This window comes from Tachysurus fulvidraco, chromosome 10 (assembly GCF_022655615.1).
Source record: "Tachysurus fulvidraco isolate hzauxx_2018 chromosome 10, HZAU_PFXX_2.0, whole genome shotgun sequence".
Taxonomy (NCBI): Eukaryota; Metazoa; Chordata; class Actinopteri; order Siluriformes; family Bagridae; genus Tachysurus; species Tachysurus fulvidraco.
The window spans coordinates 10,578,759-10,824,310 of record NC_062527.1 but is presented as its reverse complement, the minus strand read 5'-3'; the positions used below and the strand labels follow the sequence as shown (position 1 = coordinate 10,824,310).

At 38.0% G+C, this 245,552-nt stretch overlaps 19 protein-coding genes, 1 long non-coding RNA gene and 2 other non-coding genes across 30 annotated transcripts; 13 read left to right on the top strand and 9 right to left on the bottom strand.

Annotated features, from left to right (window-relative positions):
• Nucleotides 1-10,546: 10,546 nt before the first annotated feature.
• On the bottom strand, nt 10,547-12,457 carry dynlrb2 (dynein light chain roadblock-type 2). Its single transcript, XM_027173038.2, has 4 exons — nt 12,301-12,457; nt 11,739-11,814; nt 10,837-11,004; nt 10,547-10,749 (listed from the first exon to the last, which is right to left on the bottom strand). Exons 1-4 carry the CDS (start codon nt 12,301-12,303, stop codon nt 10,706-10,708), a joined length of 291 nt encoding a protein of 96 aa, XP_027028839.1. The 5' UTR covers nt 12,304-12,457; the 3' UTR covers nt 10,547-10,705.
• A 593-nt stretch (nt 12,458-13,050) lies between these two features.
• On the top strand, nt 13,051-17,746 carry LOC113659967 (RCC1 domain-containing protein 1). The gene is made up of 8 exons (XM_027173075.2): nt 13,051-13,345; nt 13,419-13,613; nt 14,902-15,067; nt 15,783-15,904; nt 16,639-16,740; nt 16,849-17,001; nt 17,095-17,124; nt 17,232-17,746. The coding sequence occupies exons 1-8, from the start codon at nt 13,150-13,152 to the stop codon at nt 17,387-17,389; spliced, it is 1,122 nt and encodes a 373-aa protein (XP_027028876.1). The 5' UTR covers nt 13,051-13,149; the 3' UTR covers nt 17,390-17,746.
• Nucleotides 15,945-20,033, bottom strand: cib1 (calcium and integrin binding 1 (calmyrin)). The gene is made up of 7 exons (XM_027173077.2): nt 19,871-20,033; nt 19,512-19,546; nt 19,169-19,268; nt 18,589-18,742; nt 18,025-18,143; nt 17,831-17,919; nt 15,945-17,744 (listed from the first exon to the last, which is right to left on the bottom strand). Exons 1-7 carry the CDS (start codon nt 19,919-19,921, stop codon nt 17,723-17,725), a joined length of 570 nt encoding a protein of 189 aa, XP_027028878.1. The 5' UTR covers nt 19,922-20,033; the 3' UTR covers nt 15,945-17,722.
• A 1,869-nt stretch (nt 20,034-21,902) lies between these two features.
• metap2b (methionyl aminopeptidase 2b) lies at nt 21,903-30,532 on the top strand. The gene is made up of 11 exons (XM_027173074.2): nt 21,903-22,147; nt 25,275-25,376; nt 25,517-25,567; nt 25,665-25,767; nt 25,869-26,030; nt 26,189-26,370; nt 26,474-26,568; nt 26,715-26,811; nt 26,916-27,019; nt 27,489-27,604; nt 29,567-30,532. The coding sequence occupies exons 1-11, from the start codon at nt 21,997-21,999 to the stop codon at nt 29,817-29,819; spliced, it is 1,416 nt and encodes a 471-aa protein (XP_027028875.1). The 5' UTR covers nt 21,903-21,996; the 3' UTR covers nt 29,820-30,532.
• Nucleotides 30,533-32,763: 2,231 nt separating this feature from the next.
• Nucleotides 32,764-34,203, bottom strand: LOC113660210 (galanin receptor 2a). The gene is made up of 2 exons (XM_027173533.2): nt 33,970-34,203; nt 32,764-33,804 (listed from the first exon to the last, which is right to left on the bottom strand). The coding sequence occupies exons 1-2, from the start codon at nt 33,970-33,972 to the stop codon at nt 32,887-32,889; spliced, it is 921 nt and encodes a 306-aa protein (XP_027029334.1). The 5' UTR covers nt 33,973-34,203; the 3' UTR covers nt 32,764-32,886.
• A 1,558-nt stretch (nt 34,204-35,761) lies between these two features.
• Nucleotides 35,762-38,842, bottom strand: pthlhb (parathyroid hormone-like hormone b). Its single transcript, XM_027173519.2, has 3 exons — nt 38,355-38,842; nt 37,697-37,818; nt 35,762-37,007 (listed from the first exon to the last, which is right to left on the bottom strand). The coding sequence occupies exons 1-3, from the start codon at nt 38,418-38,420 to the stop codon at nt 36,620-36,622; spliced, it is 576 nt and encodes a 191-aa protein (XP_027029320.2). The 5' UTR covers nt 38,421-38,842; the 3' UTR covers nt 35,762-36,619.
• Nucleotides 38,843-41,882: 3,040 nt separating this feature from the next.
• LOC125145790 lies at nt 41,883-44,055 on the top strand. Its single transcript, XR_007144247.1, has 3 exons — nt 41,883-42,040; nt 43,583-43,613; nt 43,841-44,055. It is a non-coding gene; the product is annotated as an uncharacterized LOC125145790 (long non-coding RNA).
• Nucleotides 44,056-49,252: 5,197 nt separating this feature from the next.
• On the top strand, nt 49,253-54,107 carry tmpob (thymopoietin b). 2 transcript variants are annotated; one of them, XM_027172999.2, is made up of 7 exons: nt 49,253-49,562; nt 49,833-50,102; nt 50,194-50,314; nt 51,018-51,194; nt 51,499-51,596; nt 52,287-52,387; nt 52,502-54,107. In XM_027172999.2, exons 2-7 carry the CDS (start codon nt 49,875-49,877, stop codon nt 52,878-52,880), a joined length of 1,104 nt encoding a protein of 367 aa, XP_027028800.2. In that variant the 5' UTR covers nt 49,253-49,562; nt 49,833-49,874; the 3' UTR covers nt 52,881-54,107. The 2 variants fall into 2 exon arrangements, with proteins under 2 accessions (XP_027028800.2, XP_027028799.2); XM_027172998.2 differs by having other exon boundaries at nt 49,258-49,562; nt 52,284-52,387.
• A 384-nt stretch (nt 54,108-54,491) lies between these two features.
• On the top strand, nt 54,492-59,958 carry slc25a3b (solute carrier family 25 member 3b). 2 transcript variants are annotated; one of them, XM_027173000.2, is made up of 8 exons: nt 54,492-54,626; nt 54,951-55,100; nt 56,509-56,636; nt 57,043-57,222; nt 57,730-57,911; nt 58,442-58,614; nt 58,826-58,936; nt 59,401-59,958. In XM_027173000.2, exons 2-8 carry the CDS (start codon nt 54,962-54,964, stop codon nt 59,559-59,561), a joined length of 1,074 nt encoding a protein of 357 aa, XP_027028801.1. In that variant the 5' UTR covers nt 54,492-54,626; nt 54,951-54,961; the 3' UTR covers nt 59,562-59,958. The 2 variants fall into 2 exon arrangements, with proteins under 2 accessions (XP_027028801.1, XP_027028803.1); XM_027173002.2 differs by lacking the exon at nt 56,509-56,636 and adding an exon at nt 56,267-56,391.
• Nucleotides 57,980-58,206, top strand: LOC113660255. The gene has a single exon (XR_003444774.1). It is a non-coding gene; the product is annotated as a small nucleolar RNA SNORA53 (small nucleolar RNA).
• On the top strand, nt 59,126-59,337 carry LOC113660256. Its single transcript, XR_003444775.1, has one exon. It is a non-coding gene; the product is annotated as a small nucleolar RNA SNORA53 (small nucleolar RNA).
• Nucleotides 59,959-60,944: 986 nt separating the features above from the next.
• On the top strand, nt 60,945-64,500 carry ldhbb (lactate dehydrogenase Bb). Its single transcript, XM_027173003.2, has 8 exons — nt 60,945-61,097; nt 61,591-61,727; nt 62,592-62,709; nt 62,828-63,001; nt 63,084-63,257; nt 63,465-63,582; nt 63,681-63,804; nt 64,107-64,500. Exons 1-8 carry the CDS (start codon nt 61,043-61,045, stop codon nt 64,272-64,274), a joined length of 1,068 nt encoding a protein of 355 aa, XP_027028804.1. The 5' UTR covers nt 60,945-61,042; the 3' UTR covers nt 64,275-64,500.
• golt1bb (golgi transport 1Bb) lies at nt 64,501-67,486 on the bottom strand. The gene is made up of 5 exons (XM_027173005.2): nt 67,154-67,486; nt 66,566-66,657; nt 66,269-66,447; nt 65,788-65,869; nt 64,501-65,211 (listed from the first exon to the last, which is right to left on the bottom strand). The coding sequence occupies exons 1-5, from the start codon at nt 67,176-67,178 to the stop codon at nt 65,173-65,175; spliced, it is 417 nt and encodes a 138-aa protein (XP_027028806.1). The 5' UTR covers nt 67,179-67,486; the 3' UTR covers nt 64,501-65,172.
• Nucleotides 67,487-67,611: 125 nt separating this feature from the next.
• slc35b4 (solute carrier family 35 member B4) lies at nt 67,612-74,134 on the top strand. The gene is made up of 10 exons (XM_047820199.1): nt 67,612-67,877; nt 68,049-68,162; nt 69,350-69,452; nt 69,553-69,602; nt 70,115-70,196; nt 70,323-70,383; nt 70,520-70,629; nt 71,424-71,499; nt 72,671-72,746; nt 73,416-74,134. The coding sequence occupies exons 1-10, from the start codon at nt 67,801-67,803 to the stop codon at nt 73,660-73,662; spliced, it is 996 nt and encodes a 331-aa protein (XP_047676155.1). The 5' UTR covers nt 67,612-67,800; the 3' UTR covers nt 73,663-74,134.
• Nucleotides 74,135-78,029: 3,895 nt separating this feature from the next.
• On the top strand, nt 78,030-83,590 carry chchd3b (coiled-coil-helix-coiled-coil-helix domain containing 3b). Of its 3 annotated transcripts, none has more exons than XM_027172907.2 (9): nt 78,031-78,378; nt 78,891-79,929; nt 80,032-80,155; nt 80,301-80,463; nt 81,465-81,479; nt 81,752-81,835; nt 81,929-81,999; nt 83,004-83,139; nt 83,312-83,590. In XM_027172907.2, the coding sequence occupies exons 1-9, from the start codon at nt 78,298-78,300 to the stop codon at nt 83,336-83,338; spliced, it is 1,740 nt and encodes a 579-aa protein (XP_027028708.2). In that variant the 5' UTR covers nt 78,031-78,297; the 3' UTR covers nt 83,339-83,590. The 3 variants fall into 3 exon arrangements, with proteins under 3 accessions (XP_047676047.1, XP_027028708.2, XP_047676048.1); XM_047820092.1 differs by having other exon boundaries at nt 78,035-78,378; nt 80,062-80,155; XM_047820091.1 differs by lacking the exon at nt 81,465-81,479 and having other exon boundaries at nt 78,030-78,378.
• A 287-nt stretch (nt 83,591-83,877) lies between these two features.
• gpr22b (G protein-coupled receptor 22b) lies at nt 83,878-90,150 on the bottom strand. Its single transcript, XM_027172906.2, is given in 4 exon segments — nt 83,878-87,013; nt 87,903-87,924; nt 87,927-88,942; nt 89,720-90,150. Coding segments are annotated over 3 exon segments (1,404 nt in total). The 5' UTR covers nt 87,985-88,942; nt 89,720-90,150; the 3' UTR covers nt 83,878-85,689.
• Nucleotides 90,151-112,199: 22,049 nt separating this feature from the next.
• hbp1 (HMG-box transcription factor 1) lies at nt 112,200-117,024 on the bottom strand. Of its 2 annotated transcripts, none has more exons than XM_027173567.2 (11): nt 116,887-117,024; nt 115,487-115,661; nt 115,077-115,290; nt 114,621-114,744; nt 114,345-114,456; nt 113,767-113,882; nt 113,469-113,625; nt 113,201-113,345; nt 112,810-113,097; nt 112,448-112,589; nt 112,200-112,293 (listed from the first exon to the last, which is right to left on the bottom strand). In XM_027173567.2, exons 1-11 carry the CDS (start codon nt 116,899-116,901, stop codon nt 112,276-112,278), a joined length of 1,506 nt encoding a protein of 501 aa, XP_027029368.1. In that variant the 5' UTR covers nt 116,902-117,024; the 3' UTR covers nt 112,200-112,275. The 2 variants fall into 2 exon arrangements, with proteins under 2 accessions (XP_027029368.1, XP_047675712.1); XM_047819756.1 differs by lacking the exon at nt 116,887-117,024 and adding an exon at nt 116,416-116,527.
• A 277-nt stretch (nt 117,025-117,301) lies between these two features.
• On the bottom strand, nt 117,302-130,654 carry LOC113659896 (cAMP-dependent protein kinase type II-beta regulatory subunit). The gene is made up of 11 exons (XM_027172966.2): nt 129,960-130,654; nt 128,193-128,228; nt 123,859-123,911; nt 123,605-123,688; nt 121,755-121,861; nt 121,507-121,660; nt 120,677-120,778; nt 120,523-120,597; nt 120,333-120,401; nt 119,102-119,237; nt 117,302-118,988 (listed from the first exon to the last, which is right to left on the bottom strand). Exons 1-11 carry the CDS (start codon nt 130,219-130,221, stop codon nt 118,855-118,857), a joined length of 1,212 nt encoding a protein of 403 aa, XP_027028767.1. The 5' UTR covers nt 130,222-130,654; the 3' UTR covers nt 117,302-118,854.
• Nucleotides 130,655-137,474: 6,820 nt separating this feature from the next.
• dus2 (dihydrouridine synthase 2) lies at nt 137,475-145,427 on the top strand. The gene is made up of 16 exons (XM_027173209.2): nt 137,475-137,631; nt 139,275-139,420; nt 139,594-139,639; nt 139,764-139,855; nt 139,953-139,996; nt 140,094-140,154; nt 140,336-140,383; nt 140,769-140,834; nt 141,740-141,810; nt 141,921-142,007; nt 142,284-142,452; nt 142,591-142,712; nt 143,296-143,442; nt 143,624-143,711; nt 143,840-143,913; nt 144,017-145,427. The coding sequence occupies exons 2-16, from the start codon at nt 139,295-139,297 to the stop codon at nt 144,291-144,293; spliced, it is 1,518 nt and encodes a 505-aa protein (XP_027029010.1). The 5' UTR covers nt 137,475-137,631; nt 139,275-139,294; the 3' UTR covers nt 144,294-145,427.
• A 118-nt stretch (nt 145,428-145,545) lies between these two features.
• On the top strand, nt 145,546-157,531 carry nfatc3b (nuclear factor of activated T cells 3b). 4 transcript variants are annotated; one of them, XM_047820064.1, is made up of 11 exons: nt 147,498-147,546; nt 147,650-147,676; nt 149,000-150,182; nt 150,421-150,583; nt 151,755-151,954; nt 152,197-152,369; nt 152,819-152,959; nt 153,104-153,159; nt 153,338-153,464; nt 153,711-154,490; nt 156,796-157,531. In XM_047820064.1, exons 1-11 carry the CDS (start codon nt 147,513-147,515, stop codon nt 156,858-156,860), a joined length of 2,949 nt encoding a protein of 982 aa, XP_047676020.1. In that variant the 5' UTR covers nt 147,498-147,512; the 3' UTR covers nt 156,861-157,531. The 4 variants fall into 4 exon arrangements, with proteins under 4 accessions (XP_027029008.1, XP_047676020.1, XP_047676019.1 ...); XM_027173207.2 differs by lacking the exons at nt 147,498-147,546; nt 147,650-147,676 and adding an exon at nt 145,546-146,057; XM_047820063.1 differs by lacking the exon at nt 147,498-147,546 and having other exon boundaries at nt 147,562-147,676; nt 153,714-154,490.
• Nucleotides 157,532-159,014: 1,483 nt separating this feature from the next.
• Nucleotides 159,015-167,301, top strand: amfra (autocrine motility factor receptor a). Its single transcript, XM_027173369.2, has 13 exons — nt 159,015-159,904; nt 159,995-160,087; nt 160,626-160,790; nt 161,251-161,403; nt 161,500-161,540; nt 161,691-161,823; nt 163,228-163,361; nt 163,452-163,562; nt 163,672-163,862; nt 164,187-164,290; nt 164,431-164,565; nt 164,905-165,092; nt 165,245-167,301. The coding sequence occupies exons 1-13, from the start codon at nt 159,674-159,676 to the stop codon at nt 165,435-165,437; spliced, it is 1,872 nt and encodes a 623-aa protein (XP_027029170.1). The 5' UTR covers nt 159,015-159,673; the 3' UTR covers nt 165,438-167,301.
• Nucleotides 167,302-179,147: 11,846 nt separating this feature from the next.
• irx5b (iroquois homeobox 5b) lies at nt 179,148-185,627 on the bottom strand. Its single transcript, XM_027173487.2, has 3 exons — nt 184,927-185,627; nt 183,734-184,142; nt 179,148-183,577 (listed from the first exon to the last, which is right to left on the bottom strand). The coding sequence occupies exons 1-3, from the start codon at nt 185,173-185,175 to the stop codon at nt 182,967-182,969; spliced, it is 1,269 nt and encodes a 422-aa protein (XP_027029288.2). The 5' UTR covers nt 185,176-185,627; the 3' UTR covers nt 179,148-182,966.
• Between the last annotated feature and the right edge of the window lie 59,925 nt (nt 185,628-245,552).

Below are 245,552 nucleotides of genomic sequence, written 5' to 3'. Positions count from 1 at the left end.
GGAGGAGAACAGCGGAGAGCAAGTGTGTCTCCAAAAAACTTTTGCAAGTTTAACAAAAAAGCAACACCTCACCACCCTCTCACTATCCTTTGTGTGTTTTATGGCAAATGACAGATTCATACACAAACACACACACACACACACACACACACACACACACACACACACACACACACACACACACACACACACACACACAGTTTAGTTTCCTGAGAAATAGTGAGATTGGTGATGACAAGAAGCTTACCTGGGATTTGAGTTCTCCATGAATGTGATGGAAAGCTGGTCAGCAATCTCTGATGTCCTTTTCACATGAGTATTGTTATATAGGTAATCAGCTGTAATCAGTCAGTAAGGGGTTAAGTATTTTGCAGAATTATGCTGCCTTATAGAAATTAATTCAGATGGATTGCACAGGACACAGCTTGTATCTTTCTTTGTATCTCTTGGAGACTGATATTTGTGAGGACATGAAGAAATTTTGGCAAAGAAATTTACTGTTAATTCAACAAGACACATTTGTATATCTATTTAAGTAACTGTAGATTTAATTTCCCATTTATATATATATATATATATATATATATATATATATATATATATATATATATATATATATATATATATATATATAAACCACATACACATTGATCAATACAAAATCAATATAAAGCCTCTCTGTCTGAAAATCCCACATACAGACCTTTATATACTTTATAACAGCTGGAGAGTGAGCCTCTGCTCTCTTGAGACCTTGTGGCTGAATATTGACTAGAGAACAAAGGAGGGAAGGTGAAGCCATGCTTGTGCGAACTACTAGCAAACTGGTAGCACTGAGTGTGTGTGTGCATGTGTGTGTGTGTGTGAGAGAGAGAGACAGAGAGAGAGAGAGAGAGAGAGAGAGAGAGAGAGAGAGAGAGAGAGAGAGAGAGAGAGAGAGAGAGAGAGAGAGAGAGAGACAGAAAGAGAGTACTCTATGCTCTATCCATACAGGAAGTTAGAAAAGCTATGAAGGTTAGAAAAGGTTTCCGAAAAGTGTGTGTTTGTGTGTATACACCTACAGCAGGTCACAATAACAGACTCAATATGGTTGCTCATATCACAGAGTTATTTTCTCTTTCACAGTATTTCCAGCATGAAAACTATAATAATAAATGTTGGTTTTAGGTCATACTGTATATATCATTATATAGTGTTGGATATCTGGTTATATGTTACATGCAGCACTAAATGCACTTGTTTTTAATTTACCCAGCCTAGTGCAATGCTGAGAACAGATCATATCTCTCTGTTTCACACAATATGATATTTATGAGCCTTTAAATTATCACTGTGCTCATCTATTAAAGAAATATTTTATCATGTATTTTATATTTATCATTGTCTTTACTGCATCTGACTCATATGTGTATGTGATCATCACTGACACAAATTTCAACACTTTTCCCTGCATGAACAAAACAATAGAAAATGTCTTTACTCAATACTGTTAGAATGGAAGTCCCAGGGCAATTGTTTAAACTTGTAATGGGAACTTTACTTGTGTAGAACAAAAGAATATATTTAAGCATGTATTGTGCAGATGTTATTTTAAAATTCGCATGTACGATGAAAACATTTTGAAGCTATCGACAAATGTTCAAACAAATTCTCTCTGCACATGTACATATACAAATTGCTCTATTCTAGCAGATCTATACAGTTTAACACTTGCCTAATGTTAGATGATTTTTATTCCCTCTTCTCCATTAGTAATATAACTCTCTCAGTGCTACATGAGGCTTACAGGACAGAGGGGAAAAAGTGATGCTGTAGGAAACTGAACATGACAAACCTGTGATAAGCAAACTAGCAGTGAGAAATTCTACACAGATAATAAAAAGGTCATTTAAACTCAGCTGTATTATTTAGTTGATTTAATCGTTGTAGAATATTGCGAGCTTTATATACTTTATATAACCCAAATGTCTTACTGCAGATTTATTTATAAAAAAAGTTTCTTATGTCTGTTACATATGTCTATTACATCCTAATACAGTAGATTTAATTTTGAAAAAAAAAATATATACGTATATATATATATATATATATATATATATATATATATATATATATATATATATATATATATATATATATTTGTGTTTTATTGACATGCATCAGCTTAGATGTCCAATCTAAATGAGTTTTTATGAAACTGGGAAAGCAGGTTTGTTTTTTCTCCACTGCAATAATTACACAACCTGCAGATGTGGTGACTAGAAATGAGATTGAAAATGCGACATTAGTCCTTTAATGATCGACAGAAAGAAAACAAAAACCTGAAAACTACAGAAACCAATGACGTCATTAGACAGCTGGGGGCGCATCCTCCCGAGTGACCTTTTTGACCTTTGTGATTTGGCCATGTGACCTGATTCTGCCTGACCCTCCTTTGTGTATTTGTGATCATACTGGGTCCACAACCTGTGGGATTGTTAGCTGAATCTAAACACACACACACCCACACCCACACACACACACACACACACAGTACCTATTCACCCAGGATTTGCTTTTTCAAGAGGCTGCAGCTGAGTTATTCAACCATCTGGTGAATCCCAATTACAGACTGTGGACTTAATGTAATAACACTAATCACATTATCATTGTGCATCACAGCAGCTCGGTCAAATGTGCACAAGAACCCTGTGTGTCACTGGGGAAACCGATAGACTCTCAGATATCACATTGGTAACATACTGTGGTCAATGATCAACATGTTTAATCCCCTAAGAGCTGTTTTAGATAAGCAAGTGTAAAATGACCAGCTCAGTGTATTGTACCTGTTCCCAGGGCAGTTGTGTTCTCTCCAGTGTGAAGGCTTTAACCAGTGCTGCACAATTCTACAATAGTGTTGCACACATTAAAAACAACAACAACAACCTGTGCTAATAAGAAAATACATCACACCTATATAAAGAAAATCTGAAGTTAAAAATCAAATTGAAAAACACTGTTAGCGCTTATAATGTTAAAAAATAGATGAAATAGAGTCACAGTAAGAGGCCTGGGCCTTTACTCATCCTCATGACTCAGAGAAAGGTCTTGTAACATTAGTAAAAAGCTTTACAGATAAAATTCTGAGTGACTAATTGAATAAAACCAAAGTTCATAATTTCAGACGGCATCAGAGGGCCAGGAAAAGTCATCTAATGATCCACAGATAAAAAAGATCTTGATTGATCAGTGGTTGCAATTCACACATAAAGCCTTTCCATAAAATATTACTATATATCTATACTTATTTATTTCAGAGCTTTAATGTTTTATTTTTGCAATAAATGTTTTATTTCTGTGACTTAGATTAAATTAACATGACTGATGCATATTTGAGTGTATTTTCCATTTTAATCTGTACATTTTCTGTTTTTTTTTCTTTCTTTCCCACCTGTTGCAAAAACTGCGGATTAGGTTTGTAAAGCAGGCAGTAAGAACAACATCAGTTTGTCAGGGCAGATCCTGAGACCTGTGGCTATACAGAATTGCATTGACTCGTTGAATATAGGAATTGATGCACCAGAAGGAAAGCTTATCAGCACTATGTCAGCTGCATTTGGTTTGGGGGGGAAATGCAACACAAAACTGAAGTAAAAACGTAGCTTTGCTAGATCATTAACCATGACTATTAAAATGAAGTGTTAGGAGGATATCAAAATAGCTCAAGAAAGATAAGTAGATAACATGTAGTGGTCTGGATCACATGATTCTACAATTACAAATTCACAAGAAGCTTTTAGCAGGTGTTAGAAGACATTAGCAGTAAAAGCCCTGGCTGTGCCCTTTTCTTTAGGTAAAGTTCTACAGCGTTGCCTGTTTTCTGCAGCTCGTTATGGGTGCAGCCCTACTTGAATAACAGCCAGGTACATCCCCAGGCTTTAAAGTCCATGAAGTCCATCTTGCCAGAAAAAGACTCACACACGCAAGGATTTGGTAACACTGACAATGAAAAGCTGACAGCTCCTGACCACAAATTGTTCATAGGATAAATCATCATGGGATTAAAAGCAAACATTGGAGACATACAGAGAGAGAGAGAGGGAGAGAGAGAGAGAGAGAGAGAGAGAGAGAGAGAGAGAGAGAGAGAGAGAGAGAGAGAGAGAGAGAGAGAGAGAGAGAGAGAGAGAGAGAGACTGAGGCACTGTACCAGATAACTCCTTACAGTGATCCTTATTAAACAAGCTCTACACAGAAATTAAATATTTAAGAACTGCCTCTTCACACAAAGTATGGTAAAGTCAATGCCATTACAGTGATGTGTTCATTGAAGCATTCTCAGGCCACACTTAAACACCACACACACACACACACTCACTCACTCACTCACACACACCCTTGCATGCACAAGCACCATCTGCGTTGCGGTAATGTGATGCAGGAAAAATACCTCAGGCATACTTACTTATTTATAATTTAATGAATCACTCCTCCCAACACACACACATGCACACACACACACAAATGTGATAATAGCTAATAGATTCCCATGAGCCAGAAAGCAGAAACACAGGTTAGAGAGGAGAAAGGACCGCTCTGCTGCTCAATGTTACTGCTTTTGGCTATATTGTGCTCCAAAAGTGCCTTCGCCTCATTAGCAGCCTATTGTGTCCTCTGTATAGTGTAGTGCACACAGAGAATGAAACCTGCTATAAAAACACCTCATGCATGTATGAGCCTTGGGGCATTTGTAGAAAATGATGATGTCTCCAGCTATGTTACACATTTAACTTGTCAAGTAGCACAGCTGCAGGCACATACCCAGTGTATTGCAATAACTTTACTACATTATACTCTCCATGCAGCATAAATATCAACCGCCAAATTGCAAATATACAATTAAAGTATAAAGTGGATAAACAGAGAGTGCTGAGTGAACGCATGAGTGAATACTAAAGTGTAGTGTTTCATCTTTAAGATTTCTGACAGATGGCTCACAGCAGCTGCAGCAAAACACTTCATCTCTCAGCTAAAGGATGGGATTTGATTAATTTACCAGTAAACTGATGATACTTCTGAGACATTCATTAAATGTTGTAAATTACAGGTTATATACTTAGACCAACCTCATAAAGACACCTTTAAAGACGTTAGAAATAAAGCGGCATTGCCTTCCATAAACACACCCTGAAAATGCTATTTCCTTACTGTAAGAACATGTTTGCCAGTACCACATTCTACTTTAATCACACTAATTGACCTGCTCTTTAATTTGTTGCTTAATTGCCTTGCACTGATCGTCCCTTCACAAGGCCCTGGCACAAGAGCAGGAGGCCACTGAACCTGAGAACCCGCCTGCTCGCCCAATGCCACCTGCCAACAACAGGCACTGAAGGGAAGGTAAGATGCAGCAGAGAGCAGATGGCATGCGCGCAGGAATTAGACGAGCAGAACATCCCAGCTGAGCTGTACCAAGCTGGAGCAACCAGATCCCTCTCAATGCTATTAGAAATTATAACTGAGCCATTACTACACATCAGGGATTTCCTCTCACAGGGTGATGTATAAAGGGGCAGGAAAAGAAATAGACTGTCTGCAATCGATCAGAGGCAGGTTTTATAGACTGCATGATCCTGCTGAGCTTCTGTGTATACGTTATACCAGAGAAAGAAAAAAGATTAGGGCATCTTATTCAGCTTATTTATACAAATAATTTTGTGAAAAATCTAATTTTCTCAGCTGTTTTGTGCAACAAAATATTGTTCTAGATTCTGTCAATAGATGTCACACTGTGTAAATATATAAGGCAGATATTTGTATCTAAATCTCAATTCAAACAAATAAGGTCCCCTGTAATTGTAGACTACAAAACACTGCCAATAAGGCAGAAGCAGGACGTTTTCAGTGACAGCCACATCACAACAGATGAGTTCAATAAATTCTTTGCCTGCTTTGAGGCCCTCAACACAGAGCCTCTGGGGAGTAAGCTGGTTAATGGGAGAATGCAGAATCCACCATTTACAGTCTCATCAGCAGATGTAGCAAAGACCTATGGGAAAATAAACCCATGGAAAACAGCTGGCCCAGACAACATCCCTGGAAGGGCTTTCAGAACCTGCTCATCAATGCTATCTGATGTCTTCACTGATATATTCAATTTGTACCTCACACAAACCTCAATTCCCAACTGCTCGAATGGGACCACCATCATAGTGCTGCCTAAAGTAATAAAAGACCTTGTCTCAGCGATCACAGGCCTGTTGCCCTGGCTCCACCAGTGATAAAGTGCTTTGAGAGAATTGTTATGAATCACATGCAGACCATCTCACCAGACACTATGGACCCCATAAAATCCAAACAGCTGCATAATGGACACCGTTGGCGCAGCCACACACACTGCCCTTACATACCTAGAGGCTAAGGACAGCAATTTTTAATTGACTATAGCTCATCATTTAAAAAGGCAATACCATCTAAGATCATCAACATGTGTTCCACCCTTGGTGTGCCACCCACTTTCTGCAACTGGGTGTTGGACTCTCTAACAGGCAGAACCCAGTTAGTTAGAACAGGGAACCACACATCCAGGACAATAAATATATTTCAATATTTATATTTCAGTAGTGAAATGAGGTTTATTGGGTTAACAGAAAATGTGCAATATGCATCAAAACGAAATTAGACAGGTGCATAAATTTGGGCACACCAACAGAAAAATCACATCAATATTTAGTAGAGCCTCCTTTAACAGAAATAACCTCTAGATGCTTCCTATAGCCTTTAATGAATGTCTGTATTCTGGATGAATGTATTGTGGACTATTCCTTCTTCCAAAACATCTCCATTTCAGATAGGTTTGATGGTTGCCGAGCAGGGACAGCCCGCTTCAAATCACCCCACAGATGTTCAATGATATTGAGGTCTGGGGACTGGGATGGCCAATCTAGAACATTGTACTTGTTCCTCTGCAGAAATGCCCGAGTAGAGTTTGTGCAGTGTTTTGGGTCGTTGTCTTGTTGAAATATCCAGCCCGGGGTATCTTCAACTTTGTGACTGATTCCTCAACATTATTCTCAAGAATCTGCTGCTATTGAGTGGAATCCATGTGACCCTCAACTTTAACCAGATTCCCAGTACTGGCACTGACCACACAGCCCCACAGCATGATGGAACCTCCACCAAATTTTACTGTGGTTTTCTTGGAATGCTGTGTTCTTTTGCCACCATGCAGAACACCCCTTGTTATGACCAAATAACAATCTTTGATTCATCACTCCACAGCACCTTATTCCAAAATGAAGCTGGCTTGTCCAAATGTGCGTTTGCATACCTCAAGCGACTCAGTTTGTGGTATGTGTGCAGAAAAGGCTTCTCTCTCATCACTCTCCCGTACAGCTTCGCCTTGTGCAAAGTGCGCTGAATTGTTGAACGATGCACAGTGACACCATCTACAGCAAGTTGATGTTGTAGGTCTTTGGATGTGGTCTGTCGGCTGTTTTTGACCGTTCTCACCATCCTTCCCTTTTCCTCTGTAATATTTACGTGGCCTGCCACTTCTGGCCTTAACAAGAACTGTGCCTGTGGTCTTCTATTTCCTCATTATGTTCCTCACAGTGGACACTGACAGCTTATATCTCTGCAATAACTTTTTGTAGCCTTCCCCTAAACCAGAATGTTAAACATTTTTTGTTTTCAGGTCATTTGAGAGCTGTTTTGAGGCCTCCATGTTGCCACTCTTCAGAGGAGAGTCAAGGAGAACAATAACTTGCAATTGGCCACCTTAAAATACCTTTTCTCATGATTGGATGCACCGGTCTATGAAGTTCAAGGCTTAATGAGCTCACCAAACCAATTGTGTGTTTAAGTTAATCAGTGCTAAGTAGTTACAGGTATTCAAATCAACAAAATGGCAACGGTGCCCAAATTTATGCACCTGTCTAATTTTGTTTTGATGCATATTTTCTGTTAATCCAATTAACCTCATTTCACTACTGAAATATTACTGTGTCCTTCAGTTGTTTGATAGATCAAAATGAAATTGCTGATCCAAACACCCAAATATTTATAAATGAAAATCATGGAAATTGTCTGGGGTTCCTAAACTTTTGCATATGACTGTAGTTTGCCCTCTGATCTTGAGAGGTGCCAAGCTTTACCGCACTCAGGGCTCAGGAAACACCAACATCAGAGGTGACCTCTAGTCTCGCTCAGGCTGTCTCACACGTATCTCGTCTCCTCAGTACATAAGCTGGACACTCCATCATGAAAGTGAACTACTGCAAGAAGATCTGCTTCTGTTAGTAAAAAGCTGATCTGAAGACCCAATAATCTGAAAACACAATAATCATCAGAGTCTGAAGAACAGCAGCTGTCTGCTGGTTTCCTAACACAGTCTTGATGAATTTTACAATTAATGATATACAATATAACTGGAATTAAATCCAACAGTGAAGATTTTGGGTCAGATAGACCTCTATTACTTCTGTCCAAATTCACCAATTCATTCGTAGAGAAAATCTAAAATAGACAGCAAATGGACAGCAAACACTATGGATGACTGATTACATTTGGAGTAAAACACTCAAAGGATATAGGATGTTTCCTGCTTTCACTTGTCATCTTACACTAAATAAAGTGATGGGGAATGAACACAACAGATTCACATTCTGTTCTTATTACTATTTACAATAAAGCCTGAAGTCAGGATGTACATTCTATATTTTCTAAGTGCAGTTTACTGAGAAATAAGACTGTGACTGATGCCAGTGAAGCTCTGAACGTACATGACAGAAAGTGGAATAAGTGTTCGGATTTTAAACAGTGATGATGCAGAGACATTGCAAGCACCTGCCACTTACAGAAAAATCATACAACCTTCAAGTGTGTATAAGCACATGACTTGCATATGAAAGTGACACGTGGTTTTTAGGTTTGTTTTTCACAAGTGGATTTAAAAATAGAAAATAAATAGAAAATAAAATGAAAAGTAGAAATGAAACAACATATATATGTACAGGAATGTGCCAAAAATAGTAACATAACTCAACCATTTATGGTGTAATAAAATCAGAGAGATTGAATTCTCCTGCCATTAAAAAATTGCCTACACAGGTTATATGAGTCTCCAGAATGAAATGACAGACTAAAGCCTCATTGTGCTTTATTAAAATCTGATGGTGTAATGAAGCCAGATGATATACTTACCTGACAACATTAGCTAATTTAGGCACAGCTGAAAGCATTGAAGCAGAGCATCAGCAAACAGAAGCAAATCAGTCATAGCAGGCTCAGGCTTGAGCAAAGCCAGGTTTCAGGTGACATTTGCCCTGGCCAAGCCTGTGTCACCAGAATGCTCTCCTTCTCCACACAGTACAGCTGCTGCATATGAACTCTGATACTGAGCGGACGCTACAGCGATCAAATTATAGCAGCCATTTAATTTATTAATCCGCCATGGGTGTGTGAACTTGCTTGTGTGTCAGAGAGGGTTCTACCTTACACACTCATACACAGTGACTTGTAACATGCTGATGGAAACAGATTGAGACTACAAACCTGTGGACTTTGCTCTGCTCCACAGCATGTTATTAAATTAGTCAAGATAAAATCATACAAGTAGATTAGCTGCAAATTAAAGTCTAGTAGTAGGACTGGACCTGTGGCATAATACAAAGCATGTCATAGTGACACAATACATTATTATTATTATTATTATTATTATTATTATTATTATTGAATAACCAGTGTCATATATTAAATTGTGATTATTCTTTGGATGAGGTCCAAGTCTAATGTAAGAGTATAAGGTGTGAGTAGAGAGACGGGCTACAGGTCATCAGGGAAAGAGCCTCCGTTCCTCAGTAAGTGAGCAATGATTGCAATATTAATGAGCTTAGCTCAAGATAACTAATAGCTTAATGGTAGATATTGTTTAAATCATGAGCTGCAATTGTTTTAACTTTGTATTGAGATGCACACTGCCATGGCTTCTTTTTATAAGAAAAAAAAATTACTATTTATTATTATTATTATTATTATTAGTGTCTAAAAGATCCCATTATTTATTTTGACTACATTATTGCATACCCTTATTTTGATGTATCTATCTGAGGTAAAGAAGTACAGTCTGAAATAAGACTGAAATAAAACGATGTTTTCTCTCAAAAATGGTTTGGGTGGATTATAGAAAGAAAGAAAAATTAACCAATTATTTAGTTCTTGTACTGATAATAATTAACCAAAATTTCAGATTTGAGGAAAAGAATTGGGATTATTATTAAACCCATTAGTCAGCATGCAATAAATCTAAACTAATAGAACGAGATAAAGATGAAAAGTATAAATAGCTGTAATGGTAAATGTGTTAGGAAATATCTAATACACTTATTTCCATCATGTAGCCTTTATTCTCAGCTTTCTCTGAGATTTCAATCATCCTGAAAAGAGCCTTTAGAAGTTGTTAGGTGATGAAATTCAATGTATATTGCAACAGCTCCATCTAGTGGACAGTTTAATGAAATAAAAAAACAAACATTTAAAATGTAACTAAAAGGAAATAAAGACCTTCCGCTCCAGTTGACATTTTATTTCATTAAAGTTTTCATTGAAGTGTTTTTGTAAAGTTTTATAGAAATGGGGTTAACATGTAATTTCATGTGCAGAAAGCAGATTAAATAATGAAGGCAATGAGTAAATAAATGAATGTGTTTGTTGATTCTTTGCTTCAGTTCTATTCACTTGGGTTCTGGATCACTATCAGAAGATAGTCTTTGTCTGTGAATATAAAAGAAAATCAAAACTAGCATTAAACTGCATATTGTTTATTCTCACAATATAACTCTGATATGTAAAGTTGTTTACCAGGTGCCACCATGATCTCATGTTTTTTGGACCTCATGCGTAGAAAAGTGAGGTCATTCTGAGGGTCTATGTCTCGGACTGTGCTCCTTGCTTTCATAGCGAGCTGATGAAGTAAGCCTGCGTACTGCACTGTGGTGGAATTGTCCAATGTTGTTCTAATGGGAATACCTGAAAACATCACGGTCAAGGTGAGGTTTTATTGCACAACAGTGATCTTAGAAAGAAACAACCATTTTATTCAAAACACAATATAATGAAGTTCATGGATAAAGTATTAAGTTGCCCAAATGTCCAAAAATGGGATTTTAGTTATTTGCTTTGTTCATTTTTGCAAATAAATTGGATTCAGGTCAAGTGTTGTAAGGAGTTAAATAAATAAAGTACAGTTTAAGTACATTAATTATAACCTATGATGCAAGTGCTGAAGCAAATCACTGATTTCAAACCACTGATTTTACTGCTGCAAATTTTCTTTAAAAAAAAAAACCTTATCCATCATGTTCATAATGATTACATTTATGTATGATTGAGCTATTTATGGTAATTGTTATACTTTTGACTGGCCACTTGAATTGTGCTAGTTTATTTCAAACCTCAATCCCTTACAAATGTACTGTCTATAAAATATCAGTTTGAAACTAATACGTTCTATGGGTGAAAATGTCAAATAAAAAACCTGTAATAAATAGCCATGTTGATGTTGCAATAAATAATAAGCCTATTATTGTAATACACATGTGCTTATGTTTCACTTAAATCACTGTCTTGCTTCCAAATATTTTTATAAGACCCTCTGCATCTTGATGTGCATCAGTGTTGTACAGAAAAATAATTTACAATGAATAAAATAAAAGGGATTCTCTACTGTAGTGATTAAAGGGTTAAAAACAAACATGTGTTACCTTCAGCATTGACAACTATTGTCCCTATAACACCTTTGTGTGTCTGAATCCTTTTCAGTGTTTCCTCCACTTCAGCCTGGAAAACATCAAGAGAGGAAAATACAACTTACATCATGGTTTGGTAGAGAGCAACATATTTACACACTAAAGAGCTCCATTACAGACTGTCAAGCTACATCTGTCTGATCTGATCTGTCTGTCCTGTCTGATCTGTCCTGTCTGATCTGTCCTGTCTGATCTGTCCTGTCTGATCTGTTCTGTCTGTTCTGTCTGATCTGTCCTGTCTGATCTGTTCTGTCTGATCTGTTCTGTCTGATCTGATCTGTCTGTCCTGTCTGATCTGTTCTGTCTGATCTGATCTGTCTGTTCTGTCTGATCTGTTCTGTCTGATCTGTTCTGTCTGATCTGTTTGTCTGAGATCTAAATATGATTAGTTTACATATCCAGTACAAAATTCGAAACTAAACTGTACACAAAGCATTTACAAGTTAGTGAGCCTCTGTAAAGAGGTATAAGAAATTAGAGCTCATTGCTAACGCCTGTTAAAGATTACACACTTTACCATGATCCTTTCTGCACTTCCCTGTGCGTCGCTTTTGTGTTTCTGTATTGTGTCTTTTGGTTACTGCGTGGAAACGGAAGTGTGAAGCAGGAAACAGTCAAACGGTTAAAACCTTTAACGTTGAAAACATTGTTTTCTTTTCAGTTCTGAATTTTTATTTTACATCGGACAAAGATTTGTAATGTTTAGAGCGCCTACTGGTTTTATTATATGAATTGTAAGATTATTTGAATACATGTAAAATTCATTGTGAAGCCATCACAGAATCAGAATCAGAACCAGAAAGACTTTTATTGCACAGAAATTTTGTTTTAGTGTCACACGTTTCCAGTCCGCAGAAACAACAACACAGACAATAAAAATAAGATGAGAATAATAATTAACAAATAATAAATAAAACAAACAAGCATATGTAAATACAAATAGACAAAAAAGTTATTGAAAAATAAATACAAATAGACAAAATATTTTGAACTATTAAAAAAAATAAATTGAAAAATAAAGAAATTGTATGTACAGTGTGCTATAGGTGATAGAATGCAATGCATGTAAGTGCGTCCTGATCCTGTATCACTAGTGATTCAGTGCTCCAGATCCTGACCACAATAAAGTATTTACTGATGGTGGATGAATTTATAAATGTATTTTAATAATTGTATTTTAAAAACATAATAATAATAATAATAATAATAATAATAATAATAATAATAATACGTTTAAGACTTTTCTTTTGAAATTCACTTTCTTAAATTGAATGCTGCTGAGTTCACACTGTTCCAATAACTTAAAGGGTGTAAAATATATTAATGAAAGCCTTAGTGGTTTGTTTCTGTTAGTAGATTAACGTCAATGAATTGGTTTGGTTTTGGTTTTAATGGCTTTGGACAAATAGACCCGCAGAGAAAAGATGAAAAGAAAAGCATGAAACTGCTCAGTCCTGTGGAGCTGGACTCTTTGTGTACTTGTGCTGAGACTTTTAGTAAAACAGGTTTAAAACAAAAGATTGTTGCATGTTGGAGCCGAAGTGCTGCCCTCCTCATAACCGGTAAGGGTTTGTGTCTTAATGTTGTATAGTTGTGTTTATCCACACGTCATGAGCTGTAATGTCTCCCTTGCAGGTGAGCACCAGTGTGTCTGTGTACATGGAGCTGACAGCAGTGGGTTGGTGTCAGAGAGTGAAGGATGTCAGGATGTGCTGATCACTGAGAGCTGTTTAACCCTCAGATTTACTCACACTGTCCAGTGCTGGAGTTTACACAGACATGGAAGAGCACTTGTTTGGTGTGACGAACTAAACACAGCTGAAAAGACTGGTAATGTGATTATAAACGCTGAAAAGACTGGTAATGTGATTATAAACAGTGAAAAGACTGGTAATGTGTTTATAAACAGTGAAAAGACTGGTAATGTGTTTATAAACGCTGAAAAGACTGGTAATGTGTTTATAAACGCTGAAAAGACTGGTAATGTGATTATAAACAGTGCTGTATGTTTTGAAGGCATCCCAAGTCTCTTAGATAAGTAGAGTATTGATACGTAAACCTTTAACTATAAAAATAAATTCCACTAATCCACCTAGTCATATAGTAAGCTAATTAGTAATATTTGTACAATGGTATTCTGGTTATTTTCTGAAACCCTAGAGCTTTTTATTCTAGAGAATTACACAAACAGAACACATTTGGTCCAAGTTCATGTGATTTACTTACTGTGGTTTAGGTTAAGCCCATTCAAAGCAAATCAAGCAACCAAACTGGCTATCCATCCATCCATCCATTTCCTGTACCACTTATCCATACATAGGGTTGCAGGTAACCTGGAGCCTATGCCAGGGTGCGATTTCTCTCTATTTTGCTCTCTCAAACACACACACACACACTCACACTATGGACCATTTAGAAATGTCTTTGGACTGGGGTAAGAAACCCCCAAAGCATGAGGAGAACATGCAAACTACATAAACTCTAGGGCCGAGGCAGGAATAGAACCCTCAACCCTGGAGGTGTGAGGCAATGGTGCTAAACGCCAGGCCACCATGTTCCCATCCTCAAACTAGCTAATATGCTAATATTTAAAAGTTCAATAATACATCTATTATTTTTCATGAGTGGGATGTGGTGTATAGTACAGTAACATCTGTTTATGTCACAGACACACTGCTTATGCTTACTGGACCCCACTTTGAGAATTCTTGGCTTGGAGCGTTCATTCATTATCTTCAGTAACCCTGCTCAGGGTTGTGGTGGATCTGGAGTCTGTTGCAGGAATGCTGGGCAGAAGATGCACTGGATATGACAGCATTCCCTGACACAGAGCCAGACTATTACCATCAGTGTGGCATGAATGGCTGAAAATCCTCATAGACTTTAGGTCAGAGATAAACAATTCCAGTCATTTAGAGCCTTCATTAAGGCCTTCTTTGTATGGAGTTGTTCCCCTGATGTCTTATTAGCTGTTTAAAAACACAGACTGGCTGCTGGAGGTCCCTCGGTGCTGGAACGGTGGTGTTCTAAAAAGTAAAAGCATTGTATGCAAATTGCATTGGATGTTTTAGTATTTCCACAGCCCATATCTAACTGTTGTGTTTATTCAATTGAAAAGGGAATGCTCTTCTGTTACCACTGGTCCCAGGGGGATATATAGCCTCCAAGCCTCCATTTTTTCGCCCCCTACCTACCCAACTGCGGTCAGTGAGCCTGGCACTGGGCACCGAGCACGCTGTTCTACTCACAGCCTCTGGGACTGTGTACACCTGGGGACATGGCAGGTAATATATCCAAAATATCAAATATCCTGAGGGAAAAAGATCTAATTTCCTGATTTAATGAAAGAATAACTAATACTAAATAAACAGCATTTAATCAAGTACCTGCCCACAGCACTGTTGAATTCTAAAAATCTAACTGATCAGAAGGTGTTGATTCATTTTGTATTAATGTGCTTATTTCCATATTATCATGAATTGATCGAATCGTTCTGTAAGGATCGATTTGTTTAACATTTATGATTGCAGTGCAAGGTGTCAGCACTTTCTAACAGTCAGTAAGTTTTCCTCCATGGGAACGATTTCAGTAGAGGGGAGATTGTGCTTTGTTATTCCTAGGTAATATGATAAACTGCATTTTTCCTCTTTTTCATAACTTCAGGATGGAGCAAAGAGTTTTTCTAGCTGCTATGACAAAAAATAAAAAGAAATTTGTCTTATAACAATAATGTAATTGGTTAATTTAATGCCGTTAAAGAGCAATAATACATACCATCCTGTCATTTTTTTTCTCTAATAGCAGTACACCCATTCATGCATTATTTCTTAATCATTAATGTTGCAACCTTTTGACTTTTTGCATACTTATAAATGGTTTATACACTGCTCCTGGTTGCATTGCTTCTGTATTCCTGCATTTTCTTGCTTACTTAAAGCATACTGTTGAATGTTTGAGATGATTGTAAAGTTGGCATGGCTTGTCTTGTTCCTTTGGCAGTCATGGTCAGTTGGGTCATGGCACTCTGGTGTCAGAGGATGAGCCTCGAGCAGTAGAGGCTCTGTGGGGAGTCCCGATGAAATCTGTTGCTGCAGGCGGCTGGCATTCAGCATGCATCAGTGGTGAGAATAAAATATTCCAATAGTGCAATAGAGACACAAGTCTGCATAGACTTTTATTAGAACTGTGGATTACAGGCACTCTTTAATATGAAATTTAAAAAAGTTCTTATACACAGATATTTTACACATTCTACAAGGGAATTTTTTTTTAAATTCTTTTTCATTTCACTTTATACGAGTTGCAGTGGTTCAAGAAAAAATAAGTTACATGTGCTTAATGATTATTAAAGCTTAACATGTAGATGAGAATTACAATGATGAATTATCATTTCTGTTGAAATTGTCAAATATGTTGCAGTGATTTTCTCAAAACACATCATTACCTAAACTATTCATTTTAACGGGTGTTTGGGGTGAGGTGTTGATTTGATGCATAACATCACCCTAACTCTTACCTACAATAAGGATTTACTCAGACTTTGATATTTTTGTCACTTGGCTCAATTATTATGGTTTATGGTGAGCCAATTACAGGAACAATCCAAACATTGTTTATTCTGGGTCATGGGTGACACTTATGTGTAGATGGGAGAAGCTAAACTGACTTGTACACTGAGCCAAAGGCTGTTGAACAATGAAGATTTAGGAGTACATTTTCAACCATGCACAGATTTTTCTTCTTTTTTTTTATTTGTTTCATTTAATTATGTACCAAAGCAAAATACTTTTTTAAAAAAATCCTGTGTGGAAACATCCTACAATGCTGCAAAAGCCACATGTGTTCATGAACACAGCTGGAGGAGATCTGTACGTATGGGGTTGGAATGAGAGCGGACAAATTGGCCTGCCGTCAAAAGGCCTCAGAGAAGAGCGTCAGAGTGGGGAAGAAAGAATTGGTGAGTCAGGCCAAAACTCTTCTCCATGCACATGAACATCTCTCACTCCTCCGCTCTACCTATGCCAGTGTGTGTTTTTCTTTTTGATATGTGCATGTTTCTCTATAGAACAAGACAAACTGAAGGGGAGCAAAAAGGAAAATGAGGGCACTGCTGATGTGTTTATCTCAATTCAAGCGTTCCCTGCCCTGGTGGATGTATCAGAAGCATCTGAAATTAAGAAGGTCAGCTGTGGATCCCGCCACACAGCGGCCATCACCAGTAAGACTCTGTAACGTCTCTTTCCTGTTGTTTAGATTTTGAGTCTTTAGAATATTATGGTGTTGGAATTATTTAAATATATTTATTTTTTAGGCACTGGTGATCTCTTCACCTGGGGATGGGGTAAGACATTTTACTTTTTAGTAAGATTTGTAAGGTTTAGTACTAGTTTGTGGACTGTTCAATTTGGTGGCCTGATCTGATGAGCTTCACTTTGCTTTCCAAAACAGGTCTCTATGGCCAGTTGGGTCATGGTTCAAGATGCAGTTCAGATGAACCAAAGATTGTGGAGTTTTTCTCCAATGGTAAAATGAGTGTGGAGGATGTTATCTGTGGATCATGGAACACATTTGTGGCAGCAGTTCCAAAGGAGCGTGTCCCATCATGACTCATATATAGATAAATCTCTTTCTTAAGGACTTTTCCCTTTTGTCTTAAAACTGAATAATAAAAAGTTCATCACAAAAAAATAAAATAAAGGGAAAATACAATCTATTATCAAATATACAAATATCTGTTTAAACAAACAAGTGAGTTTTAGACATAAACGGAGATATTGAAAATATTTGCAACTACAAAGGCAGTTGAAATAGAGATACTGGAAACAACAACCAAAATTACAATTAACATGTTAACATATTAGGAATGTTGGCTGAAGAGCAAAGTGCACACATGTTGAAAATGAGCTGGACATAAAAATGTCTCTTGTTCTCAGTAGTCTTCACAACACAATCTTGAAAGAACTGGAAAGTATAATGTTCAGTTACTAAGTGGCACAGGAATGTACCTGGAGGTAAATGATCAAATACAGTAAAGCTACGTTTCTTACCTAACAAAATCTGGCGACCTGGAGATAACATGCTGAAATTCAGAGAGGTTTACAGTCCCATCTTTATCAATGTCTGATTCCTCAAGAATCTGTAAAGTAAACGTTGTGCTCATTAGAAGAGTAGGCAGCATTTGCAGGCAAGAAAAAAGGTCTAAAAACGATGTTAGAATTGTGTGTGTGCACAGCATATTCACATTATTTATGAGCTGACTCATTTCCTCAGGAGTAAGTCTCGTGTCTGCAGACTCCCCAGTCAGACAATTCACCAACTTCTCGAGATCTCCATGATCAAGTGTGCCATCATCGTCAAAATCTGTAATGATTCAAGAACACAATCAATTCTTAACATTTATTTCATGACAAATTACATTTTTTAAAATTGCTTTTGTTTAGGATCACATTTAGCTCACATATAAGGCCTCTATTTGTAGTTAGTTAAGCGTTAAAAGAAGAAAGTGAGTTTGATATGGTTGTTGCTGACATAACAGTTTTGAAATTTACAGAAACTGCTGGGTTTTTCACACACAATGATCTCAAGAGTATACACACAATAGTGTTTATTACACAGCAGTTTCAGAAATAGCCTGTCTGACAGAGTACATTTTCCCCCATTATGACTTATGACTGAAGGCTAACTGAAGCTCTTGTCCTGTAACTGCATCATTTCTTGCAGTGTTCCTAATAAAGTGGGCAGTAAGTATTGGCCAGTATTTTCAGTGACATACATGGTTAGATGGTGTGTATATATCAAACCGTACCAAAAATTCTGAAAGCATAGTGTGATTTGATTTCAAGCGTAGCTGAATCGCTAAAGGCACTCAGGAGATCCAAGAAGTCTTCAAAGCATAAGCTCCCATCCTTTGTGTCTGAGGTGGAGAAGACATGGCAGATCCTTCTTCGAAAGGGATTGGACTAGATTGTAGGCAAAGATTTGCACAAAATTATCCACAGATGTTGGGGGTATGCATACATATAAATAACAAAGGTCTTTCAAATAACATAAATACGTAAGGGGGTTACGATAAATATGATTATCAAAGGCTGCTGAATATTATCTGGCAAAGATGGATTTCAGTTATGGTTCAGGTTACATTGTGATCATCTGATAACAATGTAAGATGGATTTCAGTTATGGTTCAGGTTACATTGTGATCATCTGATAACTAAAAATTCAATCCCTGTACATCAGTAATGTTCATCTAAATGGGTGATATCGTTGTCTTTGCACTAATACACCTTCAGCTTATCATACTGACCCATACAGAGTATATGTGCATCATCATCATGAGTAATGTCACCTGAAACACAAATAAACCCGTTCCTGATGTTTTTACTCACCTTGAGCTCCGGCAACGTACAAATTTTATTCAGTGGTACCCTGGAACCGACTTGTTGCCTGTCATTTCTGTCCAGGAGCTCAGTGAATCTTTTATGTGCCCTTGATTGTTGAAACACAAACAGTAAAACGCATGACTCTGGTGTATTGTAACGATACACCAACATGTCCGTATTCACTAGCAGCTCATGTCCCATAATGTATCATATAAGTCATACATTAACTACAACAAAGTTCTTATCAGTTATTAGTGACGTAAACTTCAAATAATTTCTTAACAGGCTATAAGTCAGAATGAGACTGTATTTGGGTGCATGGGGCAGATTAAAAGTTTGTTTTACTTACAGCAGTATTTCCTGTTTAGTGAGGAACGTGAGCTCCTAAACAAACAAAGTGACATCATTAAACGGTGTCAATTTACCTTTAACCGTCAGCTGATGAGTTATTATCGGAAACCATTTTCTCTGGACGGATTTATGAAAACGAGCTCCATAAAACAAAGAACAAGTTGTTTTTAAAAAATAAATAACTAACTAAATAAAAAAAAAAAATATGCGAGAAAACAAACGGTGGTCGTAACCTAACACCAACATGTTCCACTTTGTAATATGTACTAGCTTTCGATGCTAACATGCAGTTAACTTGGCTAGTTTTCTAACATGCCCAGTAACCACAAAACAAATATAAGTATAATAATTTAATACCTGATACTCCGACAACTGATCCTTTGGTAATTTAGTTGCTGTGTTACCCATAATATTAAAAGCCTTAGTTGTCAGACGACGGTAGGTCTGTTATGGTTATTTTTCACAAACAAACTTTACAACTGAGGCGAACTTCACTTCCTCTTCCTGCCTACGTGTGAGTTTCCTTGGAAACGTATTTGCATAGAATTACGAAGTTCACAGATAATAAAAATACGCCTTTGTTCATTTCTAATTGTTTTATAATAGACATTTCCCTATGTACACAATAGCATGTAATAGCAATAAACAAGTGAACACGTGTATAAGTACTGTAACGTCTTACCAGTGAATAACATATAATCCACTTTATCTGCTCATCCCTGGTGCTTTAAACAAATACATGAATAAAATAGAATTGAGGGAGGATTTAACTGACCTGAAGGTTATGAGTCTTGCTCAAGGATCCAATATAGGCAGTTTTAGTGCAGGAAATTGAACAAATGTCTGTTCTGTAATGCCACTATAAGCTGCATTACAGTCATGATTGATTATCACTTATGATTTTATTCAGTGATTGAAAACACTTCTATCGTAGAGATGGAAGATCAGAACTACTTATCAGAAGGTCGTGAGTTCGAATCCCTTAAGGCCCTTAACCATCAACTGCTCAGTCGTATAAATTGAAATAAAAATGTGAGTCACTCTGGATAAGTGTGTCTGCTAAATGAAATGTAAATGAATTAACTCATTTTAAAGATTGCATTCCTTTTATGTTTGAATACCTTGCAGATGCAAAAAAAAAAAACATTTCACTGCATGTCATACTCTGTATGTGACAAATAAAATTTGATTTGATTTGATTGCATGTTAAAGCTTTGACTTGAGGAGCAGAAGGTCATGAGTTCTACTTTCAGCACATCTATATTGTGTACTGGGTTCTTAAAAAGACATATATTGCGGTTGTAACGGATTGTATGTTATTTTATACCACGTAAGACATTACTTCATTTGTTTATAGTACATTTTTAGTGTCTTGCAACCTTGTTGAAAGTAAATTACTTAATAATGTACATGCAAATTTACAGTGTAGCTAGAAATTATACACCAAGACAGGGTGCATTTAAAGAAAGTCATTACTGTATTGTTGTGTGACTCGATGAGACTGGCCGATTTGAACAAACACAAAGTCTATATCTATCATTGCCATGTATTTTCCCCTTGGCTTGTGAACCTGTCATCTATCATGTGCATTCTGAGATCACATTTTTTTGTAAACAAATATAGAATTTATATAGATGTAGACTGATACTGGCTCAGTGTCAGAAAAATCTGTTCTGTTTCACACGGATTTGCACGGCATATACATATAGGGAAAACTATTACAGTTTTAATGCTGAGCTTACTAAATAGCCATTAATAATACATTGAAATACTTTCTACATGTAGGTTCTGTAATAATTCCAATTCCAATTTCCAAATCTGCATTGTATCTGTTGGAAGTCGATCTAATTACAGCACCACTTTATATCTTTATATAGATATTAACATATTAACATTTCTGAATAGAATTTTGCCGTTTATTCCACATTTTTGAGTGTGTACTTTACACACCGAAGACTCGGCTAGAAAAAAATATATTTTATTATTATTATTTTTTTTAATCACTTAATACACCTTATTGTACAATATGATAAGATTTTTTTTGACCACGTTAATTTTGTTTATTTAATAAAAAGAATAGAAATGATGGACGTGTCGTTTGAGGCACAATCCACAAATTTGATTTGTGGATTACTTTAATGCAATTTCTTTCATATAATCCCAAAATAATTACATATTTGCCAAAATATACCTGATTTTGTAGTTATAAATTAATACAAATTAATTAAAATTGATAAAAGATAACAGGAGGAGGAACCCATATGTGAAGGATGAGGAATATGGTTTGGTACTAAAGAACATTTGAAGTGACACATGAAGTACCGTCAATGGAATAAAAACTGAACTTTGTCATTGCTGTTATTTAATCTTTGGTGTATATGTTTGTGCGTTAGCGTATGAAGGTGTAAAGCGTGTGAAGCGTGTGTTGATGTCGAGCCGCGCGTCTTCCACGTGTCTGCGCTGTGGTTCTCCCCTGTGCAAACATGGCGGACCAGGAGATGGTGGAGCAGGAAGCTCGTGTGGGGATCCTTCAAAACGGAGACGCACATGAGCCGAAAAACGAAATAAATCATGCCGACGACGCGTCGAAAAAGAAAAAGAAGAAGAAGAAAAAGAGTAAAGCGGCTGTCGAGGGTAAATAAACAACAATCATAACACAAATCGTGTTCATGCTCGCTAACTAACTATCTAGTGTTTCCAAGTCTTGTTCAGATTCCGTGCTATTTCCAGACCCACTGCTAACTTAGCCTGAGAAACACTAGAAGCAGTTTCTAAAGAGTTCTCGCTGTCCAGAGTCGATTAAATATGATTGTAAGTGTCGTGTTTCTTTAGTTAGTTCTGTACAAAGCGGTTGACTGTTGGAACGGTTAAGTATGCTAGCTTTAAGCAGCTAATGCTAGTTTGTGAAAAACATGCTAGCAACAGTAGAACCGGTAAAAATCTGATACAGGCCGCACTACTGGGACAACGTGTTCACAGACAAACACAACACTGTTAGGATTATAAATGTGTAATGACACACACTCAGCACGGCTGGAACATGCAGTCCTGATCTAATCACACTCATTTGTGTTCAAAGTGTTAATTCACAGCTTTTCTCATAAATCAGAACTACTCTTCACCTGGAGTTTGTGAAGGACTAATTACATCAGATTCCTGCTTTAAAAAAGGTCCATATTAACAGCTGACTGAATGGCAACAAGAGTTATCTTTTAATAGTTAGCTATTAGTGATTAGTTCATGGCTTATAAGTAAGATATAAGCATGAAGAGTTTTGATGTTAATGTTAAACCTTTTGGCTTGAAATAGATATAAGATTTTTTTTTCTCCAAACAAGCTATGTCATCAATTTGTTTATCATAACACAGACGATAAAGAAATGAAGACTGTCTACTTTCTGGTCTCATGTTTGGTCATGTCATCTCTGTAGCTACTAGGTTCTGGTTCATTCAGCTTTCTTCATATTAAATAATTCACATAAGCACCAAAGTCGCAACAGATCACCTGCTACAGACGTCTCGGTGAATTTCTTAAATACTGTCTCTTTTGTCTCTGTTTGTCTGCTACGGTATAGTATTATTTTTTCTAATGTACATTTAAAATATTTCACAGTTTACTGTGTCCACATCCAAACGAGTTCATAATCCCTTTGTTAGATTGCCAAAGTGGACACATTGATAATGTTGATGTGAAATGTCAGATTTTATCGCAAGTTTGCCAAAGTTGTCAGTCCATGATCAGCATAATAAAATGCACCAGTGGACTGGATCAAGTGGACATAATGATCCAACATTTCATGCCTCAGTAGAATATACACCCTAATTAATACAAGTTGTTCTATCCATTAATTAAACACATTAGTAAAAATTGTATGATAACCCAGTGATAACAGGGACTGTGGGTAAGAATTTCATTAAGAAGCTAATTTTTACATTTGTACTAAATTTGTATGCAGATGTTTTTAATCACGTGTCTGACTATGGTAAAGGAACATTGTAAATGAATTGAATAAGGTTTTATTGAATTTTTTTTTTTAATTGTACAAATTTCTAGTTTGTTATGCCTATGAGAGGTTTGTTTGCCATTTTAAGAATCAGTATCAGAATCAGGTTTATTGGCCAAGGAATTTGGTTTCAGCTGTTTGTGACTCTCAAAAGTACAGACATAAATAACACTATACTATACAAGACAAGAAAATACAGACTATACAAGACCATGCAGACGATGTGATACCACATAGATAGTATTACTATTAACTATGAATATAGAATATATGACTGATCAGTTATGCATAGTGTGAGAAGTGCATGGTAGCATGGGCGTAAATCCCGGGGGGGTACGTCGGGGACATGTTAGACTGTATTATTTGTGTCCCCCTTCAAAAATTGCTCATGAGAAATTTTATATTTATTGTCGTCCCCCCCCCCCCACTGTTAATGAAATTTATGCCCATGCATGCTAGTGCAAATAACAATATTGTTCAATAATATTTTGTACACTATACAGCAGCAGTAGTGTAGCACGGATGATGTGATGACTAACAGTTCTGATAATGCAGTACTTGAATATAATTTTGGTGAGTTGTTAATCAGGGTGATTGCCTGATTGTTCCTGTGCCTGGCAGTTTTGGTAAGCAAAGCTCTGCAGCGCCTGACAGAAGGGAGGTGCTGAAAGAGGTTGTGTCCAGGGTGTGAAGGGTCAGTAGTGCTTTTTACTGTCTGGTTTCTGGTTCTTGTATCGTATACGTCCTGGGAAGTGGGCAGGGGCACCAATTATTTGTTTCTGCTGTTTTTACTATGCGTTGCAGTTTGCCTGTCCTGTTTTGACGCTGCCCCAACCCAGATGGTGATGGATGTGCACAGGACAGATTCAATGACTGCAGTGTTGAACTGCACCAACAGCATGTGTGGCAGACCATACATCCATAATTGACATAGAAAGTACATAATCTGCTGGGCCTTTTTGATGATGGAGTTTATGTTGCACTCCCTTTTAAAGGTCTTGGAAACTTGAAGGTCTCTACAGATGATACAAGGCTGTTGGATATTGTGAGGGGGAGTAGTGTTGAGAGGTCTTTCCTAAAGTCCACTATCATCTTCACACTTTTGATGGTGTTTAGCTAGGCTGTTCTGACTGCACCATAGCACCAGTAGCTTCACCTCCTGCTGGTATGCAGACTCATCGCCATCTTGGATGAGAACGATGAGTGTAGTATCATCTGCAAATTTCAGGAGTTTTAACAGTTGGGTCACTTGAAGTGCAGTCATTGGTATAGAGGGAGAATAGCAGTTGTGAGAATACTGAATACTGGAGGTTATATCGCCCATTCTCACCTGTTGTTTCCTGCCTGTCAGGAAGCTGGTGATCAACTTCAGATGGATGGGGGGTATAGTGAGCCTTAGGAGTTTGTAGTGGAGAATTTCTGGGATTATTGTATTAATTTTTTACCAGAGGCTTTTGTCTGGAGTGAACTTCCCGATGTTAAGCAGTTTTTCCCTGGTGTAACGTATCACGGTAGGGTGACCAAACACACAAAGTAAACAAAAAAAAACTAGAAAGTACTAGAAAGAGTCATGCTGAGGCTGCCATGCAAGGCACCATCTTGGTTTGTATTTGGTGACAATATTAACAGGAGAAAAGCCTAAGCATTATCTCTTCTGTGTGAGATCTCAGAATTTTTTTCTGTTAACTCAAAAAACAAACAAACAAAAAGCGGTGCATTCAATACTTTTTACATTTGTGTGTGTTTTGAAATTAACAGGAAATGCAAACGGAGAAGAAGATGCTGACATCAATAAAGTAATAAAACAGTTGGAGCAGCAGGCTTTGGATGACCAAGAGAAAGAAGAGGATGGCGAGGATGGTCTGTTCTTTTATTTTTTTTGTTTGTGTGTCCTGAATGAGTAGTTTTGTAATGATTTCCTGAGTACTCTGCTCAACATGGCATGCTGTTGAGAAACTATTTCTTGTGGAGTTTTATTAACATTTATTTATTTTTTAAAGATGGTGACGAAACTGGGAAGAAGAAGAAAAAGAAGAAGAAGAAGAAGGGTGGCAAGTTATTTAATATATAATATTATGGGTAAATGTACCCCAATTTAACAGTGGTAATGCCCAGGAATTTATTGTTTGTGCAATTTGTCCTGTTTAGGCAAGGTTCAAACAGATCCTCCGTCTATTCCCATCTGTGAACTTTATCCAAGTGGCATTTTCCCCAAGGGGCAAGAATGTGAATACCCACTTGTACAAGATGGGTAAAGATTAATAGCTCCTCACTCATTCTAGAAGTCTCATATTGTCTAATGTTGGAAAGTCATAAGTGGCTTATGGTGGCCTGGTCCTGTGTTCCAAACAGTCGTGAGGCTGCATGGAGAATGAGCAGTGAAGAGAAGCGTGTCTTGAATCAGGCAAGCGAGGAAATATGGAACGATTTCAGACAGGCTGCAGAGGCACATCGGCAGGTCAGGAGCTATGTCATGAGCTGGATTAAGCCAGGCATAACCATGATTGACATTTGGTAAGTTCACAATTTTACTCTTACCCTAATTTTTACATTTTTTTGGAGACTTCCACAGTTTAGTACTATTCAAAACAAGTTAGTGTCCATCTGCCCTGTTTTTTTTTTTTTTTTTTTTTGGATATTATAACTCATTGCTTTGGTATTACCCATTATAGTCAAAAGCTGGAGGACTGCTCAAGGAAGCTTATTAAAGAGAATGGTCTCAATGCTGGCCTTGCTTTTCCTACCGGCTGCTCCCTCAACCACTGTGCTGCTCACTACACACCCAATGCTGGAGACCCCACAGTGCTCCAGTACGACGATGTCTGCAAGATTGACTTTGGCACGCACATTAATGGTCTGTAGGATACATATGAGAGCTGCATCGTGTACCTGCTTGTTATATTTTTGATGTCTTGTAATAATTTTCTTTTATTAAGTCTGTGGCTTTTGTCTTGCAGGTAGAATTATTGACTGTGCCTTTACTGTCACTTTTAACCCAAAGTATGATAAACTGCTGGAAGCTGTTAAAGATGCCACAAATACTGGAATTAAGGTAGATATAGATCATATATATCTTCATATAGATCATAGTTGGTGGTAATTTGGGACTAGTAGTTTGCTTTCACAAATCATGCATTTCAATTCGTATTTCAACAGTATTTATTTTATGTTTGTTTTAAAATTGTCTGTGTGTGTCAGTATGCAGGAATTGATGTCCGTCTTTGTGACATTGGAGAAGCCATTCAGGAAGTCATGGAATCTTATGAAGTGGAGTTGGATGGAAAAACATACCAAGGTAGATTTTTCCTGTGTCATGGTACAGCTGATAATGCAACTAAAACTAGGCTCTAATTCAGGTTGGTCATGTTTTGTTGTTATATATTATGTAATTTTCCATAGTAAAGCCAATTAGGAATCTCAATGGCCACTCAATTGGACAATACAGAATACATGCAGGAAAGACTGTGCCTATTGTTAAGGGTGGAGAAGCGACCAAAATGGAGGTTAGTGTCTTTTTTAAAAATGAATTTTACCTTAAAAAAATAAAATTAAATGTCTGCAAATATATCTATACCTCTATATTAGTATGTTTATTGTGATGATTGTTAGCCTTGGTGCTATAACTAGTTTTTGCATGTTGCTCTCAGGTAGCCCTGCAATAATATATGCAAATATATTGCATAGTGTGCGTGTGTGTGTGTGTGTTAGATATTTATATATGAGCATGCATGTATAAACATAGATAATCTATAAACATTATCTGTTAAACCTGTTAATCAGCTACTGGCAGCTTGTTAGAAGTGAGGTGTGGTTAAAACCCATTCTTAACCCTCCTTTTTTCTGTTTGACACAACTTTTTTTGTTATTTGCAATTTACACAGTAAAAGTTAGTAAAATGTTGAGAAATGTAATCTTTTAATCATGGATTATGTGCCTTTTGTGTGCAAGTCTCACCGCCCATCTGTTTTACAGGAAGGGGAGGTATATGCTATCGAGACTTTTGGAAGCACTGGAAAAGGCATGGTACATGATGACATGGAGTGTTCACATTACATGAAAAACTTTGAAGTTGGACGTTTGCCAGTCAGGCAAGTCTTCAAAACCTTTACAAATTACATGCAAGTTTAAAGATTACTAACCAAGAAAGAAATACAGCATAAGAAGTGTTTTCATCAGAAATAGCAATGTAGTCACAATGTTATACTTCATAACACAAAACCTTGTTACAGCTAAATCATATACAATTTTACAGTTTTTGTGAGACTTAGCAGTAAACAATGTAAAAAAACGATTTGTCACTTCAAAATACGCATTGTAAAAAAACATTGATGCCTTTGAGTCCAACTGTCTGTGCATTTGCACACCAGGCAATGCGCCTATGGGTGTAACCGCATTGGGCAGCAACCTGGGAAAATAATAATTCGACCAATCATAGCGCCAGTTTAAAACTCTTCAACGCTACAAGCGGAGAGCCGTCAAAACAAATGTGGTTTTTGTATCTTCAATTCTTCTTACAGTGACTGTTTTTTTACAAGTTAGGACTTAACGTTTCAAAGGTAAATGGCCAGAATTGTGAATTTCATCCATTTTAATAAGCCTGCCGAACCACAGGCATCGTTAGACTCCTTTACTGGGGCATGTGCCCAAGTGTTGTGCATCAAGTTTAAGTTTTACGCACAGATCAAGTTTTACTTTATTTGCCAATATTTATATAGGAAACGTAAGTCATGCCTGTAAACGCATTGCCGTCGTACTTTAACGGAAAAGTCAAACTGGCGCGAGCACGCAGAAATCGATATCCACGAGTGTCTGTGTCCCTTTTATAGCACGCAGTCATGCTATAACATGACGAAAGTAATGTAATTTTTTTAAATATCAATCGTATTCTGACTCTATTGTTACTGGCTCCTGTAGATCACATCTGATGTACATCCGATTTTTTTGTGAAAAGCAGGGAAATAGAAGCAGAAAGTAGAAATGATGAGGGAGGTATTATTATATGATCAGCCAGTCAAAACCACAGTGAAGTCTAGAGTCTTGCATTATTCCTGAGAAAATTAACACATGTATGTGTTGTCAGATATGAAGTTACTGTTTAGTTCATTAGATCTAATTTATGGCAATACATAGAGTTGTTAAAAAAGTATGCAGATATTATACACAAACGATCATGCACATAACGTTATACTCTTTATTTTAGTAGCAGCCAAGTATTGTTATTGTACATTTTGTACTTTAGTACTGTAAAATGCAAATCTTCTTACATGCCATTTGTGCCTTAAAACATATTAATAATGTACAAAGTGTTTTCATGCAAATGCGCGTGGAAACCTGTTATGAAAAACATGAGGATGATGATGTGTGTGTGTGTGTTGTGTGTGCCTTGCAGTTAGTAATACACATGATGTTAGATGAGGATACTGACAGAGAGGGAGAGGGAAGCAAATCTTAAAAGAAGCGAGTATACAGTATGCCCCTCAGAAGTTCTTGACTGGTGTTGTGCCTCAAGTTTGTTTTACGCACAGATCAAATTTTACGTTATTTGCCAGTATTTATATAGGAAAAATATAGTAAAAATTTGTGATGAATGAGCTTGTGAACTTAATCAACACTGACCAGCAAATGTGCCTGACCTTGCGCCGTGTCGATGCAGTAAGTTGCTACTCAAAAGATTTTTTCCAAGGTTGGCAGGTCTGAGTTTGTCTTTGATTTTTCATTGAAGAAACTTTGGCCTCCCTCAACTGTGACCAAAATAATGCAGTTATTGCTGAATGAATGGATGATCTTTTAACCATGTCTGCATTTCTTGTTTTCTTGCCATCTATACAAAACTCTTTATTTTATTATTTTTATTTTGAGTATAAAAAATATATAACTGTATATAAACCAGTCACATTTTAATTCCAAAGAAGTACTTAAAATGTGACTGGTTTATATACAGTTTTATAACTGTGCTCATGTGGACAAAACGGAGGACAGGGCCTTAGTAATTTCTGAAACATTTGTGTTCTATCAATTATAACGTGGTCTCATTTTCTTCACCCTCACAGGCTTCCAAGGGCTAAGCATTTGCTAAATGTTATCAATGAGAAATTTGGTACATTGGCATTCTGTCGTCGCTGGCTTGACCGTCTGGGCGAAACCAAATACCTGATGGCACTAAGGAACCTGTGTGATCTGGGCATCGTTGACCCATACCCGCCTCTGTGCGACACTAAAGGCTGTTACACGGCTCAGTTTGAACACACCATCCTACTGAAGCCAACCTGCAAGGAGGTGGTCAGCAGAGGAGACGATTACTAAAGCTAGTGCTCACCAATTTCTCAAAATTTCACTGGCAAAAATGGTTATGTGTTGTTCAAGTTGCTAAAACGGTTAAATGCATAGTGGGTCTGTGCCAGAGATTACAGAATCTGGAAACATTGTATGGAAATTGTTCTCTTTGGTGCTGGTATTCTGAAGGCCATTTGCATTTACCATGCAACAGTCCAGTGCTCTCTTTCTACACATACTGAGCAGCCTCAAGATTAGGAAATGTAAAATTTTGAAAAATTGGTGGACTTCTCTTAATGTATAACATGCTTGTTAGCCCAGGGAATACTAAGGTTGACTGTATTATTAAACAACAATGCAAAAAAAGTATATAGAAAGTGTGTGGAGAACATGTTCACTGATTATATGTGTAATGTTCCTTCAGCAGCTTTTATTTGTAGCCATATTTGATTACATTCTTTATTAGAACCACGCACAGACTAATAAGACTCAGCAGAAATTGGATTGCTGAAGTTGTTTAATCACAGTGTACATACAGCTTATACATGCATTCATGCTTTTTTGCATTTAGGGAAAGAAATAATATTCCTTGCTTCACTTGGACTAGAACAAATGATGATGGGTGTGTATAATAGCCTGGAATGTTTTGGCTAAGCTTTTTCAGACTGAAAACAGTCATCTCTCTGGGTAAAGCACAATGCTGTTATATTTTGAATTATAAATAAAATTTGTAAGAAATTACAGTCACTTTCTCAGCTTTTCTAAGCAAATTGAAATGTTGAAACAGTGATTTTTAATTCAAGCAATGCAATACAATAAAAAAAATCATCACCCAAACAGTGTTTACTAACATTGACAACAGAATTCTCGTACATGGACTTCATACTTAATTTTATGTGTATTGTCATTTGTATGTTTTTTGATTTTACAAGATGCTGAAAGTTTTGAGCAACTCATTTGTCTGTTGTTGACTGATTTGGCCTGTATAATGGTAGGGTTATAATCCTCTCCTTATGGTGATCCATATTCATCTACGGTTGAAGGTATGCTATATTACAAATAGTATTTGGTCTTCCCTAGACTGTTGCAACATTTTTGGAGGCACACAGGCTGACCCATTACTGACTCAAAGTGTGCCAAACCTGTACCTGCATGATGGTGCCCTTATACACCAAACAAGGGCCATGAAAAAATGGGTTGCCAAAACTAGAGTGAAAGAAATCGAGTGGCCTGCACAGAGCAATGACCTCAACACTACTGAACACCTCTGAGATGAACAGGAGCACCAAATCCCCACATCCATGCTCCAAAATCTAGTGGAAAGCCTAAAGGTGGGGGAGACTAAATCTGGAATCCGATGTTCACATGATCGTCAAGTGGACATGACTGTCAGCTGTCCACATACTTTTACCATGTAGTGCATGTAAGAATCCTGAACCTGACATCACTGACTTTAACATAGTTGTGTATTGGTAAACACTTTACTAACAAATATGGGTCTGTGGTCAGAAACGGACACTGATCAACACTAGAATACTAAATTAAGACAAAATTGTCCTTGGAAAAGTTCAGTGGTGTATGGCCTATTAACCAAATGATGATAATATGGTCTGATGCAGTTCCTTACCATTGATGGAGGTAGAGGATGGCTAAAATTATGTATAGAAACAGTCATCTGCAGTGAATGATTGTATAGGTACAAAGAGCACCTGATAAAACAGCAAATGGATGTAGCTATAAGGCTTTTTGACAAATATGTGTTGCAAACAGTCTTAAGTCCAGTGAAACAAAAATAATTTCCATTTAATACATGTTTGGTAATATTATCTACTTTATAGATTTTTCAACTAATTTTTAAGTTATTTTTCCTGCAACTTTTTCTCTTGTTCTTGGCTTTAAGATTTTTGGATGTATGAATAAATTTGTTGTTCCAATTCTGCCACAACTCTCAATGCTTGTGATCAGAAAAAACACAACAAAACATTTAGTTCAGTGTTACACTCAGTTCGATATCTAGGAGATTATGACATAACTTTAATTCTGAGATACTCTGTGAACCACAAAATATGCTGTGGGTGTCCGAGATAGTGAAATAAATGATTAAATCTGTCAAGGAATGCCAAATGAAAAAAAAAAGCATCATAATATTTATAGTCTATATTTTTCTTACTCCGTCTATTTATACATAATTAAATATTAACTAGTACTATAAAGTAGTTACTGAGGCTGTGATTCACTAGGTGGTGTTGCAGTGCCCTTAACGCAAGTGCCCTTGCACTTGCTACACACTTTTTTATCCACACCTGGGTTGAATCGGTGGTATATATATATATATATATATATATATATATATATATATATATATATATATATATATATATATATATATAGCATCAAACATTTACCATGCATAATTAAGAACTAATCATTTTTAGTGAAAATTATACAATTTCTGGTATCATTATATTGTTATACATTATATTGGCATATATTATTAAAAGGCAGAACAGCTGCAATCTCTAAACCTTATTGCTAATATCAATGTAAATCATTGAAAATAGAAAATAGTAACTTACATCTAGTAAAGTTACGAAACCGTCCAGCGCACTGAACATTCAGTCAGTTGGTCAAATTCGTCTCCATGGAGTTGCAAGATGGATAACAAGGCTGAATTTTCCCTTTTCAAACTGTCAAGGCAACTATGAGATGAGGATTTTAAAATAACACCATTTGAGCAACTATTTGATAAAATACAGACTCTGGATTCTCTGAAAGTGTTACAGTCTTCATGTCTATTTGGATAGATATAAGAAAGACCCACTTCTTAATTGGACAGGGCCCTTAATTTTTAAATGCATTTGCTGAAAAAATAATAATAAAAAAAATAATATATATATATATATATATATATATATATATATATATATATATATATATATATATATATATATATATATATATATATTGCATTCAATAAGTTTATCTCAGTTTATCTTAGTCACATAGCATTCCACTTTTCAAGAATGTATATTTTAAAGTGGTCTTTTTGTAGATTGTTGTTTTTTTTTTAGACAAAATCAGAACCTTGTAGAACAGTTCAGAAGCTTTCAGTAACACTAGTAACCTGGGGGTGCACCCTGTTGCGATTGCATTGAAAGAGCAAGGCTCGTTGCATTCCCCGGTAGCGCTTAGCCAGCAAAACATACAGAACTGGATTAACACATGGGTGCAGGTACTGTAACACTGTACAGGTAAAATAGAACATCTCCCAATCTTGTCCATGTTTATAGAGACCCAAATACACACACAGCTCAAGGACATATCCAGGCAGCCAGCACACAGAGAATGTCCCAGCTGCCAGGAACACCATGAGTGAAGCTCGCCGTGTGTTCCGAGCACTGGCCATAGACATCACTGGGCTCTTGTGGAGAAACAGAGCCAAGCGTACATAATTTCCAGCAATAACCAGCATCGGTATGAAGTAATACAAAACAAACTGGCTTAATATGACTTGGTAGTGGTGCTCTTTGATGGTAGGCAGGCAGAAAGTGAAGTTGGTGAGCCCTGGGCCAAGGCGCTCTTTAGTGGCAAAAATACGCAATGGCAAGCTGATAAAGAAGCTTAGAGCCCAGGCCAGGATGAGCATTAGCGCAAGGAGGTCAGTAGAGGGTGGGTGGTAGGGGTTAGTGATGATCATGGCTCGAGCTACTGAGACAGCACATAGTGAGTAAGTGCTGGCAGCCAGAGAGAAAGCCAGCAGGAACTGGTAAATCTTACACGATGTGTCGCTTAAAGGCCAGGAGAAACTGACAGCTGAGTGTAGAGTGAATGGAATGAGAAGCAGCGTGAGGAAGTCAGCCAAAGCCATGCTGAGGATCAGCAAGTCCAGACGATTCTTGCGTAGAGTGTTGTGTTTAGCGAAGAGGGTGAACACTAGCAAGTTAGCCCCGAAGCCCACACCCAGGATCACACCACAGGTACAGGCGAAAATCACACCATAGCGATTACTGTAAACCTGCAAGTCAACAGCTTAAGCTTTAAGTATTACTGTAATATATATATATATATATATATATATATATATATATATATATATATATATATATATATATATATATATATATCAATGATGGGATTACACAAACTCTTTTACATTACCATTCATTATCAAGTTACTCACCATAGTTATTCTTCTTAAGAGAAGGCTTACAAAATGTCCTTTCCCAATGAAGAACAAAATCCAAAAAGTACAATTACAATAAATTAAATGTGCTGTTGTGCAGTGAAACTGGAGTCATCATTTCAAATCTCAGTTGGAAGAGATGTGACTGCCCATCAGGATGTTCAGGCAATTAGTCACAATCGGTCAAGGAATATTTAAAGGGGAAGAGACAGATTTGTGCTACAAGGGCAATATTACAAATACAGGGCCAAGAGTGTGTATGCTTTAATGCTTTCAATGGATAAGCATAATTTGAAATTTCAAATTTATACATCAAATTAACAAATATACAATAAGCGCTTACTGTTGATACATTTACATGTTTTTTTGTTCAAATGTTCTGACATACTTGAAAAATGTAATTAAAATGGTATAGAATCCTGGGCTTCCTGACTGGAAGACCTCAGACAGTCTATCGGGAACAGCATTTCCAGCACCACCACACTGAGCACTTGGACCCCTTAGGGCTGTGTGCTCAGTCCACTGCTATTCACTCTGCTGACTCACGACTGTGTAGCGCGATGCACAGCTCAAACCATATCGTCAAGCTCACCGATGACACAGTTGTGGTGGATCTCATCAGCAAGAACAACGAGTCAGCATACAGAGAGGAGATGCAACAGCTGACTGCCTGGTGTATAAAAATAAAGAAATGGTTGTTGACTTCAGGAGAGCACAAGCATCCACTCGCCACTGAACATTTTGAACAGATTGTTAAGAGCACTAAATTCCTTGGTGTTCATATGGCAGAGAACCTTACCACCTCCATCAGTAAGAAAGCCCTGCAGTGCCTCTACTTTCTACAAAGTCTGAGGAAAGCCCCTCTCCCTCCCCCCATCCTGACCATGTTCTACAGCGGGACCACTGAGAACATCCTGAGCAGCTGCATCACTGTCTAGTATGGGAACTGCACAATTTTGGATCTCAAGTCCCTTGAGCGGATAGTGAGGACAGCTGAGAAGATCATCGGAATCTCTCTTTTCTCCATCATGGACATTTATAACACATGCTGCATCTGCAAAACAAACAGCATTGTGGATGACCCTACACCCCTCACACACACTCTTCACTCTCCTGCCATCTGGAAAAAGGTACCATAGCATTCAGGCCCTAACAACCAGACTGTGCAATAGTCTCTTCAATCAAGCCATGTTGCACTTTATGTGGCTAGGACTTATGTCCTTAGCTAAGTGTTGTTTTATGTTTTGTTCTATGTAGCTTTATGTCATTTTTGTAGCACAATGGTCCTGGACAAACATTGTTTCATTTCACAATGTGTACTGAGTCAGCTATATATGGTTGAAATGACAGTAAAAGCTTCTTGACTGGACTTGATGTGAAAATATATTGTTTGTTTTTCATCATGGGTTATATTCAAGCAATTCATTCTGTCTCTTGCATCATATAATCAGTTCTTTCTCCTGCATCATATAATCAATTCTTCTGCTAGGATGAATTGATTTGGATGAAGCAATATCCTTTTCATTGACTGACTGTTATCACTCTCTGCTCTTTATTACAACTTCTTCCAAAACACTCAGGATGTTGACTTAAGGATACATTATCCATTAACATGTATTTGAGTGCATGACTGTTAGAACTTTATTTACACATTAACAGCATTATGCTGTTGGAGGCAACGTCTGAAATGGAAAAGGACTAAATTTGCAACTAAACTAAAGAAAATATAAAGGGTTGTAGATATTAAATCACTGACATTATGTGGACTCTCTTTGCCATGATCACGTTTGTTATGGAAACATGACATTTCTCTTAATTTCTTATCATGCTCATGAGATTTATTGATGATGCTGAAAATGGAAAGCATAGCAGGAGCTATTTTTTAACAGAATAGGAGAACATTCATCAGAAGAATACTGACATACAGGTGTCTATCGCAGATTTCTAAAGTGCATTGTTTGAAACTTTTAGAAAAGAGCAGCATTGTGATACCTTTACAGAATAAATATACATTTCTGGTCAAATAAATAAAAAGTATGGGTGATTAGTGTAGTACATGAAAAAAATGCATATGACTTTTTATTATATCAAGCATGGACTGATGCCACAGTGGCACAAGTATTTATGCTGCCTCATAGCTCCAGAGATTCTAATTTGATCCTGAGTTCAGGTTACTGTCTGTGAAGTGTTCTCTCTGTGTCTGTGTTGGTTTTTGCCAAAAACATGCCCAAAGGCAGACTGGTTAGTGTTAATTGCTCCTGTATGTAAATAAGTGTGCATAGTGTCCAGTAATTGGCATCCCATTCCCTAGATAGGCTCCAGATCCACTGGGACCCTGACCAGAATGAAGCAGTTACTGAAGTAGAATGAATGAATAAATGAAATACAGACTTATTACTGTATAATTAGATTCATCTTTCCTCTAAAAAACTTTCAGGATTTCTGTAAAGATTAAATAATATATTGATGTAATTGTGAGTCAAACAGTGCATGGGACAAAGAATTCTACCTATAAGGGACTGTTTTATGATGATGATAGAAACTAATCTATAGTAAAGAGGTTTTGAGGCCATGGTCCAAAATGTTTGATGGTGTCATGGCCTCTTGTTTCACAGTCGTCTCCTCACTTACTGTCAGTTTTCCCTACTTAGTGAGCTCTTAATGCTACTTGGGCTTGTATTGAGCATGGCCATCCTCTTCGTTTATTGCTCTCACTCCACTTCCCCAAACATACTCTTTTCTTTCTCCTAGTGCCAGCTGGCTGCTCTTTGTTGGTCTCCTGTGGCAGGGAGTTGATTGTGCCTGTGCTCTCTAACTGAAAGTCCAAAAGAAAGTCTTTGGTGCTGCTGGCAGTTTTGGGAGCTTGGGCACCCCAGGTTACATGCTGGAGGTTGGCTCCACTGCTGGATGGGGTGTCCCACACATTGGCAGTATGTACTTGTTTAAAAAGCTCCTGCAGCCAGAGTTGTCGCTTCCTGTCTTGCAGATAACTTCCTCGGTCATGCATAAGTTGGGCTTGACTCACTGACCGTTTCCTGGAATTTTAAAAACAAACCCACTTATTATAGACATTTGCTTGAGCTATCTCTTTCCGAACAGTGTATCAGTTTATAAGATTATTCTCAGACTTGTCTGATTGTACTTGGATTCTCTGCTGTATTCCTGAGGTACCACTGCCTTGACTATCAAAATTCATAACTGCCAACATATTATGCTTAATACTTACTTATTAAATGGTTTATATAATATAGATTTTTTTTGGTTTTATTAGGACTTCTTCTAAATGGTTCACTTTCTTATAGTGAATCTCACTGGGTTCCTGTAGAGAAAAAAAAATCATAGAACCATGAAAGATAGAATATAGTAACATTAAAGCACACAAACAAAAAATGTGCTCTGTCACTTTTCCCATGTAAGAACAGATTCTTCAGTCCTATTCAGCCACATGTAGGCTAGTAATTCTATGCTGCAAATATGCCAAGGTTTCCAACCAGACCATTCCATCAGAGAGAAGATTAAAAGCTCACGGAAGCAGAGAAATAGTTTTAAACTGTGCAGAGCAGTTGGCCTTCTAAAGAACCCATGATATTAGTAATTAATTTCGAATGAATGTTCCCCTTGGAATCAGAATTTAAAGTGTAAATATTGTGTTAGGTGTGGTCAGTACTCTTAACAATCAGTTTATTTTTAATCAACAGAGTGTTTACAGGATATCAACACATACATTCTGTTGCTGAGAGCGTGTATGGGTTGCCCTTGGACAGGTAGAGGGATGCTTAATAAGAGCACAGCAAAACTCCATTGCCTTAGCATCATGCTCGTCCACAAAACTCTGCAGACCCTCATCTGGAAAAGAGTTAGACTAGAGCTAAATATGTTTCAAACATAAAAAGTTCAGTTACTGATTTAAGATTATGTTCTAAACATGGATATATCATTTCAAGATGGAGCAGTTCAATAATAGTAGTTTTCTTCAAAAGTATTTGTGATATCTTTGTCATACAGCACAGTGTTTCTATATAGTGTTTTCTATATAATAAGGATGTGATATAATCTGCTAATCAGCAAAAATGTACATTTCTGGTACTGTATATATATTTTTCTATTCAAGATTAAATTATTAATGATTAAATGGTAAAATGCATAATAAATGTCCTTTCACACATAAACACAGAAATGAATTAGTTACAATTAACTAAACTGACCTGTAATATCTAATATTAATATAGTAATATTATATAGTATTATAGTAATGTAAATTAATATATTAATTTACATTACTATACTGGAGAAGTAAGTAAGAAATGTAATAGTGATTTTCATGGTTTTAATTTTAATTGATTAAGCAGCATAAAAAACCTTTTCATGGAAAACATACTTACATGTACTCCAGAAGAGCAGTTCATTGTGTACTGCATCTCATGGCCATTTTGCTGTACCCCATACATGTAGCCACGTTCCAACTAAACCATGTCTGGATCACATTAGCTCTTGGCTGAACAACGGTATATCCAAATGCAGAACGTCCAGCAATCAGTAAGCCAATATCAGCTGAAGTATTTTTGCCTCCAGATGCGTGGTGTAGAACCTGCTGGCTGCTCACACTGCTGAAAGGGATTTATGGCACTCACTCTAGGCTGTGGGCGTCTCTGATGCTCTCCAATGGTCCACCAAACAAGTCTAACAGAATGAGCAGGGAAAATGAGAGAGAGTGCTCTGTACTCCAATTTAACTCTGTGTGTGTATGTGTGTGTGTGCCTGCCAAAATGTATACCAGACTGACACCACACACACTCTGAGAAACTCACAGGCACACACCTTCAGTGGAAAGAGGTTGGCTCGCAGTCTCCCAGAGAGGGGGATAGGGGAACACTAAATAAAGGACAGAAGAGGCCATAGTAGTTTAAACCTGTTCCATTAATGTTTTAGCATTTCCACTCACATTTTAAGTGTTTATTTGATCTTTGGTCAATTGAATTAATTACATCCATGATAAAGGTCAGTACAATTTGAGTTCAGGAAATTGAACTGTACTCATGTCATAAATATGTTGAAGCAAAACAGAAGTGGACTTTTAGTGCCAGCGCTGGTAGAAAGGTGCACTCACTGAGCAGAGAGAACAGAGACCCTCCCTTCCCAATAGATGTGCAGAACTGGGTGAAATAAGCAAACAGTGTTGGCTGACCACTGTCCCAAGAGATCCTAACCATAACCTCAGTGAAACCCTGCCTGTGGGTAGGTCGCCTGCCCTACTAAGCAAACCTCCTAGCCATTTAATGGTTAAGGTGGTTTTTGAAAAACACACAATTCAGTAACACTTCATTTACTTGTTTATATAATGTGTTAATGTGCATTAAGTTGTTAATCAATATTAACAAACTCTACCTGTAGACATAGTTTACTTTATTTCTGTGTCAAATTTCTGTTCCTTGATGTTAGCATCTCTCATGAACAGTGTCTCTTAACTTTCTTTCTTTCTTTCTTTCTTTCTTTCTTTCTTTCTTTCTTTCTTAACGTTTATCATAACGAGAACAAATAATTATCACCATTGGCTACAAAAGGTAATAACGATGACAATAACAATGATAGATAGATAGATAGATAGATAGATAGATAGATAGATAGATAGATAGATAGATAGATAGATAGATAGATAGATTGATTGATTGATCGATCGATTGATTGATCGATTGATCGATTGATTGATTATTTAAGCCTCTTTGGATGAGAGCATCTGCTAAATGCCATAAATGTAAGTGTGTCTTAATTGGTGTAGGAATTGGTGTTCTGTTCAGTTTCAATATATCAGGAAACAGCCCATATATGAAACAATAAATTGAAAGTGGCTATTACTGGTGAAAATATTTTTCTTAAGTGGTGTGTGTCAATTTTGTCTATTCTATTCAAGAATAATGTCTAACAAGTGTCAAATATTATTTCCACATCCGAATCCAATGTCTTGTTAAGAATGTTCTTGTGCTGTTTGGCCAATTGTACCTTGTTCTGTTCTATAAACACACACAAATAAGTGACATAAAGTTTTGCTCTTGGCTTTGTAAAATGAAAAGAGCAGTTTGGCTTCTGTAAATCCATGGAGCTCCAAGTATAACCACAGGTAATTGAACTCTGTTACCATGAAAAGCCTTTTTTGTAGGAGAAAAACTTTGTGGTCTGCTCACTGAGACAAGTAAATGAATAAAATGTGTCATTTAACACCGTCTGTGTTACCCCATTGACCACTGCCACTTGACCCTCTCAGCACTTGGACAAACTCTGATACAGCACCTGCACTGGATCGGTTCGTCACTATAACCAGCTTTAAGTGAATCATATGTCACTTGAGAAAGAGCATAGCTTTGGTCAACCAAACCACCCAGTATGGAATCTTGCTGTGAAATTATTAAGACTGATGTCCCCAGCAAGGCCAATATTTTTTGTTCTACCACTGAACGTCGGCAATTTATCATTCAAACATCCCACTGGTTTGTGTTGTGTAGGTACTTTTGGACCTCAGTTCAGTGGGTTTGATTCTGTGCCAGAGACAACATGGCCACCTTGCCAATAGACCGTTTAGAGCCCAAGTTGTGAATGCTTGTCTGAGAGTTACAGTAAATCCTTCTGCTAGCAGCACTAAGAAGTTTGGAAACCTACAAGGCTGCTTTGCCCACCCTCCCCAAACCTCCCACCACCTTTTTGCTGCTTGAATCTCACATCTATGTTCTAACTGTTTTACTCCTTACAGAACACACACATTATCAATTACAGTAGCTTCATATGGGCATACTGTTGTTCTACATAAAACATGGTCAAGTGCATTTCCAAATGGGCAGTGGAATTCAAAACTTGTGGTACAATTTCCTAACAAGATCTCTGCAGCCATAGGAAATAAATTAGTCATCTGAATCTAGTAGCAAGTATTATGTCTGTTTCTTGCATGGGGAAAATTCTGTATTTTATCAAAGTTACCAGCAATGTTGCAAATTAAGTCTTTGCATCTCTTTCAAGGATAATAATTAATAATCTCCTATATTGAGTATTAGGTACTAAATATACCAAGTTAGAGAATTTTGAGTTGAATGCTGATTGTAGTACAATACTTCAAATGTCATTTCTGCAGTTATACTTTTAAGAAATTCTTGAAACCAAATTATTAACAGTATGCTACAACATGGTATTAAAAAAACAATTTCACTTGTTTCAGAAAATTAAAGCAGGTGGCATGCTACGTGGTCTGTCAAACATTCCATAGCAATTGAACTCCATGCACAAACATGTCTCGATTTTATCTAATAGTCTGGAGGGAAAACTCTTCCAGTAAACGGTTGGTTTGTTTAGCAGCCTGCCACCCAACCATACATAAACTAGACAAATATTTACTCCATAATGAAGTGCCCCATCTCTACTAATTAATTCATCGAAATTAACACAACACAACACAACACAATGAATGTGAAAGAAGAAGAGCTTTCTTCAAGCATGTACAATCATTTCCAAAGTTGAATGTTGATAGCTGAGGTAATTAAACAACTTTTGGGGGATCATACATCACAGTAGTTACAGGTTCTCAACCTCGTCCTCTGTTGTTGAGAGGGGGGCCTGAGGAGAAGTCTGGGACACGGCACACCAGAGCTGTGTGTGCTGTTGCACAGTAAGGCCTTTTGCTGGCTGCCATGGCGTTGGCAACCGCAGAATTGCAGTGTTTACTTTAAAGCTGGTGCATAAGAGAACAGCAGACCACCGGCACTCGCCACCCGCTGGGCCCCGGGCAAATCCTATGGCTCATCTTTGTTTAAAATGGCTCAGGAACCTGTCGACTGAACAGGGCCAAGCTAAATTTAGCAACAAACTGAAATACCTTACTCATTCTTAAAAAAAAAAGCGGCTTAACTTTCCATTGAGAGAAGGGTTCAGTAAAGTAACATACAAAAGGTTGAAAGAGTATTGTTCCCCATATTTCTAATCACTATGCTTTGTTACAAGTGATGAGATTTGTTTTTTATTAATCAGTCCTTACACACATTCTATATTTCCCAGATCAAAACAGATCCCAAGACAAAACAAGAGAGAGGTTAGTATTTAAATATTATGGTATAAATATTGAATTCTATTTTTTTGTATGGTCCATACCAACAACATTTAAATTAACCTGAATCTGGAGTTGCATGTGGTTATTTTTATGGAAGGGGTTTTAAGAATTGTCTAAGTCAGCAACACTTGAGAAATAATGTTGGCAATTGTATTCAAGCATAATGGTTCCTATAATCATGGCATGTTGAATCAATCAAAGCTAAGTTGACTGATTCTGTGTAGTCTTTATAAGCCAGATCCTGTTTCTCAGGAAAGTAGGACGGTTCTGCTGGTAAAGGTAATTGTGCTTGGCATCATGAATGAACACTTTGTGCCCAGATCTGTACACTGGATCTCCAATGTGGAATTCCAGCGATAACAAGCAATAGTTACAAAAATGGAACATGGCAAGGTAGCACAGTAGGTGGGAAAAGGCATGGGATTGTACCTATTCAAGGTCTGCTAAAGTGATCTGACAAATTTCACACTGCTTTTGAATGCAACCCTGTATTGATATGAGTCGACCTTTATCAATATCTGCCAAACAAAACAGCATGATGGCTCAAATAATAATTGGACAAATAAATGGAGAAGTTGCTTGGCACATGATTCATAAGGAGGTGGGCTGCCAGGGTTCGGGAATGGGCGTCTCACTTTCCTGCAGTGAGGGATGTTGACATCGAGGTGTGTGTCCTATAAGTACAGTTTGGACTGTCAACAGGGGAATATACTGTGCAAAGGCTGCAGGATAGATTTTTCCATGCCAGGACAAACCTATTCAAGTCATATGAAAAGCTACCATCTTAGTCTGGCCTGACACCAACAGCCTGATGGTAATTACTTATGAATAACATCCTTTGAGGAGCCTTTAGCTTTAGGGTTTGTCAAGAATAATGTCCTCACTTCTTGTTTTGCACCATAGAGCTATCCTTAAGAGAATATTGAGTATCACATCCAGCTGAGCTACCAGCCAACAACTTCTACAACCTCACATAGAGAAGTGAAATTGAGATGTATGTCATGTCACCACCATGGGATGATGGCTATTACATATTGTGAATAAGTTCTACAATAGAGTATTAATAAATAGTTTTAAGAAAAGAAAAAAAAAGTCTTCTTCTTATGATTATACTCTTATTTAAAAATGTATATGAAATACAAAGCCCAAAGTGTAGGATTGTCAAATTAATACAAAGATATAATTGTCGATTTCATTCATTTGATACTGATTTCATTGCTTGTAAAATTCTTATGATAGTCCATGATGACACACAGTACAAACATATAGTCGACTGATCAGTGTTTATGACCAACACTCTTCATCAGCCATCTGTGTGACAATAATGAACACTTATGGCTTATGATATTTTCCTCTTGTCATCTTAATCCAAAATCAAGGTTATTTTGAGCCTGCTTAGCATTTTTATATTCGTATTATACATGGAAGGATGTAGTCAGGTGATCAGGGTTTTCCTAGAAGTTGTTACTTATCTGTGTCTTATGACATAGTTCATCTGAATGAGTTAATTTTACTGTATTGCAGAATAACACCAGATGCACCATTTTTCTTTTCTGTGAGTAAAATCTATTCCACTTTTCTGATCATCCTGCATGAACTTACAAACCATGTTTTTTTTTAAATCCACAAACACAAAAATGTAAAACTGACATTTATAAATATGTTCAAATAAATAATATCAACTTTACAATATAAATATACTTGCTTTTATAGCTTATACTATGCTTTTCCTTAAACCACTTTTATACACACAATTGCTAATAATTGCTTTATGTCTCTTAGATCCATTTCCTGAGGGCCCCGATGTTATGCTTTAAAAGACACTTTTCTGTGACTTTTGGCTTATTTGGTGTTTTCTGTATAAATGAAATACAGTAAAAGCTGAAGAAGCGTTTCTTAGAAGTTTGACAGTACAGTAGTTAAGGAAGTACTGCCTCCAACTTGGCAACAGCATGTCATAGAAGCCAGTGAGGATTAATCATCTAATTTTATGTGGATTGAGGCAGAATATAGGAATTAGTTCTATGAGTTGTAGTGATACCGTGAATATATATGTGAGGTCAGAAAGGTGTGCCATCTCGAACCACTCTCATAACCACAGTGAACTGGAATGCAAAAACACCAGACAGTGGTCGAAATCAACACCCAAACTCACACGTATACCCTTTCGTTGGTTCATCGAGTATGTGCAGGCTGTAAAAGTGAACTGTGAGGAAGTGAGCCCAGCAAAGTGTAGTATTTGGCCAGTGAAATAAAAAAAATGCTTGCACAGAGTCCAGCGACAACTCTGCTCATACCCACATTAACCTTTCAGTGTTATGTTCAAACATTACAATATTTTTTAGTTCAGCTTTACATATGAATACATTTATGACTGTATCAATTGGCTCATTATTTACTCAAACCCCAATTTCTGAAATGTCAAAAAAAAAAAATCTTAATACTAATACTTGGTACTCTTAAGCGCTTCAGTAGGGAAGTCCTAGGAGGCCAAGCATTATTTTTTTCTTGTTTTGTCATAAAAAGTCTTAATTTTTCTTGTTATCTCAACATAAAAGTTGTTTAGTTATAAAAACGATCTCTTGATCTTTGCATTTAACCCAGTGTTAATATGTAATGTATTATTAAAATGTTTATTCTCTTAAATACTGTCAATTGCTTTGTATTCGCTTTGTCACATATTTATTTAAAAAAATATCATTTTGAATTAATTCATTGTTCTGTGAGGTAAGAGCTTGCGGACATTCGCTTTCCTCTTTCAGCGCTAAGTACTGTGGGGCAAATAAGTATTTGATACACTGACAATTTTTCTAAACTCACAAAGAGATCTGTAATTTTCATCGTAGGTACACCTCAACTGTGACAGACAGAATCTAAAAAAATCCAGAAGATCACATTGTATGATTTGTAAATAATTCATTTCCATTTTATTGCTTGAAATAAGTATTTGATCACCTACCAACCAGCAAGAATTCTGGCTCTCACAGACCTGTTAGAAGCCCCCCTATCCTCCACTCATTGCCTGTATTAATTGCACCTGTTTGAACTCATTAACTGTATAAAAGATATCTGTCCACACACAATCAATCAGACTCCAATGTCTCCACTACAGGACCTGGGATGGGCTACAGGACAATAGGCAAACAGCTTGGTGAGAGGGCAACAACCGTTAGTGCAATTATAAGAAAATGGAAGAAATTCAATGTCAATCTCCCTCAGACTGGGGCTCCATGCAAGATCTTGCCTCGTGGAGTATCAATGATCCACAGAAAGGTGAGGGATCAGCCTAGAACTACACGAGAGGACCTAGTCAATGACCTGAAGAGAGCTGGGACCACAGTCTCAACGGTTACAATTAGAAACCACACACTACACCGTCATGGATTAAAATCCTGCAGTGTGCGCAAGGTCCCCCTGCTCAAGCCATCACATATCCCTGCTGCAGTGTGTGCAAACCTGGTCAAGAACTACAGGAAATGTCTGTAATTGTTAACAAAGGTTTATGTTGCAAATATTAAGTTCTATTTTTCTATTGTATCAAATACTTATTTCATGCAATAAAATGGAAATTGATTATTTAAAAATCATACAATGTGATTTTCTGGATTTTTTTTTTAAGATTTTGTCTCTCACAGTTGAGTTATACCTACGATGAAAATTACAGATCTCCGGCAGTGTATCAAATACTTATTTGCCCCACTGTATTTAAAATCCACTCCTACAACATACGTGCAGCTAGTTTAACTGTGCTTTCAGAAACAGCGGCTAGATTAACCACAGTAGGGTCACTACAGTATATGGTCTTCGACATGTCAATCATATGAGTCCCTGATCAAAGTAAAAGCACAAGTGATCATCCATGATGCTGCGTACTTGCACTTTTGCTGCCTCTAGAACATGTTCTTAAGCAATCATGAGAACTTTTATGTCGAGATAATGAGAAAAATTTAGTCGCTATCACGACAAAACAACTTTTAGATAACAAGAAAATTAAGACGATCGCAACAAAACAAGAAAGATAAAAAATTTTAGTAATTCATGGCCTCTTATGACTTCCGTACTCCAGTCTTTGATTCAAAGACAAAAACGCTTTAAATTATAAAAAAATTAAAATTAAGATTTTTAAATTATGTTTTTCTCATTACCTTAAGCATACTCTACATAAACCACATGAAAGTATAGTTAGTACACCTGACATAAAACCAATTATACAAATTATAACTAGTATGATATTTGTATTAATTGCAGCTAATCAAGATTTTATTGCTTTCAAAATTTAAAGCAGATTCTTTATAATATAAATCAGAAATCAGAGAACCCAGTAGAACCCACACATCCAGAACATGCAAAACTCCACATTGGCAGTAGCCTGAGCTCAGAGTCAAACCAAGAACCTCAGAGCTGTGAGGTGGGAACACTACCTGCTGACCACACTGATCTAAAGCACATTTAATGTATTACTTTAACACAGACATTTTTTTTCTGAACAGAATGATTTCTTGTGCATCATAGCCATTTATGATATATGACATACTGTTTTGGGGGGCAGGGTGGCTTAGTGGTTAGCATGTTTGCCTCACACCTCCAGGGTTGGGGGTTCGATTCCCGCCTCCACCTTGTGTGTGTGGAGTTTGCATGTTCTCCACGTGCCTCGGGGGTTTCCTCCGGGTACTCCGGTTCCCCCCCCCGGTCCAAAGATAGTAGGTAGGTTGATTGGCATCTCTGGAAAAAATTGTCCGTAGTGTGTGATTGTGTGAGTAAATGAGAGTGTGTGTGCCCTGCAATGGGTTGGCACTCCGTCCAGGGTGTATCCTGACTTGATGCCCAATGACGCCTGAGATAGGCACAAGCTCCCCGTGACCCGAGTAGTTCGGATAAGCGGTAAAAGATGAATGAATGAATGAATGAATGAATGAATGAAAGACACACTGTTTCAGTGAAGTTCCCTTTCAAGAGCGTTATTGTATTACTGACTGAGCCTGAGCTTCATCAGTTGTCAATTGAATTTAGCAATCTCTTCATTCTTATTGAGACATGCTTTTGCCAGGATTGTGAGGCTGTAAATATAATCATTGACTCATATTATTTTAATAGCCACTCTTTACTTACTTTATACTTTATTGTCCCCAAAGGAGAAATTCTTTTCCACAACACTGCACTTGTTTGACACACAACATAAACATAAAGAGGCATAATAAACACTTGTCAAGAAACATTCAAAATAACACTCAGCGATGTCTGTTGTTAAGGTACTTAATGACTGAGGGAATCAGGCTTCTTCTAAAGGGGGCCCTCCTGCACCTCAGAGCCCTGTACCTGTGCCCTGAGGGCAGTGGGGCTAGATACTCATTTAGTGGATATGTGGAATCCCCTTCTATTGAAATGACAAAGTGTGCAATAGCTGTGTTATTGAGTTCTATAAGGTTAGGTGTTGGAAGACCTATAACTTTTGCAGCAATATTGGACACCTTTGTGAGTTTGACCTTGTTTTAACAGAAAGCATGCCGAAAGAACAAGTTGAACAATACAATAAAATTGACTGAATAATGCTTTGATAAAGTAGCAATAATAATCACAACATAAAACTTCAAACAAATAATCTTTACAACATAAAACATAACATTTATATTAAGAGTTACTGTTTCTATAGAAATATGCTTACTGTAACTAACATCAGTTCAGACTGAATGTCCAGAATCCATTTAAACCCTGCATTTTATTATTATACCTAATTTTGATTTGTCCTTAAATTTCTAACTGTCTGTTTCTGATCAAATTTCACTCATTCTGTATCAAAGGAGCATAAAGATAATATGTCTACAGTGGTGTACATGAGATATTGCCTAGGTTATAGCAGATAGACCACCATGATCAATTCTAGCCATAGCAACTTCTGATGAAGCCACAGCCCCTGTTTGCTTCAATGTGCCACTGACAGGGTTTAAATTAGCTCTAAAGGTAACAAAGGCTTAAGTAAGACTAGATAGTGCTATTCAAACCTAGCCCTGAATACACCACTCTTTTGCACAGCACAGGTCAAGAGAGAATTACCCAATCAGAATTACCTAGGTTTTAACATCTGGTTCAAGGTCTTGATGGCATCATCCAGACACAACTTAATTTGGGGCTTAAAGAAGAGTGGTACATACACACACACACCTGTTCATGTGAGAAATTGAACACGTTTCATTGGCTTCAAAAAGCAGACAAAACTAAGCAAAACTCAGGAGCCTGAAATCACCTCCTTAGGCTGGTAGTTATAAAACACTAGTAATGTTCAGAAGCTGCTGCTATTTGCCTAATATTAATAGTATAAGTAATAATAATCAAAATCATCTTATTTTATTTTTGACCTTCACCGTAATGCACCCTGCAGTCTGTACACTAAAACCCAAGCTTTATGGTAGGACACTTTCAGGCTTTGACTTGGCTCTACATCAGCTTTTATGTACACAAAATAATTTCCCACATCCTTAAAAAACATGACGGAATTGTTTACTGTAAAGGTACTTGTCAGCTTCTGAGTTTGTCAAATTGCGCATTGCCTTACTGTTTCAAGCAACTGAATGAACAAAATATCCACATTTGCTACTGTAAGTTAGTCAACGGAAGTTAAGAAGTAAAGAACAAGGTGGCATCATAAACTGTAATGTTAAACTTAAATGTTAAAGTCTGTAAACTGGAAGTGTGCACAGTAAAACAAATATCTATCTATCTATCTATCTATCTATCTATCTATCTATCTATCTATCTATCTATCTTTTTAGTAGACGTTCATTCAGACAGAGCTTGTAAAGGATATCTTCAGCATATCCGTCCCCTATTTACTAGAGGGATGGGAGCACAATAATAAAATCTATATATTTTATATACATATATATATTTCTAAACAAACTTTAAAAATTAGTGCAGTAAGAGTACATTTCATTATTTGACTTATACATTTTAATACATTTAAAAAAAATAGAAAAAATATTTTTGGTATCTGTCCTTAAATCTTAAGTATCTGAGCCTTGGGATAAATGCTTTATGTACACAGAGCTTTAACATGTTGAGCATGTGACAGAACAGACCGAACTGCATGATAAGACTCTACAATAGCAGCCGCTCGTCTCAGAGCGGTGAAGGCCGCCATCTTGAGGAACTTTTGTTTTGTTCCACACGGCAGTCACTGGGGAGTAAAAAAAAGCCCTAAGATACATAACCAGTTTTGTAAAGGCGGCTGCGGGTTACGTTTTTTTTTTTTTTACCCCTCATGCAACATCTTATCCTGCCTGGTTTGCGTCTCTTACAGACGTCTAGACGCTCAAAACCGAACCGGTTTGTTACGAAAGAAAACACACCGAATCCATTATCGCGCTCTTTTATGCGGCGGTTGGTCGTTTGCTCTGCACCAATCCTGGAACGCGATACTAAACCAAACTAGCCAACAGGGGCTTGTTTTATTCAATAGTGCTAAATTGAGGCGCGCACGGGCCATCGGGATATAGCAAGCTAAACAGAGGTAGTTATTTTGTTATTTCTTATGTGTAAACAAAACAAAGCCTTACAACACGACTACGTGTTAGTTATTATTATGATTACACGGGTGTTTGGTGGCGGTAACAAGCGCTCTTTGGGGGTAAAGAGTAACATTACGTGGTTTGCCGCGTAAATCTGAGCGGTTTGACGTTTTGTCAACAAAGGCGCAAGTTCATTAACTCCTCAACACGGGTTTGTGTGCGTCAGTATCGCGGTGTACTTACTCTAAACTTAACTGGCTTTTTTTTAATAGATAAGCTGTGTCTACTTTGGTCTGGAAACAAGCCGGTAAAACATGGCGGATTTCCTCGAAGACCCGTCCGTTCTCACAAAGGACAAACTAAAGAGCGAGCTGCTGGCGAACGACGTTCCTCTTCCCACCGGCGAGCATAGAAAGGACGTCTACGTCCAACTTTACCTCAAACACCTGACCGTGCTGAACAAGAAACACTCTCAGGCTGATACTTTCTCCAGTGACGACGAAATAACGCCGGTGATCTCGAACAGAAGTCGATCTGGGAAGGTAAGTTGTGTGTGTGTTTTTTTTTTAAGGAATCAAGAATGTTTTTAATTCAATCGTCGACTTAATCTATCGCTTTGTGGTTAATATGCAGAAAGCTACAAAAAAGACGGATAAGATTCGTAAAGAGGAGGAGGTGGAAGTCGCCAGTCTGACCGACAGAGACTTGACGGATCAGTTACTGAAGTATGGCATCAATCCTGGTCCTATAGTCGGTAGGTTTCTGTCCTACAGATACAAAAGTGAGCATGTTGTTAAGCCTAGTGGTTAAGGTGTTGAGCTACCAATCAGAAGGTCGTGAGTTCGAATCCCAGGTCCACCAAAGCTGCCACTGTTTGGGCCCCTGAGCAAGGCCCTTAACCCTCAATTGTTCAGCTGTATAAACATTAGATCATGCAAGTCGCTCTGGATATAAGGGAGTCTGACAAATGTAAAATCCTTTTTTAAGGCATGATTTCAAACTGACTAAAACCTTGAACAGTTTGCAGTTTAGGAAAAAAGGGGTTTTTAAAATGTCCAGTGTATTCGGACAAAGAGATAAGAAGTGTCAAATAATACTATATTACTAATACTATACTATAAAAAAGTATTTTCTATGCAATTTTTTTAAGGTATTAAGATATCGCAAACTATATGCAATAGCATGTTCTATTTGATTTTCTATTCGAATGAAAACTGCAAAACGTCAAAATACAAACATGAACATTGCCTGTAAATGCAATCTCAAAGTAGTAATTAAGGAACTCACAAATATTTTGTCTTTAAGTTTCATTAATTTGAAGTCAGTGTGTACAGAATTTCACACTTGTTTATTTTATTCTACTCCAGTAGATAATTTACTTAAGTGAAGTATTTGCTAAATGGCAAAGCACGTGTGGTTATCGTGTTTTTTCTCCCCTCCTTCTTCATGTGCAATAGCCTCAACTCGTAAACTTTATGAGAAGAGACTTCAAAAGCTGTTAGATCAACCTCCTTCAGAGACCACATCCCCTGAACCTGAGACTGCAGTTCCAGAGTCGGTACCTGTGAAGGCAGATGGAAGTCAGAATGGCAAAACACGCACGGTGGAGGATCAGTACAGTGACAAGGAAGAAGGTTGGAACATTTGCGGCTAATGTCTGTTGGGTTGATTTTTTTTTATTAGGCTTCTCCTGTAATAAAACAGGAAATGCAAGTTTTAAATGTTTATTTATGAATGGAAAATGATAAGACTAGTGTCTTCTAACACCATCATATATTATATTCTAAGCAAGCATGAAAAGAAGTTCAGTGAATTCAGTAATTCAAACAGTCAATAGCGTTGAAATGGATGGTAGTGATTGTGTGAGTGCTTTTCATACATTTTCACTTGAAGTTTTCTTGATTTCCATCCATTTATTTCTGATATCTTTGTTTGCAGATGTTGAACCAGAGCCTGTTCCTGTAGCACCAAAACCTGTTAGAAGCCGAGGAAAAACACCAGTGACCACAAGGACAAGCAGCCGGCTCAGCAATAAGGTAAAGTATTTGAATAATTAAGTGCTGTGGTGGTACAAAGCTGCTAGGAATTCATAATCCAGTAGAAAATTCACATAAAATGATATCCAATTTTTCTTTCTTTTTTTTTTTTGGAAACTGAGTGATCTTTGGAAAGCTGAGTAATGTGTGTGTACAGAACCTTAGTGGACTGTACTCTGGTATTTAGGCAATCCTCAGCTAGCTGGAAATTCACCAGTTTTTAGACAGGATTTCATCATTATAGAACACATTGCTCGCTATTAAAATACATTGATGCTCAAATCTGTACAAGCAATAAAGGAAATGAAGGGTGTTTGAGACCTCAACAAACCATGAAGGTGTTTTTTCTTATGGATAATTATACGTTGTACAAGCACCTGCTAACCAATGGATAATTATACGTTGTACAAGCACGTGCTAACCAATGGAAAATATACAAATTTTGGTTACAAATACGAGAGAAAAACATGTTGTGTTTTGCAAAATCTATCAACAACATTGCTAGAACGAACATATCTTTAGAACGTAATAATTTGTACATTTATTTGTCTGCAAATAATATTATAATGAATGATTTCGAGCATCCTTTAATAATCTCTATGATTATTCCTTGTCTCTTGGTACTGTTGGTAAATAAGGCCACTGTGCCAACAACTGACTTGACTATACAATTTGTGACGACTTTAGCAGGTAGAGGAGACGAAAACAGCTGATGAGCAGTCATTTACTGACAGAGGTGATATTTTAAAAGAAATCTTCCCAAATGAACCTGCTACACCCACAGGTATTAGGTGAGTGTAAATCTTTAAAATAATCTCAGATTGAGCGAATCTTTGTTTAAAAGTTTGGTTAAGATTAGTGTTTTTATATTATAACATTATCCTTACACTGTTGCTTATGTACAGTGCTACCTGTCGGCGACCTATTCATGGGGCAGCTGGGCGTTCGGCGTTGCCGCTTGACCTCTGGCCAGAGGAGTCTTTCTTACACCAGCATGTGTTCAAAACCACCAAGTCATCACTCACACACACTCACAGCACTCCATCTCATGCACCATCAATCTCATCTCCTCAATCTGAGCTGCGTCCACACCGTCACTCCTTCTCCATCTGGCTCAAACTGCTGGTGTTCCTTTTGCTGGCTGCCTCACTTTACTATGTCTTTCAGAATGTGAGCAGCGAGCAGATCGACTCCTGCATGCTCTTCTTACAGGACAGGGTGGTCACGCCCTTCCTTAGTGCAATTGGTGTTATCAGCCAGGAGGAGAATTCTGGGAGCAAGTGAACACATGTTCTCCCAGTGTTGCATGAGCTATCTCTATTCTCAGACTTGAGCCACATCCCCATCTGATAGATATGAGGATCAACATAATTGGCAGGGTTTGTGCTTATTATTTCTGTCCAACTTTTAAGTCATGTCCATTTGTGTGTTTTTATTAGTCTTTAAACTGTGTGAACTGTGTTTTCACCTTGCCTTTTTTACTGTTTTGTAGCAGGTTATAAGAACAGGAAGAAATAGTGATTTTTTGTAGCCTTGTATCATGAAACAATTGCCACTGTATTGTTCCTGTAGTCCATTTAGACAAACTACATGACAAAATTGTTTTAGATAACAACAAAATGCTTTTTATACAGGGCATTAGTATGTGTTAATTACAGGCATTGAAACTCATCACAATGTGAGTTTAAAATACTGGGGCATGCTAAAAAGTACTATTTTGTGTGCAGTGGAATTTTAGTAAAGATTATTGTTTGTAAATATTTTTTTGCTGTGCTGATTACTATTGTTATCAGGATAGCAAAGATATTTGTTGGTAATTGTATCTTTTGTTTCTGTTCGTTTGTATAGTAGCATGGAAATGTGCCCAAACTACTAGACTACCTGATCAGTTATGCAGTTTGCTTTTAGTGCCACTTGTGCTGATTCTACATCAGACCCTGTTTCACACTTCTACACTCTGCCATCGTTATTGTGACTTTTATTCACTGATGAATCACTGGTTTTGTGTTGGTTGATGACAAGTTTGTTATCTGTATGTTACATGAAAGTATACTTTCTAATATGTCGTCTTAACACAAACTTTATCCACCTTCAGAAAGTCACGTTTGGACAAACATGAAGTAGTGTAGAACATTTTTAGTTGAAATAAATACATTCAGCATAAACTTTTTTTTTTTTTTTTTTTGTATTTTACTATATGGATTCAAAAATGTCTGAGTTTTTAACTGCAATATTTTTCTAATGTTTTTTTCTTCTTCTAAAAATACCTTTTTAAAGACAAGTAACCATAGCTCTTTGGAATGGTATGTGCCAGTGAGTTACAGGAAACATGTAAGTTTAAACCTGCTGTCTGAAAGGCAGAAAGTGTTTTTAAAAATGGAAATAAATTTTGCACTTTGTCACAGGGCAGCTAATAGGATCTTAACGGTTAACTGTAACTTTCATTCTGGAGTGTCTATCTTTTGGTTAAATACACAATTGTGCAAAATAAAAAAAATATATAAAAGACAACCCAACTCATTTTACGTCATTTGTTTGTTACATAGTTTAGTTTGTATTAACCGATTCCCTGTTTGTGATAACAAAGTCCTTTTTTTTAAAGCATAAGATTGTAAACCTATGCATGGTCCTTTCCCATATCAGAAAGTATATAATTTACATTGCCATTCACTTTAGTTTGACCTTCATCAGCAGTAAAGTGCACTGCAGCAGGCTGTCAGATCGTATAAATGTGTAAGATCTGTTTCATGACCTGTAATAGTTTGGACCACTCTTTGAGTAATCATTTTGCAATGAAGAAAAAAAAACATTTTATTACATTGTGTTTTATATATATATGTATTCTTTTAATATATATAAAATATTCTAATGAGGCTCTGACATTCGTCGAATCAGATTGGTCAGTAGGGCAAGTGACGTAAGCGCTTCCGCTGCTCTGAGGCCGGTTAGAAGGCGCCGGTGCGGTGCTCGAGTTCTCTACGAGCGGCCGGTAGAGGAAGACGGAGGCGCCATTTTGCGACGTGTTTAATTGTAAGGACTTTTTTTTTAACACAATGCTATCTTTCTGTTGTTGTTTGTGACCGTTTACTTTTTCATAGGTTAACCGTACTCTAATATTATTACGACTGTTAAGTTTGTTCATTAGATTCTTTTTATTTACTGCTCTGTTCCTGACTAGCAGGCTAACGCCGAAAGCTAACGCCGCTGTTTGTCATTGAAAAGTGTAACGTAGCAAATAAGCCACACAGTTCTGACGCCCTCTATTTATTTAGTTGTCACTGAATATTTAGTCGCTTATTGTTTCTTTTTTTATATCAGCTGTGTCAGTTATTTGGTTTTTACGTTGGTTGTTAGCTACAGACACGATGTTTCCCAGCACGCTGCTACACCTGGCGCGGGCGAATCCGTTCAGCGCCCCGCTGTTCACGCTGCACAAGACTGAGGAACCTTCACGACCTGCCGCTAACGGACAGACCCGCAGACTGGCAGCAGCTTCCGTGGCTGGTGGGTTGCCAGAAATCACTAGGTTCCAATTTCTACGATGAAAACACTTTTTCTTCTTCTTTTTTTCACAAGCTAATGTAGCTAAATGTAAAGCTTGTAGCATAGCCGCTGTGGGTCAATTCATTCTAAGCTCTTTCTCTAGTTGTTGTAACTAATGAAGTTAAGCGACTTAATACATCATCGTTGCTGTTTTATTTTTATATTATTTCTGTTTTTAATTGTTAACTTGATGCTTCAGTGGACGTCCATTGCACTGCAGGTCGCAATTTAAAGGTCAGATTGTTAACATTAGCAAGCTAACATTAGCAAATGGTCATATAGTAGCTTAGCATTAGCATGCTAGTTAGCCGGTGTAGATAGGTTGAGCAAAACCGTATTTTCCCCATTTTCTTCCCTTTACTAGTTATTTATGGTGCGTTTATAGTTACGTGTGACTTTTTTTTTTTTTTTTTTAAATAATTTATTTGACTGCCTGTTTTTTGCCAGTACGATTCCAAGCCTGGTTCGAGTTTCCACGGAGGGCAACGAAGGACAAAGTTGGGTCAACCGATCATAGTATAAATCTGGGGCAAATTATATGATTTACATCATATGATTTATGATGTCGCTTGGTTTAACAGTAATATTTGATGCTACACAGTCAGTGAATATGAAATATCGAAGTGTCGTAGACTACAGCGCGTTCCCATTAACGCGTCTTACGCACATGACCGTCTGAGATATTGCACATGTTAACAACGCGCAACGCCATTGGCTCGTTTCGAAACTGGGGGATCCTATTTAATATGAACTACACCGTAGTTACGGGATCTTTTCCCAGCGTATTAAAATGCACGTTGTAGTATTTTTGGTCTGGGTTGTAAAAGTACTTTCAGGTCCTCTTTTGGATATTCACTTTTCTAATATGACACAGTCTAAAATCATTAAAGTGGATTTACGATGATCGAAGGGGTGAGGATAGGATTTAAAGGTCAGTGAGTTTGTTTATCTGTTCTATAATGACCTCTCCATGACCTGTCCTTCTGTTGGGTCACCAGAAGCATTCAGTCAAGTTTAGTTTTGCTAAAATCATATGGATGAAAATGTTATTTTCTCAGAGGTGCTCCAGTAATGTTTTACCAAGAGGTTCTGTGAGTGTCTGATTGTAATGCCATGTTTCACTTCAGAGGGAGACAGCTGTGAATTTGGCTCACAGAAGTATTTAATCCTGTGTGGCTTCGGTGGGATTCTGAGTTGTGGCACCACACACACAGCGGTGGTGCCGCTTGACCTGGTTAAATGCAGGATGCAGGTCTGTTTCGGCATGAATACTGGTCATGTGGAGTGTGTGGCCCTGGCACTTACCCAGCATGTTACATATTGTGTTGTGATGCATGAGCATGTGTGTGTTGTGTTCCTCAAATAACAGACTCTGGTGATAGCTGTGAGTTTGGTTCATCAAAATACTACGCACTCTGCGGCTTTGGGGGCATCTTGAGCTGCGGTATCACACACACCGCTGTAGTGCCCCTAGACTTGGTCAAATGTCGGCTTCAGGTCTGTATCACTTTGTGGGGGGAGTTTAACTAGATGTCTATTATTTATTTTAAGCAGGCATGAATAAAAGATCTATATTTGTATAACCATATTGTTATTTACAAACAAATAACTTGATCAGAACAGTTCAATCTGAACTTTTTAGGATGTTTTGTGCATTTGCATTAAAGGTTGCATTTGGCTCACCAGGTTCATGCCTTCTTATGTAATTGTTCTATCGATCATCAACGAAATTATCATTTAAAAACCGTTTCTGTTGGCATTTTAAAATGCATGTGTATTCCATTATCAACCTTGTAACATGGTGTGCGCTTGTCATAACCAACCAGTTCACAGAATGAAAGTGACTATTCATGTTTCTATATGTACTCAAGGAACAGCTAAACTAATTGAATGTCTCATTTAGGTGGACCCTGCAAAGTACAAGAGCATCTTTAATGGATTCTCAGTCACAATCAGGGAAGATGGTATGCGGGGGCTTGCTAAGGGTTGGGCACCAACATTCATTGGATACTCCATGCAGGGTCTCTGCAAGTTTGGCTTCTATGAGGTGTTCAAGATTGTGTATGGTGACCTGATAGGAGAGGTGGGTTCCTATGATGGGACAGACTAGTCTCAATACAAAACTAGTGGTCCCTTTTCACGATTGTCTGTACGTGTCTTTTTAAATTGTTGTTCGATTGTTCACTTATTAATTTAAATAAAAATGATTAAAAACAAATACAATTACCAACAAAGATCTTTGCTATCCTGATAACAATAGTAACTAGCACAGCAAAAATGTGCATACAGTAATCTTTACTAAAATTCCACTGCACACAAAGTAGTACTTTTTACCATTAAAAGGTAACCAGTGGCAATTTGGTGTGCTCACAGTATAACCTGGTTTATGTATAAACCTTATTTTTTTTTAGCAAATACCAAGTTGACTGTTAATTTTGGGTGGTTCTCGAAGTTACCCAATGCTCAATGCTGCTGACTGCTTGTGTTAGTCTGTTTGCCTCAAAGTAGAAATTTGTCACCAATGAGTTTGTGGCCAAATTGTGTGTCTGAATCAGGTCACAATTTAATGTTCCTTGTTCTGCTTAAACAGGAAAATGCCTACATGTGGAGAACCTCTCTGTACCTCGCAGCCTCCGCAAGTGCTGAGTTCTTTGCTGATATAGCTCTGGCTCCAATGGAAGCATGTAAAGTGCGCATCCAGACCCAGCCTGGCTATGCTAACACCCTGAGGGAATGTGCCCCCAAGATGTATGCTGAGGAAGGTCTCTGGGCGTAAGTATACTTTATTTATTTCCAAAAGACTTTTGAGAACTAAAACATGGTCTTGAGCAAAATTGCTGTACACGTTCCTTAGATCCACCTCTGGGGAATCCTTCAGCTCTGGTGTTGCTGCTCATTTGAGAGCACAGCTCCAGGGTGGAGGTTCCCAGCAGCTTTTCTGGCTGTACAGTTGGAGGTGCTTGAGTCATTGGCGTGTGAGAGCAGTCTACCTGCTCCTTCAGCCAAGCTGCTGCCCTGGCTCCCACAGTGGACTTCACCAGGGTAGACAAGCTGGAGGGCGGACACAATAAACCAAGCTGTTTCTATCATTTTGTAGTTAAAGATTCGAACTATCTTGATTCTTTTGTTTTTTTGTGTGTTTTGAATTAAACTTGTAGCTGACAGGTCCTGAGTATTTGGTTCCAGATTTTGTGCTAATACTATAAGCAGGTTGTTTCTTGCGGCTGCAATTTTTTAAAATAAAAAATTAGCATTTTTATATCTGGCAGCTGAGAAATTTGTTTTCCATGTTCCGTTGACAGTTTCTACAAGGGGGTGGTTCCTCTGTGGATGAGGCAGATCCCCTACACCATGATGAAATTTGCCTGCTTTGAGCGCACAGTTGAGCTGCTCTACAAGCATGTGGTACCCAAACCCCGCAGCGAGTGCAGCAAGCCAGAGCAGCTGGTCGTCACCTTTGTGGCTGGTTACATTGGTAAGCTTGGCTAATTATAGCCATGTTACACTGCTATAAGTAGTAGGTTCACTTTATTGCTTTGTCTGTCTGTTTCCAATGTTTTTTTTTTTTGTTTGTTTTTTTAATTAACATGAGCTTAAATCACGTGTGTCTCAACTGATGTTTTGTATTATAGGTAGGTGTAAAGATGTATTAGAATATTGACTGCTGTGGTTATCTTCCTGTGTAGCCGGTGTTTTCTGTGCCATTGTGTCACACCCTGCCGACTCTGTGGTGTCTGTGCTGAACAAGGAGAAGGGAAGCACAGCAGTTCAAGTGCTGAAAAAGCTTGGGCCCAAGGGTGAGTACATTTTACATTTACACTTAAAAAATTTGACATTAAGCAATTGTATACCACAAGGATGTCTGCCTGGTATAAGATTGCCTACTGTAGCTTGACTTGGCTATGTAATTTGGAAAGATCAAAATGAAGTTTCTGACTTAAATGCCCTGCTTTTCATACTATGTAATGTGTTTGGGTTACATGGACCACACACTCCTTAGATCCACCTCTGGGGAGTCTTCCATCTCTGAGTGTCACAGCTCCCAGATAGAAGACTCTCAACAGCTTTTCTGGCTGTACAGTTGGAGGTGCTTGAGTCATTGGTGTGTGAGAGCAGTCTACCTGCTTCTTCAGCCCAGTATTTACCCTGGCTCCCATAGTGGATTTCACCAGGGTAGACAAGCTGGAGGGCGGACAAGAACTTTGAGATGGAATTAATAGACTTTAGTGCTGGTTTCTCTGACTGTGCTGTTTCTTTTCAGGAGTGTGGAAGGGTCTAGTGGCCCGTATCATTATGATCGGTACCCTGACCGCCCTGCAGTGGTTCATCTATGACTCTGTGAAGGTGTACTTCCGTCTGCCCCGTCCTCCTCCCCCCGAGATGCCAGAGTCTCTGAAGAAGAAGCTGGGTCTTACAGAGTAGAGAACTGCTCATTCCTCTGTCCATCACGCTCCCACCTGTTTTCTGTATTTAAGCTCCCACTGCTACACTATTCCTCCCAGACTGCTGCTCTGGTCATCTGGACACTGAGAGGGATTTCCTCTATGTATAGAGGTTTAATTTCAATTATGACATGAGTGAATTCCATCTGGTTTTAAACTGTTTGTCAGTAGTATGATTAAAAAGACGACCTGAAATGTGCGAGGCTGTCTTTCTCTGTTTTAATGTCATTTTGCACATACTGTCCTCAACTACAGTAACTGATATCCAGTCTTTGTTCCAAAAGTATTCCAAGTTCACACTCTTTGGAGTACAGTGCATTATTTGAATATTTATCAAGTAGAAGGGATGAAATAAAAAATGTCCACTATTGATATTACATTGTCTTGAACTCCTTGATATGTTTTTATGCTTCAGCTCTATAGGTATTTAAGTGACTAGTTCATAAAACATTAAAAGTGTCTTAAATATTTTTGACAGGAAATTGGGGAAGATCATATTTTGCACTTTGCTTGTTTAATAGGTACTTAGTAACAATTTTGATTCAGAAATTTCCTTTTAGTCAAAAAAAAAAATGGTCCTTGCAGCTACAATTGCATGCAGCTCAGATTCGAGGTGTGGTGTACAGGCATGCCATGCAAATTGTATTCAAAAACTGACCTGGTTGGCTTTAGCCCACTAAATCTGTGTCCTCTATAAAGCAAGATATCCTCATTTGAAATAAAACTGATTTACATAAGCAACACAAATAACCAACAGCACAAAATACAGGCTATTATTTTTATCAGTGGGTTTGAAGTCTTGATTTATGTGCTATTCAAATGTGCTTCTCAATCTGACAATTCTTCTAAATAAGATATAAAAAAATATTTATACTAGGGTTTCCTGAATATTTTACATTTATGGACCCCCTCAGTAGAAATGTATTCTATAAACAATTTTTTAAAAAAGAATTTTGGGCCATGGATCCCACTCTCAAGAATTGTTGGTGTATTCTGCAATTTACATAATATATTACAAATTGGAATTATTTTAAACCTGAATTTAAGATCTCCTATCCTGTGTCCTATTTTTAAAAGAATGATTTCTAAATTACTGACTAAATTCATGAGTATTAAATGCAATATCATGAAAAAAATGTTAAGTGAATTTCTGTCAGTTTGTGAAAGCCAGAATTTGAGTAACAGCCATTCAAAATGCTATTAATTGGTCCTTGTAATACAGAGCAGGTCTCACTGGAAGAAAGTGTCATGGGATTACAGTAACACCATTACTGACACCAGACAAGGCTCACTGTTTTACTACACACAGTCCTCAGTGGAGGAGGCGTGGAGTCGCTGAGACTCAGCCCTCCTCATTTCTCTCCTCCTGCTCTGTCTCTGCTGCAGCTTTGGGGAAGTGTTACACAGCGACGCCACCGCCGAAACACTGCAGTCACCTGCTCTCCTCTCAGCTGGCCTGCCATGTTTATTTCATGGTGGTATTTGTACCTGGGAGCTCAAAGAATCTACAGGGAAGGCAAGTGTTCAGCTGATGTTTGTGCCAAGCTGCAATGCAGCTAAATGTTTGTGTGCAGTTTGTGTGTATTGAGAGAGGAGTGGGTTTGTGTCTCTGTCTTCCATAATGTGGGTGTGTCATATATGTGACCTTGATGTAAGGAGATATCGAATGTGATGTTTTTCAGAGGACAAATAAGAGCTCACTAAATAAATAAACCCAAATGTAAATACTGCACCGATATAGTGTATATGATTCCCACTATAGTGGTGATTTAAGTTAGAAAGATTTTAAATGATTAAACTTTATCTGTATTTGTGTGTATGTGTAAATTTCGTTAATATTGAATCCTGTTGATTTTGCGCAAGCAGAATGTGCACATCTGCATTTAACTGCTATTTTTGTTATTTCATTAACCAATATGTGCCAACCATAAATCAAGTAATGAATCATCTCTCAGACTCCTGCAAGTTTGTGTACAGTTGCACTGATGCATGTAGTTTCTTTTTTTCAGTGCAAAATATGGCATCGGTGCTACAGAAGCTCATCACCCCCCTTGTCAGTGGAGCAGTTGAACCTCCCAGGAATAAGGTGACGGTGGTTGGAGTGGGTCAGGTGGGCATGGCATGTGCTGTCAGCATCCTGCTGCAGGTAAGACTTGTGGACTTCTGCACTCCTGTATGGTATTGTTTATACATTTAATGGTTACATGAACTCAGGTATGGAGAAGCTTCAATGTATGTTTTTTTTTTTTTTAAAATAATTTATTTATTTATTTATTTATTTATTTATTTGTTGTTGTTTTTTTTTAACAGTTGTTAAAATGGTCCCTTGCTGTAATAGAAATTATACACAGCTGAATGTAAAATAAGAAAATATACTATTACTTGAAGGACCATAGCCTGTTGCTGGCTTATGCAAGTCTGAAACTAAGTGCATAAAGAAAAGAAAAACAAAACAAACCACAAAAAAACAGTTCAGAAAAGCAAGGAAGTCGTTTTGTTTGTATAGCTGGAGAAACTCATAAGAACGAAACTTGAAAATTAATACTTCTCGTTGTTTAATCAGTAAATTATTACTGGTTTAAATCCTTTTAAGCTTTTACAGTAGACTGTGAAAGGCCTTTAAACAATTATTAACTAATTAGGAAAGCATGGAAATCAGACAGAAATTAGTGCTGCCACATTATAGCCTAGAGTCCCTGGTTTGACATTGAGCTTGAGTTGCTGTTTATGCAGTTAGTCATGTTCTTCCATGATTTTTCTCTGGGTTTCTTCCTCCCACCTCCCAAAAACATGCCAGTGGTTTGGTTACCCTGAATTGTCCCTAGGTGTGAATGAGTGTGTGCTTGGTGTGCTTTGGTGGAGTAGGCATACAAGGACCAGGCTGTATTCCTGCCTCACACCCAATCATCACCAGGAACGATTCAGATCCACTGTGACTCTGACCAAGATAATGTGCATACTGAAGATGAATAAATGAGGTCAGACTGCCTTGCCTTCTATTGCTGTGTAGGAACTGGCTGATGAGCTGGCTCTGGTGGATGTGATGGAAGACAAGCTAAAAGGAGAGATGTTGGACCTGCAGCATGGAAGTCTCTTTTTCAAAACTCCTAAAATTGTCTCAGGAAAAGGTGAGTTACTAGTTAGCAGCATTACCGCATGACAATAGTTGGGACCAGTCCTGCTGCAATGCATGCAATTGTGCATTAAAAACCTTGATGACTCTCATAGTTGCTCATGTTTCCACAGATTACTCAGTGACAGCAAACTCACGCATTGTGGTGGTGACAGCAGGTGTACGCCAGCAGGAGGGTGAAAGCAGGCTTAACCTTGTCCAGAGGAACATCAATGTCTTCAAGCACATAATCCCACAAATAATCAAATACAGCCCCAATTGTATCCTTATTGTTGTGTCTAACCCAGGTACCCAAACAGCTTCTTGTAAATATAAAAGTTTGAAGGCAAAACTTTTACTTTGGTAATCCCATGTCGGGTGTGTATGCAGTGGATGTTTTGACCTACGTAACCTGGAAGCTGAGTGGCCTACCTAAACACCGTGTCATTGGCAGCGGCACAAATTTGGATTCAGCACGTTTTCGGTACCTGATGGCGGAACGAATGGGACTTCATCCTAGCAGCTTTAACGGCTGGATTCTGGGAGAACATGGTGACTCTAGTGGTAAGACAGCAGACAGAATCACTATGTCTTTCTTTAAAACAGTTCTGTTTAAAGTTGTTCTGACACACACAGATGCTTGCAGATGCTCTTTCTCATTAGCAAGTTTTGCAAGTTCTATGTATGAGGTGGCATAGGTTTATGTTTTCTCTATGTGTTTCTCTATGTCTCTACGTATTCATAGTTTAAGATTTCCCATTTGCTTCCTAGTTCCTGTTTGGAGTGGTGCAAATGTAGCAGGTGTGAATCTCCAGAAACTGAACCCAGACATTGGCAAAGACAGTGACAAGGAGAGCTGGAAAGAAACTCATAAGTTAGTAGTTGATAGGTATGTTTATTTACACCAAATTTTAAAGTTTCCCATTTATCTGACCACCACACAAGCTGTTATTATACATTTTGTGTTTTTGTGTTGATTACCTGCAGTGCCTATGAGGTGATCAGACTGAAAGGCTACACGAACTGGGCTATTGGACTGAGTGTAGCAGATCTGATAGAGAGCCTCATTAAAAACCTGAACAGAGTTCATCCCATTTCTACTATGGTCAAGGTCAGTAGCTAATAAATTAAAAATACATGCAGTACCTTGAAATGTTACAAGATTAAGCTACATTTTGTCATAACCTGGGATTTTTAATCAATTTGACTGGATTTTGGTGAATCAGGACTATCATACTTCTTCTGTATGTATAGACAAAAAAGGAGGACAAATGTGAGGAGTTCATAAAAATTTGTTTTCTTAAAGGCCCAGGAGTGGCGTTTTGGTGATCCTGGGATTTGAACACACAACCTTACGAATCAACAGTCTTACATTTTAACCACTGAGTTTCCACTTCAATTTTTCCCCCACAGGGGATGTATGGCATCAGTGATCAGGTGTTCTTGAGCCTGCCGTGTGTGTTGAACAGCACAGGAGTGAGCAGTGTGATCAACATGAACCTGAATCAGGACGAGGTGTCTCAGCTGAAGAAAAGTGCAGACACACTGTGGAACATTCAGAAAGACCTGAAAGATCTGTAGGGGTTTAAGCAAGCAAGTTCAATTGTTCACAAGCTTTTCAAGCAAACATCTTGACTAATACAGGAGCTTTAGTAGGTTTGTCATTGATCTCCTGCTTATAACACTAATATGAGCAGATGTTGGACTAGACGCAACTCTCATCTATGTGCAATCAGTGTGTAAATTTTATGCACACTAAACTGATTCATTTGTTCTTGATTGTGTGAAAATAAAGAATCAAACAGTATTTACAGACATTGAGTTTTATTAAACTGTTGCTGTCTCTGTGTAAAAAATGTACATCAGTCTTATACATTACTTAAAATACGTATTTACATGTAGTATTGTGTGTTTCACAAAGGCTACTAATTCCTCACTGAGCCAGTAACATGATGAGGTTTGTGGCTCATTCAGTGTGCTGTTCTTGCGTCCCGTTTCAATACAGCACACTCTTAAAAGCAGTTGGCACCTGAACAAGCAGAATTCCAGTAACACCATCATACATAGAGATCATTCGGTTTCTGTAACAGCGGCATAAAGAAAGCTATGAGTGAAGTAGCAAACTTCTGTTCCTCCCACAGCAGGTTGTTCAAAAGCCAGAAAGTAGGCACACCATCATAAAGTGCCCTCTATTGGTAGAAATCTGTGTTACCTCTCTGATGGTGGCAGTGCAACAGAGAAAGTGGTTGAGCCCAATTTGGGCTGTTGATCAGTTTCCAGAAATAACAGCTCTCTACTGGTCACGTTGCTTTTACAAGGTGACTACATGCTCCACGTAAAAGCACTGCCTTTTCTCAAACGTGAGAAATTCTCATTTCAGATATTCACTGGTTGCTGATAAGGGCGTTGAGTAACAAATAAGATTGAGGAATTTAAATAAGTGTTGACACAGAGAAAAATTTTAAATGGACTTTTGTTGTTATACCATGGCGTTGCTTTCACCAACTTTGTCCACCAACTAAAAAAAAAACATACAAAGCTATTATTCATCTTGATATTTTTTAAAGAAAATCAACTGCAAGAATTTTCCAATGCATCTGACTTGATTTAATCCAATCAATTAAATGATTAGGTGTCTACTCATTGAGATAAATAAAATACATTGTTTCTGCCATTCAACATAGTAATAAAAAAGCTGATCATAAAAATATCATCATCATTAGTCTGTATTGTCTTGTATAGTATAGTGTTATTTATGTCTGTACTTTTGAGAGTCACAAACAGCTGGAACCAAATTCCTTGTGTGTATCAACACACTTGGCTAACAAACTTGATTCTGATTACTATTACTTATGGAAAGTTGGAATTTGTTTTATTGTCCTGCTACATGCACCACACCTGTCAGTTTATGTGAAGCTCAGTACTCTGAAGATTTCACAGGAGATATATATTTAATTTATAATTTTCTCAGGTCCTACATCCACTAGTCAGTGTATAGCCACAGATGTAAAACATTCACCCTTTTACTCAATTTATTCTAACATAGATATGTTTCTGAAACTCCAATGCAAAAAAAGTTATGTGCAGTATTTACCCCGCTGATGCCAGGGAGATTAAGCAGTGAACCGAGAATGGGTATTCTTCTGATGAAGCCAACTGCCACTGGGAAGAAGCCCCTACAGCACACACAAAGTGGTGACATTTTGAGTTCAAATAACTGGCAGCTGCACAACAGCACCATAAGCCATACATAACCACTTCCTGAAAGCTTAGAAGTTTATACTGTTCAGCCTTTTCAAAACTTAATCCAACATATTATAATGTATGACATGCGACATACTGAACGTCTAGCATGGCCGTTATAATCATTACTTCCTCGCTGTCCTTTGTGGCAAATAAAGGCAGCCAACTGAGGTACTGAAGGTAAATCTTAAGCTTCTAAGGGAAATTACCTGATTAAAATACCCAAACTACAGCTGCAAACAGAATTAAGTGGTAGAGGAATGAATGAAAAAAGTAAGGTATATGGCTAAAGTGAATGTGAACCTTGCAGCATCTAGCTTTCCCAAACTCACCTGAAAAGGAGGAAGAAGCCATAAATCTCCAGTACAACACCAATAATCGGCCATCCGATCAACACCACAAACACTCCTCCCAAAAAGAAACTTGTAGCTTTTACTTTGTGTCGCTGAAAAAAGAATCTGAAAGTGCGCTCCAGACCAATAACAAATGACAAGCCTGCAACAAACAAGATCTACACACACACACACACACACACACACACACACACACACACACTTAGGACAATCTGGTAACAGTATAGTCTTGGAGTTACCCAGATTTTGGTTCTAAACGTCTTCTAGCACACTCACATTTCCTATGGCCAGCAGAGCTTTATCGAAGAACAGGATCATCCCAAAGAAAAGGAAAAACACGCCGAAGCCTGTCAATCCCATTCCGATTTCTATTCAAACAGAGACAACTTTCTTGAGCATAGACAGTCATGTAAATCACATTCAGCCCTGAAGATACACACACACAGACACACACAGACACAAACATACATACATACATACATACACACACATACATATATATACATACATACATACACACACACACACACACACACACACACACACAAACACAGATACACACAGATACACACACACAGATACAAACATACAAACACACACACATACATACACATAAGCATACACTAACATTCCCCTGCCACGCTTCCTAACCCTAGACGTTTTTGTTGTTAAGCTTTTAGTTGTATGTTTAAGGCTCTTGTCGCTTGTGGCAGAATCTCAGTCTACTTGTTTCCCTCAGGCCGCTGCGCCATGATGGCTTTCATTCATTCAAACTACCGTCATATCGCGACCATTAAAGTCCTCCGGCGCCTATTCGGGTAACGCTATTTAATCAGGAGATAAACACAATGAAGGGTCACTCACTCTGCGAGTCTGTTAAGGAGATCATTTTGCAATCTATAAACTTCCGTGTGAGCAGAAATCAAGGCGAAACGCCGCACCGTTATAATGTCAGCAATCGCCACGTCTTCCGGAAACACGTAACCACGCAACACTGTGGAGATTTTGGAGAGTTACTTCTGCGCTGAACTTGCGCAATAATTGACACGATCTGTCTGTAACAAAGCGACTTAAATTAAGCTTATATTAGTATTTACTCACGATAGAACCCTAGAAATCATATTATCTTGACATGTAAAGAATTTATTGATGGATAATTGGTGTATTAATTTATAAACACCATGGCGTATTTTTAACGTCTTCATGGTAGCCCGAACTTATAGTTAACCGTAATGAACGCAACTCGTAGCGTCATTTAAACGCTGCTTTTGTGGGAAATGTAGTTTATATGCTTTGTAATTCCTACGGCGGTGAACGGGAAAAGACGACGATATGGACTACAACATCCATAATATCTTGAACGCGAACCTAAAATGAACGCGTCCATTGACAGTCTTTGCTCTCATTGACTAGATTAAGCGTTTTTTTATGACAGCATGACACTAGGATTAGTGTAGTTTTTGTGTTGACGTTTTCACCCCTTTGTACAAGAGTCTTTAACGCGTCTGAAGATGAACACGGTGTTTGCAGTGGCTTTGGTGTTTGTGGGCTGCTGCAGTAATGTTGTGTTTTTGGAAGTTTTGGTGAGGTTTGTGAAACTTCTGCTTATTTACATCATCAACTGTGGCTTTATACGTTATCTGTGTGCTTTGTAATGGGTATATATTTAATAACAATGCTATCTGTTCTATCAGATCATATATCAGGTTACTGACCTACGAAATGAATCTTAACCTGACTTACTTTTCTATTTGTTTAGAGATTTCCCAGGATGCGGAAACATTGTTACTTTTGCCCAGTTTGTTTTTATTGCCTTGGAGGGATTCATCTTCCAGACAAATTTTGGACGCAAGAAACCAGCCATACCAATCAGGTACTCAAAAACACTGTGAAAACCTACACACACATACATATTGTATACACACATACACACACACACACACACACACACACACACACACACACACACACACATACATATACACACACATATACACATACATAGACATATACACACGGATTCACACACATATATTGGAGGGATTCATCTTCCAGACAAATTTTAGACGCAAGAAACCAACCATACCAATCAGGTACTCAACACTGTGAAAAACCTGGGACCTGGGAGCTCAGTGGTGTTCAGGTGTTGGGATTATTTATCAGGAGGTCATGAATCCCAGAGCTACAATGATGTCACTCCTAGGGGCCCCTGAACAAGGCCCTTAACCCTTAATTGCTCAGCTGTATAAATGAGATCAATGTAACTCGGACAGCTGAATCATTGGCTATTTTCAAACAACGGTTGAAGACCTACTTATTCATGAAACACATGTTTTAGACTCATGTTATGTAACTTAGTGTATCCAATAATCCAACCTTAATGTATCCAATAATAAAGACTTAAGCACTTTTGTACATCGCTCTGGATAAGGGCATCTGCCAAATCACATAAATGTAAATGTAAAAAAAAACATTACAGCTTAAGTTATATTACCTTATAGTATATATTATATATACTACAGCCCACCGCGACACTGGTTAATTACTGGCAAATATATACACAAAAATAAACCTATTTATTTTTGTTACATTGGCTTGCAATCCACAGCTTATTCCAGTTTCTCTCACTGTGAATACACACACACACACACACACACACACACACACACACACACACACACACACACACACATACACACACACACACACATATGCAAAAACATGCAAAAACATGCAAAAAAGTCAAGCTGCTCAAACTTGTATACCATCTTTGCCTTCTAGTAAATACTGGTAGAAAGGAGGAAGCAGTTTCTGAATTACCACTAATAGAAAATAAAAATAAGAACAGTATGGCAATTATAACAATTTAGTAAGAAATAAAGACATTAGAAAATCATTTACCAGCTACAAAAGATGGTGTGCCAGTTCGAGCAGCTCGACCTGTGCTGCTTTGGCAGCGGAAATGATCAGCTCAGAACAAGTTTACATTTTCAGCAGCTATTTTTATTGGTCCAGAAATAATAACTGTGTTAATTAACTATGTATTTTGTTTCTTTATAGAAACTATGTGATAATGGTGACCATGTTCTTCACTGTAAGTGTTATAAACAACTATGCCCTGAACTTCAGCATCGCAATGCCACTGCACATGATCTTCAGATCTGTAAGTCTCACACATCTGTTCAGTAATCCATCTATTTGCAGTCACCTTTTTGAACAGGATCAGAATATAAACCATATAAATGACTTTTTTTTTCTTGCAGGGATCCTTAATAGCAAACATGATACTGGGTATCATCATATTGAAAAAAAGGTAGGCTAGATAAGCTTCTTTATATTTTTGGGTTTGTGCATGTGGTTTTTTGCCTTCACAGCTTTTTAGTAAGGATCAAATTCAGAGACTTAGATGGTCTTAATTTTGTGGGGTTTTTTTTAATCCACACTGGATTGTTCAAAGTCAAGCCTGAAAGCCAAGTCTGAAGCTCCTGGCAGAGGCAACCATAACGCCCTTAATCTCCACAAAAGCCTCTGAACTACAAACAAAAGATTTTCTTTTGGAAAATGAAATTAATCTGTGTAATACTTATTAATGATTTTACAAACATTACAAACATGCTTTTGAATGTACATATTCACACTCTTGCTATATATCTACAGATACGATTTTTTTTATTCATTTCTTAGTTTCTATTTCATTTCCATTCCATTCCATTTTGGTATATTTACATTCAATTGCTCACCGTTTTGTTTAATATTAATATGCACCATGCGAATATTTTTGAGCATGGACATCCTTACCAATGTGCTGTTTTGTCTCTGGTTCAGGTATTCATCAAGTAAATACCTTTCCATATTTTTGGTATCAGTAGGCATCTTTATCTGTACCATCATGTCGGCCAAACAAGTGGTAAGTACCTGGACCGATGTTTTACCATCTTTTTTCTGAGTGGTATAAAGTTTTATATCTCATTCACAGTTTTGCAAAGATGTATTTGCCTTTGTTAGATTGTTTTCCTTAACATTGTTTTGCTAGAGTGCTGAAAAGGCTGCTACACAAGAGGAAGGAATGTATATCTTCTTGCACTGGCTTTTAGGTAACTGTGGGCCTATGCATCTTTTATGTTGTTGCAATATAACAACAGGTTTGGTTTTAAATTACAGGTTTATAGAGAATGTTTAAAAGACTACATCGGTGTACAGGCCTGAAGTTTTTTTGTTTTTTTGTTCAAGGTATTGGTATGCTGACGTTTGCCCTAATAATGTCTGCTTTAATGGGCATTTTTCAAGAGACTCTGTACAAGCAGTATGGCAAGCACTCGAAGGAGGCTCTCTTCTATAATGTAAGTGAAATATTCTGTGACGTATTAGATCAGAGGTCGTATTTACACCCGGTCTCAAGTGATCAGATCAAAAGCAAACGAATCGAATGTGTCTCCGTTGCTTGTACCTCACAGCGTCAGACTTAGTGATGAATGCGTGTAGCATGATTAGGATGGCATTTGTGTTCCAGTGAAATTTTGAATATGTAAAAAAAAGTAAAGTTAAGATTAAAGACATTTACTCTTGAAGTAAATAAAGACAAAGGCAGCTTGTTACCAAGAAAAGTTCTCCATCATTAGACATTTACCTTAAAGGCTAGCTTACAGCTCCTGTCTCGGTCCATTCATGTAAATGTAAAGTAAGTCTCCTTACTGAAATCTTCAGCATATCAACGATAAAATGTTTTTGTTAATTAACAAACTTTTTAATCTGTTAATTGTTAAATTTAACTTAAGTGGAGGATCCATTTCTGTGGGGGATAAATCTCCACTATAAAAATTAGATTAGCACAAGTGCATTCATTAAAGTCTTGACAAGATTATATGTGGATTATAGCTGTTGTCTCTAAGCCATGCTGTTATAGAAAATGAATCAACAAATGAATTAAAGGAACAGATCTGAGAATTCAAGCACCGTGGTAAAAATCCCAATATCTGATTATAATTTTACATTTGATATCACACTCAGAATTTTGAACTGTTTACACAGAGAATAAATTAAAGTAATGCTACAGGTGTGAATGTGGCATCAAATTTATGGTATATGGATCTTCTGGTCCAGTCCTTTGCCAGTAAAGTTTCTTTGCTTTTTTCAGCATTGCTTGCCATTGCCAGGGTTTCTGCTGCTCTCAACTGACATCTATAGACATGCTGTACTCTTCAGTCAAACCAGTGAGTCTTACTACCATTTATATTAGGGCTGTCAATAGATTAAATGTTTTAATCGTGATTAATTGCGCACTTTTTGTGTGACTAACTGTGATTAATCGCACACTTATATTGAAATTAAACATATACTATTTTGTTTAACATATTTATTTTTTGACAACATTTTACAATGTTGAAAGGAAAGCGATCCATCAGAACAGTTTTAATCTCAATTCAATTTCAATTTCCTTCTTGCCAAACTAAAACAGAACTTACAGAAGCTTATTTTTCTAGTCGACATTTAACCAGCTGCTGAAGCATACAGCTGACGTTTGTCTACTCACATGCCGTGTACTCTGATCCAGTGTGGGTCAGTTTGCTAGTAGAACCTATGATGTGTTTTGCTTTTACATGATGTTTTAAACTAAATGAGCTTTGTAGGCAGGCCAGTTCTTCGTTACAGTGTTTGCACACAACTTTGAGTTTATCCAGTGTGCCATCCAATTTTCTTTTAAAAGAGAAATTTCCGCCTACCAGAGTTACTGGTGCATGCGCCATTGTAGATGCTAAATGTGATAAATTATGTTAATGACGCACCTTTATGTGTTTGTCATTTATTTGCCTAATTTGAGTTAAATTATTTTAATGCGATAAAGATATTGTATTAAATGCATGTGTTAACGCGTTAAGGTTGACAGCTTTAATTTATATACACCTCATATTCAAGTGTTTGAGCTGGGGGTCTAACAGTGAATTAGAGCAATTGGCTGTTTAGTATGATATAGTTTTTTCTCCCACTGACACTGATTCTGAAGGAGCTGGGTTGAGGAAAGATCCTGGGATTTGCAGGTAAATGATAAAGCAGGGGGTTTTTTTTCAACCAAAAAAGAATGAATCGTGAAAATGTCATCAATTTACATTGAAGTTTACAGCATTTGGCAGACACCCTTATCCAGCGCGACGTACAAATGTGCTCTATCGATGTCTCTATCATTGAATACATTAACTCGGGTTCACTAGGTTACAGACTTAAGATACTATGAGCCTAAAACACTGTTCAAAGTTTTTTTTTCTCTTCTATAAATACACACATACAACAAACAGGTTAGAAAGTGCTAGTTTTATTACTATGTGAATAATGCTAGCAGATATTTACTCTTATTCCTCTAAGTGTCTTAATGTCATTTTCTTGAAGCTCCTGTGGAAATCCCTGTGATTGGTCAAAGTGTGCCAGTTATGTGGTTGCATTTAGGGATGAATGTTATCACCCAGTATCCTTTGACATATGGCAATATTTTCAAATATACATATACACACATATATATATATGTGTGTGTGTGTGTGTGTGTGTGTGTGTGTGTGTATGTATATATATATATATATATATATATATATATATATATATATATATATATAAAAACACACACACACACACACACACACACACACACACACACACACATACTGATCAGCCATAATATTAAAACATTCCTGAATAATTTTGCAGTGTGGCATAACACATTATCCTGCTGAAAGAGGCCACTGCCATTAGGGAATATAGTGAAGAGGTGAAGAGGTGCAGTTGGTCTGCAACAATGTTTAGGTACAGTAGGTGCTACGTGGCAAATTAACATCCACATGAATGGCAAGATCCAAGGTTTCACAGCAGATCATTTGCCCAGAGCATCAAACTTCCTCTACCGGTCTCCTGGTACCATCATTTCCTATGGTGAATGACCCCATTGAAAGGTGCCATTGTACCAATGTAATCAATGTTATTCATTTCACCTATTAGTGTTTTAAATGTTATGGCTGATGGGTGTATACACACATACACACACACTAAGATGTGCTATTGCTCTGCTTAAACATCCATCTGTCATTACAGAACCTTTTAACATTATCATTTAATTCAGTCCTTAACGCTGCTTCTTCCTCAGATACATATGCATTCGGGGTGTATTCATCCTAACCACAGAGTGTACCTCCCTTACTGTTACACTAGTAGTGACTCTGCGTAAATTCCTGAGCCTCATCATCTCTATATTGTACTTCCGGAATCCATTCACAGCCTGGCACTGGGTTGGCACAGCTGTGGTCTTCATGGGGACCCTGCTCTACACTGAGGTGTTGCCCAGCATCCACAGGGCAGTTAAAAGAGAGAAACCAAGCATGAAGACAGAGTAAAAATGATGTGCACAACAAAATACCTCTGTGTGTGTGTTTGTGTGTTTGTTTGTTTGTTTGTGTGCGTGTGTTTGTGTGTGAGTGAACACCCATGCCTCCAAGCATTTTTGTATAGCAGATTCTATCACTGCATATGAAGGTTCATTATACGTTCAAAAATTCTCTGAGGCTGTATTTTAGAAAAAGGCAAATTTCATTCTCATTTGAAAACAAAAGGCAAATGCTCAGGAACATTACTGGGGTTTGGCCTAGATAGGGGATTAAACTTTTAGAACAGAAATGTGTAGTGCAGACTTTAGTCGGCTGGTATGTACTGTATAAATTTTATTATGTCTCAGGATTTTATTGTTTACTTGTGAGTCTCCAGATGAGACTTAATGTCCCTGATAAAGCATTATTTTAAAGCCCTCATCTGAATCACATCTCCACCTCTTTCTGTTGCTATAATAAAATTACCCCATTTTTATTATTCCACGGTGTGTTACTCATCACTTATTGCCCATCTACTTGTTGCCCTGTTGCTAAGTGAATAATGTTGGCTGCTTAGGTAAAATACAAACACAAGTCAGGAATAAAACACAACTTGTTGGCTGTGTTTTTATAGGAAAATAGAGTGTCTTGCATAAAACAATGTCTTACAATTTTCTGTAACTTTCTGTAATTGTTTGTTATAACAGCAATAAACAGGGAGCTTACCAGCCTGTCTTTTTTCCCATTTGAAGTAAATAAGACAAAAAAGTGGAATGCACAAATTGCTTTGTCCCATGGTGAAAGCTTAGTGAGATTGAAAAAGCTCTGACATGTAAGACTCCTTCCAAAAATGTTAAATAAACATTTCCTAATTGAAATCTTTACCATATCAATTAGTATAGTCTTTTTTGTTATCTTTAGCCTTATTATTTGCTAAATCTGCTGTTATAGAAAATGAATCAACACCTGTCTCGTCTTTTGAAACTGGATAAGTGTTTTGTGCTTAAATCTGAGTAAAACTTAATATTTACATAAAATATTTACATAAAACTTGCATAGCTTAATTTTTCATTTGTATACGTTGTAATTACACAAACAAAATTTTTGCCTACTTTCTAATTAATCAATAAATCTTTCACTTTTAAAGAAGCACATATTTTATTTTATACAATTTTGTACAAAACACTTTGCAAATGCACGGTATAATTGTACCGTGGTAAGCGTGTGGCATTCTTGAGCATATGCGACACAATCAGGCACCACAAGCACCAGCTAAAACTGTACACTTAGAACTGTGTGTGTGTGTGTGTGTGTGTGTGTGTGTGTGTGTGTGTGTGTCCTTTCACTAGGTAGGGTGTTTGACTTGATTCAATTATATGAAATGTGCAAATAAAGTAACTAGGAGGCCACATGGAGTTTTTTAAGTACAACAGACATCTAGAACAACAATATAAACTTTTCCTGTTGTCTCTTTCATTTGTCAGAAAATGCACTTGTGTAAAGTTTTAGAAACATTTTCCTAGTGTCACTACCACTAGTGTATGTATGTATGTATGTATGTATGTATGTATGTATAATTATTGCTTGAGAAACAGAAAGTATAGTGCACAACATCTAGACAAGCAGACATATCAGAAAACTGCAACTGAAAAAAAGGTAACGATAAAAAATGAAACATAGTAATAAAAAATGTCAAACAAACAAGAATATAAGTGGGATGTCAAATTCAAAACAGAACAAAGAGAATTACAAGTCATCGAAAATAGAGAAAAGGTATTGCTTAAATTCTTAAAAACAGCAATAAGAGGTCTGGAGTTAGAGTATTTCGATTTGTGAATGTGGAATTTTGCCAATAACAGAGTTCATTCTACCGCTTATCCGAACTTCTTGGGTCACACGAACTTCTTGTGCCTATTTCAGGCGTCATTGGGCATCAAGGCAGGATACACCCTGGATGGAGTGCCAACCCATCACAGGGCACACACACACTCTCATTCACTCACGCAATCACACACTACGGACAATTTTCCAGAGATGCCAATCAACCTACCATGCATCACCGAGGGAGGAAACCGGAGTACCCGGAGGAAACCCCCGAGGCACGGGGAGACGCCACACACACAAGGCAGAGGTGGGAATCGAACCCCCAACCCTGGAGGTGTGAGGCAAATGTGCTAACCACTAAGCAACCATGCCCCCCTCAATAACAGAGTTATTTTCATTATTAAAAAAATAATTTTTTTCAGCAGGACTGTAGTCAGAAAATCCCAACACATCATCCATCCAAAATAAAACACTGTTTTTTTTTAGATAGACAGAGAAAAGGAATGTGAAAGCATCCATACTCTTTTCCAGTGGATATATCCTACTATGTTACTCCAATAAGCAGTAACGTATAGCAAGGAGACAATATCTTTCTGGAACAATGATTTTATTATTGTTTTTGCCCGGAGAACTACACCACAGCTTACCAATGAAGTTGTTAGTCAGGCTAAAGGAGACAGGTAGTAATGGATGAGTACCTTTCAGTAAGGTGAGAGCACCTGATGGAATAGCATCCATATAGAAACTGAAGATGATCAAGAAATTCTTGGTAAGAAAATAAAAAAGCCTTGAGAATTAATTCATTGACTGACCAGTAAAATGTTTTTGTCAAACCAATTTTGAAAAGAAAAAAAAGGACTCATTCTTGTAAAGAACTGTACAGTTATTCCAAATAATATATTTGTGGGGTGAAAAGTTGTGCTTAAATATCAGAGACCAAGCCAAAAGAACCTGATCTCTGATATGTGAAAAGAAGCTGGTTGATGCTTTGACCTAGTTTGGGGTCTAGAGATATTATAAATAAAAGATCAGAACAGTCTTTAATAGTAGAAAGTTCACATTTCTGTAAATTTAATCCTAGGTTTCTGAAAATAAATTGATAACACTAATTGCCAGGTGAATCTGTGTAGCATCTTTAAGAAAAAGGATTGTGTCATTGATAAGTGCCTGTCCCGCAGCAATAGATATAACTATAAGCTGCTCGTGGTCTGGCATAGATATATATACACTAGATGTCGCCTTGTATAGGGCAGTACATTGGAAAGAATGTGTCAATAGGGCCGCCATCTTGGTACGGGGGACCCCCTCCTCTTAATGCATCAGACATGCATTTATCATTAAGTCCAGAGAAAATTTAAGGTTTTGATATTAAGGTAATCTACTTTTTCACAATATAATGCATAGTGCTAAGTTTATTACTTACATTCTTCCACTTGAGTAAACTTCAAAAACAATCACTACTTACCTTGTAGCCTACTGCATGCAACACTGCTATAATGGTGTGACTATACATGTTCATTTAAACATTTCAATTGTATCGGTTTATTAAATATGATTATGGAAAGCAAATCACAAATTCAAGAGGAACATAATGTGAAAGTTAGGTAGTTGAGGTGCCAAAGACCGTTCAATCTTTTATTTACTCCTTTCCTGCAATACCTTTGCCACATTAATAAGTATGTAATAAAGTCACATAAACAACAAAAAACCAACAAAAAAAAAAAAAGTTTGACTTTGAGGCTGAACTGCCAACCTAACTGGTGACATCCTTCCTGTCAGCTGAATTAACCATTAAAAAAAGTGTTTAGTGTCCCTGCAACTTGTCCATGACTGACGTCTCTGTTTATCACTTGGGAATCTACAAACAGATTCAGATTCTGATTATTTTATTTAATACCATGTCAGCAATCAAAAGCTATTTACATGGCAAAATTCAATTACAAAAACACACATATCATATAAATGCAATGAAAACAAAAATATAAACAGCAAGTCATATTATTGAATTTTTTATTATTTTAATTAACATACGATAAAAATATCCAAAACCTTTTCAGGCATAATGTAATTAAATATGTCCTTAAGTGAAGTAAGTTGATAAAAGAGCATTCTGCTTGTGTTAAGTCCAGGACAGTCTAATAAACTATGTTTGACAGATAAGGGAATCTTACAAAACATACATAAATTTCAGTCTTCAGCTTTAAGCAAAAAAAGCATGGGTCAATATTCAATGTCCTTATTAAGAGCTTCGGAATCTACAAACACTGTCGGTTTTCCTAACTGTCAAAAAACGGGTAAGTAGCATGGATTAGCTGTGGTCATTAAAGAAGGACTGAAACAAACCAACGGAACCAGAAATATAATGTCCAAACATTCAGTATCATAAAACACATTCTCACTTGTGTAATGTAATCCCTTGCTGTCTGGTTTTTAGATTTCTTTCATTTGAACAACCAAACGCAGCACAGAAGTCCGGCGTCGTCCATGCATTTGAGGTAAAGGAGCACCGTACAAAGATGGCGGCGGTTTTGACGCATTTTTAGCACCCCAAGGCGACATCTAGTGTATAGATATCTATGGTGGTCTGGATCTGTAGTCAATTTATTGACTAGTCTGACCAATAGGAAGCGCTGTTGCTAGGGAAGCGCTGTTGCTAAGGAAGCGCTGTTGCTAGGAGCTCCGTGTCGCTGTCCAATGGAAAGCATCATTCTTGGAACAGAAGAGGAGGAGGACATGGTTGGATGTTGGAACATCTGAATGGGTTTCGGCTGCAAAAACTACAAGTTAGTCCTCAATCTGTGGCTTTAATTAATGTGATTTACGGCGTGTGTCCTGATAGAGATGGGGGGCAGCAGCAGCTCCGTACACATCACGTTGGAGCCTGAGGACGCAGAAGGGGTCGTGTTTGTGAAGGGCATTCGGGTGAGTTAGTTACAGTCTGACATCTACAGTCTTACAGCTGAACTTACAGTCTTCTCTTCCTGATTAAATAATGCAGAGTTAAACTTCTAGTTTAAATTCTGCGAGAAAAGCCCAGCTAGTAGTTTATTCGGGCTCACTGTCGGTGTGACAGATATTTAAACTCGTTACTCTAACAGTCTGGTTTCATAAAGGTACAAAATGTTTAGCACAAATTATTATTATTATTATTATTATTATTATTATTATTATTATTATTATTATTATTATTATTATTATTATGTCTTCTCCAAAATGACTAAACTTAATGTTTACACAGTACTGTTAGTTTAAAAAGTGTGTTTTTATCTTTTGAATATTATAATGCGATCATGAGGATCCATATACCTCTTTTACACTTGCATCATGAATCAGATTGTATCATATACCTTATATCATATATATATAAAAAGCTTTAAAAAGCTTGAATTCATTTTTCTTACGTGTTTTTTTTTTTTTTTACATGTGGTTGGCAGCTGACTGGTAGAGTGATTGATCGCATGAAGGAGCCTGCACCAGTCCAGTGTTCTCAGTCCAAAAGCTCAAAATGTCCTCCAGAAGATCAGCTCTTAACCCCTCAGAGTGAGACACTTCCCCCTACTGAGCTTTTGGCACCAAAACTGCCCCAACCACCTTCTTATGCAAGTGCACTTGTACCACCACCACTTCTGCAGGAGTCTGTCAGTCCACTAGTGTTAGTGGGTCAGGAGACTCCAACACCACCTACATCCACACCTGTTGTTGAAACAGTTCCCTCTGTCACTCATACTGCACCTGAGTCTGTGCCTGCTCCTGTGCCTTCAGTTCAAGAACATGTAGATATATCCATGTCCACTGAATCTGTACCTCCAGCTCCACCTGCTGAACCCTCACCAGAAAGCACATCTCCATTAAATCTCACTGAACCTGTTCCTGTAGTATTTTTACCTTCTGCTGAAACTGTGGACATTTCTCCACCTCCGCCTCCATTTACTGATACTATGCATTCTCCTTCACCTATTGACCCAATACCTATACCTGTGGAAGCCCAAACAATTCCATTAACTAATGATGTGCTCACAGCTCCACCTGTTGAAGTCATACACATTCCTCCAGTTGTTGATACTATTAACATACCTGTCGAATCATCTGTATCTATACCTACTCTGACCCTAGATGCAACTACTCCAGATGAACAAATAGAGCTGCCTACAACACCTACCTCTGAGCCAGTAGCTAAGAATGAATTGCCACTTTTTCCTGTTACACCACTCACATCTCCTACTGAATCAGTGGAAATTTCAACAAACATTACACCTGCACCTGTAAAGCCCAGTGATTTGTCCAGCAACCTGGAGGATCTGCTTCCTCCTCCACCCTCTCCTGCTCTAGCTGTGAAGAGTGAAGTTCCCTCAGTGGGGCAGCTTGAATGCCCTTCTAATAAAAATACCCCAGTTCCAACACTTGTTTTTGAGCCAGCCATTCCACCAGTGCTGCCTTCTCTAACTGAAACAATTAGTTCCCAACAGGCTGTGGGTAAGGCTTGATCATGTTAATGACGTGTTCTCATGATTTGTTTAGGTCCTTGCATCTGAAATGAGCTTTTCCTTGAATATCTTAAAGTCTTTTTTCTCCAAGGGCAACAATTATGTTGTCTCTTGTATTTAGTAAATGAGAAAGACCTGAGGAAGCATATCAGAGATGAACTGCAGAAACACCTTCAAGAAGAGATAAAGATGGCAAAGCTAAACATCCATAAGCAGTAAGTGCATGACAATATCTTATAACAATTTTAACATCAAGTATGCATTTCCATCTGTTATCTTTGTTTATTATATCTCTTGGTTACATGTGCATTGTTCAATATGTATTTTAAAAACTAGTGCTGGTGTGTGTGTGTGTTTCAGGTTGGAGAAGGAGAAAGCTAAGGCTGAGGCAGAAGCTCGGGCCAAAGCTCAGCAGCAGATCCAGGAAGAGGTTCAGAAGATCCTGGAGAAGGAACAGCTAGTCCTTCAGCAGACTCTAAAAGATGCTATTATTCAGGATGCGCAGCTTGCAAGCCAGTATTATGTAAGACATACTGAGATCATTACACATGCACAACATGCAGAGCGAGCTTTAACACATTTGGTGATGTAGAGTAGCTTCTATTTCTTTAACCAAACTCTTTGTCAAAAATGTTCCACGCCTGCAACACTTTGTAAGCTCAAAATTACGCCGGTTAAAGTGAGAGTAAAAGAGGACAACCTTTTTTCTTTTTTCTTTTTTCTTTTTTTTGTGCAAGTGGAAATGTCACCCATTTGTTTCTGAAAATAAACTGAAACATAATGACCTTTATGGCTTTTTATAAACAAATCACATCAACAAGATTCCTTACTCATCAGGTTCACCTTTAGCACATTTCTAAATGTTGTAACACACGTCTGGTCAGTGTCTGTGCAAATCTATTCAGTTGTGCTCAAAAATCTTATCATGAATCTGTGCAGGGTTTCACATGTTCTGCCCATGTCCGCTTGGGTTTAACTCGCTAGGCTTCACGGTGACTCTGATCAGAATAAAGTGGTTACTGAAGCTAAATGAATAGCAAAAAAAAAAAAAAAGAGAGAATTTCATTGCATTTCATCAGGTTTTTTTTGCAATTATCTGGACAAGTGTGTAGTCCCGTTTCACTCCTACTGTTCCTTACATTCAGTTACACCATGATCCTGACCAGAATAATACATACACTTACTAAACCTGCATGAATGATTTATAACCACCTCTCACCTTAATGCAGCCATTACTGAATGAATGCACTGTGTATGTTTCACTCTTTTTACAAAGAAAGAAGTGTTATGATTTGCATTTTTAACTGTCTTTATATAATTCTAGGCTTGCAGTGGAGTTAAGCAAGAAGTGAATTGTTGCTTAGAAACCATCATCTGAAAGCTGTGACAGGAAATTTTAGTTTTACCATTTAATTGATGCCAGATTTTCATACAGTTACACACACTTTGTTCGAATGCCTGAATCATTTTACCTTCCATTTACCTCTCTCTTTTTCTTTTACTATTTCTGCTCCTGCATTTCAGTGGATTGAAAGGAAGGTAGGTGCAGTGAAGCTTGGTCTTGCATACAGCATGTTTTATTACTGTCACTCCCAACTCTTCCTAAATTGTTCTTCTGAACTAAGGATCTCTATGTAAAAATATTAGCTTTACATTCAACTAGTGCATGATGAGGGACAATGCTCACTTCTATTTGCTCCATATCCCATAGCGATATTGTTATTAAGGATGACTCCAGTAATTAGGAAGCTTAATATAGAGTCCTAGCAGAGTTTTGCTCTTTGTGTAACAGGTTATTGTTTCTGAAACAGATTAAGAAGCTGGAAAAGAAGGAGATAGACCTGGCAAAACGGGACTTGATGTACAAAGAACAGATTGCCCAGCTTGAGGAGAAGGTAAGAGACTTGTGCATTATGATTATATGAAAAACAACAATCATAACAATCATACCCATGCTCTTGGTATGTTCTTTTTTTTTTTTAATGCAGACTGCAAAGTTAACCAGATTCACGGCAATCAGCTTCAAAAAGGGTCTGGAGGAAACTCAGAAACGTTTCAAGTGAGCGAGTCTGAGCATGTTCTCTGTGCTTAATTTCACATAGCATGTTCACAAAACATTATTTAGTATTATTTAGAAAGTCAAATCTTAATGTTTGTACCATTGTGCTGTTGCAGAATCAAGTGAATCAATTAAAGAAATCATGCTAAAATAAACCTAATGAGAAGATTGAAAATGAATAATATTCACCCATAATCTATTTACAATGCAAAATCACATCTTTGCAAGTTAAACCATCTTGAATCTAGTCAACATGATATAGCATTTCCAATTAATAGATTAAAAGAAATCAAATCTAACATCATTAAGCCCATTTCAAGACATTTTACTATTTGAAAGATTTTCTTATTCTCTTGGCAGGTTATTTTGCTCATTTCAGGAATTACTGTCTAAAAAGAAGCAAAACTGTCTGCCAATAGAATAAGAAAAATGAAACACTTTTTTTTTTGGCAGATTCACTTATTCGGAGCAACATAATTTTTTTTTGTCCTTTGAGCAATTGAGGGTTAAGGGCCTTGCTCAGGGACCCAGCAGTGGCAGCTTGGAGGAGCTTAACCACTGAGCCACCACATCTCATTAAAGATAATCATAGAAATGTGTAGTAAAATAGCCTTAATTCATAGCTTTGGAATATTTTAATCTTATAATAAGAAATAGCAGATACATTTGACTAGATTTCAGATATTGTCACTTAGATCTCTTTTTTTTGCACTGTATGTGTGGGTATAGACAGTAGATGATAAGTTTTCCAATGTTTTAAAGTAATGTCTGAAAAAATAGGACTTGGCATGGGATTACTGCACACTGGACCTAGATTGTAAATTACAACTATCATGTCTAATGGGAGATGGTATAATAATAAAACACTCTCTCTCTCTCTCTCTCTCTCTCTCTCTCTCTCTCTCTCTCTCTCTCTCTCTCTCTCTCTCTCTCTCTCTCTCTCTCTCTCTCTCTATCTATCTATCTATCTATCTAACTATCTCTCTATCTATCTAACCATCTAGGAGGTGCCAGATGAAGCCAGTTTGCTTAGAGCTACAGAGCAAGATTTTGAAATGTTATTTGCAAAATACTGGCCAGACTCTTACATGCTCCAATATTGCCTCGCTGTATGTGAAGTGTGTAAACAATGCTAAACAGGTACAGCAAAACTTCATTTGGTTTCAAATGAATTTTCTCATTATTTACTACGTTTATGCACAAATTAGTTGAAAGCCTGATGATTACATCAACTTTATCTATTGAAATCAGATTTTTTTTTAGTATTTTTATTATGAAATAGGAATGCTTGTGTTTTTTTCTCTTTCTCCAGAATAAGAAGGTGAGCACAGGGGGTTAAACCTATTTCCAGGATGAACATTACTCTTATGGTAGAAGAAACAACCCGGCAGAGAGGACACAAGCATTACAAGCAAGTTAATGCAGCTGTGCACCTTGCCTTCATTCTAACTGTGTTATTACTATAATTAGAATGCAAAGCATGGAGTTCATAAACATGCTTCTAGAATGATTTAGTGCAGTTCACATAATATATTCTAACCCACCATCAGTGGGTGCTTGACAAAATAAACACATGTACAGTTCACGGGAAGGAGAAGTCACTGTGCTTTGATTCTACTTTTTTGCTCATCTGAAAAAAGTGGACTGAAGCCGATTTTGTTATTTCTATAGATCTCTAACATATTGCCTGTGAAGGAAGAACATGAAATACCCTCATTAAATAGTCAACAGTGTTCTAGTCTTTTTGCTTGTGAAGTTGTGAAGATGCATGTCATTTGCAATTTAAATGGCGTGAGTGGGAGTGAGTATTGAGCTGACCTGTATTTCAGAGGGAGACCTCTGCCAAGTTACAAGCATCTTTTAGAATTTCTCCACAAGGCTGTGCTGTGGTTTAAAGAGTTCCCTTTTCATCCATTCTACACGATCAGACCTTATCAGTCTGCTTCATCACTTCTGAACCACTCGGCAAGCTCGATGTATACATCACCAATCAGTGTTACAACACGTGTTATTCAATACACGTGTGATACGCAACATGCTAATTAGTCCAAAAAAGGCCCATCAATTCAATAGTCTACTGCAACAGTGGCAAGAGAAAGATAGTGGAAAGACTTAAATGTAATGAGTTGCAGAGAGTTTTAGGGCAGCGTCCCACTTCACTCCACCTGTAGAACACTTTTGTTATTATCCGTTAAAGCTGTCAGATGCTCTCCCACACTCCTACACACTCACACAGAACAATCACACAACATCACACATTCCCTCGCTTACTTAGTTTCACACATGCCCAGGATTACACATGCGAAGCAGCCCTACTGAAATATGTTCACTCTCTTCTTTTTTTGAGCTAAAAAAGATCAAGACAGGAGCTGCATCTGACATTTAAGACTAAAGCTCTAGAAACATGAAGTGAGGAGCTCATTTTGAGCTAATGACCTTTTTTGATTGCTCTGAAAAACCAAACATTATGAAAGTCAACAGAGGCCATGCTGGCTAGGTTGAAATCCTTATTACATTTTTGGCTGTCAAAACAAAAGTGACCTTGATCAGACAGGGAGCTCAGGCATTTTATTAAGACATGCAATGCTCCAGCACATTAAACAGCTGGACTCAAAAATAGGACCTGGCCCCCTTCAGTAGTGAGAAACAGTTCTCCTTTGGGTCTCTGTGTATGAAAAACAGACAAAATCCTAAACACAAGCAACCTGCTTTTGCTTGAGGGAAATTGATTATTGAATGTTTTCCATAATTTATATGCCTCTGGGATGGAAAGCTCTAAATTTAAGCTTCCACTGTCTATTTAACATTGATCTTCCCCTGTGTGATGCAGGACAAGCCATTGCCACATGGCTTACTGTAATATTGATGTGGAGGCCATCCTAATTTAAGCTCTTTTACTTAGTCTGGATGCCCTTCAATATTGGAAAGAAAACACAGGTTTGTGCACTGAATACTCCAATGTCCTTGAACAGAAGAGCAAATTGTCTGTGTCTGTGTGGAAAATAAGGTGAATGACTCTCCAGTCTCCTATTACATTCTGCATGTTGAAATAAACCAGTCATTCCCCTTGCTCGCAAGTCACTTTGTGTAAGGCATAATGCCAGTTACTTGATGCTCAAGTGATCTTCGCTTGCTTGCATTTTTGGCTACAGCTAATTGTGTTTGTAATAATTTGCTAAATAGTAATTTGTTTGATGACTTTCTAGTCTAAGATAAGGACAGGAAGAGGACAACATAATAAACATAAGGGTCATAAAAGCGGTATTACATCAGCAAGGGTCAAAGGTGAGCTACTTTCTGATGGAAGCAGTAATTTTATGTGTTGAAACCCGGAGAGAAGCTTTTGCCTTATTTATTAAAAATTTTTGTATGTGGCGCCTATATATTCTAATATTTATACATATAGTATTTTATGTGTGCATATATACATCTCAATTATAGAATTTTATATACAGGGTTATAAAAACATGCAGTTTTCAACAGCACAGTGAATGTCATACTAGTATACTAAATTTTAAGTTCATATAAATAGTAACAAACCGATATTAATTTATATATTCACATCGAATTTAGTTCCATCTATAGCACACACTTGAGTCAGTCTCTTTCCATTATGACTGTAATGAAGATTTTTAAAAGTTCAGTTTTTGAGGCTACAATGTGTACTGGTGTTCCTGCCGGTACTGGTATTTAGTCAACATCCTCTGATGATAGACACTTTTGTTTGGCTTCATGATCCTCAAATGTCACTTTTTTGTTCCTCTTTGGATCAATCCATGAGTTTTTTATGACTGAATTGGTTGGCAAAGGATCTGTCTCGATGATGGACACCACCCTTTTTTTCATTTTACTTTTTAGAACCTTTTGAAATTTCTGACGTGTGAAAGCATAGAGAAGCGGATGGAAGACCGTTGTTCCATACGCCATGACCAGGAGGCCCAGACGTAGCTTCACATTGAGGTCACTGGGGCCTGTGCTGAGGATGATGCTGTTTAGAACAGTAATAGGGGTCCAGCACAGCAGAAAGGTGGAGATGATAAGGAGCGACATGCGGAAAACCCGCTTCTGCCTTTCCCGCCGCTCCCGGTGCCGTTTCACAGCTCGCCGCAGGGCAATGATCACAGACACTGAGGTTCTCATGCCCAGTGGCACATTACGGGTCCCACTGCTGCCCTGAGAGCCATCTGTGACTTCAGGCAACTGCTGTTGTGAGGACGACATAAGTGAAATGTTCTTTTTCCATCGCATCTTCTTCTTCTTCTGTGAGGTGTGGAAGCGCGTTCCGATGCGGATGTTTAACGCTTGCAAGATTTTAGAGTAAGTGACCAGCATGACCACAGCAGTGAAGCAGAAGATAGGGATCTGTGCAACCAGGTGGTAATACAGACCTAACTCAGTGTAGTACTCATTTACATGCACCACAGCAGTCTGGTTGGCTTTGGTTGTCTCTGGTCCAAAAAAGCCCACCTCAATGAAGGGCACCAGGAAACTAAGAAAAGACAGCACCCAGATACCCCCCAACAGAGCAACTGCTCGGCCCATGGTCAGCACACGATTGGCTGGTTTGACAGAGATATCATAGCGATCAAGTGTGATGGCTAGCACATTTGCTGCCGTGGCCACACTGGCAAAGGACACGCAGGCCTCATGGAAACAGCAGACCAGCACAGTGTCACCTTGCAGCGAGAGAAGTAGCACAACGATGGTCAGCGGGATGCAGCACACACACACCAGCACATCGAGCACATGCAGGTTCATGGTCACGATGTTGCTAACAGAGTTGACCAGGTTGGACTTCATGCAGTACAAGACAAGCACAGTGAGGTTGCTGCTCAGGCCCAGCACTATCTCTAGCATCAGGAAGCCAGTTAGGGAGACCTGGAAACTGAGGGGGTAGGGGTGAGGTTCGTCCGCCGTCATGGCTGGGCTTGCGGTCTCCGTCATGTCCAAGACTGTAACGTTACTCATGGTGCCTTTTTCCTCCTGTGCTGAAGGGATCGACCTGTGCATTATCCTGTTTCAAAAAAGGAAGTGAACAGAATTAGAAAACAAATTCAGGACAACATTATGGAGATTATGTGTTCAAATGATTAAATATAGCACACTAAATGAGTGTTCACAAGTAAGAAGGTTGTAGTATAATTATACACACAATATTAATACTATATTTTTTTAATTAACACAAGTCACTACAAGTACGCATGTTTTATTTTATTGCTTCTAACACTGAAATCTATGAAAGAGGGCTGAAGAAAGCACTGCAAATATCAGTTTGTTGTTGTTAGACTGTGGTGTTCCATATCAATGAAATGTTGCATGTTTTATCTATTTTTCTCAGACTTGATAATTGTAATACATGGAAAACAAAAGGGAACAGGAAACAGACTAGGGCAGAGATTTTTGGAAAGCACCTTAAAACATCAAGAGCTACAGGCACAAATGCCAGTAACCTTTTGTAATTTAATTTTTAGAAATATAAATCCAGTCGCCTGCATTTCAATGGGTATAATGCATTTTCACAGAATCTTCACACTACCGTATTGATGGCCACAGCATGAATGTATAATCAAATTATTCCATGTGTAGGCTCCTTACTACAAAGTACAAGTAAGTGGTTATTTTCTTGTTTATGTTTTTTGCAATGTGTATTTGTTCGAAGAGGAAGACCAAGAGCAGAGGCAAAGGGCTGGGGGTTGGGTGTGAGGACAGCACGTATTATATAAAGCGGCTTCAAGGTCGTGTATGGACACTGATGGCCACATAGAGCTCAAGGTAACATTAAAAAAAATAATCAGGTTTAGGGCAGAACTGAACTAAAGATAACATTTTGGAGTTGTTTTGGAGATATCCAAATATGCCTTGACGATATCCTAATATTAATTATTTAACTCATAGAAACTTACCCCTCTCCAGAGCTCTGTCTTTCTCAGTATCCACAGCGTGTGGTTGGCCCAGAAGAGTCTGGGTGGAGTCCAAGTCGAACATCACAACCAAGCATTTTTAAAGAAGAGTTTTGCACCTTTTTGTAATCCTTGCAGTCGAGCAGGGAATTCACATCTCCTGGTTTCCTCAATAGGTTGGCACTTCTTTATTTTTTTAATCAAACTGACTGCAACTCTTGGGTCACAGCCATGTTCTGGTTTAACAGTAGTAGGCCAGTATCCGCATTCCCTGTGGGTCATGGATAAAACTGTCCTATATCTCTCACATTTAGAAACCCCTCTCTGTGCCCATTTTATAAAATTGGATATAGTACTAAAACCCATAAAGGAAATCCAGAGAATTGTTTTGGATGATTCAGAGCACAGTTCATGTGTTGATCTATTAATACGTCCACTTCAGGTTTAAAAATAACTGTCTTTAAAGCTTTAGATGCTTCCAGTTTTTCATCGGCTTCAAATGACCCTGTCCTATATCAGTGTGCCTTTCTGTTGCCTGCACTGTATTCCCCGTAATTAAGATTTTATGGACCAAGCACGGTGATAAGTCCTTATTGATTTGCTGTTGTTGATTTACATAAGCCTCCACCAAGGAAACCAAGGTCACAGTATTGGTGAGGTCAGCCCTTGCGAGTGGATATGTGTGTGTGTGGAGTGGGGACTTTCATCCCCCTTGTTAGCAGTAGCCCATAAATCCAGTTTTGTCATTGCTGTGGCGAGTAATAAATCCATCCGCTTGTATTGAAGTGCATTCAGTTATTTATTTCATGCCACTGTTTTGCTTGTTCATGTAAATAATGACCATTTCCATCTCCAGTATAAGCTCTACTGAGCAATCTGGTTTCATATGCTTCATATAAGTCAACTTATACTGTGGATAAATGATGCGTCTTTTTGCCATGGTTCCTGTCTTGGCAAATTTCCAGAAGTATCGGGCTGGTGCTTGTGTGGACCAAACATTGCCCCAAAAGCATCTTCCCTTTCAGCTCCATGTCTCCAGATGCCTGACAGAGGAAGACAGAGCAAAAAAGCCTCAATGAACAAAACAGCTTGCACTAAGCCTGTCACCATAATCCCCATACTGTACATGCTCCTGTTGCAGGCTTAGGAAGTGCATTGCCTTTGGATTTGATTATGGTCTCTGTTAAGGTAAGTGAAAGGACAGCTAGGGAGCTGCAGAGGATAAGGACCAGAAGCTTGCATCTACTATACATACACACAGTTTCCCACCCTGAGCAAGTCCTTTTTAGGTAAGGTGTATGGGTTCCGAATCTGAGGCCCAAATCACTCTCACTGAGCATTTTTCTGTAGATTTTATAATATAGTATTTTATGAGATTGTGTGAGGGCTTTAAAAAAAATTAACCAGTTAAACTGGAAAGTTCACCCCAAACACCATAGCCCATTTTGTATTGATGAGAAAAAGACAATCTGATGGTGAGCACAAGCAATCCACATCAGAGAATTGCAAGTGTGAATTAGAGGCTAATGACGACTTGATATTTGTATACTACAGGAAGCTCAACATTATCTAGAAAAAAACACAGGATATGCATGCAAACAGCTTACTGACAGAAATTACTTCTCTTGTGTCTTTTTTCCTCTCTATCTTTCAAAGAAGAGCTGGTGTATCCATGGGAACCCAAACTCATGAGCTCTGCTTTCTCAAATAAAACCTCACTATATTAGTTCACAGTGTAACAAAAAAAGTGACTTTCGAAGATCATCACAGCAAATGTGCATCATTCTTATTAGTCAAGGTTGTTGATGTCACAAACTTACCTCTAATATAATGGACGTCCGAGCAGGTATAACTGTTTCATGAGAATCTTACAAATCCCAAGTGGTATAAAAGGAAATATGTTGCTTGAGGGTTTCACTACGGTATTTCCCTGAGGTTTCCAGAGTCCTGGAGATGAGTATTAAACATCCATAGTCCTTTCATCATCCAAACAGTCAAGTGTGCCAAGAAAATGAGAATACACAGGCAAATACAGGCAGTCCTCACACTTTCTTGTCCTGTCTTCCTTATCCCTGTTTTCTGTCTTGCTTTTTCTCTATTACACATATGTATACATGAACACACATTGCCCTCTTTATCTCTGCTTCGCTCTTCACGCTGTGGTGTGTGTCAGTGTGTGTGAAAGCTTGGCTCATCTACCCCAGCACGCTGTTGCACACTCTCACCCCACTCCTACTCTCTTTCTCTCTCTCTCTCTCTCTCTCTCTCTCTCTCTCTCTCTCTCTCTCTCTCTCTCTCTCTCTCTCTCTCTCTCTATCTCTCTCTCACTGCGGAGGTTTTGCAGTGCTACTCTCTGTCCTGATTGGTTTGTTATAATGGAGTTAACCCCTTTGTCTCCTGCAAGGGGAAAGCACTCCTGCTTTTGTTTTTCTTCAATTTTTGCCAAGCTTTAATAGTGATGTGGGCTACAGATCTGCTTGTTATCTGTATGAAGCTTGAACTAGTGAGCACATGATATGTGAACACTTGTTATTCAATAGTCATATTCCTTGATCAAAATGGGTAGTTTTCCTCAGGGGTGAAGGGTAGAAAGAGGGTATAACTGATCAGATTACTTTTGGAGTGTGTGTGCTTGTGTGTGTGTGTGCATGTACGTGAGTACGTGTGCGTGTGTGTGTGTGTGTGTGTGTGTGTGTGTGTGTGTGTTCAGTTGATTTGTGCGTGCATTAATACAGAGAGGGTGCCTGATTGATAGCTTCAATTATGTTGGCCTGTCACTTGGCAGAGGTACCCGTCAACTTCAATTCATTTTGCATGGCTCATTTGCCAGGTGAGCTAAAAGCTAGGGGGTGGGGCAAAGCTTCTCGTCTGAAGAGACAGTTACAGCATGCGTGTATGTGTGTGCACTGTGTCCACAGTTTAATTTAAAGCATTGCTAGCTGAAAACCCACGCTGTTCTTCCTCCCACTCCCAGCTCACATCAACAGAAGTTCCATGTTGTCAAGTTGGTGTACAGGAATAAGCCATTACTACAGAAAACACTGCTGTTGTTTGGGGACATTTTTTGGGGGGGGACTTCTGCTAATATTTACATTTTATAGACAGCCATTTTTTTTTCTTTTTAGCAATAATCATGTAATTGTGCAAAAAAGTGCATGTTGTTACGGTAAAGTTAGTATGTCTACATAGTGAACATATCTGCACTTACAGTAAGGGAAAACCTCTTTAGAGTGCAGGTAGTGTATTATTAAGTGGCACATATTCTTCTCTGCTAAAGGCAGTGCAACTCCTCAAACTTTTCACTAAAGACAGACTCAATATTTCATTTTCACATTAATATTTCAGTTGGATTTTCCTGCAGTCCCCAGACGTTTCTGACTGATATTCTGTTATTCTGACTCATTTTTCTTCCCCTTTGTTCTGCACTGAGTGTTAGAGAGAGAGAGAGAGAGAGAGAGAGAGAGAGAGAGAGAGAGAGAGAGAGAGACTACAACCAGAAGTTCTTGCTGTATGTTAATAATTTTATATAATCTTATATAGCATATTATCGCATGAATTATGAAATTAATAAAGGTAGGGTGGTTTGATATGTTCTGACATGAAGAAAATGTATTTTCCCATTTATAACAGTACAATCTGAAATATTTTACTCTGCTTTATATGTACCACAGTGAACCTTTTTATTCATTAACACAACACATGACACATATTGTTAAAATGTTTTTCTCACATTTAATTTCAGGAAAATTCTGTAACACAAGTTCCTGTTGTTATCTACAGTAAAGTACAGCAGCTATAAACCTCTCACCAGCATCTCTTTTTCCTTTCTGTAAGATTCTCCTGTGATGACCACCTTTTAAAAATCTGTTTATTAGACTTATATAATGTGGCATGTGTACCATATAAGTTCCTCGTTCATCTCAAAATCTATTTATTTCTCCTAAAGCATATCATTCAGAAATAACTCTGAATGATTCAGTAACAACAGTGAACCATGCAGCAGAAGGTATGTAAGACTACTAAGGGGTTCATTGTGAATTACAAGAAAGAATACTGATGTTGGATAAATGTAGGAACTGAGTGGAGTCGTTATCACACTCCAGCACTGAATCATTTTTTTCAGACTATTAAAGTTAAGAAATGTGTAAATGCATTATTTAGTAGTGGATAATATAAATCCTGCCAGACCGTACTGAAAACAAGTTTACTTTTCCTTCAGAATGTTTGAAGATTTTAAATCTTTCTTCCCTGCCGTATCTCTCCTGTGCACTGAAGCCTGAGGCAGTGGGATCCCTAGTAGATTAGCTATTTGCTAATAAAGCTGCTTGCCTTTGTGTTACTGAGGATGCTGACTGTGTTTTAATCAATGAGCTCTTAACACCCACTGTAAGACTGAGTACTATCTGAAGGAGCCAAACCTGCATTGAGGGGATCCTGAACCATAAAAGAGAACATGCAAAAGTCAAGACTATTCTCATATAAAAGGGTTCCTTTAGGAGGTTTAAAGGGTTTTAGTATTATAAAGATGATATTTGACCCATTGTGTATGGCTTTACATAGAACCTGTCAGAAGAATGAACCAAAAAAATTTTGTGTGTTAAGAACCTAATTTCTTGACTAAGGTTTTACCTAAAGTATTTAATTGGTTATTCTTTTGTTAGTAGACTTCCCTGCCTCTTAAAAAGGTGTTATGTTTCAAAAGAGGGAAACTAACTAAACAGCTAAATAAAGTAATAGAGCTCTGTCATAATTCAGGTGTAATTTCATTAATATGCTCTTTGTGAACCTTTGGAAAAAAAAGCCATTCATTTTAGACAGTTTAAATTACTGTCTCCTTTCCTCTCTATCATGTGCTCAACTCTAAACAGCCCACCTCACTAGACCACATAATTTAATTGTTGATGATTCCCATTGTTGTCTGTGACATTTAGTGCGCTCTCTTTCTCTTTAGCAAAGCACAAACGAGTTCTAATTTGACTGGGTTTTGAAGAGGTTCATCGTTAGAGGGAAATTGAAAAAGGATGAATTTTAATCCTAACCTGAATTTGAAATGAAACAGTGCTTAGTTGTTAAGTTTTTAATCTTTTAAATTGATTACATTGGGGAAATCTGTTCTATCGTTTGCTGGGGCAGAAAGGGAACGACTTCTGGGACATGCAGCACTTCCTGTGTCAGTAAGCTGTGTTTGTGCTGGGGTGTGAGAGAGCGGGGGGAAGGCGTGGGAAAGTCTGCTTGCCGCACAGGACGCATTCACAAGGTCATCAACACACTCTTCTTCTAGCCACGTTGGTTAGGGCCAACTGCAGCGTCATGCTGCGAAAAAACAGAAGCCATGATTATAGGATTAGAGGTTGTCATCAAACAGTCCTATATGAGGGTTACTGTAGTGAAGACTTGCAATGTGGGAGTTTAATCATATCAATATGTGTTTATATTGTTTTGTTATCTAGATTTGACATTGATATGTGCTGACTAAATTCCCTGTGGTGTTAATTTTCTGAGTGCCAATCAAAGTTATTTGTTCTGGCAAATTTAAATGTTCTGTCTTTAATTCCCAGATTCCCAAAAAGAAAAACCTTGTGCAGTATGGGATCAGGGGAACATAAGACAGCATATCAAATGAAGCTTAGCCATAAATAGGTACTAAAATGAAATGAATGGGATGTGAGTTCATCCATCATTATGTCAATGTACAGAGCCACGTGCAGTTTGGCTATTGTGGCCTCCCACAAAGTTGCGTGAAAGTCTGCTTGTTTTTTCTCCCTAGGGAATGAGAGGTTTGTGAGTTGGGAATTTTTGTTGAGAATCACATGGGGAATCACATGAACATCTCTACAAATATATGATACATGAACATCAGTAAAAGGGGTCATAAGTGGATATAGGTCATTTTAGCTTTCTCACGTTTCCCCCCTCATATATTTGTGGTACAAGGCTGTAAGACAGTGCTGTTTGGTTGCAGTAGTGGTATTGTTTTTTTTCTCTCTGATTTATACTGTGATTAGATTTCTTCCCCTAAGGTCAATCAATACCTCTGCAAGTGGTATTCCGTGTGAAACAGCTCAGTCTGACACATCATATACAAATGCACTGGGTACATTTGATGTTGTCCACAGTGCTCTTCACCGAATCTATGCTGATCCTTCAACCTCTGAGACATCTCCCTGGCTTCTCTTCAGAGGACCCTTGTTAATATTCAATGAGAACTATCTGCCACAGGGAGAGAATAAGCCAAGTCATGCATAAACATACACTGAGATTTAATTATATTCCTTGGTGAGAGCAATTGAAATTGCTATATGCATGATGTGAGGAAGCAAAGGGGAAATTAGATTTTGGAAGCACCTGGAAGTTAATGCTTTCGACACAGCACAGGGAGATTTGACAGGCATTAGGATTAGGATGCTCCAGTTACCAGAATTCACAAATATAAGGGATGTTAAGGTCAACAACTTTGGGCAGTATTGAGAAAATGAACTTTGTTAAGCAGGAAACATCAGATTTGAACATCAGACAGGTTAAATGAAGGAGAGGAAATGTGTGATGAAAAAAGAAGTCCTGCTCTGTTTGTGAGTGTGAGTGGCAGGCAGGGTCAGAATATGTGTTGACTGGTGAAGCATAACAGCAAACAAGGATTTAGTATTCTACATGGAAGCTATCTATCTGAACTCGGTGCAGAAACCCAGCACTGTAAATTAGCTGTGCCTGAAAGCAAGAACTGGCCTCTCGCCTCACATAAAAATCACACCAAGAAATATTTTATTTCATTCTGCTATATGTGCAAAGGCATCAGGAATATCAGGTAAACTGAAATATAGCTCCTCTACGCTATACACACATTAGACTTATCAATTATTTGCAAGATCAATTTCTTTTCCTTATCCTTAGTTTCACCCAACAGGAACCTCCTTCCTAAATTCTCTTGCTTTGTTCCTCATCTACTGTATATTACCTAATGAGCCTAATCTTTATCTTAAACCTTTACTTTAATAACAAGAAGGTCCATCTGTTCTAAAAGAGCTATAGTTAATATCAAGATAAAGTATTGTTCTTTGTCATTGAGTTATTTTTGTTCCCCTCCGCCAGATTCTATTGCATGGTCTATCTGTCTAGTTGATGAAGCTGCATAGAAATTGAGGCTAATGTTTAAGTGCAGGTGTATGCTATTTATTATACAGTACCTGAAAAGCATTTAATGATTGCCCTTTCTACATCAAAGATTAAAGAACAAATAACAACATTTCTACTTTAAAAAACAGTGCTCCTTAAATGGGAAAAAATAGAAAACCTGACACTGTGCAATGCAATCCATCTAGTTCATTGTCATGGTTACTGTTCAGTGCTTGCACAAACAGTCTTATTATGTTGGCTTATGCCAGTGTGTCTGTGTACTTCCGTATACACATGAACACATGCGTACACTTCATTTATACCTTTTACTTCGGTGGTTTAACTTTCAGCTCTTACGAGCATTTATCAGCGCAAGCTCTCGAAGCGTGACAGTTGTAATGAACCTATTAAGCATGAAATTGAGTTTTGTGATCTAGAGAGGGAGGGAAAAGAGGGAGAGTGTATACACTCTTCATGTTCTCCACATTTTGCTCACAAAACCTAATTAAACTGTTAGAGATTTGTCTTAACAGAGACAGGATTGTGCACTAAGCTTTTTCAGTATTACAAGAGCTTGCTTTAATGTAGTGGGTATTTCAAATAATACATCAACTTGCACAGAATTTAGTTGCCAGTTTAAGAAAAGAAGTATGTTTTTTTAATTGCAGATATTAATGTGGTTTGGATTACTATTCTTATTCTTACTATTCGATGTTCTGTATGGTACATTTTGTTATCTGCTGCTTTAAAAGTGCAAACATACACCAATCAACCATGACATTCAAACCACTGACAGGTGAATTAAATAACAGTGATTATGTCTTTATTATGCCACTTGTTAAGGAGTGGGATATATTAGGCAGCAAGTGACCAGTCAGTTAGTGAAGCTGATGTGTTGGGAGCAGGAAAAATGGGCAAGTGAAGAAACTTTGACAAGGGCCATATTGTGATGGCTAGATGATTGAGTCAGCGCATGGTCTTGGCGCTGAAAGTATGGTAAAGGTAAACTGGTGACAGGGTCATTAGATGTAAGGCTCATTGATGTGCATAGATAGCAAAGGCAAGCCATTCCGACACAATCCTACAGAACAGCTACTGTAGCACTAACTGCTGAAAAAATGAATGACTTAAAGAGTCTGTAGCTAATGCCTTGATGTCAGATACCACAGCACAAATTCAGAGGTTTTCAGAGGTGTTTTGGCAGATAGCTGAGGCTGATCAGTGTACATTTTCCATACGACATTCTTTCACATATAGGAAACACGTCACTGCATAAAAATAAATGGGATACTTGCCAAAATACTTATGGATCAAGGCAAAGCTCATAAATGGAACTTGGCAGATGACCAAAGCATTTGAATATGAACTTGACCTGTGTATAATTTAAATAATATAAATGTATTTTTCAATCATTTTGAAGCCTTCCAAGTCCTATAAAATATGAGATTACAGCAAAGATGATCATAGCTGGATAATATGAACAGTTCTGGCTTTTTGTTGCATCTCCCGCCTACCTGCCATGGTTTATTGAGCTCTGTGGTGCGGTCAGCATGCCCCCTGCAGAAGCACAGGCACTCTCCATGCCCTATTCTCTGCCATCTGACTCCCCATACTGATATGTACTCACACACACACACACACACACACACACACACACACACACACACACACACACACACACACACACACACACACACACACACACACACACACACTAACCTCCATCTGCCCACTCCCACACTGCTTCACCAGCTCAGCGTCGTGGGAGCAGCTTCAGAGAGGTGCGTTCGCAGCTCATTCCTGCACCATCTTTAACACCTGTGTCTCTCTGTGTGCTGTTGGCGCATGAAGGCAAGTGTGGTGGATTTCAGGCTTTCAGTTTTTTGAAAATTCAACACAGATGGGCTGTGATAAATTAGAATGTAAGACAATGACTGTAAGGTGAACCCCCTTTTATCACTATTTGTCCATTGCAAAGATGTTATAGATGTGCTACGATTTTGCCTCAAATTATGACGGTAGTATGAGATGAGCTTCCAGGTGTCAGAAATACACTTTAGTCAAAAAATACTGAAAGAAATCAGTAAAGATGTGCAATCTTCTCAATCCTCCTTATGACTCACATGAGAAAGAGAGAAAGGAGGAGATTGAGGATGGGGAGAGGGGGTGGGGGTGACAGTTGTTGAGGTGATTACCTCTTCACTAAAGTGCTGATTGCACACAGTCATTAATCAATGTGCTAATCAGGAATGAATTCTCCGATTATCTATGAAATTCACATTTGAGTACTTAAAGATTCTTTGCTCTCTGCCAAAGTAAATGTTGCTGGAGGAAGCTGAGAGTCTTCTCTTTTGAAGTAGAGGCGAGAGTATTTTTAGGCATGACACACATACAGTAGCAAAGAAGGCTGGATGGAAAGGCAAGAAGCACCGACATTTGGTGAAAAAGAGAGAGAGAGAGGGGGAGAGAGAGACGGAGAGAGAGAGAGAGAGAGAGAGAGAGAGAGAGAGAGAGAGAGAGAGAGAGAGAGAGAGAGAGAGAGAGAGAGAGCATTGAGTAATCCAGATTTTGAACTGCGAATTGCAGATTGTGGACATCTGAATATGGCCCAGATTTTTCTTTTTTTGGCTTCTTGAGCGGAAGAACACCTCCAGTCTGTTGACGTCAGGAATGATAGGGGATGATTGAAGGGCATATTTCACACTTCCTCTGTTTCTCTTTTTTCCATGACCAGTCCGCCTGTAATTCTACTCTCATTTAGCATTGATGTTTACAAAGACTATAATTAAACAGTGTTTAATGGTTTAATTACGTGGTTATTTCATACTTATACTATATTCTCAGTCAAATCTGGTAGATAAACAATATACCATACATGAAGAGCAGTTATTATGGTCCCCAGCTCTCATCATTATATAAGTAAACATATGCCAGTGTGTGTTGGACAGCTCTATTAAGACATGCACTCATCCACTGAGTACTCCCATCATGGATCATCTGAGTGTTAACAAGCACACTGTAAGCCAAATGACTTTATAATTGAATCTTTCCAGGTGGTTCACCTGTTTAACCAAAGTAAACATCAGAAAATAAGGTCACAGTAGCACAGAATGAACTGCTATGTAGACACTGACCTGTATAGACTGCACATTTAGGTGATGCACATTATACGTATAATGATACATTTCCACCCAAGTAACATGCGGTTTAAAAAACATTTCTTAATTTCCAAGTGAACGAATAGAACCATAGTTTCAAACTGGTGATCAATATTCAATTACAGGCCATAATTTTTAAAGGACATAGACATTGTACCTTACCTGACATTATTTTTGCGCATATGGCATACAGCCAAATGGACTGGCCAGGTTCCATATGCACAGTTCCGGTAAAAATCTTTGAATCCTGACTGAGGAACTCAAAAGACGACTGGGAACTATCAAGCCTAAATGAAGGCTGACACTTCAAGTGGAAATCCCTGGACGCAGATTAAATCTAGTAACAAACTGAAAAGTAGTTTGATTTTTCATTTCACTCCAACATTAGCTTGGACAGATTCTGATTAACCATTTATTGTGGTATTTCTGTGCTGTCATCATGATGTATTTCTCCAAAACACACACACTGACAAGCAAAGATTGCTATACTGGTAGCAGACAACATGGTGTAGTGTAGGCCTTAGTGGGGAAGGTGCTGGTGCTGTGATTAATACTGTGTTGCCCTTTGCTGTTCAAGAGCGTCAGGGCGCCATTAGTATTCTGAACATGGAAGCCAGGAGTGTTTGTGAAGTGAAGCAGACGACAACAGCAGAGCCCATGTTTATTCTGGCTGCTCCTCCAAGGCAGGCACACATATGTTACAAACCTGTAGTGTATCTGTTTGTTCACAAAGGGTTTTTAAATAACCTAACAGTATGTAGAATCTGTCAGTCTCCTTCACCAGACATAGACTTGAGACTGAATTGATGCTCTGTAAAAATAAGCTGTAATGCTTCACGTCGACTAAATAAATAACATATTACTGCAGTTTTTAGTCTCTTTTTCATATCGTTGCAAATTTTGCAGGACATTATGTTGTTGCCTTCTACATAACAAGTGTACATTTGTTATGCATTTGTTATGCATGAGTGTGGTCTTGCTGCCATCCCTGTCAGAGCATGTTTTCTAAAGGCATGGTTCTCTGTGGTCTGTGGCAGCGTCTCAGTGTGAAATGACTGCACATAGCTCAGTGATTCATTCTGCCAGAAGCTTTGGATGGTGCGCATAAAATGATGCTGAGGATGCACCATCAATCTGTAAATGCGTGCATCCACTGAGCCTATCAGTAAGATAAACTTGTGACGAGAGTGGGTATATAAACTACTTGCCTTGCTGTGTTTATGGCCTTTGTGGAAATTGTTTATGTGAAACACGATGTGTAGTTCACTTTACAGCAGTTGAGCAGCAATTAACACTGCATAACGTCAGACACACATTTCGGCAGAAGCAGTAAGATGGACAATTTCAGAATAACACAAGACTGAAAACAGTAAAATCCATTTTATATAAATTCCCTGTACATAAATTCAGTGCTTTCAAAATTTGAATGTCATCTGGACATTAACAACAATATAGATATAATATAAAATATGAACCTCGTGCACTAGGTCTTCTTTATTCACAAACCTTTGGCCATATAGTGTATGTACAATTTAAGGACAGTGGAAATACAAAGTGTATGAAATATCTTTTGGCATGGTGGATTCTTTATGGTGTATAAGTTTTCATTTAAAGCAGTCATAAAATACATTGTAAACACAGAACGGAAAGATTTCATTTTTCTCCTGGCTGCACATTTATATTTTCATGTGCAGCAGTCAGCAGATATTTTCATTGACTTGTGTGTTACTACAGCTATTCAAATATTCTATCCCCTACCCTAAAATAACCTTAACCTTAGTAACTAAAGCATTGCATTTTTGTTTTTAAGTAAAAGTACTTATGGGGATGAAGTGAATGCTGATTCAGTCCTTTGCAGTGATTTTTCTGTCTACTATTCAGGTTCATAATAGCTCTGAGTTTGGGAACAACAGTCAATGCATATAGCCAATTGCATCCATGATGGCTGCCCTATGATGTATACTTCCACTGCACAACATTAATAGCCTTCTTCATGTAATCGCAATGTCATGATCAACCAAACACAACTATAAATTATAACACTAGCTCATTCAGCTTCTCATCAATGCTGATTTGTGCATGACAGTTATTGAGCCAAGCAGACAAGGACATCCAGCAAGAATTACTAAATACCCTGAGGTGTGAGATGATGTAGAAGCTTATAAATATCTGCTAGGAGAACATCATTAACCAAGTGTCTGTTCCAAGATTTAACACATAGTTCAGTGTTCCAAAGGGAATAATAAAAAAAACCCATGAAGTAGTAGTGGTACAGATATTAAAATGAGCAAAGAATCCCCCTCTTAATAAATACAGAGATTGTGGCTACGTCATCCCAGCATTATGAACACTAATTCCTATGATCCCCAGCTATCTTCATTGTCGTTCACAATTACCACACTTGTTGAAGTCTCACTCCAGGCTTGCACGCCTGTCATTTTGCCAATCACCTAACCGATTGACTGTTTATTGTTTTGAATATTAACTAGTCTTTTCTGATTTGAAAGAAAGCTTTGCGGATGCATACAGGTTTTAGTACAATTCAATAAGACTCACACCGAGGCAAGCAAACTGGCCCTGTTTTTTTAACTCCTATCGACTCCAGTTCCAAGAATATCAAGGCTGTTGCTTTGTCACACATTTATCTATCAAGCTCCAAGCCTGTGACTACTGACACTATCCTACATGAATCCTGCTTTATTGCAGCTATCATCTGAGACACTGACTGATAAATCAGGACCTTCAAGATCACCCTGCTCCTGGCCAGTGTCCACAGACAATGGCTTCATCCCTTCTAATTTCCACAATGCTCTGATCACATGTGTTCACACTTCACTAGCCACAGGACACCCAGGTGTCACAAAAACTTGCCAGTTCCTCTGCATGAAAAATTGTTACAAGACAGTCAACAAATCATGTTCAATTTGTGCCAAAGGCAAAGTCGCCCATACTCCCCAGCAGGCCATATCCTCCCTGTTCTAGTCTCATCTTGCCAAGGCTAAGCAAATAACCAACCAGCTGCTTCTTTAAATCTCTCAGACTCATACCTCACCTTGCCTTGTCAACCGCCTTTGAAATGGCAGGGAGTGAATTGCAAGTTTGATTTCTATGTACTAAGCATCTGATTGGAAGTTTCCTCAGCATAACCAAAAGAATAAAATGAATGGACACCCAAACCTCTGTCACTTGGCAACAAAGAACATAGCATTCCAGTCTATACATGGAACACCTAACTCACAAATATGCCATCAGTCGATTATTGGTTTAAGGAACATAAGAGAGCAGCAGAACAAGAAGATCAATCGTGTCGCTTACCAACTACACTTCCTATAATCTCAGCACGAACAATACTCCAACACTATTATCACTCACTAGATAAGTGATTTGTTGTTGTCTGTGATGTTACTAAACGGTTCTGTTTTGTTTTGCATCACAATTTTCATTTCAGTTATGTTTACTGTTCTCCTATTTGCTTTGCCTAGTTCAACCCTGTTTGCTCTTGTTTCAATACCTGCTCCATTGCTTGTCTTGAGTATTGCTTTCTGTTTTTTTTTTTCAAAAGTTTACATTCATTTGCACCTGTCTGTCTGTCTAAAATAGGTATACACACATCACAGGTATGTTGATTTAGGTTTTATCAGCTCATCCTTTTGGATACAACAAAAGATTAGTGTGAATGGGATTGAATAAGGTAAGTTCTGGTCCACTGCCTGTTTGCACAGTTACATCAACAGTTGATTTTTAATGTTTATTGAATCTCTAGGCTCTGTGCTTTGTCAGCCATATTTTAAACATGTTGACGGCATCCTGTCCTCAGAAAGAGTCTGCGTACAAATGGAAAACGTAGCTCTCAAAAGAAGTTTAGCAAAGCAAAACATTTTTATGAAGGTTGATTAAAATGCTAAACTTCTGTTTTTTCTTTTAGATTCAGACTTTTTGAGAACCAGTTTTCCCACAGATGTGAGATCTTACGTTCAGTAAGTTACCTATCCATGGCTTGTACATCTGTCCTTACAGTTGATTCTTGTGACTTATGATTCAACAATGACATGATATAAATATACTACCTATATTTACTCATCATAAAATCATGTTTCACTCCGTCCAGGGTGTATCCTGCCTTGAAGCCCGATGACGCCTGAGATAGGCACAGGCTCCCCGTGACCCGAGAAGTTTGGATAAGCGGTAGAAAATGAATGAATGAATGAATGAATGAATGAATGAATGAATGAATGAATGAATGAAAATCATGTTTCCTTTGTTCTGAATACAACTGTGTCACCCATGAAGTATCATCATGTGATTTCATGTGGTCTGCTGTGGTAGTGCTTTTAATGCAAATGGAAGGTAATTATATTGCTTTTTTCTCCATTGCAATGAGGACAAGGACACTTTAATCATTTGAATATGTCCTTGTTTAAGAGTGCAGGACATGGCTTTATTTTGCAATGAACTAGGAATTATATTATTGTAATCATTCATGAACAAAACATGGCCCTAAGTGACCCAGAATAATTTGTTTTCAAAATTGGCTCTTTCTCTGAGACTGAAGTGTTCGTGGTTTAACATTTATAATAAGTGGTTTACCAGAAATTTTTTAGCAGATAAATGAGACATGCCAGAGTGCAAATTTGGGATAACTATTCTGTTAAGCTGACAAATGAACATTTAAGTGTTTGCCACCCTGCATATAATAGAGCTTTAATAGGCAACATTCCATTTCACCTCCCATCTTCATCTGGGCTCTTATGGCATCTTTGTGCATGTTATCTGATGATACACATCCCGAACTGTTAACACAAACAAGTTCCTAGGTGCACCTTTTCCTGTTCATGTTTGATTTTTACTCTCTGTGCACAGCACACAATGTATTTCACCATAAGAATGAGTAAAATAAGGTATAAAGGGAGACAAAGGAGTGAAGAATAAAAATGGGGACGCTCAACCTTTGAGTTCTTTATCTCCTCACTACAGTGGCCATCGGAAGGTTTTGTTCCTTTTTTATTCTCATTATCCACTGTAACCTTTGACTTCATTTGTGATGTTCAAAACAGACATCAAGACACTCTCACTCTCACTTTTTTGCTCTCTCTGTCACCTTTTCTGACCCTGCTGTAGCTTTTAAATGTCAACTGGAATCTGGTAGTGCTGGCTTGGTTATAGAGCATACAGTAAGAACTGAGGGACACACTCTCATACTGAGCAATTGTGCTGCAGGTTTAAGGATTATTCAGTCCATCTAGGTTTTAGCAATTTTGCAACTGTAGAAACCTCCTAGAAGAGAAACCTCCTGTAGAATCAATTCTCCTATTCTACTTTTATAGAAAGTAATTATATACTTGTCTTCACTGGAAATAGTTTAAATAAATAATTCTATGCTTGTAATTTCACCAATTCAAGTAGAAATAAAAACACAAAAAATTCTGTTTGCACAGAAAAATTTTTTCATTTTTGGCTGCCATAAAAATCTCAAATGCTAAAGAGACTGAATATAAGCAATACATATGAAACTGGTATTGCAGTGTATAGACTCATGAACCTTTACTATATTTACATTGTGTTTTCACATTTTATGCCCTTGACTCAGGGCTTGCTTAATAATTCTAAAAATAAAGGCAAAGAGGATTTTTTAAAACAGAAAATGAGAAAGGATATAAATTAAAGGAAAAAGAAACCCTAACAAAAGGTGTCTTAATAATGTTATGGGCTTACACAAACCACCAAAATGGCATCAGGTGCTACAGATTCTACTATTCCCATTGCAGGGATAAAACCTTTCTATTAACTGATATTCTCTCAGCTGGTGTTTTGATGACTATGTTGGAGAGTGCCGTCTAACACGTTACTCAAAAAATCTCCCACAGGTGTTCAATTGGATTGAAATCCAGCAACTGCAAGGGCCATAACACAAGATTTACACCATTTTCTGACTCACCAACCAATTCAGTGAGCCTGTTAATATCCGTAAAACATGTTTCAGCTTACATTTCTTTATTCAACCTACATTTTACCAATGCAATGAACACATTGGCTTAACTGTAAAACATTAGATAATAAGAATTTCTAGGTATGCAACTGAGCCCTTGTTTCCTGTGATTGAGGATGGGGCCATCCAGGAAGAGACCACTTCAATCTGTATAGAAACGTTTTATCTAAGGATAGAGGTGATCAGTTTAAAAGAACTTTGTATTTAATAACATTTTGTATTTATTCACAAGTAGAGCCAAAACAAGTCAGTGAAATGCATTAGACAGCATTAAAAAACAGTATTTTTTTAGTATATAGATGCATAGAGTATTATACTTTTGATGTTATCAGCCTTTTTTTGAGTCATTGTGGTTCTACTAGTTACGTTAGGTATCAAGTCTCACTGAAACCTTCAACTGATATTTTTTCCTGCTATTTCCTGTGGCTGTTTTACTGCCAATTTACAGCTTGAGTTAATACCTTACAGTCTAAAAAAAAAAATAATAAAAAATAAAAGCCTTCTGATCCACAAAAGAGACTTGCGTCCACCTGAAGTGGTCCAGCGAGCAGGTTTATCTCCTTGTGTTTGTAAAAAAGTAATTAGGCTATACATAATTATTTCAGAGCTAAGTCCCACTACATTTAGGGGGACTGCAAGGGGGGAGCAGTTGTTGTCACAGGGGCATTGGCAGTAGGTACAAAAAGATAAACATATGTCTAGACCTGGTGAAATGTCCTGGGAATTTCTTCTGACAAGAGAAGAGAACAGAAGGATAAAAACAAAGAGGCAATACAAAATTCACACATACACACACACACACACACACACACACACACACACACACACACACACACACACACACACACACACACACACACACACACACACACACACACACACACACACACACTATTTTTAAGCAGGACACAAAGTCTGTTCACTCTCTGGCTTTGTATACACAAATCTCTCTCTCTCTCTCTCTCTCTCTCTCTCTCTCTCTCTCTCTCTCTCTCTCTCTCTCTCTCTCTCTCTCTCTCTTCCATTTACTGCAGCCTAATTGTTCCTAACAAAGGAGTCGTGGTGCAGATGCATGCTCTGATTAGGTGAATGCACCTGCTGACATTTCTGGCTCCCTGACTCTGACTCTCCTCTGCCCTTAATTGTTAATTTTATTATTCATTTGCTCCCCAAATTGCTCTTCTCACAAGATCTAATACATAATGAAAGTGAACAGAGTCTCTGAAATGACTACTGAATGAAACCAACTTATAGTTAAGTGCTCTGAGAAGTACATAGTAAAGGATTAGTGCTAAACACATGAAAATATCAGCCTCAGTCCATTGAAACAGTGACATGATTCTAAAGGCCAATCAATATTGTCCATGGTGGAGTAGCAACATGCTCCTTTGTTGTGGTTTCAGCTTTAGATAAATCCTTGTGGCCCTTCAATTGTGTTGCTTGCACTTAGAGTCTGCTGGTAACAATGACACTATAATGGATCGAATTTCAACATTGTTCTTTTTCTGAAAGTTATTCAGTCAACATTGCTCATTCAAGAGAGCTCAGAGACTTTGAGGATCAGAAAGATTGGTTTTGTGCATTAAGGATGGAAGGGGAACAATAGTGGGTATGATTCCTCAGTGCCAGTCAGCTCCAGGACTCTGACCATACATAAACATGAGCCAGTCACACTGCCACAGCAAGACACCAACACTGAAGAATGGCAGGCTTCAGATGCAAGTAGAGATACACAGTGTTTGTATGCAGTTCTTCTTCTGAGGTTATATAATACTCATGAATATGTAGGAAGCAATAACAGTATGAAGATATTAACATATAACATTTCATTGATTTGTAATCGTGTCTTCTGGAGCACGGATTAACAGCTTTTTAGTGTTTATTACTCAGGACTTTTTAAAAACAGCAATTATTAGATATATTGAACCCTATAGCCAATATACAATTAATTGATCACATTCTGACTGATAATACAGACAAAATAATAAACATAAAAGTGTGCTATATTCTATTTTAAGCTTGTATTAAAAACTATAACCATAAATGTTTTCTGTGATAAAGAAAATGTATAAATGATGAATAAAATATTGACAGTCGTTACAGTTTCAAAAAACATAAAATACTAGAATTATGTCTATTCTTTCTTTCATTAAAAATATAACAGGTATAATAGCAAAAATCCAAGGTGCTTTCAGATTGATGTTTTGTCATTATTTCACCTCTATTGGTAGTTGTGACAAAATGTTAAATGTATGACCTTGCAAAGGCCCTTTAACAATTTTTAACTGTGAGGTAAAACAGTCAGTAACAAAACTGCATATCTACTAACAATAGCTTCATTGTTAGTTAGCACTCATCAAAAGATTGTTTTCATTCTTCTACCCTACATGACTGAATAGACATCAACACAACCAACAAATCAAACTTGTTTAAAAAGACACTTACACTAAGTAGTTAATTATCTGCTGTTTTTATGGTAACTTATGTGGCTACAGTACTTTCTACTGTAAAATTGTGTTAGATAAACTGTAAACTTTGCATCTCACATTCTATTAGTTTACAATTACTCCAGACAAGTATACAGTCTGTGAAAAAGTGTTTGACCCCTTCCTAATTAGTTAGTAATATTTAAATTTGTTTGATGATCTGAAACATTAAAGTTTGACAAACGTTCAAAAAAAAAAAATCAGGAAGGGGCAAACACTTTTTCACACCACTGTACATGTATGGTAAAAGTCACAAAACCTGTAATAACTATTATCAAGGTTTATGAAGTTAAATCAGTTAAAGAGAATAGCTTACTCCCAGATTTAATGGCACTTTTACAAATTTGGGTGACATGTATTTATCACCCAAACATGAAGCTTTCCCACTTGCTGAAGTAATCACTAGCAAACATAGCAGTTGCAGATGCTCATAATGATTGCTGTTAAGGGACCTCAGCACAATAGGGATCTCCCAGGCAGGGCTCTTTGGTAATTGTGATGCTTCAACCTCTCTAAAACCACATAATATATATTATATATTTTTTAGCCCCATTGAGCTGCCCTGCACTGTGTGGTGACACACTACACAGGCTACTGAATTCTTTTTTAGTATAGATATGCTGCCACTGTTACTCGTCACTTAAGAAAAAAATAGCACCAAGCGAATTGGCTATAAAAGGCCTATGTACTAGAGGCTCTTGTGATCATGAGTGTTCTCTGGACTGCTGTGTCACATTCCTCTATCCACATTTCTTTCCCAGGCACCAAACCAACAAGTACAGGTGATCTGACATAGCATGTGACTGTGTGCTGCTAGATGTTTTAAATTCATTGAAGCTTACTATGGCTGAGGCCAACAGAGGAACTTGTATGCAATAGATGACTAACTTTGTGCCACCTTTTGATCGATATATCTGAACAGCACAATGACATGTCAACATCTCGGAACCCAATATGGAAAAAAATAGTTAAACTGTAAAACAGAACAACCTCTATTCCAGCTGATTCTAGTAATTCATTGTGGCCTTATAATGTCTTTTGTAAAAAAACCTTGAGCTGGCCAATGCTGTGTGAAAAGCATATTCGGTGTCACTGGCTGTGTAGCACTAACAAACCCCACTAGGGCAATTGTCATTTTAAAACTGGCTGCCAGGTCTAGTTAGAGCCCAACAGTGATGCCTGTGTGCTCTAAAAGACTGACCCAGACCCATTTTCAGCCACTGCTGAAGCTGTAGTTAAACAAAGCGGTTCAGTTACTAGGTCATTATCAGCATGTAAGAATCTTTCATATGTGGCCCTAGACATAGCAGTCTCACATTGCTCAAATTTGAGAAACAGAGAGGGTGACTAGTCATTGGATTGGATTGGAGGGCTCAGTTGGAGGACATTAGTCTCTGAATTTTGCAGTCTCAGCTCCTGACTCATCAATTTCAGCTGAACGATGTCTATTGATTCACCAAGACAGTGACTAAGATTGATTGGACCTCCTGCTTTGTTATATTTATCAGTCATAGCATGATGTGAGCAGATGTAACTAACAAACTTTTTAAGCTGTGATGTTTGGGACAGATTTGATTCAGGCCATAAATCTGCCATCTGACCATGCTCTAACACCTTTTGAATTGCCACATAGTACAGGTGATGTTCAAGCCAGAGACCACATCCTTAACACGGTCAATGCTGAGACAGTGAGCACAATGCTGGTGACAATCTTTGGTTTACAAGGTAATTCTACACTGGCCGCATGATCTGTCTATCATGAAAGAATGAGGGGTCCATCATGTGAAGGGAAAGATCATGACTTTCAGCTTCTTCATGGCAAGCTTTTACATGATTCAGGTCACATGCTTCTTGCACTGCATTACAAATTCTAGTATAAATTAGTTTCAGAGCAGTAAAGACAAAAGCGGATTCTCAAACGATTTGAGATTTGTTAGTCCAAACCTGACCAACTTGTTTAGGGAATGTGCTGTTATAGAGCCCTCTGGAGGTCTTTTTTTAGAAATGCACAACAGAAAAAGTGTGTCAGTCTGGAGTACTAGATCACAATTTGAAATTTATCCCTGACAGCACGATCATTAATGTCTGTCATGTATTTAGAATTTCTTGGTAGTCTAGCACTCAGATTCGATCAGGGTGTATGTGTCTACAGACTCCTGCAATTAATCCTTGTATATGGATATGAGGGTGTGGTTGTCTCCACATGACTGCTATATATCATGAAAATCAAAGCAACCTGCTGATATTGAATGAAAGCCCTGTTATTGAATCATTCCCTTCCTTTATTTACTTACATATTAATTGGTGTACTTCTTGTTCTATAGAGGGAGCTCTATGGTAAGGTAAAGATTTAATTAAAGCCTTCAAAGGGTACTTGACACAACAGGAGGCCCATCATTCTCTAGAGCGTTACCACATTAATTAGATTCTCTATTGTTTTGATGTGCAGAAGTTTCTGTGGAAACTGCTGCCATGGAAATGTGACTGACAACCGCTGTGCTACCTCTGAACAACAGATCAAAAAGCCACTGACATCACCTGCAGTGACCAGACATGAAGCACAACTAAGCACACCTCCTGTCTAGTGGGAATCTAGTGTTGCTGAGATTTGAAGACATGGCAGGAAGAAAGGAAATTACTTTATATTATTTCCATTTTTTTTACTGTCCAGTGTCACCCAAAGGAGGATGGGTTCCCTTCTGAGCCTGGTTCCTTCCTCAAGGTTTCTTCCTCATATCATCTCAGGGAGTTTTTTCCTTGCTCTGATACCCCAGGCTTGGTCATTAGGGATAAATGTAAGGGTTACATATTAATTTAATGGTAAACTTTAATAATTTTATACTTTATTTTATACTTTTATCCTTTTTATAAAACGCTGAGGAATGAATAATAGTGTAGATGTAGCTTTGATAAAGCAGGATTCATCAGTATTAAAGCATTAGTTGAAACTCTTTTTTACATATTCAAGTATCGGTCATGTAAGAGACAAAGGATTTTCCCCTGCCTTTTTATTATTATTATATTATACTATCATTAAATATTATTGCAATTCCTTGTTCAGAAAATTCTCAGAAATGAATATTTAATGAGAATAATTTACACTCGCTGTCCACTCTATTAGAAACACTTGTACACCTGCACATTCATGCAGTTAGCAGCAAGTCATGCTTAAGTGCAATGCAAAAGAATCATGCAGATAAAGGACATTCTGTGTAAAGACATTGCTAGAAACATTCTAGCATTTATTGCTGTGTGCGAAATCCCAATATATTAGCAGATACTGAAATACTCACACCAGTCCCTTTGGAACAAACAACCATAGTTGAGTCACAGAGATCACAGATTCTCATCATTCTGATGTTTGATGTGAACATTTAATGAAGCTCTTGACTTATATCTGCAAGATTTAATGCACTGTGTTGCTGTTACATGATTTCGCTGACTGGTAAATGGCAAAATAAGCAGATATACAGTACAGGTGATCCTAAAAATGTAGACGGAGAATGAACACAATAAATGATATTTCTGGGTCAAATGTTTCTTTTTTTTTTTTTTAAAGTGACGAAATATATTCTACAAACTGCTGGTTTCAATCTGATAAGCATCCTCGCCATTAATATTTTGTAACACCTGCTTCACTGAGACTTCATTACCTCCTAATGTCTAACACGCTTGGAGATACACATAGAGGCAGTGTAGATTCTGTCCATTTTCTGGCAAATGAACAAATGTTCATGGTCTAAAATGTTATTTACTACTTAATGGTGTTTTTAACTGCTTATGTATGTTTATATCTTTAGCCTTATTTGTGCAGGACATGAATTCATTTTATGAATGATACTATAATAATAAAAAAAGATCTATAATCGCAGTATTTTGTATACAGGAGCCATTACATTTCTGGGGCCATTACATTTTGTCTTTAAACAAAATAAAGTATTTAATTCAAGATATATACTTACAGTCTTTAAAAGTCTAACATTTAATAAATGGTAAGAAATTCGAGCAAACCAAAGCAAGTGAGTTTACAATATTTTTTTAATTTTATTTATAATATGATACAAGAATATTTTGTGCAAGAATGGTAAAATGGACCTGTACATTATGAACAAATCTTTTTCTTTAATGTGATGGCAGCCCTGCAAAGAGAAAATAAACTATACAGTTTGGCCATGATTGTGAGTAAAGTATATATAGAATTTTATACACAATATATCAGTTTGTATACATTTAATGGTTGTACAAGTTTATGTATGTAAAGTGCAAAAACAAAACACTTACAGTGAAGGCATGGCCCTGAAGTGCTGTATGTGAGAGTGAATGTGTGTGTGATGTATGTATGTATGTGTTCATTTGTGATCAAGTAAATGTGTGTGTGTGTTTGTGTGTAGAAGCATGTTATGCACTGTAATATGGCTGCTTGGGGGGTGTACTGTATAAACACCCAAACGCACACCGCTCGTGCTCCCATACACAGTTTATGGTCTAGGCTGGTGTCTTGATGTCAGAATACAACCATTCCCAGTTCACTGGTGAACATGAAATTCAACATTTGTCCATTTGCAATACAATGAGTCTGTGCAATATTCTCGAGTTATACAAATATAACTCATATGAACAACTGCAAAACCAAGCTGACTAGCATTTAAAATTTCTCTTTTTACATTTAAAAATATACTTTTTTTTTCCTGCTATTTATACTGCTCCTTTGCTCTCACTAAAATAGCACCACAGGGTCTCACCTTTCAAGCATAGAAATACAAAATTACCTGAACATACAAGTGAGCATTTTCTTACTTTGGAAGAATAAGGCATTTTCATAATTTTTGAAAGAATAAGAAAAATATATGCAGTTAGTTTAATAGATAATATGCTTCATAATATTATATATATGTATATATATATACGTATATATACACGTATATACGTATATATATATATACACACGTGTATATATACACATATATATATACACGTATATATATATATATATATATATATATATATATATATATATATATATATATATATATATATATATATATATATATATATATATACGTATATATATATATACACACGTGTATATATACACATATATACATACATACACACACACATACATACATATACACACACACACACACACACTCTGCAGGGAATCTGAGAGCACACTAAAAATTTAACAGAAGCTTTTAGAATTTTTAAATGTCTAAATGTTCTATAGCTTGAATTATTTGATTTTCCAGATTATGCACTATTTCCAGGTCACTATTTAAAATGTAAGCAAATTTGTAATGATTGACATGTTAACTGCTTTGTACAGAAGATCACATGCTCCTCATGAAGAGGCTTTTCTAATCAATCATGTTTTCAGATGACTCTCATAAACTTGAATTAATATCCAACATAGATCACTTTTACACAAACACGTGGAGTCCATGCCAGCCCAAGTGCACACTGTCATAGCAAAAATGGCCCCCGAATGTGTGTGTGTGTGTGTGTGTGTATGTGTGTATATATATTTATAACATCTGCAATGACAGTTCCTAGGTTTTTAATCATCACAGTTAATTCTCCTCACATCTACAGGTGAACAGATGGCATAGATAATCACTCCCAGGCTTGTCTCATGGCTAGTTCTGCTGAGAACCCTAAAAGAACAAAAAAAGAGAGCTAAGACAAAGCAGAAATGTGAACTGGCCATTTACCATTGTGGTTAAGTGATTCAAAACCTAAATTAATAGATAAATAAATGCTAACTTTGTACACACTCTAAGAATTGTCTATATGAAAACGGAACTTTACCGAGTTGGTTCTCTTGCGTTTCCAACAATCTGGGTTGAGGCGTTTTTGCTCCTCAGCCAGTGCTTTAGCCTCCATGGTGTACATCCTTCTCTCCTCATTCTTCATTTTCTTCCACTTATCACCAAGAATCACACTAATTGCTCTGGGGTAAAGACGAATCATTTTTTTATTAATATTGCAGCATATGTATTTTTGACTGTAAATCAAATAATGTTTGCAAAACATGTGACACTATTTAGGTAGAGTGCTGTATTTTTCAGTTAATTACTATATTATTATTTCTCAAAATAAGCATTAAAAGTCAATCTGATCTATTTGATCTATGTTTGACAAATGTATACTTTACTACTGTTATCACTTACCTGTTATCTTTCCCAGGATACATCTGTGTGTACTCTACTCGGTACTTCTTAGCAAAGAGCATGAAGGCGTTCATTGGCCGTTTGCATTTTGTGGGTGTGGATCCACTTCCCCCTGACGAGTGGCTACGTTGTGATTTGCTACTAGGTGAGTGATGTGAAGAGCCAGAACGCTCCAGCTTGTCACAGTCAGGACTCACAGTACCTCCGCTTGACTGGGAGGCTCTCCGCTGGCGTGCCATACTGCTCAGCACATACACAGCAGATGAGTCCAGAGGGGTGAAGTCATAACTGTAAGGAGAAGTATAACTTCAGGCCTTAGGAGCATCTACACAGAGCGCCTATTAACATTCAACCAAGGTACATTTAGTAAACTAGCAATGACAGTGTTTACCTCCTGAAGGTGTCAAAAACAGTCGAGTCATCACAGTTGATGGTATCGCGGTGTCCTGGAGGTAGACACAAGTCCCCAATCTGCATTTCATAGCAGGGAATACCATGCTGCACCACAGTAAGGCTTGGATAAAAGGAGGACCAACCTATATCGTACACATTTATATGAGCAATTAGGTTGTTTAGTCATCGATATTATAAACAGGATGCGCATTCAGATTCAGGCTTTATTTAATAAAAATGTTGGAACAGCTAGTATGAAGACTTACCTTTATTTTTTACATAAAATGGATGATCCAATTGGCACTCAGTAGTTAGAAGCCCAGCCTCTTGAGAACCAGGGTCAAAGGTTAATTTCAGAACCGATTGACCAAATGACACGGTCTCCTCCAGGGCCACGAGTTTTAACCCCTCACATCCATATTTCTGCAAAGTAAAATCCAGAGGTCAAGGTCAACACAATATTCAACTAAACTGCCTCAATTCTTGTCATTAGCTTCTCTGTTATCACAGCACACCAAAATGACATGTAGGAAGACTTTATAATGCATATAAAACTTAAATTACTTTAATGGGACTTAGGTGCAAGCCTCCATCATCATCAGACTCATCCTCATACTCAGCCACGTCCTCTACGTCCTGCCACTCCACATTTGGCCCTTTGTGAAAACGGAGGCGTGTGCCTGTAGAAAAAAAAAATAAACAAAACAAACTTAATATGATTAAATGATTTGTGTTTCCTTGTCAGTTTTGCTGTGGGGAAAAAGTAAATACAATTCAGACTAGCCCTGTGACTTATGCCCCAAAATCCCCAAGAGAGTGGGGGGAAAAAAACAACAACTCAACAGTGCCTGCGCCCCTCCCTTGAACCATGTTCTTGTTTTGTTCTTTTTATGTTGTAGAGGCACAGATCTAACAGAAGAGGGTGCTAATTCAGCCTCAACCTCAATCGCTCATTCATAAAATGGCTGATCTTTAGCAAACACATTCAAAAAATCACTAAGGTCAGCTGGGTTTTCTAGATTTTTTGTAAATTTATTACAAAGGCATTCTGGTTTTCCTTTGTGATCTCTAGTCTGTAACCTGAGCTCAAAAAGGCTATGTAACTATCTCACAATGTGTGTTTGTGTAATTATGGCCTTTACCTTTCAGAAAGCAGTGCCAGATGGTGGAGGGCCAAGAATGGGACCATCCCATGTCATCATCATCAGACAGTGAAGACACAGAGAATACCCCAGACTCAGACTCACTGCTAGCCTAAAACAAGGTCAGAAATTGCATTGTTCACCTTATACAATAGGCTTATTTGAGTGTAATGTAACTGCATGTAACTGAAATCGTAAAAAAAAATGCACATAACCCATAGCCATGTGCATATATGTTCTAATTATTCAATTCTAATCTACTGCTAAATACTGTACCCTTGTGCGGCGGCGCTCCCTCATGTGGCTACGAGCAGGACTGGGTGCACTGCTGGAGGCCAACGGAGGACGAGCGTAGGAATGTAAACTGTTACTGTGGGCAAAGATGTGCACAGGCGAGGACCTGCAAGCAAAGAATATGTTCATGAATGGAAAACGAACCATGATTATTTACATCTTTATCACTGATTATTTACATCTTTATCACTGATTTTTTACAGAAAAACTACAAACTTGCAGAAGCATACAGTATAATAAATAATAATTTCAAGTAGAAGGTACTGAATACTGTACCTGTGTATTATTTTGAAAAAAAAAATCATTAATGTTTTTCCATTTTTGTCATTTTTATTTAATAAATGAGGTCCAAATATATTTTTACTTAAAGAGTTTACATAAATGTCCATATCATTAATTATAAGTCATTCTCCAATGAATTTCCTGCATGTTGCTGACCTGGGGTGAGGTGCACTCTGCAGTAAAGGACTTTGGGGACTGGTGGCAATGTTGGCTAACTCTGTGAGCCAGTTTGTGTGAGAGATGCTAGCACTCTCTGACTGCAGGCTCCAACCTTGCTCAGGCCTCTCTTTATGTGACACACCCGGGGTCACTTGAAACACTGCTGGGGATGACTGGTCATCCTGCACTTCCTGTAACTCTGGCAAGTCATCTGTTAAAGGGGTACAAAGACGGACCATATACAGTGTATAAATAGCACTGCAATTACATGTTCAGCTGCACTGCTTTTGAAGAACATGAGGTTTTACTGTACGCATGCGTTTATGGCCAATTAATAAATACATTCACATAAACAGACTGACTGAAAAAACAAAAAGACTAAGAAAATAAGTAAATTATTGAATCACCATATTCTATAGGGCCTTCAGTAGAGGGGCAGCCTGGTGAAGATGGCAGGTCCTCATTACACTTGAGCAGGTCAAAGGCCTCATCCATGCTGGAGCAAACTGTCTCGGTTTCCTGGACTTTTTTAGGGACTGTCTTTACCTCCCACACCATATTACACCTTGTCACATGGGCAGGCTGAATATATTTGGTGTGAAGCACAAAAAATGGATATGTTATAATAGTATAATAATTCTCAAAGAACTCTTATGCACCTGTTTTATTATTTTGTATACTTTTAAATGAATTCACAAACTTACTCCACCAAAACAGTTAACTATTTATTAAACCAACACTTGTATTTGTTCATCCTTTTACTTTTATACCATTTTTACTGTCAAACACAGAACGTTAACAAGAGCTTCCATGCTGCCTAACCTCGAATGAACGTAATACACAGCGAATAATTGAAATATCGATACGAATTCTAAAATAAAAGCTAAAAAAAAAAAAACTGAGCCAAAAAAGTGACACGTTTGATTAAGGAAATGTAACAGCTTTGTTTTGTTTGGGGGGACTTCGAGTCTGGTCACGTGACCATCTTGCACGCAACCTTGTTTATAAACGCTGGGAAAGTTGGCGCATGCGCGTCTGAGCTCATTCATTCACAACTGCGTAACAACATTCGACACAGAACGAGAGATTTAATTTCGAATACGGTCATTTAAACGTACACAAATATCGGTTTAAAAACAAAAAACAAATAAAAACAGTCTCGTTTGTAAACATAATGGATATTTAAGAAGAGCTACTTCTCAGAAAGTAATTTTAAACCTATTCGTGATTAATATAATATAATACAATAATAACAACAACACAACACTCTGAACTAAAAGTCAAACATCTCACACGAATAAAGAGAAACGATATCAGAGTTAAATACTGCGCTCACTGAGCTGTCTGGAAGTCTCTTTACTTCTCAATGAACTGTAAACAAAAGAATGTCAACAAGTTGAGACACAGCGCTCGGAGCCTTTCGGAGTCCCGCAAATGAATGAAGGAACGTTTAATTTTCGGTCGTGTGTGTACCGTGGGATTAAACCGAGCACGACAGCTAGCTATAGGACGTCCAGGAGATTCAAACTAGTCGGTTAAAGACGTTACTGAAGCGCCTGAGACGGCTAGCAGGTTACTTTAGCCACAAAGCTAAACAACAAGCGACGTGACGTGAGAAAAAAAAAAACAGAAAAGAAAATCTATCGTTCCAGAACATCGCGTGTTTAAAACGAAACGCTGAATGACAACCTTTCTGATCGTCAGAGAAATGACCATCGTTTAATAAAAACGCCACATGGGGCCGTTTCGACAGGTCAAAATGAACGTTTTGGTCTCTTTGTTAATCGTTGTCTAAGTTTCCACTTACCAGACCTGTCGCCATTACCGAGTCTCTCTAGCGTTCTCTTTGAGGAGGGTGGACCGATTACTTTTAGAACTGCTCGCTTATTGGTCAACTCGTATGTCAATATAATGTATTCGAAGCCTGATTGGACGGCTGTGGGTGCATTGCAGAAGGCGTGACTTGCTTTGTTATTGTTATGTTCATTGGTAAGATTTTCATGCCCGTTACATTTAATAGTGCACTTCATTGGCTGTGTGAATGTATTTTCCCCAGTTTTCTCTTTTGTTTTCGCCTTTGTTTGCATCAGTATAAACAGTCAGCTGTAACTTTGTCAAAGTTTGTTCTTAATCTGCAGTTAAAATAAACTAATACTTGAGATTATGTGTTTTGTACAGTTTGATGAATGACATGCAAAAAAAAAGGGTAGACATTACTAAAATTTAATACAAAATTGTATTTTATTTTAATGGAAAATGAAATAACACACAATAGTACTAGTGCCTCTGGCATTAAGAGTAGACCTTTCTACATGAATGTCATTAAATAGAGAGCAATAATGCAAAGAGCTACTTTTGAACATGATCATTCAGATAAATGATATAAATATAAACACAGGTCAGCATTTAAAGTATTTAATGAGTGTATTAAAAGGTATAAAACAAAGAACAGAAAATCCTACAATGAAAGCAGACGGTTGAGGCGGGCTACTCAGAGACAGAAGCTGTAGACTCTCACACAGTGTCATGGTGCAACAATGTTATGAAAACATTAATAATTCTCATCAACGTTATTGGAAGGAAAATTCAAAAAGTGTTTACTTGCCAGTGGAACAAAGACACTATAATACTGTAATGGATGTAATAATGGACAACAGGACTACAACTGGGGACACATATTGCAGTTCAGAAGTAAAACTTTTTTAAAGGCAAATGAGCATATCTGAGTAAAATAAATAAGTATGCCATACCTTATTTGATGATAATAATAATATTTATTAATAAATAATATTTATTATTATTATTACTATTATTTTTAACAAAAGCATAAACACTGTAGAAATAATTGGAAACAGAATGCTATCTTACAAACATTAAATGTCTTATTCCACTCTGAAACACTGGGGATTATTAAATAAATCTTAAAACAATATATATGTACAATAAATACGTTACCTTCGAGACAGTGGGTTACGACATGGACTCTTCTTCTTCATGAGGGAGCTAAAATTCTAAACTACTGTTTACAGCATAAATTAGTGTGCAGTTTTACTTTTTCCATGATTCTGACAGCAAAATGCATACACACTTATGGTTCCCTTTCCTGTAATCAAACCATTACAAGTTTATATATGAATGTCATACATCCTGTTTTAAATACACATTACTGGGTTTTGGTTTGTGTCATCCTTATAGACTCACACAGTATTTGTGTTTGTGTTTGCTCATTTTGTAAAGATAATTAATCAAGACGTATTGGGATATTATAAATAAGATGCGTTAAGAACATTGCCTTTTGTAATGTACAGGATTCATAAACAAGATTTTGAAATGCATGACGAATACATGACAGGAGATTTCAACTTCTTTCTTCTGTCAAAGCCTAAACTAAAAAAAAAAACTCAAAAGAAAAAAAAACAATCACAAAAACAAAAACAATAATAAAAATAATAATAAATAAATAAAACAGCAGTGGCGATAATGACATTACTAAATAGCTGCATAAACAGTTTATTCCAAATATAACAAAACACTAACAAAAAATTAAACCTTTCAAACCTTACATAACATAACCTTTTAAGTTTCTCCTATATGTAAAATTCACTATCACTGACACACCAGAGCTTCACTTTGTGATGCAAAACAATAACTTTGAAGTTCAAAAGTTAGGATCATATGACCAATGGTGAGTGACCTGTACTCACCATTATTTTCTCTTTTCATTATGTTGCATTGAAGCGTTTTTGTTTGTTTGTTTGTTTGTTTGTTTTTTATTTTATACACTTGGTTCTTCTATCTCCATCTGACTCCCAAAAAGGGTGACCAACTGCTCTTCATAGTTTGCGATGTTGCGTTTCATGATGTCCATGCACGGTCCCAGTAACCTCTCAAATGCCTGGACATCCATTACTGTAAAAAAGCATCCAAAAAAAAGTGAGAATACTACATTCATTATACTATAACATATTGTCTATTGGTTTCTAGCTCAGTCTATACATATTTAAAAAGGGCAGTTGTTTTACCTAAGCACTTGACATTGTCCACGGCGTATGCAGAAGCAGCCCTTGGCTTGTTTGTAACAAGGGCTAATTCTCCAAAGTACTGCCCTCTAGTGCATGTGGCGATGTCCACCTCCTCAAACTCGGAATCTGTTTTCAACTGACAACAGACACCACAATAACAATTGTCTACACATGAAAATTTCCTTACCATCATTTTATCTTACAGTGTATTGTACTGGGCCACTTACAAACCTCTACATATAGATGTAGATGTAGACAATCTTGTTTTATGTATCTGTCTCTTTGTGTTTTGTAATTTATCTTGCACACTTTATGTGATATGTTCATTTTTACTTTTTAGCCCTTAGTTGTGTTGTCTTATTTAGTTCTGTGTCTTTATGTAGCACCAGACTTGTTAAAAAATATGCATGTTCCAAAATTGCAGGGGAACACAAATATTGCATATTTCTGAGTTTAAATGGGTATGAAAAGAACATACACTACAAAACAACTTGATAGTGTCAAAAAATAATGTTAGCAGGATAATCTGGCTTGACACACTATGAGAAACATGACAAAAAATATTGACCTCTATTGTCCTTTAAATTCTTTAGATCTCATTCTGATCAATCTTCTGTGAGATGTGCTGGACAAACAAGTCTGATCCATGGAGGCCCCACATCATAACATACAAGTCTTAAATGATCTGCTGTTAATTTTAGCCAGGTGTTTATAGCTGATCAGTATGTTCAGAATTTGTAGTAGAATATTTTAAATTTTTAACTTAAATTACAAGATTTAACACTCCTGACTCAGTTAATCAACAGGCTCCATTAGGCGCATCTATATACCTAACACAAAGCTGTATTCTTTTTCAGTAAGCATATTTTCTCTTCACCTGTTATCATGTTTAGTGATTATGCAATCCTGATTTTATAGCAGTGCTGGAACATTTCATGATGAGTAAGATAATCCAAAGTTGGCATGTTCAGACATGCCATTACACTTTAATTCATGTTTGCATCCTACTATCCTAAGTCTCTTCATAAGACTTTCTGTTAAATAAAAATGCAAATCAATCTCTAAAATATGGAGCATGACAATCTTTTTGCATAATGTACTTCTGAATTCGCATTATTTCTCACATAAAACACACTAGATAAAATTATTTATCAGTAATTCATTTGTTAACTGGTGAACAAAAATAGCCAGAATCAGATTATAGAGATAAGATTAAACACTAAAAACTTACCCGGTTCCTCTTCATGGTGATTCTAACCTCACCTGACTCTACAATGTAGAAACAGTCTGCCATGTCACCCTAGGGAGAAAAAAAAACTAATTACTGGATTTCATAATAAGTTGCGATCTTCTGTGTCATTCTGCATCAGTACAGTATCACAATCCTTTCTAAATTTGGAGGTCATGAGAATAAAGCTAACTTGTGCAATGATCTGCTCTCCGTTGTTGTACACTCTGGATGATAATACATCCACCACCTTCATTCGCTCTGAGACCTGAAAGGAAATAAACAGTTAAAAGTGTTTCTGTATTGTTGTTCATAAACATTCTGTAGGAAAAGGAACTGGTACAGACCTCCAAAGATGTGAGCAGTGGAAGGGTCTCAATGAAAGCTTCATACATTCTCCTCTTCTTGGCGTTATTTTTTACAATGATCCGTCTGAATGTCAATCGATCCTGTAATCACAAACATTTAAAATGAGGAAAATAAATATTAAATTAAAAGTAAAACATTTATTTTCTGTCACCTTATAAAGTAAATTTCTTTAGGTAAACTTTTTAGCCTGGGAACCTGGGAGGATGTTTTATATTATTAGGCTTTCTGAATTGCTGCCATGGAGCATTTTAGTTCTGAAATTCCTCCAACATTACCCATTAGGTCCAAGTTGACATTATTTATAGTTATAAAATTTGGTCAAATTAAATTCAAGTAATCTCTCAAACAGGCAAATAATTAGAACTCCTAGCTAATAAATATTAACTTGAGAGGATTTTATTTTAAACAAAGAACCTCTGACTATATATCTTAATTCCACTTTGAAAACCAATGCTTTAGGTAACCTGGATATACAGTATGCACCCTGTAATACAGAGCCCTGTGATTTTAGTGTTCTCATTTGAATCTGGGTCTTTGGTATATCATCAAAACCGAAGAAGGAGCTACAAGTGGCACAAAACAGCATGTTGTACTTTTTTACCAAAAACAAAATGTATAATTTGGAATCTGCATGATAACATTATTATCAATTCACTACTAAATATTTCAATATTAGTAATAAATTACCAATATTAATAATTAAAATTACGATGGAATCATAATCATTTTATTCACTGTTAACAGATGGTGATGCATTTTTTTGTTAAAGAAATCAAAACAAACCCTTTCAAATCTAAGGGTGACTTACTAGGCACCAAAGGGCACCAGGTGAGGTAGCAACAATGGTGGCAGCACGCGGGGTGTTATACATCAGCGCCAGCTCCCCGAAACTCCCACGGTTGTCATACGAGCCCACTGTTCTTGTGGTGCCCTCTGACTTCAAAAGGATGTCAAAAGTCCCTCTCAATGAATAAAGAAATAAAGCAAATTAATATACGATTGAGAAAATTATATAATCATATGTTTCTCATGAAACAGAAATCATTTGATCCCTACCTTTCAATGACATAGAAGTTGTCTCCATCATCATCTTGATCAATGATGTGTTCCCCAGTAGAAACTGTCTTCTCAAACATGGCATCCAGAACTTGAGACATTTGCTCCTGCAAACAAATAATAATAAGGGCAAACACAATATATACTAACATGATGCTAGATTTCTTGACAATCAAGCTTCTAACGCGAGCCTCTTTAACTCTTGACTAGAAAATTCGAAACTAAAAACTTCTAAACTAGAAGCTTCTAAACTCTGAAGCTGTCTCCTGTGTTCACATGAATAAATCATGATGTTTCAGTCAAAACTACACACGTTTACAGTATAAAATACAGTCTATTTGTGGATCATAATGAAAAATCCGAACACAAATTCAGTATCTTATATAATTCCAGCTCAGAATACTGTACAATAGTTACAGCCCTAACATGGAAACATGTAACAGCATAATAATATAAGGCACCTAATAAGGAATCACCTCCACAACACCATGAATTCTTATAATGCAAGTACTGAAAGTTTTGTAGTGGAATGTGTAATCATTCAATCCTGGTGTACTTGAAACCACACTGTGAATAATTTTAGAGGTCTATGAGTAGCATTATCATCCTGCAATCATCTTGTAATATGGTAGGCATATGAACAATACAGCACATGGTCTTGTGAAGCTGCCTCATTTTATTTGGCCATTCAAAGCAATCATCACACCTGATGATTTACATGAGATGGCTGCACATACAATTACAAGCCAACATGTTCTATATCTCTGTGTAATAAAACTGACATATTAGACTATCCAGTTGAAATGAATTAAATGTCTTTACACGATATTACACTGCCACAGTGCCCAGTGCTGTTTACTATGATTATCCCAGCAGTACAAAGATCTGTTCCAAAGATCTGTCAGATCTTTACACATTTGATGTAGAAGTGCTGGTATTTAACACCAGACTATATTAGAACAAATTATCACTCAAAAATACAGCAAAAGTGCAGTCTGCTTCTCGCCAAAAAAAGAGGGGACGTGCCAATAGACATGAATCACACTCAATGTCTGTCATGGTTAATAGAGAATATTATGAATTCAGTAATGAATAATAAAATCTATAAATGTTTGTAGAAGTTTACATGAGTACATAGTTAACATTAGTTATGTATATTTATTAATGCTACCTAAATATTTAAAAAGGGGCATTTTTTTATCCTTGAACTAATTTTGACATAGAAATTTAACTAAATATGTGTAAATAATGTTACCCAAATTACAAATTATACTAATGGTGACGGTAATTAAAAAAGCTTGGGCTTGAACCCTCAATTTTTTTTTTTATTAGTAACCCAGAACCTTAGACACTACTGTAAGTCTTCACTACCCTACCACTAAAAGTTTAAACTGCAGCATAACAGTGAAAATATTGCCATAGATGAGAGATTTGCAAAAAGATTATATAGAAATTGTACTTATTTTTTTGTTTGCTGTTTACTGCGCATTAGTGCAGAATCACCAAAGTATTTAACGTCCTGCTGAGCCATTGCTGCTGCCAGCAAGCAGTTTCCAACTACAAAGCTGATAACATTAGTAAATCCTCCCCCACACTCTTTAAACTGAAATGCTGATTTTCTTTTTAGGCCATGCAGTTTTTAAATTCTTTTTAATCCATTCCTTGTATCACAGAGCTTTTCAATTAGTCAGCATAAAATGTGAACTGGGGTATTACCAAGCCAGCTTTATGACTGATCTCTAGTGGACATTTGAACACCTCAACCTACATGTAATGATATACATTTGAGAACATGATAATAAGGTGGCAGGATGCAAAGCAAAAAGTGAACAATCTATTAATGTCTTTACCTGGTCAAGATTTTTAAAAAGGAGTATGTCATTGCAGGCCTCCTGTAGTCTTTGTCTCTGTTCATCTGTTTTTGGGTAAGTCACCTGGAGTGACAGCAAGAACATTCAGAAAAAAACAATTTTTTTGACCTTTTACAAAAATGTACAGTAAATGATACCAACGAAAGGAACAGAGCTTGGTTTCAAGTCTCCCTGATTTCCAGCCACAGCATCATAGCAATGTTACAGTTTCACATCAAACATCAATCTCTCACCCTGGGCTCCTTGTCTTCATCATCCTCATCTGGGTTGAAGGCCTCTGCACACACTGGGTTTGGAAAAACAAAAGTAAGAAGGACATTTATGAGCTTACTGTCTACACAATGGTATGGCCTTCAGTCATTGTGGTGGTTAAAGTGAGCATATCCGAGAGTGGAAAATAAAAATCACTCAAGCCATCTGTTTGTTGAGACAGATTGCAAATGACCACCTAAGTTCATCATGCTCACCAGTGTGCTCTCAAAATATTGAACAAGTCTGAACCCTTTGTTCTTTTCTGTATCATGAGACTCATTTTCTTTTTTGTCTGTCCTTTGTCTCCCTCTTTCCTCTATTATGCGTGCTGTGTTGAGATGAGAGGCCCATTTGCTCTCCCCTGCCACACGCCCCCGGTGTTCCTACTATTATTACCAGCAAAGAGCATGACAGGAGCATACACTGTCTGGATCGATATCCCTCCCATGGCCTGAATATGAGCTCCAAACCAAACCTACATTACACTCAGGCATGGTTGAATGTGTTTAACCGCAGAAATCAGTCGATTAAGAGTTATGGATCTTGTGTACACTGATCATTTGTTTGGTTAACAATCTGCCTCAAAACAGATGTTCACATCAGTTCGATACCTCAAGAGTTGAGACTGTCACTCATTCAGTAGCATTTAGGCTACTTTTAAAAACTTCTTTATCCAAAACCACACACTAATGTATTTCTAGCTTTCAATAATTTATTCCAGACCACACTGCATTTATCCTAGAAACTCTGTAGATTAATGGTATTATGTGTTAGCTAAATGTTTCACAATAAGACTCTCTTCCTGCAACACTGATGAGCCTTGTAGCATAAAACGCATTGCAGATCATGTGTAGTGTGTGTGTGTGTGTGTGTGTGTGTGTGTGGGGGGGGTGTCTGTCACAGTTATTCCATAATCCTCTAATCGCAATCATTTTATCTTATCAGGATTATTTGACTTCATCATGAAGGATCACTGTGCTCCATAATTCCAGATATTTCAATACATAGTTTCAGCACCAGCATATTTTGCTTGTTACTCTCAGTAAAAGAACAATTTTTATTCGTAAATGCAGTAATATCTTGTGATTCAGACAAGCCCTTGACTTACAGAGAATTTAGCATGGAAAAAAGAGTACTAATGCTCAGCACAAAACAAAGCAAACTGAGAAATCAAAACTTAAAACTATAGTTTTGAAAATTAGTATACACTATTAGGTTATTGCTCACTTTAGTTTAAATTCTAGTTTTTGTTATAGCACACAGTTAACTGTGCAGTAAACTGTGTATAGTAAGTTAAAATGGTATGTTCTATGTATTTAAATTCATTTAAATTCATCTTCATTTGTAGGCTTCTCATGATTATTTGTCTAAATGCAAAATGGTTCTTTTTACTGTCACACTTTCTATGTAAAATAAAAGAGCAAATAAAGATAGTGTAAAACCTTTCTAGTCATATTGTGTTTTTTTTTAACTCATTCAATTAATATCATTACATTTCCAGCTATACTAATTAAATGATATAATGGTATAACATTTATTTTTAAAAAATTGTATTCTCCTAAAATTATCCTCCTATGTCTGTCTGATGACACCGGGCCAGCGTCAAATTTTAAGTAATGTGTCATGGTCTGACTTATCTGCAGTTTTTGGTTTCCAGATACAACTATCCAAAATTGTTCGAACATTTGTTTCATGTTTTAATGTATAATGTTAATTCACAGCTACTGAACCAAACCTATAATAATATAATGTAAATTATAATAATACTGTGTATAGTCTATATGTGTATCATGTTTTGATTTTGTAGGCTAAGAGAAGGGATATTATCGGGGGTATTTGGGGATATTATTATTATTATTATTATTATTATTATTATTATTATTATTATTAACAACTTCTTGACTTCAAATTGAGATCACTATTCTAGCTTGAGATTAAAATTTTAAAATGACATTTATATTTTAAAATAATTACATTTATATATTTACAGGTGTTTGTGAACTGTAGCTCAGCTGTATTCTGAATTAGTGAACTACTTTAACATTTGGACTGCAACAGAATAAATCCTAGGATAAATTGCTATTTAGTATAAAATGTTAACCATAAGGTGTCTAAGTACACAGTGTGCTCTCCTAAAGCTAAGACGAATCAAGCAAAATTAAGTGATAGTTAAATTAGTTGTTTTTGTTCAGCAACAGCAACTCATAATCCAATTGGGGTGAAAATCAATCTTAAATAAATCACTCTTTTGTGGGAGATAGTGAATGCAGCCAGTAGTGACTGTTCATTCCATTTTTTTTCATCATTTAAAATTCAGTATATTACAGTAAATGTTTTAATACATATCTTTCTTCTACTGCAAACAAGCATTTAGGACATTTTTAAATTTACTCATGTTGTTTCTCACCCGTTTCTTCTATAAATGATGCATAGCTCATAGAGTAGTAGATGAGAGTAGGAATACACAGAGATATGTAACAGTTCATGATTCTGTGGAACAATTAGACTTTGTTAGTGAGAAGTACTTTCTCATTCTTTGTGAACTTATTGAGTGTACATTAAAGGTCAATGAAACTACATGCACATCAATTTACCCAGACAAGCATTACACAATGCATGTGCATGAGCATGGCTTACATAAATTAATTAATGTATGTGCCTTTAAAAAATATCTCAGAGCAAATGGCTTGGACATATTTACATAAGTAATAAACATATAACAAAAAAAGGTTTCAAATGAGCTCTGAACATTTCGTTTTACCCTGTCCTTTTTTAATAGTTTTTTCTATTTAGTTTTTCCTAATGTTCAAGGTCAGACACAAGACTGCTGTCCTTGCATGTACTGTAATAGTTGACTCTGAGAACAAATCCTTTAAACACACCCTTTCCCTTGCTGGTTTATTTCATTCCATCACTGTCTGTAATAACAGTCACCCTTCTCTAGCACCCTTCACAGCACTTCCTAGGCAGTCTGTTCGGACTCTAGTGACGTGTGCTGACATCAAGCCTCAAGCTTCCACTTCCGAATCTGCTGAAGTCCTCAAAGAGATTGAATAAATCAAGCCTTGGTTAAAAATGCACACCGAGTGCTGTCAGGGTTAGAGAGCTTTGTGACTTCAGTGAGTTCAGAATTGCCTGTTGTCTATTCATTAAATCTAATATTATATCTTTACATAACATGCATTTTGTGTACCTTTATTAAGGCTTGTTTGCAGCTGGCTATCAGCTAAGAGTTACATGTTCAACAGCTCTGACCCCTTAAGCTTTTAAACAGAACCGAACTGACATTTAAGCTATCAATATCAAAAGTCCACTATAGCTTAGCATAAGAACTTTCACTTGGTGCTTTTTGTGTAAATGACGTACGGATAAAGAGTAAGATGACAAAATAATATGAAACTATTCTTAGCCACAATAGCTCTTAACCTTGTTAAGATAATGCTAAAGTAGTTGTTTAGTAACTAGTTTCCATTTTCATTGGCCGCTTACCTCATTTGTCACATGCTTTAAACAGTCCACAGATACTTTATAAATATACTTTATAAATAGAATTGAATTAATATAGAGCTACCTGATTTGACAACGTCTATAATGTGTTCTAAATAGACACAGAAGTTACATGATACCTTACTAGTCCTGCATTAAACAGCCATATCACGTAACAGACTTACTTTTGAGATCATTACTGTTATCACTGGCCACATGTGGTGTACTTCTGATGATATGACTGCACCTTGTGAAGTGGGTGAACATAAACTTAATGTTTCTAAAACATATTTATAATAACTTTTAATATCAGATACATTTTTACTTTTCATTAATGCATACGTTTTCAATAACCGCTTTTTCCACAGGGATTTGTTGGATCCTGAGCCTATCCCAGAATCACTGGGCAGGAGGCAGGAACACACTAAATGAATCACGGCAAACTATACACACATTCACACATTTCTTCACAGCTTAGGACAATTATTGCAACCATTCCTACTACTGAAATGCTTAGGATAGGTCCACAGGCTAGTGACAACCCACAAAGACACAGTGAGAACATGAAATTGGAAAATCTAACCCGGGTTCAGGATTGAACCAAGGACCTTAAAGTTGCAACCCTGCCCACTGCACCACCATTCCCCACCGCACCACCATTCACCACCCAACAGAATTAATAAATTGACCAAAAAGTTAAAAATGTGTAAACAGCTTTTTTTTTGGACAACTTTTCACAGTGCCCTCAGTGCTACCTTGTCTGCTAACTACAGTATCTTAGATCATGATCGTGAATGTTAGTGCCTTTACAGAAACTTGTAGTACTTACCGGAAGGTCGCCTTATGAATCTGTTTATGACAGGTGCTGTGAGGAAAAGACAATAATGTTCATGTCAGCAAGAAAATTTTATAAAACTCTAAGAAACATGGCTCATGTTTAAATCATTTATACCAGAATACGTTCAAACATGGATTCTGACTGCTTTGAAGCTGATACTTGGATAATTGGCATTCATATTCAGAGAAATAATAAAGCATCGGCATTGGCAATAAAAAGCTCTAAGCAGAGATAGAATCATCCTCTCATGAAAATTACATTAGCATGGTCAGCCAGCAATGCCATTCAGCTACCTTTATATTGAAGTGATTGAAACATTTCCTCAGATGAGCTACATATAGACTTATTCTAGTTATCCTAAAATGACCCACACAAATAGACATACATGGTTATAAAACCTGGAGGATAGTTTTGTGTTTTGACAAATGCTTTGAAGAGTGTGGGTGTGCACAGAGAGACACAGAAAGCAGCTGCTTTGGGTTAGTGTCTATCACACATGCAAAATAGCTTTTCCTTCTCAGGCTTCATTAAAGCAGAGTCTTATTCATGAAAGGTCCAAAGCTCTTTATAGTAGTGTTGCCAGGTCCACAGGCCTCCACCAGATAGGGGCTACTTTTGAACTGCTTCAAGTTAATTTTTACATTTGTGCACTGGAGTTTGTGCCTTTGCATATACTACGTGACATTAATCTTCTGCAGGCCTGTTAGGTAGATGAATTTTAAAAAAAAATATAGGCTAGTAATGCCATTTTTCCCATAATTATACTTTTAAAATTGTCATTTTGTACATCATCATTCATGAAATAACTTTAGGCCTACTCCATAAATCTGGGAAAATACTAAATGGAGATTAATAAATTGAATCACATCATATCATAGCATATTCTGTCGTAGCATCAAATATCAAACCATTGCCGTAAGAATCAAAATTGTGTTGGATTGTAAAGAAATCTGAGATTTGCATGTCTAGAATGTCCTGCCATTATTATTAAAGTGTTGAGAATTAACAGGTAAAAATGTAGCAAGGGAAATAAGGTATGATTATTATAGTAAACAAAGCTACTCTTTCTTTCTCATAGGCGTTTTTGTGTAATATATAAAATATCAGGCTACAGAGGTGCACGTTTTAATGCTGTTAACTACAGTATTATACAATGTACTTCATAATGTACAAATTATAGGTAGGGCAGACTTTGCAATTCTGTATTTTGCTGATTTTGATTGGCGTTTGAGGTACCTTTATAAAATACAGACCTGGCAACCCTGCTTTATAGGCTCAGTAGATGGAGGCTTGTGATGTTGCAGGTTGCTGCTGTTTAGATCAGTAGACCTTCATCTCAGTATTCTTGTACATGCATGCACATTTGTACTCTATTTATCCATCTTAAAGACTGCGAGCAAATTCCGTATATCTTCCTAACGTTCTATACAGCGTGTCAAAATAGCATCACGCCCCCATAGGCACTATTTTATTTTTACGCATTCTCAGACACACTTTCGTTCCATTCAGCGAATAATAAAATACAAGCGGAATCCTACGTGTAAGATTTGGATACATGTCAATTGATGACAGCCTGCAAGTCACATACATGTGTTATTGTCCAGTGTTTAGGATGAGAAGCGTTTGAGCCACACCACGCACTGTGCGTTCACAGATCACAGTGATATTGCCAAAAAGCGCACTGCAACGCGTAAAAGCCATCTAGATACGTTATGATGCGGTGGAAAGGAGGATATTTTAGGTAACCCGTTCTGTTACCTACGAATTCCTCATCGTCATCCTCGTCGTCTCCGTTCTCTGAGTCGATCTGCATGGCCTCCTCGATGAAGTTAACGGCTTTGCCTGCGCGCACAGCCGGATGCTGCTCATTGCCGAAAGCGGCCGCCCGCGCTTCGTTCTCCTTCAGCTGGGTGAAATACTGCAAGGCGAACTCCAAAAGATCCCGCGGCTGATTCCTCAACACCTCCACCGTAAAGCTCTGTAAAAGCTCCGTCAAGCCCTCGGGGATTTCTATACTCATTCCTGATAGCAGGGCTCCAGAGGAAGACGTGCAAAATGCAGGCAGGGGTTTGTGTGATGAAGCTCCGTCCGTGTGCGCTCGCGTCAGCTGAAATCAACGGAACCGACGACCGACGAACCTGTAATAATGTCGACAGAACGAGCGATGGACCTCCTCTCACAGTCCCATATGGCGCCTATTTCCATTTGTTTTCGATGGCGTTCCTTTATCTAATTCGTCCTCATTAAAATGGCAGAGAGCATCCTCTTTTTTCTTCTTCTTTACGCTGGCCACGGGAAAGCCGCGCATGTGACCCGGGTAACTATGGCAACCGGTCGGGTAGAGATTGCGTGCGCGAGACTGCAGCAGCGCGGGAGTGAAGTGGACACACGCGCGCGCACACACAAAAACACAGACGTATCTGCTGAGTACAGTGCGGCCTGACAGATACCACCATTATATTATGGTCTGATTTATGACACTGATGCTGCTGCACGTTCGACTAGGGGTTTTCTTTAGTGAAAATGAGTAAATAGTGTGTGTGAGTGTGTGTGTGTGTGTGTGTGTGTGTGTGTGTGTGTGTGTGTGTGTGTGTGTGTGTGAGAGAGAGAGAGAGAGAGAGTGTGTGTGAATACATTGATGTGGTTTCTTCTCATAAGCATATATATTTGTTAATTAACTGAAAAGATGAATAAAACCTAAAGCAAGTACATGTTGCCTTTCCCAAGCAAGCTACATTATATTACATCTACTACACTTTAAATATAATCATTAAAAATTGCTATAATTTGAAAATCCATTGAACAGGTCCTGCTTGGAGTATAATTGTCCACGAGTCATCCATTATAGGTTATTAAAGATAAATACAAACTTTTAGTACACATTCACACAAGGACATATTTCAAATATTCTTTTGTACACCATGCACACTGACACATTGTCACTTTCAAAATTAGTTTATCTTAGGAACTGCATCTGCAGGCATGTTTCTGGGAGCTCCACGGAACCAGAGAAGACACAGAGTCCACACAAACACCTAACCTGAGCTCAGGATTGACCTCATAATTCAACCTGTCCCAATGCAAGGCCCAACCCTCCTGGTAGTCTGACTTCTGTGCACTGATTTGCAAAGAAAATAATTTCACAGAGCTGTAATGTTTATGTGACAAATAAAGACTTGTTGTTTACCTTCTGCTCTATGTTTATGTTCTGTAAAGCTGCTTTGAGACAATGTCTATTGTAAAAGCGCTATACAAATAAACTTGAATTGAACTTCCTATTTATTATGCTTAAACAGCCAATACCACTTGAACAATAGCCTTTATTATAGATAAAGGTAATATACTAATATCTATCTGTCTATATATATATATATATATATATATATATATATATATATATATATATATATATATACATATATATAATACTAATATCTATATATATATATATATATATATATATATATATATATATATATATATATATATACTAATATCTATATCTATATATATATATATATATATATATATATATATATATATATATATATATATATATATATATATATATATTACTTTGTAGTATATAGTACATTAAGAGATAGATGTTGACCAAGGCAATGTCTAATTTGAACATTAATCTTGAATATACAGAGGCTTCTATGGATATAATAAAGATGACCAGAACTTTTTTATATGGAGTGGTAAAGGATTATCACCCTGCAATCATACTCCTTTGCCACTCCATATAAAAAAGTTCTAGATATTGCCATGAGTCCTGATTTTCACACTGTGTATTTAATCAACTTGCTCATAATTGCAGATTGTAAACTGAATTTGGTCTAGAATTTTAGAGTTGTTCTGTGTGTATGGAGTATGTAAAACCTTACACAGACTGTGTGTTATTTTGAGACAGCAATCTATACAAATTAGATTTGTCTTGTTGCAAAACGGTGGATTATGAATCTATTTGATGTACAGTGTATCACGGCATCATATTTAAGTCAATGTGAGTTAAGTGCATACAAGTGGAAAACCTTCCCCAGACATTTCAGGGCTGATGAAATATAGGAGAAACAAAATACAATAATGCAAATGTCAGGACTTCAAGCCTGGGGCCCGAGCAGTCACATTAGTGCTATGAGAATGTTTTCCAGCAAGAGCAGGCTTTCTGACTCAGCACCAGTGTGTGTGTGTGTCTGTGTGTGTGTGTCTCTGTGTGTATAATAGAGAGAGAGAGAGAGAGAGAGAGAGAGAGAGAGAGAGAGAGAGAGAGAGAGAGAGAGAGAGAGAGAGAGAGAGAGAGAGAAGATGTGACAGTCGAACAGTCATAACACTGGTTCTATCACTTATATAAATAAATTAAACACTGTATTTATTATTGCAGGACCGTTTCGTTTAAGGACAGTTTACTAGAAAAATAAAAAAATTTAGACAAGACCGCCATCTGCGGCTCATAACTGAGCACATAAATGTATATTTAGCAAAACACATATTATTACATTAATATTTACACCAGTTGTGTTTTGCCAATAAAGGCTCAATGAGAGCTTAATGTTAAGATCTTTCATATACCACATAAATGTTTTGTTTATGATTATTATATTATTAATTTAAGATTAGGATTTTATTTGAACACCTCAAATGCTTTGTGGAAATTTGGTTTCCAGTATTTCTGAAGGTCAAGCTTACCATATACATATCTTTTAATTTATTACAGTATGTGACTGTGCTCTTGCTAGCCAGATCTTGGTGATAACTGTGCAATAACTGTCTTGTCTGAGATGACCAGAGTGCTAGACTGGTGGTAGAATGGCATATAATGATGGCATCCTTCCAAACGTCGACCACATAATTTACTATTGTACTCATACACCCTCCTTGACTCTAGAAATATTCAGGGAATTTATAAGAAAGAGTTAGAAAACATGTTCCTTAATTGTTTTGGAGATGCGGAGGCATTAAAGTTTTAAAGATTTAAAGTATCTGTTGTGTTGATTTATGGACCTTCTACGTAAGAATGTAATATTACATCCATGAGCACAGAAAGAAATAGTTATTGTATGTCAGTTTTGTATGTTTATTGGCTAAAATGCTGTTAGTGTGAACCTAAAATAATATTTATCAGTGCACGCTAGATGTATAAATGATTTCCATTTATATTGTAACAAGCTCTTTATGAACAGTGTATAGTTTTAGGCTTTTTCCATATTATACTATTACACTGTTATACACTATAACAAAGTTTGCATCACATATGTTTGTTGAATGGTATGAAAAAAAATCTTCATTTTACCTTTAACGTTGGCATTTGGTATAATCTACACTTCCAGCAGTAGATTAGAAAAAAATAGATTTAGAAGCAAATTTGTAGAACAAAGATGTCAGGAAGACTAAAGAATATTACAACAGAGCAAACAGAAAAGCTTTTTAGCTGAAAAATTTTGGAGGCAGATATATATACAGGCAAAGGTTTTATAGGGGACAAGCTATTGGATTTAAGAATCATTATCTTCTGTGGACTACATTACATAAAATACTATATTTTGTTGTAAGGGTGTGTAAACTTTTGTCCTGTACAGTATATATGCATATATAATATAGAAAACATTAACTACAATATAGAATTAGTTACATATAACAAAGTGTTAGTTAATTATATTAATGTAGCAAGAATTAAATAGTGTTCTCACAGTTCCACTTTGACATACTGTATATTCATGTGCAGTTACTATTCATTAGAGAAATACTTGCAGGAGCATGTACTTAAGCAGGCGAAGAAAACATCACAGAGCAAAGACAAATCACACATACTAGTCACCTGTTTTGAAAGGTATTCTTCTGATTCTGGGCTGAAAATACACACACATAAAAAGATCAGCTCTTAATCATGAGCTGTATGACATAGATTTCAGTTCAGCCTTTTGTAGAGTAAAGCCTGACATTCTTTCTTTTCTACTTCCTCTATTGGTATTTCTAGCATGTTTCATGGATTGGTTATCATACCACACCTATATAACCATGGTAAAACATAAATACTCTGCAGCTCCTTCACACCATCACACCCTTTTCACCATATATATAAGTCCCTCTATATTCTGCTGTTCACATTTTTTCTTGTTACTTTTTTCTTGCTGAAATGACTTTTCCCCCCTGCTACACTTGTTAGAAAACACCATAGTGGATAATAGGTACAGGTTTTACAGCAGGGGTGAATGCAAACCTTTCTACAATACTTATAGGCTTTACTCTTTTTTATATAGTTAAATTTAACTTTTTTTTTCAAACTATATTGATTTTCCCCAACTTAATTATTAGATCCACAGCACTTGTAAATTCAAGAGAGATGAATATTTATGCAAGCACTGCATGCTTCTCTGTAGGAAACTAATTCAGCAATAGTGCTTACAAATGCTATGGTTTGCTGTAGTTCATTCTTTATTAGCATTTCTCCAGCACATAAAAAATTCTGTTGCTTTAAACCTTGACCTACACCAAGAGCTCCATTCACTAATTACTCTCACTGCCTGTTTCAGACTGAGTCAAAGTACCTTTAATTTCTCACATTTGTACATGACTTCACCCTGTCTTATCTCCCAAAACTCTTGCAATTTCTGCTCACCTTTTTTTTAAAGGTCTACTTTCCTTGGCTTTTGAGGCTTGAATGTTTTAAAACCTTCAGTGGTTGTGGTAAAAAGATAGTTCTACAAATCCTAAAGATGGCTTGAGAAAAAACCTTGCCATAGATCTTATAACAATCATACTAACCCAGAGGAGCCCTATAAAAGCTGATAGAAATCTTCAGGCAGATCCTGCCAGCAAGTGGTATGAATTGTTTATTGTATGAGCCAGTGTTGTTACATTTTAGAAATAAAACCTAAAATTTATAGTATACTATTTATGGATCACTGAGACAGACTCCAAGAAAGTATGTTATAAAAGCACATCATACTGTTGGAGTATCACTTGACTGTTTTTGGTCCAAAAAAGACAGAGTACATAAATTAAGTGTGTAGAGAGTCACAGGCCTGTGCAGGACAGAGTGAAACTGTGGACAGTTGTCTTTAAGCGCTTATCTACTGGAACTACTAGGTTTGTGCTACTGAGTCCACACACCGGGGGCTGATCATTAACGTCTGTGATATTCATAACAAGTTGAAAGTGGACAAACAAAGATGAGCTCATTGTATTGAACATTATTTACTCATTAATATCACACTCATTGGACACTTACTGTGGTTGTGAACCCGTGCCTTGATGGAATTTCTATCTAACATTATAATGATTAGGAAAAGCACCTCTATGTATAGGGTCCAAGTGGGAAATAATCCTTAGTCCTCCTGCTCCTCCACCGATCACTACAGAGTATAGCAATACATTTGGAGACAAATCTGTATCAGTGGCATTGACCAAGCCAACCACAACACTACCTGAAATGAAAAATTGATATGTCAACTTTGGGCAAAATGTCATAAAAAGGTTGCCGCCACACATTTTCCACATTAATAGGAACACCTGTACACTTGCACATTCATGCATTTATCTAATCAGCCAAGCATATGGTTATGCCAGTGCAACTCTGTGACATTCTTTGCAGCATTAGTCATTGGTACCAGATGGGCTGATTTGAATATTTCAGAAATAACCTCCTGGGAATTTCACAAACAACAGTTTCTAGAGTTTATATATTATGTGATTGGATAACTCAGAAGATGGGCATGTGTTTCTACACCAATACAAACTGAACAGTTAGTCATTTTATCCATTTTTGCTCCCACCAGTTGGCTTGTTATGGTTAAAACAATGTTATTGGCTAAACTGCAGACCTGGCTAACCTCATTAACCTAGCCAACCTCTGGTTGTCAGCAAAGCAAATAAGTAGGATGTCATTAATGTCTTAAACAGTAACCATTTTGTTGAGCTGAGCAGTGGTGGTTCATTTAGACTGCAGCTGTGCACTATGAATGTAGAACTGTCTCTGAGTGGTTGCAATTTTGCCAATACAGAGTCTACATGCAAAGAGACACAAGGATTTTAAAAAAATGAGAAGTGCGAAATAATGAGAAAGAGAGAAGCACACTGCTTTACAATGAACAGAGATCAGAAAATATTTACATGCAGTTAGAGGGCTATTTTTATCATAGGCAGCTGGTTGATAAATTAAGCTTGGCAGAGACTTCTCCACTATGCAGAGGAATGAGGCTAAAACAGAGATATTTTATTATCACAAGCACACCACAATGACCTTTTTATAATCAGACTACACACATGCCAATCAGCAAAAAACACCCATACTTTCATTCAAGAAAACTGGGGGCTCATACTGTACTGGGCCTGTACTGTTGCCCACTACAAGAATGTAGAACGTAGAGATTAGATGGACTCTCAAATTCAAGTTACGTTAAACAATTAGTACTGAAAATAAGCTAGTCTAACTGAAATGCTCTGAATAAATCACATTGTTTCACACATATTCCTTAACAATTAATCTTGTAGGCTGTTCTGAAAATAATCACCCCGATTTTTAACACATTTTTATTCATTTATTTATAAGATGTAGAATATAATGGAAGGATTTATCTTAAAGGCAAATTAGATGTATTTCAACGATATAATAATAGGAGTCTCACCAGATGCCAGCCATACAGCAAGAAAAAGATCTCACAAATTTATGTCCAACATCAATATATATGCAATAAGCCTGACCCAACAATGCAGAAGAGCTGAAGGCCAATATCAGAGCAACCTGGGCTCTCATAACACCTGAGCAGTGCCACAGACTGATGGACTCCATGCTACGCCGCATTGCTGCAGAAATTCAGGCAAAAGGAGTCCCAACTAAGTATTGAGTGCTGTACATGCTTATATTTTTCATGTTCATACTTTTCAGTTCACCCAGATTTCTAAAAATCCTTTCTTTGTATTGGTCTTGAGTAATATTCTAATTTTCTGAGATATTGAATTTGGGATTTTCCTTATAATCATCAAAATTAAAATAAACAAACCTTTGAAATATATCAGTCTGTGTGTAATAAATGCATATAATATACAAGTTCCACTTTTTGAATGGAATCAGTGAAATAAATCAACTTTTTTGATGATATTCTAATTATATGACCAGTATGCTTGTGTGAATGCCTGTATGGAAAGAGAGAAAGGATTTTGAGGGTATATGAATTTGAACCGAATATATTCCAAATAAATTACACAAATACGAGGTAATCAATTTAGCAGCAACTAAAGTAATCCATAAGCGCTATGTCCACATACTTCGCCCTAATACTGTTTATATATTTTGTATAGTAAACTAATACGCCACCTATAAACGTGGACGAATGCTCTGTCGCTTGTTGATGACGTAACCAGGAACTTGAACCAGAACACGCGTTACAACTGGAGCTGTAAACACTGAAGCGTGCCTTGGATGCCGGTGAGGTTATTGAAATTCATTCTTTGCTGTCTAATAAAGACAGTTTTTTTGTTGTATTATGTCAAACTGTTCGAAGGTTACATGTTTGAAGATGGTAAATATTTAGCTGCCAACCGGCTACAGTCATAAAGCCACTTGTTAGTGTACAATTTTCAGTCCCACTTTTCCCTGCTTGTCACTGTAAACACTATAGGACCACAGCTGATCGGATCTAATGATTGATGGTCTAGTGATTACCGAAGGGGTAAAAACAGTACATAATAACATATAAGTAACCATGAAATGCACCTGCATGTTAAGTTTACCTACTACGCTACGCTACACTATACTATACTACACTATCATACACAACGCTATACTATAATACACTACACTATAATACACTATCCTGTAATACACTACACTTCACTACACTGTACCATACTACACTATAATACACTATACTACACAACACTACTACACTATACTATAATACACTATACTATACTACACTACACAACACTATACTGTACTATAATACACTACACTATAATACACAAAACTATACTATACTACACTACACTATAATACACTACGGGTTGGCACTCCGTCCAGGGTGTATCCTGCCTTGATGCCTGATGACGCCTGGGATAGGCACAGGCTCCCCGTGATCCGAGAAGTTCGGATAAGCGGTAGAAAATGAATGAATGAATGAATGAATAATACACTACACTATACTATAATACACTACACTATACTACACTATTCTATACTATAATACACTACACTATAATACACTATACTATACTATCCTGTAATACACTACACTTCACTACACTGTACCATACTACACTATAATACACTATACTACACAACACTACTACACTATACTATAATACACTACACAACACTATACTACACTATACTGTACTATAATGCACTACACTATACTATAATACACTAAACTATACTATACTACACTACACAATACTACACTATAATACACTACACAACACTATACTGCACTACACTATAATACACTACACTGTACCATACTACACTATACCATACTACACTATAATACACAACACTATACTATAATACACTATATATACTATAATACACTACACTGTACCATAGTACACTATAATGCACTACACTATTCTATAATACACTACACTATACTACATTACACTATCCTACACTACAGATGGTGAAGACAAGTTTTTTTTAAAAAATTTTTATGTATGTACATTGGAGGACCAGCCCAACTTATCATTCACGTGAATGCCTATATATTTGTAGGTGTAGGTGTAATCACCCTGGAGGAGATTTAATTTTGTAAAAATGTTGCAGTCTCTCTTTTCCTAGAATTGAAGGCTCTAACATACCCCACCACATCATCTGTTAGATAACAATTTCCAAACAAATTCAATTTCCTTTTGTTTCACATCCATTGTAAATTCAAAATCAAATTCAAATGGTGATGCAACAAAAGTTCCTGTGTAGGTTACAACATTGCTACTTTCATCCATTAGATCCATGAAAACCTCTTTCAGTGACTGTATAAATCGTATGGTCCTGTTTAACAGGTTAATCTTCAAGCATTGGGGTCAGTGATTGTGACTGTAATGTGCTGAGTTCAGCTTTTTTTTTATTGTCAGGGCTTGAGGAAGGTAACATCATGGCATCCTCACTGGGTAAACTGGGATTCAACAATAAGATGATTTTAGCACCCATGGTGAGGGTAGGAACTCTACCTATGAGACTTTTGGCATTGGACTATGGTGCAGATATCGTCTACTGTGAGGTCAGTTTTAAATCTGTTTTATACAAATGATTAATTATTAAAAGTATTGGGGTATTTAAAACACACGTTTTATGTTCTACTACTACATTTTAGCATGTGCATTAAAATTGTGTATCCTGGTATCACTTGATTTTCTTGTATGAACAATTTGTATTTTTGTATTTTTGTTAAAGGAACTGATTGATCTCAAAATGGTTCAGTGTGATAGGGTTGTGAATCGTGAGTCCTTCGCTAATTTGCTCATTTTCTCATTTTTGCATACAAAGATATTTTTAAGAAATACTTTTTTATTTTGTAATGTGAAGAAAATGGAGTTTGTGTCCTTTCTCTTTTTCTTTGGTAGATGTCTTGGAGACTGTGGACTTTATAGCACCAGATGAAAGGGTTATGTTCCGCACCTGTAATAAAGAGAAAGACCACGTTGTCTTTCAGATGGTTAGTCTTGGGAATTTCTTTATAATGGATCTGTGCCAAAGATCAAATAAAGTTCAAATAAAGTTTAATTTCTCATGTGTTTGTCTTCTGCACTCAGGGAACAGCTGATCCAGAGAGAGCACTGGCAGTAGCCAAACTTGTGTGAGTTGCATTAAAGTGTTCTTATTCTTTGTATAAAAATCTTCTAGTTTTTCCTTTTAGGAACTACTAGATAACGTAATATCTTATTCCTGAACAGTGAGCATGATGTGGCTGCTATTGATGTGAATATGGGATGTCCAAAGGAATACTCTACCAAGGTGTGAACTACATGACAAATCCACCCATCCACCAGTCCTCTTTGAGAGGATTTTGTTCTTTGTTTCTTATGTTCAGGTTTTGCTGTCCGCATTGTGTTATATGTGGAAAGCATTATTTGGACTGGATTGTATTAGTGTGATATGTTTATATAATAATGGCTAACTGTGGTGCCTCATGCAGGGCGGAATGGGATCTGCGTTACTTTCTGACCCTGACAAGATTGAGGCTGTAAGTATTTAGCAGGTACAGTGCAAAACACAGCTAGTGGCCCTTAAATTCTAATGAGTTTTTTGTTTTTTTTATAAATCAGTTTCCCCAGGATTAAAGCAAAATCAAGCAAAGACTGATATTTTATGGAGCTTGCAATTTTGCAAAAATTAAAGTCAATTTTTAACAAATTTGGGCCAAGCCATATTGTGTGACATTACAATGCACATTTAGCTGAAGCTGTTGTCAATTTGGCTATCATCGAAAGTAATTACATATGTGTAGTAGAAGAATCCAGTGCTCGCAATTTTGCCAATCCAAATACTTTTGCAAGAAATGCACAAAAAATCATAACAACTGTAAAATATCTAAAATAATTTTTACCATCTTTGTTGTTTTTGTTCAGATTCTGACCAGACTAGTGCGGGGAATTTCAAAACCAGTGACCTGCAAAATCCGAATCCTTTCCACTGTAAGTGATAATGAGCATTACTCACTTGCTTTAGAATACATGTATTGATACAGGAATGATTTGTCTTTTAATGTTGTGAACACAGTCATGTGTACAATCCTTTGTAGATCCTTTTCACAAGGCACTGAAACTCTGATGTACAGCACTATGTGCAAAAATCAGAGAAGAAAAGCTGATTTGTTTAAAAACCCTTCTCTTTCAGCTGTTTTACAGTCACAAGCTACATAGTTAAAAGCAGTCTAGCATCTTACACATTGGTGAAAATTACATTACCACAGGGAAGGATTCGCTTGCTCAGAGGAATCATTAATGATTCTGTATTACACATTAGATGGCCAAAAGAATGTGGACACCAGACCTATATGGACATCCAGTTCCAGATTTTGTTCCTCTTTGCTCTTACCTCAATTATTCTAGGAAGACGTCTAGGAAGATATCGGATCAAGGGAGAAAGTTTGGGGTGCATTTAGAAATTTTATTTCATCCCAAAGGTGTTCAGTGGGAGTTCAGAGCTCTGTGTACTCTAACTAGCAAACCATGTGTTTGTGTTTACCTTAGTTCTACTGTAGGGAAATTGTAATGCTGCAGCAGACAATGACATTCTGCTCAGTTGTGTGCTTTTTAATTTCCAGCCTAGTGGGTAATGTGTTGGTGTACCTATCGGAAGGTTGTGAGTTTGAATTTCATATTCATCATCTTCATCCCTTAACCCTCAGTTGCTCAGTTATATAAAAGATAAAATTTAAGTCGCTCTAGATAAATTCATCTGCTAAATGTAGGAAATTGGTCAGGGGTCCACATACTTTTGTCTATATAGAATATTTAAAAGTGAAATGAATAACTCACTGAAATGAATAAACTACAAATGTCACTGTTTGTACTAATCACTTCCACTGCTTTATCAGTTGGAGGAAACAGTGAGTTTGGTGAAAAGAATTGAAAAAACAGGTGTAGCAGCAATAGCAGTGCACGGCAGGTATGACATTTTTTGATACAGCTTTTGTTTTACATTGTACTTACATTGTATGTGTAAATTGCATGAAGGTGTGTTTAGGGCTGCTCAGTCGTTGTATCTCTGTTCCTAAGGATGAAAGAGGAGAGACCAAGGCATGCCGTCCACTGTGATTACATTCGAGCTGTAGCTGAAAATGTGTCTGTTCCAGTGATCGCAAAGTGAGTATCTTCTCATGTTTACACCTTCTGAGATTTGGATTACATTAGTACTGTTAACTGTTTTTTTTTTATCTGTGTTAGAACAGTTGATTGAGAAATCTGAATAGATTTCTTCTCTTTTTGAGTGTGGTTGAGTGTGGTTGTGTGATTCTGAGCTTGAATGTGAAGTGAAACAGAAGCTAGCATATGACCCAACTTTCTTCTTCTCACCTTCTCAGCATACACCTATGTTAACATTCTCTCTACATCTGTTTTTTTTTTTTTTTATCTATGTAGTGGTGGCTCTCTTGATCCCATAAAAACATATGATGATATTGAGCAATTTCGAGAGTCTACAGGAGCATCCTCTGTCATGTTAGCTCGGGCTGCCATGTGGAACCCTTCTATATTTCGCTGCCAGGGAATGGTGTCTGTAGATGAGGTTATGGAAGAATATGTCAAATATGTGAGTACCAAGCCTTTTAAATTGCTTAAATAAATGTTTTTGTAAACGTTCTTATTGTTTGTTTTGCACATGTTCATGCTTCAGCTATAGTATTGTAAAGATCTTTTGCACAATAGTGTGTGTTGTTTTTGTCTTCAGGCTGTTCGCTATGACAACAACACATTCAACACTAAATACTGCCTGTGCCAGATGTTAAGGGATAGGGTGGAATCGCCAATGGGCAAACAACTTCATGCAGCACAGACCAATAAAGAAATCTGGTAAAGTATTTAATAAAAAAATGCAGATGTTTTATAGGAGGAAATGCAGCTCAGCTCCATAAAGGGGCCCACAGTGTTTAACAAGATTCTAAAAGTTACTTCTGGCAAGAAACTTTCAACACTATAAGTATATAGTGTACAATCTGCTCCAAAAGGTATTGAAGTATTTTTTTTTCATATACGTTTGAAGACAGTTTGGTTTGAGATCAAAATATGAATATGAGATGATTGATTAAAATTTTAGTTTACATTTCTTGCCATTTACAGCAAGCTGTGCTAAACACCTTAGAACATGGAACCTTTGGTGGCATAAGGTGTTTACTGACTTAGGAAATCAAAAATATATATCCTTGTATTATCATATACATTTCATTCTTGGATTTTATTTACTTTATCTTGTCACTTAGTTCTAGTTTTCATTATTTTTTCCCATTATCTCCCCCCCCCCCATCTTCTGCAATTGCATTATTCAAGCTTTGAGGAGCTTTAATTCTGACTTTATTTTTAATTATTTATTGAATTCTTTTTGCACTTTGTTAATTGCAATATCATTAGTGGCTTTGTGTGTGTTGGTGACGTGCAGTGAGGTGTTTGGAATGAGTGATTTCTATAAGAAAGCCCAGGATGAATTGGAGGTCCGCAAAAAAGCCCTTGATGCCAACAGCAGCAGTCTTCCAGACCAGCCTGTACTGGACGGCGATGTCATCACTATGGCTATCAAGTTTGAAAGGTTGATTTCCAAATATTAAAAATGTTGCTAGTTAAGTATAATAAATTTACACTGTAAAATATTTCAAAAGTCAGTATATCTGGTTGGTCTTTAAGCAAAGACACTTTCCAAATATAAGTACAGTATATGTAAATCATTATATGAAGAGTTTACATTGCAACAAAATGCATGTGTGCACCAGGAGAGAGTATCCCCCTCAGATCACCCCAAAGATGTACTTGTTAGAATGGAGCAGGAAGGAAAAGCTGGAGCAGCCTTTGTATAAAACGGTGAGACTCAAACCCCAAAATCCCAACATTCTCTGAATCTTTATTTAACCACAGCAAGTAAAACCCCACACAATAGCTGCACACTGGAATTACACATTCAAAAATTTTCATAACTTCTCCTTTTTCAGGAGCAACGTGCCCAAGACAGATGTTTTCAGTCTACAGTAATAGTGGCAAATAAAAAGTATAGGTCCACACTATGGTTAGTGCTTTATTAGTAGTAGTAGTAATAGTTGTAGTTGCTTTTATTATGAGAGATTCAAACTGTAATTTGTGTTAGTTATTTTTTTTTTTTCCCCTTTCAGGGAGAAGTCAAAGAAATTTGCTGAACAAGCTGCTGCTATTGTGTGTTTGCGCACTCTCGGTGTACCCGAGGGTCGTATTGGAGAGGGCTACTCAGGACTGGTAAACAAGAGAAAAAGGGAAGAGAAAAAAAGCACCATTTCAGAGGACAACAACATTACAGACTTAGCACACAGGAAGAGACGGCTCACTGAGCCATCGCAAAAAGAGGAACAAGTATCAAATGACAGTCTGGTAGTAGTGAATGGCTCCTGTGGTCAGACTGTGTCTTGGCCATGATTAGATGACCATTGCTCACATTATGGACTCTCAACAAGGAGTGAGTCTGCTGCTGTGTGGCTGCATTTTATTTGCAGTGGTGCACCACAACATATCTGAATCGTACAGAGACTATTGGAGACTATTGTATAAATGTTTTAAGTTCTATTTCTCATTATGTTTATATGCAGCACATGCTCTTATTATAATGCACACCTACTTAACCTGCACAATCTGAGCAGCCCAGATACCCGGTAATGCTACAACCTTTTAATTGTCACTATTATTATAATAAAATAAACCAACCGCAGAATATCTGGTCAGCCATGGCTCTATGGTGGTCCCTATACATTGATGGATGGATGTAAGAGGACTGACAAATTGCTCACAGAAAAATGAAAAGAAATCTACAGTATGTAATGTCACCTTTTTGGGAGTTGCACCCCTTAATGTGGCAATTAAGTTATTTTTTTGAATACATGTGGTGACATTTAGGTAATATTGTTGGGAAGGGTTTCTTAATACAGGTCTTAGTGCTAACTGGGTGAGTTAGAGGAGAGAAGCAGCAAAAAGTGCAGAGTATTAGTACTAGGATTGAGAAACCCTGTTCTAGTCGGTATGGATAATGTCCCAATGTACCTCATCGAATCCTGATATAAGTGTAGAATCACTGGCACAGACCACAAGGAGGCTTTTACCTGTTGACCACACATCTAGTATGTGGTATAAACCAAAAACCTGCAAATTATGCATTTTTTCATCTATTACATGTTTCTTGGGCTTACCTGAGGCCTTAATGGACCGGTTGTTGGGTGGCTGTTTATTATTTAATCTCCGATTACTTGAATTAAAACATGTTAAATGTATAATGTGATAAATGTGGTGTTGTTGTTTTTTTATCTTTAATTGACTTGCACATCACAAAATTTCTGAAGTATTAGACTGTATTGTGTGTTTTTTCAATGTAGTATGATGCAAACTTTACAGCATATAAGAATGCTTTTCACTGATGTACCAGTGTTTAAAGAGCGTTAATACAGAAACCTTGACCAACTAAGTAATATGTTCTCAGCACTTTGAACGATGTAGAATAAGAGGACTGACAAACAGTGCTGTAAATTCACGAGTTAAATAAAGTTATGGCTTTACTTTTCACTTTTACTGTATGATGAGGAGGGGTTTTTTCATGCTCAGTTGTTTTGCACTTCCCCTTATATCTGTAAGTTATGGTCTTGCAACAGTGTGTTTGTGTGCGCGCGCGCTTATGCTTATGTTTCAGCAGAGTGTAGTGTGTGGTTATGGACGCAGCGCGTGCGGCTGTTTGTTTCCTTTCCGAGTTTGTTGTGTCAAACGTGCTGACGTCACGCGCGGCGGAGCGCCCTCGATAGCGCGTAGTACAGAAGTTTGGCGAGTGTCATGCGATTATTTGGTTTCTCGCTCAAAAGACAACCTGAGATCCTCGCATTGAACCGTCGATCCCGTTTGTCGATAGATAGCTATAAATAAATTGCGGACCAAATGTTAGCGAATTTACTCCCAGCGGCCGTTTTGGGAGATTTGTTCCGGGTTTGCGAGCTGCAGCGTGACCCAAAGTACACTTTAGAAAGTTATCGTCCTGTTTTAGCAGCTTGCATTATGCAGATCTGATCGATTAGATAAGATAAGGGTTAGAAAAAGCGAACTCGAGCGCAGATGAAATGACTGCCGCGAAGTACGGAGGCGAGGAGCTCGATTTCAGACTGACTTTTGGAGAGGACAGTCAAGCGACGGCCCCAGGCCACACAGGTAGGTGCATATGACTCCTACAACTGATTCGTATATGACTCATTACTACTAAGTCATTTCTGATGAAAAAACAAGCCATGTTGAGCGAACAGCCGTTTTATCTCTTCGCTCTCAGCTGTGAAACACTTACAGAGGAAGATATACGATAGAGTTTCACTATGAATCATGAAAATGGTTCAGTGTTTAGCGAGTCGGTTCAGTGGCTACAGTCGGTTCAGTGGCTACAGTGGGGCACTAATTCTGCCAGTTCCCCCTTTTTAAAAAAAAATAAAATAAAATAAGACTTCCGCTCATTTATGTGCAACGTGTAATTTTGCTTACGTCAACACTTCAATAATAAGATACTTGCTGCAGGATTTATTACCAGGATTTCAAGAAGAAAAAAATAAATAAAGAAATGTCAGTAGTATTTTTTTATTTATTCTACTTCAAATAAGGTGAAGGTACAGGCATGTGTATTGAACTCCACACTATTTCCTGACCATTTGCATCACATTAAATGTTTTGCTTATTTATAAGTGCTATCTGAGCTTTTTAACTTGGTTTGAAACATGATTTTATACCTGAACAGCACTTTTTCTTTTTAAGCTTTATTAAACTTAAAGTTAGATTCAGTTGACTGTGTGTGTGTGTGTGTGTGTGTGTGTGTGTGTGTGTGTGTGTATATATATATATATATATATATATATATATATATATATATATATATATATAAATAAGTAGTATGTTAGTTAAAAAAATGCTCACAACTGCCAAAACCACAGGTTAGCATTTTGACAATAACTGATTGCACTTGTATCAGAAAATTGCTGACAATAGTAGTAACAACAGCGACAACAACAACAATAATAATAATTTGTTTGATCCTGAGCTTGGGTTACTGTCTCTTTGGAGTTTCACATGATCTCCAAGTGTACGGTTTCCTCCAGGTTTCCTCCACGTTCTCCAGTTTCCCAAGCGATTCAGTTACTCTAAATTGCCCCTATCTGTGAATGTCTGTGTGCATGATGCCCCATGATAGACTATTATCTCATATCCAGTGTCCCAGGATAAGTGGCATTTGTCTTACATATATAATGTATGTGTATGTATATGTATGTGTTTATATGCACACTTGCTGCCTACTATGTATCTATCTATATCTATCTGGATGGATGGATGTCTGCATGTACATTGTCATTAGCCATAACAGTAAAACCACCTGCTAATATTGTGTAGTTCCTGCCTGTGCCAAAACACTGCTCTGGCCTCCAAAGCTCCAAGACTTCTGAAGGTGTGGTGTGGTATGTGGCACCAAGATGTTAGCAGCAGATTCTTTAATCCTGTAAGTTGAGAGGTTTGTTTTTCAGGACAAGATATTGGGAATTTGGAGGCCAACTTTGACATAATTTCGCAGTGTGTCAGGGCACATTATCCTGCTGAAATTGGCCACAGCCATTAGGGAATACTGTTGTCATGAAGGGGTGTACTTGGTCAGCAACAGTGTTAGGTAGGTGGTACATGCCAAAGTAACATCTTCATGAATGCCAGGATTATCAACAGAGCATTGCATAGAGCATCACAGTTTCAGCCAGCTTGTTTTCTTCCCATAGTGCATCCTGGTACCATCTCTTCCCCAGGTAAATGACACACATGCCCTTGGACCTCCACATGATGTAAAAGCAAAGTTGTTTCATAAAACCAGGCTGCCTTCTTCCATTGCTCTGTGGTTGGTCATTGTAAGTGCTTTTGTTAGTGGACAGGGGTCAACATGGGCACTCTGATGGGTTGCAGCTTTATGGCTCCATACACAAGTTTTCTGACATCTCTCTATTGTTGCCAGTATACATATTTTCAGCAATTTGTGCTACGGTGGGATTTGCACCTTCACTTCCTATATTCCTCAGTGACCCATACGGTGCCCACCCATAACCCTGTCGCTGGTTTTTGTTTTTTTGGACCACTTTTGGTAGATACTATCCATTGCATACTGGGGATATCCTAAAAGATCTGCTATTTTGGAGATGCTCTGACTTAATTGTCTAGCCATTTCAATTTGCTCCTTGTCACTCAGATCCTTGCATTTTTCCTGCTTTCAACGCTTCCAGAACTGAGTGATCACTTGTCACCTAATCGTTCACACTCTCACTCTTTTTATATTCTCTCTCTCTTTATATATATTTATCGGGATTTTATATATATATATATATATATATATATATATATATATATATATATATATATATATATAAAATAAAGAGAGAGAATATAAAAAGAGTGAGATTATGTTTGACCTTTTCCTGTGGCTTCACATAGTGCAGAACTGACAGAGTGAGGTTGCAAAGTCAAGTTTACACATTTACTTACACTTTTTCTAGCATTGTGAGAGTATTGTTTCAGAGCCCCTTTTTGTACCCCCTCAGTCCTGGAGGGCTGCACATTTGGGGATTTCGACCTCTTGTGTGTTCAAATAGGTGTCAGAACAAGGAAATCATCAAACATCGTTGGCTAGCTCTCCTTGACTAAAGTTTTCCCACTCTACATCTGATTTGTCTGCTGATCAGTGTGCTCTGACATTTCTTACATGCTGTGTTTGGTGTGTGTGTGTATGTGTTTGGTGTGTGTGTGTGTATGTGTGTGTGTGTGTGTGTGTGTGTGTGAATGGTGTTATTTATAGTAAACTGCTGTTGCACTGTTGACAGCACTTAGTTTGCTCACTTGTGTATTGGCTTAATAAGTGATTCTCATGATAGATTTAAGTATCCATCTTATTTAAGTATCCATTAAAAAGAAGGCTCTGTTTTTTGTAATGGACATAAAATGAAACAATATTTGTTAAATTATATATTATGTTCAAAACTTATTCATAGATATTGCACTAAAGCATTCTAATTAAAATTCATAAGTAGACTATACCATTGCACTAATGCACAATTATCACCCTTTCTTCCTTGTTGCTGTAGATGTGGGTGAAGACAATGGCCCGTCTTGCTTCCTCTTCTCTGCACTTCAACAGCCTGTTTTCCAGCAGCATCCTGAGCTGCAGTGTGTCACCCAAACATCACACTCCCAAGGCCCTCTTACCAGTAGCTATGTTGCTTCTAGCTCTGGATCCAATCCTGTGGATTCTCCAAGCCGTGTGTTTGATTGCCCCAGCATACAGATCACCTCCATCCCAACAACCTGCCAACAAGATTTGAGTGCCCAGCAACATGGTGTCCATTTGGAACAAGAAGGAGCCTCTGGTTCTCTAACATCTAGGGACCAGCTGTATTTACCTCTAGATGCATCCTATAGAGACACTTCGGCATTGTGCCCAAGTCCTTGCAGTAGCTTGTCGTCCCGCAGCTGGCTCTCAGATGCCTCCTCGTGTGAGTCTTTCTCCCATATTTATGATGATGTAGAGGCTGAGCTTACTGAAGCAGCAGCGGGTTGCAGGTTTACATCGCCACTGGTGTCACCACAGGGCTCACCTCTGCCCTCTCCTCTTGCATCACCCCAAGCATCTCCACAGGTATCTCCTATGGTGTCGCCATTTGGCTCTCCAGGCTGTGCCTACACTGAGGACCCCTGGTCTCGTTATCATCAGCAGCAACGCCCTTACTCTTATTCACTGTCACCCCATCATTCACCTTATCAGTCACCTCGCACTAGTGTTAACGAGGACACCTGGCTCAGCACCCGGCCACAGTCATCATCCTCCTCAAAACCCTCCTCTCGTCCCACTTCACCGTATGGGAAGCGCCCGTATTCCAGCGCTGATGGTATACCAGGGTCATCTTCGCCTCATCTCTCTCCCACTCCGAGCCCATCTCACTCCCCACGAGGCAGTGTGACCGATGAAACTTGGTTGGGAAGTCCTGCCGTGATGGCCGGCTACTTTCAGGCCTGTGCACCTGAAATGGACATTCCCTCTAAAACCAGACGGACTTTTCAGGGAAACAGCAGTCAGGATTGTATGGCCTTGCTGCCAGGACATGGGGATTCAGGGCTTGAGGAGAATAACCTTGTGTCCCCTTCACTGGATTCAAATATAGAAGTGTCACTGCCAACCCTGAAGAAAGAAGACATAGTGGAACACTACTTGTCAGTCCCTACACCTTTCACTTGGGGAAAGCCTAAGCAAACACACACTCCTTTGTTCAGGTATAGGACTGTTTTAATGTTATGTTCACTGCTTTCTTTTAGTTTTATTTTCTGGCTTTAAAACAAAAATGACTTGTGTGTTGTTTAATATGCTGCTTGAATGTTAAGTGATTCTTCTGATTTGTTGTCTACAGAATTGTGTGGTGAAATTGTATAGTTCAACTTTTTTTCTAACTTTCACCACATCATCTGCATGCCTTTTTGTGGCTCAGCCTACTTCTGCGTATATGTTTCTCAGGTCTACATCTTTACCCTCACTGGACTGTTCACTGCCCAGCCAGTATGGGCAATTTGAGCTAAAGTTGGAGGTCCAACCCAAACCCCACCATAGAGCCCACTATGAGACGGAGGGCAGTCGAGGGGCCATTAAAACAGTATGTGGAAGACACCCTGTTGTAAAGGTATGACTTCTTTTAATCCCAAATAGATTTGCTTAGTACTTCATGCCTGATCTAAACTGATAGCGACATGAAAGAGAAATGTTTCATATCTTCTTCTAAGAGCATAAGATGGCTACTTCCTCATTGGATAACTCATACTAAGGGTACTAACCTTACATACTAAGGTTATCTTTATTAGCCAAGATCAAACAATGTCCCAGACACTGTAGGCAAATACATGAAAATATATGTAAATATGACACGGCATACATACTGTAGGTCACTGATTCAGCACTGCTGCCATTGCCACAGCTTTAAACAGATAGTCTGAATTTGGTAAAAATGCATGTAAACACGCGTAAAAACGTGTCATACTACATTTGTGTTCTGTGCTTCAACTTATTGTAATTTGAGATGAGCATTGCTCATCAATTTTAGTGGATAATATAAATAGCAATAACACAGTGAGGTTTATTGGAGTAGCTCTTATTTGTTTTACTGTGTTCTGCTCTAAATTCTTTGTGACCGTTATGAACCACATTGTTTTATTCATTTTGAGTGTTTGATCTTGCTTAAGTCTTTTCTGACATCGTCAGTCTTTTATCTTTAGCTGCCTTGCTACGGTATAAACAACTTTTTTATTTTTTTGTATCAGCTGTAATATGTTAATTTATATATCCAAGTTCTTAAATCTTTTAGCTTTTATTGGAGCCCTGTAGTCTTTTTGATAATACTATCAGGCGAGCCATCGATCATACCATCATCTGGCGAAGTTAATGTCGTATTTGTTGATAAGTTTGTTTACATTGGTTACCTAAGATTTAATGCTAAGACATTACCAGCAGTGGAACAGATGATGACTAAGCTGTGCACTTAACATTCATTTGTAATATTACTCTTTATGTTATTTAGCGTGACCTGTTTTGAGCTATGGCTGAGAAATGCTCCGCACCCGCATAATGAGTCATTAAATCACAAGGAAACAATTTGTCTTAGTATTTGATTTTATTTAGTCATTTGCTTTTATCATAACAAGTCAGCAAATCTTTATCAGCACGACTTCGGCACAAATGGCATTTCCTGCAATACATGGCCAAAATAATAAAAAGTTAATGATGTTTTCAGTTCAGCTGCAGTAGTTGGGAATTTGTATTTTTAATCCCCCCCCCCCCCCTTTTTTTTTTGTTGACAGCTGCTTGGTTACAACGAGAAACCAGTCAGCCTCCAGATGTTCATTGGGACAGCCGACGATCGTCATGTGAGACCACATGTATTTTATCAGGTGCACAGGATAACAGGAAAAACTGTGGCCACTCTGAGTCAGGAGATGGTGATCAGCAGCACCAAAATCTTAGAGATTCCACTTCTTCCTGAAAACAACATGTCTGCGAGGTACTGGTCATAAACACTGATGAGTTACATTTACCATGCTTTGGAAAGTTCTAAACTAAGTCATGCCTTTTTTTCTAAATAAATAATCTGGGATTAAAAAAATAGTTACTAGGTGTTAATAAATTTATAAATAAAATAATATATTAATATAATATAATACATTTAACAAAAAAAGACTGCACAGTCAAGCTCTCTAAAGTGATTATTTTAATCGTGGAATGAATTTGGTGTTTCCTTTGCAGTATTGACTGTGCTGGGATTCTGAAGCTAAGAAATTCTGACATTGAATTGCGGAAGGGAGAAACCGACATTGGACGTAAGAACACACGAGTGCGAGCTGTGTTCCGTGTGCACATTCCCCAGGCTAACGGAAAAGTGCTCTCTCTGCAAGTGGCCTCCATCCCTATAGAGTGCTGTGAGTATATACTGTACACTTAATCACAGCAAAGCATGGAGACAATATGATGTCACTGCTGATGAATTGATCAGAAGGTGCGGATTAATTTTCTATAACAGCAGCTGTGACAGTAGTGCCAGCTATCATTCAGATCACATGTGTTTGTGCTGCACTGTCTTGTCTATCTTGTTTGTCTTGTCCTGCACTGTTTGCACCAGGTTGCACAGTTGCACTTTATGTGGCTGACTTACTTACTAAGTCCTTAGCCCTGTCTTTGTTTTATGTAACACCCTGATCCTGGACAGCTACTGTACTGCAACAGCTATATATGGTTGAAATGACAATAAAAGCTTTTTGACTTGACTTGACATGTTATGATTTTTATAATAACTTCTATAATAGAACTTATTTAGGATCCATGTATGTTAACTTTTTCCCACGTTCCACTGGTATTGTTTATTCTTCAGCCCAACGCTCAGCCCAGGAGCTTCCACAGATAGAGAAGTTCAGCCCAAACTGTGACTCTGTGATGGGAGGCCAGGAGCTGCTTATCAACGGCCCAAATATCACCCCAGAGTCAAAGGTCATCTTCCTGGAAAAAGGTCATGGTAAGACAGAGCTACCAGGCTAAATGATTTATAAAAAGATGCAGTGTTCTTACAACCAGTTCTTTTCCCATCTCTTTCAAGCACTTCTTTTCACCCAAAGGACTTTCTTTTACTAAAGACCTGATGTTTTATTGTTCATTCCAGATGGTAGAACTCAGTGGGAAGTGGATGCAAAAACAGTTCATGAAAAGAGTAGAGATGTACGTTTCTCTACATTTGTTGAAGATTCTCGCTGTATTGTTTTGTTTTTTTTAATAAAATATATTATTAGATTTTTTTTTTCACAGAAGTGCAAATGTATATTCAATTAATTATTATTATTTATTATTAGATATATGTGTGTACAGATTGAATAATCATAATCATTTGCCTTTATAGACTAGCATTGTGGTAAAAATCCCTCCATATCATAAGAGGATCTTGGGGTCGTCCGTGCAGGTACAGTTTTACGTCAGCAACGGGAAAAGAAAGAGGAGTCTAGTACAACGATTTACTTATGTCCCAGGTAAAGGCACAATAAACATATGTACATAAGATTGTGATAAGTTGTGCTGTATTGTAGAAAGATGTAATGCAATGTTAATATAATGCTAATGTTAATGTTGACTAGATCAATTAGAATTTTCTTTTTTTTTAGCATTGAGCTGTTCAGGAAACGAAGGGATTATTTTTAAAAAAAAACTGTATTGGCTGTTTGGATAGAAGTTATGATTACATTATCTCACTTTTAACAAGGCTTTGTCTTTTTAAGCAGTGCAAGTAAAGCAGGAATATGAAAGTATTGAAGATACTACAACTTTGGGTCATACAGAGCAGTTCAGCCCTTTGGAGCAGTGGCTCTACTCCGCAGGTCCAGTTTGTGTTCCATCCTCCAGCTACTCTCCTATGGGTTCCCCATATCTCAGTCAACATCATCATTTAGATGATGCATCTGGAGTTCACCCAATACTACACCCAGTATCACAGCAATTTGCCAAGCCCTCCCCATATCAGGGACCTCAACAAAGCCAGTCTTACAGTGGACAGCTCAATCTTCCCTGTAATGCTGTTTCAATGCAAGGAGGCAGGTCATCATCTGTTATGTCTGAGAATGTGAGCTCTGTTCTAGGAATCGGGTATCAAAACACTCCTGGTAGTGTTCATAGCATGAATCAAGTCTCTGGTCAGAGGCATAATGAGGGCCATCCCAGCCCTACCTCATTTACAACCCAGTGTGATCCAAATAGCCTCAATAACTATCAATCTGCTCAAGATTCAGGAGACCTGGGGGTGTTTCCGAAGTCCTCGTCCTCTCTAGAGGTTCTTGCCTCTGCCACAGTGCCTTCTACCTCACACTTGAACAGAGAGGTCCTTGTAAACCCAAAGTCTAATGCATCCCCTTCTCTGGCTGGTACAAGTGAAACCATAAGCTCTGGAGCGTCATTAAACCACTCCATGGATGGAAGGAGGCATAACATTAAACAGGAACCGGAAAAGGAGAAGGACCTCACCTTCCAGTCTATTGGGCTGCAGGACATCACTCTTGATGATGGTATGAATCTGGTATTCTATTAGTTATGTGAAGGTTATTTGTGATATTTCATTTACTTACATCTTACATGACTTACCATTAATTTGGTTCACAGACTTATCCAGAGCAACTTACAGATGTGTAGTCTCCATCAAAAATATACCCTCAAACTAATAATAATAGACAGCAGTGTTAGAATACTAATAATTAAAACCCTGATTGAGAGGAAAGATGCTGCAAATTCGACTTGTGAATTTCCATTTCTCACTTGGAAAATCCCAGTGACCCCTCAACAAGTACACCGTCCTATTCAGGGAACTCAAGACCCGATTTCAGTTAACAAAGCAGCACTTCTTACTTTTTAACGAGTTGTGCTCCATACACAAGTCTTTGCTATAGATTAATCAACATGCATATTCACTTGTTAAATTTTGAATATTGACTGTGTTTTGAAAAGTCACATATACCATACACCTCTCATCACAGTTAGCTGGTTATATTTTTGCTACCAACATAGACATTTCCCCACATTTGTTGCCCTAATATATATAAGTCTAAATATATACTGTAGGTCTAAAGCTACATAATTCTGAGTTCCTACTTCCTTTGTAAGTCGAATGCAGTGTACAGTGAGAAAAAATTAAAAAAGTCAAGAGAACATTATATAAATTAGACTTTCTTGTACCATCAGTAGAGAGCAGGCCGAGTCAATCCATGTGAGACATTTAAAGGAAGTGTGGTGCAGTGTGGTGTTTGATAAGTGCCTTCTGGTAGGTGGGGGCTGGTTAGTTTTTGGCTTCTTTTTGCAAGCATCAGAGTTCTTAAATCTGATGCCTGCAGTTACAGGAAGATGGTGGAGGAAGTGACTGGGGTGCTGTTTGAAAACTTGGTCCTCGGTCTAGTCTCAAGAGATATGTGTGGCAGATTATTACAGCAATGACTGCGGGATGAGACATGTGTTCATACAAATTCATACCCACCCATCATACTAAAAGATATGCCATATGCTTATGTTTGTTTACACCCAAGCAAAGACAGCTGCCACCCCCAGTGTGTGGAAACCTGTTTGGTTTGCACCTAATTATAGTCTCCAGCCTCCAGCAGTGTGGGTAAGATATAGGCCTTTGTACAGTATTGCATGAAGTCATTGTGAGCTAAATATAACACAGAGCTGAATCTTCTGTAGTTACTGATGTACAACTGCTACAGCACTGTAGAGATAAACATGGGTCATACAAAACAATCCTGCTTATTCTTCTGTAGATAATGAGTGCCGTATAGCCAAATAACGTCCTTACATATTGTCTTTGCTCATCTTCTTTCCATCTGTGACCTTGATTAGTTTCGCTGGCAGTTTGGTGGTTTATGACTAGGAGTAATCACAAACACACAATCTGTTTGCTGTAGTTTAATTAATACAGACGCAATTCTGTAAGATGCATCATCCCTGTACTTTTCGTGCTGTGTGCAAACAGGAACATTCCCCCACCCACTCTACCTGGTCTTCTGCCACTATGCCTCAGCCTCATTTTACTGTGCTGGGGAGGACAGGTGCGGTGGACTGTTTGTGCCCCCCTGATGACTGAGTGCTGTTGTTGCTTATTGTAGCCCTTTACATTACATGTAGGCACTTGTATAACCCCGAGTGAATGTTGTGTTTCATCCATCTCTCACTGTCTTTTACGGAAAAAAATATAAATGTATTTTTCTATTTGTTATACAAAATATAAATAGACTTATGTAAATTTGGGGTTTATTATCACTGTAGAACTCAATTCTGGCAGTTGTAAAGTTAAAGACAAGCAGTATGCATGGCAATGTACTGTAAGATGTCATAGCAATATATTTAACTCTTGTGCCTTTACACCTCATATCCAACTGTAACATGATGCACCCAAACTTGTGCACGTCCTCAATTACAGAGAACCGCTGTATATGTGAGACTGCATAAACAACATTGGCTCTAAAATTGTATGGCAAAATAAACACAAAACTATATGGATTTATTTGGACTGTCAGTACTGTATAAATATCAGAGTCCCCAGTCTGGTTGTCTGTACTATATGCTCCCAAAGTATTCTTAAATAAACACTATAGAAGGCTGAAGTTGCTTATTCGTAAATTAACTTGCATGATATGATTTAATAATATTCAGCCTTTTTTAAGCAAAGGAAAGTCACTACCAATGCATTTTTATCTTGTTTTAAACCAAATTTTGGTAACAAAAATGACCAAAAAACAACCAAAAAGAAAAAAACATTCACCATAATCTCTTAAAGATTTAAGCATTCTTATCATTCTTATCATCTCTTTTCTATCTTTTCAGTGAGTGAGATCATAGTGAGAGATTTGTTCCAGAGACCGGATTCGGCACCGGATGGATGTTCCTAGCTTAAAGTAGCCACACTGAGAAATCACTATCATTACGTAAACGGGAACGCAGCACTGTAGATGCAGGATCTAGAGTATGTACTCTGACTGCCACTAAAAAGTGAATGAATAAATTAATGTGTTATGAATATTGCTGTATATTATGCTGATTTTAAAGCTATGCTAGGTGATAGCCTATCTTGGCAAATGTGAATGATCTGCCTGAGACTTTTTTTTATATTAAGGACTCTTTTGCTGGCATTAATGTGCCTATTGATAAGGTGCCTTAAGTGTAAAACATTCATATCTTTGTAAATGTTGACTGTGAAGCGTATTTAAAAACTATGCAAAGTGGTTTTATAAACAAAATATTTTACAATAGCTGCATAGGATCATTTGGACTGTTACACTGTCAGCTCATTGTGTTAGTTTTTCATATTTCTGTTTTTTTTATGTGTAATTTGACTTCGTTGTGACTTAGTTGCAGAATTGATATTAATTTGTCATGCTTTCACGTACTGAACCCATTAATTGAGACACGTATTTGTCTATGTTTTAAGTGATTGTTTCCCAGAACCCAGGTTTGTATTTATAAATTTATATGAAACATTATGGTACATGAGATGTTTTATTGAAATTTATATTGGTTTTGTGGAAATAAAGAAATTTGTCCCTGTATTCTCTGAACATAATACCTGGTTTTAACATTATTTACACTATTATAAAGAAAGTCTTTGTGTACATATACTGTACAGTACAAGCCTAGCCTAGTGGTTTCTTTGTTCTAACTTATTTTTGTTGAAGTGATAGAACACTGGTTATCATTGCTGCCTTCCAGCTTCAATTTGATCATCTTCTCATGTCTTTTGGCTCTCAGTTGGTTTGGTTTTTCTCTGGGTTCTGCATTTTCCTCCAATTACTCTTAGGTGTGTGTGTGCACACACACGCATTTTGGTTGGTGTAATAAATAACCGCCCCTCCACCACATCCCTTGGTAATCCAGCATCATTTCAGATACCCTGACATCTTGAACCATTTGTACTGACATCTCTGTTCAGCCAAAAGGTCATATCACTATATATAAAAGATCTAAAATATCCCTTCTGCATTGCTGCCCTGGTACAAAATATAAAACATGGAAAAACAATGCCACAGTATGACATAATTCTATATAAAAATAAAATAAATAAGACTTACTGTACATTATTATATTTTACCAAATTACCCCATATTTTATGTTACCCCGTTCCCACCCCTACGTACAATAAGCTCTGCCACAGAACCTAGTGTTTAAAGTTAACATGCTGGCAAGAGCATCAGTAATGACTGCCATAACATCACTTTGAAACAAAACTTGTAAGATGCAAAAGATGCAAAATTCAGCTAACATTGATGTCTACGAGTACAATCACCATGCTTTTTTCTTTGTAATAAATACACTATCATGAGCACTGACATTAGTATGTTATCATTGAGTAATGCAATTTGCGTTACAAGGTAGGCAATTCAGCATATAAAGATTTATTAGGATGCTATTACTTTCCCTTTTCTTTGCATTGCATTATGTAAAGCTGGACATTTAAACAATCTACATATTATTTTTTTTCCCATTAAGTATTTTCAAAGACAATGAAATGATCATTTAAACTGTATTAAGCCATGAGACGTTGCTTGATGAATGTGTAGTATTAAACATATTTACTTTTCTATACATATAAAAGAACAGTGACTCTTACAGGTTATATAGTGTGTAGAAATATAATTGACTTTTCTATAATAAAATTATTATAAGAAAATACATTTTATAGGTTTTATTTTGTTTTATTTGTTATAAAGTAGCTATTGATGTTTTTCATAGATGTTAATAGCCGTATTAAACTGTCTATTATAAACCTCAGGAAAAATATCGTTCTTTTTTTTGGTCATTGCTTAGTTTTTTCTTAGTCTTATTTTGAAAGTAGATGTAATAACAATGTCAAAAATTACACGAACGATAAGTTTGATCCAAAAATTACACTATTTAGTGATATTCAAAGTAGTCAAAAGTTTGCTTCAAAACATCACAGTTGATGTTCAGAGGCTCTGATGGTTGATTCCGAATATCGTTCTAATTCTGCAACACGTGTCACGTGCAATCTTGCGTCAGCACCAGAAGAACACGTGACGTATAAGGGGGGGGGGGGGGCAAGTGAAACTCGGAGAAACGACTGGAACAACAAAACAAGAGGCTACAACCTACTGATGCGTCTCAAATGATCATTCAGACATCATCTTCGAGTGTACTAGGGCGAAAGAGGCACGGGGGTGTGACGTGTCCTTCTCTTCATCCGTTTAGTTCATAATAATCCTTTTAAGAATATTAGTCTTAGCGAGCTGAAACCTTTGGACATCTTGTTAGCATGTTAGCTTGTTAGCATGTTAGCCTGACAGCTAGCTGTGGATAAACGGGGTATTAATTCTGTATCAGTGTTTCTTCACTGCTGAAACTACCGTCGCTCGATTTGGAAAACAACAGTCGTGTTAATCTGTAGGGATAAGACTAAAAACGGACAAGAATAAAAATAAATAAGAGAGATTAGTTAAATCCGTCATTGTATTGTAATTCTCGTTAAAGAGTCGGTTGTTTGCACGTAAACCGAGTCTTATCCAACCAAGTGAATCTTTATGTGTAGCTTAAATACTAAAATATAATATATCGGTACTATTTGCATCTACTAATAGGTTGTTAAAAAATAGTATTTTTATTTGATTTATAAAGTTTGTTAGCTAAACAGTGTGTGCATAGCCCAGTTTAAAGAGCAGCCTGTGTAGTTTGGACGCTGGACACTGCTGCCATGCCTTTGGTGTTTCTGGAGAGATTTCCATGGCCCAGTTTGCGGACTTACACTGTTTTGAGTGTAGTGCTGCTGGCTGGGACTTTGTTCAGTTCCTACACGACTGAAGCTCCATCTGCAGAAGATCAGAGCAGCTCTATAGATGACATTAAAGTGAAGCAAGCTGACAGTAATGACAGTCTGATCAACTATATACTGCGCAATCTCATCACTGACAGCTTGTTTGTTTGGGTTCGTAAAATACACATCTTGAACTGTTCCTTTGTATTCTCATGTATGAGCAGGAGAATAGAGATGAAGTGAACTGCATGTCTTTCTCAGGTTCTAGTGAATACTGCTTGCTGTGTCCTTATGCTGATTGCCAAAGTGATACAGTGCATTGTTTTCGGTCCTCTGAGGGTCAGTGAGAAACAGGTAAGTTCAGATTGTTGGGTGAGCGAATATCCTCATGAAATACAAAACCTTCTACTACAGTAAATCAGTGCACATTTCACTCATTGCAATCATAGATTGTATGTATGACTTTTAACAATTCAGATTTTTGGTATGTCTATGTAGATAAGCATTGTCACTGTTTTGTGTTCAATTAGCTTTGAAAATGTGAGTGACCTTTAAATCAATCAAAAGTAAAAAATAATAGATATTATGTTTGGAGGCATTTATGTATAATACCTAAAATATACTAATGTTAGTATTCAATGCACATATGCCCTGTTTTATCAATCCAGAAATAAATTCTTCATACATGTGGCTTGACTTGGCCAGCTATTTTAATTCTCAAACTTTACCTGTGGTACTTGTGGATGTGGCAGAAACTTTATATGGTTGCAGTGTTATCACTCTGTCTCTGAGTTCTTGCGTTAACTTATTAAAATATCTTTCAATGAAATTTACATCAACCCTAGTTCACAATTAAACTTTCCTTCATCTGTGTCCATTCTTTTCCCAACAGCACTTGAAGGACAAGTTCTGGAACTTCATCTTTTATAAATTCATCTTCATATTTGGGGTGCTGAATGTGCAGACCGTTGAAGAGGTGGTGCTGTGGTGTTTATGGTTTGCTGTTCTAATCTTCCTTCATCTCATGGTCCAACTCTGTAAAGATCGCTTTGAATATGTGAGTTGAAGTAAAGCTTTCAGTGAAACATAATCTGCTTGTATTTATACTTTTATGTTAAATGGTCTCAGTCTGTTTCTTGGACCTTCAGCATATAGCATGACTGTGGTGTAATAGGAACTGCAACATTGGTTGCATTGGGGCCCTGAGGTCAGACTTTAAGGCCTTTATCTATGCACAGTGGTAGAAACTGTAACCTGCCTAATGTTGTTAATTTGTTTTTGTTTTTTTCTTGCTTCGTGTGTAACCCAAGTAGGGAATGTTATGATCTTGTTTGTTTGTACAAACAGAACTGATGGGAGTACAGAGAGTAGTACAGACATTATTTTGTGATTGCTCCTTAAATCTTATGTTATTTTCAATGAAAACATTTTTGATGTTTTTTGAACGGTATAATGAAGCCAGTACAAACATTCCCATATCTGTCTTTTGTTAACCTCATTAACATCTGTTTTTTTAGCTGTCTTTTTCTCCAACAACTCCAATGAGCAGTCATGTGCGAGTTCTGGCCCTGCTGGTGTCCATGCTGCTGTGCTGTGGGGGTCTAGCGGTGCTCTGTATCCCTGGTGACTATCTCCAGAACATGCATTCTGTTGCTTTTATGGCTGCTGAGGTAGGAAGCGTTCAGCTTCTGTTCTACTTTACATCAGTTGAGAGAGTGTTAAATACTTTAGGAATAAGATGTCATTTTTGCCTTTCTTCCTCACAGTGTTTACTTGTTACTGTGCGCACTGGACATGTTATTACGAGGTAAGCATTTTGCGTGTCTTAGTTTCCAATATAAGCATGCCATCTAAGCTGTGTCATTTGGAGACTGTGAAACTGGAGCTGTGTAGCTCTCTCAGGTTTCTGTGCATGCAGGGAAAAACAGCACTGAGGATTTGCTACTGCTTTTTGTAGGTACTCGATTCACTTGTGGGACCTGAACCATGAAGGCACCTGGGAAAGCAAAGGCACATATGTCTACTATACTGACTTCATTATGGAGCTCACTCTCCTCTGCCTAGACCTGATGCATCACATCCACATGCTGGTGAGTTTTTAACAGTCCTTTATTGGTATTATTTTCTTTAAAGTATTTTATTTAACTTGATATCTTCAGACACCATGTATAAACTATATTCAACATTGGGATGAACAAATCATAAATGTATTATTTAGCCCACAGGGCACATATAAGCTCTACTTTGCTGTCCAGTCCTATGTTTTGGTTTCTTGGAAATGTAGTAACTGTCAGATAAAAGCTAATGTAGCATTAGCTAGTTAGTTTAGCTAAGGCAAGGGAGATAAATTAATTTATGATCTTATTACACAGTTTGTGTAATTACACAGATGTGGTGTCCTCATTAAATGTAAAAGATTTTTCCTCAACACATTTATTTATCAGATCTATTTACCTGAACCTTGGACTATGTTTTGCTCAGTTTTTCCAGTGTTTCACTGTTTTCACATACCTGCACATTTATGGTTCTGTAAAGAACATCTGTTATTAGTGTACACATGTTTATCCACCTAGTAAAGCTATTCTGCTTTTGACCAGTTTATGCCTTGGCTGATGTGTCAAGGCCAGCAGGGGTTGATGGAATAGTGACAGCATTAGTTACATTATACAGCATTATATTATACAGCATTATAGTTACAGCATTGAGGTGTGCTGTGCCACTATGAAACAAAATAAGGTTAAAATGAGATGAATTTTTTTTGGCAAAAGTCAGTAAAAAGTGTAGTTTGTCACAAATGTCTTTTCCATTGGACAACTACAAAATTAAACAAGTGAAAAAAATCAGTAAAGTAGTAGTTGGCATGGTAGATGTTGTTGTGTATAGAGCTACAGGTTAGAACCTGAGCTTGGTTTAGTCTCTGTAAAGGTTCTGTGCATGTTCTCCTCATGTCTACATCTGTTTCCTCTGGGTTCTGATGTCCTAATATCTCCCTAAATGTGTCCAGTGTAATTGCTGATATAAAGATAAATTGCCCTTTGGCCTGAATGTGTGTACAGTGTCCTGCTATTGTCTGTCGTCCAGTCGAGTGTTTGTTTGAATTTTTCTTCTGGCTCAGCAAACCTCAATTTGAGATGTAGTCAGTTACATTAAATGATATCAAAGTTCTGTAATTTTTCAAATGTATAGTTGGCTTTTATGGATGCTTTCTGGCTGTTTTGACCATTAGCTTGCTCAGTCAAATAAAAAATGACAAAAAAGCTGTCTTAGATTTGCCCTTTCATCATCTTTTTTGAAGCCATTATAAAGATCACATTAAAGGTATCTTTTATGAAGATAAAGGAAACAAGAACAGCCATAAGTTAGAAGAATTATGAGGACAATTTCTGCATAAGCCATGTCTAGACAGTGCAGTGGTTATTAAACTTGTACAAATTAAAACACTCAATTTATTTTTAGCAGTTGCTTTCAAATTTCAACTTTGCTCTTTCTCTTAGCTCTTTGGAAATATCTGGCTGTCGATGGCCAGCCTGGTGATCTTTATGCAGCTTCGCTACCTCTTCCATGAGGTGCAGAGGAGAATCCGTCGCCACAAGAACTACTTGCGTGTCATTGACAATATGGAGTCCAGGTTAGAAAGCCATTTTGCCTATTTTCTGAAGTTGTTGTGTGTCTAGTTTTAGTTTGGTATCTGAGTTGTTTGCTTTTCTGCTATTTGCAGATTTGCAGTAGCAACTCCAGATGAGCTTCTTGCCAATAATGATGACTGTGCAATCTGCTGGGACTCTATGACCTCAGCACGGAAATTGCCCTGCGGACACCTTTTTCATAGGTAAGCCATCTACAGTATTGAGAGAGGGGCATAAACTGTCACAGAGATATGCTCATGATACCATATATGATTTTCTCATGTATATGCCTGTGTATGTATGTACACGTAGTTCATGTCTGCGCTCATGGCTAGAGCAAGACACATCCTGTCCAACATGCCGCACGTCACTGAACATTAACGAGGGCGTGAGAGAGAGGGAGGTTGGGCAGAGGGCACCAGCTGATGACAACATGGCGGCAGCGCCTGTAAATGATGTCCGGCCTCACCTCAACCAGCACAACCATTTCTTTCACTTTGATGGTATGTGCAGTCATTTCACACATTATTATCAGGGTTTGGTGTATTTGCATGCTTAATATTTGCATCACATGTCTTCATTGAAGCTGCTCAGGTATATAAAACATGTCTGAATATACAGAGTGAGTAAATGTATTTGGTCTGGTGCCCACCAGAATTGTAATGTATATGTGTTTGATGTTATTTCTAAATCATCTTAAACTAAGCCATTCAATGTCACCCTGTTTTAAATTTGTAAGCAAATACTGTGGCATGTCCAGTATTTTTTATTTATTTATTTTTTTATCCAACAACTCATTTAATTCCTAATTTTCCCACTCGTATTAGGCTCACGAATTGCTAGCTGGCTTCCAAGCTTCTCTGTGGAAGTTATGCATACAACCAACATCCTGAGCATTGCTCAAGTCAACAACTCGCAGCTCAGTACAATGGTGAGCGATGTCTGTCCATATTTATTTATGCTTTAAGCTGTGCTGCAGTATTAATTATGCCGTCTGTGGCATACATTTTTGGTTGCATTTTTAATATCTTAAAATGTTTACCATAAGAAGGTTTTTGCTGGTTGTTTTAGGCCCATCAGATACAGGAGATGTTCCCTCAGGTTCCTTACCATTTGGTGCTGCATGATTTGCAGCTCACTCGCTCTGTGGAAGTCACAACTGACAACATCCTGGAGGGTAGGATTCAGGTGCCCTTCCCTGCCCAGGTAAAGTTCTCATGAAAAGAAAGAATAAAAATATGATAGCTGCTGTTCCTCCCAAAGAAAGGCAATCCTGCCAAAGATATGTGCAAAACAAGTGTCCCGGTGTCACTATCCATAGCCCTTTAGCTGTACCTGCAATGGCCATTTATTATTGTATCGGCTATTATTAGTCAAACTAGGGTGGAAGTTATTTTGAACAAGCTGCTTGCATGGGGAAATTAGGTTTACATATTTTTTTGGTGAATGAAGGGCATAATATCTGGCTTGCAGTAGAATGTAATATAACTGTAACTCAAAAATTAAATTAAAAGGAAGTTTCCCAACTTGGGCTACTTTTCTTAGTCCCTGGAGCGACCACCTGTTCAGGAGAGCTCAGCCCCAGAAGAGTCTGTAGGAGCCAGTGGGGATTCAGAGCCAACCGTAGAGACAGAGGACCTTGAGGTGCGAGGCAGCCGCTTCTCAAAATCTTCAGATGAGAGAGAGAGGATGCTGCGCCAGAGGAAAGAGGAGCTGCTGCATAGAGCACGCAGGTCTACTAATACTCCTTAATGATCTTTTTCTTGCTGCCCATATTAAGTGGGTGAATTGTATTTTTAAGGTGTTTTTAATTCCACATGTTAACTATGATATTGTACAGTCTATGACACAAATCAGAATCATATTCTGGGTTTTATTCCTACAGACGCTATCTGACAAAAAGCAATGTAGACGACGCTTTTTTTTTCTCTGTTGCTGACTCTAAAGAGGAGGATGATAACGTCGTACCCGCTCTTGAAGAAGAGGGCTTCATTTCAGACACTGTGACTGTTCGGCGCAGGATGCTGGCAGCTGCAGCCGAGCGACGTATACACAGGCATTCAGACACACCCATCTGAGAGGGTGACACATCGGTGACTCCTGTCGTTCTGCCACATTTCTATCTTCCCATGGTTGTGTCTGTGAAGGGGAAGGTAGCTCTTTGTCACTTTCTTCTCATATGAAGCCAAAACATGCATTACACACATCTGTGCCATGATCCAGCCATGGCCAGTCTGTAGCAGACCAGCTGTGTGTCTGATAGGTTTCAGTGTTTTAAAACATTTCTATCGTGCACTTTTCATGTGACATGCCAGCTTGGCTGTGTCAGTGCATGTGTCATTTATACCTTTTTAAAATGTTAAGTTACTAATCGGTCTAAACAACAATGGGCTAATCAGTAGAGTTCAGAACACAAATTTAAACCTGACTCCTGGAAGTTCCTCGACCGAGTTCTTTCAGGACCACAGCAGTGCAAGTGTTGCTTTACATTTATTTTAGTTTGAGAAGGTTGCCTTTAGCTGTTTGTTCAAACTGTTCTGTTGTCAAGTGTGACTTTTAAACTCTGAGCTTTATGAAGTCTAGTTTCAGTGATTGTACCTTAAGCACAGGCTAAACTTGAGAAACCTGGTTAAGCTTGAGCTAAAGAAAATTATTGGCATGTTTGGCAAATTTAAAATTTGCTGTGTCTGTAGGGGAGATTTTTCTGGTTCAGAAAAAAGGTCTTTAACTCTTCCAATTTTGGAGAGCTTATTAGAAATTGTAAGACATAACATGGTTAACTTCTCCCAGCAGTGTCATGCTTCAGACGTGTGTGTCATTTTGCACTGATTTGAATGCCTGTGTTTAAACTCAATCCACATTTAGGGTGTGTTGAACACTACAAACTGCCAGTCAGCTTTCTATTGGAGTTGTTCATCAATTGAGCAGCTTGGGGTTTTTTTTTGTGTATCAATCGTGTAGCTTTGTGTTATGATCTCTTGTCAAGTTTTTGCTTTGGTGTTTGCATTTGGTTGTGTTGCATCAATGATTCATAGCTTTGTAAGCAACAGCAAAATGTTACTTAACATGCTATTACTCTGTCTTATTGTATGTAAGAGAAGCATGACCTGAGCTGTTCAGATTTGATCAGGGTACATGAAGACGTAATGAGGGGCTCTATTATTTTGTTTGGGATTCTGCTTATAGTTGAGGGTAGGACAATTTTCCAATTCAGCATGAGTGGCAAAACTTGTCAGCTTTTGTTTAATTATTTTTACTAATTTCTAATATTTTTCAGCTTAAGGGAGAAAGATCTATTTTGCATAATATAAAAAACTTTTTAAATAAAATGAATGTGTTTAGCCTGGTATTCTACCACTGAAGCATACGCAAGGATTCACCTAGCATTCCCACAGTAAATGCAGAGTGGATATGTGGCTTATTATTTTGACTTAAGTGATCCTGCTTTATAAGAACTTTTAAATTGCTTACCATTTAATTCATTTCTTTCATTTTTGTCATCTGTTTTTTGCCTCTTTCTATGCATGAACTCATCGCTTATATTGCCTAACAAAGTATTTCCAAAGAAACCACAAGTCATTTTTACCTGAGGTTTGAAATTGTGATCGGTTTTTCTAGCGATAAAGGTCAGGTTTGGAGCTCTAGCCTGTGCTCTTATAGTTGTACCTTTGATCAGTGTTTCTGTCCCTGAGAAACGTGGAAGCATCTGAACTGTAGTGTCTCCACAAAACTATTCACATACATTGTCATTGCTGTTCACATGTGGTTTACTTCTTACTGACCTTGTATACTAAATCTGAACTGTCTGAATGCTTTTTCAATTGATTTTTCCCCATTTGTGCCTAAATTCACCCATCAGTTGAACTGTAAATAATTTTGTAATAAAGACTGTATAATAATTGTTAAATGACCCTATATAAAATAAAATTCAGAATTAATGAACATTTTGTGCTGTCACTGTTGGTTGTTTTCTGGTTTGATCTGTCTGTCAGTTTTTTGTGTGTCTAAAATATTGTTCAGTTCTCAGCCCAAATGAAGCTGATGGATACAGCTGTATGAGTTCTCTAAAAAGTAGTCACATTTTGGGTTACATTTACAGTCATGTTATATAGCCATGAATAGACCTCTTGATGAGGCACTCGTATACTCTATACATTGTATAATATACTATATACACTGCAGCTGATTCTTTTTTTTGTGGTTTTAAGAGAAATTTCAGTGGTGGATCTGCTATATACACTTATTTAGCATCTGAGATTAGATGAAACTACATCTAACGTATGGTAAAGAAGAAATCATACGGAAACTGGAAATTTTGAACATCTAAAACTGAGCTCTAATTGGTTTTACAAGTGGGTTGAAAGGTTTGAAAGCATTTGGGAAGGATTATTACAAGTGTATGTACTGATAAAGACCACTAGAGGGCGATGAAGATCCGTTTGGTGAATACAGGCACTTTTAGCAGCCTAATTGCAGTGTGTAAGCTGGTGTAACAGGGATCAGTGCGGATCATACACTATACAATGCTTACATCTTCCAGCCAATGAAAAGCTAGCCCTGGCCAAATCCCAAATGACAACACTGTACACACAGGACACAAAGCAATGGATTCTACACCATATGTAGTGTCTTATATGTCTGGTAGGGAGCCATTTGAGACAACTATAATGGCGTTTAAATCTCTCTCTCTCTCTCTCTCTCTCTCTCTCTCTCTCTCTCTCTCTCTCTCTCTCTATATATATATATATATAAATATATATATATATATATATATATATATATATATATATATATATAAAATCATACAGGCTACTACTCCTTGTGCTGTTTGTGTTCTGATAAAATAATAAGACAGGCCTACACATGTTTTCATTAATGGAAATTCTACAATTATGTGTGTGTGTATAATTTAATTGCAATTATTAGCAATTATTAAAATATTTTTACATATTTCTGGAAAGCAGACATAACCAGCAATTCCACACATTTATTTCAATATATATATACTTAGAGATTAAACTATGTATGGTCTTAAAGCTGCATAAAATTTCCATTTTAAAGTTGAATATTTTTTAGTCTTTATTTCAGCCAACACTATTCTACTATCAAAGATCATTTGTGACCACAGATCAAAAGGTACAGTGCAACATCAGCAGTGCATATTCGGTCTTAAGGGAATTTGTTGGAAAGAATTACACTAAATTCATAGCTTTGCCACATGGGAAATTCTAGATGCTTGACACTGGAGTTAGACTTTTCTGATCAAAACCAGATTTTTCTTTGCAATTTATACTAAAATTGGGCACATACAGGCCATTAAAATTAAACGTCTCTGTGACAACTGGGCTTTGAAATGTCAAGTCATTTTATAAACTAAAGACAGACAATGTCATAGAGAGAAAAAATCAAATGAGTAATCTTGAGATCACTGAAGTGCTTGTTTTAGGCAATCAATACAGGCATACTCTTAAAAGGACCCATGTGCAGAAACAAATATTTGCAATTCAAATTAAAGTAGTCATCATGTGGATGCATTGGAAATCTATATCATTTAGACCCTGTTTTCGTATGCAAGTATTATATCTGCCACTTCCATTGATTTCCTCTTACTTACACAACCACAACGACAAGTTAAAAGATTCTAAAATGTACCAAAGGCAAATATGACTTTAAGAGATGGTGTATATACAAATGTTTATTAATCTCACATTTATTTATATTATATTTATTAACAGTGTGAAGCAGATATTATAATAAAAATGTGGTCACTAATAATTATTCTTAACTTTATGCTTTCTATCCACTTTAGCGCAAATAAGGACTAGCCAAGGACATAAGATAGATTTATACAAGGTTAAGTGTTTTACTCTCATCTGCATATGTTACAGATAATGGTTGTGCCCATTTCCCTTGAAGATCAGGAGAGTAGTTTAATTGTTTAATCAATAGTCATTTTGTAGAGCTTTCTGCACTTGAAATAGAAACGCTACAGTAAGTTACAATAAACTGTGGGATAAAGAGACATGAAAGGTCGACCTGTTACACAACCAAAGCTAGATGACTCTTATACCACTTAGCCTAATTTATTATATAGATTAATTAAGTAGTATTTGGTGCGCTCAGTAGACAACTACATTGTGATGTAAGAACATGGCTGTAAATAAGACAGTTCTGCAATTCCAATTCAGAGAGTAGCACCAGATCTGTTTTCCCAGCGCTTTTTCACTTTTACTCCAACGTTGTGATTTTAAACAGGTTTAAAAATAGACGCAGCGCTGGATAAATATTCCTGTTTATGTGGCGTGAGTTGCATATGTCAGGATGGTAAAAGGTGTTTGACGATGTGCTTGTGAGTTTTATAAAAAGAAAGAAGTCTCCCCAGAGTGCTTTTACAGAGGTGGAAATCAATCGTACCTCTGCCTGCTGTCACCCCACTACATCCATTTACATTTCCAGCATTTGGCAGACACCCTTATCCAGAGCGACTTACATTATCTAATTTTTTTTTTTTTTTTTTACAACTGAGGGTTAAGGGCCTTACTCAGAGGCCCAACAGTGGCAGCTAGGTGGATCTGGGATTGAACTCACAACCTTCTGATTGGTAGCCCAACACATTACCACTAGGCTACCACATGCCATCCACCTCAACAAGATATAAATCTAACTGGCTACGTCTAACTCAATGGCACTGTGTCATGTAGCAGCACTGCATTCTGGGTCTTTTTTTTTCTCTCTAAGTGATATATCATTAAATGAGGGAATCAGTGGGTGGTGTTTCTGTGAGGCCCAGGTTCCTTCAGGTTCTCTGGTTTTGTCCTGCCTTTCCAAAACATGCTAGTGTGTATACAATATTTGTAATTGACATTGACTGGGGAACCATATTCACTACAGGATAGTCACAAGATCAGCAATAACCCTAACCAGTATTCAACATTACTGCAACTGGTGAGTAATAAAATAAAAATAAAAAAAAGTTTTTCTGGATTGGTTTTAATTGTTTGAAATAGTTGAAATGTTTTATTCTGGTAAACACCACTGTAACTGTGCGAGCAATGTCTTCTGACTTCAGGACAGATAAAGAACAGACAACTGCTGACTTCTCATATGGGATTAATGAAAATGCAAATACAAAGTAAAAAATAGGGAACTGAATTTCTGAACACATTTCACTACACATACATATATGTATATATGTACCTTCATAAATGGCCTTTAAATGTTTTTAAATGGCTTTAAAAATTGTAGACATGAGTTTTCCACCATGATTTAGTGCTTGGTGGAAATCTGTCTTGTTATTGAAATGTCAGTATTGGGACGTATTCTTTGTGATATAATGACCATGAAGTGTGCCAACACTGCACCAAGGATTAATTAGGCCTCAGGAGCTTTGTATTCAACTAACTACCTCATTAATGCTTTTGTTTTGTTTTTAACACACTTCAGACACTCAAGTTATCTTTGAACTATAATGTAAGCATTCATTCACAAAGACTGGGATGAAATCTTATTTTCATTCTCCACTTATTTATTTAAAGATCATTTCAAATAATCAATTAATCACTCATCAATAATTGAGAACATTAACTGTTTTACTATCAGATAATCATTTTGCAGTATAATAAAGTGTTGATTCATCCACAGTGATATTTCCAAGTCAAACAGGAACACCATAGTAGACCTGCTGAAAAAGGGACTATGTTATTGAATGAAACATTTTGTGAGCAGATAGATTTCATAGTCTTTTTGTCAATAGAGGAAAAGGAAACTAATAAAACTCTCTTTGTTTAACAGTGAGGATTACAGTGAGGATCTATACATACATCATTACATCATTAATTCGGATTGAATACATCTAAATTAACATTTGCTTTCAGTGAAAACGCTTAATCACAATATGAGGTAAAAAAAAAAGCCTAGCAGGAAATTATTAAATTAAATGCATATTAAATGCAATTATTTGAAGTCTGAGATGCTTGTCTTTGAATTTTAAGTAGTGTTATTGGATAGGTGGGTGTAGGTCTGTTATGGAAAAACTGAGATTCTGCAAGTTTTCCTAAGTTAGAGACATAACTTGCTAACCTAGACCTGAATATTGTAATTACTGAAAATGGTATATCTCAACATAAATATATAATCTTGGTATTTGATACCAGCAGTGAGATTGTCTTGATTTGATTCAAACCATTTCCGGCTAATTCAGGGTCGATATAAGACAGATTTGATCAAATGTACTAAAGCTATAATTTGAGGACTGATGCAGGAACTTCAGTGAAATGAAATATAATACTTTTAAGTAACTTTTCCTGAGTGGTGAACTGTCTGTGATTTCATCCGTTACCTTAATTATCTTATTCCGTCAAACACAGCAACTGAGGTTCCAGCAATTTCATTCTCAATAGGTCAAATGTTAATGAAATCCTCCTCCTCTTATCATCTTTCTCTGTCTCATATACTGACAAGTGAACTCGCTGTCCAATAGCAATAATATTTTAAAACCCATATTCAAATCTCATCCAATTACAAGCTGTAATAATTCCGTACTCAAGATGGTAATGAAGTCTAATGCCACCACTGGAGCTAATCCCATCGGATGCAACACAGATCAGGCAGAAAATCATTATTTCATGTTCAAGGGTAGAATGAAGTTGATTAAGAGGTAGTTTCTAACTCTTCTCCTAGACATAAAATGGCTTTAATCTTGGTTGAACATTTGGTTAGTTTGGTGATTACTCCTTGCATACTACATTTGTGCAAAGAGAACTATCACTGGAGCACTCATCAGCCTTTATCGTAAATGTCAGTAAAAACTGCAATTCATTATTCTGGAGTGTCAGCAAAGTGTGTTATGTTGAAAACTGAACATGCTTGAAGATACTGGATTACTTGTGCATGTAAGAGATGGGGCTAACCAACTGCTCTGTAATGTCTGATTTGTGTCAAAGGACTCCACTGGGCTACGGAAGATGTTGACTAATTAATTGAGGAAAGGGGCACCAGAGACACCAGAAGTGTGTGTGTGTGTGTGTGTGTGTGTGTGTGTGTGTGTGTGTGTGTGTGTGTGTGTGTGTGTGTGTGTGTGTGTGTGTGTGTGTGTGTGTGTGTGGTGGTGTGTGTGGTTGTGTGTGTGGTTGTATGCCTGCATGTTTACACACCGAGTGGGGTCATGTGCTCGGCTTGCTCGTTGGGAGTGAGCTGGGAGATTGTACTCAGTGGGTGCTCCAGTCGCTTCTGCCTGCTGAGGACACAACAGATGTAGATTTACATACATTTCCAGCATCCTGCACTCTGATGAGATTAGCTGGGAGTGCTGGGAGAGATGCATACTTAATGTGGGCCTCGAGCAGGGCCAAGGGATCTGGGCCCTCAGAGAACGCAGGGGACAAAAGCAGAAGGGGGAAATGTCAAAGCTCGCCAGACGGGAACAGGACAACAAACAGATTGTGCTGCTCCTTTAGCTCCCTCCATGACAAGAGGGTGGCAGGATTTACATCTCATAACGGATGCGGCTATGCTGCTGGCAATTATGAGGCGATGAAAGATTTCAGAGCTTGTTCAGTATAATCGAGGATTCGGTTTTGGTTTGTTCATGGTGTGACAATCAGTCACGTGGCTTTTTTTCACTGGATATTATGTGTTTGCCATATGTTCAAACCAAAGCTCGAGTTGATTAGATACGTGTTTTATTTATGTATGCAAAACATTTCAATAGACAGCCAAATCAGCTCCTGTTTCACTAGTGTCAGTCTAGTCTCAGTCAGTGAGTTCCAACTTAGATGGCTGCAAATCTGTTGGGTGGGCAATCTCTCCAATTGAATTTATACTATCATGTACAATTAGCTGTCTCCTTGCTTTGGGAGGAGGTAATGATCATTTTTATATTTAGCAAAGAACCTTAAATATAATAATCCAGCATTGTGGGCAGAACATTTATATCTAATTGTATTAATGAATGAGATTGCTGTCATTATCATTACATTGTGCAAAGCCATCACAACCCACCACTTTATCTGTCCGAGCTACGAAGCTACTCACATGACAATGTAAAAATTAGCTACATAATTGGACCATAATTACTTTTAGTGTAAAAAATTTAAGGTACATTATATTCACAACATTTTTAATGAAATTGTTATAAGATTATCATATGAATTTAAATTATGTTTAGAAAATAAATGTATGGTGCTAGACCATTTATTTAGAACTTATTTGAAGTGAAGGGGTCCCTGGTTCTGTAAAGAACTCCATGCTTTATATCATTTAATAGTCTGGGATTTTTACTATTTTGTTTCAACCCATCTTGCTTACAATGTTGGCTGCCATTTTTTTCATCTATTCTCCGAAAAAATATACATACACAGTTGTGAGTCCAGTTAAAGGTCTGGATTTAAGCATGATCCCCGATGTTATTCCTTGCATGTATTGGAAAATTGTTCTTCTAAGACACATTTCTTAAGTGCTTGAAAAGTCATAATTTGGCATCAAACAAAAAGACAAATCAAAAAATTCAGCATGACAGCATCAGTGTTTCAGCATGACTTGACTTAAGTATGAGTTTCAATCTAATACGATGTCTTCATAACACATTTTGAAATGATATGCTCATTTGTTTAGTTGTGTGTCCAGTGTGTTTTAAGTGTGTGTGTGTGTGTGTGTGTGTGTGTGTGGCCACTTTAAATGGCCTCTGTTATAACAGTTTGGAAACACCTGCTGTACATGTTAGATATCATTATCCCATTGAGGAATACAAAGGAAATATAATAATGTCACAGCGTCTCTAGAACAATGTAGTAATCCTATAACCCTTCTGATGCTGTGCACTTTAGTTCAGCATAGTCACTGGCAATGCATTCTTTAAGTGCTAAATTATGCAGGAGGTACTCAGTCTGCTGCGCTGCTGTCAAGCTCCTGTATGGCCCAAGCTTGTGATTCATAATTAAAATGCTTGTGAAGCCTCTGCTCAAATATGAAAGCTGTGACAGTGTGCCCTTGTCCAAAACCCAAACATGCCGCATTGTTTTCCCTCCCATTGAGTGCTTTTTGGCCTTGACGTCCTCCAGCTGTTGCTTGCACACCTATAGTTTTGTGCCAAACTCTTGTTCCTGTTCAGGTGATCTTTTTTGCTATCTGTGTGTCGTGTTAATTTTACTTGAAAAGTCCTTTAGGCATTCTCTCCAGTACAGTCTTAGTCTGACATTTATCAGTGTGTGGAGTCAGTCTATCAAGAGTACAGAATGATCTGGATGAAGGGATTGAACATCCCTAATAATTCTGGCCTTTGTTCATTTACATGTATTAATCACACAGGTGATGGCCCAGTCATCCCGAAAACCATGGGTCAGGCCCCCATAGACACAAGAGTCTAAACTCAATTATATGCATGATTAGCTTTATCCTAATCTTTTTTCCTGCAGCAGAGACTCGTGCTGGAAAAGACACAGGCATGGGTGTGTGTTTGGGTGTATATGTGTGTTGATGAAATCTACATCCGAGTAGATACTACAGTATATAAAACATTTGCTGCAAGCTGGAGTCAAATGTTTGAAACCAACCGTTTTCTTTTGTCACTTCTCTCATCATTATTGCTCTTAAACTTTCAAGTTTTCTGTTGTTAATTGTACCTGATAGTATCCAAAACCTGCTTGATTGCCAGGGTAGATCTTTCTTTTGATAAGAAATTTTATCGAACAGGAAAGTGGCATTTTTATCCAACGCTCAGTGATCCTTCTCGTCCTGTCTCTTATTCTACAGATCTTGGCTTCTGGAAAAGTCAAAGAACAAAAAGAAAAGCCTTTGTAGTTGATTCAGGTAGAAAATGTTTTATTAATTGCCATATGCTTATTGATTTTCTCTTTCAAGCCAATTCTTTTGTTCTCTCGTTCTGGTGGCAGCATAAGGATCTGTAAGTTATGTGGAGTGTCAGGGGTGTCCTTTTGATGTGCATGACAGACCCCATGCTAAGTAACACCTGTGCCCAGTCTGGGCATGCCTGCTCTGGTCTATTTGCCTCTGAACCTTTGGACAGACAATACTAATTGAGGGACGATGTTTGGTCGTCGTCGTATATCTAGATGACCAGTTTGGTTTGTTTTTAATGCAGTAGACAATTTCATTCTACATGGTAGAACGTAATACCAGCATATTGACTTTAGTGCATTTCCTGTGGAGGTGGGCTAGAGTAACAGGTAGAAACAATGCTCACCTTAATAAGAGAGACCAGCATGAATCTTCAGAATAATCAACCTTGCTTTTTAGTAACATGAAAAGATGTTTTCATCTTTCGGCATTCATTCCCTATTTACCAACGTAGTGCATTATTTAGATTGCTTCTTGGCATTGTTGTCTGAATTCTCAGTGGACAAATTATATTGGATTGGTTTATTATATTATTTGCCATAATGCAGTCAATCCAGTGTACAGCTGATGCACACTACACAACAACAATGCAAAATGATTTCTTTTGTGCTCAAAATATCCAAACATTCTTGTAAATATGGATTTTGTAGTGGCCAACTTTGTATATGAGTGTGATTCTACATTTGGGGTACTATTTGTAACCCATTGACTATAAATATATAAATATGGATGTAAAGTAATGTGTCAAGCCAATGTGCCCTTCACAACAACCTATATCATGTTACAGTAAAAAAAAAAAATTATTAGCAGTATAATTGTATAAGCAGTACTGTATAAATATTAGCAGTACTGGCAATAAGAACATTAAGAACATCCTAACATTTTGTGTATTTGCTAATACATCATAACTAAATAAAAAACATTGTTTCATGACCACTGAATCCAACAGGTTGTGTTTAGTATAGAATTATACTTCTGGATAATTTATTATTTTGGAATGTTTTACCTAACAGCAGAACACTATGATGCTTTCTGGCATCTTGGATAGATAGTGCTGCCCCAGTCCAGAGCTGTAATAAATGGTGAAAGGATGAGTAGGGGAGCAATATCAGACACAGCTCACTTTTAACTGGCACTTTTTATTTTCTCTTTTTTTGCTGCTGCCAAATGACCTTACAATAATTCAGCATTTCCTTCCAGTTATCATGTTTTTCTTCCATGTCCATGAGACATCACAGTCAAAAATACAACAGTATTTATGCTAGTGAGAAATCTGGGATTTACAGTGTAAGGTTAAAGTAGACCAGCTCACTGTTTAGTTTTTCAGAGGCTTGGAGCTATCACCACTAAGCTCAGTATAATGTCTCTGACTGAAAAGACTCAAAAAACTCATAAATTGTGACCCACCTATATTTCCCAAAAGTTCTTCAAAGGCATCACTAGTGAGTGTCACTGACTGTATTAGTACACCTAAAAGCTTGATTTCTTAAAGTACTTCCTGCTTGTATCAAAGGAGATCAGGAGTTTTACACTGTTGCTGTGAATATGTGCTGATAGATGTCTGCCCCTCTTCATTCGGAATTCATGAGCTCAATGACACGAGGACTTCTATCCCAGCGCAGATAGTACATTATTAAAATCTTTTTGATCCACACTTCTTTGATATTCCTCATTAAGGATTCACTTTTTAGATGTAAATATGAGGAGCCAAGGGAGCTGTTACAGGGTAACACCCACACACTCTGTCTGTCACTTTGAATGTTTGAAACTTGACAGCTGGGAGGAAAGGAAGAGTGTGAGTAAAAGACTGTGGGCTGTCCAAGCTACAGCCAAATATCTGTACTAATATTTGAGGAAGAGACATCAACAATAGCGCAGAATCAATATGATATTTTATTAGTAACCATGTCTATTCTTAGCCACCTCACAGATCCAGAGGTCTGCTATTGAGCCGAAGCTCAGGTTACTGTCAGTGTGGAGCTGTGCGTGATCATGCCATGTGCATGCGACTTTCCTACAGATTCTCCAATTTCTCCAAAATCATGCTAATAGCTGGACTTCTCTAAATGACATCCGGGGGCACTGTGAAGATCCAGTGCCACATCATGACTTGTATTCCTACATGACTTGTATTCCTACTTCATACCTCGTGTTCCCAGGATAGACTCTGGAATGACCATGACCCTGGCTATGATAAATCAGATAGTGAAGATGAATGAATGAGTTATTCTCATGGTTGTTTGTCTACGAGAACAGTTTGTTCAAGTAGCGTCATTGTTCAGCATCTACTCCCTCCCTTACTGACTACCTTTAGGTGACTGACTGAATATTTAATTAAAAGATTGATGTAGGAGTGAACAAATACAACTGGCCATTGGGTATACATGCCTAGTGATTTATGTACTATTTCTGCATGGAAAAGAAAAGTCAGCATTCATGTGATGATTAGGTTTGGATTAGATAATACACATAAATACTTGGATATAATTTATGATCCAAGTACCCGGTGGACTAAAAACAAATGTGTGTGCAAGCATGCATATGCATATGTTAGATTGGCACTGTTGGAGAAAAGGCGGAAGGAACACATATGTCACTAGGAAATATTAGATGGAGGCATGGGGGTGACCGAGTAGGGGGCCTGGGGTGGTGTGTGTCTGTATAACAGTGTAGCTGGAGCAAGTGTTTGAGTGTTTATGTTTAACAACCGAAGTGACAGCATATTTGAGAATTTTACTGTACTGTTACTTGTGTGTGCATGTGTTGGTGGGTGTGTGTTGCTGGAGGAGGAGCAACAGGCCACAGGGGTGTAGGTAGTGCAATTTAGGCGGATTAAAGGGCTGATAAGGAGCCAGAGAGGGAGTGAGGTGAGAGGCTTGGGTGCCTGAGCACTGATCCCGACAGCTGTTACAGCTCAGGCTTTCCTCAGCAGGAGCTACACAGACATAGACATGAGTCTGGTACCAAAAACTGACTCATGATAGCAAGAAAGAACATTTTCATGTGCTGTGATGATGTAAAAAAATGATTAATTTTTAAAACCTGTAAGTCTGAAACATAGAGGGCTACTTTACACAATCTTCCATGCTATATTGAATTTCAGAATCTGTTATAGTCCTTAGTGAGCACTGAATAAAGTGTGCCACTGCCACTGACACACTTTTTGTGACTTAACCTTGACTCCCTGGATTGTTCAGTTAAAGGATTTTTTTTTTGAGAAGTAGGTCCCACTAAAGCGTCAGAGGCAAAGTTAGCCTTTGTGGATGCCACATATCTCCTTTCCAACCAAGTTCACTGATATAAAGGTGACATGCCTTCTTTTAGCACTTCTTCTTCTTTTATGTAAGAAGCCTATTCAAAGCATGTGGCAAAGCTGTCACTGGTGTGGCGACATCAGCCTGACTGCTTACAATAGCTTTTGATTATTAACTCAGTGTGGTTTCTTGTCTGGTTTGTTTGCTAAGAAGAGTATCCTTGTCACCTCTGCACAGTACACACAAACACTCGAGGTATGGAGGGATTTGCTGCTAAAGGAATGAGCAGCCTATGATTTATGCATGTACCGCATCATTGGGAAAAAGGAGTGGGACAGTAATTTATTCTACAAATACAGTTCAATAATTATTGTAATATGTGGGTGGTCTACTTATTAGAAATAAGCAGATCCCTATACAGGACGCCTATGCGCAGAAATAAATTGGACCTTTCTATATGAGATCTGCAATAAATCACAAAAAATGCTCAAAGTAGAAAAATGCAATTATCTATATTTGTGCCTTTCCATTTGAGATGAAGGGGCTCATTCACAAAAGCGATATTTGCCAGTCTTGGTATCCTACGCATTATTCAAGTACAAAACAAAACATATTTATCATTGTCTTTTAATCACATCAAAAAGAAATATAGTGCCACCCCAGGGTGTTGGCAGGAATATGCAGTACTCTGTGATGTTATTGTTTCCAGTGCTGCTAAACAATCTTGGAAATTGACTTAGAATAAATGTATTTTAAATATGATAACTCAAGGCTGCCCTAGTGAATACAGAGGCACTCTTTGTCAATTGTTTTCAGAGGGCACAGTACAATAAAGATTAGGCACGCTATGTTATACAGAGCTATTAAGCCTTCAAGCACTGCTATTCAAACTGGTCCAATTTCCCAAATATATTCACTTCTCTTGACCTTAACCAAGTGCCTCAGGAGTGAGATGACATGAGTGCACAAAAGCTGATGCCTTATTATTACACAAAATATACAGTGTCTGAAATAATTTCTCATATATCTTTACAAGCAGATTTAGAGCAACATAATAACTTTGAAATTACGGTTAATGTCTATAAAGTGGACACTTCAGCTTTCAAAGAAAACAAAACAATGACAGTTGAGATTTATCACAGTGATTATGCCTCAGTTATGCTCCAGAAATATTTGATAGGGTAATCAGTATGATGCCCTGATTCTCATTCATTGTGTTATCGGGAGAAAATTCTTCCTGTGTAGAAGTGAGCATATATGTTCTTTTTTTTTTATTAGTCTACCTGTTCTTTTACTCTAAACAGGACCTTGTGCTCAAAAACAGTCCAAGATGGTAGCTTTTAATTAGCCATTCATTCTTTGCACTACCATCATCCCTTCGCCAGACATTCTTATCACATGGAGCATGTGACAACAGCAGTCATGTGTTTAGCTGGAGTGGCTTTGCAGTGCGTGGCATATTTGTTTGCTTGAAGAGGAGCTGCTGAGGGACATCGAGGCAACTCCTGCTTCTAATGATCCTTTCAATTAGAGAGAAGCCCTGAGGCGCTCGCACAGCTGCCTGCTTAAAACACCTCCATCTCGTAACGCCTGTCTGCGCTGCTGTGCTGTGCTGTAGCATTTAAGTCAATATTATTTTAAAGACCGCCTCCCATGTATTATTGAGTAAATTGAGCCATCAGTGTCTCTGGACATTTTGGGCCTTAAATGAAATCTATTTGCTAATGCCTGGAGGACTTGCACATTTGATGCAGTGAGGCTGATTAGACAGAATACACAGGAGGGCTTAATATAAGTGCAGTCGAAATTTCTGTTTAAAAATAAATCGGTTTCAGTTTAGTTTAAGGGAAGATAAATCTAAAATAATATGATGTAAATAATGTTAGAAATCCAAATTTCTTCTCCATAACCTCTGTCAAAATTGGAACAAAGTGAGAGTTTTGAGTAATCACAGAGATAATCTTCCTTTCAGTCTGACCTCGAACTGATGAATCCACAAGTTAATATAAACAACACCTTTGCAATTCAGCCATCCTGCCCATCAGCTGGCCGTTAGTGCCTTCTCACTATGCAGGAAAAGTCTCCTTAGTCGCCATCGATCGGTCCAGAATCAATGCTTTTAAAAGCCTTACACACTCTTTAGTTACGAGCCAAAGCGTGCATGTTGTGCTCTGACCTGACTGTATTGATTAGAAGGAGGAGGTGGTGAGAGGAAAGAGGGATGGACAGCGTGCTTTTCTCACACTGACTCTTCCTTTCTGCTCGTCTTACTTCTCAGGGTATGGAATAACCATTTCCATTAATGTCATATTTTTCTCTGTTGTAAAATGTTGTTTAATGCCTCAATTAGTTTCACTTTCCTGTGCTACAGGGTAGACCATGAAGGTGAGCGATAAATTACAGCCATGCTTTCTGTAGTTCACTCACTGTCATGTTGAACACTTTGTCCTCTATTTGTTCTTACAGCTCTGTCATCACATTTTCATCTTACTTTCCTATGACTTCATCTTTATAAGACACGTTCCAAAAAATGAGTTCCTTTAATACCATTTGAACATTTTAAGCTCTTTTACAATCTAACCTTGTAATATGGCCTTAACTACATCGCTTTAAATCTCAGTTTTAAATATTGGTCTATGATTAGTATAATATGAGGAAAAATATTCTCCTTCCAATTATTCTAAGTTACAATGCTAATTTGACATTTATATTAAATGAACATGAACAAGTTGTCTGGGTAGTGGAAAGAGAAAGAAAACTGTATAAGTGGGCATAGATTTTTCAGATGGCTCATCATTGGGACTTGTTTTGGTTAGCACTTACCCGAGCTGCCGTTTGCATTCCTGACATCTGCAGTAAGTTTTCTAAAAATGCACTGAATACACCGAGTGTAATGTGTCTCTGAAAATACCCTTGAGTGAAAAATAAATCCTTGTCATAAAAACCCTTCAGAGTATCACAGCAAACATGGAACAGTAAAAGAAGTGGGAAGTTATAATATGGCATGTAATATTAGAAGGAACGTATATGCCCAGCTTTCCTCCATTACACTTTTTTGTAACCATAGAACTAAAAAATAGCTCTTCACCATGTTTATATACCAGACTCCAACTTTGATTTTACCAAAGGGATTATGTCTCTTTCTAAGATGCTGCTGCTTCTTTTCAGGGCTTTGTGAGCAGAAAAGTGGCATTACCTCTGTAAGCCATGAGGCCTGAGACGATTCTCTGATGTTTGTTGCTGTTGGACCCTGCAATGCCAGTGGTAATAGGGAATCTGAGATAATCCCATTTTTCTTCTGTAGAGTTTACTAAATTTTGAACTTACACATTTAATCCCTTTTAAAATGGCCTTTTGGGCATTTTTAGCCCCTTACTGTTGCTACATTGATGGAATATAGCAAAACACATTTTATAAGATGATGGTTTGTGGAGCATGAATTTAATATCTCATCCACTAAACCATGTGCCATAATCTCTCAATTATAAATCTGCACTCTAAATATTAAAACTCTTGCTTCACCCATGAAATTATGAAAAGAAGGACAGTTTTTAAGATATTCAGTGTTTTGCCTAAAAGCAAAGCAGTAACATATACACAGTCTTTGACGAATGTAATAATAGACATCTGCTTACAGTGCTGAAATCTGTATATTTTCTGAAAATGTTCCACTATAAAAAGATTTTGTTCTGATATTGGATGACAGATGAGGTTCAGAATTTCATGCTAAACATCCACTATGAGTTTCAAAATCCGACACCAAAAAGGACCAGTGCTCATGTTTCTCCACTGTAACTTAGTCCAGGTGTTAATCACATCTTGCGGATGGCAAAAAGAAAGAGAAACCCTCAGTGAAAGCATTCTGGATATGTACAGTTAACCTTTCCCTGCTAAATCAACAAATTACTGTCCACAGTATGATTTGTTAACACTCTGTCAGGGAAAGTTAAATCAAACAATATATAATTTATTGGCCACACAAAATCTCTGTTATATAACCAACTGATAAAACTGTGAATAAAACCTTAATTCAACCGTAATTCCACTCTATTGCATGTATTAATGATCAATAATAGCCTTACAACAAAATCATTATATCTGTTAGAAAGGAAACATATTCGTTTCAAGATTTTAAGTTATCCTAAAATTTAAATGCCTCGAATGGTAGAGGCGTTTAAATACCCAAGAATCAATAAAACAAAAGGTGAGCTAGAACCTATAGAAATGTAAAATAGTGAATTGACTTTGGCCTTTTGCGCCGCTCTGCTTTCACGTGGACGGATTAGCAAAGAAGCAATATTTCACTTTATAGTATTTCAATCATTACATTTCATAAAATTCCCTTTCGAATACAAAAAGCTTCATTTACACCTGATGTGCAGTCACAAGTGGGCTATACGGCAACCCCGATTTTCTCTTCATTATCACTCTTATCTAAAGAAAATCCAGTTTCTCATCCCAGACAGCATAAATAAACGGAATAAAACCGATGGAAGAAATTTAACGCTTGGAGTGCGTGTCCCCCTGTGCCAGCTCTTTGCACATGTCGGCCGGTGTGTTTCCTCTGGCTGCTCTGTGCAGCGCCGCTTCGCTTAATCCGGAGCTGGAGGCGCGGCCAGTCGGCCCGAACGCGCTGTAGTTCGTGAAAGCGGGATAAAAAGCTGAAGCGTAGTAGAAGTGCCTGGGGAGGAGAGGACCCCGTGTGGGCGACCTGGAGGGGGAGAAGGTGCCCGTGCTGATGATGACCGGACTCTGAGCGGCTCTGCATGTTTGGAGCCGCTCACCACACGGCTTATCCGACGTGGCGATCTCGGCCAAAGACCACAGTTTGGGTTTGGGGGCCGAGTTCGTGGAATGAATGACAGATGTACCAAGGCCGCTCTCTCCGGAGGGCTTCACTGCTTTTGGAGTGTTTCCCTGATCTGTATGCGTCTCCAGCCCACTCTCCGGACCACCTTGAAAAGAGGAGGTCGTGGGTGATGAAGAATCGCATCCAGTCTGCGGCTCACCATCTTTCCGAGCGGAGGTGTCATTAATAACACGACCCTCTTCATCATCGGTGTGTTCTGTGTGCTTCTCGGTCGTGATTAGTCCTGGACTACCGGGAAGGCCTGAAAGAAAATTAAAGGAGTTTGAAAGTTTAATTCTCTGTAGTAATAATAATAATAATAATAATAATAATAATAATAATAATAATAATAATAATAATAATAATTATTATTATTATTATTATTATTATTATGATTTCACACAACGTCATTATATACCTAATTCTTTGGTCGACTCTGCCATTTCGACTGCCTTAATTGGCTCATCTTCATCATCGTTTTTTTCCAAATCGATATTATCTTCTTCATCTTCGTCCTCGCTTCTGTTCCGTGGGGTCCAGGTCATCTTGTTCTCCTTCTTCAGTCTCCTGCGCGCGTTGGCGAACCAGGTGGACACTTGGGTGAGGGTCATTTTGGTGATGATGGCCAGCATGATCTTTTCCCCCTTAGTGGGGTACGGGTTCTTCCTGTGCTCGCTCAGCCAGGCCTTAAGCGTTGCGGTGGCGTCCCGCGTGGCATTCTTCCGGTATGCGGGATCTCCAAGCGGAAACGCGCCCAGCGGCGCTCCGTACGGATGCGCATAGCTCAAAGAGGCGGCCAGACCTGGGGACGGCTCATATGGGGAACCCTGGAACAGTGACATTATAGATATTATTTTAATAACACACACACACACACACACACACACACACACACACACACACACACACACACACACACACACACACAATAGTAAAACTATAAACGAGTATAACCTAAAGATCTCAACCACCAAAGGACAACGACCTTTTCTTTTTGGTGAATTTAAACAATTGTTTTTTTTTATTTTATTTAATTTTTCGTTCTTTGCATTTCTCATTTAAAACGAAGTCCCCAAACTAGCCAATAATATAATAACTACAAATAAAAAAATCAGACATAATTGTAGATGCATGTAGCTTACCCTATCATTCAAAAGCAATTATCCTAAAGGGTTAATACAGCTTGTATATGTGCTTTACTTATGTATGTCAGCTTTTAGATGTACTTTAGTTTTATTTATAGTCTTATAGTTGTGGTGACATTTTATTTAATAAAAGCCATACATTGACAACGAAACTGCTGTTTTGTTTCCTTAGCACAAGCCTATCACATATGCTTTTGTTCATATAAAAGAGATATTCGAGTTTGTGGAGAAATTATTGTTTTAAAAAATACATCATGCCTGTCATCTCTATAAACTGGAAGATCTACAATATTGCGCTTGCAACCAGATATATATCGTATTCTCTTAATATTTCTTATACGTGAAGGACACCCAGGTTTAGCTCTCAAAACCGTGAGTTTGCAGCAGTGTCTAAAAGTTTACAGGGATCATATCCATATTTCTCATAGTCATATCTAGCCTGCGTTATCGCGTTCCAAGGACTCACCACGAATGAGGAGAACTGTGGTGCGGATGCAGGCTCTGAACCGTACTGGAGCGAGTTGAAGGCTGGAGTTTGGCTGGTGAAAGCTGTAGATCCCGCGTACGGTGCAAACGCAGACCCCGAGGAGCTGGAGTTTCCCCTGCTCAGCTCATCCGCTCGCGGCGCCGCCAGCGCGCTCGATCCGTATGAAGGACACGAGTAGAGAGCCAGAGGGGTGGACGCCTGGTACAAGTAGCCCTGAGGGTATGCCATGCTGAAAATCCCAGCCAAACGATCCAGTGAAATGTGTGCACTGCTTCCCACGAGTTATTGCTGGACTCGTTCACATTGGAGTCGCGCGCATGGAGTTGCGCGCTGTGTAGACTGTTAACACGCACGTGGAACATTCACAAGTACCTACAGTGGATTAAATGGAAGTGATGGGAAGAGGACTGTTCAGTGTCCATCGGGTTTCCTTCAGATCATCTCCATTTGCTCTAGTCTCCGTTATCCGAATGGAAAAAGTGCCGTCTTTATTTAGAGCAACTTGTCGGGTGGAAATATATATATGTCGGAAAGCGCTAGGCTGAAGAATGAAGAGACTTATTCCGCTGTTCCCTGTGGCGGTGGCTACAGGCTCCACAGCGACAGGAATTGGAAGGGAAGAAGGAAAGGCTCATGCTGAGTTTCCTGCGTCCATCGCGATAATTGGCGGACTGCCTCTCTCTCTCTCTCTCTCTCTCTCTCTCTCTCTCTCTCTCTCTCTCTCTCTCTCTCTCTCTCTCTCTCTCTCTCTCACGCACATTGACTGACTACACAAAAACGATTAGCCATTATAACATTTTTCAAAATTATTGTTTAAAATGAAACGCTAACCTGAAGTAAATGCTAATGCTTATTTAAGACAGTATCTCTTTTTAGTTTGTATGCGCTGTGTGTGTGTGTGTGTGTGTGTGTGTGTGTGTGTGTGTGTGTGTGTGTGTGTGTGTGTGTGTGTGTGTGTGTGTGTGTGTGTGTACGTGCGTGCGTGCGTGCGTGCGCGCTGTGATGGAGCGGCAAAAGACGCAGGAGAGTTGGGCAGGGTTAAAGATGTTTAGCGAGATAAACATTAAGACATTATGGCTAAAATGCGATCAGCATGACTTCCTCTAAGGTGATAGCGACTGAATGAGAGTTCCACATGGACTCGGCAGTGGAAGAGTTACAACAAATCGAGTAAACAGTGAAGGAATCAGGGTGTAAAAGGAGAACAGCATTTATCAGGATTACACAGCATTTATCCTACACCCATACAGGTAGGCCTGCATTGCATCACTGAACGTTTACTTTGTTTATAAAGTTGCCTTTTTCCTAATGTGATAAAATCTGCAACATAGATTTGATACTAGAATTAGAATAGTAGTATTGTGTAGGTTAAAGGCAAGATGTGTTAAAGCTTTTCTGAGTGAATAGAAGGGTTTCAGTTTATTTTTCAGGATGTCACACAAATGGCCATCTGTCAAGGCAAACTTTTGTTTCCTTCTCGAGTGATGTGAATACAACCTGCGGTCACTAATCTCATTTGTGGCTGCTATTAATAGGTACCAGCACTTAACAGACCCACACAAACAGTGCAGTGTGTGGTCAACTTGGAGAAAGTTATTGGAAAACTTCAAGAAATCATTTCATGCGGTTTATTTTTGTGCAATTCTTAAGGTAGAGAAAAATGATTCTTATCTGATTTTTTTTACCCTCATTTGTCTGTCAGTAATATATACCCTGATATTTGATGCCATTCACAATGAATCTTCTGTTTGCTCTTTTTCTGCAGCTGTCAGTTCCTCAGAGCCATATGAGTCTGCACTGACATGAGGAAGGTAACTGTACTGTATGAACTGGGAGCAAGAGCTGATGAGACAGCATGTGCAGTCATGTTATTACACAATTATTTGTTTTATTTCCTTTTCCGTATACTGTTTTTCCAGCATCAAACAGAGTGATTACACTACTTCCCACCCAAGACAGAAACTGTCAAACAAACAAATGAAAGACAGCTTATTTCCTAACACATTAACTTTGATTGATTTATCAGTGACACACTGCAGGTAGCATTGATTTTTCTGAAGACTCATAAAACACATAAATTACAGTCATAACCGCAGGGTGGCATCAAACCGTTACTGCTCTGTAATGGTGCTAGTCTCCTGTCTGTGACAAGACAAATGATTCATAATGTGCTTAGCTGCTGTAGAGTGTACTTTTATTTGAGAATGAGTCAATAACCCCAGTGGCTAAATGAATATTGATTGAATATAATGAAGCTTGAATAATGGCTCAACACACAGTGCTCATGAACAGCCTTCTTTTTCTCTCAGAGCATCCTTGTGCAGCTCTGGTACATGGCCTCTAGTACTGAGATGAAATGTTGCAGTCTGTAATTACAACATTAGAAACATCATTGAAGTTACTCGTGTAAAGTTGTTATAAGACACATTCGATTCTGTCGTTTACAGCCTCTGTTTAACATTTGTAGTTGTACACAGTTAGTGAAATGATAGATATGCACGTTTCCCATGCATTTGCATATTAGCTCGTGTTATGAGCCATAGCTTCAGTCATGAATTTACTTGTGATTTATATACAAATCAACAAATAAGGAATGAATACCGTATTATGCTCCTTTTATTTGTGTTCTAATATTCCTTATTTTAACTAAGAATTAACTGCAGTCAAAAATTAGAGATTAGCAAAGATTTGCACCACCTAGTTTAATTCCTGCTTGTTTATATTTTCTCAACAGTACTAAATCCTGTTTGGTATTTCCTGTCCAGAGACCTTTTCTTCTATGTCCTTTTAAAGGTAGTGCTAAGAGAATAACTGTCTTTAAAGCATAGTTTTCACATGGTTTGTTTTGACCTCAGTCGGATCTTTTGGGTTTGCACTCCTTAGTATAGACCGAAGTGTTGTAGGTATCAAATGTCCTTTGAGCAAAACAAACTCTAAAATGCGGCCTCACTATTCAGCATGGATTAGCTGAAGCAGTGTCTGAAGCAGCTGTGGAGTGGAAATTTTAATGTTTATAAGTTTTACAGCCTACGTTTGAATACGCTAGAGAAGATACACAAAAATTGTTATTAAATTATGTTTTTGTGAAAATACAATGCTGATCAAAGCAGCTGTTAAAAAGTTTCACAATGAGATTTATTTCTACTATATAAAAAAGATGTCTGTTTTAAAATACATATATATGATGATGCTTTACTAATGATACATTTAGACTTTTTGAGCATATTTGGTTAAACAACTCCTTTGAAAATAATATTCAGAAAGATTAAATGCTCTCATTTATTCACACACCAATTAGCCACAGCCTAAATAGGGATAAATGATCAGTGGCCACATGCGGACAGCATTCCTAATTAATTACAAGAGTTTGAATTACACTTACAGTCATTACAGCCAGCAAAACAATTCCTCCTGTTACAAGTGCTTGTGTAACCAATACCCCTTGGGCATGGATGTTTGGAGTGGGTTGAATGGACGAACGTTTTTCAGAGACATTCTTTTCTAATGAAAGGGATGACATATCAGTGGAAATGGAGGAGAGAACAGCTGTGACATGAACAAAGCACTGTGGGACATTTTAATGTGACGTCTCATTGGTGGGAGCTGTACGAGCCACAGAACTCGTGTGATTGCATTCCAGTTTCCAGTTTTCCCTGATACCCAAGAGGAGTTGATTTGGTTTAGTCTTTAGTGAGATTTCTAATTTTGAAGGCCTTGTTGGTCTGTGGAGGAGATTTGGAACTGATCTATTGATTGGTTGAGTGAGTAAATAAATGACTGAAGGAATGATTGAACGACTGATTAGGTCTGTGCGATGATCTCATTCTTTTCTCTTCCGGCTGGCAGTAGATAGATCACAGATATGTTTTTTTTGTGCACATCAGTTTTAAAGGGCCTCGTGACTACAGCACTATCAGAAATATCCACTGTTGCTGCTGTGGCCTTAATGAACATGGCCAGCACTATAAATGGCACGAGCCCCTGTGGGATTCTGTTGCCCAAATGAAGTGCAGCGGAGGTTGAGCCGGGACTGAAGTGTGACAGATGAACTGTGGTTAATGGCCACTTACAGAGAGGTCTCATCTCCACTGGGCCATGCATGCACATCAGCAGGTGACTAAAGCAGCAGCTCTACTTGTCAAACTGTCCCATTACTGCCTAATGAAGAGTAATCATGCTGCTGTTGAGTGAAATGTTATTCTTGGCTAAAAGGTATTTGTGCTTGTCAGACAGTTTTAGGTTAGGGCGGAGTAAGGGGAGGTTATACATTTATGATTATATCAGGTGGAGGATGTGGTCACATAAATATCTCTGAACTTCAACTTGACATAATAGCTTATTATCATATTTTAACTAGGTAAGAGGTTAACACTGGCCTCCAACCTGTAAAGCTGCAAATACGTTCAAGGTATTTTAGTAGGGCACATTTGCCAAAGATTGCAACTGAATGAACAAATGAACAACACATTATTCTTTTTGAACATGGGTATAGTTACATTTAATGTCATAGAATGTCACAAGATAAATTAGCTGTTATGACTTATATTAGAGCAGTTCCTTCACCAGCCTCTTCTTTTTCTCTCTTGAAGATAAAATGACAAAAGCAATGTTTTTTATGTGTTTGAAAATCTAGAAATTATCTCCATCCAGAAAACTTAACCTGACTGGTTAATGTTACAAAAGCACTGGCACTGAAGAATCCTACATAAATTAAAAAATATATAGTTTCATTTTCATTATCATATAAGACCACATATTAATATGTTTATTATCAGTGTAAGATTATGTAGAATGTCCACCATACAAATCAATGTGAATCAGCTGTTATTATAGATCAGCTATTAGAACAGTCACATCCAAGAACTATAAATATATAGAGTTATATAAAATATCAGATATACCAGCACCTACTTTGTTTTGAAACATGCTATTATGATGCATCTATGATGCTATTTGTTACCTCATGGTGTCTAATCCATCAGTCCTTAACACTCCCTTCGGAGACCTGTGATCAGCAGGAGTGCTCAGGTGAATTAACCCCTCCTACATGCACCAGTTCAATTCCCTACACCAACACAAACCCTAGACAGTCCAGGCAAATCTGTCCACACACACCAGACAGGTCAGCATGAAAGCAAACAGGTCCCTAGGCATGTAGGAAAGTATCTGGGAACAGAACTGAACAAGGACAGAGTGGACAGAGCTGAGACACAAAACCTGGATCCTGCAGAGAGTGATGAGGAAAACCCAGAAGTGACAGAGACGTCAGAGTGCATCGAACACCAGGTGAGCCTGCCATCAGTGTTGTGTGAGCAGAACAGAGTTGTTGTTGTCCCAACATTGAAGGTCACAACATTATAGAAGAAGTGCAGTAAGACTATGCTGTATTCTACTCATGCCCTGTGGATGCCATTTATTCATCTTATGCTACTTAATGGAAAATGTGATTATATCTAGTGTATGCATTTTTATTTCTTATTACAGCACAGCACCATAGAAGTCTTGTTTCTGATTGGTCTGAAGTTGTTGATAACTTTTTCTTTTTATAACAGTAGTCATAATGATGCATTTATGGTGCAATGGTGTATTTTTTTTTTTTTTAAAGAAATGTGATCTAATATGTTATCATTTTCATAGTAATAATTCTGAGCTTATACAGTAGATTCTGCACATATTCTAAGCCTAATAATAAACATAAAAATGTGCTATTAATAAAGAAGAATGTATAATCAGTAATATGATAAAGGTAGCAATTATTACATTTATTGAAGAGGTGTCCATTCTTTCAAAGTTTTTTGCTAACATGACAGATTCTAAATGAATTTATTTTTAAAGATTTGTTTCCCTTTATTAACTTCAAGAAAGAAAAAAAGGAAAATAAAAACCGGGGCTAATGTGTTTCTTGGATGTGTCACAAAATTAATTGTAACCATAAATGGCAGCAACATGTCTATTAAAAAGACTTGGTGTGGTATAACACTGCTGCATGACACTATTACTAATAAACCTGTACTATTTTCTTATACATGCTTGGTAACTATTATGTTCTATATTTTTTAAATAGTGTGTCAGCAGTTGAAGTTTACTAATAGGACATTTTGCAAATATGTGCATAGATTCGACAAAAATATCAACTTAGTTAATGTTGTTATATCTTAAAATATCACATATTGTATGCTGTATGCTTTTTCTCACAGTAGGTTGAATAACACCCCATTCAGCCATGCACAGAAAATTCTGGTAAATAAATAAATGTAAATTCCTGCAATTTGTATATGTCTTGTTTAAACACATCACGCCACCTAACACGTACATTTGATTGATGTCTTTCTTTTTTTTCCTCAATTCAGGACTATTTGTCTCTGTAACTCTCCAGCAGACTTTCTCTCTTTTGCATATTTGCAGTCTTTGTTCTCAGTGTAAATGTTTTCTCTGATCATATTCAGTGTAAAGCTTGCCTGACAGTCATTTTCTATTCTGAATCTACTTCATCAAACATTTCTTTCCTCAGCAAATGAAACAGTTCATCCTCTGAACACGATATTGTCGGTATTTTACAGATTCGCTAAACCAATTATGTATTCATTTCTTGGGAAAAAAATACAAGTGTTGCATTGATGGTTTGAGGAGAGTGTAGAGGATACAGTAATATATTTCCAGCTTCTTCCACACACACCATACAACTGAAAAGTTTGTTGAATGCTGTAGAACTCTAAGCACAAAATGCACAAAACACAGTCGAAACAATTTGTATCATTTTGGTATACATCCGACATAATAATGAATAATGGATGCAAGCTTTAAAAACATTTGATGAATCGAATCCATGTGTGTTTCCATGTGTGTATGTCTTCCTCTTCTCCCCTCACTTGACTGCTAGAATACAAAGTAATGATATCTATTGAGTATAGGGGAGATTGATGGGCAGCAGGCAGAGCTGCACACTCTAAAGTGCCCCTGAAGGAGCCAATAGATAAATCAGTTTAAGCCCTGGACCCCATTTAAAGAGGCCTTGGCAGGTTAATGTGATAGCCTCTCCAATACATTACACTGCCCCCTTATTCAGGTGAATAGGCTTTCACTTCTCACTGACCCACACTCACTGCAATCTCATTGTGTTTATTTCATTTGTGTGTTTGCGCTAATCTATACAGTTTCCAGTATCAGGGAATTATCAGCTGATGCAAGGCAACATTTAATGGACATAATATAGTAGGCCTGTGCCAGTAACAGAATCATCTTATTCGGGTAACTGTGGGGAAAATAACCACAGTTAAATGCTTGTTGCGAACTTCACAAGGGTACGGAAATAAATTGCTTTCAAGATGGAATGAAAAAAAAACCAAATCAAATAACCTTGTGTTTTTTTATTTAGACACAATTGATCAGAATGCTATAAAAATAAAGATTTACAAAGCACCTTTTTTTTTAACTCAATTTAATTATCTTGTGTTTTGAGTAAGGTGTAGAAGATAACGAGCGACGGCAAGGAATCGTGTGCTTCAGTGCTCTGTCCTCAGTCCTCACAGTAGTGAAGTACACCACAGTTTGTCCACATGCTCATTTTACTGTTTCATGTTCATGCATACTTTTGTGTGCACTCAATTCACGGTCATGCCAGCTGATAATGCTCTGCTTGTGTCAGCAAAAGTTGATAAAGATGTGGAAAGTTGCTATTTATCTATCTATCTATCTATCTATCTATCTATCTATCTATCTATCTATCTATCTATCTATCTATCTATCTATCTATCTATCTATCTATCTCTGTCTGTCTGTCTGTCTGTCTGTCTGTCTGTCTGTCTGTCTGTCTATCTATCTATCTATCTATCTATCTATCTATCTATCTATCTATCTATCTATCTATCTATCTATCTATCTATCTATCTATCTATCTATCTATCTATCTATTTATTTATGTTAACATAAACTGATGGTAAACAAGCATTACCGGAGGCTGCTACCACAGGAGCTCGATTCAGTTTTTTCTGACTGTCCACAGGCAGGTACCATGATGGTTCATTTGGGAAAAAAGAGAAAATAGAATGTTTTAATACAATAGCTATTGTGTTTGACTGATCTTTTATTTTTCTTTAGAGTTGTTGTCTACTACATATCACATACAGCTCTGAGGGTGTGGTTTTAAGAAGCAGAATTAGGATGCAGAAATTTCATTTTAAATGAATGTGTAAGCTACACACAAACACATACACACACACACACACACACACACACACACACACACACACACACACACACACACACACACACACACACACACACACACACACACACACACACACACACACACACACACACTCACACACACACACACACACACACACACACACACACACACACACACACACACACACACACACACATACATTCACAAAAAAAAAAACTTTCCCTTTGCTTTTGCATGCATATCTTGGTAGCGAGCTCTCTGAGTGGGTGGGGCCAGTGTTCAACCAAGCCTTGAGCATATATATCGAATATTTGAATATCAGAGGCACTCGTTTGCATCCAAATGAGTTCTGCTTGTCTGGCTGATGGACAATTTTAGTTTGACCCCTGCCTCTTTGTATGCAACCTGCAGTTTACTGTCAAAAGAATCTCATTGTTTTCGCTCCATTGTTGTGAACACCCCTGGCAACCCTGCATTTCTCAGTGTCATAAAAGTATAGATTTTGTCTCTAAATTTAGAGCTTGTATTCCAGTTGCACTATTGTTTAGTTTTAGCTGTCCCTGTTCTGTTTACCACAGCTGAAATGACTAAAAGCTGAAGCAAAATAAATTCACCTCTTTTAGAATGCACACTGACATAAGCAATTAATCTGTTTTTCATTAGTTGTGTTTGTTTATCTATCTCTGTTTTTGAGAGTTTGTTGGCAGCACATCACATTCGAATGACTTTTTACGCAACGTTTTCTCTACCCACCTCCCCTTTTTGTATTTACCTTTTATGGTAAAGCACATGCATAATGAATGCAGAATATTAAAAGCAAACACTATCTTATTTTCTTTGTTTGGGAAAATGCTTATTAATGTGCAAATGAGTGGAGACACCTCACCTTCTCGGTGCACACAGAGGAACAGAGCAGTTTAAACGCAAACATCAGTTCAGCGAAGAATTGGACTCAGTGGGAAGAGACGACTGATGCAGTGGCATTTAATTCAGTGGTTGCTAGCCTATGACAGGCTCCATAACCCTCTGGTGTGTGTGTGCGTGCATGCTTACTCATCTGCAGCCTCTCCAAATGACTTACCCGATCACTTGTGAGAGAGGAGTGTATTTAAAAGCAATTGGCTCCTCAGATGAGAAATATGAAGATACCGATATTATGCATAAAGTTATTTTGGACTCTCCAAGGAGCACTAAAGAAGTAATTCCCCTCGGACGAAGATACCCAGAAACTAATATGAATGCAAATTGGATTAAACGGCTGCATTAGTGTCTGATAAACAATTTAGAGCTCCGAGGGCTCGGCAGGGATGGAGTCTGTAGAAGCGAGAGCACTCTCACGAGCGGGAGGATGCCGGTGAGAGTGCAGCATGGTGCCTGTCCTCACACAGTGTTAGCAATTAGAGTCGGCTAGTCACATGTACTTGATTATTTCTGAAAGTGTAAACAAGACCATGGCTTTTTAGTGTCAAATTTTGTTGTGAGTAGAAATCAACTGTAATTTATTCACGTTGGTGTACAAGACATATTAAATAACAGAGAGAGAAACTGAGACAAACATGGTCATCTGCATGGTTTGCTAAGTACTGTATAGTGAAATAACATGATTATAACTGATAAATAATGATTAAGTAAATTCCAAACAAAGTTTTTTTTGACCATGTAGTTTTATTCATGCAGGGTTATGTTACAGGACTGAAGAATGTGGGCTTGTGTCTGATCTGAAGTGTAAATAATAAGCTGGAAAGGAGAGCTTCTCTCTGATCACTTTCACTGTCCCACTCACAGTAATGAGATGCTATTTAAAAGCCGACAACTGAGCCTAGACATTACACGACTGCCCACACACACAGTCACTGTTCACCTGCTGCTTTAGGAATCATCAACTCCCTCAGAGTCCCAGCAGTCATCTCTGTGTACATCTCTAAGTTGCTGTATGATATTTTTGTCCCTGTGGTATTTCATAAGATCCTTTTTTTTTTGCTGTTATACCTACCACATTCGAACAGCTGGTTTTGCCGGAGAATATTGCCTAAAGACACAGCACTTCAGCAGTTTGATTTATATTTTATGTGTCTTGAGGTGTATGTCTATGTATATTTTGTGGCTCATAGCTGTAGAGGATTACATAAGGAATAAAGAAGAGCTAGGATAAACTTAACTAAAAGGCCAGATCGTGTGCACGGCATAATACGACTCACAAAACAGCCTTTTTGCTTCTCAGACAGGCTGCTGAGTGATTTTAACAGCCAGATAAATTTGATTAACCCAGGTTACTGTGCCATGAAACACTGTCTATGTACTTAAACTGTAATATTATTTTAAAACGCTTGTAGCTCTTATGTAATAAGTCATTTGTAGTGTAATTGCAAGGTTTAAATTGGAAGAGTGCAAGGAAATGGAGCTGCAGCATCACTTTTAAATATTAAGGCATAATGGTTAAATAATAATGAGAGTGTAATGCAGTTTCCCCATTACTTTCAAAACTTTAAAATGTGTTTCCTCAGACTGCTGTGCATGTATTTGATCTTCAGTGTATAAATGTGTTAATTTTGCCTGGTTAAAAGCTTACTTGCAGAAAGAAAAAAATCACAATATACATGCTCATTCATGTTGATGACAAACATTATGAACCTGAGGTCTTGCCTAATTGTTGATAATGAAGCAATTAGGACAGAAAGTCATCTTTTAGTCACATTTTTTCAATCAGTGTTGAACTGAACACACTTACTGTACACATAAATTGAATTTGTTGGGGGGGTGTGGTGCCTTGCTCAAGATCACCCCAGTCGTAACCGTCCCGAGACTCGAACCCACAATCTTAGGGTTAGGAGTCAGACTCTCTAACCATTAGGCCATGACTTTCCCCTAAAAAAGTTTTCTCATGAAAACAAAAATGTCTTGAAACCTATTTAATCTAGAAAAATGCAGAGAACAGTTGCACATATAGAACTTTGACTGAATTGTACCTGAAAGGTCTTCTGAGAGCATTTTTCAAAGAATGCTTCTTGTTTCAGTATGACTCCTTTCATATGCATTGCTTGTTTGACAGCAGGCTTTGGAGCAGTTTAGGAGTGTGAGCTTGTACGACACACACGAGTTGTGGCTATGACAGCCTTTCAGAGGTCATTTAAGAGGTTGGTGGTACAATTTCTAACAAATGTTTTTACAACTTCTGAGCTTTCCTGAACACAAACGGAGCAGTAGCTCAGCTTCCGAGAATCTCTCAAGCACCTCGCTCTGCCATGCCAGGCTCGTGCTGCGTTGTCGCCTCAAATTTAGTGCAATGCTTTTTAAAATGTGAAGCTCAGCAGCTCAGAGTTTCACCTGGAATCTTCGCCTGTCGTTCTCATTCTCCTTCCTGCCTGTCAAGCTACTCGGTAATCAGAGCACCGTTGTTTATTCTCTTTGATATGTCACAGATGTATGCGATGGTGTTGACACAAGATTCTCGTGTGATTTTACATGGAACGTCCCCTCTTTTCCAGTCTTCATTGCGCTCTTCAGTTCATGACTTGGATCGTAGAAAAAAGTAGGAGAGCTGCTTTGATCAGTAAAAGATGTGCATGAGCGAATGTGCTGGCCTTTAGTTATATATGGCACACTGTTCACCTGAACCTTTCTCCAGCTCTGCACACTCCCTCGACATGTTTCAGATCAAAACCCACTAAAGCGGAGCATAAATGTGCCACTCTAATCAGTACACCTGAGCAAGCTAAGTTACTGAGAACTCAAACTAAATACAGTATAATGTGTCCGCTGAGATTCAGAGTATGTGCTTCTGAAGAAGTCGGGCTGTAGTTCAAGGATCTTTCATGTATATATAGCAAAATGCTGGTCTTCATTTCCTTCAATAGCAAAAAGCAAAGGTATCTTATCTGGGATTGCACTGGAATATAGATTTTGTAGCTGTATCACTGCTGGAGAAGTTAGCAGCAGCATGTCTTATGCAAAGTACCCAGAGATGGATGATGCTTCTGAATAAATGACAGGAATTACTAGTTTTTCAGCACATTATTTTACTACTGGTTTTCTGTGCTTATTGTATTATTGCTTCTTTAAAAAAAACACAGAAATGCTGTAGACTAACTGGCTATGAGTTGAAAGGATAATGTCACAAAAAGCATCATTTGTAAGTACTGTGCAAACAGGCTATGGATTCTATTTAATCAGTTATCATAATACAGTTTAAGTTCACTGGAGGCATATCCCATATCAGTTTGCTTTTTGTGATTACAGAATTTATAGACAAAACCCAGCGTTAACAATAGTAGAGTGAAGTTGTATAGTAGATGTGTTGAATAAAATCATAGCATTCGAACATTCATCTTCAGTAACTGCTTTATTCTGGTCAGTGTTGTACAGGGTGACAATACACCCTGGATGGGACTTCAGTCCATGCACGCACACATTCACACATGCTTTCTCATCTAGTTGTTCATTGGAAAACACCTTAAAGTTTGTACTGAAGTTTTATTTCTATGTAGAATACTCTAACTCTAATTATTAGCCAGAGTCAACAAGAAATCTTCACTTTTTAAGCAGTGAATTAGTGCCATAATTACCTAACGACTCTGACACACTGTTTCACAAGAGTAATTAAATACACCAAACTGATTGGTTTGCCATCCTCGTGTTTCTTTTCCATTGAAACCTTTGAGTGTGTACTTTGTTGGTGAATGGAAGTGTTTGTCTAAATGGTTTGTATGATGAGAGTGTCTCACTAATGAGATCCCATGGGGCTCCGAGTCTGGAGCCGTTACTGAGTAATTACAGTCTCTGTGCGACGTTAAACCATCTCATGTGTCTTTTTGTTGGGCCATAATTGCGTGCAACAAGTGCGGCAAGGTTTTCTAATCTCATCCATGGCAGGGATGGATGTAACTTTCATAGTGGTGAATTTGGTTGGGCTGTAAAATTCACTCACACAGTAATTTTGTAGCACAGGAAGGAGATTTGAAAAACAATGAGGATTATTGAAATTGATTGGTGTGCTGTTTATCATGTTGAGAATTGTCACTGTGTGCTGAGAGAGATTCAGGTTGTGTTTATAGCACTATTTGTATCAGGTGTGTTTTTAAATATACTAATGAAAAATGTGTGTGGCTAAACCCTGTTTGCCTACATGCTAGTGTAAGGGAAATTCGGTTGGTGGTAGCTTCTGAAAGCCTCTGTCAATGAGTTTCTCAGTCATATATGTTTGGGTGTATGTGTGGCAGGTAGAAGACAGTATCAGTAAAACAGAAAGGCATGATGTATAGCTCAAGCCACAATCAGAGCTCAACCTGAGTGATCTGAAGTTCTTCACTGTCTCTGCTCAGTGAAATAGCCATTTCTGAGAAAGTGAGAAGAGAAAATCTTAAACCCATTCTCTCTCTCTCTCTCTCTCTCTCTCTCTCTCTCTCTCTCTCTCTCTCTCTCTCTCTCTCTCTCTCTCTCTCTCTCTCTCTCTCTCACACACACACACACACATAGACAAGCATTAGAAACTAAGGAAAGAATTAAGCACTGTATTTTAATTTAGAAAAAAGGAGTTTACACTGGGGGGGCACGGTGGATTAGTGGTTATAGCACGTTCGCCTCACACCTCCAGGGTTGGGGGTTCGATTCCCGCCTCTGCCTTGTGTGTGTGTAGTTTGCATGTTCTCCCCATGCCTCTGGGGTTTCCTCCGGGTACTCCGGTTTCCTCCCTCGGTCCAAAGACATGCATGGTAGGTTGATTGGCATCTCTGGAAAATTGTCCGTAGTGTGTGAGTGTGTGAGTGAATGAGAGTGTGTGTGCCCTGCGATGGGTTGTCACTCCGTCCAGGGTGTATCCAGCCTTGATGCCTGGTGACGCCTGAGATAGGCACAGGCTCCCCGTGACCCGAGAATTTCGGACAAGCGGTAGAAAATGAATGAATGAATGAATGAGTTTACACTGTAAAATCCTTGGTTTAATTCTGAGTTTTGGTTATTTGCTCTGAGGAATTTTTTAACATTCTCCTTTGGTCCACATGGGATTCCAGCAGGACATCTACCAAAAAACTCATAGGTAGGCAGACTGACTACAATGACATTGCCCCTGTGTCAAAGTGTTTTTGTCTATTAGACTATTATGGACTACATTAAATTCTGGATGTATTACCACCTTGACAGGTTCCAGACCCTCCAGAACCCGTGAAGGTAAATGAAGGTTTGTGGGTATTTTTCAGCTGATGCTTAAACATATGCTCTTACCCTCAAACATGCTCCTTCTGGTCTAAACTCAAGATTAAACCTAACTTGTTTTTAGGCCTGGAACACCATTTTACTGAACCCACAGAATCAACATAACTGAGGTAGGCATTGTGTTTATCTTGTATCAACAGTGTGTTAATTGAATAGACTAAAATTTATTGGCCTGTTATTCTTCAGTGTAGCATAATTACATATGCCTTGCTCCATTATGCTAGTTCTAACAATGCACTGTATTCTAAAGTAGGGTTTGCTTTGCTGTGGGCTAAACTGATAACGATAGAATATAGAGTTATCAGTTTAGCCTACAGCAAACCAAACCCTGCTTTTTGTAGTCTATACCAGAACAAAGGTATGTGTCAGATGTATGATGTACTTATGAAGAACAAATAATGAAATACGGTGATATACAGTATAAGGTGAGATATAGTAGATAATAGTAATTTTGCTTATAAATTGCTTACAAGCAAGAGTTTCAGTGTAGAATGATCCTGTGCAGAACAAGCAAATGGACAGTGACATCATTTCTTGTTTGTCATCTGAAGCAGCCTTTACTCAACTGCATATAAAATGATATTGAATGAATCATAAACCTCATTATTTGCAACTTCTCTTCATTATTTTGGCATTTGTTGGCTGTGAGTCATAGCACACATTTTTTCATATATGAGAGAGCCAACAAATGACCTCAAGATGTATCTAGTTTGGTCAGGCCAAATGGGATGCCAGTCCATCACACAGCCCGTTCACACCTTTTCATAATTTATAACCACCAATCCACATACCAGCATTCTTTTTGTGATGTGGGAGGAAAGTGGAGTCAAGGTACGCAAAACACTGTAAAGACCCAAGCTTAAACCTACCACATGGTCCATCCTGTATGGTACTAAATATTATTGTTATCAAGAACATTATCCAACATTCAGGAATTAATAGGATTAAAATTGCACCTTTAAAAATGTTTTATTTAGCACCCAAAATGGTTCTTTGCTTAGTGATGCTTAGTGAAACCATTGAAGGTCCTGATCAGAGACATTGCCTTCAAGTATGCACTCCTTAGCCAAAGAACCTTTTGAGAACCTTTTTTCTATGTGTCACTACCAGACTCAGAGGAGAATGTAGGCAAGCCTCAAAAGCTGCAAAGTTAGGTTACAGTTTCCTAAAGGTAGATTTAAAAGGGTCTCTGGTATGAAATATTAAATGAGACAAAGTGATGGAAAGAGGAAAGTGTGGAGATAAAATGGGTTGCTTATGATCCAATCATGCCACCACATCTGTGACACATGATGGGATGGGCATGTGTGCAGAACTGATTTACTTGTCTTTATTGATGATGCCACTAGACATAGTGGCAGCATGATGATAAATTAACTTCTTTGCTCCAAGCAAGTGCTTCACAATGACGGTTTCTCTTGCAGAAGGCCAACAATGTAAAAAATGTACTATCCAAGCAAAAAAAAAAAAAATTAAAAAAAAAAAAAAAGGGAAATTTTCTTGATTATCCAACCTGAAATCTATTTTGCATGCATGCATTTTATTGAGCTGGAGATGATACTAGAGGCAAAAAGCTGCTCAAACAAGCAGGGATTGAAATAGGATGCATTAAAGGCATAATGCATTACTGGCAGAGCATCACCAGGGAATATATTCAGCATCTCGAGACATCTGTGGGTCACAGACAGACATTGTATTCAAAGGATTTGCAGTCCATCAGCATGTGAATTGAAGATTTAAGATTATGTTAATTTCTCCTCTGAAAATGTTTATTTAAATCATTGGCTTTGGTCAATTTAGATGCATGACAAAAATAAACTATTGTCAAGTGTCTTCATTAAGGTGTTGAGCCAATAACCACCAGAACAACTTCATGTTGCTTGCCATAGAGGAATGAGATCTCCATACACTATGAGTTCAGTTGAGCGACTGTAAAGGTCAAAGAATATGATCTTCACTAAACCATTCAGGGAGCCCTTGTGTCTTGAGGATGGGGCACTGTCATTCTGGTAGTGACCACTCACATCATGATAGAAAGGTTTCATCATAGGATAAAGGTGACAAGAATATCTTTCTACCGAGTTACAGAGATGCTATCCTGAATGCAGACAAGTTAGGCCAGTCTGTATTGGCATTCAGAAAGGATTCAGACCCACTTCACTATTTCAAGTTTTGTTACGTTGAAACCTGATACTACAATCCTTCAATTTGTTTTTTCCTCATATATCTACACTCAGTATCTCATAGTGACAAAGTGAAAACAGAATTTTCGAAATGTTAGAGTAAAAACCAAGCCATCAGGTCAAAGGTACTGCCTGCAGAGCTCAGAGACAGGATTGCTGCAAGGTACAGTTCTGTGGAAGGCTAAAAAAAATATCTGCTGCACTGAAGATTCCCAAGAGCACAGTGGCTTCCATAATTCTTAAATGGAAGAAGTCTGTCACAGCCATGACTCCTCCAAGGGCTGGTCAGCCTGGCCAAACTGAGCAATCATGGAAGAAAGGCTTTAGTATGAGCGGTGACAAAGAACCTGATAGCCACTCTGACTGAGCTCCAGAGATCAGAGATAAAGTTCCAGAAGGACAACTATCACTGCAGCCCTCCACTGATCTGGGCTTTATGGCAGAGTAGGTAGAGTCAATAAAGCACCCGAAAGACTCTCAGACAATGAGGAACAAGATTCTCTGGACTGGTGAAATCAAGATTGAACTGTTTGGCCTAACTTCTAAACGTTAGATCTGTTAGTAACCAGGCACCACTCATCACTTGCTTAATACCTTCCCAACAGTGAAGCATGGTGGTGGCAGCATCATGCTGTGGTGGTGTTTTTCAGCAACAAGGACTGGGAGACTGGTCAGGCTTGAAGGAAAGCTGAATAGAGCAAGTTCCACCTATTCCACAGAGCTCAGGACCTTAGACATGGCAGAAGGTTTACCTTTCAACATGACAATGTACCTAAGCACACACCCAAGACAACACAGGAGAGGCTTAGGGACTCTGTGAATGTCCTAGAGTGGTCTAGCCAGAACCCTGACTTGAAAATCTCTAAAGGTGCACTGTATATACATGTACAGTATAAAAGCTAACAATTTTCTTTATTTATTACACATCTGTAGATGAATGTTTGCAAACATTTGCATAATGTAATTAAAATAATGTATAATGCTCTTGATAGAAAAGTGCAAGCAATAAAATGCTGCCACTGTCTGAATGCACAGATACAGGACTTTACATATGGCAGTTTGATGAATGCTGTCACACTGTGCTTACATCAGAAACCATTACTGGTAATTCTTTGAATAAAGAAATACATGATATTGTGCAGTCCTCACAACCATCAACGATAAGTCAAGTGCTGTAGTTGTAATCTAAACTGAAACGAGAGAGATTCCTCTCTTTATCCAGTGATTTCATGCTCATCAGAGCCTGACTCCTTCACAGCTCCCAGCAGAGAGGAGGCTGAGTGCTTTCTAGCCTTGGATCAGTGGCCTAAACCCAGGTTCACACTGAGCAGCTGCTATCAGCCGTTGCTCTGACATTCAGGCGAGCCTAGCAGGGCTGGCCAAGCTATTATCCTTTAACTACTACACTCGTGTTTCACTAGGCCCACATCTAGTCCTGTAATTTCACCGAAATAACATGTTATCATACAGAAAGCGGGAACCTCTTAAACGACGAGGCAGGGAGACGCTACCATTTGTCTCTCTGAACAAACGTGGTGAAACATTCTCCCGTAATTTCACTGACCTTGCATGGTGGTGTCACTTTGCCGACGTGAGGGCACATTGTATAGAACAGTCGATCTTTCTCTGCCACACACTCGGGCTTTGTGTAAATGGGTTTTTCATTTCTCAAATACTCATCTGATAAAGTGAGAGGGTGGCATGTCAGATCACACAAATATGGTCCTGTATTTGAAATAAGGTCAGATTTACAATAGGTGTGTGTGTGTGTGTGTGTGTGTGTGTGTGTGTGTGTGTGTGTGTGTGTGTGTCTTGTTCCAGTGTTATCTCCATCCCTCTCTCGCTTTAATTTCTCTGTGGTGCAGTTCCTGAAAGGCTCATTTGAATATCCTCATCATAACAGCCCTGTGGTGGAACCTCAATTAATATGTTAATGTTGCTGTTCAAGCTTTTTAATTAGTGTAAGTATGGAATGTATTGCAGTTTTAGAGAAGTGATTACCATTTTCTGTTATTTTGTGGCTGTCGGTTTATTATAATTTGATGTTAACCTTAATGCTGATTTCTTTTTCTTTCTTAAATCAAACTCTGTTTTCAATGTTTGAGTGAACAATTGCATCACAGCTGTTGCCACCAGCTGAAAAGTATGACATTAGTCAAGTATCCTCTGATTGCATGTAAATCGGTAACAGAAACACACACACACACACACACACACACACACACACACACACACACACACACACACACACACACACACACACACACACACACACACACACACACACTCCTCTTCCTGTTCTTTTCCCTCTTTCTTTATTCTTTTCCCTCCCCCCAGTCTTGGTCTCTTTTTCATTGAGTTTTTTTTTCCATCTCAGTAGACTGTTGAGGAACATTTAGCTTTCAGACAGAATTATTCAATCATAACTGCAGGGCCAACATTAGATTTTAAAAGAGTAATTAAAGTTAAATACAGCACTGATGATCTGCTCCTTCAGGATATGTTGTGATATTAAATTATTTATGACTAGAGGGTCTCTCTACCGTATGTAAATCATTTAGAAATGTAAATGGGTTACTAAGTCTCATAGATTATGTATAAAAACATTATTCCCATGTTTAGCTCAGGCTTTTTAATCATAACATTAGGATATTTTTCATCATTGCCTGAAGTAACAATCAAAGTGGTTAGCACTGAAACACTGTACAGGATAACTGGTCATATCAAATTCCTGAAGGATCAAAGCTCCGTTGTTTGCTTATTTCTGAAAGATTTGAAACTGCTACTGTGTTAGTAGTAGGACAGACATCCCATTACACCTGTACTGATGTGAGATAATAAGTAAGCCATGAAATCTGCGTGCACACATGAATTTAAAATGAATTTTTATTACTTTTTTAGGAATCGACAGTGCAACATAAATTCTAGCATATCAAATAAAAAGAATAAACCATAGTAAGTATTATGAAAAATAATAAAAGATCTAATTCTAAAGCTGTTGTGCATACTGAAAATAAGGAAACTCGCATTTAATTTTAAATAACCAAATTTTCCATTTTACTTTTTAAAGAGTTTGGTCAAACAACCGAAACATTTTTCGCTATCTTATTGTGCTATCGTGTATTTTTTGCTAGCTTATTATGTTTGGTGTTATGTAACCCAATTCAGAAGCTGGATAGTGCCTTTGAAACGATTAGATCCACATTTGCTGTTTGACTGCTTGCCAGCATGTGAAGCCTAAACCCTTTTTTTGGCAGCTGTTATAACTAGAACTGAATTGAGTTTGTCAGTAACTTTTTGTCAGATTTTGCAGTCACTCTGTTTTCACTAAGCCCTGTTTATGAGGCTTTTTGCTTTGCTTTTTTGATGTAAATATCTTTCAGAGAGATTTTTTTCCTCATTTATAAAAGCTTGTAGAATGCAACATGCTGCCCCTCTTTATTCCATTTTGTCAGATATAAAAATGTATTGGAAAATGTAATGTTCTCCAAACACTGATTTATTCATAAAAATGACTGTTGTAGTTTCAAATGCAGAGACGATTCTCCTTGCTGACAGTAAGGTACTCTGAAGCTGCAGGGCTTTCTAGCTGTCAGAGTATGAAGGGCTTTCATTTTGTTTGACAGAGAGGGAAAGAGAAAAGGAGAGATGGTGTGTATGTGTATGTTGTTTTTGTTGTATGGGGGTACAGGGGGAGTGGCAGTGGCGTAAAGGGGCAGGCTGGAAGGGCTTTGTTATGCTAAAATATGGTCACTTTGTTGAAGGGAAGATGGACATTATTTATTCAGGAAGATGTTGACTTCATGACTGTGGTGGATTGCTCTACTTGGTGAAATAGAGGGATTATGTGCATAGAAAGTGAATGGACCATGTTAAAGTCCTTATCAATGACTGGTTTAAGTCTGTCTGCCATTTATCATCCATTCGGTTTCTATCTGTGTGTGTTTAGAGTGATGAAGATGCCACGAGAGCTATAGTGTCTTCTATGCATTATAAGTCTTGCATTATATCCACATTGATTTGGAAGAAATAATAAAGCAGGTACAAATCCTAAGATGATACAAAGGAAAACTTTTCATTATCATCCAATTGTACATGTGTGTGTATAGGCAATTCCAGAAGAAAATGTTCCAGAGTGTTTGGTCTGAGTAGTAAAACCTCTTTTGAGTACTTTTATTTTCAGCTGAACAGAATAGGATGAAATTATGCATTATAGTTTCTGTATTGTTTGTTTGTTTAGGAAGATATGCCTGGAGTGTCACATCATCTTCTGTCACGATAATGACCTTTCAGCCTCCGTGACACACATATAGAAAAAGGAAAAAGCATAACGATGATGATTATAGTTGTATATAATACAACATTACACTCTAGAGTGGCCATTCACATTCACATACATTCACCTAGGCTCTGAGAAACCTGGTACACTTAATGAAAGGTAATTGAACTACTTTAAAGCATTTTTGCCTTGTGTATCAACACCTTTGCCTATAATAACACCTGTGCCTGAGCGTAGGGCGAGTTAGCCTCTTTTTCCCCAGCATGCGGGCGGCTGAAGGACAGCCCCCTCGGCGAATGCTCGCGTTTTTTAATTAACGTGGAGGTGACACCTCTCCCCTGCTCATCTTTCACCTGCTCTGTAAACAGGTCTGTGAACTCGGCCGTCATGGCCGTGACCCTGCATGCCACTGCTCACTGCAAAACCTCATTAATAGGGAGCCAGCGAGAGACAGCACAAATGCTGCCAAGCACTTTTCACTAGAGGAGTCAAGCTTATGGCCACAATATGACAACACGCACTGAACATACGAAGGTTTATCACTGTGCTCAAAATTTATTAGCAGGATTTCTAATAATCATTTAATTAAGGTCAAACTGTGTCATAGGTGCATGTACATGAATCACAGTGGAATGCTTTGGTGCATATACACTGTATTTCTTGCTTATGAGGATATTAGAAATCAGTGTATTCTGACCCCGTAAATACCTCCATGATCCAGAAGAGAACTGAGCACCAGTGATTTATATAAGCAAGACTATGGCTATGAATTTTGAAGCTAGACCATAAAGCACACTGTAAACTAGCCACTTGGAGCTTTGCTTTGAAACTATGAGTCACAAGAGAACAGAGTCATAAAACACCAAAGACATTAATTTCAGAATAAACGAGGGGAGTTTGTCTCTTGTAAAGTTTTATGTAAACTTTGCTGTAAACTTTATTGGCAGGGAACCAACTGGCCTCCCAATTATGGCTTCTCTACCTTGTTAATTTTATGTCTGAGTGATAAATTCACAGCAGGGCCTGTTCCTTGACCTCAACCTTACCTATTTCAGGCCATCAGAAGAAACTTTTCACTTTATAAAGGTGAATTTGCTGGAATTGTGAGTGAGGGCAGGCTTCAAGCAAGGATTTAAGATGCCTTATTAGTTCAACAAGTCAAAACGTAGCCTTTCTAACTTGGCCTTATTATGCTCTTGATTTTATTGAAGACTGACAGAGCTGAAGGCTACAAAAAGCCAACAGAAAATAGACTGTGCTGAATTATTTTTAACACGACATTGTTTAAAAAGAAGCAGACCGTAGAAATAAAAATAGTAGTAGATAAGATAAGTAATAGATAAGAACGTATTTTTCCAGCTGTAGTTATTACATTTTACATTTTGAAGTGCAAAATGTGTTGTGTCAAATGTCCAAATGACAGATATTTTGGCAGTTATTAGACTTGACATCGTTTCTAATTGATGGCTTCTACATGACATTCACATTTTATTTGTTGAAGACAGCTACTGAAAGTAAAAAAACACCTTGAGAGAAAAAACTGAGAATAGATATCTGATTTGTCTGGAAGAGAAACTAAAACCTTTCATTTGTCAAAATGAGTCTGGGAATGACAGGTCATCTGAAAGAGATATCACCCAATGTCCATCAATCTAACAGTTTGTCTTCATCAGTCATCTCAGTTTGTTGACCATAGCAACAGGATGTCACACTTATTTTTAAAGATCTTGTTATTGAGGTCTGCTCCCTCACAGCAGGAATTTCCTCTACTGCAGAATTGTGGGATAAATATATAGGTTTTTGTGCTGCATTTGCACCTAGGGACCATTTTAGTGCTTTTATGGCTTGGGTTTCAGACCAGTTACAAGATCTTTCTCTTTCAGGCCAGTTTTAAAATGTCAATACATCAACAAACTGTACTATGTATTTTTATTATTATTATTTTTTGTAATATACACATCATGGGAGGAACTACTATGCATTTTCAGTTTTTCATATTTGTTATGAAAATGTGCTGGTGTATTAGGTTGCTTTCTAATGACCGGCCCTTAATTAACAGCTTATGTTGTGCTCTGGCACACAGTGCGACTAACAGACGCAGATGAATGGTGCTCATGTCAGGGTTTTTTTGTCTGGAGACACAGCTGACGTTAAAGGGTCAAGGTCAAGCAGACCCTTCCCCTTCATCTGTCAGCCTTTTTGATCTGCAGCCGTTTTTGCTTCTCCATTCTGCACGCTCTGCCTTTAACACAAGGGCAGAGGTCAGTGCAAGTCATGGCTGTAGGATCCCCCACCACTACCTCCTACCTTCTCTCTTCCCTTCTCTCAACCACTACACATATGTAGTCATTACTAACCCTTTGGTTTACTTTTTTTTAGAGACCTCTTGTACTTTCCTGGCCCCCTAATTATTTTATGCTTTGGTTCTGCATTCCAATGAGATTTTATCATTCACATATGTCCATAGCTTCGACAGCATTGTGAGACTTCTGCCAAGTTCTCATGATGGATCAATGTTTTGTGCCGAAACTGCAAGGATGTTGAAATCCTTCACGGTGGGGGTTTCAATTTGTCATATCATAAACAGGTACTAAGCATGGGGATTAGTGGTGTTTGGATCTGCTGGCTGCTCTTGGCCTGTGTTATCTGAATGCTGGGGCCCCTCTCTATTCTGCAAGGCTTAACAACAGGGTTCTTGTGCCGGCCAGAGGATTCTGAAGGGCCCCAGGACTGGTCACAGTTCACTGATCATCGCAGAGACAAGAACTCCTGTCTGTTTTCATTTAGGCTAAAGCTGCTAGGAACCAATTCCGGATTAGTGTAGAAGTCAGGTCGAAGCTAGCTGAGACTAAATGGCTCAACTGTTACTGATTACATACAGTAGAGAAGTAGAGGCATGAAGTTAGACACGTGCAATGTGTCTGATGGAAATTAAGTTTTATGTTACATAGTAATTTATTGCATTTAAAAATATTGAGTGTCACAAATGAGTGGTATTTTTGACACTTTTAGTCCTGTCTGTAATCTGTGTTCAGATTATCCTTGTGGAGAATGAGTGGTTGCATTGTGCTGCACTGGGAAACGTTTCAGGCCATCTTCTGCTATAAGACCTTTCCTTGGTCTGTAAAAAGGTGAAACCATGGAGCCCTGTCTCTGTAAAAATCCACCATAAACATCCCTGTCTCCAATTCCTTAACCCTCCCAAATTCCCTCCCTCCCTCCTCACTGCTGGTAAATAGATTTTATCCTCTTCTCACAAAATAACTAAAATTAGTTTACAAAGGAGTAGTAGATCAGCTTAAATAACAAACCTGTCACAAGTGATCTTTACCTTTGTATTGGCACGTGAGGGAGAGTTACAATGTGGGATGAAGCCTCATTTAAGTTAAATAGATGTTAATATAAACCATAACATGCAACACTGCAGGACTCAGCTTTTCACAAGGAGGAAGAAGCAGTGCTGGGGGATGAAAAAGAGGCAGACAGGAACAGATAGTCTTTTGACCTGGAGCATTTTGTCGCTTGATAGTGTTGAAAGGCCAGGCTGCTCCCTTTGAGGGTGGACAGAAAAGAAAATAAAACATGTTGACGATTTCCAGATATTGTTTGGCCCCTGGATGTGTACAAAGGCTGGTTTAGCTTAAACTTCACAAGTCTCAGGCCCCAAGGCTGTCTATTCGGCTAGTTACACTACAATAACAGGCACTTCCGAAACAAGGGTGCAGGGGACCAAGAAGAGAGGAAGAAAAAGAGGAAGGTGGTAGATGAGTGTCTGGTTGTAAATCATCACATATGTGCCCAGCAGCAGCAGGCTCGGACTCTGCAGGAGTGGGGCCCAAAGCAGCAGCACTTATTAAATTTCCATGAAGTTTAGTGAATTTGCAGGATCAGTGGGGTGAGTAAAGTCAACAGGGAGCGGCTGGCAGTGCTGTTGCCTGCAGCGCCTCCGTAAAGCGACTGACAAATGCGCTTATAGGCTCGGTAGCTACTGCTGTTGCTGCAAGGACTTAGATTTATCAAAGTATTTCAAGCACGTTACAGTTGTCTGAGCATTGCCATGCCAGAACCACAGTCAATAACAGGAGATTGATATAAGCTTCAATAATACCGATGTCCCTTAATAAATGTTTATAATAAATCAGGCCCCAACAACGCCAGTTCCACACAAATCCATAATCACTTATGTTTAAATGCTTCTGATACTAATAGTAGTATTGCACTGGAAACTTGTATTTAAAATGAAACCTAAGAAATGATAATCACACATTTCTCCACAAAAGCTATACTATTTGCTTTTGTTTCCTGCCCGCATTTCTCTTTGTAGTCCTTCAGGCAGTGCTACTTTTATTAAGGCACTCACACCGTGAGTTCTGCTATAATGTTCCCTCCCAGACTCTCAGGACTTTACACAGTGGTTTGAAATTGCCAGAGTGGATGCATGTTCTGTATCTATGACATTCATGTTTGCATTAGCATGCAAGCAGAGGTACAAAAACACAGCTTTTGTGTGCATAATGCTAAACTACACCAATGCAAGAGTTTCTCAAAAAGCACACAAGGTTTTCTCCTCTAGGTAACAATACATTTTAAGGAGAAGCAGGTTCAAAAGCACCATCTATATTGCCCTTAAAGATAAGGCAGGACACTCTCATCTGATCTGGCCGTAGATGTGGCAGTCAAAGGCAGCCATGTTGAGTGGCCCTCTTTTACTCTGCCAGTCCCCCCAGGTCAACAGTAATGGCCAATGCTCTTAACCAGGATCTGATAAAGGAGATAGTGTTGATGGAATAGACAGCATCTTACGTGGCCATCGAGATTGAGAGACAAAAACTCATGGGAAAGGTTAATCTCAAACGCTTATCAATCAATTACATTTGGCTTTTGTGGAATTAATGGCATGACTGGAATTGCTTGGGCAGATTGGAAGGCTTTGTGTGGTGAACTTGGCATTGGTGTCTCAGGGGAGAGGCAGCATTTTGTGTTTGAATCATCACAGCCAAATGATTAAAACTCTGCTCACAGAAGATGATACAGAGGAAGATAACAGATCCTTTCAAATTAATCAGTGAAAGGATGTGCCTTTCCTCTTTACATCAAATAGTTGCTTTTGGATACTTTGTGAAACCCCAAAATGGAAATCAATTCAAATTTAATTGGGGTTCCTTCACTTCACAATCCTTGACCATGTTTTAATGTATGGGACTATGATATCTGGCATCTCATTATATATTTTCTCCTTTTTCCCCCACTATCCTTCATTCAGGTCTTTGTCACTGAAAGTACACAAAAGTCACCTGCTGTCTCTGAAGTCCAATCAATCACTCTGTTTCTCTTTTTTCAGTGCAATTCAGTTTTATTTATAATGGGTTTTTATCGGTTGACAATGTCACAAAGCAGCTTTATGGAAATCAAGATGCAGATTAAATTTTAGACCCCTAATGAACAAGCCACCATCTCTTATTGTATAAAAATTGTATGCATCAAGACTCATTTTATTCTGGCACCTTGTTGGTAGACTGAAACTCTCCTAGATGTCTGAACAGCCGAACCTGTGGCTGTCTTTAAATGACCTTCATTTAGTGAAATTTTAAAACTAGCACTTAAAAACTAACAACATCAACAAAAAAATGTTTTTGCTGTATTACCTCCCCAGTTTTTATCTAGTCAACCAGTATCAGGATGTATTAATTGATAGAGATTTCTTCTGTAAATTGCTCTGGAGAAGAATTTCTGCCAAATTCCACAAATTTAAACATAAGCCAGAGTTCAAAGTGATAATAAACCTCCTAAAACAAGATTGAAAATATCTTGAGAGGAACCAGAAATAAAAAAGAATCCATCCTCTTTTGCATGACACCAGATACACTCCTGAACAAAATCTTAAGACCGGGAGAAACATTCCATGTATTTGCATTTCGCGCTTGTGAATCATTACCAGGCTGTAAGAACTGCTTCAAAATGTCAAAAGAAGAAAAAGGAGCAAGAGACAAAAAAAACAGAGATTGGCAATTTATTGAAAGCTGCATTTAGCTGCATAGACCATAGCCCAAAAATACCCACAACAGAACTAAAAGTGTCAAAAAAGGACTCAGTAGTGAGTAGCCTTGTTGATAACTTCAAACACTTATTTCAGCATGCTTGATGCAACTGTTTCCAAGAGGCTGGTGGAAACGTTGCTCCATGTGGTGGAGATGCCTTTACAAAGGGCATCTATCCACAGTCTGGAACTAACGTCCCTTTATGTAAACTTCCCTTGCCATCAATCCCCAAACTTTGTCAAGGGGATTCAGATCAGGGGAACACGCAGGGTGATCCAAAAGTGCAACGTTATTGTCCTGGAGAAGTCTTTCGTCAGGCGGGCATTGTGAATTGCAGTGTTGTCCTATTGAAAGACTCAGTCATTACCACACAGATAAGGGCCCTCAGTCAACGGGGATGCCTGCTGCAGCATGTCCACATAGGGAGACCCCGTTTGACGCCCCTGCACAACTTGAAGCTCCATGTTCACCATTAAAGGAAAAAAGCACCCCAGATCACGATGAAGCCTCCTCCACTTTGCCGGGTAGAAAACATCTCCAGTGGGATCTCTTTGTCATGCCAGTAACGTTCAAAGCCATCAGGACCATCCAGGTAAAAAAAAATTCTCGTCTTCCATCTTTCAGTGTCCGTTGTTCGGTGCTCCTTTGCAAATTCCAAAAGGGCAAGTTTGTGGTGTGGTAGGTGAGGTGGCTTTTGAAGACGTAATTTGTTCTTTAAGCCCTTCTCTCGCAGATGGCATCTTATGGTTTTTGGGCTGCAGTCAGCATCAGTAATGACCTTAATTTGGGTTGAGGATCAGCCTTTGTCTTCAAGGACAGCCTGTTGGATTCTCCGTCTCAGTGCAAGTGAAATTTTTTGGGTCTACCATTTGAATTTTTTGTCCCATAACTCTGAGGATCTTTTAAGAAATTTAAAATGACTGTCTTACTGCATCCAACCTTGGCAGCAATCCTGCCACGTTCAAACACAGAATGCCTTTTTGCTTTTGCCATCAGGAGATCATGACAGTGTGACTCTCTGAAGGACATTGGCATTAAATAAATATTTTTGCATAACTTTTAACTGTTAAAGGTTATGGTCTTAAACTTTTAATTAGCCGATGACCAGCTTGGTTGAGTTTAAATGCAGTTATCAATTAATTATATACTCTCTATTTTTTGTCTCTTGCACTTGTTTCTTATTTTTGGCTTCTGGCAAGTACTTACAACCTGGTTACGATCCACCAGTGTGAAGTGTGAATACTTGTAATATTTTCCCTGGTCTTAAGATTTTGTTCAGGAGTGTATTAGGATTATAGATCATTACTCTTCAGTTGTGATCAAAGATACTGTATATTGCCTAACAGTGCTTGGATGAGATTCATTATGAGCATCATAGTCTTTATGATTTTAGCAGCAGCTCTCTGGTAGAACTCTACAACCCTGATAAACTGTTTTACAGTAACTAGTAACTATCACACCTCCAGTTTTAAAGTTTTTGGCTCTTGGCTCCAAGACCTGTGGCAGGGATATATAATTACCCACAGTTTTTTCTTTTGTTTTACCTGTCATGTCTTCATGCCGTTATTATTACAATGCAACACCCTGGGAAAACCTGGTTTGTAAAAAAATAACAAACATGTGCATAATAATCCTCTTAAAAGAAATTAATGAACAGTGAAGAAAAACCCCAATGGCAGGCTGGACACTGATCTTGCTCTGATCATATAACAGGAGATGGTGAGAGGTGGGGGAGTCGGAGGATTAGGATGAATAGTTCCCACTGCAATCAGCCTTTAAACTCATCTCCAACCCCCAAAACTTCAAACCAGTTTCTGCTTTGAAATGGGAGTAGGTGTCCCTAATCCTCTCTGTGAATGTTAATCTATGTACCTAGATTAAGTTCTGCCTTTCGCCTTATCTTTGGTCAGTGTCCCTATCTTGTGATGTCTTGTCCCTGTTTTGCTCTGAGACGTATTGTAAATGGGTGAAGCCTCAGAAAATACCAGCTAACAAACCTTACACTAAAGTAACTAGTTAGATGTTTGGGATTGTTATTGGGAGAGTTAGACTAATGAAGTATTAGCAGTTAACTCTGGGGAGTCATTATTACTCACTGTTTTTGATTATTCTTTGTTAATGATTCCTAATGACTCCCAGGGTGTTTTGGCTATATATGGATTATGGTTTATTTAGTAGATTTGCTTCAGTAAAATTAAAAATTTTCAGCATATAATATATTTTTTTTGGCAATATAACCAAAAGCTTTCATGAAGACAATTCAGTGACACAGAATATGTGTCAAATATAGGTTTACTAATTAACTTCTTGTTTCTAATATTGTAGATGTTGAATAAAAGTATTTAACATGGAAAAAGGGAGGACTCTACAAAATGTTGACCTTTTGACCTAAAATGTTACCATTTTAAAGATTCCATGTTTAAAATCAAATCTGCTTCCAGTCTGTATTTGTACATTAAAAAAAATACTAACAATAACTGATTTCAGACATTTATATTGTAATATTACAATATCCATATTAGATCATCTTGCCCACCAAAAATATTTTATATTTGTTATTGACATCATTATTATTATCTTAAGGTATGCGAGAAAAAAACATGGTCATGGTATTTTATAGCTTCTGGCCTTTTCTGAGAAGGATTTGCACTCATGTTTAACATTAATAATTGTTATGATGGGGGACTCTAATTCATGATAATCGGTGTGTCTAGTATACAGCTCTTCCTGGTGTAAGCTAGTGCCACAATCATTGTGTGTAATTATAGTCTAATTACACAGGAATTATTAACAAACACATATAACTCAGGGAGGCCTAAAGGCAAGCACACACCTCTTGAGACTTCTCAACCAATGGGAGAAGATGATTGTTTTAGTATGGAGTAAAAGGATTAAAATGCAAGGGTTAGTACTTTAACAAGAGCTGTCTCTCTCTCTCTCTCTCTCTCTCTCTCTCTCTGATGGCTTTTGTGTATTTGCAAAGAGAATTTCACAGTAAACATGCAGATATGTTAATGTTTAAACAGTAATAAATTCCATTAATGAGTTTTGAGTATTGTATTTGGGAGCTTTATCCCACTTTAGATTCTGTATAAACCACGGTTATAGCACACAGTGTGTGTGACCATATGAAGCCACAGTATTACCACACTCCCCATGATATAATTGAATGATATCACTACAGTTGTTTTGAGAGGCTCCTGGTGTTGCTCTTTTGTGTGAAGCTGCATGAGTTTTTAAACAGGTCCATATGGTGAGAGACACTGAGCTTTGAAAGAGAGCAGAGTAGTGGTGGTCCTTGCACTCTCAGCCTCACTATTGAGCTGGAGAAGGGAGGCTGAGTTTAAGCTGTCCTTTCACACTGACAATGAAAGAAAGAGTGTCCATCTGGCCCTTAGTAAAAGGCATACACACTCTCTTTTTCTCTTTTGTTTTTTTCCCCTTACATTTCTCTGCCCAAATCAAACTTTGAAGTCCACGACCCATTCAAAAGCTGTCATTTTCATTCAAAATAAAATATCTACATTGCTTCATATATGTTAATAATAAACACATATTATATGTTAATAAATTAATAAAAACATATGACATTGTAACAAAATAATAATGATAAAACACTTTTCTGAGTGTGTCATAACGTAGCTAAATACATAGAAAACAAGATGCAACTGACAATAAATAAAATAAAATGTTTTATACTACATTTTGTGAACATTAATATTTATTCAAAACTTTGAAAATATGGAACAGTTATTTAGCTTGAACTTGTTTTTCAAACCTGAAACAATCTCATGTATCTCAAAAGTATACTGCATGTTTTATCCTCCCTCCTCTACCCTACTTAATATGCTAAATGAGTAAACCCGAACATGTGAACATGTCCTCCGGAAGCATTCGTTTTAATCCATAAATGTATAGTGGTTACAGTTCTGTGATTGTACCTTCTTCCTGCCCTTGATAGAGGAAGGTCTGTGCTCAGCGGGGCTGTGAAGAGACAGGAGAAACAGCGAGGAGAGCAAGGAGGAGGCAGGGAATTTCTCAATGGACTGTGTCAGTGTGAATTAACCAAAGAGCTGTCAGCACAGTCAGGACTATAGAAAAGAGGGCTTGTGGGGTCAAGGTGGTATGCCAGTTTCTGTGTGACAAGATACATAGTTTCTTTTCAGACACTTGAAGATTACAGGTTTCTATAGTTCCCCTTAGGCTGCGCTTAAGCATTCAGTTAATCTGCTCAGCATCAGTTAAAGGCTGGCACTGATCTGAGTTGGATAAAGATTGTGCTGAGAAAACCAGGGAGGAGAGTTTCACAAAAGCAGGGCACCTCTGGCTTTGATGTCGTTTTCAGCAAGGGAATGTAGGTTGAGCGAGAGCCTCTGTGTGCTGTTGGATAAGTAGACTGACATGGGCAGTGACACTGATGTGGAGAGGTGCACTGACAAGTCAGAATTATCTAGTCTCTCTGTCTCTGTCTCAGTCTCTCTGTGTCTCTGTCTCCCCCCCTCCTCTCTCTCTCTCTTGCTCTCTCTCCCTCTCTCTCTTTTTTTTTTTACATTTGAATTTACGGCATTTAGCAGACACCCTTATCCAGAGTGACTTACAACTGAGCAACTGAGGGTTAAGGGCCTTGCTCAGGGGCCCAGCAGTGGCAGCTAGGTGGACCTTTTCTCTCTCTCTCTCTCTCTCTCTCTCTCTCTCTCTCTCTCTCTCTCTCTCTCTCTCTCTCTCTCTCACACATACACACATTTGGCTTCCATTGTGCATCAATGCTGAGCCTATACCTAAATCTAACAATAACTTTAGCCTTAATATCAGGAAACATTTCAGTTGTTATTTTTTAGACAATATATAATAGTTGTCCTTGCAAGGTTAAAAAAAAGGATTATAATTCATGATATAAAAGCATGCCCACAGACAGATGGTATATTTGCATATATAAATCTATTTGTTGATAAAGTTGTATGTATTATATATGCACACAAATACTAGCGATATTGTTTGTTGTAATAACTGATTAAATATAATAAATAAGAAAGTTGATTCTTGATGGTTTTATTTAAAGATAAGGTCATTTATCATTCAGTCTGAGAGAGCAGGATCAGTTGTTATCACTGGTTTATAAAAGGAATCCAGATATAGTCTATAGCAAGGTCTAATAACATTATCAAAAAAGTACCAAACATCCATCTATCTATCTATCTATCTATCTATCTATCTATCTATCTATCTATCTATCTATCTATCTATCTATCTATCTATCTATCTATCTATCTATCTATCTATCTATCTATCTAACTATCTGTCTATATATACATACATACTTTAAAATACATTCCTTTTAATATAAGATTATAACTTATAAGAGAATATAAGAAATATCTTCTTTTTACTATAATTTTCTAAAATTCCTGTATTCAATATTTTTGTAAAATAGTAGAAAATCATTTAACTGAGGAAAAACATTCTATGAAAAGTGTCTTTGTTTAGTAGTCACTGCATACATCAGTATTGATTTATAGAAAGGTTAGCTTTACAGGGAACCAGAATCAGAAATGCTCAGTTATAATGCATTAATTTATTACAATTTAGCAAAACTGAGTTTTGATAATAATGAAGGTAATGTTGTGTATGGTAATACTCCTTTCCCCCTGTCATGTATACAGTGAGCTAAATTAGAGAAAATGAAGTGTGCACCTCATAACAAGCTGTCTGACAGGATGTAAAGCTAAGTGCAGGCGATGGGATAAATGTCCTTGAATCAGGCTCTTTAGTGCAGCCTCAGTGAGCTAACATTGTGCTGAATTAGCCGGTATGCTAATGACCAGCAGCAGTGCTTGCCCATTCTGCTCAGGCCAAATCAGCTTATGCAAATGGACCGTGAATGCAGCGCAGGCGAGGTGCTGCTCAAACGGCTGATAAATCAGCACAGTCATTCTACATTACACAAAGCTGAGAGAGAGGAGCTTAACAGAGATGGCTTTGTTGCTTAACTTTTTTTTTTTCCTTGAAAATAAGTGCTAGAGTTGATAGCGTTAACAGCAGCTTGTACAATGATTCATGCACTGTGATAAGAGAATGTGTGTGTTTGTGGTGTGGCTGCACATTTCTGGCCAGAAGGTTGTGTATTTTAAGGCTGACCCACAGTGGAATAAGAATCAGGTTATTAAACATACACAATAGCAACTGTACTATAGGCTATTCATTTTCACTTAGTAATAAAGTGACTCTTGTGTCTTGTGCCACTTGTAACTTTACATGCTGTACACCATTTGCATTGATAAACTGTATTGTGCTTACTGCACTGTCTGTTGTGTTAATTTTGTAATACCTGTTACACTGAGACTTATAGAGCTCTTTTTTGGGCACAGTTTAGCTCCAACTATAAACTAACACTCTTGTATCCAGTAGTTAGAAGCTCCTGAAGATAATATTTATCGTGATTAGATGTGTTGAATATAGAAATCTGCAAGAGATTCTGTTCTGCTTATATTTATATAGCTTGCTGTAAAACAATTATGACACATATGAACATTTAAAACAGTCAAATCAATTTATTGCATGCAGGAGAAGGTGGATATAGAGTGTGCCTTAGCAGGCTGTGTTGATTGACAGCAGGTATTTGATTGACAAGCTTTGCATGTGTGTATGTCATTGCAGATGGCGCTCCAGTGGGCAGCCAAGCAGGGCCGCATTGAGACGGTGGACATGATGGCTCGCTCTGGCGCAGACGTCAACCAGCGAGCAGTGAGAGCTGACAGGAGCCAGAGCCCCTACCGACACACTCACATTTACACCTCTGCAGGGGCTCTCTCTTGCTCTCTCTCTCTCTTTCACTCACACACAAACACACATACACACACACATAGAAATATGTACTATGCACACTCTCAGAAAATTAACACCTCCTCCTGAGGTGTAGCAGCTTTCACTGTCATTAAGTTCTAGCTGTGCATGCCCTGTTTAAGCATGTGTTTGTGTGTGTTTGCATGTGTGTTTAGTCATGTGCATAAATCAACTATTTGACTCTGTTTTAATCGCTCTATGATAAGTGGCTTTAGGTCACAGACTCCCCTGGCTCTTCCCTCTAATTTAGGCTAACTCAACTATTTGAATGAATTAGTCTATTAATCAAATACACTTGCACAGATAGTGTTCGTGTTTGTATGTGTGTGTGTGTGTGTGTGTGTGTGTGTGTGTGTGTGTGTGTGTGTGTGTGTGTGTGTGTGTGTGTGTGTGTGTATGTGTGTGTGCGGGTGTGCGCACTTGTCCATCGGTCGAGCTCAGGAATCAGCTGAACCTGCTTCGGGCCATTTCCTACACTCTCTCCTGTGACTTTGCATAAACATGATCTTGCATTTATTTATTCAAAATCTGCATTTACAGAGCAGCTGTCCAACGTGGACAGTGACTGCTCAGGCCTCACCCCACCAGTTCATGCATATTCTAAATCGCAGCATCTTATCTCTCGCCATTTAGGTCTGGCCAAGTGCAGAGAGAATCATTGTGCTTCTGGCAGTCCTCTCTCTTTATGTCAAGGTGAAATAGTCATTCACTCTCTTTATCTGACTCTTGGCCTCACTCATCTTTTTATTCCATTTAATTTCGTCTCTTCACCTTTCAGTTTGGACAGATTCAGATGGGAGGATTGAAGAGTTTGAATCTTCTCTCTGCCTGGGGCTCATTTCACCACAAACAGTTTATCTAAATTCAAAAGAGCTACTTTTCTGGCTATGCATATATACTGATGTGTGTGTGTGTGTGTGTGTGTGTGTGTGTGTGTGTGTGTGTGTGTGTGTGTGTGTGTGTGTGTGTGTGTGTGTGTGTGTGTGTGTGTGTGTGTGTGTGTGTGTGTGTGTGTGTGTGAGTGTTTGATTACTGAATGTACTTTGCAACAGTTTTAGTATAAGAAGATGTGTGTGATTCTCAAGTCTGCAGTCTTTCAATTGTATTTACACATGCTGTGTGTGTGTGTGTGTGTGTGTGTGTGTGTGTGTGTGTGTGTGTGTGTGTGTGTGTGTGTGTGTGTGTGTGTGTGTGTGTGTGTGTGTGTGTGTGTGTGCGTGTATGTGTGTGTGTGTGTGTGTATGTGTGTTTGTGTGTGTGTATGTGTGTGTGTGTGTGTGTGTGTGTGTGTGTGTGTGTGTGTGTGTGTGTGTGTGTGTGTGTGTTTGTTCACTCCCTGTGTAAAGGCACTGGTGAATGTAATAGAGGGAAATTGTTGTGATTAGTTAATGGTTTCTCCGTCTGTTTCTCCTCGACTGCACTAATCTCTTCCTCTCACCCTGTCTGCCGGGATGTGCGCGCTGGAGATAATGTTTAAAGCCTTCACCGGCACAGCCAAGCACACACGTGCCACTTATTGCCTTCATAATTACATAATTAACTTTTGCTCTCTAATCGTTATGGAGGTAATGGTGCCGTTCAAATGGAGCCCCTTCTGGGCAGGAAGGGAATAAAAAATCAATAATCCATAGAGTGCCATCAGGGCCTTTCACACCTCCTTCTCATGTTAAATGGGTGTTTTTTTTTTAAAAAAGTGAGTCACTCAGTTGTTCACTTCTAGACAAGGTGTTGTGGATTTTGACACACAGCATTAGATGATAGTCTAACAGTAGGGTGCAAAAAAGTTTCATAGATGTTAAATTCTCTCTGTACTTTTCCTTCTGTCTTTACAATTTCTCTCTCTCTCTCTCTCTCTCTCTCTCTCTCTCTCTCTCTCTCTCTCTTTCTCTCTCTCTCTTTCATTTTTTCTTTTATGATCCACGCTGCTTCTTCTAGATCTCTTGCAGCACGTAAGTACCGCCATTTATATCCACTTCAAATGACCGTGGTTCAGACTGTCTATCTCATATTCAGAAAATGCAGACTTATAGCTTTATACTCTTTACTTGAATGGAGGCTTGACGAAATATTTCCAAGGCCAAATTGCCCTTAATGTCAGTGTGAAATTAGGTTCCTGACCTAGCCTGTGCTGCGCAGTATGCTTATTCTTTTTCTTTAATCCTTCTCCCGCCTATTCTTGCATAGCAGTGCGGAAACTGGACTCTGATGACATCCTTCTTTTCCTCCATCTGTCTCTCTTTCACTCTAAAAGGGGGGTGGGGGGTAAGTGCTATTTTAATATACCTGTGAAATGAGTCTGGATTTAGCATAAATGTGCTTAAGATTCAAAGTGCGGTCACACTACACAGTGATTTTGTGTCCACGTATAGGAGACGATTGTGGGAGGCGCTGTGTGGTATGCTATTGGAGAACGAAATCTCATCTCCCTGCAGGGACATTGAACAAATAGGTTTTATTAAAAATTCAAAAGGGAGACACTTTTGGATTTTCCAGCAAGTTACGAACTGACAGTCTGTGAATGCCGCTCACTACTTGAGGTATATTACAAAAACAGTGCCATACAGAGAAGTGTAAGAGGACAGCCATCCACCAATCCATCTGTATTGACCTCTCATCTTCAATACAGAAATCACTCACTCCCCTCACAATAAGGTTTTACCTATGAGCCCCTACAAAAGTAAGTGTGTGTGTGTGTGTGTGTGTGTGTGTGTGTGTGTGTGTGTGTGTGTGTGTGTGTGTGTGTGTGTGTGACCTCTCATCTTCAATACAGAAATCACTCACTCTCCTCACAATAAGGTTTTTCCTATGAGCCCCTACAAAAGTGTGTGTGTGTGTGTGTGTGTGTGTGTGTGTGTGTGTGTGTGTGTGTGTGTGTGTGTGTGTGTGTGTGTGTGTGTGTGTGTGTGTGTGTGTGTGTGTGTGTGTGTGTGACAGAGAGGGAGAGAGAGAGTAGTTTTGTCAAATGGACTCGTTAAAATGAACCCCAGTGACTCACCTTGATCTCCACTGGCTCCTTTGGCCCCCTGGCCAGCTGCTCCCTGGCCTTTACTTACATTTAAAGTAAACATGAAGCTGAGCACATGAAAGTGCCTGTGACCTTTCCAAAAAATGTCAATGCTAGCACTCATGTAGTAATGAGGACTAGAGCAGAGGGAAGCCTACGTTAACCTTTAAGAGCAGCAATGCTGTGGGAAAACGCATTATGCTAGCGCTGTGGTTAGCAACATAGCTACACTGTATTGCACATTACAAAAGGCCACCAGCAACAGTGCCATCTCAGGGACACTTCAACTGCAACGATCATTGGTTGTTATTGTATTCAGCTCTCATGCCATTTAAGGACTACGTTGTGTAGCTGTAGGCTGTATACTATGAAATCATAATGGCTCCAGTGGCACATGAGTAAACTTTAATTAATTATAGATTCTCTGCTTAACAAAAATCATTCCTAATGGGATTTGGCTTAATGGTTTCCATTAAGCATTAAAATGATTATATACTGATGGGAAATGAGTAAGGAAACCATTAGTTCAACTCCCTTTAGGAACTATTCATTTTCTCACCTACAGTGCCATTTATTTCTGGTGTGTAAGACTTGACTTGAGAGAACTGTGGTGAAGTGAACACAGATATGTAGTGAACATGATGCTGTAGGTCTGGTGAGGAAAAAAAATCATTCTCCAGTATGTGCAGTATTTTGGTCAGCTGATCAGAGTCTTTTCTGGGAGCACTGGACAGGCAGGGACACACCCTGGATTGGACATTCGGTCATCACAGGGCACCATGTACACACACACATACACACACACACACACACACACCTAGGGCTTGTTTATGTAAATGTGGAAGCAAACTGGAAAACCCAGAGAGAACATGCTGTTTTTAAAGTCTGTGACAGATCAGCATGTCTGCCGTATTGGCCAGAACAGACTGTATGAAATGACCACAAGATCACATAATTTGCTATGTGAGTGCATACAAAGATAACGCTTTTATGTTCAACAACCTTGATTTGATGTAATAAATGTTTGCATTTTGTAGTTGTCAGAGACTAATTGGAGAGATTATTTAGTTGAATTCTGTTCTATTCAATGAGCTAAATTTAAACCGTTAGCTTCTCAAAGTGCCTGGAGCTGTTGGTGTCTGTGGTTTAGTCCGATGTGACATTTATGCTTTCTAAACTATGATCAAAGAATATTTATAAAGGTAGGCATATGAACCTGTTCAACTTTTCCATCAAGGCCTCTGTGTTGTTTTTTTTTTTCATTCATGATTAATTGCTGATTTTTTTCTGATCATGTAGACATTCAGCATTTTGACTGACACCTTAAAGGAAAGTGAATGGAAAGCAATATCAGAGAAATGAAAGAAAGCAATGACAAGACTCATCCATTTATCTTGGAGTTCCTAGAATTTTGCTTTCACAGGAAATGCTCTCCTGTGGAGTGTTAATGTGCAGTCAGAGGGACTGATCTTCACTAAGCACCCAGCATGTTTAGTAAAGCCGTCAGTTGATCGCAGCTGAAGCAGCACTGAATCTCTTTTGCCTTCTCTTGCCATTGCTGACTGCAACTCAGTTCTTTTCCCTGTTTGTAGTAAAAGAGACATCTTTCACATGTGGAACACTCCGAGTGTGTGTATGTGTGTGATAATGGTGAATGAGTGACAGTAGCTCCAGGAGGATCATGGCCAGTGTTAATGTGCAGGCCTGGAAATGACAGGCGTACTGTAGTGTCTCCTGCAGCAAACTCCCCACTCGGCCTAGCTGCATAAACGTTGAGTTGCTGCAGGTGTGTGCATCCGCATCCAGCTGCTTTTTAATATCACAATCGTCAGACAGACACAGTGGGGCAGTGAGAGCGGCTGTCAGTTTACTCCCCACAGAAACACACAGATGCATTTAACATATAGCTGATTACATACAAACACACTGACTGCTTCAGTTCGATGTATGGATGAAGGATAACAACCTTGTTTACTATTATTTTTTGATAATACATGCTTATTTCTTGTTTTTTTTAATCTAATATTTCCATTTGTGTGTTGGACCTGGGCATGCCCAAATCATTTATCTTCTGGTTTTTAAATATAGCAAATTATACATGTGATTGTATAACCTATGTACTTACATATTTACTGGCACATCATGTGGCAGAAGCACAAGGCAGAAAATCATTCAGCTACACGGCAAGAGCTTCGGTTAACATTCACGTCAAACATCTGAGTCATCGATATTGGGCAGCTGAAGACTGGGAAAACTTCAACGGGTCTTTTTTCAGCTGTTTAATTTCTGTGAGCTTATGCTTACTGTTCTCCGAGGAGAACTCAATATTGTCTTCTGTTGTTTCTGCCTCAAGTTTCAAAGTTGTTGTGTGTTTTCAGATGTTTTTCCGTTCACCATGGTTGTAAAAATTGCTGATTTGAGTTACAGTAGACTTCCTGTCAGCTGGAAGTAATCTTGCCATTCTCCACTGACTTCTCTCATCAATAAGACATTTATTCTTTCACTCAATCTTTTTTGTTTTTATCTAAACTCTAGAGACTGTTGTGTTTTCTGTCGTGTAAAATACTCAAACCACACAGTTTGGCACCAAAAACCATGCCAAGGTCAAAGTCACTAAGATCACAATTTTCTCCATTCTGCTGTTTGCTGTAAACATTAACTGAAGCTGTTTTGTATCTGCACAATGTAATGCACTCTACAGCTGCCACATAATTGTATAATTGCATGAATGAGCAGGGGTACAGGTGTTCCTATTAAAGTGACTGCTGAGTGTACATGTCCAAATAATAAAGTGGGTATTTGCATGCCTCAGTGGCAACATTCTACTCAAAAATATTGTGCTATAATGAATTAGAGGCAAAGAATAATAATAAAGTGACTTAAAGAGAAGAACTATAACAAAAAGCTCAGTTCTGCTCTGTGCCCCTTACTGTGAGTGAGCGCTCATCCTCACTAATGAAGCAAACCATAGAGTGTGTCAATAGAGCTATTCATTAGAGCAATCCCTTGAGATTCATTGACTGGACGGACTGTGAGCTGGCTATTATTTGTGTGTGTGTGTTTGTGTGTGTGTGTGTGTGTGTGTGTGTGTGTGTGTGTGTGTGTGTGTGTGTGTGTGTGTGTGTGTGTGTGTGTGTGTGTGTGTGTGTGTGTGTGTGTTTGTGCCTGCATATGTAGCAGGGATTGTTTGTAAAAACCTCTATTTCTAAACTGACCCTGCATGTTGTGTGTTAGGGAACCACACAGCTCTGTTGTGTTTGTAATTCTCTAAAACACATATGGCTCAGGTCACTATTACCATACACCTCCTCTGTACACACAACAGAGTTTCCATATGGTGCGTGGAAATGAATACTCCATGGTCTGTCTCCATCACCTAGTGCACTCTTGCTTCCTGTGCTGAAAGAGGGACAGACAGACAGGCAGAAAGAATTAAAGAAAGAGAGCAAGGGATACATTTGTTTAGTTTGTTTTATAAAATGTAATTGACTCGCTCACCTCTAAACTGTCTTAGTTTCCTTTTCTCTCTTTTTCCCTCTCTCACAATATCTGTCTTTTGGGTTACTCATTTAAAATGATATGATATCTACCACTGTTTTAGAGTAAACAGACTAATTCAGTTTAATAAAAACAAATTCAGAGTTCAGTGTACTTTTTACATTTCTCATCAGTGTCTGCATTTGCAAGGGCTTTCTTGATTGTCTGGATATCAGATTTCACTGAAAACAAGGACAAACAATCCAAATATATCATTTCAGTCACTGCCAAAACCCTGGGTAGCCACAATATACTGCATCAGGCACATACATTTGCACATCTTTGCCAAGTCCATACTATGAAAACGAGCACATCACAATAGGGAATCCCAGTAATATGGACTGCAAAAATGTATCAAATATACCAATATCTGTCTCTGTAATATCAGACAGGACTGCAGCTACACACAGCTAATTATCAGTCTGGCATTAATCAAGGGAAGATAACAGGAGGTCTCTCACTGTCTCTGGATATAAATTGAGAGGCGCTGTGGCACTGATTCTCAATCACAGTGATGGGTGCACTGCTGCCAGGCCTTTACCCGGGCACCACCAAAACCAATGAGCCGTGCCCAGCCAAGCTGGCACTCCCAGGCCCTGTCTGCACTAGTGACTAAATGTCCAGATTAGTGACTGTTTACTGAATGATGGCTGTTATTTACAGTTTGTTCAGGCAAATTAGCATCCTTCACAGTTTATTTGTCAATTAAAAACATGAAGGATATGACATTTGCAATGTTTCATTTTTATTGTAAATGTTTTTCCTTTTCATTAAGTAAATGATGGCTGATATTATACAAGTGTTTCTCTTTTAAATGCTCAGCATCTCTGTTACTGTTAGAATCTAAAATCTACAGACAATAGAAGTAAACTCAAGTGAGTTTTAGCATCGTGAGAAACAATTCAGTGGGTGTGATTGAAGAAAGCTAAGCCCAAAACCTAATGTGGTGGGAGACGTGTGTGTGGTGGTGAAGAAACTGAATATAGTTTAACATGGTTATGAGCTGACTGCTTGCTGTGCCTTAAGCGGTATAGTTTAACACAGTTATAGGATTACTGCTGTGCTTCTAGAAACATAAGACTCTCTTAGCGCCGGCAAGCTTAAGACCTCCTATAACTGTATTAAAGTATGTACAATTTCTCTAGACACAGCAGTAATCATATAACTGTGTTAGACAGTTTGCAGTTTCTCAAGATACAGCGACGACTGAATGTCAATTTCAAAGCGAACACAAGAGAAATTGTGCAGGCAGTAACATGCCGATTCCAAATCAGACTTAGACCAATTTTTTTTTATATTTTGGTTCTTTCATTTTGTTGTGAATTTGATTTGATATTCAGTCTTTTGGGAGGGTTCCCGTGGATCACCAGTAGTATCTATCCATGTCAGTCATTTTGCCTCTTTGTGCTCACCATGGCTGGCAGGTGGAATGAGGTTGTTACATCAACTGAAAGGCAAATAGAAACAACATTTGGTTAGAGCTCAATACAACTTTTACAAAGACAGATTGTAATTTCTAACCTTAGTCAGCGAGATAAAGGCTCTGGTGTCTGCTGCTCATTATCCTGAACACACACACAAGGAGTCAGTGAGAGGAAAAGGAATGTCCATTATAATACAATCAACGGCACCAATTTGAAAAATTGATCAACTTAAATACTTGTTTTATAATTTGATTAATTTCATTGCACAGGTAGCAAACATCTAAAATGAAATCCAGTTTATCTGCTTCTAATACACTCAACCTTCAAAATAAACAGATTGTGCAAAGAAACCTGATGATAATGCAGGTCCGTTTGTTAGATAAAGCAGACCATTGTGAATCTGTTTATAAAAGAAATCCCAATCTGTTGTCACTCACTTAAAAAGGCATAACAGGACGCTGACACTCTACATGAAAATGAGAAACCAGTGACCTTTACTGCTAACTCTCATGCTTGCCCCATTCTTTCTCATGGTGTCTGCCTTCCTTTCAAATGCACAATCCCCCTTTCCCTATTCAGTGTTATCTCAAATAATTAGCCCTCCATTTCGGCCCTGTCCCTGGAGGCCTTGTGCCACTTAAAAGGGCTCTTGGTGTGGCTAAATCTGGAGGGAGTTCAGATCAGCATGCAGTCGCCCAATATTCAGCCCCCTAATTAACCACCCAGGTATTAGAGCTGCGCCCAGATCAGCCTGAGACCATATGGCTGGAACACCGCCACTGTGATAATCACCGGCGGTCACAGAGAGAGAAAGATGGAGGTGGAGGCAAGTCCCTCACCTAGCACAAAGCCAGAGTATATTATTTTTAATGACTCCCCAATGGTACAGATGACGGTACATTTGTTATTTTAAAGCAGAAGCTTTTCTACTCCACATGCCCTTGACCTCTCTTTAACATGTATTTGCCCTCTGCTGCTACAGATAAAATTACTACTGGGAGAAAGGAAGAAAGAGGAAAAAGCCAGAAAGCAAACTAGAAGATAGTGACACTTTTTATGTTATGCTGTTACACAACTGCTGAAAGATATTATGTGTTCATTAAGTCGATTTAATCCAAAGTGGATTTAGGCAGGAACATGGCTATTATTGTTTCTGTTCATGCACACCCACACCAATGATCACTCTGTCAACATTTCATTCATGCGAGGAGGGTTTGGATACATATTTTCTTGCTGTCCCGAGGAATTGGATCAGCGGACTGAAACAAATGTACTCACTAATTCATATCCCTGCTACTGCAGGAGAGACTATGAAGATTTTTTTTTAATGTTTCTGTAGGAAAAAAAAAAACAGATTGAGTTTAAACCCGCTGTGTTTGTGACAGCTGTATGGTAGAGGAACATTAAGAACTCATTCATGTCTTTAATGATCTATGTGCGTGTGTGTGTGTTAATGTGCGTGTGTGTGTGTGTGTGTGTGCGTGTGCGTGCGTGCGTGCGTGCGTGTGTGTGTGTGTGTGTGTGTCTGTGTGTGTGTGTGTGTGTGTGTGTGTGTGTGTGTGTGTGTGTGTGTGTGTGTATGTGTGTGTGTATATGTGTGTGTGTGTGTGTGTGTGTGTGTGTGTGTGTGTGTGTGTGTGTGTGTGTGTGTGTGTGTGTGTGTGTTTATGGGAACACACCACACAGTAATATGGATGTCTATAATGCACTGGGAATTAAGTAACAGCTGTCCTTGCGTAAACATGATATGCAAAGCTAATATGCTGTGGCTTCAATTTCTGTAACTTCAAAGTTACAAATACCAGCATTCTGCTAAATGTGGAACTTGTGGAATCTACAAAAACAATATTACATATGTTTACTCTCACTTAAGGGTTTGATAATTATTAGTCCAGTTAAAAATAAATCTGCCCGACTAACATAATTTCTTTCCCATTAGATTGTAAATGGGACCATGGCAAGATGGAGACTCATTACTGGAATGGATACATGGATGTTTTTCACAAATCTGACACTCAGTCAAGCACGATGTCTACTAAAGAAGCTTTGTGCTCAATTTATAAATTTCTTCCCTATATGTTCTTCCTCTATCTTCCTCTATGTCATATGCTGCATATGGTGACTGTCCTTGCTTGTGGTTACAAAAGGTAATTGACAGCCATGTTGCTCATTTCAGGTATAAAATGGGCATGAGAGAGTTGGAGTCAGCACTATGCCCTGTTATCGGCTCTGCTGTCTCGCTCTGGCAATCAGAAAATCCTCAGTACAGAACTGTAGCCTGATTCCCTGGAGCTGACACCTCACATTTCTGTTTCATTCTAAATGCTGACATGTCTTGTGTGAATGATATTTATTGTAGTATCTGTTTCATGTGAGTAAGTGCACACAAACCATTGATAAAACTATGCCGTTCATTGTGCTATAATTTCAAATATAAGTATTATTTGGAAGAAGAAATAATGAGAAATGCTTTGGGATTGATAAAGTGAAGATGAACTGTCAGTCTTGTTTAATGACTTTTATTGAGCACATTGAGCACTACACATCCTCAGGCACTAGCTTAAGCAACAGACATAAATGTGTGCTGACCTGGGAAGAGCAGTCCCCTGGAGACATTTTGACATTTTCTTCTATATATACTTCTGGAAACTTTAGACATTTATGAATTGAAAGCTGCAGCTAAATTATGGACAATTGTACAACCAGTATGCAAGCAGTATGTTTAATTTTGAATTATGACATAAAATATGTGAGGAAATCACCCTTAGCTTCCTGGGATTTAGACATCTTTAGTCAGGACTTTTGCAACTGTGACATTTTGCTACTGTCTTTGTTATAATTGTTGTATAACTGGTGTTCCTTTTGCTCTTCCCAACCACCGTTAGATTTAACCTACATTTAAGTCTGTATGTTTAATCTAAGTGTAATCTATAACTCCTAAGGGTTTGTTTTCTTTTTCCCTGTAATACGCCCTACAACAGAAGGTTTATTACAAGTATTTCAGACAAAACCTACGCAACAAAACCTCAACAAAACCCTCTTTCAAATAAAAGAAATTGCTTATTTAATTTACTAAAGCACATTGCAGGATCTTTAAAGTAGCCAAATTCATCAATTACCAGCCAGTGAAACACCAAAACTCTCCTTTCATTCTTAGTGCACACTCCAATTTGTGTAACAGCATAAAACACATGTTATTTTACAGTCCTCCTGTCTGTTCTCTCTATTGCCACCACTTTGACCAAGAGCTGTAGAATTTCTCACTAGCTATCACAGACATCGTCCAACATGGCAGGGACTTTTAGAGTGGAAATGGTGTTGTTTTTTTCCATGCAGTTAATGAGATGTCTCTGTGCAATAAAAATAAATACAAATGTCTGTTTACTACAAGATGGAAAATGGTTATTTGTATTTGAAGCAAAGTATGAACTATTTGAATAACAACTAATCATTATCAATTTACATGATCATGCACAAGCATGTGCTTTTGCACTGCAGAGCTTGGTTTTAGACTTGTATTAGTAGCAGCTTCCGTCATTAATTATTCGACAGTCATTTCTGCCAGGGTGTGAAATTCCCAATGCTGTCCTCAAAACAAACACACTGGTGACAGTCTAATTTAGGCAATGTGGAGTCAAGATGTGCTCAAAGCCTAGGTCACTGTAGATGGTTCAACTGGAGGACAATGAATAAAATGTAATGCATGTCTTATTTCTTAATTAAACTGTTTCCCATTATCAGCTAGAATGTGGCATTTGATTTGGAGTCTAGTGTCATGAATTAGCAATTCTCACGTGACAGATTCTCAAATCTGATTTGTCAAAAATAAATTTTCTATTACAGAAACTCTGACATTTCTATATATCTGATGGGTTTTTCCTCAATATGTTTGCTATAATATAATATGTTTAGACTTTGATGGGATGTTTATTATTCAGCATTTATTTAAGGATTTTCAAGTGTCAGTGCTAATATAATACTTTGCATTTTTGACACAGGGTAGTTTTCAAGATTAAGGAGTTTGCGGTTTGGATTTCCTTAATAACATGACAAACTTTCGTCTGGTTAAGTTCAAATGCAAGGAAATGACCGTCAATAGCTGCTAACATAAATGATTACAGAAGTTAAAATGTAAACAAAATTATATGTAACTTTAAGTGGATAAAAAATGCTGTGTGATTTTTAGTGAAAATTTTTTTTTCAGATTCTTCAAATATAATTATATCTGAGGTAGTAACACTAACTGTCCATAGTTGTCCATAGTTGATTATATTCCTATCATTGTCATGTTTTATTCCTTATTTATATTTATAGATGTTTGTTAAGTACTTGCACTAAATATGATGAATTCAATAGATCAACATTCTCCTTGTCTAATTCTTGTGGCATGAATCTTTTTTTTTTTTTTTTTTTTTGGTGCATTGCTCTCTATAGGCCTCTAGTCAAAATGCAGCCATAGGCTATTGGGTTCCTCGCGAAGCAGAGAGAACGAAGAAAGGTCAAGCATCTGCCACCCAATTCTCCCTCAGTTACATCAGCCCCATCACCTGCTCTGAGCTAAAGGAATGTTTGTTTATGTTAAGATTTAAATCAAATATTGCTGTCACCTCTGGCTAACTGCATAGCACTTTGAGGATTTTAGTGGAAACTTGTATGAACACACACACAGACACACAGACACACAGACACACAGACACACAGACACACACACACACACACACACACACACACACACACACACACACACACACACACACACACACACACACTCACACACACAGACACACACACACAGACACACACACACACACACACAGACACACACACTCACACACTCACTCACACACACACACACACACACACACACACACACACACACACACACACACACACACACACACACACACACACACACAGTCAACAGGTGTGAAAATTATTGAACTTCCCTTACCCTGTTTAAATACTGTTTGGAATTTTGGATGTAGATTAGTTATGGTTAATCCCTTGAAGTCAGTCTGAACAGCCACTCTCATATTGTTTTCATTTCAGCTATCATATAACACAAAGGACCTGTTTTTATTACTAAATTCTCCTCAGATGTGAGTCAACAGCAACAATGGAGTCATCCAGGTTAACTTTTTCTTTGTGTCACTTGTCTGCAGTGAAGAATACAATACATGACTATATATCATGGCTTAACCTGCCTGAACTTTCTTTGTGCTCATGCGACATCAGGAAGATTGATCACCTCAGCCTGGAGAAAGGATCCTTTTCTCTCAGTGGCCATTGGATTACTTTAGGACAATTAGGCCTGGCCTTTGTGTGGATAATTACAGTAGAGTTTTACTTCAGCCCCTTCAGCTCATTGGGACAACCTTGAATGAGTCACACCCACTTTGTCATTAGATATGTTACAAAAAGTCAAATGTTTTCCCTTTTAAATTTGCTGTGAGTTGTTCTGTCTGTGTTATAAGGAGAAGAGAGAAAACAGTGGATACATACAGTAAAAGTGCTACTGGTATAATATATGACCTATAGGTTCATGCATGTAGCTTGTGTATGGTGAGTATTTTCATTTCCCCACACAAAGTGGCTGATAAGATATTATCATGTCTTACCTTTTAGTTCAATGTACAATCTGAACAGGTGGGTAAACATTGTTCTCCTTCCATCTAAATGATCGTATCTGTGTATATAAGCTTAATGATTAATCACAACTATTTAATGCAACTTCAAACTACTGAGTCAGAGTACAACAATATAATACAACACTTCTACACTTATCCGCCTAATGGCATAAGGTAAATCAGCCTTAAAGAGTGATTTGTATGTTATTGTGAGAAGGGAGGGTTGCCCTAGATTTGCAGGTGTGTTTTTAAGTGCACGGGAAAGACAATGTACACAAAGAGTAATTAAAAAACGATTCCCCATGTACTCGCTGATTATAGAGTAAAGCTGTCCAGCAAGTGGCCAACAAAGCTTTTTGTTTAGACTGTCAAATGGCACATAATTTGACAGAAGAATGAGGTTCACCCAGTCTGTGGCATCAAAGAGAAAGTACGTTACAGAATTGAACAGATTTTAGCTCACTGCTCTGATTAAATTTGAGCCCAGTGGGCAAAAACACTTTGCTCCCAGTGTTGTGCAAGTGAGACCCACATGCTCCCTGAGTCCTAAAAATCAACCTAAACACATGTAATGTTTCCCTCTAATGAAAACTCTATCAGTTAGAGCTGATCCCTGATTAATCCCTCTCTCTTTTATCAGTGGCATTAATCAGATATACATAATAAAGCTGCAACTACACTGATAACACTGCTTTTGATTAATGTGCTCAGATGATGTGATAGCTGCCTGTGGTGCATTTCATTGATTTCTTAAAGGGTTTGTTAAAAAAAAAAAAAAAAAAAAAACAGATAAAAGAGGGGAATCCTGGGTCTGACAATACATCCAGAAAACACATGCAGTATTTGGCAGTGATTTATCCGTATTGCACTACATGGACCAGAGGTTATTTCTTTTGTCACTATTTCTTTTACTGTTGCTGTCATTTTTTTAAGTCAACCAGGTGCAGAGCCCATGGCGCCGGTATCTTCCTTTCAACCTGACAGAGAAAAAGAGAGAGAACACTGTATACCTCTGCGAAGCAAAAGCATGCCAGGACATTGCAAATTGCGCTGATGTGTGTTCTCCTGTAGTGGCAACAATCACTCCGTCAATTACACACATGCTAAATGGCATGTTGGCTCTGCAAATATTTGAGGCAGTAAGGAAGTGGGAGTGAATCAGACGATAAGGCAGAAAACCAAACCTTGCAGCTTCCCAGAGAGAGAGATCAGATTCTCTGTGGGCCCCTCTCCTGGAGAGAGACTGATATAGAAAGGAAAGGAAAGGAAAGGAAAGGAAAGGAAAGGAAAGGAAAGGAAAGGAAAGGAAAGGAAAGGAAAGGAAAGGAAAGGAAATGGAGGTACTGTTGGGAGGGAGATGGGACAAGGGAAGAGAATGACGCTTTGATAGACAGATGAGTGGATAGAGGGCAGATAGGATGAAGAGGAGTCTTTCCAGGCCTCCCTGACTGTACTGATCTTTCAGTGTCTTCCTCTCTTATAAGCCTGATTCCATTAAGATTAAAGCACACTTGACTGACAGGGCCAACACTGCTACAGCTGATTGTTTTCTTAGTTTTCCTCATTTTTGTGCTCCCAGTGTTGTATAGCTTCACCACACAGTTACCATGATATAAAAGGATGTGAATCTTTGAATTTCCTTTTTATATTTGGTAAAAAAAAAAATTCTGGAAAAAACAAAACAAAACATTATTCATAGAGTTTTGTTGTATAGCTTTCAAAAGAGACTTCTTAGTTCATTATCCAAGCATTACTTAATCTCGGCTAACTGAAGGTCAGCACCATGGTGCCAGTCAAATCGCTTAGTTCCCATTTCATTCTCACTTTGACAATGGTCTCCAGAGAAGTGCTGTTATAGCACTGCATCTGTCTTCATTCACAAATCACCCTCCAAAGCCCAAACAGCTTTACAGCCCTTAATGATCATCAATTACAGAGCCCTTTCGCCCATCAAGGAGCACTTGATACACAAGGAGCACAAAGCGGACTAAAAATTAACCCTATTGAGAAGCTCTGAGTGTAATTGGCTACTTGAATAAGCATACACAAAAGGCTAGCAGGGAAGGCAACTTAGGCCAAATGAGATGAGCACTGTTTACAGGCTCCTAAATACACTTCTCACTGGCAGCACAACAATACGTTGACCTCTCAACTTTGGCATGACCCCTCTCAGACTGTGTTAACTTCAAACCTCAGCATCCCCTCCCACAGCTGGGAGTTGTTATGATACCCAATAAAAAGACAGGCAGCCAATGGAGAGCCGGCCCATGGGCCTCACAGGCCAGCTTGTATGAAAACAGAGAATGCAACAGAAGCGTTAACTCATTAACGGTCATTGTTGAGCTAAAATGGCTGTCATGAAGAATCTGGCTGAATGGGAAATGGGCTAATGACCTGAAAAGCGACTTCAAAAGGCGTTACTAAACAACTGAATGGACCCTTCCACTTCAGAGGCACTTCAATGGGTGACATGAACAGAAAAAAAGTCTGAATCTTTCCAGTGACCTAAAAAGATTCCCTTTTCCATGGTGAAAATGTAAAGTTTGCATGGGCTTTTTTTAACAGTGGCAGATGCATATGAATGGAGGGGAGAACAGCAATTTCCCTCCAGAACAAGCGGAAAAGAGCAAGAATAGATGCAATTTCTCCAATAGAGATTTCGTGACCAGTTAAAACTAAGCAATATGCAAACTAGTCACTAGCATTTTGGGCCAATGAGCATGTCTACAGCAAATTTATAGTCGATGCATAAATTATAAAAAGATTACCCCCTAGTGTGTTTTCTTCCATTTATCAATGAGGGATCATGTTTAAAAAAAGACATGGTTCTGCTTATAAAGATCTCACCATTTTTGTGTGTATGACTTCTGTAACTAATATCTAGTTTATAGAGCAGAACAGACAGACAGTTTTAATGACTGGTAAAGAATGTCAGAAGGAAAGAGAGTGGTTTTGCTACTAGTGAAGACCTCACAGATGTGTCTATCTACATGCCTTAGAGTGGGGCAGAAGGTAAAAGGTCAAAATACCACATTACCCTTAACTAACATGGATGTTTTTCTAAATATGTAATACATGAATCCACAAACTGTCAAATTTTTAATGCTGCTTATTTCTGTTTATTTAAAAACAAAATACATAGAATAGTAAACATGGTGGCTTAAACAGTCATTAGCACCTACAGAGATGAATGGAGGCAAAAAATTAGTCACACTGCATGGCCCTTCTGCAGCCATTAGGCTAATGGCTGTAGCAGATGATGAGGCAGAGGTAGTGGGTCAGGATATAACCACAGTAAGTACCATGAAGCCCCCTGACCTTTTGTAGGTGGCTGTGAACCAACAGAGTGGAACACATCCTGAGAACCACCCCAAAGAAGAACCCTCTGTGTGTGTGTCCACACCAGACACAGCAGGCAGGGGGGATTGTGTAAGCAATGTCAGTGGAAAACTCAGCATGAGGTTCAATCCCTTCCTGGAGATCATTAATGAGCATCAGTGCAAGTGGGTGCTTTATTTGGACTGGTCTCCAATGGAAGAGCCCCGGCCTTAACCTGTGTAGGATGATGCTACACAAGCCAATCTCTAGACCCCTCCCCCTCTCTGGGGGGTTCTTGTGTGGGAGGATTGGGTTGTCAAACAATGGTTCCCCTTCTGCACAGTCAGATAAGAAGCTTGCATTGGTTTTGGGGTTGTCCTGAACAGAAAAGCTCATGTAGGGGTGTGTGTAGGTGTGTGAATTGACCAGGCTTGATGTGCTTTTCCTCCACCCCCTAACCCCCCCACACGAGGAGCACCGTTTGGGGGCCTCAGCTGTCACATGTTGGGGCGTCCTGTAGCGCCACACAACCCCACTCCAGCTGGAGTGATGATGAATGGATCGTCCTGCTGATTTAGCCTGAGGTCAAATGTAGAGTGATTAGTACAGCACAGCTGAGAGCTATCTACACAACACACACCCTACATATACATGCTGGAGTGAAGAGAAATGATTGCTGGTTGATAGATGATTTAAGAAAGCCAACTTAGTCATAGACCCATGCATTCTTACCTACAAAGCATACAATTAATATTTCTTCATCAGAGATTAACAGCGTTTCACAAAAATGTCACAATTTCAAAAAGGGGTCCTTCTCAAGGGAGCAACATTGGATCTCTAAAACTCATAGGATTTTAAACTCACAATCTTCTTATCACTAGCGCACAGCATTAACTGCTGCACCGTCATTCCACTACACACATAATTTGGCAGTGAACACCAAAATGAGCCAGACAACCCCAACAAAACCTAGTTGTTAACGTTTCTAATGTTCTTACCTTTTGCTGTGGCTCATAACACAGACACTATGAGTGGCGTAATCAGAAGTATAGATCATTGAGACTGAGTTTTAGCCCGAGGCTGAAAGCAGAGAGCCCACAGAGAGGCCACCGAGGGCCAACTCTCCCCTTTCCCACTCTGCTCAATTCACGCTTCACAGTGTTCATAATCTCCCACCCAGTCCACAACACCATGCTGCTCGGAGAGCTCCAGCTACCCTCCACATTGTGCTGCTCTCCCCCTCCTGCTGGCCTTTCAAGCAGCAACAAAAGAGCTCTGCCTCTAATTACAACCCTCCTACTTCAATTTGAGCACCCTGGTTAACAGGCCATTGATACACACTTAGTGTGGGCACCTGTGCTCCTAAACACAATTTCCACACACAGCCGCCGGCGAGACAGGGCCGAATCAGAGGCCGGCACAGGCACTCGCCTCCTCCATGCCCACGCTGACCAGAGGAGGGGAGCTTTTGAAAAGAAAGTGAGTCGATAAGGGACGAGGTATCGCTGTCATACAAGCGCCGTAGCTTAAGGGCATAAACACAAAGCTGACACCCCACTAATCAGACGTGATAGGTCTGCATTGGGACTGTAGAGGAACTGTGTGTGTGTGTGTGTGTGTGTGTGTGTGTGTGTGTGTGTGTGTGTGTGTGTGTGTGTGTGTGTGTGTGTGTGCATTTGTTTATTGGTGTGTAAGCAAGTGTATGCATGTGTCTTTTCCACAGACCTACAGGTTCTTTCCTGCCAAATATGAACAGTTAATCCAAGCTGCATACTGCTAAAAGAGATCAATGAATGACATGCAATAGCAGTATTGTCTAGACAGAGAAGAAGTCATTTCTCTATGAAATGTGGTGTCTGTTAAGAGTAAAGTGCATTAAGCAATAAAAACATAACTAGACCAAATTTGCATTCATATCTTCATAATCCCAAGCAAATATATAGTAAATATATAATGGTTATATGATTCATGTGAAGCAGAGTCATGGGGACTGGAACAGCAAACTGACAATAAGGACTGTTGATTTGAAGTGATGTACTCTCACATGAGTGCTGAAAATGAAAAATCCATAATTTGCATCTGATTCACCACAGCCTGAATATTGAAATTTGATCTGAGTGAAAAATATGTCAACCAGATTTACACAGCAGCAGTGACAGCCTCTCTCGTCCAACCGCAGCCTTTCACTGCTTTCCATCATTCATATCTAATGCAATAAAACTGCAATAACAAATCCTCGCTGGATTTGAATAATAAACAGAGTCCTAAGAGACACAGCCTCAGTAAGTAGGCATGGGAGATGACTTGAATGTCGCTGTGCAGTTGAAAATGCAATGCAAGAACTCTCAAACGTCTGTGGCCACATACTGTATTTCTCCCCCTGTACTTCATACTCATTGTCCAGGTGGGGTGTTGGCATGTAAAATTGGCCTGCATTTTGTAACAAATAAATAAGTGAAATAAAACACAATATTGTATCTTAAATATATTGATATTGTTGCGCAGGCCTCTGGTGAATAGAAGTATATTCAATGATCAGCGTAATCTCAATCTCCTTAAGGGGCCAATGTAGTGGAGCTAAACTGACGCCTTTGAAGATTTCCTCTCACACACTAAGTGGTGGGAGATAAACATAGCCACAAAAAGCTTCTCAGTCAAAGACCAGGGTTTGGTTACTGCGTCTCTACAAAGGAGCTATACGTAACTCTGTGGAATCTGGAGCACAATCATTTGCATGTTTAAATGGTGGAAGCAGCAGAATTATCTCTCACATTTCATATAATAACACTGAATCAAATTACACTAAGAGAACATGGGCAAACATTCATCACAACAACAGCAGAGGTAGCCGAACCAATTTAACATTACGATCGAACTGCAACTCAAATAAAGAAACAAGAAAGAAACAAACATGAGAACATGAACTTTCTGAAACACAATCACTCCACTAGGTTGACAGCATACTGGTGTTTTCAGTTACAGGTAGTTTCAGTGAGGCTATCCGCTTCCCGATTTTCTCTGCTACATCTTTTCTCTGTGATCTATCAGTCATGTATGTGATTTGATTTTAAGTGAACAACAACAAGGCAAAGACTGAAATTACACAGCTATTGCGGTGGAGCTAAACCCAGTTAAGTGGCAAGCAGAGTAGGCCTCTCGCTGCTCTTTTGGCTGCTGCTGAGCTTTCGTTTCAGCCTTCACATTCCCCTCTCCTTTGCTCAGAAGGGGAGCTGTTAATAGGATTAAACTGCCTCGGCCCTGAACAAGTATGGTTCCACACAGTTGGCTCGACAAACAAGGACGTTGGTAGAAGTTAGCCTGTTGTGCTGAACTGTGATCAGGTTCTGCACTATCCCAGATAAGGGATAGGGTCAGGATTAAGGAGGAGAGCACTGTCCTGAAATCAGAGCAGCAGGGAAGAGGCTATAGAGCTATAATGCGCTTGGCAGAGGAGGAGCGGAGATCTGTGAGGCAATACCTGACCATAACAAATCACTGAGGTGTTAGGTATTAGATGTGTCTGAGGTATTCAGCAGACTAGCATCCAGCCTTGTCTTCAGAACTATAACACAGCTATAGCTGCCACAATGTGCCTCATGGTCATGAAACAGTAAAGGCAAAGATAACATCTGGTGGAACTAATGCGCCTCGTCATATCTATAGCCAGATCTGAAGCTGTGAAGGGAAAAAAAGGATTATCATTTGCAGTGGCCACATTAAATGGTGCAGTGAGATCTCTTGCTGCATGCACTACTGTTGCTACTGCACCACAACAACTGTCAGCTGCTTCAGAGTTTGTTAAGGATATCCACAGTTTGTATCTTCAGAGCAAAAAGAAATGATTTAATGCTACAATGTTGGATATCAGGGCAGCTGATTTTGAAAGCCACAGCTATAAAGCTTATTTAGAGAGAAAAGACTAACGGCCAGTCGTCGAGCATCTTTATGATCTATTGAACACGCAAACATAGTGTGTCTCAGTTGACCCTCAGACCCAAGCACCTGGCACTGATGCTTTGACAAGCCTGCCTCACATTCCTGGAGTGTGTGCATGTTTAACTAGCTGTGTTCTCTCCTCCCCCTTTCCTCTGCTTCTTCTCTCTCTACTCTTCATTCATCCCTCCTTCCTCCCCTCTCTTACCAACAAAAGATGGATGCTGTAAGGAAAATAATTGCTTTCTGTCTCACTGATGTTTGCACTAAGTATTACCACTTTAACGAGAGAGAGTCTACATCCTGTCTAAGCCTTGTACCCACACAGCTGTAGTTAACGCTAGAAACGACTACCTCTGAACACCCCAAACACAGATAACACATGGACTACTGGATTAAAGGTTATTAGGGTTAAGTTATATCTAGCTTTCAACATATTTTGTAACATTTCAGTAGAAATAAAAGAGAAAGATATCATTCAATACACAACAGTCTAACAGAAGTTCTCAATTTAAGCAGGATGAATGATAAAAAAGTTTCATTTTAAAATACTATGAACAAACTGATATCTTGTAGAGGTTATGTCAGGATTTATGAATTGTTGAGTAGGTAATGTGTAGTGATAGATGCTTTGATAATGTACTAAAGGCTCTAAATGGCATTAAACCTGAGGCTTTTTGCTTTAAAATGCTCATCGATCAGGTATTGCACAATTCTAATGCTATTTCAGTATCTATTTCCATGCTATAAATTTGCACACAGAATTAGCACTAAAGAGTGCAGTCTTGGGGTATTCAATTTTTTGGGCTGTTTTTGGATCTGTGCTCAAAAACCTTTGATTTCGATAGAAAAAATAAAATCACATTTAACATAAAGGTGTAGGACAGGTTTGTCGACATTAGAAACTGAAATCAAAACCATCTTTGTTACTTTCTGTTATATTCATTTGCATTGTCCATTACAACAGCAATGACTTTTGCCTTAGTTTAATTTTTGACAAAAAAAAGGTTATGATTTCTGGCACAAGATGAGGAAATGAAACCAAACAGTGGTATTATAAATCATTACTCTTCTACAACTACACACTATAAAGCCAAATAGTTCTAAGTGCTTGGAAAGTATGATCATATTATCTGCCAAATGCCATAAATGTAAATATAAATATTGTGTATATGAGTCTTGGAAAAGGGGGCACGGTGGCTTAGTGGTTAGCACGTTTGCCTCACACCTCCAGGGTTGGGGGTTCGATTCCCACCTCCACCTTGTGTGGTTGGAGTTTGCATGTTCTCCCCGTGCCTCGGGGGTTTCCTCCGGGTACTCCGGTTTCTTCCCCCGGTCCAAAGACATGCATGGTAGGTTGATTGGCATCTCCGGGAAATTGTCCGTTTTGTGTGAGTGTGTGAGTAAATGAGAGTGTGTGTGTGTGCCCTGCGATGGGTTGGCACTCCGTCCAGGGTGTATCCTGCCTTGATGCCCGAAGACGCCTGTGACAGGCACAGGCTCCCCGTGACCTGAGAAGTTCGGATAAGCAGCAGAAAATGAATGAATGAATAAGCAGTATTTATGATAAGAGCAGCAGTTCTTGAGTATAGATCTAGTATTTTACATGTTTCATTTAAAGTCCCTCTGTTTCAATGGACATTAATGTGGCTTTGAATTTTAAGCAAGCAAAAATAATTGGAAAAATGAGTCCTCAGTTTTTTGTTTATAATTGTGTGTCATTGCATAATTAGTTTATGAGAGCTTAAGTGCTAAGAAATAAGGCTAGGGTATTTCTAGAAGTGGAATTTCCATCTGCGGTCTGTTGTCTTTCAACACGAAGATCAAGCATAACCACTGATTTAGCAAAAGATAAATATAACGCATATAACGATAAATTTAGTAAATTAAATCCTTAATAAATCCTGGACCTCGAGAAGAAATGAAAATTGGGCTAAATTTTAGCAACAGAATGAAATGTGTAAAAGAAATAGAAATGCATATAATGGACATTGTTACCTGTTGAACTGGCTCACTTTGACTGATTAAATAATTACTTTCTAATTAAAGCGGACATTCCGAATTTGATAGTTGTTACAGCTACTGTTTATGTTCTAGAGCCAAGAGAACTAAATATCCAGTTATTTATGGACTGCTTATTGTTGTATGCCAACTGTAATGGGTTCTAAAAGAAGAGCTAATACTTTTTTCTAACCACTATCACAGGGTATTTACTTTCCTTTATATACAAATGAACAGTTTGTGCTGCTTAAGAAACGATACATTAGTCTGATTCTGGAAAAAGAGAGATATAAGTATGGCAGTTGAGGAAAGGTAAGCTCTGAGTGTTGGGATATATTCAGAGGAGTTGCGATGTGGTAATGGCACCGAGTCTGGCCACTAATAGTTATTTAATACGCCCATCACCATGCGGCACTCACTCTGCATACTGAGCACACAACCGAGGGCCCTAAAACCTCTTTAACACTTATTCAAGATGACAGGAAAAATGAAAGCGTTTGTCCTTTCAATGGAAAAAGTAATCATGGCTACATTATCCTCCTGCTCACTGCTATCATACTAAAGCAGGGGAGAAATGTCACCAAAATGTATTTAAATGCTGATGGAGTGCCGGTGCTTGATTCCCGCCACGGGACTGATTAATACGAATAAATAAATATAAAAATCCTCAATTTGTATGTAAATGCATGGTTTGAGGGTGGGGGGTGGGGGCATATCAATGGCTGGTGCTACCTGCATCTGGAGGGAGATGGTAATAAAGAGAAGTGTAATGTGGTAATTATGGTATTTTATGGTGATTCGGCTGTTCGGCCCATATGGAGTAATGGGATTCTTATAGAGGCTGTTAGTCTCTATAGTGCTTCTGTAGCTTTAGCACAAAGATCAGCTAGTGGTAATCAGTACACAGTCCGTCCAGCGAGAAAAATGAAGATGGCTAATATATCCATCTGTTAAGAAATACAGGTCATTTTCCCCCTTTTTCTTTCCAGGTCATGCATTTTACAACTGAAGATCAAAGTGTTTGATATACTTTTTCCCTGAACTTAAAGGTCTTAAAGACAAGCTGAAATAGTCTTTAGGCTCCATTCAGATATCAGCAGGCGTGTAATACAGTCAGTGATAACAGTTCTGTGAAATAAAAGAAGAAATTGTTCTGGTTGCGGTCTATATGACAAGTCAAGTTTCAGCTAAAGATAAATTTATCACAAAGTAAAAGGGGGAAAAAAAACCCACCCTGAGAACAAAGCTCTAGAGCTAAATGCTTCTGGACAGAAGTCATTCAGGTATGTTTATCTCAGGCTTCTCTGTAAATAAGGCTGCTTTGTGTTAAATTGGATTTCACAGATCAGAACAGCCGGCAGGATGCAGCCACTCAAGTGCAGCTCTCAGGAGAAACTTATCGAGATCTTTAATATCATTTTGGCATAAACACTCTGTGCACCGTATTGACTTTAAATAAAAACAGCATTTAAATATTAATAGCTGTGGATTGTTGGGTAGTGAACCTGATCTGGGAAATGCAGTATGAATATATATTAATCCTCAGCAAAAGAGAACAGTGAACTCTGTTTTATTCATATTCTAATGCATTTATGCTAATGATTTACCTTCTCTATCTACTGCATGTTTGTTCGTGTGAATTTGCAGTAACGGAGAATGTGTATTGTTTGCATTCAATATATTTGACGTAATACATTTTTAAAGCTTTTCGAGATAAATTAAACCTTCACGTTAACTTAAGTAAGTTGTCTTCTAGGCAAAGTAGATCTCTTGTCAATCACAGGACAATCAGTAACTAACCATAACACAGCTTATGTCAATGTCCACTCAGCGCTACTCTTCCAAAGATTGTTTCATGAAGATTCACTCAGTCCTGTCAAGGTACAGCATGCTGATATTTTCCCACGAACTAACGGATGGTCAGCCCTGATAGCAGCCAATCCATTACTGTCTGCAGTGTGTCAGCCCAAGGGTGAGAGTCATTAATTACTGCATTCTCTCTCTCACTCGCTCACAGCTACCACCACAGGAAGACCAGATGTGAGGGACAGACCTGATTATCCTGTCTAAAGATTGGAAGAGATTAATTTTTTCTCTCATGAAAAAAAGTGACCATGGTGGAGGGCTGGGTGCGAGAAGGGGGCACATTCATTTCAGATTGTAATCATTCTCTTAAGATTATAATTGCCTTTCTCCTCCTGAGCATGTTTTACATTACAATGCATGTTCCTGGTCTATTCAAGGATTCATATATCATGAGCTGCAGTTTAAAAATACATTCACACAATACATTAAAATGTCTGGAAAATAATACACTTGACATAAGCAACCTGGTCACTTTGCATTGTGTGTGTAATGCACAACTGGTATTCCTGACAGTTTAGAGACAGGAGCTGTGAAAAGGGTGGGTGTGATCATGTGGCGCTTCACCTGCACACCAGACCACATCTCACTAGTCTGCAACATCCTCATAGTGCAGTGCACATTCACACATACACAGACAGACAGACAGACACACACACACGCACAGCTTTACTTACTTACACACAACCTCTTAAAAAAACACACTCAAATGTGTTCATTTTCTTTCTCCAAAACACACACACACACACACACACACACACACACACACACACACACACACACACACACACACACACACACACACACACACACACACACACACACACACACAGGGATTTCATTAAATTCATTACACTCATTTAAATAAAACTTTGTCTAAATAGGACTTTTTTTTTTATTAAAATGCTTTTGTCTAATCTGACTCTTAACTCTGACTCAAGCTTACTTTTTATTCTGCACATCCTTGCTTTTGAGTAAACAGTTTGTTTCAGCATTTTGGGAATAATCATTAGAAGACAGCCAGACTAATGGTAACCAAGGAATGGTGGAATTTCCATGATCTGGAAATGCGGTGCTTTAAACTGTCCATTAAAGCAGCATATCTGCCATAGCCTGAAAGAGATAGCATTCTTTTTCTATGCATGCTTTTCTTAGGGGAGGGGACATAAGGGGTCATTTGTGAATATGTAACAGGGAAGGGAGGTCTGTCATTTTGAGTGACAGATATGAAAGCTGTGAATATTTAAATGCACCCTTACATATTCTTATCTGACTGCTGTGGACAGATGTCAACATAGCAGAAATACTGGCAGGTTATAAGAGACCACCAGAGACAAAAGATTTCCTAATTCTCACGTTGAAAGGGAGACAGCTGACAATCAACTTTGTCCACTGATAAAACCAGTGAGAGGTTAAAAGGGTTCAAACTAGGGTGGCTACTTTTGTGCGTTGGTCTGTCAGTCCATATGATCAAATATAACAAAACAAATTTGAGCCATTGGGATTTTCACTCCATATATTTATCAATGGCATAAAAAGGACCACATGTGTGATCTTATAAATAATACACATCTAAAAATATTAACATAAATTTAGACCTTAGTTCTGTATTTAACACAATAGCAAATGAGGCGTATTTAGTAAATCTTCTGAGCAAGGTACAATGGTGTTCTTTCCCAAAAGACTAGGCCATCCTGTTCATTCTGAACTCATGTCAAAACCTTTGATTCGCCTGCCCTTTTCTACGGCTGTATAAGGGAAAAAAGGAAGGATGAGAAAAAAAATCCCAGCTCAATTTAAGTCTGATCCAAAGAGCTTACAACTGTAATTAAATCATTAAATTCTTGTCCATGCTTGACAGAGCGGGGAGAAATTAACTTCCCCACCAACCTCATTTTCTATTTGAACATGAAATAATGATTTTCTGCCAGTCTAATGACAAAGCCAACATCTGATCTGTGCTGCATCCGATGGGGATTAGCTCCAGCACCGGCATTAGAGCTCATTACCAGCTTGAGTGCAGAATTATTACATCTTGTAATTGGATGGGGAGATTTATATACAGATCTGAGGCCAGTCTCTGTAATATTGTAATTACAAGCTTGGTTGGTCAGCTACTAAACTTCAGAGAGAAACAAACAGAGCAGAGTGTGGGTTTTATTA

Bases quoted from the DNA above. Each gene is read 5' to 3' on its own strand.
- dynlrb2 (XM_027173038.2), bottom strand. The intron at 11,005-11,738 runs GTAACACATGTT...TGATGTTTTCAG, and splicing joins AATAGTTGTCAATGCTGAAG to GTATTCCCATTAGAACAACA. The intron at 10,750-10,836 runs GTAAACAACTTT...TTATATTCACAG, and splicing joins TGAGATCATGGTGGCACCTG to ACAAAGACTATCTTCTGATA.
- LOC113659967 (XM_027173075.2), top strand. From the start codon at position 13,150: ATGAATTGGTTTGGTTTTGGTTTTAATGGCTTTGGACAAATAGACCCG. The intron at 15,068-15,782 runs GTAATATATCCA...TTCCTTTGGCAG, and splicing joins TACACCTGGGGACATGGCAG to TCATGGTCAGTTGGGTCATG. The intron at 17,002-17,094 runs GTAAGACTCTGT...TTTATTTTTTAG, and splicing joins CCACACAGCGGCCATCACCA to GCACTGGTGATCTCTTCACC.
- cib1 (XM_027173077.2), bottom strand. From the start codon at position 19,921: ATGGGTAACACAGCAACTAAATTACCAAAGGATCAGTTGTCGGAGTAT. The intron at 18,144-18,588 runs GTACGGTTTGAT...GAATCATTACAG, and splicing joins CTATGCTTTCAGAATTTTTG to ATTTTGACGATGATGGCACA. The intron at 17,745-17,830 runs GTAAGAAACGTA...TATACTTTCCAG, and splicing joins AGGTCGCCAGATTTTGTTAG to TTCTTTCAAGATTGTGTTGT.
- metap2b (XM_027173074.2), top strand. From the start codon at position 21,997: ATGGCGGACCAGGAGATGGTGGAGCAGGAAGCTCGTGTGGGGATCCTT. The intron at 26,371-26,473 runs GTCTGTAGGATA...TTTGTCTTGCAG, and splicing joins CTTTGGCACGCACATTAATG to GTAGAATTATTGACTGTGCC. The intron at 26,812-26,915 runs GTAGATTTTTCC...AATTTTCCATAG, and splicing joins GGATGGAAAAACATACCAAG to TAAAGCCAATTAGGAATCTC.
- pthlhb (XM_027173519.2), bottom strand. From the start codon at position 38,420: ATGTATGGGGTACAGCAAAATGGCCATGAGATGCAGTACACAATGAAC. The intron at 37,819-38,354 runs GTAAGTATGTTT...ACTCTTTTCCAG, and splicing joins ACTGCTCTTCTGGAGTACAT to ATGAGGGTCTGCAGAGTTTT. The intron at 37,008-37,696 runs GTATGTGTTGAT...TTAAAATTCCAG, and splicing joins CACGCTCTCAGCAACAGAAT to GAAACGGTCAGTGAGTCAAG.
- tmpob (XM_027172998.2), top strand. From the start codon at position 49,875: ATGGCGGATTTCCTCGAAGACCCGTCCGTTCTCACAAAGGACAAACTA. The intron at 51,597-52,283 runs GTAAAGTATTTG...TGACGACTTTAG, and splicing joins GCAGCCGGCTCAGCAATAAG to CAGGTAGAGGAGACGAAAAC. The intron at 52,388-52,501 runs GTGAGTGTAAAT...GCTTATGTACAG, and splicing joins GCTACACCCACAGGTATTAG to TGCTACCTGTCGGCGACCTA.
- slc25a3b (XM_027173000.2), top strand. From the start codon at position 54,962: ATGTTTCCCAGCACGCTGCTACACCTGGCGCGGGCGAATCCGTTCAGC. The intron at 57,223-57,729 runs GTGGGTTCCTAT...CTGCTTAAACAG, and splicing joins ATGGTGACCTGATAGGAGAG to GAAAATGCCTACATGTGGAG. The intron at 58,937-59,400 runs GTGAGTACATTT...GTTTCTTTTCAG, and splicing joins GAAAAAGCTTGGGCCCAAGG to GAGTGTGGAAGGGTCTAGTG.
- ldhbb (XM_027173003.2), top strand. From the start codon at position 61,043: ATGTTTATTTCATGGTGGTATTTGTACCTGGGAGCTCAAAGAATCTAC. The intron at 63,583-63,680 runs GTATGTTTATTT...GATTACCTGCAG, and splicing joins CATAAGTTAGTAGTTGATAG to TGCCTATGAGGTGATCAGAC. The intron at 63,805-64,106 runs GTCAGTAGCTAA...TTTCCCCCACAG, and splicing joins CCATTTCTACTATGGTCAAG to GGGATGTATGGCATCAGTGA.
- golt1bb (XM_027173005.2), bottom strand. From the start codon at position 67,178: ATGATCTCCTTAACAGACTCGCAGA. The intron at 66,448-66,565 runs GTGAGTGTGCTA...GTGTGTGTGTAG, and splicing joins CTCTGCTGGCCATAGGAAAT to ATCTTGTTTGTTGCAGGCTT. The intron at 65,870-66,268 runs GTGAGTTTGGGA...TGTGTGCTGTAG, and splicing joins GGCTTCTTCCTCCTTTTCAG to GGGCTTCTTCCCAGTGGCAG.
- slc35b4 (XM_047820199.1), top strand. From the start codon at position 67,801: ATGAACACGGTGTTTGCAGTGGCTTTGGTGTTTGTGGGCTGCTGCAGT. The intron at 70,197-70,322 runs GTAAGTACCTGG...TTGTTTTGCTAG, and splicing joins TCATGTCGGCCAAACAAGTG to AGTGCTGAAAAGGCTGCTAC. The intron at 70,384-70,519 runs GTAACTGTGGGC...TTTTTGTTCAAG, and splicing joins CTTCTTGCACTGGCTTTTAG to GTATTGGTATGCTGACGTTT.
- chchd3b (XM_027172907.2), top strand. From the start codon at position 78,298: ATGGGGGGCAGCAGCAGCTCCGTACACATCACGTTGGAGCCTGAGGAC. The intron at 81,836-81,928 runs GTAAGAGACTTG...TTTTTAATGCAG, and splicing joins TTGCCCAGCTTGAGGAGAAG to ACTGCAAAGTTAACCAGATT. The intron at 83,140-83,311 runs GTACAGCAAAAC...CTCTTTCTCCAG, and splicing joins GTGTAAACAATGCTAAACAG to AATAAGAAGGTGAGCACAGG.
- hbp1 (XM_027173567.2), bottom strand. The intron at 113,626-113,766 runs GTAATTTAAGTT...TTTACTTTGCAG, and splicing joins TGCACCTAAGTCCCATTAAA to AAATATGGATGTGAGGGGTT. The intron at 113,098-113,200 runs GTAAACACTGTC...TTCTCCTTACAG, and splicing joins GTTTTTGACACCTTCAGGAG to TTATGACTTCACCCCTCTGG.
- LOC113659896 (XM_027172966.2), bottom strand. From the start codon at position 130,221: ATGAGTATAGAAATCCCCGAGGGCTTGACGGAGCTTTTACAGAGCTTT. The intron at 123,912-128,192 runs GTAAGTACTACA...TTCCAAACCCAG, and splicing joins ATTCATAAGGCGACCTTCCG to TGTGTGCAGAGGCCTTCAAC. The intron at 120,598-120,676 runs GTCTGTACCAGT...ATTTCCTTTCAG, and splicing joins CACTGCTCACATCTTTGGAG to GTCTCAGAGCGAATGAAGGT.
- dus2 (XM_027173209.2), top strand. From the start codon at position 139,295: ATGGCATCCTCACTGGGTAAACTGGGATTCAACAATAAGATGATTTTA. The intron at 140,835-141,739 runs GTAAGTGATAAT...CTGCTTTATCAG, and splicing joins AAATCCGAATCCTTTCCACT to TTGGAGGAAACAGTGAGTTT. The intron at 142,008-142,283 runs GTGAGTATCTTC...TTATCTATGTAG, and splicing joins TCTGTTCCAGTGATCGCAAA to TGGTGGCTCTCTTGATCCCA.
- nfatc3b (XM_047820062.1), top strand. From the start codon at position 147,577: ATGAATGCCAGGATTATCAACAGAGCATTGCATAGAGCATCACAGTTT. The intron at 150,183-150,420 runs GTATAGGACTGT...TATGTTTCTCAG, and splicing joins ACACACACTCCTTTGTTCAG to GTCTACATCTTTACCCTCAC. The intron at 153,160-153,337 runs GTACGTTTCTCT...TTGCCTTTATAG, and splicing joins TTCATGAAAAGAGTAGAGAT to ACTAGCATTGTGGTAAAAAT.
- amfra (XM_027173369.2), top strand. From the start codon at position 159,674: ATGCCTTTGGTGTTTCTGGAGAGATTTCCATGGCCCAGTTTGCGGACT. The intron at 161,824-163,227 runs GTGAGTTTTTAA...TCTTTCTCTTAG, and splicing joins TGCATCACATCCACATGCTG to CTCTTTGGAAATATCTGGCT. The intron at 165,093-165,244 runs GTCTACTAATAC...TTATTCCTACAG, and splicing joins CTGCTGCATAGAGCACGCAG to ACGCTATCTGACAAAAAGCA.
- irx5b (XM_027173487.2), bottom strand. From the start codon at position 185,175: ATGGCATACCCTCAGGGCTACTTGTACCAGGCGTCCACCCCTCTGGCT. The intron at 184,143-184,926 runs GTGAGTCCTTGG...TCACTGTTCCAG, and splicing joins CACAGTTCTCCTCATTCGTG to GGTTCCCCATATGAGCCGTC. The intron at 183,578-183,733 runs GTATATAATGAC...ATTTTCTTTCAG, and splicing joins AGAGTCGACCAAAGAATTAG to GCCTTCCCGGTAGTCCAGGA.